We start from the raw sequence: 288,358 nt of genomic DNA, 5'->3' as shown, positions 1-288,358 counted from the left end.
GCCTTAGGCCCTGGTGCTGGTGCCACAACACTGCAACTCCTCACATATATTCTAGTTGGAGCACAGGAATGAGCCCTGTTGCAAAGCATTGCATCAAAAATTTTAATTACACGCCCCTTTTAAACAGGGACTGAAAAATTGGGCCTTAGCCACTGGTGGTGGCACCCAGAACCAAAAATGTTCTTACAAGCTATCAGCATGATCATTGAGGAGGAAGAGGATAGTCACTCAGCATAACAGGATAGTCACTCAGCATCAGCATAGGCAGTCTTCAAGGGATCTGACATTTAAAAAAAAATTATTCGGTTACATCAGCATCGGGTGCTTGGTAGTTGGTGGTGATCCAAGACTGATTCATTTTTATGAAGGTCAGTCGATGAATAAAGGAGGCCTTGAGATGTAAGGAAGTCCTCCTCTTCCTGCCTCTGTTATGCCTCAAGTGCTCTGTCCATTATTCCACGCAGCGTGTGCTCCAACAGGTGGACAAAAGGGACAGTGCCACTGATGCATGCACTGTCACTGCTCACCATCCTCATGGCCTCCTGAAATGGTGACAGGGCAGTGCATACATCCCTGATTATGACCCACTGGCGTGGGGAAAAAACAAGCTCCTCTGACCCTGTCCTGGTGCCATAGTCGCACAGGTACTCATTGATGGCCCTCTGCTGCATGTGCAGCTGATGCAGCATGGCCAACATTGAGTTCCACCTGGTGTCACAGATTAGGCGGTTCTTGGGCCGGATAAATTCCTTTTGGAGGTCAGCCAGCCAAGCACTGGCATTATATAACATTATATAACCAGCAGGAATGCACACAGACTTTCCTGGCCTGCCTCAGGACATCCTGTGAGCCCGGGTACCTGCCCAAGAACCGCTGCACCACCAAGTTAAGGATGTGAGCCAAAGAGGGAACATGGGTCAGTTGTCCCTTTTGGATAGTGGAGAGGAGGTTGGTGCCATTGTCACAAACCACCATTCCTGGCTTAAGCTGGCGTGGCATCAACCACCTCTCAGCCTGTCCCTGCAGAGCTGACAGAATCTCTGCCCCAGTGTGGCTCCTGTCCCCTAGGCACACCAGTGCAAGCACTGCATGGCATCTTTTTGCCTGCGTACTTGCGTAGCCCCTTGAACGCCTACGAAGCACCGCTGGTTCTGAGGACAAAGCATAGGAAGAGGCCATGGAGGAAGAAGAGGAGGAGGGGATGAAGGAGAGAGATGTGTCAGAATCACGAGTAGTAGCATTTTGGAGGCGTGGTGGGGGAACAACCTCCAACACTACTGCACCTTGTCCTGCATTCTTCCCAGCTGCCAGCAGAGTCACCCCATGTGCCTTGAAAGATAGGTAACGTCCTTGTCCATGCCCGCTGGACCATGAGTCAGCGGTAATGTGCACCTTACCGCTGACCGTCCTGTCCAGCTTGGCCAAGACATTGCCTTCCACATGCCGGTAGAGAGCTGGAATCACCTTCCATGCGAAAAAGTGGCATTTGGGAACTGCACATTCCACAAACTCACGGAAGGGGGCAGAGTCTACTAACTGAAAAGGCAGCAGTTGAAGTGCTAGCAATTTAGCCAAGCTAGCATTCAATCACTGGGCATGTGGATGGCTGGGAGTGAACTTCTTTTGGTGGTGCAGCAGCTGGGGCAGGGAAATTTGCCTGGTACAATTGGACGTTGGTGTACCAATAGCAGATTGCCCGTAAGTACTTGGCTGTGACGCACCTAATTCTACACCTTCATTCCTCTCAGTGCAGGTTTCAGAGAGGACTGAAGGTATAGTGCGGTTGGAGATCCCAGCTGATGAGGAGCAAGGAGAGGTCTACTTTGTTCTTTGGTGTGGGTCTTTTAGGTATGCTTGCCAACGAATTGCATCGCAGGTCAGTCGACATATGTCTGGTCAAGCATGTGGTGACCAAGTGGCTGATGTTTTGGCCATGCGAGATACGCTTGAGACATATATTGCAAATAGCAGCGGTGTGATCTGATGCACTTGTCTCAAAAAAGGCCCACACCAAAGAACTTTTGTAATGACATGCAGAGGCAGGGCCCTGCACATGCGGAGCTCTGCAGTGTGATGCAGTCGGGGTGTGCTGCCCTTAAGCCGGCCCCTGCAGGGCATCCTGCCTCATTGGATATGTGCCTCCTTCTCATCCTCTCTCCTATCAGGCACCCACGTGGAGTCAGTGACCTCATAATTCCCTCCCTCTTCATCACTGGAGCAAACCTGGCAGTATGCTGCAGCTGGGGGAACATGACTGCCAGATTGCTGTCCTTCTTGGGCACCCCCTTTCTCTGGGCTCACATTAGTGCTTTCCTCTAGCTGGGTATCATCATCAGAGCCTTCAAAATGCTGTACCCAACACTGTGGTTAAACAGTACCACAGTACACCAACTGTACGCCCTGGCTTTGGCCAATTACGGCTTGCTGTACACACGGTGCTGTGATTGGCCAAGCATGCGGGTCATAGTGCATGCCTGGCTAATCATCAGCTAGCAATGCACTGCAATGCCGCAGTGAATTATGGGCTGTGACGCTCCACTCAAATTTGGCGCGAACGCCCATAATGTTCGCAATTTGACAAACAGTTGAACAGCCGATGTTCGAGTCGATATATATATATATATATGACGATGGACAACTAAGTTTACACAAAGGTTTCCCTGAAAAGGGTCTGGAGGAGTTAGTCAAGATAAGGACATATTCTTCAGAACCCGAGAAGTCTTTCCATTGGGACCATATGTCATGGAATTTCTTATTTGTTCCTTTGAGAACACTGGTAAGATTTTCCATATGTTCTATATCATGAACTCCAAGGAACCACTGTTGTATAGTGGGAGGAGAAGAGGACTTCCATAGAGCTGGGATGCAGGATTTGGCTGCATTAACTAGATTAATAATGATCAAATTGTTGTACGTTTTTAGAGGAAAATCATTATGGTGTAGGAGGAAGAAATTTGGGTCTTTAGGAATTGGAATTTTGAGTAATGATGTGAACCTGATTCCAAAAACAATGAAGGCAGGGACAAGTTGTAGGTCTGCCTATGGGTTGTTACAACAATCTGTATGTGTGTGTAAACTGAGTGTAAAAATGTAGGAGTACGGTACCATTGAGAAAGTAATTTATATTCAGATTCTTGGTATAGATTACTCATAGATGAGTGAGTAGATAATGCTTCAAAGGCAATAAGGGATATGGGAGAAAGAGAATGTTCCATAGAAACCTATTGTTTAATATCAGAATGTCAACAACGATCTATTGCCCTAATGAACTGAACGGCCAAATAATAGAGTTTATTATCAGGAAGTCCCAGGCCTCCTAGGGTTTTTGGTCTACAAAGATTAATATGTTTAAGCTTGACTGGTTTGTAAGCCCAAATAAATTTGTTGAATATAGATTGCAATGATTTAAAAAAGCCAGCAGGTATATTTGTCGGAATTGTTTGAAAGAGGTAAAGAATGCTGGGAAGGACATTTTTTTTCAAAATATTAAATTTGCCTGTCCAGGAAAAATTACAGGAAGACAGTTCTGAGCAAAATTGGGGTAGCAGTGGTGGAAGATTAAGTGTGTATACCGTAAATAGGTTTGTAAGCCCTTGTACACACGGTCGGAGATTCCGACGGAATGTTTCTATTGGACCATTTTGTCGGATATTCCGACTGTGTGGGGTCTGCATCAGACGGTTTCTGTCAGAATATCCGACGGACCAAGTTTTCCAACTTGCCGGTAAAATTTTCTGACAAAATGCTCCTATCGGACATACTCCGATCATGTGTAGCCTACTCCGACGGACAAAGTGCCAAGCATGCTCAGATCAAATTCCTAGACCAAAGCTATTGGCTCCTAGCCTGAACGTAGTCCCATCGTAACGAAATAACGTCATCACGTTATGTACAATTGGATTTTCCGACAACTTAGTCCGACCATGTGTATGCAACATCACTTCCGGACCTCTTCCGGAATGAATCCATCGGAATTACTCCGACGGATTTGGTTGTCGGAATCTCCGAACGTGCGTACAAGGGCTAAGTAGTAAAATACCTATATATTTAATGTGGGATGAAGCCCATTTAAAGCAAAAATTTGAATGGGCTTGATCAGGCTTGCACATACAGTTCACAGGAAGGGTTCCAATGATAGTATGAATATAAGTGGAGATCATAGGCAGCCCTGATGAGTTCCATTTGTTATTGAAAAGAGGAGAGTACTTATTCACACAAACTCGTGCAGAGGGGAATGAGCAGAGGGCTCAATCAAGGACCTCATACAAGGACCTAAGCCTATAGTTTCTAAAGTGAGACCTATGAAGGTCCAATCAACCCTATCGAAAACTTTTTCTTTGTCTGTAGATAAAAGAAATGTGTGATCAGTCTTCGAGAGTGTCGAGTGGATATTGATGATTGCACGAATCGTCCCATCCCTAGCTTCTCTAGTTGGCATAAATCCAACTTGGTTGAAGTGAAAGAGTTTCTGGAAGTGGGGTATAAGTCTTAATGATATTATCTTGGCAAATAGCTTAATGCATTTGTATACAACTTAATGTACTAGATGTTACAAAGCCGTGCCACAGGGCTATCATTTTACAGCTTATAAGAGCCTCCACTGTGAGCGACCTGTTGATCTGCAATTGACTGCCTTCTAAACTGCTTCTTGCTGCTTTTTCATCTTAATTGACCTGTATAAGTAGAAAAATCTTTTGACTCACACCTTCGTAATTAAGCTTCAAATGTGCGAGTGTTTAACCTGTGGATATATAAAGCATATATAGAAGAATTATAAGGACCTACACTGAGAAAGAGACTAATGTTTGAAAGATAATTGCACATTTTGTTTAAATTCAATTTTTCTGCACCTCCTGTTGTAAGAGATCTTACCTGTAATGCAGCTCTTCTAAGATCTTTATTTTGTGACTTGCCTAGCACCAGACTCTCTCTTAACTTTTCCTCTTAAGCCTCATACACACGATCAGATTTTCCGATGGGAAACGTGCGATGACAGGCTGTTTGCTGAAGATCCAACTGTGTGTATGCTCCATCGGGCAATTGTTGTCATATTTTCCGTGGACAAATGTCTGCTGTCAGATTGGTCAATGTGCTGTAGTGTGAATGCAGCCAAATGTTGATCTGGTTTCTATTGATGTCAATGCAATCCACAGTGTGTATGCATGGCTAGCACAATACAGAAGTCAACATTTTGAGAGAGGGGCTGTATCACACAAGGCAGGATGTTTATGAAGAAAAGTTACAAGTGGTATCTATTAAAACAATTCTGGGAAAAGAGATAGGGGTTGAGAGAAGGATAAGTGTGCTTATTCTATATTCACATCTACAGTGCCAGAATACAGTAACAAGCAACTATGGATGACTCCATGTACATATGTAATTACAGACAATATACTGTATATACTATATTTGTATCAAGAGGTCCTTGATGATGCCCTATGGGAGGGCGAAACGTTGAGGCTGTTTCCGGGAACACTGACGTCAGTTCCGGTCGTTTGGAACGCACATTTGGAACGCAGGCTACAAACGATAGTTTCATATGATCTGTTCCATGCTTGATACTTGTTAATCCCTTCGTTTTGTAAGTACCCATCTTTTGTTTAAATAAATCAGTTTTTGATGGTACTTCACTATTAGTTCCCCCTTTCTTTACTTCTGGGTACATGTCTATTTGGCTTAAACTCTTCATTGAGGAACCCTGGATCTGCTGACCTGGCTTTCTGCATACCATCATAAAAACATCTATACCAAGCCTGAATTGACCCTCCAGACTGCAAAGCTGGGGGTGATGTGGATCTGGTAAGTAAGGACTCTCAAGGGGGTGTTGTGCACCTGAAGTTTTTATTCACTTTGTTTGGAGCACTTTCAGTGATTTGTTCTTGGACTTTATGTTGGTTCACCTTATATATAATTTTTTCTCACATACTGTATGTTTGTGAGCAATGTATTTATATATTTTATGGTTTTCAAGTGATTAGCACTTTGTGTATAGCAGCTGCAATTGTTTTCACGTCATTGATTTTGTTTTTACATCATCAGTGCAAGTTTATATTTAGTTTATATATATTTTTCAAATACTATATTTGTATGTTTTATAATATTTCCTCTCAAGCACAACTAAACTCTCTAGTTGACATTAATGGAGATTAATGAAATAGCATTTTTAATTTGTGGTGCTCAGATTGGTTCTGCTTTAAAATGTAAAACACATTACAGTGGCCCTTTTAGTTACTTTGCAAGTCTGATTGAATAAATTACTGACATGTCACATACAATAATATAATCTTTCTTATCATTAAAAGAGTAGTGAAAGCAGTCCTTGAACTCCAGTCAAGTGACTAGGATGAGAATAATTTGTATATTGCAGTAGCTCATTTCCTCAGCTCCCCCATCAACCATCAGACTACAGCTTCATAACTTTATAGTAAGCCACAAGATGGCTTACAATTGTTAACACAGTCAAGAGCTACACAGACACCGGGATTATGAACTCCAGAACAACACCTCAGTCCAGATATTGGCTATGGGTAACGTCTGAACAAAAGTGGTGCTGTCCTCCAGGAGAGAAAATAAGATGAAGTAATTGTTATAAGAAGTATTGTAATCTTATTAAATAAAGTAAAGTAAATTAAATAAATGTAAATATTACCAAACGTGTTGGGACACCTGCCTTCACACGCATATGAACTTTAATGGCATCCCAGTCTTAGTCCATACGGTTCAATATTGAATTGGCCCACCCTTAAGTAAGGGCACTGTGCAGGCTGGTCAAGTTCCTCCATCCCAAACTCTCAAGCTTTCTCATCCACATCAGTGCCTGACCTCACAAATGAGCTTCTGGAAGAATGGTCAAACATTCCCATAGACACACTCCTAAACCTTGTGGACAGCCTTCACAGAAGAGTTGAAGCTTTTATAGCTGCATAGGGTGGGCCAACTCAATACTGAACCCTATGGACTAAAACTAGGATTTCATTAAAGTTTGTTTGCATGTAATGGCTGCCGTCCCAATACTTTTGGTGATATAGTTTATGTGAGAAGTAATAAAAACCTGTGCATGTTACATGCATGCACATAAGTTAAAATATATCTGATACTAGTTCCATTTTAATACATTTATTTATATTGATGGAATCTGTCTGGAAAAAATATGGGAGCTGTAATTTAATAAACAATAAAAATGTTTTACATGAACAGTGTGACTGATTTATTTTTGGAGAAAATTGTGGTGGATTCGTATTTAATTTTTGCCTGGCCAGCATGCAACGTGATGTGGTTCCAGTTTGGGTTTTAACCTGGAACAAGTATATATGTATTCCGTGTCTTGTAAACTGATGCCGCGCACACACGACCGGACTTTTCCGGCAGCCTAGGTCCGACGGAATCAGTCCGTCGGACAATCCGATCGTGTGTGGGCTAATCCAATCATTTTTCATTTAAAAAATCAGACGGACCTAGAAATAGAACATGTTTCAAATCTGTCTGACGGACTCAATACCTATCGGGAACACCGTTCATCTGTATGCTGGTCTGACGGACCAAATATGACGCAAGGGAAGCTATTGGCTACTGGCTATTGAACTTCCTTTTTTAGTCCCGTCTTGCATCATCATGTTCAAAACGAGCGGACTTTCAAACGTAGTCCGTTTGTGTGTGTGTCCAAGTCCATTCGTTCAGAAGTCCATTGGAACTCCGCCGAACGTCCGTCGGGAAGACCGTTAGACCTTTTCTGCCGGAAAGTCAGGTCGTGTGTACGCGGCATGACATGCTCAAACTTGTCACTGGTGAATCTAGTGCATTAACTTATCTGAGCTAAAAACGACCTTGCTAGCCAATGAAATTCCAGCTGTCCTTCTTTCATTGCATGTTTTCCTTTCAGATATTCTGATAAATAATAATCTGAATTGTCAGGAGGTGCATGATCCATGGTCTACTAGTAACATTGAAAGGGATGACCATTTATTTACTAATGTATTTTCTTCAGAAATCCAAAATACCCTATTCACTAAGCACTAAATTAAAAGCACATGGACAAGGGCCAAGAAGACATCTTAATTAATCAGAAATAGAATAATAATTGTGGAAATAATGTGACCAGACAGTGTGGGGTTTATTCAGCATTTCACAGAGATTACTAACAATTTTGACTTGAACAGACAGGGTCCATGAGAGTCACTCCAGTTTTGAAATACATTTAAATAGCTAGTGTGTACAAGTTACACAATCTCATTGTTTCTGCTAATGCGTTCATTTCAGTAGCAGCCAGTGCGGGATGCTTTTAACTTCCGCGAAACCATATAATATCATGCTGTCCTGATCATTACTGAAGCAACAGAGATTACACAACATCAAACTACAAGCTTTTATCCCATGCGCTGTGTGTATAAAACAGAAAGTCAACTATCCTTTGAAGTACTAATTGACTGTCACTGCTTAATCCTTTTCTCTACAGTAACTGAGCTTGGCTTCATTGGTCAGTGAGGTAATGTATAATATTAAAATGACTAACTCTAAGCAGAGCATATCTAAAACTGTATCATTTATAATACAGTGTGCATTCAGGTTCTTGTAGCTGGGATTTGTCTTTAATAATAATAGATATATTTATCATTATAGATTATCAAATTTTAGGCTTAAGCCTTAATTTTCAATGTTTTTGCATTATATTATGTTTATATAATATAAAAATAGTTTCAGATGTTATTATGAAGTATTAGAAGCAATGTAAAATTATTAGGAATATACTTAAATGTTCAAGCTTCAGCATTTTTACTCCATCACCTCAAGAGACTGCCAACTGCCCTACACACACACTTAGTTTAAAAGCTTGTCAGGAGCTTATACACAAGCTGGTGAACTGGTTCCCAGGCTTGAATAGTCTAGTTCCATCATCGGGTGTCCTTCTGCTGCCTCAAGGTCCCAGGAATTAGTCCCCCAATGTTTCTGCCTGCTGGGAAATGAATGGACCCCACTACAGAATCACAAAGTCCCTGTTTTCTTTTTTTTTGCTAATTATTTATTTAAGACTTTGAATAAATGTGCACAAGTAGTTCAATAGAATCAAATCTATAATTTGATCACCGCTGCTATAAATTATTCTCTCCAAGCTGGTCACATTCCCTCTGTTTTAAAAACTGCTATTATCAGACCATTGATTAAAAAACCTACTCTTGATCCAGAAGTCCTATCAAATTATAGGCCCATCTCAAATCTTTCCTTTATATCAAAAGTACTGGAGAAAGTAGTTGCAATGCGTCTTCAGGACCACCTCAAATATAACAACTTCTTTGAAAAATGTCAGTCTGGTTTCCGCTTTGCTCACAGCACAGAGACTGCCCTCGTTAGAGTTACAAATGACCTTCTTATATCATCTGATGCTGGTTTTCCCTCCTTCCTCATCCTTCTGGACCTTTCGGCTGCATTCGATACTGTTGACCATGGCATTCTTTTAAATCGGCTCCATTTTACCACTGGACTCAACGACACAGCCCTCAGTTGGTTCAAATCATACCTCACAAACTGGACAGAGTATATTTCCCTGGGTCATTTTAAATCAAATCCACATACAGTTACTTGTGGCGTCCCCCTGGGGTCAGTTCTTGGCCCCATTCTTTTCATTCTCTACCTCACCCCCCTTGGCCAAATTATCAGCCAACATAAAATTTCATTCCACTGTTATGCTGATCACACAGCTTTATGTAAATGCAACAGCTGAAACGCCATCTTCACAGTCATCTTTATCAGTACTCTCCACCTGTCTGGAGGAGATAAAGGTATGGATGGAGCATAATTTTCTTCAATTAAACAGTTCCAAAACAGAAGTTGTTCTGATTGGCACTCCTCATCAGATCAAATCATCACCTATAACCAATATTACTTTTTCTGGCTCTAACATTCCCCTCTCATTAACAGTTACAAATCTTGGTGTAAAAATGGATTCTCAACTCACTTTTGAAACCCATATAAATCATCTATGTAAGACTTCTTTCTACCATCTTCGTAATATTTCTAAACTCCGTCCAATTCTTTCTTTTTCTGATGCTGAAAAGCTGGTTCATGCCTTTGTCTCCTCCAGACTGGATTACTGTAACGCACTTCTTATTGGGATTCCTGGAAAGAGTCTGCAGAGGCTTCAGTACATTCAAAACTCTGCAGCAAGGATCCTAATGAGAGTGCGGAAACATGAGCACATTACCCCCTTTCTCCACTCACTCCATTGGCTTCCTGTTTCTGCCCGGATTGAGTATAAGGTTTCCCTTCTTACACATCAATGTATTTATGGACACGCCCTACCATATCTTAAAGAACTTCTTAACTTGCAAAACACAACTCGTTCCCTCCGCTCCACTCACGCGAATCTTCTTCAAATACCCAGAACTAGACTAAGGACAATGGGAGACAGGGCCTTTTGTGCAGCTGCCCTGCGCCTGTGGAATGCCCTACCTGACATCCTTAGGGCTCCTCAATCTACTGAATGTTTTAAAAAAGGCCTTAAGACATTTCTTTTTAGCAAAGCCTTTTGTTCATTTTAGACGTTTGTTTTATCTGTATAGTTGTTCATTTTAACTTGTAGCACTTTGAGATCTTTTTGATGTAAAGTGCATTATAAATAAAATCTATTATTATTATTATAATGGCATGCAAAGGAACAATCTAGGCAATGTTGTATGTGGTTTCATGTCTATTTTCAAATAAAGCTAGATGTCTGTTTTATTGTGATCCCTTGTAACCTTACTCATCTGAAAATTCTAGGGTTTCTTAATATAAAACAGGAATACAGGTGATAGAGGGAATTTTTTGAGGAATATAGATTTTGAACCCTCCAGGATATCACACAAAATCATTTTTTTTAAAAACATGCATTTTTTATTACAAATGGACATATTGAAATAGATCCAACAATTAATCATTAGATAATTCATAAAATCATTAACAGTGCTTCTAATTTATTATTATACAGGATTTATATAGTGCTGACAGTTTACAACATAAGGGCAGACAATACAATTACAATACAGTTTGACCTAGTAGGAATCAGAGTATCCTGCTCATTAGAGCTTAAAATCTAAGAGGGAGGGTCAAGAGATACAAAGGGTAATAACTGTGGGGCAGTGGCAGCTGTTTTTTTATTTTTTAGGAGGCAATAAACAATTCACTTGCCACCACTCTCCCACCACTCCCCCCACAGGGGTCTCAAGTGGCAACTCCCCCCATACTTACCCCATCTCGCGGGCAGCGTGGTGGGCAGGTGACTTCTCATCGGGCTGCGGGCTGCTTGTTTGCTGCTTGGTTCCCCTGCATGCATCTTCTCCTTCCTCTCCTTTGTGCACCATGCGTTTCCTGATGGCTAATTCGATTGGATCTTCTTTTGGCCAATTGGGTGATGGGTCTCATGACCTGCTTCCTGATTGGCCGTTAGGAGATTCGGTGTTACAATAGCGAATGTTCTGTGTGTTTACACACACAGATTCAAGTCCTGTCAGAGCAGAGGATGGTGTGTTCTCAGTACAGAGGAACACCGATCAGTCTCCTCCCCTTGTGAGTCCCCTCCCCCTACAGTTAGAATCATTCCCTAGTATACACATTTAACCCCTTCCTGGTGTTAATCCCTTTCCTGCCAGTCACATTTACACATTATTCAGTGTATTTTTATAGCTCTGATTGCTGTATAAATGTGAATGGTCCCAAAATAGTGTCAAAAGTGTCTGAAGTGTCTGCCGCAATATCACAGTTATGATAAAAATCGCAGATCGCCGCCATTACTAGTAAAAATAAATAACAATAAAAATGCCATAAATGTATCCCCTATCTTGTAGACGCTATAACTTTTGCGCAAACCAATCAATATACGCCTATTGCAATTTTTTTTAACAAAAATATGTAGAAGAATACATATCAGCCTAAACTGAGGAAATTTTTTTTTTAATGGGATATTTATTATAGCAAAAAGTAAAAAAATATTGTGCTTTTTTTTCAAAATTGTTGCTCTTTTTTTGTTTATAGTGCAACACACTGACATGATTTGTACCAGCTGATTGGAGACAAGCCAATGTGGTACCAATATTCAAAAAAGGACAGAGACAAATCCCTGGGAAGTACAGGCCAGTCAGCCTAACATCAGTCGTTGGTAAATTATTGGTGGGGATGATAAGGGACTATATCCAAAAATTTACTGAAGAAAAAATATCATAAGTATTAGCATGGGTTTACAAAAAGATCGTTCTTGCCAGACCAATCTGTTAACGTTTTATGAGGCAGTGAGCTGCCATCCGTTTTATGAGGAAGTGTAGTAAGCACAAAAGGAACACCGCTCTGATCTGTGAAGCCCACTGTGGAAGGTTTCGAAAACGGCACACCCAATTCCAGATGCTTCAAAGGTCAGGATGTCCTTCCTACATCCAAAAACTGTATCCTGAGTAATGAAAGGAAAGAGCCGGCACTACTGTAAATTCCATTTGCAATCTTTATTAGGTCATGACCAAGTTAAAATAACAGCTAACACATTTCGACACAAGCCTTATTCACAGCATTATTAAAAAATGACAGACACAACATATATATACATATTAGAGAAAGGATAATGGAGTTCACTCCCACCTATCAAGTGATGTCATTAATTGGAATAAACGTGAAACATCACTATGAGTGTATGGTTCCTAGAAAGTGCAACCCATATGGTGATATTTTTCTTTAAATACACTGGATAAAAAATGGATCTAAAGAGAGGGAGATATGATGGATTTGGAATGAATGTAGTATAAGAACAAATATATGTTTTTTGGTATAAATTATCAGAAACATATTTCTACCGAAGGAAAAGTTCCACATCATATATAAAATTCATAACCATTGGTATTCTGAAATGAAGGCTAAAAATCCACCAGACTTCTCATTCAAGAAGCTTGCAGTGTAAATCTCTGCCCTGGGGCAGATTTATAACCTTTTCTAACCCATAAAACACAAAGGTTGACATATTAGCTGATTAGCTGTTGGTATTTGAAATGTTTAGACACATTAGATATTATCGGATAAGTAGGATGCACCATGATAGTCCTCGCTAATTCTTGTTCCCAGAGATCTCGTGGTGCACCATACACACTGCAATTTACAGGAAGTATATTATATTGAATACACCACATTATTAGTTCTGCAGTTGATATAACCACGTATGGCAACGTTTTTGCCAGTAGAGCAAGATTTTGCTGTTTTTTTTTGGAATACTTACTGCAAAAACGACAAGTATTGACTCCACTGGGATAAGATCCCGTGGTTTTCAGTCATGTCCTTTTTGAACCTTATGGTTGATACAAACTGGGAGAAAAAATATCTCCCAGAGTGCTGGCTCATCAGCTGGAGAACCTGCACCTGCTTTAATGACCGGTATCAGGTCCTTGTCAGTTGACAAGATGGGGAGATGTTTTAGTATACAGTGATGTTTTTGACTAAGTTGAATTCCCATTAATACGTTGTAACAAAAGTAACAGGTTTAACAGAATTGGATCCTTCCGTTTTGTTGCCTTTCTTGCGTGACTGTTTCAAAAGAGAGTCTCTATCTCTATTCCTAGCAATAGTTACAGCTCTATCGATATCCATTTGTTTAAATTTATGTGCCTTCAATCTTGAGGTCACTACACTGCTTTCATTAGAAAAACTGACCGATGTGGAGGAATTACATTTAGCTTTAATACATTTTCCTACTGAGATTGACTGCACTTTTTGTGCCGGATGGCAACTAGTCACCAAGAGAAGAGAATTACTGGCACAAATGTAATGGTAAGTCCTGGTATTAACAATCCTTGTGGAACTACAACCATCTAGACTAATGTCTAGAAAATGTATACTGTTTTGATGATGATCACAACTGAACTCAAGATTGAGGGAATTGTTATTGGCATGAGTAACAGAGGATTTGATATACTGTAAATGGGCGGACCTTCCCATATAAGGAGCAGATTGTCTACAGTATATAACAGCCATACCATTTAATGTGATCCCTAAAGGGATTTAGGGGGGAAAAAGGAGCATTTCCTCCCACCATCCCATGTAAAGATTTGCTAGAGAGGGAGAAAACTTAGCTCCCATTGATGCTCCTTTACATTGCAAATAAAAGACATTGCCAAAAATTAAAAAAATTGTGTTTAAGCAAAAAATCAACAGTTAGTACAGTAAACTCTGTTAATTCCACACTATACAAGCTGTAATCATGTAAAGGAAATTTAAGTGCTTCTAGCGCTAGTTCATGGGGTTCATGAGCCAAACACCCCCCCAGTTTGGTTCACATCAGAACACACCGAACAGGCAAAAAATTTGGAAGAACACATGAACACCGTTAAAGTCTATAAGACACAAACATGAAAAATCTTGCTAATTTTAAAGGATTATATGCAAGTTATTGTCATAAAAAGTGTTTGGGGACCCAGGTCCTGCCCTAGGAGACGTGCCTGGGGGGTGTCTATAGTATGCCTGTAAAGTAGCAAATTTTTCCTGTGTTTAGAACAGTACCACAGCAAAATGACATTTGACATTTAAGGCTGATCGCGGCTGTAATGAATTGTCGGGTCTCGGCAATATAGATAAAACTTATTAAAAAAAAAGAGCATGGGTCCCCCCCCCCCCCCAGTCTATTACCAGGCCCTTTCAGTCTGGTATGAATATTAAGAGGAACCCCAAATGAATTTTTTTTAACCACTTCCCGACCGGTGCACGCCGATCTACATCAGCAGAATGGCACGAGCAGGCATATTGGCGTATAGGTACATCCAGTTTTAAATGCCACCCGTGCCGGTCGGGACCCCCGTGAGTCATACCCGTGATCGTCTCCTGGGGCGGCTGAACGAGGAGATGCCGTTGTACACAGCATCTCCCCGTTCTGCCTAGCAACAAGTGACGCTGATCTCTGTTCCATGTGATTGGAAACAAAGCCTCCCACAGTTAGTAACATGCCCCTAGGAACACTTAACCCCTACACTGCCACCCACTGGTTAACCCCTTCACTGTCAGTGTCATTTACACAGGAATCACTGCATTTGTATAGCATTAATTGCTGTATAAATGACAATGGTCCCAAAAATGTGTAAAAAATGTCCGCTGTGTCCGCCATAATGTCGCAGTCACAATAAAAATGCCATAAAACTATCCCCTATTTTGTAAATGCTATAACTTTTGCACAAACCAATCAATAATTGCTTATTGCAATTTTTTTAACCAAAAATATGTAGAAGAATACGTATCAGCCAAACTGAGGGAAAACATTTTTTTTTTATATTTATGGGGATATTAATTATAACAAAAAGTAAAAAATAATGCGTTTTTTTCAAAATTGTCGTTCTATTTTTGTTTATAGCACAAAAAATAAAAATGCAGGGGTGATCAAATACCACCAAAAGAAAGCTCTATTTGTGGGAAAAAAAGGACGTCAATTTTGTATGGGAGCCACGTTGCACGACCGCACAATTGTCAGTTAAAGCGACGCAGTGCCGAATCGCAAAAAGTGGTCTGGTCTTAAGCCAGCAAAATGGTCCGGTCTGAAAGTGGTTAAAAAAATGGTGTGGGGGTCCAGCTAAAATCCATACCAGGCCCTTCAGGTCTGATATGGAAATTAAAGGGAACCCTGTGCCAAATAAAAAAAAATGGCATAGGGGTCCGCTCAAAATCCATACCAGACCCTTATCCGAGCATGCAACCTGGCAGGCTGCAGGAAAAGATGGGGGATGAGAGAGGTCCCATCCTCAACCATACCAGGCCACATGCCCTCAACATGGGGAGGGTGCTTTGGGGACCCCCCAAAGCACCTTGTACCCATGTTGATGGGGACAAGGGCCTTATCCCTACAACCCTTGCCCGATGGTTGTGGGGGTATGCGGGCAGGGGGGATTATCAAAATCTGAAAGCCCCTTTTAACAAGGGACCCCCAGATTCTGTCTTCCTCCTATGTGAATTGGTAATGGGGTACATTGTACCCCTACCATTTCACAAAAAAGTGTCAAAAATTGTAAAAAAAGATAAGAGAGCTTGGGACAAGTCCTTTATTAAAAAAATAAAAAATAAAAATGTCCCGCAATGTAAATTCACGCCGCCTGATGGACAAAAAAAAAAGCCGCAACCGTTCCACCACCACGGGAGGCTTCCGCCGACTGACACTTATTCTGGGTAATAGTTCTATATAGCTGAGGGCGGGGCCACCCGGTGACATAGACGGGTGATCCTGCCCCCTCTGATGCCATGGGGAAGCCCCCGTGATGTCAGAGGGGGGTGAGGTTACAGGCATACTATAGACACTCCCCAGGCATGATATTTAAAGGAATATTTAATTTTTATTGTTTCAATTTAAGCATTAAAAAAACGTCCGTTTTGAAAAAAAAAAATTGCATTGATACATGTCTCCTGGAGCAGGACCCGGGTCCCCAAACACTTTTTATGACAATAACTTGCATATAAGCCTTTAAAATGAGCACTTTTGATTTTTCATGTTAGTGTCTCATAGACTTTAACGGTGTCCCGGCGGCTTTCAAATTTGCCCCAAACACTGCATATTGTTCGTTGTTCGCAGAACATCCAAACAACCAAAGTTCGGCCCGAACTTATGCTCAGCCCGAACCATTCCCCTATCCCTAATGGGGGATACAGTAGCACAAGGATTTAACATCCATTGTTAATCAACTGAAAGTATCTAGCCATGTGATAGATTGTGTACTAGCTAGAACCACTGTGGTGCACCATGCAGACTTTTGTCTTCAGATTTACCAAAACCATATAATATGAGGTCAAACCTTAAGAGTTTCAGTTTGTATGCAATCAGGAAGGCCCTTGCAGTACATGGTTTTGGTAAATCTGAAGACAAAAATCTGCAGAAAATCCAATAGTGTGTATGAGGCTTAAGAGCTCTATTTACTAATTAGGTGACTTCTGAAGGCAATTGGTTCCATTAGATTTTAGTTAGGAGTATCATAGTAAAGGGGGCTGAATACAAATGCACAGATATTTATTTGTAAAAAAAAATTAAAACCATTTATCATTTTCCTTCCACTTTAAAGTCATGTGCCACTTTGTGTTGGTCTATCACATAAAATCCTAATAAAATACATTTACAATCTTGGTTATACCACAAATACTACACACCTCAAATACCGCCACCTAAGTGTGTCAACACTGCGCCAGCACCCAACCTCCCCCAGCTGCCACTTGTATATATATCACTCAAATATTTAGAAGGTAAATATAACCTCACACCTATACCGTGTCAAATCACTATCACCTTGTGGCGCTAAATAGGTAAGATCAATCAATGCTACATACTGGAAGTTGAACTTGGGGAGATAATCTTATTGGAATCTGCAAAGAGGAATTAATACTCTCTGGATATTGTGTGCCAGACATCTGTGATTCTCAATTAAGCAATTTAAAACGCCTGTTGAGCCTGGTGCGAGAGTGCTAGGCAATCCATCTGGTGAGTGCTCCATCTATAGGGGGTCACTGTTGGTGTGGTGAAGGAGTTTCATCGTTTGGGGACACTGATAAGAAAGTACACATGAGAAGGGTGTGCTGATTTTCCATTTATCACCACCTGTCGTTCTGTTTTGGGACACTTCTATTGAGGACTTTTTTTGTTTATTTAAAAAAGTCCTTTTTTTCACTTAAAAAATGACCTGCTTTTCCTTTATGTTATAAACACATGTGGAGTTGGGTATACACTTTTGCATATTTTTTTGAATATATTGTGCTTTTTGAGGGATATGCACATATTTTAAATGGATATGAAAACATTTGTTTATTTTTGCACTTATATTTATTGAATGAATAAGGTCATTTGATATTTTATTTATATGCTTGATTTGTTTATTTTGCATATATATATTTTGTTTGAGGTGTATTGAATAAGGGCTGGAGAGTCCACTCTGTACACTTCCATCATATATTTTTGGAGGTTTTTACAGGGGGATTGATCTTACCTATTTAGCGCCACAAGGTGATAGTGATTTGACACGGTATAGGTGTGAGGTTATATTTACCTTCTAAATATTTGAATCTTGGTTATAACATGACTTAATGTGGAAAATTTCAAGGGGTATGAATGCATTTTCAAGGCACTGTAACAAGATACAACCTGAATAACCACAGACAACATAACATAACTGAAGCTATAAAAATAAAACTATGAATGGTCAGAAATTCATAAATCAGTGGTACTCTAGACATAGTGACCACCACTAAGGTGAGCTACACAGTAATGTGCCTTGCTATTGTAAAAAATAGGGATGAGCCGAACACCAGAACATATGGACAGGCAAAAAGTTCTAGAAAGTTCTAGCAAACATGCAAACCCGATTAAAGTCTATGGTACACGAACATGAAAAATCAAATGTGTTATTTTAAAGGCTTATATGCAAGTTATTGCCATATAAAGTGTATGGGTATCCAGTTACTGCCCTAGCGGACATGTATCGATGCAAAAAAGTTTTTAAAACAACAGTTTTTTCAGGTGCAGCAATTTTAAAGTGAAACAATAAAAATGAAAGATTCCTTTAGTCTGGGCCCCTTAGTCTGCCTGTAAAGTGGCACATCTGTGCAATTTGTAGAATAGTGCCACAGCAAAATTACATTAGTAAAGGAAAAAATTGAATTTAAACTTGCTCGCGGCTGTAATGTATCACCAGCTTTTGGCAATATAGATAAAACATTAAGGGAAAAATGATGTGTGGTCCCCCCCAGTCCATACCAAGCCCTTTGCCAGGGAAAGACTAAAAAGAAGGCTCCCACTGTGTCAGAGACAACAGTGTGGTGGTTCCATCTCTAGATTAGATAAAACAAGAAAAATCCCTAAATGGGACTCTGACAGACCACCAACACATGAAATAGGACTAAAAAATTTTGTTTTTATTAATACAAATCGTCAAGACTACACAGACTAAACACAGATGGCTAGCATCTAAACAATGTCCAATACAATACAAAATGACAATAGAACATCCCAAGAACACTTATGCTTTCATTGAGGTAGAAAACCCCAATACCCAACGTGTTTCCAGTTTTTCTTGAAAACTTTCATCAGGGGTAGGGAGTAAAATGAGACGAAGTGTAATTAAATCTCTAAACATGAGAAAGAGACATGCCAAAGGAGGCAATACCTGAAAATAAATACAGCACATATCAGACCCTGCATGTCCCAACCAGATCAGCAATCCCAACCGCAGATCCTACATATCATGATAGAGCCATTCCTCAATAGGATATCATCATATAAGATGCATATGCAGCTGGATGCCAAAACAAGGTCCCTAGCGACCTATGCTCAGGAAGTAATTCACCCCTGCGCAGAGAATACAGGCAGTGTAAATTACAGGTTAAGAATCCACCCCTCTGTTGGCAATAAATGAAAATAAGGGAGTAGTCAAATGACTGAAGCACATAAACAGCCCCCTCAGCCCTCCATAGAATGAGAGTAAAGAGAATAAAAGGGGATGGTATATAAACCTAATCCCCCCTGTATGTATGGCGAGCAGTGGGAAAACTTCAACATCAGATCCTATCAATCATAGGGGCCCATATGTATAGACACATAGACATATTCCAAACTGAACTGCAAGTATCAAAACAAATGTGTATAATCAGTGCACTTACCACTAAAGATGTGGGGGGGGGGGGTTGTATAAGCTAAAGCCTACGTAGATCCGAGTCCCAAATGTTGCCCCCAGGAGGTCCCCTGTTTTTTGGTTCCCTTGTTGGAAACACCTACGCCACCCAAATCAAAAGAAAGCTACAGTCAATTTCAACTAGCAAACATAGTTCCAAGCTAACTCCCTATAGTTTACTTTCCAGAAAGGAGGTCCTATGAATTGTCACGCCTTGATCATATGCAGCCCACTGTTGCACTGAATTGGAGGGGTTTAAATAATGGCTTGCAATGCCCACACCTGCGCCATGCAATGATGCATTTGTGTGCGTGCCCATTAGCCCTCACGTTTGCATATGCACCATGCATGTGCCGCATGCACTCACGCACGTGCATGCGCCATGCACACTCATGCACGCCCATGAGCCGCGCACAATCGCGCATGCTCCAAACGGCCACTACGTCTGTCATATTACCACTCACCTCTGTCACCTCTACACTCGCACATCCACTGTATATCTTGATTACCCAACTCATCATGGAATATCCCCTATGCTCGACGCATGGGCATATTATAACTCACCTCTGTCATCTAGAAAAGGTATATCCTTTTTTAGAAAACTAACTTCACTTCATAACTTCACAAAAAACAATGCTATCAACCATTGGGAAAAAGATCTAGGACATATCTATTCAACCTCTGAATGGACACAGGCATGTAGAGCAACATATGAAGCTACACGCTGTTCCAAATTATGGGAATTCTCCCATAAACTCCTACTCAGATGGTACTTAACCCCAGATAGACTTTCCCACTTCAAAGGGAACCCCTCCAATAAATGCTGGAGAAACTGTGGTCCAAAAAGGAGACATACATCACATATTCTGGGGATGCCCCAAACTCAATCTTTTTTGGCATGACACTGCGATCCTACTATCTATAATATCTCAAACCCAAATTACCATCACTCCAGGTTTGGCACTGCTAAATCTAGGCATAGAATCCTTACCACACAACACACAGCACATAACCATAGCTCCTAGCAGCAAGCCTCACTATAGCTCATCCACACCTCCCACCTTACTTGGGACCATAGAATTGACTAACACTCACCACTCTTAGGAACTCATGATGGCTGCCAGCAGTGGAAAATTACAACAAACATTGAATAAATAGTATTTGTGGAAATCCTGGAAACTAGACAACAATTAACCAACCTTCTAACCCAGTTTGTTCAAAAGTTTAATCATCTAGAAATTATTGATTTTAACCCTGTGTTACTAATCTTATTGTAAGTTCCCTTACCTCTCTAATCCATTATACTTTTCCTATTTATATCAGTTAAGATATCAATTACAGAGTATAACAAATGTAGATAAGATGGGATGAGGCTTCTCCCCCCAAGACACAGCAACGGGGTGTCTGGGAGTGAGGACCAACATTACTCTTGACTAAAGCCTTACATCTGTTAAAATTTCAAAGATCTTTAAAGGTCACTGTTTACCTTATTGTTCTTACCCCTATATCCTTGATATGCTAGCTACACCTAACCAATGTATCTTACCTATTGCAACTTAATGTACGACAAAAAATTTACGTAATGTTTCTTTATACATTTATAAAACCAATAAAAACTATTGAAATTAAATTCATTACTATTGTGAATTGGAAATTTCCATACATTCAAATCTCTGAAAAATGAAGATTTAATCCAAATTTCGATTTGTAATGAAAAGAATCACACAGCTCTACTCCTTACTCATTCCCATAAAGAGTATAAAGAAAACACAAGGATTGAAGAAAGTCTGGATGTCTCTTCTGCAATAAATACTTCTTATCTGCCTGTTAGCAATGATTTTATGAATGTCTGAAAGATATACTGTATGTACAGTGCCTTGAAAAAGTATTCATTTCCCTTGAGATTTTCCACATTTTGTCATGTTACCACCAAAAACATAAATTCGTTTTATTGGGAATTTATGTGATAGACCAACACAAAGTGGCACATAATTGATAACTCTGCAGAGATCCACAGCTCAGGTTGGAGAATCTGTCCACGGGACAACTATTAGTCATGCACTCCACAAATCTGGCCTTTATGAAACAGTGGCAAAAAGAAAGCCATTGTTGAAACCCATAAAAAGTCCTGTTTGCAGTTTGCGAAAAAAAAGCTATGTGGGAGACACAGCAAACATGCAGAAGGTGCTCTGGTCAGATGGGACCAAAATTGAACTTTTTGGCCTAAAAGCAAAATGCGATGTGTAGTGGAAAACTAACACTGCACATCACCCCAAACACATCACCCCCACCGTGAAACATGATGGTGGCAGCATCATGTTGTGGGTATGCTTTTCTTCATCAGGGACAGGGAAGACGATCAGAGTTGATGAGAAGATGGATGGAGCCAAATACAGGGCAATCTTAGAAGAAAAACTAAGTCTGCAAAAGACTTGAGACTGGGGTGGAGGTTCACCTTCCAGCAGGGCAATGACCCTAAACATACAGCCAGAGCTACAATGGAATGGTTTAGATCAAAGCATATTCATGTGTTAGAATGGCCAGGCAAAGATCAGACCTAAATCAAATTGAGAGTCTGTGGCAAGACTGGCTGAAAATGTCTGTTCACAGACACTCTACATCCAATCTGACAGAGCTTGAACTATTTTGCAAAGAAGAATGGGCAAACATTTCACTCTCTAGATGTGAAAAGCTGGTAGAGACATCTTCAAAAAGATTTGCAGCTGTAATTGCAGTGAAAGTTGGTTCTACAAAGTATTGACTCAGGGGGGCTGAATACAAATGCGCGCCACACTTTTCACATATTTATTTGTAAAAGAAATTGAAAACCATTTATCATTTTCCTTCCACGTAACAATTATATACCACTTTGTGCTGGTCTATCACATAAAATCTCAATAATATACATTTACATTTTTGGTTGTAACATGGCAAAATGTGGAAAATTTCAAGGGGTGTGAATACTTTTGCAAGGCACTGTATATAGCCTAGTCTGCCTCAGTTCCCGTACCAGATGATGCTCCCAGCCACCCCCATACTCACAGCCGCACCTGACCCGTAAGTATGGGCGTTTGGTTTCGACACATCCCTTTCTTTTCCTTCCTTCATTGAATATGTCCACCTGACCAATTTTATGGCACACCATTTCTCGTCCTATAGATATTCATCATACATCAGCTCCACATAAGTAATTTTCGTTATGTGCAATATGTTTATACATGAATTCAATTATTTTGATGTATGAGTTGTAGGATTGATGTTCTTGCTGTGCAATTTTTTAATATACAGTATGTACTTACCAATTACGATGGATTATGGATTATGGAATGTGCACCACTGTGCCCCGTGCAATGTACTAGGCTAACCCCTAATAAATCCACATTATCTGACCTCTATTGCTCTTTTTTGCTTCCAAATCGCATGCTTTTTTTAAAGTCCCAAACTCTTTTCTATTTACTGTTTATAGTCTAGGTGGCCAAATTCATTATGGTGGTCAAGCTATGGGATATCTTTACAGTCATCAAGACGAGTAAACCTATGAGTAAATGTTTCTTTGCAGGTCTAAAGTCAAATTTTCACAATATTTTGTATGTAAAAGTTGACCAAAATAAAACTTTTATTTTTCATCTCACATCTTCAATATTGACAGATTATTCATTCCTTTAAATGTACTTATAAAACATAAAGATTGTAGTACTTTTGTTAAAAGTAATGGGCCTCTCTGCTGTCATTTTTACCACGCTGTAGTAAATAAGTCAATTAGCATGGGAATACATCTAATTAATAATTAGGTTTGTAATTTCTTCAAACATCACTTTGATGAATCAGCCAGTTTCATAAATGATTCATGCCAGAGGGAAAACAAATTTGCATTGTGATTATCGTACAGCTAATATGAGTTGATGCCAGTATTTGTGTTTCTCGTTATCTCAGACACTTCACACTGTGATGACTGATGCTGAGATGTGTTATAAGCTCCAACTATTATGCAAGATATGTGATACCAGCACAGTTCTGTGGGAGAGCTTGTATGTAAGGATTGGAACAGCAATTACAGTAACTGATAAGCTACATGCTTAGTTTTCACACTGCATATCATTTTATCAAAACATATACAGTGCTATTATTAATGTTCAGTAGAAAGCCACAAAAGGTCCAACACAACGCCTTCTTCTACTTCAAAATTAACTGCACAACATTGTCTAGCAGGATTGGCTGCCAATGGAAACGTGGTTTGAATGCATAACCATATAGTTAAGGTATAACTAAAGACAAAACTTTTTGTTAGTTTTGGATAGTGTGGAGAGGGGTTACAATAGTTTTTATTACTGTCTGTGCCTATTCACTCTCTCTATTTGTCCTCTTTACCATTATGAAGATTTTTTTGGGGAAAAGACAAAGGGAATTCATACATGGAACATCATAACCACGGTTCACCTTAGAGTCACCCAACAGAATGATGGACTGTCTTGATACCAGGTTTATATAGAAAATACAAATATTTATTATTAATTATAAAAGATTTTTTTCAAAAGAGGAAAAAGTTTGTACATACATAAATAAATACATATTATGGCTATAACATAGACAAAATTTGTTACGACAGTATTTTGTGTCCAATACGGTCTTTGGTTTCTCTACTAGTTTGGCGACTAATCTGTCGCTTCTTCAGGAGACCTTGTTTGTCTAGAACGAAATTTATCACAGATTACTTAACAAAGAACATTATTTATTTCAAGGTATTTGATGTATTTTTTACAATCAGTTCAATAAAGAGAACAAAAGAAGGGAAAAAGATATAAACACGAAGCATGCAGCTCACCACCATGCAGATGTCGGAAGGCATTTGGAGTTCGGGTAGTCCCTACCAAGTCGGGTATTGACCACCCTTTGGGGCGGACACGGGAGGTTCAAAATCAGCTACAAAACAATAGTAAGAAATTTCTAAATAATAAGTATAGATATAGCTGACTTGCACAACTTGGGCATAGACATTTGAGTCACAGTGTAGGTATAAAGACCACATACCGGTATAGCCAGAAGCTTTAAAAAGAAGCAGCATGGATAAAAATGCAGCAATGCAGCAGTTCCAATAGGCGTTGAAGTCCAGGTACAGATGTCGGTGTGCCAGGAAAACCCGAAAAGGTATATCTATATTGGATCTAATGCACGGTGGACATTGTGTCTATATCAAAAGGAGAGTCCAAGTCTTTGCCCAATCTATCATAGGTGTGCAGTATTGACCTATTAAAAATTTCATTCAGTCAGCCAGATACATTTGTACTGTCTAGGTTTGGTTCTAGGGTACAGGGTATATAGGGGAGCTCATACCAATCGGCAACGTCCCTCCTGCAACTCCTCAGTCCAAACGACGGTTCTGGCCTGGAGGCTCCACGTCCTTCGTTCTGCCTGCTGTAAAGGAGCGCCATGATGGCGCACCTTTAACCTCCAACCCGGCGGCGTCACAGGCACGGCGCGGACGCAGGGCTATGATGTCGCCGGGTCCGCCGCTCCTACTGCGCATGCGCCAAAACGTGGCGACGCACATCAGCCACAGTCACCGAGGAAACCATCGGTGACTCATTGCTGAAGCGGACCTGGTGCCTCCCACAATGTGGGGGCCTATCAGGGCCGCCGGAGAGGCGCATGCCCGCCCCTGGGAGTCTCCTCCCATGCTCCATGCTATGCCTCACAACAGCATAATTTGAGTGTCACATGCCTCGTTTTACAATGTAAATAGATGTTGATAAAAGGTAAACAGAGAAAGAAAGGCTTTACAGCTATTATATTGGCAACGTTTTTTACATATTGTTATATATGCAATTCTCACCCATACGTTAACTTGGTCTGTGGAAAAATAATACAAAGTCATAATTAGATAAATAACTAGATTGAGGTGCTAGGACAAAACGGATAATTTGCCCATATAGCACATTAATAGCTAGCACCAGGGGTTTGTGGGGGTGTCAAAGGGAAGAGACAGTGGGTCAGGCTCTCAAGGTACCATACAAATTGAGGGACTGAGGTGAACAAGAAGAAGCAGATAATAAATAAAAGAACAATAAGAGAAAAGGGGAATGTTTTTCTCATTTAAGAAAATACTTATATGTTTTTGTTTCGTTCAAGCCTGGCGGAACCAGAGCGTCTAGGCGTTCTATCCATAGGGTTTCACGTTTTAAAATCTCTCTATCCCAATCCCCACCACGGATGTCTTCGCTGACTACTTCGAGGACAAGAAATTTAACCACTTGGGGCTGATACCGATGATGAATGTCTATGTTATAGCCATAATATGTATTTATTTATGTATGTACAAACTTTTTCCTCTTTTGAAAAAAATCTTTTATAATTAATAATAAATATTTGTATTTTCTATATAAACCTGGTATCAAGACAGTCCATCATTCTGTTGGGTGACTCTAAGGTGAACCGTGGTTATGATGTTCCATGTATGAATTCCCTTTGTCTTTTCCCCAAAAAAATCTTCAATATATAAGGATGAGGATACCATATACTTTATTTCTATATAAATTAGGCACAACAATATAACTCTTTACCATTATCTTTGAAAGTAAAAAAAAAGTCTGAAATGTTGGGTTATGTAATAGAGGGAACATTTCCAATGGGAATGCTAATTCTAGAGACCCGGGGGGCCCCAAGAAATTCCCATAATTTGCAGGGATTTCCCCTTTATGTTTTAGCTATGAAACAAGAAGGTACATCTCCTCAATAGGACACAGATAGCAAAAAAACAAAAACACAAAACTGACAGGAGTTATAATATACTCTATCCAACATTTAAAAAAGTTTTATCTATAGTTCTACTTTAAGAGGCAGTCCTGGACTGTCCATGTTTCCACATATATGATATTGGCCAAACTTGTTACACCAATAATGTTCTTGGAAAATATTCGGAGCTATTAGGCAGCTTAATTACAGAATGTATATAATATATATTTTACAAACTAATTCAGGTTAAAAAAAGAACATTGGACATTGTCCACTGGGTTTAACAAACTAAAAACAAATAACTTAACCACTTGCCGACCAGCCGCCGTCATTATACTGCGGCAGGTTGGCACAGCTGCGCGATTTGCCATAGGTGTAAGTTGGCCGCTTTAAGAGCAATAGCAGGCATGTGTGTGTACCCGCGGTACAACACCGGAGCCAATGCGCGTGGCCGGCAGAAGCGATGTCCTCCAGCCATCTGCAATCACTCCACAGAGAGCCAGAACGGGGATCTGTCAATGTAAACAAACAGATCCTCGTTCTCACAGGGGAGGAGAGAGAGAAGATCGTCTGTTTCTAGTGATCAGGAACAGCAAATTCTCTCTACTCTCAGTCAGTCCACTCCCCCCACAGTTATAAACACCTCCCTAGGGAACACTTAACTCCTTGATCTCCCCATAGTGTTAACCCCTTCCCTGCCAGTGTCAATTATACAGTAATCAGTGGCTATTTTAAGCACCGATCGCTGCATAAATGTCACTGGTTCCAAAAAAGTTTCAAAAGTGTCCGATCTGTCCACCACAATGTTGCAGTCCTGCTAAAAATTCCTGATCACCTCCAATACTAGTAAAAAAAAAAAATAATAAAAATGCCATAAATATATCCCATATTTTGTAGATGCTATAAGTTTTACGCAAACCAATTACTATATGCTTATTGCAATTTTTTTTTACCAAAAATATGTAGAAAAATACATGTTGGCCTAAACTGATGAAGAAATTATTTCTATTTCGTGGGGGGATATTTATTATAGCAAAATCTAAAGAAATATATATATTTTTTCAAAATTGTTTTGTTTTGTCATTTTTTGTTTATAGCACAAAAAATAAATACCGCAGAGGTGATCAAATACCAACAAAAGAAAGCTCTTTTGTGGGAAAAAAAGGACATACATTTTGTGTGTGTACAATGTCGCATGACCGTCCAATTGTCAGTTCAAACGAAGCAGTGATATATTGCAAAAAAATGTCCTGGTCATTAAGGGGGTACTGGGGCTGAAGTGGTTAAAAACCAAGTTGTGTTTTTCTTTCAATAAAAACAGTGTTATATGATCCATACTCCCAACAAGCTCCCCTGGCATATGCGAATTTGGGCAGGTTGCAAGCATAGGTTTGGTGAATGAGCACTTAATAATACAAACCAGTTAGCATTAGAGAATATGTGACTCGATCCTAGGGGCAATAAATATGCATAAAGTAAACACTGAATAACGATACCACAGGTCCACTGTACCTATATTTGGGGTGCTTATATTTACACTAACTGGCAGGCACTCAATACAAAATTTTAACCACTTGCATATATACATATATATATATATACATATATATATATATATATATATATATATATATATATATATATATATATATATATATAGTATATTTTGTATATATACAAAATTGAGTACAACCCTCGCATTTCTGTAAATATTTTATTATATCTTTTCATGTGACAACACTAAAGAAATTACACAGCTTGTATAACAGTGTAAATTTGCTGTTCCCTCAAAATAACACAACACCAGCCATTAATGTCTAAACTGCTGGCAACAAAAGTAAGTACACCTTTCAGTGAAAATGTCCAAATTGGACCCAAAGTGTCAATATTTTCTGTGGCCACCATTATTTTCCAGCACTGCCTTAACCCTCTTGGGCATGGAGTTCACCAGAGCTTCACAAGTTGCTGCTGGAGTCCTCTTCCACTCCTCCATGAGGACATCATGGAGCTGGTGGATGTAAGAGACCTTGTGCTCCTCCACCCTCCATTTGAGGATGCCCCACAGATGCTTAATAGGGTTTAGGTCTGCAGACATGCTTGGCCAGTCCATCACCTTTACCCTCAGCTTCTTTAGCAAGGCAGTGGTCATGCTGGAGGTGTGTTTGAGGTCATTATCGTGTTGGAATACTGCCCTGCAGCCCAGTCTCCGAAGGGAGGGGATCATGCTCTGCTTCAGTATGCCACAGTACGTGTTGGCATTAATGGTTCCCTCAATGAACTGTAGCTCCAAGTGCCTGCAGCACTCATGCAGCCACAGACCATTACACTCCCACCACCATGCATGACTGTGGGCAAGACACGCTTGTCTTTGTACTCCTCACCTGGTTGCCACCACACATGCTTGCCACCATCTGAACCAAATAAGTTTATCTCTGTCTCATCAGACCACAGGACATGGTTCCAGTAATCCATGTCCTTAGTCTGTTTGCCTTTAGCAAACTGTTTGCAGGCTTTCTTATGCAACATCTTTAGAAGGGACAACAGCCATGCAGACCAATTTGATGCAGTGTGTGGCATATGGTTTGAGCACTGACAGCAATTCTGGCAGCACCCATACATCTATTTCCCAAAGACAACCTCTGGATATGATGTTCACTCAACTTCTTTAGTTGACCATGGCGAGGCCTGTTCTGAGTAGAAACTGTCTTGTTAAACCTCTGTATGGTCTTGGGCACCGTGCTGTAGCTCAGTTTCAGGGTCTTGGCAATCTTCCTATAGCCTAGGCCATCTTTATGTAGAACAACAATTATTTTTTTCAAATCTTTAGAGATTTTTTTTTGCCATGAGGTGCTATGCTGAACTTCCGGTGACCAGTATGAGAGAGTGAGAGTGATAACACCAAATTTAACACACCCGCTCCCCATTCACACCTGAGATCTTGTAACACTAACGACTTACATGAGGAGGGAAAATTTCTAATTGGGCCCAATTTTGACATTTTCACTTAGGGGTGTACTCACTTTTTTGAGGGGAAAACAAATTTACATTGTTATACAAGCTGTACACTCACTACTTTACATTGTAGCAAAGTGTAATTTCTTCAGTGTGGTCACATGAAAAGATCTAATAAAACATTTACATAAATGGGGTGTACTCGCTTTTGTGAGATACTGCATATAAATATATATATATTTATATATGTATATATATATATATATATATATATATATATATATATATATATATGTGTATATATATATATATATATATATATATAGCATCTACAAACTATAGGATACATACTAGAATTTTTGTGGAGGACAATCGGACACTAAATGACCATTTTGACACTTTTGCGGGAACCAGCGATCAGTGCTTATACAGTGATCAGTGCTAAAAATATGCACTGTCACTGTACTAATGACACTGGCCGGCAAGGGTACACATGGGTGTGTGCTGGGACACACACCCGTGTGTGTCCCAGCAGACAGTGTGGGGGGGATGGGAAGAGGCGTAGACTCCCATGGGGGTCGATGCCCAGGTATCTGCACCCCCCTCCCACCTGAAAGGTGCCAAATGTGACACCGAAAGGGGGAGGGTTCCGAAAAGTGGAGGTTTAATTTTTGTGTGAACCTTCACATTAAGTGTCTTACACTTGCATATTGGCTTATGCTGTGAATAATGAAAGCAGCAGCGTTGCTCCACCTGCAAACGAAAGTGCACAGATGCCGATCTGTAGCAGTACAAGTGCTATAGGGCGGTCAGCAAAGGTTAAATACTGTAGAGAAAAGGCTGTATTTTTTTTCACAGCTATTTTCTACTGTTTCTACCTCTCTATTTCAGCCAATACTTTCTGTTGTTTCAGCCTCTGCTAATTGTATATGGGTCTTAAAAGGTGAATTTCATAAAGGATAGTTAAATGTTTTTGCAAGGAAAAAACAAGTGGCCCAATCTTAAAGCACAACCCTAGGCAGAACAAAAATATTTATGTTACTAATGATATTAATCCAGTTATTCATCATATTGTGTTGTTATACAATCCAATTTCTGCTTTTAGAAGAAATCATTTTATGGTCTCTAGAACCCTTATACCATTCACAGTTAAAGATGTTTCCTTGAAAAAAAAGTATTGTCCAATCCTGAACTTTTAATGTTACTTTACTAGAATTATGTTTAGTGGTACACATACATGCAAACTCTAAATATTTATTATGCATTATGAAATGTATTCTTTGTATTATAATAGCAGAATTGTATAAAATCAGTGGTGTTAGGTTTATCACATTTGAAGGTTCACTTTAGGTTTTACACCATGCCGGGGGCTTAGTTCCTCAAAATAAGTTATTTTGTTATTGACAAAATAAATTGTTTAATATGGGAATGCGCCATAAAATGTAAAGAGTATTTTAAACTGAATAGAATAAAAATGAAAGCTGCAAAATTACAGAAAATATTATTGGACTTTTAGATTTGCATTTAGAAGCACTGGGGGCGTTACAATGTACTTTGCTTCTGTAAATGCAAGCGTTAGAACTCGATTAGGAACATAAATAACAATGCAATATAATTGTTATGTACTTAGCATTTTTTTACTTTCTTCCTAAAAAGTTAGAGGGACCTCTAGTGGACAGATTGTAAGTATGCAAATTAAGACTAGAAAGCATTTTGGAATAAGATAAATCAAAGCATTATTAAATAGTTGTTAAATTTAGCCATAAATTATTTTTTCAGATTAAGTAATTGTTATTGGTTCGATAGCATTTCATTATAAAATAATTTGTTTCCCCATGTTCACAAATGAAAAAATCTCACTCAACTTCTTTTTAATGAAAGTAATAAGTAGCCAGTGTCTTGTTTAATTTTTAATAAAGCCCCACCAATACCATAAAAGATTCTATCTCCAGCACAGTAATGTTGCTTACTTATAGCTTAAAGTCTATTTCTAGATAGAAAGTTTTGGGAAGTTTCTGTTAGTTTTGGGAAAGGGCTAGACCCTGTGTCAAGTTTTAGTTGCTGTCTGTGTCATAATTGGGGGCATCAACCACATTGTTAGCCCTGGTGCCATTGCCACTGAGAAAAAACATGAGGAGAAAGTCAACATTTTAGAGTTGTCCCCAGAACAAGAGGTGAAGGGAAATCTTCTAAGGGTACACTTGCTCCAAAGGGTGTAGGGAACTCTAATGCCGCGTACACACGATCAGAATTCCGGCCAGAAAAAGACTGATGAGAGTTTTTCATCGGAAAATGCAACCGTGTGTATGCTCCATCAGAATTTAGCTGTCCGAATTTCCGCCAACCAAAAATTGATAGCATGTTCTCAATTTTCCCCGACGGAAAAAGTTTCTATCGGTAATTCCGATCGTGTGTATGCAATTCCGACACGCCAAAAATCACGCTTGCTCAGATTCAACTACGAGACAGAAGCTATTGGCTACTGGCTATTGAACTTCCTTTTTCTAGTCACGTCGTACGTGTTGTACGTCACTGCGTTATAAACAATAGGAATTTGATGTGACCGTGTGCAGGCAAGACAGCTTGAGACGAATTCCGTCAGAATTCCGTCGGGAAAACCATCAGAGCTTTTTTTCAGATAAGAATTCCGATCGTGTGTACGCGGCATAAGAAGGAATTTCCCTTACATTGAAAGATTCCATCTAACGTCCTGTTACAGTATTGGAATGGAAAGTGAAGGGAAATTTCCACAATGGTACAAAGGTAGCAAAAAATAGACTGTCAATGGTTTTAACATTTCCCCACTCTATCCAAAACAAGTAATAATACACTTTAAAGAAAGAGCAAATGCTAAATATGTTTACTAAGCATGTACAAAGTGACTATACCATAGCCATAGTTGCAAATGATATCAAAAGTTATACATTTTCATACTAGTGCTTCTAAAGTGAGCCAGTAATTATTTTTGAACTGTAAAGCCCCGTACACACGAGCGGACTTTTCAACATCCAAAGTCTGACGGAACAATTCCGGCAGACTATTCGATCGTGTGTGGGCTGCAACGGACTTTTGATTCGCAAAAGTCTGACAGACTTTAGAAATGGAACATGCTTCAAATTTTTCCACCAGAACTCTGCCGGACCCAGTTCCTACCGAAAAATTCGCTCGTGTGTGTGCTATTCCGACGGACTAAAACCGACGCTAGGGCAGCTATTGGCTACTGGCTATGAACTTCCTTATTCGAGTCCAGTCGTACGTCATCACGTTCGAATCCGTCGGAGTTTGGTGTGATTGTGTGTGGCCAAGTCCGCTCATTCGAAAAGTCCGTCAGAACTCTGTCGGAACTCCGTCAGAACTCCGTCGAAAGTCTGCCGGACTTAAGTCCTGTCGTGTGTACGCTGCATTAGGAGAAAAACAATTGGCCAGCCTTCTTTGTTGACTTCTATGACCACCTAAAAATTCTGACACCCCTAGCATACCTGCTATCATATTTGTTTGATTGTCTTTTTAATTTAGTTTTGCTGTGTTACTGGGAACGTATCTGCCAACTGTCCTTTCACTCTACCGTGGAAATGTGCATATTTCTTGTAAGCATACATACATTTTTTTCTAAATGTCCTCCATGCAGTTATGTGACAAGTGCTGTCAGTCTTCATCCTCTGGTGTGTGGTCTTTAATTCTGCATAGAATGACACTCATATTATGGGGTATATAGTATTTCCGCAACTGTGAGCCCAGGATGAATTATTTGTTTATGACATCCTTTGCTGTTAACTATAAAGTTGGAAGATTACTGGCAAAGGAGGATGCAGATGACAGTTCTGTAGAATTGAAAGAGTGAAAACTGCATTACAAACTTTTAGAGGAGGATAAAAGAGAGTATTAAAATTAAATAAAACTTGAAATATATCATGTACCTCCATTAAATTTAGGAGGGGGGGCACTTTTGGCTAACTAATGTGTTGAAATATTACTATGCAGCTCAACTTTCAGTAACTAACAGCAGTAAAATCATACCACTGAGCACCCCTTCAGGGAGTACAGCTCCCTTACCATAGACACTACAAAAAGATTTGCAAAGTATTTCTTGCTAATCTATCTATATTTCTTTTTGATTATCTGCTTTGTTTTAGAGAATGATCAGAGAAGAGTAGAGTAGAGAAAAATGCCTGTATATGGTAACATTGTTTAGTTGTTTCAAAATTCTCTATTTTACATTTTTTATTGAAGTTTAAAATAAAGGAATACGTATCAAAATCAACAATCAGGATTTGACTGTATCGACCACATTAAGCAATGATTGTTGAAAAGAAGAAGAAGCACTAACCATAAAACAGTTAAGTAACAACCATACAGAAAAATAATCAATGTCCATCTAACATTCACAAAAGACATATATGCTCTCTGACACACTATTCTCATTTAAGGCATTGGTCAAATAGCACAACAACTCAAAAACTGTCTACAACAATGGGTAATGAACTGAAATCTGCAAAAATTAGACATTGCTCCTTGAACAAAAAAAAACAGCATCTAATAAAGCAAAAATGGAGAGAGAAAGAGAAAATGAAGTGGTGGGGGATGAAAAGGAAGAGGGCAGGAAAGAATAGAAAGAGGGGTTAAGAACAGGATCAGAAGCAAAGAATGAAGATAGTAGGTTGTACAAGGTTGCTTCTCCCTAAGTTGTTTCTACATTTTGAAAGAACATTTCTCAGTGATTTTCAAATCATTAAAATTTCACCCATATTATTTTTGAGGGATAAACACCATAATACCAATAGCCCAAGCCATAGACTGATTTAATGGCCATGTTTTCCCATATGCATATAACTACCCAAGCTACCCAATAGAAAAACATTTCTTTGTGCATTCAATAGGTTCTTCACAGTGAATAAAATTATGATATGTGAAAAGAAAACAATAATTTAAAGGAAACACTACATCACGAGAGCTCAATAGAGCACATACCAGCTCAGAGCAGATACTGGACTTACCCAGGAACAAGTAGTAATGTGGCCTGTGTTTAAAGTATGTGCTCAGTATTAGATACTTTTAGCCGAGCAAGCAAATGAATATAATAATAATATTAATATATTGAGGGGTCATATGGTTTCTGCCCATGGTTATGTATATGAGGGTAATGTCATAATACTTTCAGCTAGATCCCAAGGGATATTGAGTAGCTCAAAATGTTGCTAGAAGATGGTACATGCACTGAGTTACAGCTTCTTCTCATAGGATGTGGACTACTCATTTGTCACCTTCTCGAAGATAATGGGAAATGAGGGCCAATTTTTTTATGATCTTCCTGACCCCAGTAGTCTCAGGATCTTGTTGGCAAGATGTTGGTGCCACCTTCTGCAGTATGAAAGCTGGCAATTTAATGTAGCATTTTAGCAGAGAGAGTTGCTGACTTGATAACGTCAGTATCTTTCTCTGCATCTCTGCATCAATGTACTATGAATACAGGATGCTACTTGAGAAATACCTTTACCAGAGAGAGTTGCTGACATGATAATGTAAATGCTTCTCTGCATTATTGTACTGTGAATACAGGGTGCCATGGTGACACCTACCTCAGGGAGTGGGTCCATGACAACTTAAACTCACAGGATGTGAGATAAACGATGCTGAGTATCATTTAACTCAGAAATCTGTTGATATCTAGTGGTTGAAAAGAACTGCAGAGGATAGTGCTCAGGAGAAAGTGAGTATTACAGCCAGAAATGTCTTTGTTATTTTTAGAACAAATGGGGTTCCAATTGAAAAGTTAAACAAAAACAAAAAAAACATTTTAAGTCTTATAGTAATGTGCAATACTTTGTATGAATCCCATATAATCTGTGGTTCCTTTATTCAGGACAGAATGAGAGCTGCCATTATTGACCACCTCTGAAAATAATAGCTGGCTCTTATGTAATGCTAACTCCCAAATTAACTTCTGGATATGAAATGTGTCCCCTCACCTATCTGGAGGTTACCACCCTGTCTCTAGTACCAGAAGCACACTGACAAACTCAGGCTCAGTCTATGAGTGTCTTTTGAAAATGTATTAAGGTATTGAACAAATGCAGGGAGTAAGGTTTACAGTTGCTGGAAACTCAAGGCACAAACTATTGGATGACAGCTTCCCTAAAAAATAATGCTGAAGAAAAAGAGGACAGTTAGTGAATCTGAGACTGGACACAAGCAGTCACAATCCTTAAACAGCAACCTCTGGTTTATCTTCTCAGATGAGCTTCTACAAGCAAGTTTCAGTGAACAGTTCTGTATCTGGAGCTTCAGATGAAAGGCACTCACCTCTCAAGTCAAGCTTCCAAAGGCAGGTTTCCTCCAGCAAGTTTCCTTAAGTCCAACTTTCTTTAGTCGCTCCGCCATAACACCTACCGAAGCCTAGGAGTAGTAACATCTCTGGAACACACAAAGACACACATTCCCTCTCCCAGGGAAAGGGCCCCAAGGGAAGAGAGAGTCTGATCAGATCCTCCCAATATTTATTTTCTACCCAGCCACACCTTCTGGGACAGCCTCCCAGAGATTGGCTAAGGTCAGATAATTATTCATAATCCAGTGACTGATCCTCTCACACAATTTCTGGAAGATCCTTCCAAAAGCAAGCAGAAACAATCAGCCCATCAGCTTTAAGGGTATACCTGAACAGACTTAAATAAGTAAAGTAAATTGCAGCTCAGCTAATGATTGGCTGTTATGACAACCCATTGGTTACCATACTTTCTAAATTGCTGACCCAAGATTAGTATGCAGATCAAAATATGTAGGTTAAAAACGGAAATCACTATTTGAAAGCTTACTACAGGTACGGTAATTGATTCAAAAATAAGCAAAAGGACCAGCATGATAACTTAGTCACTATCATTTTCAGAAGTTCTCTTCTTCTTTAGATCATCGTGTGAGCAGCACTTTTTGCATATTTACACTGTGATTGAAGGGTGCCGACAACCCAAATGGTGTGTGTCTATAATGCTCCACTTTGAATCTTCCATGTTGAATGTCGCAGGGCATCATTTAATTCAGACTGATGGCAACAAAAGACTTTGGGTTCCCAGAGGAGTACTGTATGTTGCAAAGCTGAAACATAAATGAGTTGACAGAAGGACACCCCCAGGAGTGAAGACTGTGGCTTCATTTGATCCAATGTGGGAAACCCGACCAGGCCCAGAGATGCGAAGGAATGACAGATTGAATGCTCTTTTTTTCAATACTGTGGGTGGTGCTGCATGGCTGTTCTAAGTCGGTGGAGCATATTATGTGGCTAATTCTGATAACAAACAAGACTCTTCCATGCTAACTAGTCACTCGACCCCTGGAAGATCTTCTGCACCCCTCTCCCAAGAAGGAGAGGAGAGGAAGAAGGAGCTGGTACAGAGCCCCAACTCATACTTCTTGAAAGTAAGGCATCCAGAATGCTACAAAATCATCACTGTGTTCAGCCATGAATTGACTGTAGTGTTGTAAGTCAGCTGTTCCACCATCCACTGCCAGCTCATGGTAGCAAGGCCCAACTGACACAGGGTTGCTCTTTTCAGTAGAATCAGCACTATCCCTAAGCCAGAGACATGTTATGGTGTTCGCTGTGCGTGGAGATGTAAATGTATGCATTAAAGGACACGGTGGGTAGTGGAGGGTGTGCCATGCTCATAATCTGAGACACTGTAGCTTCATCCCTTTCGTTCAATAAATTTTGGATAAAAAGAAAAAAAAAAAAGAACCATAGGGTCCACCTTTTTCTAAAAGCTTCATACCTATTGTGGTGTTGGGCTGCCATTTCTTCCATCCTCATCAAGTAGCACATCTCTTTGGCCCACTCCCCATTAATAGGAGTTTTTGTAGAAGGCCAACATCTGGGAATCAAGTCTGTAGCTGCACAAAGAAAAAAGCCTGAGTAATGACTTCTTAATTGAAGAAATATATTCTGGCATTTTTGAGATCAAGGTGATCTCAGGTGTCCACTCCAGTTTTATTAATGTTATTTATTAATAGCATATTGTTTATTTGTGCTATTCCATCCCAAAACAGTTTAACCGTTCTTGCAAAGCAGGGAATAAAATCATCACTTCCCCTGGTAAAAGCACCTAACACAGTACACAAAAACACTGGCCAGAAACACAGTTACTCCTTTTATTGCCCTAGATGTTTAACCCCTTCCCAGCCAGTGTCATTAGTACAGTGACAGGGCATATTTTTAGCACTGCTCACTGTATTAGTGTCACTGGTTCCCGCAAAATGTCAAAAGTGTCAGTTAGGGTCCGATTGTAGTCTGCAATATCGCAGCCCTGGTATAATTCGCTGAATGCCACCATTACTAGTATAAAAAAAATCATAAATATATACCATAGTTTAGATAACCACTTCAGCCCCAGAAGATTTGGCTGCTCAATGACCAGGCCATTTTTTGTGATACGGCACTGGATCGCTTAAACTGACAATTGTGCAGTTGTGTGATGCTGTACCCAAACAAAATTGATGTTCTTTTTTTCTGACAAATATAGCTTTCTTTTGGTGGTATTTGATCATCTCTACGTTTTTTTTTTTTTTTTGCGCTATAAACAAAAAAAGCGGCAATTTAAAAAAAAACACAATATTTTGTACTTTCTGCTTTAAAAAATATCCCCAATTTTTTATCAAAAGCACATTTTTTCCTCAGTTTAGGCCGATATGTATTCTTCTACATATTTTTGGTAATACAAACTGTAATACACATATATTTATTGGTTTGCGCAAAAGTTATAACGTCTACAAAATAGGGGAAACATTTCTGGCATTTTTATTATTGTCTTTTTTTTTACTAGTAATGGCGGTGATCTGTGATTTTTTATCATTGTTCCTAACTAATAGGAATTCACAATCTGCCTCTCTTCTCCTCACAGAACATCCCTGTTCTGGCTCTCATGCCCGCGCTCGTGTGTGGCCATCGGTCATCACGACCATCTGCCATACGCATTGGCACCCCTGCACTATAGTGGGCACATGTGGGCCTCTGGCTGGGCATGCCTGCTATCCCACTTAAAGGAGCTAATGTACAGCTACGATGGTTCACGGGATTGTGCCGACCTGCCGCAATATAATGATGGTGGCTGGTCGGCAAGTGGTTAAGTGAAAAAATGACTGCGCTACCAATGCCAAGAGTAAGCTGCCACCACCACAATAGGACTAATTGTATGTGAAAGTGAATAAGAAATGTGCAGAGCTAAAAATACTTGTGTATGCCAGGTGTAAACCTAGGTAAAAATAATGTGAGTACATATATATAAAGCAAAAAATAAATAAATGTGTACTCAACAATGAATAAACCAAAAACAATGATGACACAGGTCAGGTGACACCATAATATCAAAATAATAAACAGTAGGCACATATAACAATATACCAAGTGCATGTGCTATAACATCAAATGAACTTAAACAGATAATAACACAATGGGGGTTGTTTACTAAAGGAAAATCCACTTTGCACTGCAAGTGCACTTAAAAGTGCAGTCACTCTAAAAATAACCAACAAGATCTGAAATGATTGGAAGCTCTGCTGATTTTATCATCCAATCATGTGCATGCTAAAATACTGTTTTTTATTTTCTTTGTACTGCAAGTGCACTTGAAATTAAAGTTGTTGTAGATCCAAGGGGGACATGCAAGGAAAATTAAAAAAACAGCATTTTGGCTTGCACATGATTGGATGATAAAATCAGAAGAGCTTCCACTCATTTCAGATTTACCCCTTAGATTTAGAGTGACTGCACTTCCAAGTGCACTTTCAGTGCAAAGTGGATTTGCCTTTCGTAAATAACCCCCCATGACATATACCATAGTTTGTAGACGCTATAACATTTGCCTAAACCAATCAATATTCGCTTATTGGGATTTTTGTTACCAAAAACATGTAGCAGAATACATACTGGCCTAAAGTTATGAAGAAATTCGATATTTTGAATTTTTGTATTGGATATGTTTTATAGCAGAAAGTAAAAAAATTTTTTTTCAAAATTGCCTGTCCAAAAAAGGATCAAAAAAGATTATAGCGCAAAAAAAATAAAAAACACAGTGATGATCAAATATCACCAAAAGAAAGTTCTATTTGTGTGGAAGAAAAATAAAATACATTTTATTTGAGTTCATTGTTGCATGACCATGGAATGGTCAGTTAAAATAACGCAGTGTTGTATCGCAAAAAATGGTCTGGTCATGAAGGGGGGTAACATTTCTGGAGGTCAAGTGGTTAATTGATGGGCAATTCCATCAGGTGTATAGTAGAGTTCCAACCTTTGATAAGTGGCAGAAAAACATTTGTTTGAATTTGTGACTGACATATGATGCATATGATACATCTTATGGGGGACCCATACCAGTGGTTTAACAATTTATTTTTTGACTTACACTAGCCGTACTTAACTTATATGTAAATAAAAAAAAAATCTAGACATACAAGAAAATTTTAATTTTCCTTTTCCATCCCCTATATAATACTCTTTCTCCTGTTGTTGGGTAGAGATAAGTGAACCATATACAAAAAGGAGATGGACTAAGCTCCTCCTAGTGGAGTTGTAAGATAGAATAACTGATCTAATGTTTGTAGGTCTCTGGCATGAAAACATTGGGTTTGATTTACTAAAGGCAAAAAGACCATGCACTCTATGCAGTTGCTCCATAGCTCAGTAAATTAGGGGGGCTCCGCTGACTTCCATCTTCCATCTGTAAGCAAAAAAACTTTTTTTTTTTTTTCATTGCATATGGTTGGGTATTTTTTGCAAAGGGAAGTTTAACAATATTTACTAAGCTCTAGAGCAACTGCATTTGCACAGTCTATTTACCTTTAGTAAATCAGTCATGTAGAGTCATGTAAATAGACCCAGAGGTCCAAACAAACCCAAGGATAAACCGAGGAAAAAACCAAGCTTTATTTACCACCAGCCCCTCAGACAACCAGAGGTCCACCAGCTTAAAAATGGCATAGGTCCACATCCTTGTGAACAAGCACGAGTTATCCGTGTGAAACCGGTCTACCAATGCTCCTGTAATGTCCTGCCTATGTCCTTTGGCACTTTGACAATAAAGTAACTATTCTACAGAAGTGCTACCTTCCATGGTGTGCAACCAATCTTCTTTTCCAAAAATAGGTCCACATGCTGATAGAAATACTGTTATAGGTGTTAATGGTCCATTAATTATAGAGAGGCAAAAATATTGCTTAACATCGGTTTCCATGATTTCAAAACTATGAAAGTAAAGAATGACAAGGTGCAATATGAGGGCCATTATTTAGTTGTTAAAGTGATAGTAAAGCCTTGTTTTAAAAATAAATAAAATAACGAACATGTTTACTTACCTGATTTGTGCAGTGGTTTTGAACATAGCAGCCCTGATCCTCCTCTTCTCAAGTCCCCCACTGGCGCTCCTAGTTCAACCTCTTAGGTGAATGTCCCAATAGAACCTCGCTTTCTATGGAGGCAATCGTGTGGGCTCACTCTTGAGCTGTCCTTTCTGCATCTATTGACACAGTCAGGGTGGCTCACCCCAGCTCTGCTCCCTCGTCATAGGATTTGATTGACAGCAGCGGGAGCCAATGGCTCCTGCTGCTAACAATCTGCCCTGTAAAGGTGACTGAGAGCAGAGAGAGTCACTGCTCTTATACAGAGCACTGGATCGGGAATGGGCTCAGGTAAGTATATGGAGAGGCTGGGGGGAGATTCTGTAACATTGCATGACATTGTATGGTAATGTCTTATTCATTACTTTGGTTTCTTGCAAATTACCTCTATAGTTGCTACTTTTTTTTTACCTTTCTGCAAAATGGAAGGGCGACCCATTCTTGGATTAGACAAATATATTAATAGGGCATTTGTGAATAATCCTGTCTTATGAGTATGTTCTCCAATGTTAATACCCTGGATGGTTGGATTCTGGTGTATTGCACTTTTAGATATTCCATTGCCAAGATGTACACATTTGGGGACAGTGGGCAACCCTGCCTGGTTTCATTTTTGATAACAAATGGGTTCAACAAGTGTCCATTGACTCTAGCCATAGGAATTGCAAAAAATGCCTTTATTTTATCCACATATGCTGTAGGGAAGCCTACATGCAATAATACAGCATGTAAAAAGCACCAATTTACTCTATAGTTTTTTCTATATCTACCAATATTAAAGACAAAGGAGTTGAATGTATTTTAGCACAATGAATTAAAGATATAGTCCTCTTGGTGTTATCCTTAGCACCTTTACCAGGAACGAATCCTACTTCCAAATGCTTATTTCTGTTATTTTTCATTCGGTGCACGCATCTTCGTATCCTGTCAATCAATATGCGGTCAATTAAACATTGAGGAAATTCTGTTTAATAGGCAGACTGAGTCATTTTCAGATACAAGTGGCAACTAGAGCAACCAATAATATATGCAGCATAGGGCAGATGTCTTCTTTATCCTTTTTAAAAGTATTACATTTCTGTACAGAAGTGTTTCACAACTGTTTTTATTTTCTGTACTTTGGCCTTACTATATTGTATTTAAATACCGAGGTGGTAAAATATTTATATAACTGTTGGCGAAGTCCTCAATTCGGTTTCTGCCTCAGGCAGCTGAATATTTATGCTTCCCCTGCAAGTACTTTTTACCAATTTTTGCCATTCAAGCATAAGTGTAAGAAGTTTAACTTGAATATATTTTAGCTTTTTATTATTTATTTCTTTAGTTAGTTGAAATATTATTCTTCCCAAAGTTACATAAAACGATAAAGAAAATGCAAAATAGGAAACCTAACAAGAATAGAAAGCTGTAATTATAGTATGTTTTGCTTTATTGCACATCCTTGGCCTAAGTGCCAAAGTAGCACTTGCATGAAAAGAGAGATACATTTTTGGAGAACTGTTAAAAGAGAACTGATCATGAAGTGTAAAAGTTTCTAAATACATTAATGTAAGCTATTTTCATAAAGGAAATGGTCCTGGTTTTCTAAAGAAATGGTCTTTATATTGCAAATCTATGTTCATTTTAAGCAACAAAGTGGGTGGTGCTTTTAACAGAAATGTCCCCTTAGACTGGGATTTGATATTTGCACAGGTTAATTGGCCTTGGAAATAACTACACCACTCTACAAAAGAAATTGATTGGGAATACAATTTTTTATTGTAGCAATGTCATGCGGTAGGTTACTCCTCAGTTTAATCATACTTAGCATAAAGAATAATTATATGCAATTAAATGCCTCTCACAAAGTGCTTAAAGCAAAGCCGACATCACTTTAAGAGATTCAAAGGTGACTAAAATAAGCTAGTAGGTTAATTATAAGCAACTCAACAGAAAGAAAAAAAGTAACTCAAAAGTCAAAGCAGCACACATCATACTTGTTTTGACATGTGCATGAATCCTTTTATGGGAGAATATTATACTTTCATTATATGTTTTATCTCTCTATCTACATCTCAAAAAGTTATTTTCTTGCTTCCACCTTTCACTTGCCCTTCAATGTTGCAGCTTAGCTAAACTATTCCTAAACCCTTCTTATGTATTGTTTTCTCTGACCTTAATCCATTTATTACAAATGCTCTAACCACAGCCTAATGCAAAACCTTAAATATATTAACATAAAATGTCATCTATGCTTTAACTGTTAATATTTCTATTTGATTCAAATCCTTGGGTATTGTGCTTCTAGCCTGATGAGTTTTAATAATTCTGGTGGTGACCTCACCACCACCACTTAACTGGTGGTGACCTAACCAGTCTAAACAACTTAAGACCCATCTCTTTGCTCCCATTTATGTTAAAAGCTGCTTTTCTGACAGACTCCATGGCAGCATACGTGTGGGTTAGCCCCGCTTCCATAACTACCTAATAAGACCCCTCTCCCATAAATCTTTGCTCTAGGCTGCTATCCATGTTCCTTTTTTGTCCTCCTCCATAGGAGCAAGTGTTGGTTCTCCTACCTGAAGATAAAGTCCCTACGATTGAATCAGCCGAGTGCCAAATTATATTCCTCTGATAGGCTCTGAGTGTTAAGCAGGGTATGGAGTGTTCAGTAGACATGTGCGCTTCGTTTCGTACGAATCTCAAATTCATACGAATTTCTCAAAATTCGTACATTCGGGAGGATCCGAAATATGAATTGCCGTGCGTCCGAATTTTGTATGGAATACGAACTTTTGTTTACGAATTCCGGATCTCAGTCATTATGCTTATTATGACTTGCAGAAGACTTCTGTGATAGAAGTCAATGTAAATTGCCTGAAGACATCAGTGAAGGACTTTCATCCTCGCTGGGCAGGCTGCCAAGAAAAGAACAAAATGATACAATGTTTCTTCTTCAATGGGCTGAACTCCGTGTGTAGAAGTTTTCAGTTTAACCATTTAAAGACTAAATCTTTTCTGACACTTGTTGCTTACAAGTAAAAATCCAGAAGCCCCAAAAATTATATATATTCTTTTAGCAGAGACCCTAGGGAATAAAATAGCGGTTGTTGCAATATTTTATGTGACGCGGTATTTGCGCAGAGGTCTTTCAAACGCAAGTTAGCCCTTTATCACGGTGCTGGTGTCATTGCTGTATGTCACGCTGCTGATGTCAGTGCTCTCTATCACGGTGCTGTTGTCAGATCACTCTATCACGGTGCAGGTGTTATTGCTGTATGTCACGCTGCTGATGTCACTGCTCCCTAGAGGTCGACCGAAAAAAAAGGGCTAACTTGCGTTTGAAAGACCTACTGGATTTTTACTTGTAAGCAACAAGTGTCAGAAAAGATTTAGTCTTTAAATGGTTAAACTGAGAACTTCTACACAGGAGTTCAGCCTATTGAAGAAGAAACATTGTATAATTTTGTTCTTTTCTTGGCAGCCTGCCCAGAGAGGATGAAAGTCCTTCACTGATGTCTTCAGGCAATTTACATTGACTTCTATCACAGAAGTCTTCTGCAAGTCATAATAAGCATAATGAGCAATGTTTTTGCCTTTAAATTCAACGTAAAGAACGTTCGTACACGTTAACGACAATTCGTACTTCGTACGAAACAGAACGGAATTTCGGACACGAAATACGAAGTATGAATTAATTTTATTACGAATTGAAACGGAACAGAACGAAACAAATTTATTGATGGCGGCCAATGTCTAGTGTACAGCAGAGTAGCGCTAAAGAGTGGAAGTGGTTTATCTATGTGTGCACGGTCTGTTTGCCTGTTGCTACCAGGCGTCAATTATCTGCTACAAAGTCCGGTGTGTGTGGCGGCTTCCTCGGCTCAGGTGATCATAGGTGGGGTGGTAAGTTTTTTTTTTCTATACATGGCAGCAGTGTTTGTGTGTTGTTTGTACCTTTTTCTCATTTGTTCGCTGCATTACTGGTGTCCTATTTGGCTCTGACGCTTCCTGCGTTACAGCAGCCACACTCTCTATTGCTTCCAGGTACCGGGGTGCACTCTGCACATGCGCGGAACTGATACAAAGATGAGGCTTGGTTTGCACATGTGCACAAGTGTCTCATGTCCGACGCCGTCGATGACATCATGGGTGCCACTTTTAAAAAGCTGTGGAAGCTTACAGAGCCCCGGGAATGATCGTGGTGCTATGGCGACTTCCCGGGGCAACTAACTTGGCGGTTCAAGGTAAGACAAACTCTATTGTCTGGGGTATGAGGTCTTTGTCAGCCAGCTGATGTTTAATCTGTCTCTGCAGTTTCCTATTTTGTTGACACCATGGATTTCTCACTGTCCCCTAGTGGCCAGCCCGCTTGTAACAGGTATGTTTGCAGTTATGCTTTTCTGCCTGTGCAAGGAAAGAGAGTAGGATTTTAGGACACCAGCTATCTCTTCTGTTTTCTGTTCTCACAGCCCTTCTATGTCTGCCCAGAGCGTAGTTCCCATAGAAGAAGTGGATCATCAAAATCACACCACCAGCAATCTTCCTCCAGGTCTAGACATTGTAGGTCTTCTTCCAAATCAGAACAGCGCAGCAAAGATTTTCCTCAACCTCTCTCATCTCGTTCTAGCAAGAGACCAGAAAAATCATGTTGGGGGTGTAGGATGCCTGTTCCAGCAGAAAAATCTCTCAGTGATCACTGCTTTTCTAAAGCCAGAGATGAGAGGGATGGTGCAGACCAACGTCTAGAATCTATGGTGAGGCGGGTTGTGAAGGAATCTCTACAAGAAAGAGAGACTCAACAACCCCGTGAGAGAAGAGGTAGTTCAGGAGACATGGGAATTTTCCCATCCAATTCACCACTCCACTCATATCTCTGACAGCGAATCAGATCTGGAAGATCCTGGATTGGGGTTTGAATATGCTTTAGTTCCTTCATTGGTGAAAGCACTAAGAGAGGCTTTGAAGTGGGAAGACCCTGTCACTTCCCCCCCAAAAACAGAGAAAATTCTTCAAGCAGCTCAATAAGGAGCAACAATATTTTACTTTTCTCTCTGAGTTGGGTGACATCATATCTGATGAATGGAGCAAGATGGACAAAAAGAGTTCCATGCAGTCTAATGCCCCGTACACACGAGAGGACTTATGTCCAACAGACTTCCAAAGGAGTTCCGCCGGAGTTCCGACGGAGTTCTGACAGACTTTTCGGCCGAACGGACTTGGCCACACACGATCACACTAAACTCCGACGGATTCAAACGTGATGACGTACGACCCGACTCGAATAAGGAAGTTCATAGCCAGTAGCCAATAGCTGCCCTAGCGTCGGTTTTAGTCTGTCGGAGTAGCATACACACGAGCGGAGTTTTCGAAGGGGACCGGGTCCGGCGGAGTTCCTTCGGGAAAATTTGAAGCATGCTTCATTTCTAAAGTCCGTCAGACTTTGGCGAATCAAAAGTCCGTTGCAGCCCACACACGATCGGATAGTCTGACGGACTCGGTCCTTCGGACTTTGGATGTTGAAAAGTCCTCTCGTGTGTACGGGGCATTAGGTCTTGAAACTGTATCCATTCCTTTAGAAGACACTGTATATTTTATAGATCTCTTGGAAAGATGGATTGATTTGTATTTTAAAAGGATTTATCTGACAGCAGGAATGGCATACAAGCCAGTACTTGCAATATCTGTGGTATCCAAGACCACAGAATCTTGGTCTGACAATGTTGATGAGTTCCTAAGAGGTATCTCCAGTGAAACAGCTAAAGATTCTCCTATCCAGATCAGATTGGCATCTGCCTTTCTTGGGGAGCCTTCTATTGATGTCATCCGCCTGATGTCCCGGGCTATGTTGGTGGCTGTTTCAGTATGTCGGGCCTTATGGCTCCGTCCATGGTTGGCGGATCCAGCTTCTAAACAAGCTTGGTGTCGAATTCCTTTTGAAGGAACTTCTCTCTTCGGCAACAAACTTGATAGTGCCATAACCAGGGCCACAGGGGGTAAGTCTGGTTTTCTCCCTCAAGATCAACGCCTACAGAATCAGAAACACTCATTTACAAGAAGACAAAATTCTGATCGCATTAGGGAAGCGAGCAGTTACAGACCTGGTCGGGAGTTCTCAAGGTCCTGGAAATCAAGGCAGTCCTCTTTCAGAAAATCCACAAAAGGTACTTCTGGTAACCAGGACTCCACTAAGTCCTTTTGATATTGGGCCCACTCAGGCAGGCCAGGTGGGGGCTCATCTGCTATGCTTCAGGTATGTCTGGGCGGCCTCAATCCAGGATTACTAGACCACCAAGACGGTCTCCTCTGGTCATACGTGGGTCTTCAGCAACACCCCCAGGCTCAGATGTGTTCCTACAACTCTTCCAGGTTCAGAAGAGAAAAAGCAGTTCCTTTTAACCTACGTGAATTGTTTATTGGATCAAGGCGCAGCCATCCCTGTTCCAGAAGACGAACAAGGCAAACGTATATAATCTCCTCTGTTCATGATTCAAAAGAAAAATGGTACATGGAGACCAGTCATTTATTTAACCCATCTCAATTCCTTTATATGGAAGGAAAAATTCTAAATGTAATTCTTACTTACAATTCAACAGTCAGTACATCTGGGAGACTGGTGGCTTTCAATCCATCTAAAAAATGTCTACTTCCACGTGCCAGTGGCAAAGGACTTTCAACAGTTCCTCCGCTTTGTGGTAGAGGATCAGCATCTACAATTCATGTGTCTACCCTTCGATCTAACAATGTCACCTTGGGTCTTTTCCAAGGTCCTATTATCTGTCGTGGCTCTTTTTCATGTCAAAGGGGTTCGTCTCCATCATTATCTAGACTACTTACTTCTCCTAGCTCAGAAAAAAGATCAACTTTTAGAGCACAGGAGCTTAGTCATTTTCACCCTGCAAGAATTTGGGTGGCTCCTGAATCTAGAGAAGAGCCATCTAGAGCCAACACAATCCCTTGTGTTTCTAGGGGCTCATTTCAACACAGTAGACGGCACTTTCTCCCTTCCAGACGAGAAGATTGCAGTGATTCGAGACAGAATACACGCAGCCGTCACGCCATCTCACCTCTCCGCTCTCCAATGCCTGAAAGTAATTGGCACAATGACAGCCACCATTCCTATGGTGAAGTGGGCCCAATGGAATACATGGCCCTTCCAAAAAAGGGTTTCTTCAACAATGGTATTCTTCCAGCCAAACCCAGCGCACACTCCTTACTCCAACCATAAGAACGTCCCTCCTTTGGTGGCTTCAAGGGAAAAATCTGCGCAAGTACCATTCAATCATTCCCATCTCATGGGTCACGATAACATCTGATGCCAGCGATCAGAATTGGGGAGCTCACTGCCTTTCGGAGGTGGCTCAGGGCAAGTGAATTTCCCCTTCTTGAGGAATTGTCTCCAACATTGTGGAGCTGAGGGCAGCCTTTCAAGCACTCCTGCCATTTCACCATCTAATAATGAATTCATCAGTAATGTTAAGGTTGGACAATACAAGTTCCACCTTGCTTCAATAAAGAAGCAAGGTGGAACTCGCAGCTGGTCCCTGATACAGGAAGTGGAGCCAATAATGAGCTGGGCTCAGAAGAACTTGTTCAACATCTCTGTGGTTTACATTCCAGGGATTCAGAATCAAAGCAGACTTCCTTTCTCATGTTCAAATGGACAACAACAAGTGGTCTCTCCACAGAGAGGTGTTTGAATGGCTTCTGACCCTGGGAGTGTCTCCAGAGTTCGATCTGTTTGCTTCCCCATGCAATCACAAAATACCCAAATATTATTCAAGGTTCAGAGACCCTCAGATATATGGGACGGATGCTCTCTCACTCAGATCAGTGGAGGTTTCAGAAGGCCTATGCCTTCTCTCCGGTATCGGTGATTCTTCATTTTCTCTGAAGGCTCAGAACAGAGATGGTGGAGATCATTGAAGTCCTTTCTGGCCCAACAGGCCTTGGTTCCCTCTGTTACCATCCCTCAGCTATCAAGACCCAGTTCCCCTGCTTCTCAGACCGGATCTACTGTCTCAAGGCACGACGTTACACCCGTGTCTATCCTGCCTATACCTCAGGGTGTGGTTCTTGAGAGGCTCGAAGCTCTAGGTTGTCCTGAGAAAGCTATTCTGACCCTTCTCAGTGCCAGAAGGAAAAGTACAAATAGGGTATATGAGCGCATATGGTCCAGATTCACAGATCATATGTCTTCCAGATCGAATCCTTGTAACTCTCCAGCAGTCCAAGACATACTGAGTTTTCTCCAGTCAGGACTTGACCTATCTCTGGCAGTCAGCTCACTAAGGGTACAGGTTTCAGCCATCTCGGCCTTCACAGGAGTCTCATGGGCAAATCATTCTCTGGTCCATCAGTTCTTTAAAGGAGCCATCAGGCTTAGACCTCAAAGAAGACCTAGGTTCCCCAAATGGGACCCCCTCCTCATTTTGGATTTCCTCTTCAATCTCGGATCAGATCCTGACAAACCTCTTTCCACAAGAGACCTCCCGCTCAAGACTACTTTTCTGGTAGCTGTGACTTCGGCCAAAAGAGTTTCAGAGATTAGAAATTTAGGTTCAAAGGAGCCTTTTATGACTTTTTTTGCAGTATTGATTCCCGTGTTAGGGTCAAACCCTAAAGTGACCTCAGTCTTCCATGAAAACCAAGAGATTGTGCTTCCTTCTTTTAAAACAGACAATCAAGATGTTAATCCTCTTGATGTAGGCCACACTCTAAAACAATACCTAGAGGTGATGGCTCCTTTCAGAGTTTCTCTTCCTCCTTCTCCATGGTAAAAACAAAGGAATGCGGGGCTTCGGTTAGATCAATTTCCGCCTGGATTGTGCAGACCATTCAAAGGGCATACAAAGCAAATGGCTTGACTCCCCCTAAGGCAGCGACGGCTCATTCGACCCAGAGTATCTCGATCTCTTGGGCAGCTTCTCGGCATGTCTCACCTGAAATCATATGTAGAGCATCTTCTTGGTCTTCTATCAACACATTTGTTTCTCACTATTGTGTTGAACCAGCTGCTCTGTCATCCATTCATTTTGGTTTACAAGTATTGTCGGTTGACAATGTTAAATAAAATTAGGTTTCTTTGCTCAAACATTTTGCCTGCCTAGTATGCCTGCCTGTGTATGGTGAGTTATTTCCCACACATATACTGCCATGGAGTCTGTCAGAAAAACTGAAAATGTATATCAAATACTTACCATAATTTTCCTTTCCTGATAGACTCCATGGCAGCAGGAGTTCCCTCCCAAATGTGTGGAGTAGGCTAGTTACAGAACATGGATAGCTGCCTAGAGCAAAGATTTATGTGAAAGGGGTCCTATTGGGTAGTTATGGAGGCGGAGATAACCCACACGTATGCTGCCATGGAGTCTATCAGGAAAGGAAAATTACGGTAAGTATTTGATATAATTTTTCCATTATATCACTCGTAAAAAAACATTATTGGACCCTTGCAGTCTGCCTTTCACTTAGAACAGAAACTGTCCTTCTAAAACTCACAAACAACTTATTAAATACTGAAATGAATACTCTTACTATGACACCTCTCAGCTACCTTTGACAGAATTAACCACCAGCTTCTCCTCAAAAAACTACAGAGGAAGAGAACTCTGCTCTTTCCTTATTCTCCTTATATCCAAGTACTGCTCATCCCCAGACTTTTTGTCAGGAACCATGAATCAGACAGGGACAGAAAATGCAGTAAAAACCACACCAATTCATATAGTGGTAAAAATAGTACAAATAGTAATCATAGTCAAAACATATAACAATAAAAACAGTGCATCACTAAATAAATAAATAAAATGTCCATAAGTGGGAACATGAGCACCAATAATGTCCATAATCGTGCTGATAAAATCCATGCAAGTGAATCCATGAGAGACCTCCACTACTTATAGTATTAGCCACTCACCTTCCAGCATGGACCTGTGAGACTAGGGTCACAAGCGTTTTTCCCCAATGGGGTATCAATAACTGACATAGACAGATCCCTCTCACTGTACTCCAATGGATTCCAAACAGTTGGCACAAGATGTCAGATTTCAGTGTAACATGAAATGAAATATATACATAGTGCTCAGTGCCCTGTTTGTAAGTGCTAGTCTCTTTTTATTTCATAAATATGCATCTGGCAGAGAGCACTATGTATCTCTTTCAGTTCATATTACACTTATGAAATCAGACATCTTGTGCCAACTGTTTGGAGTCCATTGGAGTACAGTGAGAGGGATATGCCTATCTGTCTCTTTTAATAAGGAGAAATGGAATACATGGATACAATGGATACGCATATTATAAGGAAGGTCTAAAGCGTAAGCCACTGGGTTAATCCTGTGGAATATGGAAAGACCCAATAAACCGAGGTGCCAATTTCAGTGAGGGAAGACAGTTTCGGAGGTTCTCGAGCTGACAGCCAGACCCTCTCCCCAACTTGGTGGGAAGGCACGGGTAGGTGTCTGCAGTCAGAATGGAGACTGTACCTATCACTGACATGTCGCAGGGACTCTTGGGCTTATACCCAAGTGGAACAAAGACCAGGGAGATGTTCCTCTAATGCAGGAATGCTCTGAGGAACAAATTAGTCAGGCAACATGGATGGCTGGAAACCATAATTCGCCATAAACGGGGAAAATCTGGAAGCGGAATTAACGGCACTATAGTGAGCAAACTCCACCCAAGGTAAGAGGTCTGACCAGTTGTTATGATGGTCAGAAATATAGAAATGTAGAAACTGCTCCAAGGACTGGTTGGCTCATTCTGCAGCCCTATTAGAATGTGGGTAATAAGAAGAAGAGAAGGAAAGCTGAATTCCCAAATGTGCACAAAAGGCTCACCAAAACCTGGATACAAACTGGCATCCTCTGTCTGAGATGGTAACTTTGGGCAGCCCATGTAATCAAAAGATCTCCCGAGTAAAACAATGCCAGTTCTTTGGATGTAGGCAACTTCTTAAGTGACATGCAATGTGACATTTTCAAGAACTGGTCAACCATAAGGATAACTGCAGTTGCCCTGGGAGTTGGGTAACTCCACAATAAAATCCATAGACAGGTGGGTCCAAGACCTCCCTCCATTGGATGTGGTTTGTAGGAGACCCAATGGAAGGTGTGGTGGTCTTTTACACATAGCACACATGAAACAGGCAGCTATGAAGGTGGCTACATCAGCACAGAGACTAGGCCACCAGAATTGTTGGAAAATAGCCCAAATGAGTTGTTTCTTCCCAGAGTGGCCAGAAGCTTTGGGAGAATGGTAAGTCTAGAGCACAACGGTACGAAGACTCTCAGGGACAAAACAGCAGTCACAGGGTTTCTCAGGAGGCGAATAAATCTGAGCAGCAAGAATTTTGTCACCCAAAGGTGAAGTGAGTCTGGTACGAACCATAGCCAGAATACGATCGGGAGGTATCACAGGAATAGGAACCAACTCCATCTTGGAAGCAGAGGAAAACTGTTGCGACAATGCCTCAGCTCTTACATTCTTAGTACCGGGTAAGAAGGACACTATATAATTGAAGCTTGACAATTAAAGAGCCCATCACACACTTCTGGGAGAGAGGCGTTTAGCCTCAGACAAGAAAGTGAGATTCTTATGGTCAGTCAGAATGAGAACCGGCACAGTGGTACCTTTGAAGAGACGCTTCCATTCTTTAAGGGATAAAATGATCGCTATCAACTCTCTGTCCCCAATCTTGGAATTGCACTCCACAGGTTACAATTTCTTTCAAAAGTAGCCACAAGGATGTATAGTGCTCTCAGAGGTAGGACGTTGAGACAGAAGGGTGCCAACTTCAGTCTCAGATGCATAAACCTCAAGGATAAAGGGTAGTGTAGGATCAGGATGTGCCAACACAGGAGCAGAAACAAAGGCAGCCTTGAGACTCTCAAAGGCATTAATGAAATCCAGGGACTAATTCTTTGGGTTACCATCCTTTCTGGTCATATCAGTCAGAGGTTTGACCAGAGATGAGAAGTTACAAATAAACTTACAATAATAATTGTCAAAGCCAAGAAAAGGTTGCAGTGGTCAAAAACCCATGTCCGGGGCCACTGTAGGACTGCAGAAAGTTTTTCTGGGTCCATCGAAAAACTAACAGTAGAAATAACATAACCCAGGAATTTAACCTGTTCACGATGGAACTCTCACTTCTCCAATTTACAATACAGGTTATTTTCTCTCAGCCTCTGAAGCACACAATAGACATCTGTGTGGTGGCTCTTTAGGGCAGTGGTCATCAACCCTGTCCTTAGGGCCCACTAACAGGCCAGGTTTTATGTATTACCTTGGGGAGATGCAGACTAGAATACTGCAATCACTGAGCAGCAAATGATATCATCTGTGATGTATTTCAGTTATCTTGCAAACCTGGCCTGTTAGTGGGCCCTGAGAACAGGGTTGATGACCACTGCTTTAGGGAACTGGAAAATATGAGGATATCGTCGAGATATACCACCACACATAGTTGCAACAAATCTCTGAGGACATTGTTGATAAATTCCTTAAAAACTGCCGGAAGCATTGTAAAAGCCAAAGGAGGTTGTGTGCCCCTCTCAAATCAAGCTTCATGAAAATCGTTGCTCCTTTGAGGCGGTTAAAAAATTTCCATGATTAATGGAATCAGATAAGCATTCTTAATCGTGAAACAATTGAGACCCCTATACAGTTGGGTAGCGTGGGGGGTGCAGGTGGTGCCGTGGTCCCATACACGACATTTAGGGGGGGCTCCAGTATGTGTCACTGGCTGCCTCCTCCTAATTTTACATTACTGTGTCCCCCTCGCTCCGGCCGCAAAGGTTCAGTGTTCGGCACCCTGTGATTGGGCATATGGGGGTCATGTGAGGCATAGGGCTGGCCTGTCCTGCGGTTGTTCCTGAAGTCCGGCCTCTGCACATGACCCCCCATACGCCCAATCACAGTGCGCCAGACACTGAACATGGCAGCAGCCAGAGCGCGGGGGAGACAAGAAAAAATGTGAGCTGCCGCTGTCTTCTGAGGAGACTCTTCTCCTCCTCCTATATTCCGGACCGATGCAGACCAGGGCCGTGGACAAGAAGAAGGTGAGTGAGAGTCGTGTTACTGGCCAGGGGGAGAGTTAGAGAGAGAACAGTGTGCTATAGTGGTCAGTCAGTGTAGTATGGTGGTCAGTCAGTGTAGTATGGTGGTCAGTCAGTGTAGTATAGTGGTCAGTCAGTGTAGTATGGTGGTCAGTCGGTGTAGTATAGTGGTCAGTCAGATTTGCATTATTAGCTTTGGGTGGTATATACTGTATATTTTATTGACGTTCATTCATTGGTGTATTGTTTATACTTCAAAAGTGAATTGTGTTTACCTCTAAATATTTATTTTTGTACATTAATAAAGTTGGCACCTTTGTGCCTTTTTATATATATTCACTCTCTATGACTCTTTTCTGCCCTATAATGTCCAAGGGGGCGTTCCCTTAATGTATTCTGTTGCATGTTTTTTCTATAAACTCAGGAGAGCATTTTTTTCATCTCCCATAGAGGGTTTGTCCAGGCCAAGGCTTTCTTAGAAAGCAAAGATGTTACAAAGCCTACTTTGCTTTTGTCCATGGGAAATGCCTGGGGCAGCAGCTCAAAGTACATCTCAATATGGTTGAGAAACCCTCTGCATTGGACTGGATTGATTGCCCCAAAATCAGTGGGGAAGCAAAGCAGAACCAGACATACCTCTTATAGAGGTAATACTCGAGGGAGGTACCTGCATAGAGACCAGAGCAGCAGCAGGGACAGCCTGCAACACAGGTTATACCAGAGCAGCCAGAGAGGGAGGGTCCAGGTGAGCAGTGCAAATAAAAAGAGTTTGTAATGCTATGGCAAACTGATCCATGCAGTGATCCTGCTCATCCAACCTGGAAAAAATATTACCAGCAAGCGAATTGCCTGAATTCATGGCCTTCGTCTACTGTCAAGAACCATGAATCAGACGGAGACAGAAAATGCAGAAAAATCACACAATTTAATATAGTGGTGAAAATTGTACACAGTGAAAACATAGTCAAAATATAGCCAGGGTTGAGGGGGCGTGGCTTGGCGCCGATCCGGAATGGCCACTTAACTGCAAAGCTTCGGCAGTTAGAGACCCAGATCGCAGTCCAGCAGAGCGAACCAGCACCCTAAACATGGGGAAAACTAAGGGGAAAGGCTCCCAATCCCGCTCCCGCTCCCCGAGGGGGCCCGAAAACTGTTCCGGGCGCAATATCCCGGATATGTTCAGGGCGCATTCACGCGAGGCCGGGGCTTCGCCCGCGGCCTACTCAGACGAACGCTCGCCCAGCAGAAGTCCCTCGGAGAGGAGAGGAACCCAGCGACAGGACAGCCCGCCCTCAGTACGAGGGATTACAATGGCGGACCTAAGGTCGGTGGCAGCTGACATTAAAGAGTCCCTCACATCCGTAATTGCTGACCTGAGGAGAGATGTACAAGCCATGCACATCCGCACATCAGAACTGGAGGAGGCCACGGCCCGCCATGATACCGCCATCCATCCACTACAGCAAGCCTCCCATGCGCACAGCACACATATCAGAGAGCTACATAGGCACATGGAGGACTTAGATAATCGCGGACGTCGCCACAACATCAGGGTAAGAGGCATACCAGAGACGATTGAACAACCACACATATCCCAAGTCACCACCCATATTTTTAATGACCTATTGGGGAGACCACCAGAGACCCCGATTGACTATGAGAGACTGCATAGAGCCCTCAGACCTAGGGGCAGGGATTCAGACCCCCCGAGGGATGTAATTTGCTGTGTGGTAAATTTCAAACTGAAAGAGGACATCCTAAAAAGGGCTAGAGACAGACGTAACTTTAATTTTCAAGGTGCAGAAATAAAGCTCTTCCAAGATCTATCTCCAATTACCCTGCAGAATAGAAGGAACCTACGCCCTCTTTTGGAAGTCCTACGCCGCAAGGAAATTCAGTATCGCTGGCGTCACCCGTTTTGTCTCTCGGCCACAGTTGCGGGACATACGGCACATCTCAGAGTCCCAGAAGACCTCCGAGGGTTCTGTTCTACACTTCAAATACCCTTGATTGACTTGCCGGACTGGTATAAAGCATTCCGTACCCCACAACTACCGAGGTCAAACTCCATGGATGCTATACCAGTGAGAGACGACTTTCAAATACGGAGACGAAGATCCTCATCCCCAAGACCAGCGCCTCAGAGGGAGCGGAGAGAACGGCAACAACTAAGCCCAACATCCTCCCCTGCGCACAGGCGTGCACGGCCTGACAGCTCCTAGGACTCTCCACACTCCATAATTTCTCCTTGCCGCATGGATAACATGATCCATTCACTGTCATCCCCACTCATCACCATTTTCCCAGCACACTACCCCTCCATCATCTGCACTGTTGGGAAACCGTGACACAGATTTTTACACTCTCACCTATTGGCCCAACCTACTCCTCAGGACTAGGAGTACAGGTCGAGTGTCACGGACACCCACAGCATGTCGTCAAGTTCAAAATGGTAGGCGGCTCAATGATGGCCACCTACGGTAAGGTTTGCTCAGTTCGTTCACAGCGACCAGGGAGGACTGGATATCGACATTGCTGACAGCCATGATAGACTCCCCTCCTCTCCTGGGAAATTCTTACCCTCCCCCCTTCAGCAGTCCATAAATAATGAAGGACACCACACCACTGAACTACAACTTAAGGCACATGGAACTAAGGGTCTGTTTCCATCCAGCCAAAGTCCTGGCATTTTGTGCCGTATATATATATTCAGGTAGAAGGAAACCTAGGACAAAATGCGGCAGGAAATTTAGATTAGCCTCCTCTGATCCTACCACCCGGAGTCCCCTAACCCTTCCTTTATCCCCCCGTCCCTGCACCTGTAGCTCTAGTGTAACCATGGGAAGAAGGGGGAAAACTCCTGCTACAGCCGGAAAGGTTGGGAATACTCACAGACATCCGGTTCAGAGCTACTACAGTTTATAGCTCATCCCGAATCACCTCAAGGGTTTAGAGGAACCCCCTCAGCTCTTCATTAAGTAAAGATTTAATCTAATTGGGGTAATACTTGTTATCATTGGATTTGGGGGGTAGAATGCAAGTTTAGTTTCTTTTCATTATTACTACTATCATTCGCCTGTCAGGAGAATGTGGGCAGGAGGAGGGTCGCCGCGACACCAGAAGGTAAGAGGTTTGGCTCTTCGGGTCACAGCCTCATAGTTATGTCTTCTGGACAAATTACGAAGTCTCGGAGACTCGCAAGGAAGTCATTCCTTTACTAAGGTCACCTGGTCCACGAATATTTCAATGGCTTCCTTTCCCTTATGCACGCATTTTAATCCTACAATGCGGATTTGTATATATTAGTGACAACCATCCCCTTGGCAATTTCAAGGTTCCAGATGTCTCAATGCGACACAGGATGAAGGCCTATCAGACGCTTTGATACCCTCCTCCTGTTCCTTTCCCCTTCTCCCTCTCCCTTTGTTATGTTAAAGGGTACATAGGCTATTGCGGATATAGTTCTTACTCTTATCACATTAGAGAAGTTCCGAAGCTTGTAATAGCAGAACACAAGCTCTTACTCTGTGTTATATTGTTAAATGTTGGCCTAAGTTTTTGTTGTTTTTTACATGGCTTACCACATGTTGGGGTACTCCATTGTTTCGCAAACCTCTCCACTCCATTCTCACTTTTTGTTCTCTCCTTACTATAGTATGCACAAGCTCTTAAACACAAAATGTTTCATATGGTCTCAATACTGACTGGACATCGCAAGACCACACATCGCACGACCTTCCACTCCTCCACAAAACGGCAAAGAAATTCTTTCCGTTGACCTACACCGGACGCCAAGGCACATTTGGGTAAGGTAGCAAGACTACACACCCCCCGGTATTGTATTGACACTCACACACTCCCCATCCCTCTCACCCTTATCCCTGATCCTTCTTTCTGTTATTCCCCCCCCCCCCCCAACCCCCTTTCCTTATCCTGTAGACACTCTAGTACATATTCCTATTGTTGCCTCTCCGGTCTCCGCCGTCGTGATAACTTTAATACTCTAGGGGAGGCCCCCATAGCCCAGCAACCAGGAAAGGGTTACCCACGCTAATAGATTCTAGGAGTCTCGAGCATCCAAATCTCGGAGGACAGATTGAGATTTTGACGCGAATAAGACACATAAGCTAAATCATATAACCATGCCTACTACTACTTCCACCACCCAAGACGTAACGCTGAAAGTAGTCTCCCAGAATGTTAAGGGACTAAATATCCCTGAAAAAAGGAGTCAAATTCTGAATATGCTAACAAAGCTGAGAGCGGATGTGGCGTTTCTTCAGGAAACCCACTTCCACTCGGACAAAATTCCTAAATTGACCAACCATAGATTTCCTATTGCCTTCCATGCCACGAATCCCCTGGCCAAAACGAAGGGGGTGTCTATACTTATATCCAAAAACATCCAATGGAAGTTAGAAGACTCCCTGATTGATCCAGAAGGCAGATATATATTCGTAAAAGGCCACATTAATGACCGCAGGTGTACATTAGCTAATATCTATAGTCCGAACACGGCTCAGGTCAGCTTCTTTCGCACTATAGCAGAACACCTAGCGGGATTCCAATCGGGAATTACTATATTAGGAGGAGATTTCAATGTTGCACTCCAGCCTCTATTAGACTCTTCATCAGGCACCTCATCGCTACTTTATAGGTCTCTGAGAAATATTAAATCGCAGTTACAAGATCTATGTCTTCATGACTCATGGCGTATAGCACACCCGACCAAGAAAGATTACACTTTCTTTTCGGCCCACCATACCAAATACTCACGATTGGACTACCTCTTTCTCTCTCAAAAAGATTTACCTCGGGGGCGCATGCACGGCTTTGAGACGGATGGAAGCCTAATGCCTTAGCTCCGCTCCTGACGGGACTTTATCCGCACCTCGAGGGCCATAACCTGCATTTATTACGGATCATTTTGAACCCCTCGGTCTGCTGAAGCTTGGTGCATGTCATACTGTTTATTTTCTTGCAATGGCATGTTCTCTTTGAATTCTGTTTCTTATTACCATGCAGCTGCTCGGTTGGACTGACTCACTGCGGTGGCTCTGTGTTTCTGAGCGGAGATATGGCGACACCCTTGGTCTGGAGCTGTTCACTTTCTCAGTCATCCCCTCCTCTTCGTACCAACCATGACCATTAGATGTATTTCCCATAATGTTAAGGGGTTTAACGCCCCAAGCAAACGGCGTAAAGCTTTTGCCTTCTATAAACAACTGGGAGCACAAATTCTTTTGCTCCAGGAGACGCACTTCTCCCGTTCCTCCCACCCGAAATTCTTCCATAGGAACTTCCCTCAAGCCTTTTTTTCACTCCATGCGACCAAATCCAGGGGAGCAGCCATATTTCTACACTCCTCCTTCCCTATGGAGGTTAATCAGGTGTTTAGAGATAAAGATAGTCGTTATGTAATTATAAAGGGTGTTGTTCATAATAGAGAATTGACTATTGCCAGCATATATGCACCGAATGACGGCCCTGCTGCTTTCTTTAAGTCATTTCTAGCTAAACTGGCTGAACTTCAGTCCTCCCATATGCTGATAGGGGGGGACTTTAACTCGGTTGACAATGCCACTCTAGACCGCTCGTCGTTAACGGTCGCCTCTAGAGCTTTTCCAAAATCCCTCACCAGCGGCTTGCATGAACTCCAGCTCCTTGACACCTGGCGGGCACATAACATCGGTAACAAGGAATTCACTTTTTTCTCCCACCCGCATAACAGTTCCGCTAGGCTTGACTATATCTTTGCCACCTCAGTTATTCTTGCAAATTCTTTCAATGCCACTATCCACCCCTGTGTCTGGTCCGATCACCATGCCACTTCCTTCACTACGGATTTTATTAAACTCGCCCATTTTGCGCATTCCTGGAGGTTGAACGAATCCCTCTTATCGGACCCGTCGGTAGAGTCCCAGATAGTACAATCACTGGAGGAGTATTTTTTGCTGAATGATCAACCCGATATCCAACCTTCAGTACTATGGACTGCCCATAAAGCGGTCCTTAGGGGCAAATTAATCAGCTTGTCCGTCGTCCGTAACCGCGACAATAAACAAAAAATTGTCAGTTTATCGGCCAAGCTTGATCTTTTGTATAAAAATACTTCCTCCCTACACTTAGAATCAACAAGAAGGTTGATAGATCAGAAGCGGCTGGAACTTGACACCCTCCTTTACAGTAAGGTGGAGAAGGCGCTTCGCTGGGCTAAGGCACGATATCTGTTACATAACAACACGGCCTCTACGGTTTTCGCACGGCGGCTCAAAAACTCGATTCGACCCCCTCATGTTTATAAACTGGCCTCTAGAGAGGGCCCTCTGACCTCACACCCCAAAGACGTATTAAAAATATTCGAGCAATTCTACTCTTCTTTATTAGCCCCCACCCGAATGGTCCCCTCCCCGGACAAAGTGGCATGGTTCCAGGATATCCCTATCCTAGTCCTGTCTCCCTCACAACTGGAGGCCCTTAATGCACCAATTTCCATCCCTGAACTTCTACAGGTAATCAAGCTGTTAAAGACTGGTTCTGCCCCGGGCCCGGATGGGTTTTCCTCACTTTACTATAAAAAATTCTCCACTATCTTGGCCCCTAGCCTGGTTCGTCTTTTTAACAAGGTGTTGCAGGGTGGTAGTTTCCCCGAAGAGATGTTACTGGCCAACATGCCTCTAATCCCCAAACCCAATACGAACCTCACTTTGCCCCAAAACTATAGGCCCATCTCGGTAATTAACAACGATTTGAAACTGTTTAGTAGGATCCTAGCAGATAGACTCGCCAAAATCATCCCCACCCTGATTTCCCCTTTCCAGTCTGGGTTTATCCCTCACCGTTTGATAACTGACAACATACGCCTAGCCACAGACATTATTCAAGACGCCAATTTATCAGACCGTAAACTTCTCCTACTTAGCTTAGATATACAGAAGGCCTTTGATAGCGTCTCCTGGAGCTATATCAAGGAACTTTTACAGCGCATGGGCTTCCAGGGGGCATTTTTGCTAGGTTTCCAAGCCCTTTACGCTAACCCCAAAACTCGTATCAAAATTCCGGGCTGCAACTCGGATTTTTTTGCGCTAGGCAGAGGCACTAGGCAGGGGTGCCCCCTCTCACCCTTGATTTTTGCACTGGCTATGGAACCTTTGGCCATAGCGATTTTGCAAAACTCGGATATCTCTGGGTACACCAAGGGTAGTGCCACGTATAAATTCTGCATGTATGCGGACGATGTCTTAATGTTTCTATCTAATCCCCATATTACCCTTCCTAATCTGTTGTTGACGCTGTAGAGCTTCGCGGAGATCTCCGGGCTCTCCATCAATATCTCCAAATCTGTGGCCCTCCCGGTGGGCTTTACTCCCCACGAGCTCGATAATATTAAACTATCGTACCCTTTTAGGTGGTCTGATTCTCATATCTCTTACCTGGGGATAAGTTTGCCCGGGGACTTTCGCTCACTCTTCAGCGTCAACTACCCTCCCCTGATCGCCAAAGTGAAAACATCCCTTAAACAGTGGCTCCCCCTACAAATTCCCTTTATCGGGAGGATTACGGCCCTTAAGATGGTTATTCTCCCACGGCTCCTCTATCTTTTTAGGTCCCTCCCTGTCAGGCTTTCTAAATCTTACCTACTAGGTGTCCAATCATTCCTTCATCGATTCATCTGGCACGACAGACCGCCTAGGTTTGCCAGGGATGTTTTATACCGCTCTATGCGGTCTGGTGGCCTAGGGGTCCCTCAACTGTGGCCCTATTACTTGGCATGCAGATTTACGCAGCAGGCCCAATGGTCCATTCGTAACTCGAGGGTACCTTGGGTACAGTTCAAAAGCGACTCGGTCGCCCCTTTATACCTCCCTGGTCTTATGTGGTCCCCACACCAACCTACTGCAGAGCTACGCTCTAAGAACCATATTGTGACTCACAGCCTGCAACTGTGGTCTCAATATTGACAAAAATACAAATTGATTTCCTCTACCCCTCTGGGAGCCTCGTTCCTCGGTGATCCGAGGTTCCCCTCTGCTTACGCTCACCCTGAGGCATTCCGTCTCTGGGTGATGCTTAAACTCACTAAACTGGGTGACTTTCTCAGAGGTTCCAAATTTATCTCTTATGCTGACTTACAAGAACAGTTCCCTCTCCCTAATGATGAATTCTTTCATTATATACAAATCAGGCACTTCTTCTTAACACATTATCGTGGCCCAGGTCTGGGCCAGGTTACCCTTTTTGAGGACATTTGTTTTAATTCCCCGCAGCAGAAAGGCCTTATCTCCCTTGTCTATAAATCTCTGGTATCGGCTCTGGAAGATCAGCCATTGAAGTATAGATCCCAATGGGAACAAGAACTGGAGCTCGACGGGGACACCATAGACTGGGGAGAGGGATGGACTAACTTGTGTAAATGCACGAGATCCTTGACAATTAGAGAAACAGCCATTAAATTAATGACCCGGTGGTATTTTGCGCTGGCACGCTTACACAGGATATACCCCCACACTTCCCCGCTTTGTTTTATGGGCTGTGATCAGAGGGGCACTCTTAGCCATGTCTTTTGGGAGTGTGCACTGATCCAACCAACCTGGAGGGAGGTTTTAGGTTTGCTAGATACTCTAGCTGGAAGGACGCTATCTCTGTCCCTCCACCATTGCCTTCTTTTTCAGTCCCCTCCGGATGTTCCCCAAGCCGCTGGTGAGGTTGATTCATTCTATTTGTGTCGCTATGCTTTGGACTATAGCTCTACACTGGAAAACTTCAATTGTCCCTTTTGCCCAGGTAATAACACGTACTGATCATACTATGCTGTGGGAAAAAAATTTCCATACACTACAGGATTCCATTCCTATATTTGATGCAAAATGGAACCCATGGGTCCTATATAGACTAGGTAACTGACCAACTCTCTCTCATACATTTTTGCTCCCCTTTTTTTTTTTTCCTTCTTCTCTCCTGGTTTCTTCTCTTTCTCTTCTTTCTGTTCTTTCTTTATTTTTCTTCCCCGGTAAATTCCTCCAGTTTTGGCTTTAAGGACATTTGCCTTTATGATTTAGATTGTACTATCTGCTGCTGCAATGTATGCTATGACCTGTCATCAACGGATGTCATCTCTGTTTACCTCTAGAGCTGTATATCATATTATGGGTTTATTTTGTTTATTTATTTTTTATTATGATGCGGCATGTGTGCCGGCAGATGTCACTTCTGTCTATTTCGTGCAAATGTTTTTCTGGCTTTCTATATTCTTAATAAAACTCTTTTGAAATAAAAAAAAAAAAAAAGGAAGGAAAAAAAAGAAAGAAAAAAAAAAAGAAAAAAAAGATTTACCTCTCTTAAAATCAGCAACTATTGAACCTCTTATACACTCGGACCACAACCCGATCACACTTACCCTTACCCTCCCACAGACAAAAACAACCACCAAAATATGGCGCCTAGATCCCACCCTGCTGTCCTCGGAGAGTGACATCAATCATATAAGCACCAGTCTCACTAACTACTTTAGAGAAAATACCGATCCGGAGACATCTCCCTTCACTGTATGGGAAGCACATAAATGTGTGATCAGGGGCGAGTTTATGACTCTCAAAGCTATTCGGAAAAAAGCTCACCTAGGGACTATCAATGACTTAATCAGCAAAATTAAAAGACTAGAACTTGCACATAAACAATCTCGTGCCCAGGAAACTCTTCTGGCCCTTACCAACACTAGAAAACAACTCCTAGAACTCCTTAATTGCAAAACCCGGCGCAAATTTATTCTGACCCAGAAACTCTTCTACGAACAAGGAAACAAAAGCGGGAGGCTGTTGGCTAGGGCTATTCAATCAAAAAAAGCAAGTACCAACATTCACACTATAAAAGATCACGTGGGTATCCCACACACGTCAACGGTAGATATTGCGGCCCAATTTGAAAAATACTATAGAGAGCTTTACCACATACCTGGGCAGCAAGAAACCCTATCAAGCCACAATTCCAAAGAAGCCCTAATTAAAAAATTCTTACAAAAATATGGCCCTTCTCCTATATCAATTGAGACGGCCCTTGACCTAAACAAATCTATAACAGAGGAGGAAAAGGGCGATTAAACAATTGAAACCGGGCCTCCCCCTACATCTCAGGCTGGGAATGAGTAGGAAATGAACGCAGCTGCGCGCTGACGTAGATTCTGCGGAAAGGAGGGTGGGAGGGGGCTCGGCCATCTTGGAGTCCTAGCGGAGCTCTGGAGCGGGGAGCAGAGCAGATCGGTCTTTGTCACAATGGGAAGAGAGAACTGAAGCAAATTCACCATGATCGGAGGGCTTTTTATATATAATCACAAGGGAGAGGTCCTGATCTCCCGGGTATACAGAGATGACATTGGAAGGAATGCAGTAGATGCTTTCCGGGTCAATGTCATCCATGCCCGGCAGCAGGTGCGCTCTCCCGTCACCAACATTGCTAGGACCAGTTTCTTCCATGTGAAGCGTTCCAACATCTGGCTGGCAGCTGTCACCAAACAAAATGTCAACGCCGCCATGGTGTTTGAATTCCTGTACAAGATGTGTGATGTCATGACTGCGTACTTTGGGAAGATCAGCGAGGAAAATATCAAGAACAACTTTGTGCTGATCTATGAACTACTTGATGAAATTCTGGACTTTGGTTACCCTCAGAACTCTGAAACTGGAGCCCTGAAAACCTTTATCACTCAACAAGGGATTAAAAGTCAGCATCAGACCAAGGAAGAGCAGTCTCAGATCACCAGCCAGGTGACAGGCCAGATTGGCTGGAGACGCGAAGGGATCAAATATCGTCGGAATGAACTGTTCCTGGATGTACTGGAAAGTGTTAATTTGCTGATGTCACCCCAAGGACAAGTTCTTAGTGCTCATGTATCTGGACGTGTTGTTATGAAGAGCTACTTGAATGGTATGCCAGAGTGCAAATTTGGAATGAATGACAAAATTGTAATTGAGAAACAAGGCAAAGGAACTGCTGACGAGACAGGCAAAACAGGGAAGCAATCCATTGCTATTGATGACTGTACATTCCATCAATGTGTTCGCCTTAGCAAGTTTGATTCTGAGCGTAGCATCAGTTTTATACCACCAGATGGGGAGTTTGAGCTCATGCGATATCGAACTACAAAGGACATTATCCTTCCATTCCGAGTTATTCCACTTGTACGTGAGGTGGGGCGTACCAAGCTGGAGGTCAAGGTGGTCATAAAATCCAACTTTAAACCATCTCTGCTGGCTCAGAAAATTGAGGTTCGAATCCCCACACCACTCAACACAAGTGGAGTACAGGTCATTTGTATGAAGGGGAAAGCCAAGTACAAAGCCAGTGAAAATGCCATTGTCTGGAAGATAAAACGGATGGCAGGAATGAAAGAATCTCAGATCAGTGCTGAGATTGAGCTTTTGCCAACCAATGATAAAAAGAAGTGGGCCCGCCCTCCTATTTCCATGAACTTTGAGGTCCCTTTTGCTCCGTCCGGACTGAAAGTGCGATACCTGAAAGTGTTTGAGCCTAAGCTGAACTACAGCGATCATGATGTGATAAAATGGGTTCGTTACATTGGCCGCAGTGGGATTTATGAAACCCGTTGTTAATGCATCGGCAATAGAGAGGAGGGAGCAGTGTCCATTACTAAACCTGCCCCAATCACACTACACTCAGATGGGGAACCCAAGTAAAAACAAGAAGCTTGTACTTTGTAGGTGGATATTGCTCTGCTCCTTTCTTGCTTCTTCCGCCCTACCATGACAGCCATTTGGCTTCATAACTCCCATTAAGCGTGGAGGCTCTGTACACTGATTCAGCATTGGAAAGGTTAACAAGTTGCAGGGATCTCCTTGCTCATCTTGCAGTTGTGTGTTCTTGAATATTTCCACACATGCAGCTGCTCCTGACCTTGTATCGCCACCACATCTGTGAATATTGCTGGCTGATAGTATTTCTGAATAGTGTAATATTTCCTGCACGCTTCCATCATATCCCTCTTCTAAATAGCGGCGTCTTGTTTACAGTGTCCTTTTTGTCATTGCTGTTTGTCATTAGAGCTATTAACACTGTCACAGGCCAATCTTAACAGGAGGGAGATAAGTGTTTGGAGCCCTGGCATCAGGGTGTTGGATGGACAAACTGCTTTTTTGTCCTTTTCTGACTGGAGATGTGATGTAAATCTTCACTATGTGGGGTGGAAGCTTGCTACAAGTTCTGTGACCAAATTAGGGGGGGGGGGGGGAGGGGATGGAGTCATTGCAGTTAGGCCATTTTACAGCCCCTTTTGCCAGTGAGGAAGAGCAGATCAAACCTTGAGACGTGTAGCATTCATTATCATGGAGTGCAAAGAATCCAACATATCACTGCCGGAGACCAGTCACTGACATGGAAGCAGCATGGATGGGATCTTACACCTTCCACTGATGTGACTTGTGTGTGTATGTGTGGCTCTGTGACTTCTCTCTCGTCCCTGTACTCCTTGTGCTGTGATTTGCTCTGTTCTTCTTTGGTCAAATTATAAACCCCATTAAACAATATAGAAGAAAAAAAAAAAAAAAAAAAAAAAAAACAATTGAAACCGGGTAAAAGCCCTGGCCCAGATGGTTTGTCAGCCCCGTATTATAATACATTCTCCGATATACTCACAGCTCCGTTCCTTGTAGCCTTCAACTCACTCTCCAACACTCCCACACCACCTACTAATACACTTGAAGCACACATAGCGGTCATACATAAAGAAGGAAAAGATGCCACTTCAGTTACAAATTACAGACCAATCTCGCTACTAAACGTAGACTTAAAGCTATTCTCTAAAATTCTAGCTAACCGTCTTCTCCCCCTCATACCCTCGTGGATAGAGAAGGACCAAGTACCAAAACTATTAAGCAATTAACATACACCACTGGTTATCTTCTAATAAGATGAAAGGCTTCTTTCTTTCCTTGGACGCGGAGAAGGCGTTTGACAGGTTGGCCTGGGACTACCTGGAGGCGACGTTACGTCACCTGGGCATACCTAACAAAATGCTAAACTATATCTTATCTCTATATTCTTCTCCGACAGCGAGAATAAGAGTCAACGGCCACCTGTCAGACGCCTTCCCCATCCGGAATGGAACGAGACAGGGGTGCCCTCTATCCCCTGTCCTGTTCATCCTCCCGCTTGAACCCCTCTTAAATAGCATAAGGGCCAATGATAACATCAAAGGGATCCCCATCGCTGGTCACTCCTACAAGTTAGCGGCTTTTGCGGACGATATATTACTATTCCTTAGAGACCCCCTGACCTCAATCCCCAATTTACTGAAAGAATTCGATCTATTCCATCGTATTTCTAACTTATAAATCAATTTTTCTAAATCCCAAGCCCTTAATATCTCCCTCCCGCAAGATGTCATTGCCTTATGTCAAAATAATTTCCCATTTATCTGGAAACATGATTCAATACAGTACCTAGGGATAAAGCTTCCCTCACACCTGTCCGACTTTTATGCAAAAAATTTCGCTCCACTCGCTCAAGCCATAGCATCAGACTTGCGCAACTGGGACAAATCGCATTTCTCATGGTTTGGCCGCGCAGCTATATTAAAAATGAATGTCCTTCCTCGAGTCCTATACCTACTCCAAACAATACCCATTAGACTTCCACATTCTTTCTTTCAAGTAATGAAGAGGTTAGCCCTGCAATTTCTCTGGAATCACAAACGCCCCAGAATAAGTTATACCCAACTTACTAAACCAAAATCAAAGGGGGGCATTGGACTACCAGATCTCACAAAGTATTCACATGCCTGTCATCTATGCAGAGTAGTGGATTGGGCGGTTCATGGTAACACTAAAGACTGGGTGAAACTAGAAGATTCCCTATCAGAGCTCCCGATCAAAAGTACCCCTTGGATAGCCCCGCACCGTATCCCCAAAACACTGAAAGAACATCCACTTATAAGCGCCACTTTACGCAGATTTAGAGAAGCAACCAAACAGTGTAAGATTTCCTCAAACCCAGGGCCCCTCACCCCTATAAGACACAACCCGGACTTTCAGCCAGGAATGACTAACCACTTCCTCAGGAATATATGGCCGTTTACAGACATACAAGCTCACAATTTTTTCAAAGAGGTAAAATACTAGATTGCGACGCAGTCCCTAGGACACCCGAAGCAGACCCTATCCCCTATTGGGTATACTTTCAAATCCGACACTTCCTCCAGAAAACAAATGTAGACTCTTCACTTGGGCGTAACCTCACCCCATTCGAGAGTCTCTGCTCCCAAACCACGCCACAACAGCATATAATCTCGAACACCTACTCACTACTTTTCTCCTCTATATCGCCTAAAGAGGGGACAGCGTGCAGGGCTTGGGAGAGAGACTTGCAGATGGTATTAACAGAGGAGAACTGGGAGAGAATATTCATAATTGCACACAAAGCGTCCCTCAATGTCACGACGCAGGAAAATAACTATAAAACAATCTCAAGGTGGTACAGAACACCAGCACTGATAAACAAATACAACAAAAAGATCACAGACAAGTGCTGGAGATGCAACACTGAAATAGGCCCATTCCTTCATGTTTGGTGGTCATGCCCCAGACTGCAGACTTTTTGGTTACAAGTCCACAACATCATATCCCAAGTCACGAGTGACCAGCTAGATTATTCGCCTGCGAGATTCCTCCTTCACCACTCTGATACACCTGCCCAAGTCTATAGAAAATCACTCTATATGCACATGCTTAATGCAGCTAAATTATGCGTACCAGCTCACTGGGGTTCCCTGAATACCCCTTCTCTATCAGAGTGCATAAAACGCATTGAGAAGATAGCAGAAATGGAAGAATTAATCCACATTACGAAAGATTCCCCACACAAGTTTGCCCGAACATGGGAGAAATGGAACAACTTTCGAACCTCAGAGAGATACAAGTCGATCATGAGGTCCACAAACTAATTAGTAAAGAAAACACCATACAAATGACATATACATTGATATTCACACACGACGTTCTGGTAAACATATCGACAGCGTCCCTCTCCCTTTTAGATTATAGCAGAAGTAGGAATACACCTTAACCCCCACACTGATCGAAATAAATAGACCCAGACCTGCTGGGCCCAAACACCACGGACGGTGGAGACCGGAGAGATATACATACTCTCTATATCCTTCCCTTCCTTCTCTTTCTTCTTTCACCATAAACCCTCCCCCCCATCCCCTTTCTCTTCTTTCCCTCTCTTCACCTAAACATGCAACACCCCATTAGGACACAGTTACTCAATTCGAACACCCAACAGATTATCATAATTAGGATGGTATAACACCTCGTTCACAAACAAGTTCACACACGACGACCGGCATGCTTACGAACAAAACTTTAACGTGCCCCCTAGACATGACAGAAGAGATTCTCACTTTGGTCTTCCCCAAAGAGTCGTGTCAAGGATACCTATGACACTCAAATGGACGGAAGGGTAATTTCAGTAATTTATGCTACAACAAGCTGCCCACCCTTACCAGTGTGTTAGACAGTTTTGTACCAGATGTCAAGTTCCAAACACATGATGAAGTTGGATGTCTACTGAGAATGCTCTTTATCAGCATAAGCTCTGTATTGTACTGTACTGTTCACATTCGCATGATACGTATGATGTTGCTGTAATTCTTTTATATTTCTAATAAAAAATTTAAATGGAAAAAAAAATAAAAAATATAGCCAGGGTTTGGTAACCAAATTGGATTGTCAGAAAAAGCCATGAAATCACGGAGCCAGAGATCAGCGTAGTCAGAGCAGCAGACTGGGCCAGGAACCAGAAGGGACATCAGCCAGGCAAGAGACAGCAGATAGTTTCTAGATGTTTTGACCAGGGCAAAGGCACAGGAGATCTAGTTCAGGTAGCTTAAATAGTCAGCAAGTCTTCTTAACGAGCAGGATCTGATCACCAGGTGAGTCACTGTGGAATGATGAGTACTAGTAATTAACAACCGAGCAGTCTGAGCTCTGAGAATGGAGGGCTGAGCCCAGCCCTGACACTTTTCTACTGAAATTAATAGCACAAATATCCTTAACTCCCCTCATACCAGTGTGCTAGGTGTACTCCTGAATTCCAATCTCTCCTTGTAGCCCTTATCTAATGACCATTCAAATATTGCTGCCTGAACCTCTGTATTTCCAAAATATGCCCCTTCTTAATAAATAACAGCACCAAGCTACTAAATGATTCACTTGTTTTGTTTTGTTTGTATTTGCCTTCATTACTGAAACTCCTCATTGGCCTACTTCTACATAGGCTTAACCCTCCCCCTTAGTCTTTCAGAAATGTCTTTGCTAGACTTATCCACTTTACCAACCACTCAGTGTCCCCACCCCCAATTTTCTAATTCATGCACTGGCTTAAGATCACCCAACAATAGAATATAGCCACTTTACAAGAAGACCTAGTTAGAATAAAGGGGTGAGCAACTATATGACAGATGAGATTTAATATTTAAAAATGTAAAGTAATGCCCTCAGGGGCTAAAAAACATGAATGCAAGTTACTTACTAGAGGAAGAAAGGTTCTGGGGGTCCTAGCAGATGACAGACTCAGTATTAGCATGCAATGCTTCAGCAAGCAAAGCTGGTGGACTCTTATCATGCATTAAATGCATTAAAAAGGACATTTTCTCAAAACATAAAACTTTCATTCTACCACGTTACAAAATAATGGTTTCTATCACATCTTGAGTATGCTGTCCAGTTTTGGTGGCCAATTCTTAGGGATAATGTGCTTGAACTGGAGAGAGTGAAGAGAACTACAACAAATTTAACAATGGGGGCTTTTTTCACTGGAGAATAGACACTTAAGAGGGGATATGATTGCAATATGCAAATCTTTGAATGGTGACTCTAGTACTGGGAGGAAACTGTTTAACCTAAGGCCTTTAAGAAAGACATGTGACCATACAATAAGATTTGGACAAGAAGTGCTTCATCCCAAACTGCCTAATGGGTTCTTTACTATAAGAATGGTGAGGCTGTTAAACTCCCTTCCACAGTTGGATTTGTTAGGGGGGTGTTGATAAATGTAAAAAACTTTTAGATGTGTTTCTTAGCTAGCGTAATATACAGGGATATGGAAAATAGAAGTCACACACACACACTCTCAGGCTGAACTGGATGGACTGGTGTCTTTAATCATCCTTAACGACCATGTAAATATATAACTATGAATAAAATAGAAAATAATAACAAAATACAGAGTCATCAACAACTCTGCCCCCAGCTACATCATCTCAAAATATGAACAAAACTGTCCACTTCGCTCTTCCTGAGACCTCATGCTTTTTAACTCCTTCGTCACCTTTTCCCAAGCTCGCATCCAGGACTTCTCCAGAGCCTTTCACATCTTGTGGAATTGGCTACTCTAAACTCTAAAGCATGGGTCTTCAAACTACGACCCTCCAGTTGTTCAGGAACTACAATTCCCATCATGCCTAGTCATGTCTGTGAATGTCAGTTTTACAATGCCTCATGGGATGTGTAGTTTCACAACAGCTGGAGGGCCGTAGTTTGAGGATCCCCGCTCTAAAGCCTCCACTCTGTCTTCCAATAGGTGATCCTTCCTGCTAGCAACTGGATCTTACTTTCTCGAACAACCCATCCCCTCACAGCTACTAACTTTTGTATCACTTCCCCTTTCCTTTCCTAAACAAGCAGGCATCCCTTAACCCTCTTGTCTTGAATCGTATTGAAAGTATAAGTCTCTATTTTGTAAAATGCTGAGCAAGTTGTTAGCACTATATAAATCCTGTATTAAAATAATAATTCTACAGAACTTTGTGCCATCAGCAAAATGGCAGCAATACTAGCACTTCTATTACTGGATCAGTAAAAAAAGATTTAAATACATGTTGTTTAACACTGATACTTGAATTACACCAATGCTGATTTTATTCATTTGAATATGTTCCATGCACATATTTTCTTCTTGGTACTTGCATCCTTAACCACCTCCCACCTGCCGTAGTCAAATGACGGCAAGCAGGATCCCTGCTTATTCTGGGACGACGTTGTATACCGTCTCCCCGATCTCAGTACTCTTGCACACCCGTGATCCCAATCTTGGTAAAGAGCTGGTGATGCGGCTCCTTACCCTTGTGATCGGCTGTGTCCAATCACAGCTGATCACATGTGAACACGGAAGTGTTGGTAATCGGCTCTCCTTGCTCCACACTGACAGAGTGTGTGAGAGGAGTGCCGTTCAGTGGCATCTCCTCACAGGGGACACCTGTACAGGTAATCAAAGCACTAATCATTAGTGCCCTGCCCTGATTATCAGCTCAGTCCCAACAGTGCTTAGCAGTGATGCCAATCAGTGACCATCTGTGATGCCAATCTGTGCCCATCAGTCATGCCAATTTGTGCCCAACAGTGATGCCAGACAGTGCTGCCTTTCGATGCCCATCAGTCCCCACATTAATTCCCTACTATATCTTCAATTATTTATACACAACAGAAATCGCTCTAACTTAAAGTGGATGTAAACCTGAAATTTTATTTTTATTTTTATGTCATGATGTAGAGTATAAGATTTCCTATCATTTGAGCCCAGTGTTGCCACAACGAGTTAATCCAGCTCTGAGCAATCCTTTTCTATTGTTCAGTGAGATAAATCTTGACAGAGAAAAACTTTGTCAAATCCTCCCCCTTGCTGTGAGTGACAGGTGATTTACATATCTCGTGCACTTGCCTAAGAGACATGCATTATTTTTTTACTCCCTCCCACTCCTTTCTTCTGCTGCTCTGCCATTATTAGATATTCCCCACCTCAGCATAATTGGGCATGCTGAAGTCATGTGGGGACTTTCCTGTCTTTTTCACTGGATGTTAGAGATCATAGCAGAAGTTCAGTGTAAGAAATACACAGGAAAAAATGCATATTGACAAGGGGTGTGTAGAGGTGGGTGGGGAGTCTACTGACATCACGACTCCACCCACCGAGCTCCAGACAACAGACCCACCCACAGAATCTGCCGTTTTTTGGTTCTCATAACAGACAGAGGGGAGACATTTGACAGGTAGGATTACATGCAGGAGGCATGTATATCCTTATAGATAACCCCTATGGCAGTAGTTTAGAAAGGATGACATTGGGTTTACATTCACTTTAAAGTGTCACTAAACCCACATCATAAAAAAAACTATCAATAAATGCTTTATTGCATACTGTTCATACTCACTCAGGCACTATGAGATTCTTTTTCTGTATTCTGCAAAAAAACTGGTTGATTTTGCTGTTCTCCATCTCCCCCTTCTATTCAAGTCCCCAATTCAGCTAGGGATTTTGCAGAGCAGCGTTGACAGCTCTGCATATGCTCAGTGTTCAGTAAGCTTATATGCTGAGCATTTCTTCCCTATCACATCTGAGCAGCCCACATGTGGGCGCATACACAGTGGTAGTGGTATATGACAGCCCACTCCCTCCCTTCTCCTCCACGCTCACAAACCAGCTAAACACAATGGGGGCAGAATATTATATGTAGATTGATGAAGGCTTCGCCCCTCTCTTATTCTATGACGTAGGCTAGAGGGGAGTGACACAACCCAGTCTGTGATTGGCAGAAATCTGTCCACATCATGTTATTGCCAAAAAATAATAAAGATTTTATTTCAAGTATATACAGTGGATATAAAAAAATCTACACACCCCTGTTAAAATGTCAGGTTTCTGTGAGGTCAAAAATGAGACAAAGATAAATAAATGTAGAACTTTTTCTACCTTTAATGTGACCTTTAATTGCTTCAGCCCTGGATGATTTTACCCCCTTCCTGACCAGAGCACTTTTTGTGATTCGGCACTGCGTTGCTTTAACTGACAATTGCGCGGTCGTGTGACGTGGCTCCCAAACAAATTTGACGTCCTTTTTTTTCCCACAAATAGAGCTTTCTTTTTTTTTTAACAATAAGCTTTTATTGGATCTTAGATATAACAATTGTACAATAATACTAACATTTGTACAGGAGTATCATATTCAAATATAACAAAGTATAATTGAGTTCAGTGATAGAGTATATTACCAACAAAATTGTTTTGTGATTAGCCAATCATTACATCGATGGTCTATTTAGAAATACTCTTTGTGTAGAAAAATCTATTATTTAGTTTGAAAAGAAGAATGAAATTGTGGGCCTCTGAGAAGTGGCCTTAAAAGTATAGACACAGAAGTGAAAGGAGAGAGAAAGAGAGAAGAATAAATAAAAATGAGAGAAGAATATTGATTGTTCACGATTCTTTTGGTGGTATTTGATCACCCCTGCAGTTTTTAGTTTTTGCGCTATAAACAAAGGAAGAGTGACAATTTTGAAAAAAACACATTATTTTTTACATTTTGCTATAATAAATATCCCCCAAACATATATAAACATTTTTTTTCCCCAGCTTAGGCTGATATGTATCCTTCTACATATTTTCGGTAAAAAAATCGCAATAAGCGTTTATTGATGGGTTTGTGCAAATGTTGACACATTTTTGGGACCATTGTCATTTATACAGCAATCAGTGCTATACAAATGCACTGATTCCTGTGTAAATGACACAGTGAAGGGGCCAACCACTAGGGGGCAGGGTAAGGGTTAAGTGTGTCCTGGGGTGTGTTTCTAACTGTGGGGGGGTGGCTACATGTGACACATCACTGATCTCTGCTCCCAAAAACAGGGAGCAGAGATCAGTGACATTGTCACTAGGCAGAACGGGGAGATGCTTGTTTACATTATTATCTCCACTTTCTTCCTCTCCGTGAGATGAACATGGGTATCCCCACAGCGATCGAGTCTGCAGGACCCGCGACCTGACTCATGGAGGTCCCGGCTGGTGCGCACGCCACCAGCGACGCACGCACGATCGCACGGCGGCAAATTTAATTCTGTCAACGTACATTGGAATGCGCCAGTCGCGAACCGGTTAACCACTTGTTTACTGGGCACTTAAACCCCTCTCCTGCCCAGACCAATTTTCAGCTTTCAGCACTGATGCACTTTGAATGACAATTGTGCAGCCATACAACACTGTACCCAAATTACATTTTTATAATTTTTTTCCCCACAAATAGAGCTTTCTTTTGGTGGTATTTAATTACAGCTGGGAGTTTTATTTTTTGCCAAACAAAAAAGATGCAAAATAAAAAAAAAAAAAAAAAATTTGCAAACAGGTCATTTTTCTCCTTCATTGAAATGCGCTGATGAGGCGGCACTGGTGGGCACTGATAGGCTGCACTGGTGGGCACTGATAGGCACAGTTAAGGCGGCACTAATAGGCACAGATAAGGTGACACCGATAGGCACAGATAAGGCAGTACTGATGGGCACAGATAAGGCGGCACTGATGGGCAAAGATGGGCACTGATGGGTGGCACTGATGGATGGCACGGATGGGTGGCACGGATGGGTGGCACTAAGGGGCACTGATAGGTACCACTGATAGATGGGACTGATGGGCACTGATAGGTGGCTCTGATAGGTGGCACTGCTGGGCACTGATGGGCAGCACTGATGGGCACTGGTAGATGACACTGATGGGCACGGATATGTGGCACTGGGGTGCAGCACTGTTGTTGAGGCAGATTTTGGGCACTGATAGGTGGCACTGTGGGCACTGATGGGTGGCACTGTGGGCACTGATGGGTGGCACTGATGGGGGCACTTTTTTATTAGTTAGGTGGCACTGGCAGGGGGCAGGTGGGCACTGATAAGCTGGCCGTGATCGGGACTGATGTCCCGATCATGGCCGCCGGTGATCGGCCTTTTTTTTTTCTCCTCGTGCTGTCAGCGCGAGGAGGAAAAATAGCCGATTACCGGCTCTGTTGTGTCACGGGATCAACTGTCATTGGCTGACAGCTGATCACGTGGTAAGGGGTCCGACCCCTTGCTCCGGTCCGGGATCAGGCGAGTCTCATAGACTCGCTGATCACAGAGCACGCCGCGCTCAGGGGCGCGCAGGCCGCTCGTGTATGGGACAAAGTCAATAGGCGTAGTCCTGGCAAAGCAGGTCCGCTCTGTAGCTGTCATTTGGCTATAGCGCGGATCTCTAGTGGTTAAACTACAACTCAGTTGAACGACAAACTGATATCTTTAATGTGGAGGGAAGTAAAAATATAAACTAAAATAATATGGTTGCATAAGTGTGCACACCCTTAAACTAATACTTTTTTGGAGCCCCTTTTGATTTTATTACATCACTCAGTGTTTTTGGGTATGGGTATCGGCATTGCACATCTTGACTTGGCAATATTTCCCCACTCTTCTTAGCAAAAACACTCCAAATCTGTCAGATTGCTGGGACATCTCCTGTGCACAGCCCTCTTCAGACCACCCCACAGATTTTCAATCATATTCAGGTCTGGGCTCTGGCTGAGACATTCCGAAACTTTAATCTTCGTCTGGTGAAGCCGTTTCTTTGTTGATTTAGATGTATGCTTTGGGTCATTGTCATGCTTAAAGATGACGTTTCTCTTCATGTTCAGCTTTCTAGCAGAAGCCTGAATGTTTTGTGCCAATATTGACTGGCATTTGGAACAGTTCATAATTCCCTTTATCTTGACTAAGGCCTCTGTTCCAGCTGAAGAAAAACAGCCCCAAAGCATGATGCTAACACCACCATGCTTCACTGTGGGTATGGTGTACTTTTGGTGATGTGCAGTGTTGTTTTGGAATTATGGCCAAAAAGTTCAACCTTGGTTTCATCAGACCATAACACTTTTTTTTCTAATGCTTTTGGCAGACTTCAGATGTGTTTTTGCAAAATTTAGCTGGGCTTGGATATTTTTCTTGGTAAGGAAAGGCTTTCTCTACCACATAGCCAAAACATATGAAGAATATGAGAGATTGTTGTCACATGTACCACACAGCCAGTACTTGCCAGATCCTGCAGCTGTAGGCCTCTTGGCAACCTCCCTGCCCAGTTTTGTTCTTGTCTTTTCATAAATTTTGGAGAGACGTCCAGTTCTTGTTAATGTCACTGTTGTGCCATATTTCCTCCACTTAATGACTATCTTCATTGTGTTTCATGGTATATCTAATGCCTTGGAAATACTTTTGAGCCCTTCTTCTGACTAATACCTTTTAACAGTGAGATCCCTCTGATGTTTTGGAACCTCTCTGCGGACTATGGCTTTTGCTGTAGGATGAGACTAAGAAAATGTCAGGAAAGACCTACTAGAACAGCTGAACTTTATTTGGGCTTAATCGGAGGCAATTTAAATGATGGCAGGAGTGTACTGACTCCTATTTAACATGAGATTGAATGTGATTGCTTCATTCTAAACATAGCTACATCCCCAGTTATAAGAGGGTATGCACACTTATGCAACCACATTATTTTTTTAATTTTTTTTTTACTTGCCCCCTAAAAGCATTTAGTTTGTTTTTCACCTGATTTGTATGGTTTATAGGTCACATTAAAGGCGGAAAAGGTTCTGAAATAATTTAGCTTTGTCTTATTTCTTTACATCACAAAAACCTGACATTTTAACAGGGGTGTATAGACTTTTTATATCCACTGTATTTGTATAACAATTTAAGACAGTTTCTTGATATAAATTTTTATTTTTACTCTATATTCCAAAGGCTTTTTTTTATTTTGAACATGTGACCATCAGCAGAGGACTCGAAGCACCTCCTGCTTATGTTTCCCTGCAGACAGGCTGGGAAATAGCTGGGTCATGTGGCAGATGTATATCAATTAGCAAAAGGTACTTAGATTTTTTTTTTTTATTATTATTAAAATAATCACAGTGCCATCATCCATATACAGAAATAGAAGTGACAATGTAAACTAAACAGTGAGTGTTTTGTATCACTTTGAGATGTATCTATACCTAAAACTTTGTTAATTTTGGATAGTATATGGAAAGAATAGAACTCCTGATTTTACTTCTATCAGTGGCAACAATGGAGAGACTTTCCCTCATTTTCTGTTCTGAGGATCACATTTTATCAGACAGGAACTGAGGGAAAAAAAATACAACAACAAATAGCTCAAAGTGGTTCTAGCCTTCCCCTACTTAACTTAAAAAAAAACAATTGTTTTTTAAAAAAAATAAGTAATTGTTGCTCTTAGAAATAGATTTCTCCTAGGGACATTTTTTTTTAACCAATCAGCAAGTGAAGGCCTTTCTCCAATGGTGGTAAAACCGGAAAGAAACTCTAATCATTCCTCACTCAATCCAAAACAAAAAAAAAATGTTTTGAGCATTGATTCACTTTAACCGCCTCCGGACCGCCCACCACATATATACTGTGGCAGGGTGGCCCGGCTGCAAGAAATCACATACCTGTACATGATTTTGTACACGAGGTCTGGTTGTCCAGCAGCCACAATGGGCACCGGCCACCTGCAATTGTCCAGTGGAAAGGCAGAACGATGGTCTGCCTATGTAAACAAGGCAAACCTCCGTTCTGTGAGGGAAGAAAATGGAGATATTGTGTTTCTACTATGCAGAAACACAGATCTCTGTCTTCCTCTAGTCACAGCATTTCCCCCAAAGTTAGAAAGCACTCCCTAGGACCACACATAACCCTTTGATGGTCCCTGATGTTAACCCCTCCCTACCAGTGTCAGTTATACACTGACAGTGCATTTTATTTTACCACTGATCATTGTATTGGTGTCACTGGTCCCCAAAAAGTGTCACTTAGTGTCCGATTTGTCCACAATGTCGCAATCCCAATAAGTGTCACTGATCGCCACAATTACTAGTAACAACAATGAAAAAAAATAAAAAGTCCATAAAAATATCCCATATTTTGTAGACGCTATAACTTTTGCGCACACCAATCAATATACGCTTATTGGGATTTTTTTACCAAAAATATGTAACAGAATACATATTGGTCTAAATTGATGAAGAAATTCATTTTTTTACATTGTTTTATTGAGTATGATTTATAGCAAAAAGTTAAAAACATTGTTTTTTTTTTCAAAATTGTGGGTCTTTTTTTTATTTTTGTTTATAGCGCAAAAAATAAAAACCACAGAGGTAATCAAATACCACTAAAAGAAAGCCATATTCATGGAAAAAAAAAAGACATCAATTTTACAGTGTTGCATGACCGCACAATTTTCAGTTGAAACAACGCAGTGCCGTATAGCAAAAAATGGCCTGGTCGGGAAGGGAGTAAAACCTTCCGGGGCTGAATTGCTTAAGGCTTATTATTTATAGTTTCACAGTTCGATTTTACAAATAATTTAATTGTAAATAGGATGTAGAGACTTATTAAATACTGAACTTAATATTTTTGCACTGGGATGAATACCATCTGGACCATGTGATTTATCTAGCTTCAGTTTGCTTTGCATTACCTGCCCTTCTTGCCTATTGAAAAGTGACCCTTGCCTAGGAAAAACTTCTGTTACTGCATAAGGAAACTCTCTTTTCTGAAAGCACATTTGAAACCCCCTACAACCCTGCAGCCTCTTTAATTTGTGATTCATAGCTTCTTCCACAGGTCAGAGCACACCTCAGAACTGCTTCCAGCCCCAGTCATTATGGTAAATGCAACACTACCTGAATGTGCCTGATGTTGCCTTTTCCCGCAACACACATACATATTATTTTACTGTCAGGTTATGAACATGGGCTGAACAACTCACATAAAAGCTATTCTTGCTCAATAGGATTTACAATGCTGTGTGATGAATAGACAGCATAGCTCTGTGGTGAGAGATACAATCTCTGTCATAGAGAACACTCAATCTGAAATGCCTAGACTTCTAAAAAAAACTTCAGTTACAGCTCATAACTTTATTTTCATTAATTCACATTGAGGAAAAATAAAATAGGCTCAGGAACACAGGTGCCATGATACAACCAAAGAGAGCATAGGTTTGGATAATATTTTTGCTAATCGTCATAACCATTTTTAATCATCATAACCATTTTTAATCCATAACCATTTTTAATCATCAGTCTTGATTTGGCCAGAGGAATGATAACTCAGACATCATAATAGTGTGGTAAGTTAATTCAGAACATGCAAAGGAGTTGAACCTCACAATGTTGAGAAAAGACTAAATATGATTTTAGGCTTCCCTGCATGCAGGCTGCATTTTATATTGTCCCTGCATCTGCCCTGAAGCACTCACAGGCATTGTGTGTTTGGATTCCCACGCTGTCTTTTATGCGCATGTAAAAGTTTGTAATTGTGCAGTTGTAGAATATGCATATATTTCTATAGGCTGCCTGCGTGCATCTGGGGGTTGGTGGAGGAGCAATAACAGACACATCCTGCATGCAGAATGGGTGTCCACGCCCATCTGAATGAATTTTTATAGTGGGAGGATTTTTAGACTGTATGCTCCTCCTGACACTGAACACCAGTCAATGTGTCTACATCTCAAGTTATCACAGAGGTGTAAATATCTCATTTAGCTCAAAACTGGAAATACATACTATTTCATAACTCTACTCCTATGCAGGGAACCACTTCAAAACCACCTGTAAACGTGCAGTGGCGAAATTATGAGCCTTGTGGTTTTATGATAAGATATGGGGAATATTTAAATAAATATATATATGTTTTTTATGGTATCTCTGGTTCTGTTTTGTATCAAGTGCCATAGTGTAAACTCTGCATATAACAGAACAGCAGCTAGCACTAGTCTCACATTCAGCACCATAACCCATACCCATCAGTTATGATGTTTTGAAGATTGTTACTACAGAAATTATACCTGAGATAATGAGTTAATAGGCAACAGTCAGTTCCTTCCCTCTAATAGAATACTCTGAACTGGTGGTAATTCCCCTTTGGTCTATATGGTAAAACGATGTAGGTCTGCCATCAACTCTTGGTCATACCTAAGAGGTCCAATGTGGGGGTGTATTCTTGTTTTTCATCCAACCCTGGAAGCTGGAGAAGTAATTTTTCTGTAGGCTTATGCCCGTTATACTTAATTCTGTTTGTTTGTATGTGTGTCCCACTTTTTACATGTATTTGTAACTTTCTCTATGCACTGCTATCCAAGGGATATGAAATCCAAATAATAAGCTTGTTTTTCATTTCTCTAAAGAATGCACAAATCTGAAGAGACCACTGTGTGAATGTTGTGTGTTTAGCTATATTGTATTGTCAGTGTTGTTTATAAACTAGGTTGGTAATCATTGCTAATCTGTGTGAGATTGCATTATATAGCTGTGCTCTCATGTTCCCTGTATTTGCAGCAGTTGCTTGACAGTGGGTGGCATGGCCATTCATATTGCATGCAGATTACCAGTGCTGAAAATACAGTATCTGTCATAGGTATAGAAAAATTCCATTGCCAGACAGGGAGTTGTGTGTCTGATGTGTGTGTGTCTCTACTGTGTGTGTGGTGTGTGTCTGCTGTGTGTGTGTATGTAGTGCATGTGTGTGTGTATGGGCAATGGGATAGGAGACTGCGTAAGATTCCTTTTCACAGGTAAGTATGGAGAATTCCAGAAGCATGTGAGTATTACATAACTACTGCACAAGTATTAAAGTGCACTAAATTGTATATGTCAGTGTCGGAATAAAATCTGCAGAGGCCCTTAGACAGTTGAAACCCTGGGCTCTCCTCACAGGTTTCTGGAGTTTTCCAGTGCATATCCTCTAGTGGGATAAGAATGAACTAAGTAGTGTGCACATCGGCCGCAAGATGGAGATGATCATCACTACTGAACATTACAGGCATGTAAGTTGCATTTAAACTTTTTACAAACTGACAGCTGAAAGAAGTTGAGCTTTTAAGACACACTCTGTAATGTGAATCTGTTATGTACTTTAAGTTGTTATTGGGTACATTACATTAAAGCAGTACTAAACTTTGCTTTTTTTTCTGTACCTACAGGTAAGCATATAATATGGCACAGTTTAGGAGATATTTAGATGTATAAAAGCCGGTGATGTCTCCTACACATGTGCACTGTGCTCTCAATGGATGGCATGCTGTTGAGAGAGCTGTGCATACTAGCGCAATATGACATGAGCCTGCAGGGGGCCAGTTTCTCTTTTTTTTTTTTTTATCAGTGGCTGTAACTTCCACCATAAGTTTAGCTCATCACTACAAACTATTAACATCTCTATATGTAAATGTAATCTTATTGGCTCAGTTTGCTTGAAATCTCTCTTAATGTTTCTGCTGACATCACTGGTGCATATTTGACTCAATTCACAGCACGCTCTCCGTGCTGTCAGTCCATAATGATGTGCACTGTGTCCTTCATATCTGCTTGCAGCACATCGCTGTGATCCCGCGATATTGGTCACGTTCAACATTTCCTGATACACCCCATGTGACCTTACATGTCACAGGGGGTATAAACATTGGGACATCACAGCATTCTATCAAAATAACAGCACATTGCAGTGGAACATGGTTGTCATGATGATCCCGAACTAGAGTGAGGCTTGGCTAAGAATTCCAATGTGCATGTCCGAGATTACAGATCATACTAACAGGAAGGGCGGAAGTAAATTGCTAGACGGACTCGGAAGATAACAGTTAAAATGGCGCTGCCTTTTCCCAGGAAGGAGACTTTTTAAAACAGCTGCAAAACAGTAAGAGTCACATGATTGGGGATAATTATTAATATGGAATGTGTTAGAATAAATTGCCGTATTAGCTTATTTAAAAAAAAGCTTCATAAGGATAGAGTTTACTTCCTCTTTAACACAGTATTATGTTTATAGGATCTTTAAAGTAATGTTCTCATTTGTTTAAATTGGTTAATTTTGTTATATCTTTCGTAAACAAAGTTAACTTAATTGTGACTTTCCTTTCAAGATCAAATCAATATTTGGTAATATTGGCAATTTAGTAGTGAGAGTTGCATTTGCTTGTGTGTTCAGCCTGGTAGATTTTGGGTGAGTGTACTTATCCTGGAAGTAATATTGCCTGGCTTAGCTAGCCTGTATTGCTAGTGAGACCAGTTTTTGTGTTATTTGAAGTCTGTATGCTAGTCTGATAAAGTGCTGAGTGTACTGACCCAAGGCTTCAGGAGCACAGTTTCATGAAAACCTCTTATTTATGGGTGGTGACAGCTATGTTATGTTGTTGCTTACGGGTGTTACATGTGCCTGGATTTGGGGAACTTGGGGTTCTTGCAATATTTTTTTTCAGCTTGCTGGTTTATTTTCAAGGATACCCAATGGACGGTGATACTTTGCTTGTTAATCAGCCTCCCTCGTCTCTGTACCTTTTGTGCTTCTGTTCATTATAAAACGTATCAGGATTTTCCCTGGGGCCACTGTTAGGTTTGCATTGTTAATAATAGAATCCCTAGATCTTTAGTTATATACTGGATGACCTCCAAAGTCTAATAGAGGTTTACATTTAGCATTGATCACACTTTCTAAATTTAACCCTGTCTTGACGGCTGTTGGTGTCCCTTTAAATTGGCTTTAATGCCAGGAGGGGGAGCGGCTTCTTCATCACTTGATTGGTTCTCACAGTATTCACATGATCAGGAGTCCAGTGGCTGCCAATCAGAAGCTGCAAGCAACAGCTCAGTCAGTGTGCTGGGAGCTCACAGTGAATGCGTTCGTAGGACACAACTTTAAACCACCGTGCATCGAACTGGCATTAAAGCCCATTTTTTCCTGCTGCTGCATATATGCATTAAGCTATTGGTAAGAGATTAACCTTACACTATCTCTACTGTCAAGAGGCCCACTTAAAGGATACCCCCTACTTTATGGAACTGGACATTACATTGGTAAAGTTATGTGTATCTTGCAATTAAGCCACGAGGGGGGGGATTTTTCCATTTGTGGCAAGATAGCAATAATCATCTGATACACGTTTAACCCTTCCCCACTCCATCTAAATCCATAAAAAGATGGCTGTGGTTGTAATTTAATAATTCATCATGACAAATAATATGGTATTAATGTTCTACTAGTACTAGATTTATTTTCCTTGTTTGGTGATAACTGATAGTGATGTAGAATATGGGTTCCTCATCTGTTTATTTATCTTAAAAATCTTCACAGCAGGGAAACTCTGTTCTCTTCTACTTCTGAACTTCCTGTGCTGAGGGAATTAATAGCTTCATGCCTCCTGCCTTAGCTGCACTAAAGATGATCCAGTGAGAGTAGGCCTCCTCTTTACTCCTTTATTGAAACAATATATTTTACTGATTACACTGCTTGTAACAATCTGTGAATGGGTGGGAGTCTGAACAGTCACAAGATATTCTCCCCCATTCACAGACCGTGTCATAGACAGTGTAATCAGATTGACATATATTTTAACTAGTCACATCAACCATATGAGGTGTGTAAAAAATCATATATCCCAGTGATGCACCTTTGCAGCCAGTTTGCATTATATGTTTTAAGAGTGGTTCACAGAACAAAATAAATAAATATTTTAATGGAATTACAATACTTTGACATGTAGCTCAATTCAACGCCTAATTTTCAGCAAACATAGGTACAAATGTCATGGTTTGCAAGATTTTACAACTGTTAATCCTAGAAAAATGTAAAAAGTACCTTTAAAAAACAGAAGTTGACATTCAACTTTGTTGGTGCTTTCCTTTTCACCAATGTAAATTAATTGCAAAATATTTTTTAGTTTGAAAGCTATGCTATTCTTCATATCACCTATAAAATATACATCAAAAATTGGCTTTTTATTGAAATTCAATAGTCAGTTATTTAGGTGTGCTTGTTAGAAAGTCAAACAATCTAAATCTAATATAAAAAATAAAGTCTAGCCTTCATCTTGATTGTACTATCAGGGTATTGGCATGAATTTTTGTATCCTTTCATCTTAAACCAGAAGGGTTCTAAGGTGTTTCCAAATCTAAAATCTGTTGTTTTTTGCTTTTGTTTTGTTTTAAAACAGGAAATAGCTTTTTATTGCTAATTTTGCCCATATTCACTCTCTTAGCCTAGATTCACACCTATGCATTTTTTGTGATTTTTGCATTTTGCAGATTTTCAGTTTTGCACTACAGTCCATTCACAATGGATTCCTATGGTACACGTTCTGTAGGGCAAATCTGCAAAATGGAAAAAGCACTAAAAATGCATAGGTGTGAATCCAGCCTAAATGATCATTGCCACCATTCAGAAAGTGATCAAAAATCCAAAATGTTACAGCCATCTCCCAAAACAGAAGGTGATGGATAATATTTTCATTGGGGCAAATCGTCGAGTGACAACTATTAAGAAGTAGTTTCCTCCACTTTGGAGACATTTTTACTTACTTCTTGATGTGTCTCCACAGGACACGGACACAGGACAGGAAAAAAAAAAGTATCTGGGAAAAACACTGAACGGTTCTAAACATTTGCTACTTTTATGCTCTATACATATGTACATCTAGTTTAAATCAGTTTACTTGTGAATAGTTGGTTGTAAAGGTATTTTTTGCATCCTATTAAAAGTAAAACTAAATGAAAATGTATAGGGTCGGTATACTATTTCTAAACATGTATGATATTGCAGTTTAGATTTTTAAATGCAATCATGAATTTCCTATAAAAAAGGACTAGTAATCTATTCAACTCTTTCTTGCAAGCTAAGATTTTATTTGGGATATATTTGGACTACTTTGCACATTTTGTTAGAGGGAAAATTGCTTTTGTTGGAAATTAGTACTTGGCAGTATATGATGACTAGTAATTGGCCTGTAATGTTCCCATTGAGTTGTGTGCAGGAACATAAGGTCATTTAAGAACTTGAAAAAATTGGAATTGCTGTGTTTATGGTTCCTTTGCGACACCATATTTCTGTTTTGTAATGATTGTCATTATGTAAAGAGTGTGCATTTCTGAAGGTATTCTAATTTTGGGAGGTGTCTACTGTGAATTTGGAGACATCTTGGATGATAGGATAATAAGACCACAGTTGTCAGAAAGATGGCTAAATGTGTACACATAATAAACAGCCTATGGTGTCTAAACAACAGAACCTATTATAAAGTGATTTTTTGCATCCTGTTTATGCACATCAATATTTCTCTTTTTGGGAAGTGATTGGTTCTTGTGAAAAGGCTGTTTCAGTCCTATCTATGTGAATTTCAGTGGGGGTGGGGGCGGCCTGCAGTGTGTACTGTCACTTGCCCCTGCGGCTACCTCTATAGTTTTGGCACCTTTGCCATGATACCTAGCACTCCTGATATCATTTTCTGACAACAGTAGAAGCAGCACATCAGCTGGGTGGGAGAGAAAGGTGAATGTCTTTCAGCAGGCAGTGCACCGGTAATTGCTGCTTCACATACTGAACACAGGTTAGGAGAACTGCTCACGTGTGCTGCCTATTGTCCACCCACCTAAGGATGACTTTCACTACATTATTTCCATTTCCTCAATGCTCATTTAGTGTCATAAAAACCTTACAGCATGTGTTCTATATGGTCATTTTGTTTGAAGCACTACATTACAAGTGGTTCAGTGTCTTGGATACAAAAGAACATTCACCTCTGCAATAAAACCTTTAACTTTATTTTTTACAAACATGATTATATATAAAACATTTAGACAAATTTCATCTTCTGTGCCTCAAATTTTGTTCTTTCCATTATTAGTAATCATTTAATTAAATAATTACTACTGAATATAATTATTATGTATAGAGGAACGTGTGTGTGTTTTAAAAAAAATTATCTACCTCAGGTGTCAACTATGCTATGCTTGCGACTAATTGATAGTGCCCTTAATGCAATTTGAGCCCAAGATCCAGAGCTTCAGCTTATCTATTGGTGCTAGTTGTGATGGTGAAGCTTAGTGTTCCTCTGCACTACTGCTGACTGACATGTACAGTAGCAGGTATGTTGTATGTCTTTCAAGTATATAGATGGCCAGAGGCAAAGACCATAGAAAGAGTTACCGACATCTCCATATAATCGTGGAAACAAAAAATACCCCTCAGATAGATGGGACTTTGATGGCAATGTAAAAAGTAAACTGTGTATGTTAAAATAGCAATATTTTATTTTCAACATACAATGATACCTCGGTTCACAAACTTAATTTGTGAAATGACTCTGGTCGCGTACCGAATTAGTAGCGAACTGAGGTTCAATGTAAATCAGGTTAATCTATTCTGAACTTTTTGTTTTTGAACCACAAAAATTTGAACCCTGTACAGTACAGTATGAAGAGAGATAAAGAACACTAACCTTACTTGAGACCTTATTACCGTCTTCTTCTTACCACCATGCTTGCTCTGAAGAGTTTTGTCACCTTCATTACTGCTCCACACTTTCTTCTTACCACCATGCTTGCTCTGAATTTTCGTTGGAGCCATACTGGATGTCCAGTACAGTACGTGATAAAAGGCACACAAAAAATCTTTACAGCAAGTGTGCACAGGAATGTACAGTACAGTACTGTACAGTATGTGCTAAAAAGCACACCAAAAAGCTTCTCAACACAGTAAGTGTCTTCATAGTACACTTTCAGTGTCTCTCTATGACTATGATCTCACCTTCAGAAAGTCGTGACCATGTTTCAGAGCAGGGAATATGGCTGTGTTTTTGAAGCAAAGCGAAGTTCACATACTCTAGCAAATTTAGTGAACTCTTCTGTTTGCGAACCGAGTTGTTGTGAACAGAAGTGTTTGTGAACCGAGGTATCACTGTAGTTAAAAAATACAGTATTTCTCTATGGAATGCAGTGGGGAAGCAGACCCAATACGTTTTGAAAAGTTTATTTTCTTCATCAGGGGTAAATGTACCGAGGAATGTGCACTAATTTCTAGAATGCAATAATCAAATATAAATATGTAAGGCAGTGGCGGCTGGTCCATAAGGGGCACAGGGGTGCTACTCCTCCTACTCTCCATGCGCAGCGCTCGACTCATGAGTTGTTGTTTTTTTAAGTACATGATCAGACCCTGAGGCTCTAATTGGCTTCAAAAAGGTGTGGCTCAGGGTGCACGGCTCCTATGATAGATGTCAATTTCCCAGCATTGGAACAGTGTGGTGTTCATCATAGGAGCCGACTTTGTTTGACAGCAGTCAGCGTCTCAGCTCTAAGCGTGGATAGATCCCCTCTCTGTCTGCCCTGGCCGGCTTTCCTCCCCGTTCAGGCTGTGATCAGATGCAGTGTGTCCTCTTCCTCACTGCTTTATTTAACCACTTGCCCACCAGCTCACACCAATATACATTGGCAAAGTGGCACGGGTGCACAAAACAACATACCCAGCTAGCGGACACATGCGCGCTGCTGGTGGTGCGTGCACATGCCCAGCGGGCGCCACAAGAGCGTGCCTGTGGGTCTCGATGTTTGCCAAAGACCCGTGATCGGGCACGCAGAGAAAGAGAGAAGAATGGGGAGGGAACATAGTTAACTCCTTGATCACCCCCTTGTATTTAACTCATTCCCTGCCAGTGACATTTACACAGTAATCAGTGCATTTTTATAGCACTGATTGCTGTATAAATGCCAATGGTCCAAAAATAGTCAAAAGTGTCCGATCTGTCAGCTGCAATGCCACAGTAATGATAAAAATTGTAGATTACCGCCATTACTAATAAAAATAAAATATTAATTTAAATGCCATAAATCTATCCCCTATTTTGTAGATGTGACAACTTTTGTGCAAACCAATCAATATATGCTTATTTCAATTTTTTTTTACCAAGAATATGTAAAAGAATACATATTGGCCTAAACTGTGGAAGAAATTAGTTTTTTTATATATTTTTGGTGATATTTATGTTATAATTATGGTGAAGAAATAACCATCTCTCAAAAGGTTAGGATGGGGATATATGTTTGCAAAGTGGTTAGGCCTTAACACAGCGGTGAACTAAAGGTCACCGTGACTTCATACATTTCCCAATTTTAAATGGATCACCCATCCCAGTTTACATAACCAAACTAATTGTGAAGCAGAAACCAAAAGAAATTTACATGTCTTTGGTGGGTAGAAAAAGAGACACAAACCTGCAATAAAGGATTACTTGGATACCTGAATGAAAGACTAATGCCCCATACACACGATCAGACTATCCTCCCGTGTGTGAGCTCCGGCTGACTTTTTTCCCCAAACGTCCGGTGGACTTAGAAATTTTGACTCAAAATTGTCCACTGGACTCAGCAGTCCGGCGGACAATCTGGCTGTCTGTGTGCTAGTCCGCTGGACTTTTGAAATGAATGGACTTGCCCGCATACAGAGGAAAGTCCGTTCATTTTGAACGAGGCTCAAGGTAGACGGGACTAGCGAAAGAAATCAATGTTGTCGCCTCCATCTGCGAAATTGACACCTCGCTGGCCCCGTCACCTGGTATAGACGTAAAGGGGAAGCCCTACGCTGAAAAAATAGCGTGGGGGTCCCCCACAAAGTTCATATCAGACCCTTATCCAAGCATGCAGCCCGTCCAGTCAGGAAAGGGGGTGGGGACGAGCGAGCATCCCCCCTCCTGAGCCATACCAGGCCGCGTGCCCTCAACATGGGGGGGTGCTTTGGGGAAGGGGGGGGGGCATGAATTGAGGCTCTTAATTATGTAGCACAATCAGTATTTTAATTTTATGTAACGTTTGTTTTTGTATATATAACTATTTTGTATAATTACATGTCTGGTGAATACATTTCATATTTTTAGACTGTGGTCATATTTGATTGATCCTGTATGTTAAAAATATTATTTTTTAAAAATTGCTCAGAGGCGGAGCTTGACGGAGACCAGGATGGCCACGTGAGACTGGAGCTCCAGGCAAACCAGGGACACAGCGGCACATAGCAGCCCAAAAAACTCTGACCAAAGCACCTAGAATCAGATCTCCCGGACCGTCCACAGCCAGCACTCCTCATCCCACTCACAAAAAGGATAAAGTACCTAAAATAAACTCACCAGCGAGCAACCTGGTCAGGGAGATTAGTCGCTTTCAAAATGCAAATTCTCCCACAATTAATATACATTTTTAGGACCTTACCCATTCCGGTACCTACCATATTCTTTGCAACCACACAGTCCACCATCAACACATTTCTATGTAGGGGGGTTAAACGAGCTTGATGTGCCTTCAACAGGATTATAAAACACAGAAAGGTGCGTGGAATAGGCCACACACACACATTAGAGACTACTACACAGCTGTATAATAATATGTCTGGTGAATACATTTCATATTTTTAGACTGTGGTCATTATTTATTGATCCTGTATGTTAAAAATATTATTTTTTTAAAATTACTCGGAGGCGGACCTTGACGGAGACCAGGATGGCCGCGTGAGACTGGAGCTCCAGGCAAACCAGGGACAAAGCGGCACATAGCAGCCCAAAAAACTCTGACCAAAGCACCTAGAATCAGATCTCCCGGACCATCCGCAGCCAGCACTCCTCATCCCACTCATAAAAAGGATAAAGTACCTAAAATAAACTCACCAGCGAGCAACCTGGTCAGGGAGATTAGCCGCTTTCAATATGCAAATTCTCCCACAATTAATATACATTTTTAGGACCTTACCCATTCCGGTACCTACCACATTCTTTGCAACCGCACAGTCCATCATCAACAAATTTCTACGGGGGGGGGGGGGGGGGGGTAAACGAGCTTGATGCACCTTCAACAGGATTATAAAACACAGAAAGGTGCGTGGAATAGGCCACACACACATTAGAGACACAGCTGTATAATTACATGTCTGGTGAATACATTTCATATTTTTAGACTGTGGTCATATTTGATTGATCCCGTATGTTAAAAATATTATTTTTTTAAAATTACTCGGAGGCGGAGCTTGACGGAGACCGGGATGGCCGCGTGAGACTGGAGCTCCAGGCAAACCAGGGACACAGCGGCACATAGCAGCCCAAAAAACTCTGACCAAAGCACCTAGAACCAGATCTCCCGGACCGTCCACAGCCAGCACTCCTCATCCCACTCATAAAAAGGATAAAGTACCTAAAATAAACTCACCAGCGAGCAACGTGGTCAGGGAGATTAGCCGCTTTCAAAATGCAAATTCTCCCACAATTAATATACATTTTTAGGACCTTACCCATTCCGGTACCTACCACATTCTTTGCAACCGCACAGTCCACCATCAACAAATTTCTATGGGGGGGGGGGGCGGGGTAAAACGAGCTTGATGCCCCTTCAACAGAATTATAAAACACAGAAAGGTGCTTGGAATAGGCCACACACACATTAGCGACTACTACACAGCTGCTATCTTACCCCAATTGAAGAGCTGGTTCTGCCCTTCCCCACCCACCTTATGGGCTCTTTTAGAGCAATATCAAATTCCAGGACGAAACCTCTATAACTACCTAATTTTAAGTCCATTCCTTCCACCCCCACCCCGGAGCATAGAACCGACCGCACAAGCGTCTCTTGAAGCATGGAAAATTTTAAGAACACACTCCCTTCTAGGCCAAACTTGCCCCATTGAAACTCCCCTTATCCGCGTTGTCACTATCTGTCATCCACTGGAAAACTAGCAAGGAACTGACACAGGAAGATCTATTTGTAGAACCTGCTCTTAAGACTTTTATAGAATTTCAGTTGGAGTTCTCTATCCCTTCAACCGAATATTATAGGTACCTACAGGTTTCACACCTACTAAAGAAGCACACTAGATTAGCTACCTCCCTTCCCTGGCAAATATCCTAATACTACTTATTGGGAAATACAAACATTAGGGGTATATCGCTGCTCTACTCACATCTCCAAAACAAAATAGTGTTTACAAAATCCCCTGATATGCTAGCATGGGAGATGGAATTTGGTAGAGCTTACTCGGAGGATCAATGGCAAACGGATATAACCACAACATATTCATCTACCAAGAGTGCCAATCTTTGGGAACTTTTCCTGAAGATTTTATTGAGGTGGTACTGCACTCCATATAAACTATCCAAATTTGCCCACGGAGTGTCTTCCCAATGCTGGAGACAATGTGGGGAAACAGGCACGTTATTCCACATCTTATGGTCCTGTCCCAGGGTTTCACAATACTGGAAGATGATCTATAGTATCATCTTGCAGACACTCAAAATTCAACTAGAGCCTTCGTCAGGGATGGCTTTACTCTCTCTGGGGATAGACCTAATCCCTCATCACCTACGTTATTTACTATCACACATCCTCTTAGCAGCTAGACTGGCCCTGGTCAGGCATTGGAAGGAAACAATGCACCCAAAACTTCTCAAAGTCATACAAATTATTAACACCCATGGTACATACGAATGACTCTTTGCCTTTGGGGTGGGCAAACATCTCCCAAACAATAAGGTTTGGGAACCATGGAACAAATGGTGGGATACTACAAATAAATCCAGCTTTACCTGAGCTTCTGAAGGCTGATAGACCAGCAGATAAAGGTTTAAAGAAACTAACTGCATTCTTTCCTCCCTTCCTTTTACCTTAGTTTATTCTATACTCGTTACTGTAGTTTATTGCAAATGTACTGGCATATTTACACCAATGTTTTGGATGGAACCTAGTCCTTCTGGACTTATGTACACACAGGAAATTCCTGGGATATGGTAAACAGAAAAGTTGGGGGGGGGGCACGGCCTCCCACCTGGCAGCACAGTATGTTCCCCTCAGGGGTGCGCGAGGTGGGAGACGGGGACCTCTAGTTTAAATCCAAACATATCCAGCTTACAAGCTAAAGTCTTTCAGAAGCGTATACGCTAATGCTACATTAGAATACATTAGGGCATTAGACAAGTCTACTGACAGAACAGAGTAAATTGACATTGACTAGTACTCTTCAATATTGTTTTCGTTATCATGCCTTTCTTTATGTACAACATTGTTTCTCCCTTGTTTGTGAAAAAAATGTTTTCAATAAAAACTCATTGAAATGAAAAATTACTCAATTGTAAATACCATGCAGGAAAATTATCCTCATAAGAACGAAATTTATGATAGCAAAAAGTTAAATAATATTGCTTTTTTTTTCAAATTTGTTGCTCTTTTGCACAAAAAATAAAAACACAGAGGTGATAAAATACCACCAAAAGAAAGCTCTATTTGTGGGAAAAATAATTCAATCTTGTTTGGGTGCAATGTCGCACGACCGTGCAATTGTCAGGAAGGGGGTAAATCCTTCCGGGCTGAAGTGGTTAATGAATGATCGCTTCTCCTTTTGTGAGTACCTTCAAGTTTTTGTTTTTTATATAAATGCTTTGTTTATTGCTCTTTTTCAACTTGGTTCGTTGTTTATTTTTCACAGCTTGTGCCCATTCACACTATGAATCGTACAGGAGCACGCTGTGCAGTCTTGTGCTACTCAAATGTGATCCGAGTGCAGTGGGGTGCAGTACAATTTCAGCCCATTCATTTCAAATGGACTGAAATCACACCACACCACAAGTAAGGCATTCCCTACTTTTGGAAATGCCTTACAACTGGATTGCATGGTTTACTGTACCATGCAATCCGGCTGGGGCAAATGCACTGCAGTTGCAACCTGCATTTGGCCTGTCCTGAACTTTGTAATGACACCCACTGCAGATCGCAAAGGCAGTGCATTTTGGAAAGCAGTGCAGGAAACACACAGGGAATGAGGGTTTCCCAGACCATGTACCAATATGAACAGGCCCTGAGAGAGTTCCACTATCCGCTATCCTGGGCTACTTAGAACTGCTAAACAGATTTAGGCCTCATGTACACTGCTGATAGTAAATGGATGTTTAGGAGCAGTTGGGAGTTTTTTTCAACTGCCCCCGAACTCTCCTCTACGTTACCTTATCTATCCATGTACACAGGGTCGTTTACAGTCGTTTCTAGGCAGTTGAGTTTAGAGGCATTTTTTGGAATGCAAGAAAATGTGTTCAGATGCTGAGTTTACAGGCATTTCAAGCACCAAATGCTTCTAAATGCAGCTAAATGTGGTAACTCTCAGTTATCGGTGTAGAGGCATGGTGGACAGCTGAAGCTCGGATCAATGGTGCAGCTATCTAGGTGAGTAGGGGTGTTTGTTGTTTTTTATTTATGCACCTCTCTTTCAATGTACATACATTTTAGTTGTTTAGAGCATTAATTCCACATGATTTAGGAATTGTTTTGTGAATGAAAAAAAAAAAGTAATTGTCAAAGTGACAAATCCTCAAAGGAATTTTGTTTTTTTTTACAGCTTTCTAATTCTATTGACTATTCCATGAAAAGATATTGTTTGTGCTGCTTAAAAATAATAATATCTTCTCTAATATAAAATATTGTGTGTCTTTGTGTGGTGCAACTAGATCTAAAGGGCAAGTGGTACTGGCAGGCAAACAGATGGTATCAGATGGTTTGGGCCCACATGTTCACATCCCTCAAGACATAAGAATATCAACCCATATGGTGGTGTGCTGAGCTGGTAATGTTCCTGTGATTGGCCTGCACATCTTCAACATTTCTGCTGTAATTGTTTAAACATGATTAAGATAAAATGCAAAAAAGACAAACAAACATTTAATTGTATATTTTAACTGTACTGCCTGCCCTCATATTGTAAAGCATTGTGCAAACTGTTGGCACTACATAAATCCTGTATAATAATAATATTAATAATAATATGGCAGGTTACATACAAGCAGGTTTACTTGTGGGAGAAGGCATATCTCCACAAGACTAAATTTGTAGTTACCCATCAATTTTTAATCACTACCACATTTCTGTATAAAAGTTATTAACATTAAATTATTAGATATAAAAGGCTGCAACATATTAAGTGGGAAATCTTACAAAGTAAAGTCCTACTGAAAATTGTTTTAAATTGTTGTAAAGACCTATAAACCAATAATGGCAATTTTTTTTTTTTTAATCCTTTACTGAAGCATGCTCTAGTCAAAACTGACAATAAGGCCCCTTTCACACGGGCGCCTCCGTGTAGCGGATTCTACTTGCATAGCGCGGTTTGCTCTAATGATCCCTGCTGAGCAGGTGGATGACAGGTCCATATCTGCTCCACTGTGCAGAGCAGACACAGTCCCACTCTCCTCTATGGGAAATCAAATGGAAACGGACCACATGTCCATTTCCATCCAGTCCGCTGGATGGATGGAAAATAGGACCACCATCTATCTGTTTTTTTGCAGGCAGGATCGAATCAGAAGACAGAGGTCAGCGGACATACTCCACTCCATAGGGGAGACTGAGGGGCCAATCAGATCCGCCTGAAAAATTGACAGGCGGACCTGATCAGACAGCCTGTGTGAAAGGACCCTTAAAGTGTATCTAAACCCAAGAACAAAAATGTAATTTATTGTAGCTTACCAGTCCTTAGATGTGATGGCTGCATTCATTTTCTTTTTTACAGTTTTATCCCTTTATTTTCACCTTGGGATCCAGCCAGCAGCACACTTAGATCCCATACACACTATTAGATTTTCTGAAGATTTTTGTCTTCAGATTTACCAAAACCATGTAGTGCAAGGGCCTGCCTGATTGCATACAAATTGGGTTTGACTACATATCATATGTTTTTGGTAAACCTGAAGACAAAAATCTGTAGAAAATCTAATAGTGTGTATGGGGTCTATGAGTGGCATTGGCTACACTCAATGCTTCACTGTATTTCTGGGGGAGCAGTTTAGCCACTGTAAAAGCTCGTACACAAAGTACTAATGTCAGACGACCGAGCATCTGATTTTTGTCAAAAGGACGTGTGCCAGAATCTTGTCTTGCATACTAACATTACACAAATTATCATTGGATGACACGAACATAGTGTTATACTATGAGACTATGAAGAGGATGTTCACTTCTCGAGCGCCACTGTTTAGGCTCCTTCTGCTAATTTCGTGTTAGTAGAAGTTTGGTAAGTGTTGATTTGCGCTTTTTATTTTGTTTCCTTTACAGTTTGTTTCTGAGCAGCCATTCGTCCACCAGCCATGTTGCGTAATTGGAGGAGAGAACGTGCGATTATTGGGCTAGGAGTTATTACTTTGACCCAAGTCCAGTCCAGGAACAGGAGGAGGAGGAATTCCTGGACCAAAAATTGGTTGCTTAATCGTGACCAATTATGTCATATGTCATTGCTGCGGGAGCTCCAGGAGAATAATCCGTATGATTTTTGGAATTATCTCCGCATGACAGACCCCTGCTTTCACCACCTCTCTGCATTGGTGACCCCCATTGGCATTGGGGGTCACCAATGCCAAGAGGTGGTGAAAGCAGGGGTCTGTCATACATAGATAATTAAGAAGCAGGACACATGTATGAGGTAGACATGTGCGATTCGTTTCGTACGAATCTCAAGTTCGTACAAATTTCCCTAAATTCGTACGTTCGGGAGGATCCGAAATACGAATTGCCATGCGTCTGAATTTTGTACGAAATACGAACTTTTGTTTACGAATCCCCAGGAGGAAGTCAGCACAGCACAAGGATGGTGGGAGCCCCTCATTTAACGAAAATTCATTTTTCGGATAGGAAATTCTTCAACGTATTTCCGATAAAAACCTAACTTTCAACAAGCATCGACTGTCATATTGAGGTATATTTTTGCCTTTAAATTCATCGTAATGAACGTTCGTACACGTTAACGAATACGACAATTCGTATTTCGTACGAATTGAAATTTAATTTTGGACACAAAATACGAAGTACGAATTAATTTTAATACGAACCATATCAGAACAGAACTAAACAAATTTATTGATGGCGCCCATGTCTAGTATGAGGCTTTCCATCACTCCAGAGCAAAGGCTCATAGCCACCTTGCAGTACTAGACGATGGGAAGAAGTCTCCAGGACCTCAAGTTTACTACTGGGATCTCCTCCCAGGCTCTGAGAGTCATTATTCCAGAGACCTACTCAGTCCTCATTCAGTGGAATGCACAAGGGGACAGTGGGATGCACAGGGGGACAGTGGGATAGACAGGGGGACAGTGGGATGGACAGGGGGACAGTGGGAATCACAGGGGGACAGTGGGATGAATAGAAGGACAGTGGGATGGACAGGGGGACAGTGGGATGTACAGGGGACAGAGGGATGCACAGGGAGACAGGGGGACAGTGGAATGCACAGGGGGACAGTGGGATGGACAGGGGGACAGTGGGATGGACAGGGGGACAGTGGGATGCACAGGGAGACAGTGAGATGGACAAGGGGACAGTGGGATGCACAGGGGGACACTTACACATACTGACTTGTCTCCGACTGTCTCCCTGACAGCTCGCTTCTCACTTCTTCCTTCCTAGTAGGCTGTTCCCTGAAGCCTGCACTTTCCCTGCCAGACTCTTCTTCCTCCTCGCTGTCCTAGGATGAGGCGAGCGTCCCCTCCGCGCCTCATGTCCTGCCATGTCAGTGAGAAGATAATCGGCGGGGCTGCGGTGGAAACTACACTTCCCAGCGTGCAGCACAGCACACGGAGCCCTCCATAGAAATGACTGTAGGAGGCGGCTTGTGTAGCTTGCCTGAGTGGAGTGGACATGCTCCCACCCGGAGCAGAGTGGACCTGCCCAAGCCGAGCCAACCTGGCCGACCCGAGCCAAGCAGATCCGCCCCCCGTCTGAGCCGTTTATTAGTGTGGCTGTGTGTCCTTATTTCCTTCCGGGACACTGTATTGTCACGGAATGAAGGTGCCTGGGACACGGGACACAAATATGAATTCAGGGACAGTTCCGGGCAATCCAGGACACATGGTCAACCTATTACCACCCCACAATCCACACACATACATTGGTAACCATGTTCTGCTGGAAGCTGCATTTCAGTGTGCATTAAGCAATGAAATCAAAGAGTAGAAGGTCAGCAGATGCTCCCAAACCATGTTTGCATGGTCAGACAGGAACAATAAACACACAAGGAAGGTATGGCTGGGGAATCCTCCAAAGATACGGGACCTCATCCCAATAGATTTAACGAATGCAAATGGAAATAGAGGGAGGGGATTATAACGGTGCCAATAAATCCAAAATTACAAAAAATACATAAAATATCAGTGTACTTTTTTTACATATATAGAAAAAAGACATAGAGATCAATATAGAAATATACAAGGGTGTTGACATATACGGTACATATATTTAATTTGTGAAAATGGGAACGACAGGCCTGGATGTAAAAAGGCCAGTAGTTCAGGTAATCCATTTCTACATGTTTCGCCAAAACATTGGCTTCCTCAGGGAAATTATATAGGCCTGTGCCAAAATTGAAGATTCTAAGTGAGAAAACAAAGAAAAAACATATTATCTCCAGTTCAAAAATACAGCCTAAATACATTATGTATACAAATCAAATATTGGGTGCATGGCATGCTCATAAGCCTCCCATAAATGGGATTTCCAAAATAGTGCCACCAATACATACCCCCCAGCTCCAGATGAGAACCGCAGCAGGAGCACCTATTATCAATCCAGTAGTCTGTGCTGGTAGTAGCAGAGGAGCCATGGAAGGGAAGCCAGGAATAGCTGACAACAGGCAGATGAGGCAGCAGGCAGATGTAACAGCAGGATGGCAGGATGTAGACAGATTGGCTCAGAGCTTGGCTGGTGACAGACTGTGGATGCAAAGCTGGAAGCAGGAGCCTGCAGATGATGAGCTGGACTGAAGGAGCTATAGCAGTCTGGAAGAGCTGGATGCAGGATCAGACGATCCAGGTCAGTAACATGTGGGCAGATCAGTCATAGACGACAGACAGCAGAATAGCCAGGTCACAAGCAATGCCGGCAATGGATGAAGGATCAACAGGAGCAGCAGGCAGAGGCAGAATCTGGGGCCAAGCCAGGGGTCAAGGTAGTTAGAAGACAGAAATAGTCGGGAGCAAGCTGGGTCAAGATCAGAGGTCAAACACAAGAATCAGGAACATACTCACAGAACGCTGTAAACCAAACAACAATTAGCCAGTGCAGAAACTCTGTTTAAATAGGTCGATTGGCGCCAGTATTGGTGACAGATGGGCGCTCGCTAATGCGCATTCACAAACATGCCCGTGCATGTCTGCAAACAACTGTTTGCCCCATTCTCGGCTGGTGCCTGCACATATGTGTGTGCCTAAAAACTGCAATTTTTCTGCTTTCAAAAAAATTTCTGTAACCTCAACTGCCTCTAAACTACTATAAATGACTGAGTGTACATGTACACATAAGATAATAGTGACAAAAGTTTGGGGCTACTAAAAAAACACACAACTGCTCCTAAAATTCAGTTTAGCAGCTGCAGTGTACATGAGGCTTAAAGGGTTTGTAACCCTCGTTTAAAAAAAAAATAACAAACATGTCATACTTACCTCCACTGTGCAGTTCGTTTTGCACAGAATGGCCTCAATCGTCCTCTTCTTGGGTCCTTTGGCGGCGCTGGGAGCTCCTCCCCGCAGGCGGTGTCCATGTTGGAGAAACGCTCTCCTTGTGGAGACCCTTGTGGATGTACTCCCGACACCTGCTTCTGCTTGTATTCATACAGAAAGTGGGACTCTGCCCCACCCCCCGGCGCCCGTGTCACAGGATTTGATTCACAGCAGTGGGAGCCAATGGCTATTCTGCTATAAATCTATCCAATCAAGAGCTGAGAGAATGGGCAGAGAGAAAGAACATGTAAGAAAAAAGGAAAAGGTTCCCCAATGGGGGGGGGGGATTTAGGCAATAAAATAGAGGAATTCATAGAACAATGTTTATATGAAAAACGTAGGTATTTATTTGTAGTACCAAAAATATGACATGACAATTAAAACATGAGCTCCAGTAGGAAAATAAAATGAAAATTGAAAACAGACTAGCAGACAAAAACTTTCACAGCAACATTGGTGGCACAAATGTTGACAATTTGAAAGATGAGACTGACGCATTTCAACCCTTCAGAGGACTAGCCTGTTAAAAAATATATATTGCAAAAATACATGTCAAAATTATTTTTCACACAGTAATAAAGAAAAAGTAGATACCATACAGTGCAGACATGTGGTATAGTTACCAAATATTGTGTGTTCAACAAGACGAGTACTTCCTACATGGAGATCCTTTAAAAGCTTCCCCTCTCCCTGGGTGGCTCCAAAGCAATCCGCAGTCATGCAGAACAGACCAGGGCAGTATCCGAGCAATATGGCTTGCAAGAGGTCACACAAAAGATAGCCCCCTTATGGATCAAGCGGCCATCCAATGAGGGGACAAATCACACCTGCAGCAGAGATCCAAAGAGAATCAGTTGGCTGCCCACCACAGTATGTGGCCAGACAAGGGAATTCACATGGCAACAACACCCCAATCATTGATAACAGTAGATGTGAAGAGATAAACGCATGGCCACATGCGTGTAATATACACGTATATGTGGCCCTCTACTGGAAATTATATAAGATAAATTAGTTTAAATTTAAATTAAAAAGAGTATAGAACAAAATAATAAAATAATAAATTAATTAATTTGCAGAGGGTCTGGAGTGACTCTATATATAGGCTCCCTGAATAAAAATAAAAAAATCCCCTAAGCATATATGATCTACATAGTGAAAAGGGAGTGAACAGTGGTGAGAGAAAGAACATGTCTCCATCGAGGGAACTGGTTTTACTTACCTTCTCTGTGCAACATGTGACATGTCCCTGAAGAGGTCACTCGTGATAGTTAGGCATTTGCCACTGACTACGGGTTGGTTCTTCTGTATGCCATGTAAGAGGTACTTGACTGCATGAGCCGAAAATACTGATGGTTTACTGGGGTTCTGTAAGGACAGGAAATGCGGGACCCCGGCTAGGTATAGCCTGATAGTATTATGAGAGAGGGCCAGCTGTGTGTGGCAATATGATATGAAGGCTAGGACGTGTCTAACATTGTCTATCGCTGCTCTGGGGCAAGAGGCCAAAAACTTTTGGTAAGTGTTCCAAGCAGTGGGATTGGCCTTCAGTGTGTTGCGTGCCAAGGAGTGGTTAATAAGCTGGGTTGCGTTGGTGGGATGCGACTTCAGTCCATCGTCAGCAACGACCAGGGTGGAACAGGAGTAGTTGTTCGGTTGGCTCCAGGCTCCTGCTGGAAAAACAAAGTAAAGTTGGAACGGGACAGTGCATTAGCTGCGATTTTGCATTTGCCTGGAATATGTCTACAGAAGATATTAAACTGGTGATGGAGTGACAGCTGCGCGAGCCTGCATAGGAAGGACATTATGAGGAGTGACTTGGATCTAACTTTATTGATGATGTCGGCCATGGCCTGATTGTCGGTGGTGAAGAGCACTGTCTGTCCTGTCCAAATGTGGCCCCAGACCTGGGCAGCTGCCACGATGGGATACAGCTCGAAGAGTGATGAAGACTGGGTGAAAGCAGAAATAGAGTATTTCCAGGGGACAAGTTTGAGAACTTGGTCTGAATCTTGGTGTAAGAAAGACTAAAAGTTGTGTTATAAAGAACTGTCGTTGAGGAATAATCCTCGTCACAAAGTTCAGCATCCCTAGTAGGGATTGCAACTGCCTCATGGTGCACCCTTGTGACTGGGTAAAATTGTGGATAACTGTCCCGGTATGGGCTAGTTTGTCAGGGGTGGGCTATGGCACGCGTGCCCAGAGTGACATCTAGGAAGGTGATAGAGTGCACCAGGCCTTCCACTCTATGCTTGGCCATGGGCACGTTGACAATGCTGAACACAACTCTCAACCTGTCTAGATCTGCTGGTGACGTGCCCAGTTGTTCGGTGAGCAGGAAGACATCAAGGTGGTGGATATCTGTCTGACAGTGGGCCTTGTGTGACTTTACCTGAAATGAACTGGCTTACCTCTGTCATGCGATTGACCCTGGTGAAGATGCGAACTGTACTTTCTTCCCCTCCAATTATTTTTATTTTTTTTATCTGGGGAGATGAAGTCCAACATGGTCCCGGTGGAAACCTGAACTAACCTCAGAGAAAAGATGAGTGGCCCGCATGCTACTGGAGATGAAATGGCCAACTGGGTGTAGCTGCGTGTTTGTGTGGCTGATTGTTTGTCAATGAGGTGTGTATGCGGGTTTGCATGTAGGTGCGTCCCGAAAAGTGTTTTATACTACTGGAGACAATATTGCATGGTTGCAAGGGTGTCAGGTTACTGGGATGAAATTGCGTGGTTGCAAGGATCTCGATGAGTGTGAGGTTTGTTTTTAGATGGCATTTCATGGTTGCAAGGGTCTCAGTCTGGTTTGCTGAGATGATATTGCGTGGCTGCAAGGGTCTCAGTCAGGTTGCTGAGATGGTATTGTGTGGTTGCAAGGATCTTGATGAGTATGAGGTAGTTTTGAGATTGTTGCATAATTAGTAAGGTTGAATAAAGACTTCAGTCCATCCTGAGTAAGTGTCTACAATTGTCCCTATCCCTGTACATTGCACACTCACATCAGTCCGTACCCTCAAGGAGCCAACAATACAAGGTCCCCATTCTTATACTAGGGTCAATTTTGGACAGAAGCCAATTAACCTACCTGCATGTCTTTGGAGTGTGGGAGGAAACCAGAGTACCCAGAGGAAACCCACACAAGCACAGGGAGAATATGCAAACTCCAGGCAGGTAGTGTCATGGTTGGGATTCGGATTGGGACACAGCAACCAGGAAGTGACTTAGACCATGCCCGCAGCTCGTTTATACACTGCTTGTACAGACTGTTTGTTTGTGAGTATTTTTAAACTGTTTTAACCACTTCAATACCAGGCACTTAAACACCTTCCTGCCCAGACCAATTTTGAGCTTTCAGCGCTGTCGCACTTTGAATGACAATTGCGCGGTCATGCTACACTGTACCCAAATGAAATTTTTATCATTTTTTTCCCACAAATAGAGCTTTCTTTTGGTGGTATTTGATCACCTCTACGGTTTTTATTTTTTGCTAAACAAATAAAAAAATACCGAAAATTTTGAAAAAAAAAATGTTTTTTTTTTGTTTCAGTTTCAAAACTTTGCAAATAAGTAAGTTTCCTCCTTCACTGATGGGCAATGATAAGGCGGCACTGATGGGCACCGATGAGGTGGCACCAATGAAGTGGCACTGATGAGGTGGCATTGATGGACACCGATATGTGGCACTGATAGGCGGCACTGATGGGTGGCACTGATGGGCGACACGGATGGGCACTGATAGGTGGCACAAATTGGCACTGATAGCTGGCACGGATTGGCATGGATGGGCATGGATAGGTGGCACAGGTGGGCATGGGTTAGTCGGCACAGGTGGGCATGGGTAGGCAGCACAGGTGGGCATGGGTAGGCGGCACAGGTGGGCATGGATGGGCACTGATAGGTGGCATGGATGGGCACTGATAGGCGGCACAGATGGGAACTGATAGACGGCATTGTATTATAATATATTGTACTAATGGATGCCAATCAGTGCCAATCAATAATGCATGCCAATCAGTGATGCCCATTGTGGGCACTGATTGGCATCCATTATGGACACTGATTGGCATCCATTGTGGCACTGACTGGAATCCCTAGTGGTTTGGGTGGCATACCTTGTCCTGGGCATCCCTGGTGGTCTGGTGGCGTCCCTGGTGGTCCAATGTGGGCATCCTCGGGGGGGCTGTGCTGATAATCGATCAGCACAGAGCCCCCCTGTCAGAGGAGCAGCCGATCGGCTCTCCTCTACTTGCGTCTGACAGACGCGAGTGAGGAAAAGCCGATCACCGGATTTTCCTATTTACACTGTGATCAGCCGTGATTGGACACGGCTGATCACGTGGTAAAGAGTCTCCGTCGGAGACTCTTTACTGAGATCGTAGTTTCCAGGTGTCAGACTGACACCCCGCAACAACGATCGCCGCGATGCGCGCCCCCGGGGGCGCGCAGCGGCTCATAATCCTGATCATGTCATATGACGTCCGGTCAGGATTATGCAACCACTTTGCCACCGTCTATTTGTTATAGGGCGGGCGGCAAGTGGTTAATAACAATAAACCTGTTGAAGCACTTTACACTATGGAGTATTCTTCCTCCATCTCTGCTTAAACCCATGTATATGCCATACCACTGAGGAACCCTGACTGCAATACCACAGAGGAAACCCCCTTAAAGGGACCATATCATTGGCCAGGACCTGGGCACCCCACAGTAAAGGGAAAATTCCGCTAAAGGATCCCAAAAAGCTCTCTGTATATACGCTGTTACCTTACAGCGGTAAGGTAAGGGGACATCCATTACTGGTATATACGGGACCACCAAGGCCATATCCCCTTCCACCAGCACCACTGCCCTTCCCATCGCAATAGCTCCACATCGTATATCTTGCTGAAGAAGTCACATCCTATGCGATTTTGAGAATAATCGCAGCACTTTGCACTGAAAATTGACTTTTTGTCTGATACACTTATATTTTTTGTCACTTAATTATTATTTATGTTTGAAGGTTTGCCTATGTGCACCACAACAGAACACCTGCACTCTATGCGATTTTAGGATCGCAACACGCTGCACTTTTGAATGTTATATTGTGTTTTTTCTTTTTTCTTGTTTTTATTATTTTACGGTTTTATGTTGTAGATTTTACACTAATAGCAACGAGCATTATTGTTTTATCAGCCACAGCGGCACATTGGAATATTTGCACTTTTATGCGACTATAGGATCGCAACACAATGCACTTTGGATTTTATATGAATTTTCACTATTTTATGTATTTATGTTGTGGACTATTAGTAGAAATGAGTGTTGCTGTTTAAACTAGTCACATAGACATACCCAGACCTGTATTGTTTACTGGATATCCCCCCATTGCAAATTTTATATACTGCTTTTATCAATAGATATATCCTCCTTGTGTACAGCGCACCACTACCTTTCTTACTCATGGTTGGGATTCGACCCAGCGACCCTTTTTACTGCTAGGCGAGAGTGCTACCCACTACACCACTGTGCCGCCCACAGTGATATTGTGTGATTGCAAGGGCCTCAGTGAGTGCCAGGCTGCTGAGACAATATTGCGTGATTGCAAGGGTCTCGATGAGTATGATTTTTTTTTATGATGATATTGCATGGTTGCAAGGGTCTCAACAAGTGAGGGGTTGCTGCTGGGATGCTTTGCATGGTTTGCAGGCTGCTGAGATGATTTGCATGGTTGCAAGGGTCCCAACAGGTTACCAAAGGCATGCAGCAGAATACACTCTGCCCTGAATTTTAGGCCTTTTTTTGATTTTATTGGATATGTTTGAAATTAGAAAATATATAACGTTTTAAACATTTTTTTGTTTCATTTGCAATGCAAAAAATAAGAAAAATGTATGGTGATCAAATAGCAACCAAAAGAAAGCTCTATTTGTGTGAAAAAAAATTATAACATTTTCATTTGCGTATAGTATTGCATGACCACCCAATTGCCAATTAAAATAGCACAGTACTGAATAGCAAAAAATGCCCTGGTCATGAATGTGGTAAAAACTTCTGCAGCTTAAGTGGGTAATCCATTACATCTTTAAAAATCTTGGCCGCTTTGTCTACTCTTGACAGGGGCGAAGCAAAAACATCATTGTGAACGTGTCTGATTCTAAGAAAAAAAAAAGCCATGAATCTGAGCACTCCATCATAGATATAATTGAAAAGCATGTTTCAAATATTTTTTTGCTGTAGGGCATACACTCCAGTAATTGCATGTACACATGCTAAACGGTGGTGTACCTAGAATGAAATTGTGATTTTCTTTAATGTCTGTTTAGCTGAAGTTAGAAATGTTAAATGCACATCTCGTGCAGGAATAAAACTGCCTGAAATACACAATGATAGTATTAAAGGTAACTGTTGAAGCTCAACTCCAAGCAGTTATAAAAAAAGTGATTAATGCAGCTCTGTCCTCATTATTACATCATTTCATGTATCCCACTTTAAGACTAGGCCTTTTTTGGAACTTTCTGCTTACAAGTTTAAATTTGTATATTTTTGCTAGAAAATTAATTATGCCCCGTACACACGAGTGGAATTTCCGTCAGAAAAATCTTGGATGGTTTTTGTGACGGACTTCCGCTCAAGCTTGGCTTGTATACACACGGTCACACAAAAGTTCTCTGAACTTTCAACCGCCAAGAACATGGTGACGTACAACACTACGACGAGCCGAGAAAATGAAGTTCAATGCTTCCGAGCAGGCATAGGAATTGCTACAGATGATTGGAATTTCCGATCGGAACTTTTTCCGACCGAATAATCGAGAACCTGCACTCAATCTTTTGCTGGCAGGAATTCCGGCAGCAAAAGTCCAATGGAGCATACACACGGTTGGAATATCCAACTAAAAGCTCTCATCAAACTTTTGCTTGAGGGATTTTCGATCGTGTGTATGGGGCTTTAGAACTCCCAAACATTTTTTATATATATATATATATATAATATGTATATATATATATATATATATATATATATATATATATATATTTTTTTTTTTTTTTTTTTTTTTTCAGCAGAGACCCTAGAGAATAACATGGCGATCGTTGCAATATTTTATGTCACACCATATTTGCGCAGGGGTCTACACAACACATTTAAAAAAAAAAAAAAACACTTTATTTAATAAAAAAAACAGTAGAGTTAGCCAAATTATTTTGTATAATGTGAAAGATGATGTTACACTGAGTAAATAGATACCTAACATGTTATGCAATAAAATTGCGCACACACGTGGAATGGCGACAAACTACGGTACTTAAAAATATCCATAGGCAATGCTTTACAATTGTTTTGAGGTTCCCTGCTTAGAGTTACAGAGGAGGTCTAGTGCTAGAATTATTGATATTGCTCTCGTTCTCACTCTAATGATCGCAAAGATATCTCACATGTGTGGCTTGAACACCATTTTCATATATGACTTACTTATATGTTCACTTTTGCTCGTGAGCTCAAAAGGATGGGGCAATTTAATTTTTTTTTTTAGATTTGTTTAATTATATTTGATCACTTTTATTCCTAATACAAGGAATGTAAACATCACTTGTATTAGACATAAGCATGGCAGGTCCTTTTTATGGAGAGATCTGGGGTCAAAAAGACCCCAGAGCTCACATTTACACTTAAAAGCATAAAAAAAAAGTAATTTTACCTTTAAGAGATGAAAAAATCATCCCTTTAAGCCTGGAAGGCAGAAGTGATGTCAGACGTCGGGCCATCTTGCCCTCACTCAGCTTCCTGCCCAGCCACTGAAAGGATCATATTGGCTCTGGGCTAACTGACAGGGAGTAAGCCCAGAGACGACCAGGAAGAGGTGGGGGGGGGAATCTCCCGCCACCTAGAAAAGTTATTCAATGGTGAACCACTCCTGGGACTGCTTCTATTAGATGCAGAATTGTCCAAGAAAATAGCTAGTTGCGAATCAGGGTCCAAATTCTTGCCTGAATTTGCACCTGAACCAGAACCAAACACACACAGGACCTTTTTGGAATGCAGACAGGGGCTGCCCAGGACCCGTGTGAACCGGCTCCATTGAGAGCCGGACACACTCACGTCATGTGAATTGGATGCAGGGAAACCCTCATCCAATTCGCACATATGTGAACCCGGCCTAAGTTGCCAATCTGTTGTGCTGCAGTGTTCATGTGCTAACAGTATGAAAATTGATAGGAAGAGGGAGCAGAGTAACACAGATAGGAGAGATCAGTCTCCTGCTTGCCATTTGCTGTCCAGTCAAAGGCTGGGGGAGGTACAGGACCTGTATGCATTACTGATCTGCACCAGATAAAAAAACAAAGTCTCTTGCCTTGCTAGACAGTGGCAGAGCTGTGTAAATCTTAGAACTGGATAGACAGAAATACAAATCCTTTTGAAGGTAAAACTGCTAGCATATATGGTTTCCATCTGTATCTGTTACACACGATCAAACAATCGGGTGGAAAAGTACGGCAAACTCAAGTCCGCCGGACAATCCACCGTGTGTAGCCTCCGGCATACTTTTTTGACCCAAAAGTACGGCGGACTTAGAAAGTAGTTTTGCACTCCAACCCTTCCCGCCGGACTTGCATTTCAGTGGACAATCCGGCCGTGTGTGTGCCAGTCCGCTGTACTTTTGAAATGAACTGACTTTTCCCGCCCAGAGAAAAGTCCACTCATTTCGAGCGGGTCACCAGGTAGGCGGGGCCCACGAAGGAGACGTCGCTGGACCCGCTACCTGGTATGGACTTAAAGGGGAACCCCAACGCCGAAAAAAATTGGCATGGGGGTCCCCTCCAGGTCCACATCAGACCCTTGTCTGAGCACGCTACCCGGCCGGCCAGGAAAGGGGGGATGAGCGAGCGGCCCCCCTCCTGAGCCGTACCAGGCCTCGTGCCCTCAACATGGGGGGTGCCTTGGGGAAGGGGGGCCCCCCCCCCCACCCCAAAGCACCTTGTCCCCATGTTGATGAGGACAATGGCCTCTTCCCGACAACCCTGGCCGTTGGTTGTTGGGGTCTGCGGGCGAGGGGCTTATCGGAATCCGGGAGCCCCCTTTAATAAGGGGGCCCCCGGATACCGGCCCCCCACCCTATGTGAATGAGTATGGGGTACAATGTACCCCTACCCATTCACCTGTGAAAAAAAAACACAACACAGGGTAAAGATAGTTTATTGCACAGCTCCGGGGGTCTTCTGTCTTCGGGGGTCTTCTCGCCAGACTCCTCCGCTATCTTCTTCTAGCTCTTTTGCTAGCGGAGGAGCCCGGCTTTCTTCCTCGCCGCCGCCCTTCTTCCGACTTCGGGGGTCTTGTCTCCCTCTTTGGTTCTTCTGCCGGGCCACCGCGCCTTCTTATAGTGATGTCAAGGCTCCGACACGACGCGCGGCGACTTATATAGGGACATCACCGGATGATGTCCCCGCCCATTATGGTGTCACAGTCCCAGAGGATGCTTGGACTGTGACAGCATAATAGGCGGGGACATCATCCGGTGATGTCCCTATATAAGTCGCCATGTGTCGTGTCGGAGCCATTGTGAGCGGAGGACTCGACGAGGCAACATCTGAAGAAGAAGAAGAGAAGAACAGAAGGCGGCGGCGACAGCAGCGACAGAAGACCGGGCCACCGCCTGTAAAAGAGCTATAAGAAGGCACGGTGGCCCGGCAGAAGAACTGAAGCGGGGGACAAGACCCCCGAAGTCGAAAGAAGGGCGGTGGCGAGGAAGAAAGCCAGGTTCCTCCGCTAGCAAAAGAGCTAGAAGAAGATAGCGGAGGAGTCCGGCGAGAAGACCCCCCGAAGATGGAAGACCCCCGAAGCTGTGCAATAAACTATTTTTACCCTGTGTTTTGTTTTTGTTTTTTTCACAGGTGAATGGGTAGGGGTACATTGTACCCCATACTCATTCACATGGGCACCCCCCATGTTGAGGGCATGCGGCCTGGTACGGCTCAGGAGGGGGGGGCGCTCGCTCGTCCCGCCTTTCCTGGCCGGCCGGGTAGCGTGCTCGGACAAGGGTCTGATGTGGACCTGGGGGGGACCCCCACGCCGATTTTTTTCAGCGTTGGGGTTCCCCTTTAAGTCCATACCAGGTGGCGGGGCCAGCGACGTCTCCTTCGCGGGCCCCGCCTACCTGGAGACGCACTTGAAATGAGCAGACTTTCCTCCACGTGTGTGGGTGAGTCCGTTCATTTCAAAAGTAGGGCGGATAGAACGGCGGACTTAGTACACCATATTAGTCCTCTGAAAAAGTGCCGTGTGTGGGCAAGTAGCCCGTTCGGAAAGTCCGACGGACAGTCTGGCGGGAAGTCCGCCAGACTAAGTCCGTCGGATAGTCGGCTACGTGTGTACGTGGCATTACTCTGTGTCTAAAAGACAAAAAAAGTACATAAACCCACTGTTTTAGGAGTATCACAGTACATATGCACAGATATGCCCACTTTCACATCAGAAAAGGCACATATGTGATTTCATATGCTACCTCTTGGAATGAAAATTCCAAATACCTGTACATATGCTGCTTTGTGCCTACAACAGCACTGTGTTTCTTTAATCACTAGCCGACCAGCTGCCGCAGTTATACTGCAGCAAGCTGGCTCAGCTGGGCAAATCGCTGTAGCTGTACGTCTCTCCTTTAAGACGTCACAGTAGGCGCGATGACCGCCGGGCATCCGTGATCGCTCGTGACAGCGTAAGAACCTAGCAACTGTGTGTGTCCCAGTTCAAATCCCGGTTCTCTCAGGGGAGAGGAGACAGATTGTCCGTTCATACTAAGTATGAACACTGATCTTTCTCCTCCCCTAGTCAGTCCCATCCCCCCTACAGTTATAACACACCTAGGGAACACAGTTAACCCCTTTATCTCCCCCTAGTGTTATCACCTTTCCTGGCAGTGTCATTTATAAAGTAATCAATGGCTATTTTTAACTCTGATCGCTGTATAAACATCAATGGTCCCAAAATAGTGTCAAAAGGGTCCAATCTCCTATTTGTTAGACGCTATAACTTTTGCGCAAACGAATCAATAAACACTTATTGCGATTTTTTTACCAAAAATATGTGGAAGAATAAATACCGGCCTAGTGCCATATCGCAAAAAAATAATGGCCTGGTCAGGAAGGGGGCAAATCCTTCTGGGGCTGAAGTGCCACTTCAATTTACCCCCTTCCTGGCCGGGTCATTTTTTGTGATACTGCACTCCATCGATTTAACTGACAATTGTGCGGTCATGCAATGCTGTACCCAAACAAAATGTATGTCCTTTTTTTCCCACAAATAGAGCTTTATTTTGGGGGTATTTGATCACCTCTGTGTTTTTTTTTTTTTTGCGCTATAAACAAAAAAAGACTGACGATTTTGAAAATCTGTGATTTTCATCAGGATTGCCACATTGTGACAGACAGATCAGACACTTTTGACACTTTTGGGGACCATTGACAATTATAGAGCGATGGAGAGCTAAAAATAGCCACTGATTACTGTATACATGTCATTGACATGGAAGGGGTTAATACTAGGGGGCAATCAAGGGGTTAAATGTTTTCCCTCAGCGTGTTCAAATTGAGGGGGGATGGGACTGCCTGGGTGAGGACTGATCGTTGTTATTATATACTAGGAACACACGATCTGTCTCCTCTCCCCTGCCAGAACGGGGATGTGTGTTCAGGAGCAATCGTGTGTGCCCGGTGGACATCGCGGCCGCCGGGCACGTGCATCGGCACCCCCTATACCCCTTAAAGCAGCTGCCGAACAGCTATGCCAATTCGCGCAGGGGAGCCATTCTGCCACTGTAAAACAACGGTGGGCAGTCGGCACGAGTTAACCTGCTAAAGGTGGTTCGCGGGTTACAAACATCCGACTTACAAATGGAGAGGGGGGACAGGAAGTGAGAGGAAATCTCCCCCTAGGATGGGAAATTCACTCCAGTAAGAGTTATTATGGGAAAAAGGTGTCTCTACTGAAACTTTATCATCATTCCTTGTTTTCCACAACATTCCTTGTTTCCAATTGTCATAGAGACAGAAAGCGAAATGAAATCTTCTGAATGGGCACAGACAGCAAACCAAATGTTAAAGGGGTTTTAACCTTTTCCTATGCTATTCAAAAAACATTTTTTGGGCTGGAACTACACTTAAAAAATATACCTGTTCCAAATTAGATACAAAATCTACTTAAGAACAAACCTACAGAACCTTTGGGAGGATATGATCAACATGTACAAATATATAAGGGGTCCATATAGTGAACTTGGTTATTCACTTTACAGTCAACAAAGAGGACAAGGGGGTACTCTTTACGTCTAGAGCAGGGATATGCAATTAGCGGACGTCCAGCTGTTGCAGAACTACAAGTCCCATGAGGCATAGCAAGACTCTAACAGCCACAACAATGACACCCAGAGGCAGAGGCATGATGGGACTTGTAGTTTTGCAACAGCTGGAGGTCCGCTAATTGCATATCCCTGGTTTAGAGGAAAAGAGATTTCATCTCCAAATACAGAAAGGTTTCTTCACAGTAAGAGCTGTGAAAATGTGGAATAGACTCCCTGCAGAAGTGGTTCTGGCCAGCTCAGTAGATTGCTTTAAGAAAGGCCTGGATTATTTCCTAAATGTACATAATATAACTGGGTACTAACATTTATAGGTAAAGTTGATCCGGGGAAATATCCGATTGCCTCTCAGGGGATCAGGAAGGAATTTTTCCCCTGCTTTAGCAAATTGGATCATGCTCTGCTGGGTTTTTTTTTGCCTTCCTCTGGATCAACTGTGGGTATAGAATTAAGTATATGGGATTGTATGATATTATTTTTTTTTGTGGTTGAACTGGATGGACTTATGTCTTTTTTCAACCTGACTAACTATTTAACTATGTACCTATGTAACCTAGGTTGTTTGTAACCCGGGGACTGCCTGTACTTTGATGCACTCACATTGCATTGTTCAGTGGACTGTCATGGTGCTTGTCACGCTAGTTTTACTTATTTATTTTATATATTAGGGTAAAATGTACACTGCAATCTGTGACTGCACTGCATGTACTGAACATAAGTGTTCTGTTTTCTAGGTACAGGGATCCATTTGCTAAGCTCACATACAGTACATCCACACACACATGCAATCCTGCAATAAAACCATACCAAAACTGTTTCTTTCCTGTTCTTGCTGATTTAACTTTAGTATATCAGTCCCAGTGTTTTACACGTCCCTTTCCCAAAAAGTGATTTAGTATGCATGTTGCAGCTCAACAAATCATGAAGAAAATACATCACGATATGCTAGTTATCAGTGTTTATGTATAAAGCTCACAAAAATGTATATCTTTCAATCTATCAACTCAGCCACCAATTGCTTATGATTTGGTCTTGTCATCCAACCATAAAAAAATATATATATTAAAAATGAAATAAAATAGACACAGGGCATATTATGCTTTTTCTGTAGCTCATGGCTGACAAGTTTACCTGATTTCAGAAAAGACCATTCCATGCTTTTTGCCAGCGGTGGCAAGTAGCATTATGATCTGTTTTTTATTAACACTGTATGCTTGCTGAATATTATCTACTGCCTATAAATAGGAAAACGTGTAAACTGTCACTGGCAGGTAAGCCATTACAAAACATTGGTGCAAGCCTTGCTAGTACATTAGACTGATAAGGTTTTTGATTTAGTTACCAAACATCTATCTATCTATCTATCTATCTATCTATCTATCTATCTATCTATCTATCTATCTATCTATCTATCTATCTATCTATATCTATATCTATATCTATCTATCTATCTGTCTGTCTATTTATCTATCTATCTATCTATCTATCTATCTATCTATCTATCTATCTATCTATCTATCTATCTATCTATCTATCTATCTATCTATCTATCTATCTATCTATCTATCTAACTATCTATCTATCTATCTATCTATCTATCTATCTATCTATCTATCTATCTATCTATCTATCTATCTATCTATCTATCTATCTATCTATCTATCTATCTATCTATCTATCTATCTATCATTCATACAAATCAGCATACATATGCATCAAGATAAGACTCTGGATCCCACTAGGGAATAGTCTGCAACATTAGATATAAAGTAACATTAATAAGCCACTAGATGGCAATAACAATCTGTCAGAGATTTGCCCTCCACTTCACATTGCAAAAACACTCCTAAGTTCCATTTTTTCAGTAGAAACAAATATTCTTTCATACTGTATCTTACTGATTTGTATCAGGGAGAAAGGAAGGACAAAGCAGTGCAGCAATAATTCTTCCATCAGGAACACACTTGACAATGCAGGCAGACTTGAACATTTCTGGATTCACAATGATGAATCAAAATAGGAAAGTAAAAAAAAAAAAAAAAAAAAAAAAACTGTTATGACTGGAAATTAAAGTGTATATTTATTCTCTGCTTACATATTACATTGTTATCCACTGAAGACATTGAGTGGAAAAAATGCCATGGCAACACAATGAGAGATGCCAGCTCTAAAGTATATCCAAAAGCAAGAACAAAAATATAATATACAGCAGCTTACCAGTTCTTAGACATGATGGTTGCTGGTGATTTGTTTTCTCCCCCCCCCCCCCCCCCCTCCAAATAAGTACATTTCCTAGAGCAGTGCACGTGTTACTGACACGATCACCAGGTATAAAAAAAAAAAGAAGCAAAACAAATGCTTTCTGGTCTGAAGTTAGGTGGGCTGATTGGGTTGTTGGGTATTAGCGTAAATTTAGTATATTAATTGAGGGCTCTAATTCATTTTTTATAGTGGTAGGTAGGCATTTAAGGGGGAGTTGATTCCCTTCCTCCTTAATTCCTTTTATAGAATAGTGATACATGCATTTTATTATTGTTTTTATTATAGATTTTTGTATTGTATGGGTTTTTTATGTTTTGTAATTTATCTAGTTATTGTGTAGGTGTCTCGAGGGCACACATTCATTGCCATCACTGTCCTATTCAGTATTTATCAGCTGGATTGTGCATCCACTCTTCTCCTTCCCCCTCAGCCGCCGGCACCCATTGTGTTGATCCCTGGCCTGCAGATGGGCAAGCGAAACCCGGGGTGCTAGTACTGGGGGTGTGTGTGAGCAATCTGCCAGCAGCACATCTGATGGGCAGAAGCCACTGGTCTGTGTGTGAAACCTCCTGCTCTCAGGTCCGTCTAACGTACAGAAGGGCAGCGAAAGAATTAAAGGGCTCAAAAACCACACAAAAAATGCATAATGCGTGCATTTTTGCTAGGTTTTTACCACATTTTTACCACATTTTACATCGCTTTCAATGGAAAGGTGCATTTTTGGTGTGTTTTTTTTAGCTTCCAATACATGCTCCAAAAATGCTGTAAGCAGGATTTTTTTCACCACAACGGAAGCACACCACCCCTGTGTAAACACATTTATTGATTTTAAAGGAAAGCATTTTTCTTGATCTTTTCAGGCACTTATTATAATGCACAAGCGCTTTAAAAACTCCTCAGTGTGATAGCAGCCTGACCCAGCAGGAGGTATTCCTCTGTCCATGTAATTTGTAGATGGAGGAATCTGTTAGGTTAAGCTTAACACTCGTCCTGTCCTGGGGTTATGATGCTCACTCACTGTACTATATTTATGAAGGAGCACAAATCTCTGTCTACCTAGGTTACATGCTCCAAAATTGGATTACAGAATACCTCCTCATTGTATCAACTCCTTAACATAGGGGTTGAGGTGTTTTAGAGATCACAGTGAGAATTTAGACAAGGATAATAACAATGTTTGAGGTTTCAATGCAGCATTGTGAGCTCACTATGAGGTTTAGGAAGCTCACTGGATTTCTGTGAGGATCTGGTATTTTTTTGGCATGTATTAATATATAAAAATACAAATTAAAAAATGTCATTGCTAGGGTATACGTGTGCTTATTCAAATTGCGTTCAGTTATAGCTTACATCTACCATAATGCTGAACTCTAGATATATATAAAAGACACAAATAAATGCAGAACAAAGGTACTCTGGATTGAAGGTGAATATTTCAGCTACTGGGCAATTTATTTCCATCCTTAATATTTTTGTTGCTAGAGTTTAGCTTAATGACGTAACTAGGGGCAGTGCCACAGGGATCTGGGGTCCCCCTTGTTAAAGGGTGCTTCCAGATTCAGATAAGCCCCCTGCCTGTATACCCCACAACCACTGCCCAAGTTTGTCGGGAAGAGCCCCCCTGCTCCAAAGCACCCCCCCATGTTAAGGGGAAATGTGGCCTGGTATGGTTCAGAAGGGGGAGCCTCACTGGTCCCCCCCCCCTTTTCCTGTCTTGCCAGGCTGCATGCTTTAAAAAGACTCTGGTATTGATATTGGGGTGGGGGATCCCATTCTATTTTTTGATTTGGCCAAAGGGCCAAAGGGCCTGGTATGGATTGGGGATGGGATCCCCAAGCCATATTTTTAACTTTTTTCTAGTGCCAGAAATCTTTTTTTTCCCATTTAGCTGTCAGCAGAGAAGCCCGTTGACAGCTGATGGCTCATGCATTGTTAAAGATGCAGCAGCCGGCTTCCCGGCCCGCTCCTCAACCGCTTGCTGACTGGCTCACGCCAATATACATCAGTAGAATGGCACGAATCCCTGTTCTGTCAGGGAAAAGGAGACATATCTAACTAAGTATTAACAATATGTCTCCTCCCCAGGCAGTCATATCCCCATACAGTTAGAAAACATCTAGGGAACACACATTTAACCCCTTGATCGCCCCTAGTGTTAACCCGTTACCTACTAGTGACATTTATACAGTAATCTGTGCAAATTTATAGCATTGATCTCTGTATAAATGTCAATGGTCCCAAAAATGTGTAAAAGTGTCCAATCTGTCCGTTAAAATGTCACAGTGCCGCTAAAATCAGATCACCGCCATTACTAGTAAAAAAATGAATACATCATAAAAATGCAATTAAAATGCCATAAATCTTTCCCATAGTTTGTAGATGCTATAACTTTTGCGCAAACCAATCAACATACGATTATTGCAATTTTTTTTACCAAAAATATGTAGAAGGACACATATATTGACCTAAAATGATGAAAAAAACTATTTTTTGGGGATATTTCTTATAGCAAAAAGTAAAAAAAATATATATATTTTTTCAAAATGTTAGCTCTTTCTTTGTTTATAGTGCAAAAAATAAAAAGACACAGAGGTTATCAAATACCACCAAAAGAAAGATCTATTTGTGTGAAAAAAAGGATGCATGTTTTGTTTGGGTACAACAGTGCATGACCGCACGATTGTCAGTTATAGCGACGCAGTGCCAAATTGTAAAAAGTGCTCTGGTCAGGAAGGGGGTAAAATCTTCCAGGGCTGAAGTAGTTAACAAGCAGCTATTCACTCTTCACAAAGCTTTGCCTACCAAGGACTTTGAATGCACTGTGCAGTGCACAAATTAGCACTACTTATTTATAGTGTATATTGTATATTGCAATGTTATGCTAATGGAGTGATGACCGTTAAGAAGCAAATTGCTCTGTAGAATAACATTTAAACTGTCTGTTTGGTTTAGCCTCTAGAGAACGTAAGTTTATTGATTAATTTCTTTGGTTCAGATACAAAGAGAAAATTAATCAGAAGTGGTCTACTGTAGAATATACTACCTTCATAAATGGTCCTGATGGTACAGGGCCATTTACAAAACTCGTAAACAAACTGCAGTTGATTTACTAAAGGAGTGGAGGCTGTTAAACCTATTAAATAGGGTGACCATGTTTTTTTTTTGAATACCCATTTGTGTGAAAGAGAAAAACAAAAAAAAAAAACAGGAATTTTTGCACATGACTGGATAATTGAAGTGAATACATCTTTCCCTTGCAAAGCTAACTAAAACTTTCACTTTTGCAAAGGGAACAATCTCTAGTGCTTTAGTAATTCAACCCATTTTGTGCCTGCTGTTTTATTTTAAAAGAAAATAGAGAACGCCATTTTTATCCACTCCATCTGAAAGTGCCAGTTGGCTCTAATTTTGATGCAATGGTTTCATTATTTCTTATCTTAGTTACTGATTCAGAACAAGCATGCAGATTAGAGTACTTTTTTAATGCATACTTGTTCATGTGATTGTGAAAGTGTTGAAATGAAACACAGCCAGAAATTATTTTTTTTTTTTTTCAGGAATGATAGCCTATGTACTTTTTTCAGGTTTCCTTTGACTATTATGAATGTAATCATTTTGTGTTTAAATCATGAAATTTAACTTCTTGGTGCAAAAATGTAGATTATACTTTTTTGTTCTAAGTCATATTTGAAACTTATATTTGTGAAAAATCGAATTCATAATTAAGCCCAAAAATAAATTGATTGCGATAAAAGGGTTGTATACAAGTTAGGAAATGGTCTTTTTAAGGTGGTAGTGACTTACAAGGGGTGGAAAATTAGCAATTATGAAATAAAGCCCTGCTGTCCATTAGAACTGCCTTGATTATCTTTAAGATGAACATAAGAAATAATTTACGCTAAGTTTTTATATAGAAATGAAGATTCGTCTGGCAAGTCAAATTAATCTATTATTTACTGTTAATGTCTTGTTACTCAATAAGCTTGACAGAAATGTGCTCATGATTCACTCATTAAAGTAATATGAAACAAGTGAACCAACAATATTTCTATGAGACCTCAATATACGAATCATCACTAACTGCTTCTGCAGAGATGGTAATTACCTGTCCAGTGCTGAAACCAGCGGTGGTAGATTGGTGCTTATTGTGCTTTGTGTTAATAGAACTTATGTTTTACAATTTTTACACCTCTGCATTTTTCCATTAGAAACTATGCTGTTTAATAATTTCATCACAGACATTTACAAATCCTTCTATTTATAATTGTTCTATATCTTAATATTTTAATATATTTTTTATTCTTCACTCTTTTTTATATTACATAATACATATATGTTAGGTATTTAATTGACTGTCTGTTTCATATTGTAATGCATTGAACTGTCATAGATATGGAAGAGGTTCAGGTTCTTCACTACCATAGGTTCAAAATTCACAGTCCCGGTGAATAATGTGAAAATTTGCCCGGCTGAATTCCTTATATCCTTAATATCTGCTTGGTATAGGTCAGTTGGCTTAGATGGGCCTATGTGGAGGTATCACGTACCTGGTGGAGTCTGGATGTGATGGAGGCCTCCCTTGCTCCTCCAGCCTACACTCCTGAAGGTGGAAACAGAAAATGTAAAGGAAAGGTGTGGCACAAGTGCTGGGTAGCTAGCTGGTGATGTCCCCTCTGTAGGTGGGTAGAGCTGGCAGCCATGGTCCTTGGAGCAGGAAGTAGAAGCAGCTTGGCACCAGAGCATGGACAGGAGCAGAACCAGGAGAAGAACAGCAGTCAGCAACGATCAGGCAGCAGGGCACCGAATCAGCAGGCAAAGCAAGTCCAGAAGGCAGGCCAGGGTCGGGAACAGCCGGGCAATGTGGTACCAAATCAGTAGGCAGATCAAGTCCAGTAAACAAGCCAGAGTCAGGATACCAGGTAACAGACTAAAGGAACAAGCGGAGACGAAGTCCAAAGGCGAGCTGGGTCATACACCAACAAACAGGAGCAGCAGATCAGGTCTCGGTAGGTCAGGAAAAAGCTGAAGATCATCCAGCACTGTTTACAGTGACAGAGCAGTTTAAATAGGCCACTGGGCACCAAGTGCTAATTGGAGTGTGCAGGCGCGCGCACACGATCGCGATCACGCACATCCTTGCGCAATGAACTGGCATTGCGGGAATTATGTCGGTCCTTTGCTTATGAATATTAGCACGAGTGCAATGTGTATGAGCATGAGCAAGTATCCACACTGTCCTTTTAGTGGTGGAGGTCCGGTTTAGATTACAGGAGGCTTTTGGATAAGCCAGTCCCTTTCCCATAAAATTGTGAGGTCAAGCAATCATATTAACAATCTTGGGAATTCATGAAGCGTATCTTAGACACCATTTAGAATTCTGCTGGAGCACAGCACTGAAAGTGATAGTGCTTGTGCCTGACTCATATGCCTGTCAGAGACAGGCGCATAAATCTGTTGGTGCTCGCAATCCCACTCTCCCTCTCTGGCCACTGCTCCCATCACACTGACAAGGCACATGACTGATGGGTTTTGTACTAGGGGTGGGTGAAGCCTGACTGAGAACTGAGAGACTAGTTCCCCATTTTGCTTTATTTTTGATTGAAAACACACATTAGTGGGTGGATTCATAACTGCTATTCTGGTAACTGGCACCATTCGAATATACCTACCAAGAAGCAAGTCATTTTATTAAATATGGACATTGCCATATGGCAGTATTTTTTAAGAATATGTCACTGCCATTGTGACAGGTCGCTAAACTGATGGTAGAAAAAAAAACTACCTGAATTTGCCACACGTGTCAGTGATGTTACCAACACTGACGCAAATACTTGCTGAATTAACACAGGTAGTTCTTGAAGTAATCACGAGAAAAGATGGCCTGCAACTCTTTGCTTTCTCTTTAACCCCTTGCTGTCCAGTGCACAATGATGTACGTCGGTACGATGGCGCAGCTGGGCAAATGGGCGTACAGGTATGTCCCCTTTAAATCGTGGCATTGTGGGCATGCATGCGCCACTGGCATGGCACGTGCATACCACGTACTCCGTGACCATGCCCGCGGGTCCCACAGACTCGATGTTCGCCGGAAGGCCCGCGATCGGAGCGGCAGAACTTGGAGATGCCTAAGTAAACAAGGTATTTCCCTGTTCTGCCTAGCAACATGACAGAGATCTACTGCTCCCTGTCATCTGGATCAGTGATCTCTGTCATATTCTAGTGAGACCATCCCCCCACAGTTAGAATCACTCCCTAGGACACACCTAACCCCTTTATTGCCTCCTAGTGTTTAACCCCTTCCCTGCCAGTGTCATTTACACAGTAATCAGTCCCCTTTTTTTAGCACTGATCGCTGTATAAATGACAATGGTCCCAAAATAGTGTCAAAAGTGTCCGATGTGTCCTCCATAATAAAAATATAATAGTAATAAAAAAAAGTATCCTCTATTTTGTAGACACTATAACTTTTGCACAAACCAATCAATATACGCTTATTATGATTTTTTTAAAACAAATATGTAGAAGAATATGTATCGGCCTAAACTGAGAAAGAAATCCATTTTTTTATATTTTTTGGGGGGATATTTATTATAGCAAAAAGTAAAAAATATTGTTTTTTTCTCAAATTTTTTTTTGTTTATAGCGCAAAAAATAAAAACCACAGAGGTGATCAAATACCACCAAAAGAAAGCTCTATTTGTGGGAAAAAAAGGACATTAAAGGATAGTTAAATCATAGAAAATGCAACTCACAAACTTCATAGGGTAGGCTTAGTGTAGGGCTTGTAGGTACTGGCAGGTCTTTTAAAGTAGATGTACTTACTGGATGTTGTAGAATTGAGGGGTTTGGGGGGGGGGGGGGTTATCTACTCCTTTGGTACAACTCAAATCTGCTGATGATTTTTAGCTTCTTTAAAGCCTCGTCCTGTCTACATGTACTACAATGATACTAGTCTATGTGTGTTTTTCACAGAGCAAATTTCCTAATTGTTGTTGGCTGCTTTTTTTTCATAGGCCATTTTTTAAATTATCGCAATAGTAAAATATGCCTGGGCTTCAGCACAGCAGCTTATCATTTCCTTTAGGAAAGCCTGGGACAAGGAGAATTAAAAGCAGGAGACTATCAACTATTGAAAAACAAAAACAACATAAAACAAACAACTTTGCTAGTGATATTATCATGGTAGAGAAGAATTCCATGCATTGGTATGGAGTACATAGCTGGGCCAATGTAACTATGTATATACTACATCTGAGTGATGTCCCTTGGAAGCTGGAAATAATGTACTTCAATGTTCTCCATTTGCTGCCTGGTCCCAAGTCAAGCTGTCCTCTACCTGGAGTGTAGTTTCCTCAAGAGCCCATCCTCTCTTACTCTGCTCTTTAAGTAGAGATAAGTAAAAAGTAGAGTTTTGCATGGCTCCACATTCAATAAGGCAGACATGATCGATAGATAGATAGATAGATAGATAGATAGATAGATAGATAGATAGATAGATAGATAGATAGATAGATAGATAGATAGATAGATAGATGCAGTTGTGCTCAAAAGTTTGCAAACCCTGGCAGAAATTGTGAAATGTTGGCATTAATATTGAAAATATGACTGTTCATGCCAAAAAACTATCTTTTATTTATAAGAAGTGGAACATTTGGGGGATCTCTTGATACCAGGCCAAGGTCAGGTAGATCAAGAAAGATTTCAGCCACTACTGCCACAGGAACTGTTTGGGATATAAAGAAAAACCCATAGGTAACCTCATGAGAAATACAGGCTGCTCTGGAAAAAGATGGCCTGGTAGTTTTTAAGGAGCACAATACAATAATACTAGAACAAAAAAGAGCTGCGTGGTCAAGAAGCCTTTACTGTACAAGTTGCACAAAAAAGCCTGGTTACAATATGCCCAACAACACCTTGACACACCTCATTGGCTTTTTTTGTTGCATTGGTACAGTAAAGGCTTCCTTATGGCAGCTCAACCATGCAGCTCTTTTTTGTTCAATTATCATTGAAGTGTGCTCCTTTAAAAAAAAAACACTGTCTTTTTTGGAGAGCAGCATGTATTTCTCCTGAGGTTACCTGTGGGTTTTTCTTCATATCCTGAGAAATACTTCCGCCAGTTGTGGCTGCAATCTTTCTTGGTATACCTGACCTTGGCTGGGTTTTAAAAAAGCCTTATTTTCCACTTCTTAATAAGTGATTAAACAGTACTGACTGGCAAAGGCTTTGGATATCTTTTTATATCCTTTTCCATCTTTGTAAAGTTTCATTACCTTGTTAAGCAGGTCGTTTGACTGTTCTTTTCTACTTCTTCAATGTCTAGCCTGCTTAATGCATCCATGTGAGAGCTAACAAACTCAGTGATTATTTATACACAGACACTAATTGGGATTTAAAAAGCCATAAATGTGGGAAATTAACCTTTAATTGCTATTTTAACCTGTGTCTGTACCAAGGCCAAACATTCAAGGATATGTAAACTTTTAATCAGGGCCATTTGGGTGATTTCTGTTATCATTATGATTTAAAAAGGATCCAAAAAAATATGTGATAATAAATGGCTTCATGTGATTGCTATCCTTAAATAAAAGACAGTTTTTTGGCATGATCAGTCATATTTTTTAATATTAATGCCAACATTTCACAATTTCTGCAAAAGTTTCAGCACGACTGTATATTGATAGATACAGTGCCTTTAAAATCTTCCTAATTTTGACATGTTATAACCAAAAACGTAAATGTATTTTAGTGGGATTTTATGTGATAGACCAACATAAAGTGGCATATAATTGTGAAGTGGAAGGAAAATGATAAATGTTTTTCAAACTTTTTTTACAAATAAATATCTGGAAAGTGTGGCATGTGTTTGTATTCAGCCCTCTTTACTCTGATACCCCTAACTAAAATCTAGTGGAACCAATTGCCTTCAGAAGTCACCTAATTAGTAAATAGAGCCCACCTGTGTGTAATTAAATCTCAGTATAAATACAGCTGTTCCATGAAGCCCTCAGAGGTTTGTTAGAGAACCTTAGTGAACAAACAGTATTATGAAGGCCAAGGAACACACCAGACAGGTCAGGAATAAAGTTGTGGAAAGGTTTAAAGCAGGGTTAGCTTATAAAAAATATCCCAAGCTTTGAACATCTCATGTAGCACTGTTCAATCCATCATCCGAAAATGGAAAGAGTATAGAACTGCAAACCTACCAAGACATGGTCGTCCACCTAAACTTACAGACCAGGCAAGGAGACTATTCATCATAGAAGCAGCTAAGAGGACTATGGTAATTTTGGAGAACATGCAGAGATCCACAGCTCCCGTGGGAGATCCTGTTCACAGGACAACTATTAGTAGTGCACTCCACAAATCTGGCCTTTATGGAAGAGTGGCAAGAACAAAGACATTGTTGAAAGAAAAACATAAGAAGTCCCATTTGCAGTTTGCAAGAAACCATGTGGGGGACACAGCAAACACGTGGAAGAAGGTGCTCTGGTCAGATGAGACCAAAATTGAACCTTTTGGCCTAAAAGCAAAACACTATGTGTGGTGGAAAACTAACACTGCATTTCAGCATGGATAGGGAAGCTAGCAAAAGTTAATGGGAAGACGGATAGAGCCAAATACAGGGCAATCGTAGAAGAAAATCTTTTAGCCCTTGTACACACAGTCAGATATTCCGATGGAGAATGTCTGATCGGACCTTGTTGTCGGATAATCCGACAGTGTGTGGGCTCCATCGGACTATTTCTGTTGGAATATCCGACGGACCAAGTTTGAGAGCTTGGCTATAAAATTTTCGGACAACATGATCTGATCGCGTCATTTCTGATCGTGTGTAGCCTAGTCCGACGGACAAGGTGCCAAGCATGCTCAGAATAAATTCTGAGACAGAAGCGCTCGGTCAGGTAAAACTACAGCTCGTAATCGATATAGCACATTCGTCACACTGCAATGTTAAAAATTATTTAATGCAGTGCATTCTTTTTTTCTTTATAATGCTACAAGAATGAAGTTGTTTTGCTGCTCATATTCACACACACTTCTCCCAAAGGTATATCTATTATTTTTCCTCATTTCATGAATACAATATTTTAATTCGTCACATCTCTCCAATCATTTTTTTTTGGTTTTAAATTTGGTGGTTGTTTTTTTTTAATCAACATCTCCTTTTTTGACAGTTTTCTCATCTTCGCAATTTTTTTGGTGTGCTTTGTGTGTCAACTTACCACAACACCATTATTATCTTTTTATTTTATTGTTTTCTTTTTTAATCTAGAGGAGGTTGTTTGGTGTTGGTGCCCCTTGTTATTAATTTGACTTTGTATTTTTGAAATGTACCTGCCTACTCACAAATAAACTGTCCTTTTTGAAGTAAAACACCCTAAGGCAAGTATTTCTTCAACCAAAAAAAACCTTTATTTAGGTGTCAGTAACAAATAAACAGGAAGGTAACGCTGGAGAAACTGGTAAATTTGGTGAAGCCTTTGGCCCCCAGGGCAGATGTGAACTAATTTGAAAATGCAAAATTGGTGGCCTGAGGCATACATATCTTAGGGAGAGCAGTCTGGTCCAGAAGTCCAAGAGATCAGGAAGAGCAGATGCCATCTATGTCCCCAGGCTGTGGTCCTACAAGAGGCTGCATCTTCTGTCAGACAGGACTGAACCCAGGCCATCACTCTCTGGTCTTCCTTAGGCACTTCCCCCCAGGCTTCCTTCCAGGCTGTGGCTCAGCTCCTGTAGTTGTGCCAGGAGGAGGAGGAGGAGGGCGATGATCGACCTCCCGGCTGCCACTTGCCACAGCCTCCTCCCGGATGCCACTTGCCACAGCCTCCTCCCGGCTGAGGTCTTCCTGTGTATGAAAATGGGACATAGTTTTCGTTTTTTGGTCATCAATCACTCAATTTGTTGCTCATGACTGTTGCAAATGAAATGTTACCAAATAGAACAGACTATCATTCTGAACCCAGCATTTTTCATTCTTGTCCCAATAATTTTTGGTCACTACTGTCTATTGATATGTAAACCACTTTGTTAAATCACAACTTACTGATCAATAATAACATCTAGTTAACATCATTAAATGTACAACAAGAAATATGTTCAGCAATGCTATACCTGTCTCAAGCTGGGCCCCTCCACATGTTGCTGCCTGGAAGGCCCAGGTTGGACATTGGTTGGACATTGGAAGCCTCAGCTGGGGGGGAAGGAAGCCTTGAAGGAAGACTGTAGAGTGGTGGCCTGGGTTCCCCCTGGTCTGCCAGAAAATGCAGCCTCTCGTAGTACACCATCCCGAGGATATAAATGGCATCTGGATCTCCTGATCTCAGGGAATTCTGGTACTTCTTGTGCTCCCTGAGATATATACTCCTCAGGGCACCAACTTTGGCCTTCACATAGGTCATGTCTGCCGTGGGGACCATGGTCTTTACAAAACCAAGCAGTTTATCCAGCGCTGCCTTCCTCTTTCTTAGGTCCTTATAAAATGGGTTGTTCATCTGCCACAGGCAGGGCAGCTCCCTGAGCAGATCAATGAATAGCCCCATAAAATGCGATTTCTGGAAGGGATCCATCTTGTCTGCAAGACACAACACAAGACAAACCCTAAAATAATAATGTCATGCTAAACTCCCCTAATCTTGTCCCAACATAGGCCTATATAGAAGCAGTATAGGCTAGTGATGTACCAAGTTAAAAATTGTACCTTCGTTTGCACAATCGGGGTGTCAGCTCCTCACTCTGCTCACAGACACACGCGTGTTATGTTTTATATACAGTGCGCATGTGTGAAACTCCGCCTGCCCCTGGCATTCTTTCTAGACTATTCTCTGCCCCTTCTATTTCAGCGCAGTGGGGAGAGCACATGGCGGAGACACAGCAGGTGTGCACTAATAATTCCACTAACGAGGAGGAGGATGGGGAATGCCCGGAGCCTGAAACGTCCCGATCCCGGAGGAGAAGATTAAAGTCCTCAAATATGTCTTTTGGAGAGATGTTGGAGATGGTGGACATATTGAAGAGGAACGACTATGATGGGAAGTATGGACCTTACCCAAACCCAAATTTCAGAAAGGCCAAGATCATGACTAAAATTGTGAAGAGTCTTCAGAAGAATTTCGGGGTACAAAGAATCAACTGAAGAAACGCTGGTCAGACCTGAAACTGAGGGAGCACGATCAGTACAGAAGGATCAAGAGAGTTCTTCAAAAAAGTAAGTAGTTGTCGTGTGTTCATATTATTATTATTGCTTGCATACTGCTCCATGTGCTTTGATTTAATGTTGTACAGTTTAAAATAGCCACTTTCATGTTCATGGGTTCAATTGTTCGTAATAAACATCGGTCGTTAGCCCACGCCAAAAACAATGTTTTGCCAACTTGCACTTGACTACATTTGTTCACACGACAGGTAAGTATTCTTGCTTTAGAAAGTGTCAAAAATAAGTTTTTACCTTTTGAACTCTGACAAAAAACACAATTGTACAACACTCCCAAGCAATGTTTCATATTCCTATTTCTGCCCTCTGTATGCTAAGTATTCCTTTTTTACATTCTCATAGGGGAGAGAAGACTCGGGACGTCTGAGGACACCAGGGACCCCGCATCTCCCAAAGAAGGGGAAATACCAACACCAGAAGCAGAGGAGGAGGAGGAAGGAGAGATTGTTGAAATTGGCGAAATTGGCACCACAACAGGTGAGTGTCGGAGACCACAGCTTCAGGTAATGTATGTCTGCATATTTATAATACATGGTGTGTGTTTTTTTTAGGTGATGTGGATGTTGTGGAAGAAGAATCACATTTTACCAGTGAAAGTGCCCAGATCCTCATTGGGGAGATAATGGGGTGCAATCGCGATTTAGAGAATATACAGAAAAACATCATTGATGTTCAACAAAAAATGAAGAACATCATTGATGTTTTGGGGAGAGTCTGAAACACTCCAAACTAGCTAGCATAATTTTTAAATTTTCAAAAACACTTTTATATTTTTAGAAAAGCCAAATTTGGAAGATGCACACAGTGTGTCAACATGTGCTATCTCCCATCATGGGGGATCAATGTACACGTTTTGTGGGTGCAACCCCTTCCTTGCTACTAAAGTGGCTGAGATGAAGGGGTTGCACCCCCAAAACACGTACATTGATACCCCATGATGGGAGATAGCACATGTTGACATTAGGCATGGGATCAGGTGGAAACTGGCCACTTTTTGATTCTAAATTTGTATGCATCTTCCAAATTTGGCTTTTCCAGGGGTGACACCCCATCCGATGAAGGTTTCTACATACTCATGTCTGATATTGTCTTCACGTTTCAAAGTTGAACTTTGTAAGTTCCTGTGTTCTCTATGTTATGCTTTGATACATGCCTGTTTACACAAAAACACCACATTTGTAAAATGTTACCCAAAATAATGTTTTATATACACAAAATATGTTGGTTTGTTGTAAAACCCTTTTCTAAATGCACATGTGAATGTGCTTTGAGTAAAAAGTTAAATTTTCAACAATGTGTGGCTTCCTTTTTCAATGTGCAAAAGCAGTATTTGTAGTAAAGTTGTTGTTTTCTGTGGCAATGGGTGATATTTACTAAAGGTAAATCCACTTTGCACTCCAAGTGCAGATTCAGGTGCACTTTTGCAGTGCACTTGTAGTGCACAGTGGATTTGCCTTTGGTAAATAACACCTACAGTGATGTTTAAATTTCCCCAATAACGCCATTTTCAGGACCTCACATATTTCTGCCATGGTGCTGAAAATGAGCAAAATTTTTGTCAGTAATGCACTACATACATTATCAACAAAAACAAGGTGTGTGTGTAGCAGACCCACAACATAAATAAGATTATCTGAAGAAGAGACTGTCACCTCATCTTGCTCAGAACTTGGTTTTGCACTGTTGTAGAAAAAGGCCCAAAAAAAACAGCAAAAAAACCTAGGAGACACCTAAAACAAAGCCAAGCAGTAAATGAAAACAAAGATTATTGCAGTTTCAAAGAAAAATTTATTTGAAAAATACCTCTCAGACATTGTCTGGCATATGTATTGGTTTCTAACCTTGCGGGCTCTTTGGGGGGCAAGCCAGAACGAACAGCTTAAAGGGCCATGAGGTTGACATTTTCCAGCAAGTCTGCATCAGGGCCAACTGAGGCCACATAGTTTGCTGAATGTTTTTTCAAAAAAGTGTGCAGAACACAGCAGGCAAGCACAATATGATTTCGTTTATATTCCGCCATGTGTATTGGTGTCAAAAATAGGCGGAACTGGCTGGCCATTATCCCGAAAGTGTTCTCCACTGCTCTTCTGGCTCTGGCCAGCTGCACAGGGTCCTCATCAGGGAAGACCGCATCAGATGGTTTGCCAGAGCAAACGCCTCATCCGTGACAAAAACGAAAGTGAGTCCTTCTACATTCTCCTCTGGAGGTGGCAAGCCCAGACTTCCACTCTGGAGACGCCAGTAGAATTCCATCCACGCAAACACTCCACCATCCAACATACGGCCATTTTTCCCCACGTCCACATACAGGAAGTCATACATTGCTGACACCACCGCCAACATCATGATACTATTATACCCCTTGTAATTATAATAGTAGGACCCCGAGTTGGGGGGTGGGACAATGTGGATGTGTTTCCCATCAATTGCACCTCCACAATTGGGAAAGTCCCAACGACTGGCAAAGTGGGAGGCCACAGTCTGCCATTCCTGTGGCGTTGAAGGAAACTGTGGAGTGAAACAAGAAAAAAAATGTAATTTTGCACATCAGCATTGCAAGCAGATTAGACACAAACATTTCTGGACAATATCACTATAACATTTTTGGAAATGAGTATTTAAAGCCTAAAGTATAAGGTCCCTTTATCAGATTCCTCACCCCCCACCCCCCCCATCTGATGGCCCATTGCAAAAAATGAGGGGGGGATGTTTTGGACAGGTAACCCTCTCCACTTCATTGAGAGCTGAATGCAGAAATAATTTGTGATACTTTGGCCAGCCCCTCCTTACTTACACTATTGGCAGCCCACCGGACAGGTAATAAGTGTCATGATACAAAAAAAAAGGAACAAATGGAAGCACATTTTGACGTTCTACTATTACCTATCAAGATAATAATAGGATTAAAAAAACCTTCAAACTGTAGCATTTGAAAGTATTGAGGCAGGCACTTGCACTACATGCTTTGGTGAACTCATCCATAAATCTGACCAGAAAAAAGGTAGGTATAGTGTATATTGGGTTTGGCAAAGGCAGCAGATAGAGGATTGCTATCAGCTGACCTAGCAGTTGGGGGGAGGGGGGTTCCTAATGAGTTTGGCCCAACCAAAAAAAATAATTCTGGTACTCTGCATGAATTTATGCACACACATAACATTTGTACACATTTTAGGGGGCGAATATGCATGAAGGAAAAAAAAGGAACTTGAAAAGTTTCCAGCATGCTTGAGGACAAAGGGGCACAGCATATCAATTAGAGCATATTGCAATCATGGTAATTAGGGAATGAGGAAAGAAATACAACACATTAGCAAACATTAAATACATGTGATGTTAAAGGAGAAAACTTACCTTCATATAGTCCTTCTGCAGGACCTGAATGATGGCAGGACAGGTCTCTGGAATAATGATCCCCAGAGCCTCGGGGGAGATGTCTGTTGAGAACTAGAGGTTCAGAAGACTTCTCCCTGTCGCCAAGTAGCGCAACGTGGCAATGAGCCTCTGCTCCGGAGTGATGGCTTGCCACATGCAGGTATTCTGCCTACTGATATAAGGGGACAGCAAAGCCAGCAGACGGTGAAAAACGGGGTCCGTCATCTGGAGATAATTCCTGAAATCATCAGGATTATTCTCTCGGACCTCACGAAGCAAAGGCATGTGCGAGAACTGGTCACGCTGGCGCAACCAATTCTTGGTCCACAAACTCCTCCTCGCCCTGTTCATGGACCGGGCTTGTGTCAAAGCTAGAAGCCCAACACTAGGGATGAGCTTCGTGTTCGAGTCGAACGTACGTTCGACTCGAACATTGGCTGTTCGTCCGTTCGGCGAAATCCGAACATTTTGGTCCGTTCGCGTCAAATTCGCGTGGCGCTCACGGCCCACAATGCACTGCGATGGCGCAGTGCATTGCTGGCTCATGATTGGCCAAGCATGCACTGTAACCCCGCATGCTTGGCCAATCGCAGCGCCAGCAGCGAGGAGAGCCATGATTGGCCACAGACAGGATGCCTGTGGCCAATCATAGCTCAGGCTGTGTAGTGCACGCCCCACACTATATAAGACCGCCATTGCGGCGGCCTCGTGTAGTGTGTTGGCGTCTGAAGCAGTGGGTGTTCTGTGTACCTTCAACACAGTATACACCGATCGTTTTCGGCCGATTTTCTATCTTGCTGTTGTGTAGTGGTTATTGTCTGCGTGCCCTGACCGCAGTATACACCGCTATATTCACCTCACCTATATAGCTAGTGATCTATCTTTTATAATAGAGCTTGCAGTCAGTAGTGTTAGGAGATAGTGCGTGCTGTCTGCGTGCTCTGTACCCAGTACATACCGCTATATCCACCTACATAGCTCTTCTCTATTTGAGCCCACTTGCCATCTGCAGGAGTTATTGGAAGTTGTGTGTGCCTCCAGCACAGTATACATCTGTATATACCCCTTTATCTCTGGTGTTCTCTGGTTATTGTCTGCGTGCCCTGACCGCAGTATACACCGCTATATTCACCTCACCTATATAGCTAGTGATCTATCTTTAATAATAGAGCTTGCAGTCAGTAGTGTTAGGAGATAGTGCGTGCTGTCTGCGTGCTCTGTACCCAGTACATACCGCTATATCCACCTACATAGCTCTTCTCTATTTGAGCCCACTTGCCATCTGCAGGAGTTATTGGAAGTTGTGTGTGCCTCCAGCACAGTATACATCTGTATATACCCCTTTATCTCTGGTGTTCTCTGGTTATTGTCTGCGTGCCCTGACCGCAGTATACACCGCTATATTCACCTCACCTATATAGCTAGTGATCTATCTTTAATAATAGAGCTTGCAGTCAGTAGTGTTAGGAGATAGTGCGTGCTGTCTGCGTGCTCTGTACCCAGTACATACCGCTATATCCACCTACATAGCTGTTCTCTATTTGAGCCCACTTGCCATCTGCAGGAGTTATTGGAAGTTGTGTGTGCCTCCAGCACAGCACAGTATACATCTGTATATACCCCTTTATCTCTGGTGTTCTATAATAAAGGCATCTGCAGGAGTTAGTGGGTGTTGTGTTCCTCCAGCACAATATACACTACCCAACTGCTGTTTTACCCAACTCCCTTCAGGCCATTACCATGTCTGGAAGGCCAGCAAGGAGAGGCAGACAGGCGAGAGCCGATAAAAGAGGGCAAGCAGGTTCTGTGTCTAGAGACAACAGTGCTGGTCGTGGACGCGGTGCATTGTCATCAGCACGTGGCCATGGGACATGCTTGTCCTTCTTTTCGGCAGCTGGACATGTTGAACCGCAACATGCCAACGACTTGGTAGAGTGGATGACCAAGCCCTCTTCATCCTCCTCATCCTCTCTCACCCAGTCTCAGGGTAGTAGCAAAGCAGCTGCCAACGCATCGTCTTCCCTCCTCTCAATGTCATCATCAGTGACTCCTTCCCTAGACCCACCACGTCCTCCTGAGGAGTCTCCTGAACTCTTTGAGCACAGTGTTGGGTACATGCTCCAGAAGGATGCCCAGTGTTTTGTGGGCTCTGATGATGACACTCAGCTAGAGGAAGGCAGTAGCGTGAGCGCAGAGAGAGGGGATGCTCAAGAAGGACAGCAATCTGGCAGTCATGTTCCACAAGCTGCAGCATACTGCCAGGTTTGCTACAGCGATGAAGAGGGAGGGGATGATGAGGGCACTGACTCCACGTGGGTGCCTGGAAGGAGGGAGGAGGAGGAGGAGGAGGAGGCACATGTCCCTCCGGGGGCCAGCTTAGGGGCAGCACACCGACTGAATCACACCGCAGAGCTCCGCCTGTGCAGAGCGCTGCCTCTGCGCGTTATTCTAAAAGTTCTTTGGTGTAGGCCTTTTTTGAGACAAGTGCATCAGATCGCACCGCTGCTATTTGCAACATATGTCTCAAGCGTATCTCACGTGGCCAAAACATCAGCCGCTTGGGCACCACATGCTTGACCAGACATATGTTGACCTGCCATGCAGCTCGTTGGCAAGCGTACCTCAAAGACCCACACCAAAGAACAAAGCGGACCTCTCCTTGCTCCTCATCAGCCGGCATCTCCAACCCCACTAGACCTTCAGTCCTCTCTGAAACCTGCTCTCAGAGGAATGAAGGTGTAGAATTAGGTGTCTCACAGCCAAGTGCTTCCGGGAACTCTGCTAGCGGTACACCCACGTCCAAATATAGCAGGCAAATGTCCCTGCCCCAGCTGCTGGACCGGCGGAAGAAGTTCACTCCCAGCCATCCACATGCCCAGCGGTTGAATGCTAGCTTGGCTAAATTGCTAGCACTTCAACTGCTGCCTTTTCAGTTGGTAGACTCGGCCCCCTTCCGTGAGTTTGTACAATGTGCGGTTCCTCAGTGGCAGGTCCCCAAACGCCACTTTTTCTCACGGAAGGCGATTCCGGCTCTCTACCGGCATGTGGAAGGCAATGTCCTTGCCTCGCTGGACAGGGCGGTCAGCGGTAAGGTGCATATTACCGCTGACTCATGGTCCAGCAGGCATGGACAGGAACGTTACCTGTCTTTCACGGCCCATTGGGTCACTCTTCTGGCAGCTGGGAAGGATGCAGGACAAGGTGCAGTAGTGTTGGAGGTTGTTCCGCCACCACGCCTCCAAAATGCTACTATTGGTTGTGACACACCTCTCTCCTCCACCCCCTCCTCTTCTTCTTCCTCCATGGCCTCTTCCAGTGCTCTGTCCTCAGAACCAGCGGTGCTCAGTAGGCGTTCCAGGGGCTACGCAAGTACGCAGGCAAAACGATGCCATGCCGTGCTTGTGCTGGTTTGTTTGGGGGACAGGAGCCACACTGGGGCGGATGTTTTGTCAGCTCTGCAGGGGCAGGCCGAGAGGTGGTTGACGCCACGCCAGTTTAAGCCAGGAATGGTGGTTTGCGACAATGGTACCAACCTCCTCTCCGCCCTCCGACAGGGACAACTGACCCATGTGCCCTGTGTAGCTCACGTCCTTAACCTGGTGGTGCAGCGGTTCTTGGGCAGGTACCCCGGCTTACAGGATGTCCTGAAGCAGGCCAGGAAAGTCTGTGTGCATTTCCGCCGATCATTTAATGCCTGTGCTCGGCTGGCTGAGCTCCAAAAGGAGTTGAACCTGCCCAAGAACCGCCTTATATGTGACATGCCCACCAGATGGAACTCAACATTGGCCATGCTGCAGCGGCTGCACACGCAGCAGAGGGCCATCAATGAGTACCTGGTCGACTACGGCACCAGGACAGGGTCAGGGGAGCTTGGTTTTTTCTCACCACGCCAGTGGGGCATGATCAGGGATGCATGCACTGTCCTGTCACCGTTTGAGGAGGCCACAAGGATGGTGAGCAGTGACAGTGCATGCATCAGTGACACTGTACCTCTTGTCCACCTCTTGGAGCATACGCTGCGTGGAATAATGGACAGGGCACTTGAGGCAGAACAGAGGCAGGAAGAGGAGGACTTCCTTGCCTCTCAAGGCCCCCTTTATCCAGACAGTGTTCCTGCTGTGCCACCCATCACACAGGAAGAGGATGAGGAGGAGGAAGAGGAGGAGGAGGATGATTGTGTCAGCATGGAGGTGGAGGCTGGCACTCAGCATCAGCATCAGCAGCAGCAGCAGCAGTCCTGTAGGGATGATTTACAGTCCCAAGAAACACGTGGACTTGTACGTGGCTGGGAGGAGGTGGCTGCGGATCATGTTGTCCTTAGTGACCCAGAGGACTCCGGACCGAATGCCTCAGCTAACCTACGCTGCATGGCCTCCCTGATCCTGCAAAGCCTGCGGAAGGATCCTCGTATTCTTCGGATCAAGGAGAGGGACCATTACTGGCTGGCCACTCTCTGTCAGGAACTTACCAGCAATAGACAGGCACAGCTGCGTTCACACAGGCGTCGACGCGTGCTCCCTGCGCGTTCGCGTACGCGTTCGCGTGCGCGTTCGTTTACACGCTAATATGTATCGTCGTGTGTGCCGTTCGTGCGCGCGCTCGTTCGCGTGGTCGTGAGTGGCGTTCGTGCGCTACTTCCCGCCACTGAACGTTTAAAGGTTCCTCAAGCGCGCTGGTGCGGCGCTGTTTCGTCTCAGCTCCTGAGTGCCTGAATACCTGATTCTGAACCTGATTACCTGCTACCGTTACCGACCCGGCCTGTTTGACTTCTCTGCCTTCTCCGAACCCGACCCGGCTTGCCTGACCTCGCTACCTCTCCTGCCTACGATTCCGTTGCCGACCTCTGCCAGTTTTACCGACACTCCTTGCCTCCTGTTGCCACCTGCCTACTTACCTTGACCCGGACCGTCTGACTCTGCTCCAGCCTTCTGCCTGTTCAGTGATCGGCTCCCGAGCTACTGTCTGCATCTCTCAGCCTGCCAGCTAACCTCCAGTCGCTCAGTCTTTCCAGAGGATCCTCTGCTCTACCATCAGCTCCAGCGGTCCTATCCAGCAGGCACTCCTACCCACTGTGCTCTCGAGACCGCTGTCTCCATTCCAGCGGCTCCTGAACCAGCGTTGTAAGAGAGGTCTCCTCCTACAAGTCGGGCTTCCACACCTGGACCTTAACAGTACGAAACAGCCATGACTGAGCCCGCAGGAGAGACCTCTCCCATGAAGGAGATCTGCACGCATCTGTCGGCCCTTACCCAAGCTGTAAAATCACTGCAGGATGGCTACACCAGACTTGAAGGACAGGTCCAGAACCTTACGGATACCGGTCACGCGGCTCCTGCTCCTTCCTCCCCACCAGTACAGCCTGCCGCCTCACCATCCGTTGTCATGCTTCCACCTGAACCAAGGGTACCCATCCCAGAGAGGTTCTCTGGGGATCGAATCAAATTTCGGGCCTTTCGGAACGCTTGTCAACTGTATTTCGCCCTACAACCACGGACTTTTTCCCTAGAAATTACTAAAGTAGGGTTTGTAATCTCCCTCCTGCAAGGAGAACCCCAGACCTGGGCCCACCGCTTACTTGAAGGAGATTCAGTCTCGACCTTCTCTCTGCAGTCCTTTTTCGAGGCCATGGCCCAGCTTTACGAGGATCCCCAAAGGACTGCCACGGCTGAGTCTGCCCTGTTTGCGCTCCAGCAAGGCCGCAGACCGGCCGAGGATTACGTTATGGACTTTCGACGCTGGAGCGCAGACACGGAATGGAATGATGCAGCTTTGAGACATCAATTTCGCATGGGGTTATCCGAGGGGCTTAAAGACGAACTTGCTCGAGTTGGCATACCAGAAACTCTGGAGGCCCTGATCTCCCTGGCAATCCAGATTGACCGTCGCCTCCGGGAGCGAAGATCAGAGTGCTCCGCTCAGCAAGGCCGCCCAGTTTGGATGACAGCAAAGGCCCCAATGCCAGCTTCCCGTTATGTGCCTCCGACCAGCTCCATTCCACCTTGTACGACTCCAGACACCTCTGAGCCCATGCAATTGGGACTAATGCGCCCTGCTTTACTCCCGGAGGAACGCGCACGTCGTCGGCAGCTGAACCTCTGCCTCTACTGTGGTGGTTCGGGCCACTATGTCTTCAACTGCCCTGTCAAGACAAGTAAGTGTCTGTCTCCTGCTTCTGCCAGTCTCTCTGCATTGTCTGCCAACTCAACCCACCTTGCTGTTCCTCTTCTATTACAGCTCCAAGGAAGGACGGTGACAGTCAACGCTATCATTGACTCCGGGGCGTGCAGCTGCTTTATTGATTCCACCTTTGCTGGCCAGCAGGGCATCCCGTTACGAGGCAAGGCTCATGAACTCTCAGTTTTCCTGGCCGATGGGTCCAGCATCAGTTCTGGGAAGGTAATCCAAGAGACTCTTCCCCTGCCTGTCACCATCTCCTCTCTGCACAAGGAATTCCTGACCCTTGATGTGATCTCTTCTCCAATGTTCCCGATCATTCTGGGCATACCTTGGCTCCAAGCCCATAACCCCTACATCAATTGGGTCACTAGAGAAGTCACGTTTCCCTCTTCCTATTGTTTTAAGCACTGTCTCACAGACTCCACCAAACCTTCTGCCACCCTTTTTTGTGTAGACTCTGACCAAGATCTACTTCGGACTGTACCCAAGCATTACCACGACTTTATTGATGTTTTCAGTAAGAAGGGAGCAGACACTCTACCTCCTCACCGCCCCTATGATTGTCCGATTGAACTACTCCCTGGGGCCGAGATCCCTTTCGGACGCATTTTCCCTCTATCAGAAAAGGAGCAGGGAGCACTTAAGACCTACTTGGACGAGAACCTAGAGAAGGGGTTCATTCGCCCTTCAACTTCCCCAGCAGGAGCTGGAATCTTTTTCGTCACCAAGAAGGATCAGACCCTCCGACCATGTGTGGACTATAGGGAGTTAAACAAAATTACGGTGAAGAACCGCTACCCCTTACCCTTGATACCCGAACTCTTTCAGAGACTGAGGTCCGCTGTCATATTCACCAAGCTTGATCTAAGAGGAGCCTATAACCTAGTTCGCATTCAGGCCGGCCACGAATGGAAGACAGCCTTCCGGACCCGATTTGGGCATTATGAATATCTAGTAATGCCCTTCGGGCTCTGCAATGCCCCGGCCACATTCCAACACCTAATCAATGACGTATTCAGGGATTTCCTTGATGTATTTGTGATCGTCTACCTGGACGACATCTTAATATTTTCCAGCTCCCTCGACCAGCATCGGGAACATGTCCGCAAGGTCCTAAACCGTCTTCGCCAACATCGACTCTACGCAAAGGCTGAGAAATGCGAATTCGAGTTACAGAGCATCCAATTCCTGGGACTAGTGATTTCCCCAACGGGCATCAAGATGGATCCCCAGAAAGTATCTGCTGTGCTAGACTGGCCCGCACCTCCGGATAAGAAGGGCGTACAACGCTTCATCGGCTTCGCGAATTTCTATAGAAAATTCATAAGAGGCTTTTCGGCTATAATTGCGCCCATCACGCAACTGACCAAACAGAACTCTCGCTTCTGCTGGACTCAGGAGGCCCAGAGTGCCTTTGAAGAACTTAAAGGACTTTTCACGTCTGCCCCAATTCTCAGTCACCCGGACCCGTCTCTACCCTTCATCCTTGAAGTAGACGCTTCTGAAGTGGCTATAGGAGCGGTCATTTCCCAACGTCGAGGCAACAAGGACCTAATGCACCCTGTGGGGTTCTTCTCCAGGAAACTCTCTTCCGCAGAGAGAAATTACGACGTGGGCGACCGAGAATTGCTTGCTATTAAAGCGGCCTTGGAGGAATGGAGATATCTGTTGGAGGGCGCTGCTCACCCGGTACTAATATATACAGATCACAAGAACTTAGAGTACCTAAGGTCTGCCAAGCGACTAAGACCCCGACAAGCCCGCTGGGCCTTGTTCTTCTCGCGTTTCTCCTTTCATATCACGTACCGGCCCGGATCGAAGAACGTGAAACCAGATGCGCTGTCACGAATGTACGACAACCCCAAAGACTCATCTGTCCCTGATACAATCCTGCCTGCCGGAAATTTTTTACTTTTACAGTCAGACCTACTTTCCCTGATCAAGGAAGCATCCTCTGACTCATCAAAACCCCCCGGAATCACCCTAGTGTCCAGAGACGGCCTGTTCTGGAGGGGAAGTCAAGTCTTCGTCCCCAAAGATGTCCGAGTCAAGGTGTTGTCCCTTCTTCATGACCACCCGCTGGCAGGCCACTTTGGGGTCCGTAAGACCCTTGAGCTCGTACGACGCACGTTCTGGTGGCCCAATCTGAAGGACTTTTGCGAAAAGTACGTCAGCTCCTGTCCCGTTTGCATTCAGAACAAGACACCAAGGAATCAGGCTTGGGGACTGCTAAAACCCTTACCCGTGCCCGACAGACCCTGGAAAATGATTAGCATGGACTTCATTGTCGAGCTCCCATGTTCTGAGGGGTGCTCGACTATCTTTGTGGTGGTAGACCGGCTATCCAAAATGGCCCATTTCTTACCCCTAAAAGGGACCCCATCTGCCGTGGAGACTGCCCACGTATTCATTAAGGAGATTGTGAGGCTACACGGAGTTCCTGCAAATATAGTCTCCGACAGAGGAGTGCAGTTCACCTCACGTTTCTGGAGGGCCCTGTGTGAAATCCTGAAAATTGAGCTGGCCCTGTCCTCGGCCTATCATCCCCAAACTAATGGGCAGACAGAAAGGACCAACCAGACTCTTGAGCAGTATATTAGGTGCTTCACATCATTCGTGCAGAATGATTGGGTGCCCCTGCTGCCGTTGGCAGAATTTGCCTATAACAACGCTTGTCATTCGGCCACCGGTCAATCCCCTTTTTTCGCCAATTATGGCTTTCATTTAACCTTTTTGCCTGATTTTCTTTCAGAAACCTCAGTTCCAGCGGTCCAGGAGACAGTGGACTTCCTCAGCCACAATAACCGGGTGTTGCAGGAGGCAGTGGCCAAGGCCCAGGCAGACGGTAAGAGAGCCTTTGACCGGAAAAGAAGAGGGGAACTGACCCTACAACCGGGCGACCAGGTATGGCTTTCTACCAGTAACATTAAAATGGCTTGTCCTTCCAGGAAGCTTGCACCTAAGTTTATGGGACCTTTCCCGGTTAAGAGGAAAATTAATGAAGTCTCCTATGAGTTAACCCTGCCCGAGTCGCTTAAAATTCACCCTGTGTTTCACGTGTCACTGCTGAAGCCTGCCGTCCCTGATCCTTTTACTGATAGAGGAACTAGACCTCCAGAGCCCATCCTAGTGGATGGAAATGAGGAATATGAGGTGGAGGCCATCCTCGACTGCAGAAGAAGACAGGGACGCATTCAATTTTTGATCAAATGGAAGGGGTTTGGGCCGGAGAACAATTCCTGGGAGCCGGATAGCAATATCCATGCCAAGCGATTAATTCGTGCATACCTGTCTGCCCATCCAGAAAAGAGGAACCTGTTGGGCATCCAGGGGCTGCCCCTTGGGAGGGGGCAATGTCAGGAACTTACCAGAAATAGACAGGCACAGCTGCGTTCACACAGGCGTCGACGCGTGCTCCCTGCGCGTTCGCGTGCGCGTTCGTTTACACGCTAATATGTATCGTCGTGTGTGCCGTTCATGCGCGCGCTCGTTCGCGTGGTCGTGAGTGGCGTTCGTGCGCTACTTCCCGCCACTGAACGTTTAAAGGTTCCTCAAGCGCGCTGGTGCGGCGCTGTTTCGTCTCAGCTCCTGAGTGCCTGAATACCTGATTCTGAACCTGATTACCTGCTACCGTTACCGACCCGGCCTGTTTGACTTCTCTGCCTTCTCCGAACCCGACCCGGCTTGCCTGACCTCGCTACCTCTCCTGCCTACGATTCCGTTGCCGACCTCTGCCAGTTTTACCGACACTCCTTGCCTCCTGTTGCCACCTGCCTACTTACCTTGACCCGGACCGTCTGACTCTGCTCCAGCCTTCTGCCTGTTCAGTGATCGGCTCCCGAGCTACTGTCTGCATCTCTCAGCCTGCCAGCTAACCTCCAGTCGCTCAGTCTTTCCAGAGGATCCTCTGCTCTACCATCAGCTCCAGCGGTCCTATCCAGCAGGCACTCCTACCCACTGTGCTCTCGAGACCGCTGTCTCCATTCCAGCGGCTCCTGAACCAGCGTTGTAAGAGAGGTCTCCTCCTACAAGTCGGGCTTCCACACCTGGACCTTAACACTCTCCTTGATCCACGGTACAAAGGTAAGGTTGCCGACCTTATCTTGCCATCGCAGAGGGAGCAGAGGATGAGACATCTCCCGGAGGCCTTGCAGAAAGGTCTGTGCAACGCGTTCCCAGAGACTGGGAGGTTACAAACTCCTGGTCCTGGACAACGTGTTGCTGAGGCATCGGTCAGAAGGAGCGGTGGAGAAGGTGGCCGTCTGACTGATGCTTTCAGACAATTTTTTAGTCCGCAGCCCCAAGGTATGATCGGTTCCAGCACCCATCGCCAGCGTCTGATTTACATGGTGCAGGAATACCTAGGGGCAAGGTCAGACTTGGACACCTTTCCCACCGAAAATCCTCTGGCTTACTGGGTCTTGAGGATGGATCACTGGCCAGAGCTTGCACAGTATGCAATTGAGCTACTGGCCTGTCCTGCATCCAGCGTTCTTTCGGAACGCACCTTCAGTGCTGCTGGTGGCTTTGTTACCGATCACAGGGTGCGCCTGTCCACCGAATCAGTTGATCGACTGACCTTCATCAAGATGAATCAGTCTTGGATCACCCACAGCTACCAAGCACCTGAAGCTGATGTAACCGAATATTTTTTTTTGAAATACCACATCCCTTCAAGACTGCCTATGCTGATGCTGAGTTACTGTCCTGTTATGTTGATTGTCTATCCTCTTCCTCCTCCGCTGATATGTTGGAAGAACATTTCTGGTTCTGGTTGATGCCATCAGCCCAATTTTTCTGCCCCTGTTTAACAGGGGCGTTTAAGTACAATTTTTGATGCAATGCTTTGCAGCAGGGCTAATTCCTGCAATCAAACAAGAGTATATGGGAGAGGTTGCAGTGTGGTGGCACCAGCACCAGTGCCTAAGGCCCAATTTTTCTGCCCCTGTTTAACAGGGGCGTTTAATTACAATTTTTGATGCAATGCTTTGCAGCAGGGCTAATTCCTGCAATCAAACAAGAGTATATGGGAGAGGTTGCAGTGTGGTGGCACCAGCACCAGTGCCTAAGGCCCAATTTTTCTGCCCCTGTTTAACAGGGGCGTTTAATTACAATTTTCGATGCAATGCTTTGCAGCAGGGCTAATTCCTGCAATAAAACTAGAGTATTTGGCAGAGGTTGCAGTGTGGTGGCACCAGCACCAGTGCCTAAGGCCCAATTTTTCTGCCCCTGTTTAACAGGGGCGTTTAAGTACAATTTTTGATGCAATGCTTTGCAGCAGGGCTAATTCCTGCAATAAAACTAGAGTATATGGCAGAGGTTGCAGTGTGGTGGCACCAGCACCAGTGCCTAAGGCCCAATTTTTCTGCCCCTGTTTAACAGGGGCGTTTAAGTACAATTTTTGATGCAATGCTTTGCAGCAGGGCTAATTCCTGCAATAAAACTAGAGTATATGGCAGAGGTTGCAGTGTGGTGGCACCAGCACCAGTGCCTAAGGCCCAATTTTTCTGCCCCTGTTTAACAGGGGCGTTTAAGTACAATTTTTGATGCAACGCTTTGCAGCAGGGCTAATTCCTGCAATAAAACTAGAGTATATGGAAGAGGTTGCAGTGTGGTGGCACCAGCAGCAGTGCCTAAGGCCAAATTTTTCTGCCCCTGTTTAACAGGGACATGTAATTACAATTCTTGATATAATATTTCACAGGAGGGCCCCTTCCTGTGCCCACCCAGAGTAACGGTGAGGACTTATAGTGTTGTGGCACCAGCACCACAACCACCAAAGGTCAATTTTTCTACCACTGTTCAACAATGGCATGTAATTACAATTCTTGATATAATTGTTCACAGCAGGGCGCTCCAGCGCCCACCAAGAGTCACTTTGAGGGCTTACAATGTTGTGGCAAAACCAACACCTTGTTCCGCCATTTCTGCAGAGCATATAGGGCAGGCCCCTACTTTCAAACATCCAATTTACAAACATCTCCTACTTGCAAACGGAAGGAGACAACAGCAAGTGAGATGAAAAAAGATGGACGACAAAACAAATTATACAGGGGTGATAACCCTTCCCTATGTTTTCCAAAAAGCTTTAAAATAGTTTTTTTGACTGGAGCTACACTTTAAAAATGTATCAGTTGAAAATTACAAACTGATTCAACTTAACACAACAAACCTACACAGTCCCTGTCTTGTTTGCACCGCCTGTATACTGCTGTTCTGAGTATATAGGGCCTGGGGGCCACACGCATTTCCTTTTTTTAATATGGGTACGGGGTTCCCCTTAATATGCGTACAAGACCCAAATAGGCTGGTAATGGGCAGGGAGGGCTACCCATGCCATTTTTCTCAATGGTTTTCAACCATATTGCAGGAACCAGATATAACATTAAAACCGCAAGCAGTTTTAAATGTGTTATTTCCGTTTAATGTCATTTTGTGCAGGGACTGTTCTAAACACGGGAAACACGTGGCACTTCACAGGCATACTACAGACACCCCCCAGGCACCATATTTAAAGGAATATTTCACTTTTTTTTTTCACTTTAATCATCATTAAAATCAGTGCTCCCGCCAAAACGGCCATTTTTGAAAACATTTTAGGCATTGACCCATGTCCCCTGGGGCAGGAGCCAGGCCCCCAAACCCTTTTTAGGACAGTATCTTGCATATTAGCCGTTAAAATTAGCACTTTTCATTTCGAACGTTCGAGTCCCATAGACTTCAATGGGGCTCTAACGTTCGTTCGAATTTGGGGTCCGTTCGAAAGTTCTGGTGCGAACCGAACCGGGGGGTGTTCGGCTCATCCCTACCCAACACCAAGCCCCTGCACAGCACAAACTCTACGATGAGTCCGTACACGAAACATGGCTTAAAACGGTCAGCTGGTCAGAACGGACAACAGAAAGCACTGATAAACAGCAATGCCTTAAAGAACAAACTAAAAACCAGAAACGAGCAGACAATAAGCAATGAAAATCAAAGCATACTATATACCAAGATATAGTCCACAATGACCAACAAATGCTAAACAGATACTCACCGACAAGTACAAACTGAAGAGCAGTAACAATCTGAAGCACTAATCTGAAAAGCACGATTTGTCTCTCACCAAACTTCTACTAACACGCGATAAACACGAGATCAGCAGAAGGAGCCCAAAGCGTGCCAGACGTGGTGCTGAACTTCCCTTTTCTAGTCTCATCATACATTGGCTTACGTCACCGTGTTCTTGGCAACTGGAAATTCCGACAACTTAGTCCGACCGTGTGTATGCAGGACCACATTCGGACCACTTCCGGACTAAATCCGTCGTAATTTATCCAATGGATTTGGTTGTCAGAATGTCCGACCGTGTGTACAAGGGCTTAGAGTTTGAAAACGACTTGAGACTGGGTCAGAGGTTCACCTTTCAGCAGGACAACAACCCTGAACATACAGCTAGAGCTACAATGGAATGGTTTGAAATGGCCCAGTGAAAGTCCAAACCTGAATCCAATTGAGAATCTGTGGCAAGACTTGAAAATTGCTGTTCCCAGACGCTCTCCATCCAATCTAATAGAGCTTGAGCTATTTTGCAAAGAAGAATGGGCAAAAATGTCACTCTATAGATGAGCAAAGCTGGTAGAGACATCCCCAAAAATACTTGCATCTGTATTTGCAGTGAAAAGGTGATTCTACAAAGTATTAACTCAGGGAGGCTGAATATTTATGTATGCCACACTTTTCAGATATTTATTTGTAAAAGATTTTGAAAATCATTTATCATTTTCCTTCCACTTCACAATTATGTGCCAATTTGTGTTGGTCTATCACATAAAATACCAATAAAATACATTTACGTTTTTTGGTTATCACATGACAAAATTTGGACAATTGCAAGGGGTATGAATACTTTTTCAAGGCACTTTAGATAATGAGAGAGCCAGAGGCAGCATCTTCTATGACTTTTTAATTACTATTAATAAATGATTTAATTAATCTGACTGTCTATAATGATTTTTTATTTTTTTTTGCTCTATTTGATAATTTATTTCAGTACAATTCACACAATGTAACCTGTGTTGCAAATATTTCAAATAAGTGTTCTTTTATTGATCCAGTATGCAAGTTATATATTCCAATCCACTATGGGTGTTACTGATTATGTATGCATTGAATACAGAAGAAGACACAGTTTGTGCTTTTCTGTTGTCTATGAGGGACAGAAGGTTACTGCTTTTCATCCATCTACTCATTACTCTCAAGGTAAGTAGATATCAATGAATATGAATTACAGTAGATATTGAAACTATTGTGTTTTGATTTTAGATGTCAAACAATCATCTAAGTAGAAAACTGGTCTTGTATAAGATGAGTGTGTTCTTACATGCGTTTGTTGTTCCGTATGTCTCCATTTATACATTTTATTTACATTTCTACTGTATACTGTAATTTTTAAGATGTTACATAATATGTTTTCCAAAGGAGTTATATAATAATGGCTTTTAAAAATAAATCATTAAAATATATTGACACATGATAGTAGCTACACACACACACACACACACACACACACACACACACACACACACACACACACACACACATCTTTTATTTGTAAAGGTGTATCCACTGTAAATGTAGAATGTAGCTTTAAAACCAAACTTCAGCAAAAAAAAAAAATATGTATATAACTATGGAAAAAAAGAGCAATTTTACAGACTTTAACAGTATCAGAAAGATATGCAGCAACCAAAATTATACCAAAAATTATTTATTACAAAATTAGTTAAAATAACATAGATAAAACCATTAAGAGCAAAAGCTCATATATAAATATAAGCTGTTGGCTAAGCTATGTTGACTTGTACTGTTCTATCAAGAGGTCGACACGTTTCGCAATCTGCTTCCTCAGGACCATTATATCTTAACAGAAAACAGTAGGCCTATCCAAAAGAAACACAACAAAATTAATTCAATCCAAACATACAAGGTGAAAAGCATTGCATGTATAACATAATCTCAAGGGTTGGGAAGAGAGGCAAATCAGCACTTAGATGTCCTCCAGCTTAGACCAAGTAATGGCACACCATGCACAATGCAGATGCAATTCATGATTGATATGATACCATCAACAATTCATTGATCATCTCTAAAGCTTCCTAGTGACAGGAAAAAAAACATGAAAAAATGGAGGTTAGCTATATTGTTTTATATATCTTCTAGTTTTAGCTTGGTCTGTTGTACCTATAGATTGGTTGAGGTTAGTTGTCTTTAACACTGTATATACTGCATCCAAGTGGCTGATGGGGTGCTAAAAATCAGAATTGACAGATTTACTGTCAGCTTTTATTTTTAAGGCTTTGCTGCTGTAAGTTTCCAGCTTGTACAGTGCGTTTGTAGATTTCATTCCCCCTCACCCATTGATAAAACGTCTTGTATTCATGCTAATATCGTCAAATACACTCAGGAAAGGATGACCACAATTAACATTTATATTGGCGCTATCTGTGGTTACATAATAATACTGTAGCATCAAATTAATTGTTTTATTATCATAAGATCGGGCACCATCCAATACAATATTGTATTCCAGATAAATATTGAAATATTAAAATAAAAGGATCACTGAAAAAATACAGTTTGTTAGTTTCACTCCACAGTGCAATCACCATACTAATCACAATAAATGCATAACCAATACAGTGGAGTGCTCCTTTATAAAAATATACCAAATTGACAACAGTGCTCATAAATTATACAATCATCATATATAATGTGCACTAAATAAATGAAAAAACAAAACAAACATGAAAACAGTCCCATATATCGTACAATTTGGTTGTGAATATTCAGAACAAAATAACCAACGCAGTTCATGTGCCTTCAATAAAGGTAAATCTTCAATGGTATCAGAAATCTTTCACCATGGAATACCACCAAAGAATATCAAACACGTGCCCAATTGGGTGTCTCCTCGCCTCATGTGGTACACCTCAAGGTGGCCATATATTTGACATATATTCACATTTGTATTGTATATTCATCATATACATATCATATACATATTTCCACACCCACCACACCCACCTAACAACTGTCCCTGAGCCACCCCCAGTAAATCATCCCCTACATCTATTACCTTTTGTACCACCACCCCCTCCCTTCAGAATGTAAGCTCTACAAGCAGGGCCCTCCTGTCCCTTCTGTATTGAACTATATTGTAATTGTGCGGTCCCCCCTCTACATTGTAAAGTGCTGCGTAAACTGTTGGTGCTATATAAATCGTGTATAATAATAATAATATTTCCAAAATGACTACCTATTATGAGTGTCCCATGTATGGCTTCAGCTCAAATGAGTAAAACTGTTACTTTCATTGAGCCCCCACAGTACTGTAAATGCTGAACATCTGGATATGAGATTTGTAGATACAGCTGTAATACATTGATCATAACAGGTGAGTAAAATAACATATAAATGGAGGTGTTGTACACCTCCATTTAGAAAAATCCTTGTATATTCTTTGTATTGAAAACACATCTTTCTGTGATTGGAGAAGTAGTGTAAGGACATCACAATCATCTCTTTTCCAATCACAGAAGGCCTTGTATGTCTAGCATTTACAGTATTGTGCAGGCTGAATTAAAGTAAAAATTTTTACGAAAAAGGGCAGCAGCCGAATGTGGGACAGGCATAAAAAGAGATAATTTATTTTTACACAGAAAATTACTTAAAATTGCTTTTTTTACCCATAGTTCAGCTTTAAAACTTGTTGAGGTCCCAACAAAACCACCAATAGCCATTCTTAAATGTAGAAATCAATCAACTACAGTATCTATTCCCAAAAGAAAAAAAAAAATTGTAATGAATATGTTCCCAGATTTAATTTTTATCCAATTCTGATCGGAACATCGACATTTGCAATTGTGGAAATCAACATTACAGAATCAACATTACAGAAAAAACACCACAGATACTGCAGTTAGTACATTCCCATGGTTCCCATGGTTAAAGCTAAACTTTGGCAAAACCATTGCCTTTATTCAGCTTATAGTTTTAGTTGTGGCTTATCACAATCTCACCCTTTCCAGTCACAGAAAGCTCTGTATGTCTGGCACTTGTAGTACGCTGAGGTTGAATGAAAGTAACCGTTTTGGCAAGTGTTCAAGCCCCAATTCAAACAGGACCACATATTAGCAGGATCCATAATAGCCAAAAAAAATAAACAATTCATTATATTTATTTTACATTAATATTTATACTGATTATACAAATATTCTAGTGAGTACATGTGCAGCCTTTTTAAAAATCTTACATAGTTAAAAACATAAAAAAGCACCCCTCCCTAAAAACTGGGATATAGCAAACAGCAACACACAGAACAGTACTGTAAATCTGCTAGGAAAAAATACTCGGGGAATTTAACCTCCCTGGCGGTATGATTCAGTCTGGATTTAGGTGCTGAAAGCGGTACAATTATTTTGCATGGAAATTTGGCGTCTTATATTGTAGTCCTGTAATTCTTAGGAATAACTCTCTTAAATATGTTCAAACCAGAGTCTAGCAGACATCCCAGGTATGATAAAGTTTATAATATAATAAAGAATAATAAAAAATATTCAATAATGTAATCAAATTCTAAAACACTGAAAAAGGGACACTTTTTGGTTGCTATGGACAATCTCCAAATTTCAGGCAGAAAAAACTGTATTTATAATATAAAAGTGCACGCAGGGCATTGCACAGACCACTAGGTACAAAGGGGGGTGTGTCATTTTTTTAATACAGTACTGTAATCTGTAAGATCACAGTGCTGTGTGTGTTTTGTGTACTTTTACTTTTTTGAATTTGCCACCGTTCTCCGCTCCCGTGCGCCGTAACGTCGCAGGGAACGGAGCTCGGCGGCATTCGGCACTGTGAATCGAGCGGAGGACAGCTCGATCACACAGCGCGGAGGACATCGCTGGATCCAGGGGACAAGGTAAGTAACTCTCACTGTGTCCTCCCCTGCATCCAGCGATGTGATCCCGAGTCTGACTCGGGGTTACCGCTCCTGTTAGTAAAATCCCAACCCGAGCCAGACTCGGGATTACCGCTAGGAGGGTTAATAAAGTATTTTAATGGCCTAATTCCAAAGCACCTACTGAGTGGGTGAAGCCTGCTGAGGAACTCTGAGATACATTCATGCCAAGGGAAAATACTCGCAGGTACCAAAAACCTTCGCCAGACTCGCACCTCCTATCCACAACTTAAGTTACCATGCCTTCATTGAGCTTTCCTTAACTATGCCATGCCTGTTGCAACACACAAAGGCTTTTGGGAACACTGACATGTATTGGCCCTGACCACAGTTCAGAGGCCAAAAATTGCATTATTGGCGATGGTTGTTATAACTGTCAACAATCACAATAGATCACCATTTTCTACCCCTATTGCTAAAAAGAAAACTTTAGAAACCCCTTAATCTGGTAAATAATTCACATAAGTAAAAAATAAAAAAAAATTGATTGAGATTATACCTACATTAAAAGTAAAATTTCTCTTAGATACAATGAGGAAAGGCAGGAGTGTAAGGAATGAAAAGGAGAGGGGGGGGGGGGGAAGAGGATCTTATAATTACTTCAAAACTGCTATGTTCTTACCCATACAATTGACACCCTGACCCTACCCACATTTGTAAGGGTATTAACACCTTAGCACAGCTCTTTCATTCTGGGTGGATGTCACGTGATGTCTCCCCCAGAATGTGCCACGCACACGCCCCATGAACCATGCTGTTGTGTGATCTGTCACCTGCTGTGTCCACTGGGCACAGTAGATGAAAGATCAGTGTACCGGCCCACTACCAGTGCCATGTGATCTGCTGTGACTAATCACAGCAGATCACATGACAATTGTACACAATGGATGGCTTCCATTCATGCCATTCATTGTGTACAATTGCGTTGATCTCTGTAATTGGTCAGAGTGATCACATGGTACAGACAGGGTCAATCACAGCCCATCTGTACAATGTGATTCGTTGTGGCCAATCACAGCTAATCACAATAGTAAACAGTGCCTTAATAGTTTTCATTCAGAAACAATGGTTGTTCATAACAGGGAAACTAACTAACATAAGCAATCATAGTATGTGAAAAAAGATCTTGATCACCTCACGAGAGTAGTACATTGTTGTTATGGTAACACTGTATTGCTCTGGTCACAGTATGTAAAAACCAAAACCAGTCAGTTTCCCTGATCATCGCCACACCAGTTATATGATGGTGCTGTACTGAACTAGTGACAGTATATAAAATAAAGAAAAAATGGGAAAAAATAACTATTTTTTGTAATCATTTCTTAATCTTACAAAAAAACTGTGACAAAAATAACTTTGCAATGCCTCTTACTAAATACCGTAGACTGTCTACTTGTCCAGGCATTTTCAGGCCTCTAGAACCGAGATAGGGTATCAGTACATCAGGATTGATCAATTTTCAGATACACTGAGCAAAATTATAAACACAGCACCTTTGTGTTTGCTCCTATTTATCATGAGCTGAACTTAAAGATCTACGACAGCGTGTTCCAGTTCCTGCCAATATCCAATGCAATAATCATGCTGTCTAATCAGCATCTTGATATGCCACACCTGTGAGGTGGATGGATTATCTCAGCAAAGGAGAAGTGCTCACTAACAAAAATTTAGACAGATTTGTGAACAATATTTGAGAGAAATAGGCCTTTTGTGTATATAGAAAAAGTCGTAGATCTTTAAGTTCAGCTCATTGTAAATAGGAGCAAACACAAAAGTGTTACATTTATCATTTTTCTCAGTGTATATACCATTGTTTATGGACTTTATAACTTTCCTACAGACAAAATAATATACACTGATTTGGGTTATTTTCACCAATGAAATTTAGCCATATATATTTTGGCCTAAATGCATTAACAGTTTATGGACCGCCTCACGCCGATATACGTCAGCAGAATGGCACGGCTGGGCACAATCACGTACCTGTACGTGATTCTTTAAGTGCCCAGCCATGGGTCGGGAGCGTGCCGCCTGAGGTGCACTCCTGACCCGGCCCTGAGCTCCGTGACCGTGGCCACGGGACCAGTGGACCCGATCGCCGCTGGTGTCCCATGATCGGGTCATAGAGCTGAAGAACGAGGAGAGGTCTGTGTAAACAAACCTCTCCCCATGCTTCCTAGTGTGTCTTTCACCAATCATCTGTTCCTTTTTATAGGGAAAGATGATCAGTGATGTCACATGCCAGGCCACGCCCCTACAATAAAAAAAACACATAATGTCACACATAATACCATACACTGCCCCCTAGTGGTTAACTCCTTCACTGCCAGTGTCATTTACACAGGAATCAGTGCATTTAAATAGCACTGATTGCTGTATAAATGACAATGGTCCCAAAAATGTGTCACAAATGTCTGATGTGTCCACCATAATGTCGCAGTCACAATAAAAATTGCTGATCGCTGCCATTACTAGTAAAAAATAATAATAAAAATGCTATACAACTATCCCCTCTTTTGTAAACGCTATAACTTTTGTGCAAACCAATCAATAAACGCTAATTACGTTTTTTTTTACGTGTGTGGTCTATGGCCATCAGCGCTATGTTAGTTAGCGGGCTACAAGAAAATGGCCGCCATCCATGATTACTAACTCATATGATTAGATGATATGGGCTACAGGAAGATGGCCGCGGTTGTTGTCTATGGCCATTAGCGCTATGTTATGTAGCGGACTACAGGAAAATGGCTGCCATTCATGGTGACAATATGGGCTACAGGAAGATGGCCGCGGTTGTTGTCTATGGCCATTAGCGCTATGATATGTAGCGGACTACAAGAAAATGGCTGCCATTCACGGGTACTATTTAAGTGTTAGCTTTCCTCCTATAGTCTATTCCCTGATGAAGTCACATGTCTAAGTAACGATATGCGTAGGATTGGACTAGGAGGATACCGGAAGTGACGTCCGGAGTAGGAACGTGGAGTCCGTTCGTTTGATGCTGTCATTTTGCTTGTGTTTTTCCTATAAACTGCATGATTAAATGTGAGTACCCAGGACTATGTCCTTTTTAGGCCGCGTACACACGCGCGGACTGTTCGCCCAACCTTGTTCATCAAACAGTTTGACAAACAGTCCGCTCAAAATTAGCATGAGCGGACTTGACCACACACGATGAACGAACAGTCCGCTGAAACCGTGCGCGATGACGTGAACGGCACGTACGACGGGACTAGAAAAACGACGTCCTATACACTGCAATGCAACCTTCGGCGTGTAAATCCTTTCTGAGCATGTGCGGAACTTAGTTTGACGAACAAGCCTACACACAAGCGGACTGTCCGCTCAAACCAAGTTTCAGTGGACAGTTTTACGGGATTTCTGAAAAACTTTGTTCGTCAGACTGTCCGCTGAAACTGTCCGCTGAAGCCCACACACGAGCGGACTGTCCGCTGAAACACTGTTCAGCGGACAAAGTTGGGCGAACAGTCCGCTCGTGTGTACGCGGCCTTAGAATAAAGTTTGATTTTAATGACATACTTCACTATTGGAGCTCCTTCTTTTCTGATCGTGATTGCTGGAAGTAATAATTGCTGTTTACCTTACAGCAGTGAGGTAAGGTAGCCATTGCACCTAGTGTGTGGACACCGATTGTTTGAGGATTCACAAGATCACCGGTGGAACTGTGTTTTTTGTTCACAGAGTCATCATATTTCTATGACACAGAGTGGATTCATACATTGCATGTCTGAATACGGACTGTTTTTTTATGTTATAGAAAGAGACACTGCCACTTTTTTTGGATATCAATTATCCTTTTGCACGTTATTGCATATTAATTATTCAATTTTGTTAAATATTTGCCAATATATTTTTCTATTTATTTATACTGTTTTTTCACTATATGAACGTTATGAATTGAGTCACATTTTGGATCTCGTCGCAAACATTTAGTTTGTTCATCTTCATTGTCACTGGATGCACTTTATTGTCACTGGATGCACTTTATTGTTTTAAGAGGATCCAACCGTCATATTGCATGTGATTGGATACTGCCTAGTTGGCACTTATTCACCATGGAAGGCGGATATTTGAAATCGCTATTCCAATTAGTCACATGTAGCTATTTTAAACCACTCTGTGTATTATTGACATATATAGTTATTAATTTATGTTTACTAATTGTGGAGTGCAACACCACTTATCAATCAAATATCATACCTATTTAGGGGAGGGTTTGTGCCCCTGCCGGTGTTTTGCTGCAACCATACTGTTTCCTTCTATTTGTCTAAAGATTGTGGCATGAGGATAATTTATAACTATTACTTTTATTGATTTACCCATCCATCCTTGCTGCCATAATGGAGGTTTTTTTCCTTTATGGAAAAAAGGAAAGTCAATTTAGAGCAGGTGTTCAACAGCTCAGATTCTAATACAACTAAAAATGAGGGCTTGGAGAGCCTGATGCGCAAACTGGGCCATACTATGGAAAAGAAGGTGAGTCTCTGGTGGGACACTACCACCTTTGAGCAGTACCTGAAGGATAATATAGTACCTAGACGTCTAAGGTGGGATATTACACAGAATGATGGTCTAGTGGACCAAGAGTCCATTGATGAATGGTTTGCCTTCTTCAATGAAAAAGGCTTAGAACTATTGAATTTCCTACTAAAAAGGAAACAGAGGAAACTGAAGAAAATAGATCAGACCATAGGAGAAATTAAGGGAGAACTAGAAATGCATAAGGAAAAGCCTGAACTCACTTCACTTATGGCACAACTTAATAAGGATCTGGTCGAAAAAGATAAGGAAATTCAGACTAGAAAAAGTCAAAAATATACTAGGGATATCAATGATTTCAAAAATGATGATGTTTTTAAATGGTAGAGGCAGGGAGGTAATCCTGATCCAATTTCCTCATTCTCTACGCCAGAGAAAACTATACAACAAGAGAATACCCAATATAGACCGCAAACAAAATGATCCACAAAATAGGAATGTAACTGAGCCTCCTAGGCATCCAAGAAGTAACGAGAGAGAAAATGATCATAACTACTCGACCCCACATAAAACTGATAGGAGACCACCTTATCCCAATCAGACCCCATATAATGGGGGAAAAAAAACCCTATTGGAAAAACAATAACAAAAGAACATATAATGGTAACAACAATAGGCCACCCTATGATAAAAGGGAAAACAGGGGTCCACCACAAGGAGCATATGGTCAACGTGGGAGGAGCCCACCACAGAATTATGGGAATGGGCATAGAGATAATTGGGGCCCACCCCGTGACTACTCCTACCCGTATGAACAATACTCAATACCTACATATAATCACTATACTCCACTGAGGGATTATAATGAGGAGAATAGAGATGTGAGAACTCAAAACCATTATCAGGATTCCTATCATAACAGGCCTTTTTTAGGGAGGGGTATGGAGAATTACCTGCAGAGATATCCAAACGATCAGAGAGACCTAAGGAGAAGCCCACCAAGAAGAGAGGAAAGAGGGCTGGAAAAAGAATATAGACAAAGAAGAGACTAAAAGGTGAGGGGATTTTTAATATCAGTGGCCTGCCCCTATCCCAAGAAGAAATTGGTGTGTTAGACAAAGGACTTAAGTATGAACCTACAAAGAATTTAGACAAATTTGAGGCATATATAGGAATACAAAAATACGTTAGGACACTGAATATTAAAAAATATCTAACAAGTAATCCGATTAAAAAGCAATTCCAGACTGAGGATGAAGGTATTATACATAGTGATTTGAGGAATAAATCAGTTTTTAATCCGTCGGTCTCTAATAATAAGCATGTTGAGGTTTTTAAAAAAGTAGTGTTACAAGACTTGAAAGATTTAAAAATCAAGAAAGTAGATGAACCCAAGTATATAAAGAGTGGCATTAAAAAATTGACGAAGAGAAAAGACATCGTTATTCGTCCAGCGGATAAGGGAGGGGGCATTGTAATTCTCTCTAAAGTTCAATATAAAGAGAGTATGAAGATTCTACTAGGAGATAGTACCACATATACAAAGTTACTGAGGAATCCAGTATTCAAACGTAGAAAATAATTGAAGCAGGTGGTACACCTGGGACTGAAGAGAAATATTTTGAACAAAAAGGAGGCAAAATTCTTGATTCCGGAGGCATGTAGGACCCCGATTATCTACTCATTGCCCAAGATGCACAAAGATAAAATAAATCCACCGCCTAGACCCATAGTAAATGGGATTGACTCCCTAACTTCAAGAATTGGTGAATATATAGATAGATTCCTACAACCAGTGGTTAAACAAACAAGAGCTTACCTGAGAGATACCAAATAGGTATTACAGATTATAGAAGAACTATCAGAAAAGGAAGGACCATGGAGTATGGTATCGGCAGATGTTTCTTCGTTATATACAGTGATCTTACATCATCAGGCTTGTGAAGCCGTAAAATGGGGCTTAAGAAAATACAGTACCTTACCATGTTTCCAGCAGAAATACCTTGTTAAATGTTTAGATTTTTGCCTAAAGAACAGCTACTTCTGGTATGACCGTGAGTATTACCATCAAAGAACCAGAGTAGCGATGGAGGCCAAGTTCACACCAAGTGTGGCATGTCTATTCATGTCCCAATGGGAAGAGGAATCGATATACCACGATAGACCTGAAGAACTGATTCTGTTCAAGAGGTATATCGACGATATCCTTATATTTTGGAAAGGAGATACCAATAGTTTAGTTACCTTTTTGGAAAGATTGAACCAAAATAATAAGAACATCAACTTGTCGTGGGAAGTAAGTAATAAGTCTATATCCTTCCTTGACCTAGAAATCATACAGGAGAATGATAGATTACGCACTAAGACGCACTTTAAAAATGTAGATAAGAACAGCTACCTGCCAGTAGGGAGTTGCCATCATCACAACTGGCTATGTAACATACCTAAAGGGCAATTCATGCGGTTACGCAGAAACTGCACACGTATTGAAGACTATCTGATACAAGCTGAAAAAATAGGTCAAAGGTTTAAGAGTAAAGGATATATGAACGAAGAAATCAGGACAAAAATTATGGAAGTAAAAAGCTTGGATCGGATAGACCTGATCAGAGGTAAACAAACTTTGAATATAGAAGGTAACAAGGTACCTATTGCATTGAATTATAATGCCCAATATAGGAAGATCGAAAAGATTATTAAGAAACACTGGCGCATTCTATGTTCAGATGTGCATCTGAAGAGTCTGTTACCTCAATGTCCTAAATTTGTGTATAAGAGGACACTGACATTGAGGGACAAGGTCGTTAAGAATGTCCCTGATCCATCATTCAACGGTTTGACTTTCTTTACGGGAAAAGGTTTTTTTCCCTGTAAACGTTGTTATGCGTGTATGAAAACGAAATACCCTTCTGAAAAGAAATTTAAGTTTATGTCCACAAGTACTGGGAATTCCCATGATGTGAAAGATTTTATATGCTGTAACACAGAGGGAGCTGTGTATGTTCTACAATGTAGTTGTGGCCTGCAATATGTAGGCCGCACTAAAAGACCGTTGAGAGTTCGTATAAAAGAACATGTCAAAAATATTATCAATGGGTTCGATAAGCATAGTGTATCGAGACATTTTTGTACACACCATAATAAGGACCCTACCCATCTCACATTTTGGGGTATTGAGCCCTATAAAAAACATTGGAGGGGAGGACATAAAATTAGGACACTAAGTCAATTAGTAAGTGGATTTTTACTTTAGACACCTTTGTACCTCAGGGGCTCGATGTTGATTTTGACCTCAAATGTTTTATTAGTGATTTTTAGACTATTTTAGTATTTGGTATCTCTGTGTATTTCTTTTAGCACTGTATATTAGAGAGTGGTATAATGGGAACTTTGGACTTCATTTCCGGTATCCCCCACTAAATTATATGTATATATATTACTTTGTGGTCTGTTGTACTTAAGATGATGTTTGCTTGATCTCTTGAAAACCCCCCTTTTTTTTTCTCATTCAAGAAAGTTTTATTAGCAAATAAAAGCACATATTACAAGAGTATGCATAAAGACACTGCAAAAAAAAAAACAATTATGCTTAACAAGATTGAATTTGTGTCAATAACATTTCTAGTTGGCTATAATAGGGGTATCATCAAAACATCAGATCCTTCCATTGCGAGCCCTACCGGACTTGGAAGGGTGATTCATTATCCAACCCCAGATTCCCTCAGGAACCCATCAAGCTCAATGTACATCTAGAAAACATATCAAAAGAACTAGTAATTTAGTAAAGAAGTCAAGTATAGAAATATATAAGGTTAGAAATAGAGAGTAAAGACAAACGGGGAGAAAGGGAGGAGAAATTCGCCTTGTTCCGGATGCTCTAGCTCATGGTCAAGAGCTGTGTTTGTATGGTATAAATTAGTGATTGACTAGTTGTCTGGACCCCACCACTCTTCAGGCCATCAGGCCGCTGCCCATGATGTCCCCAAAGGATTTGGAGTATTTAAAGGCAAACCACGGAGACCATATTCTGTGATAACCCTCTACACGCTAATTCGATTGGGCTGCCGTGTCTTCCATCTCACAGATAGAAGCAATTTTAAGCAACCATTCTCTTATGGTAGGTGTAGTTTTGGATTTCCAGTATAGTGGAATTAGAGAGTTGGCTGCATTTATCATATGTCTGGTAAACGACTTTTTATATCTTTTGAATGAGGTGTTGGCAATGTGGAGCAAACAACTTGCCGCGTCCAACCACAGACTGGTCTCCGTGATCTGCCCAATCAACTCCTTCACCCCCGACCAATAACGCTGTAATTGGTCGCATTGCCACCAAATGTGGAATAGAGTGCCCTCCTCCCGTTCACACCTCCAGCATCTATCCGAAGAGTGAGGATACCATTTGTGAATTCTTTCTGGGGTAGCATACCAATGGGTCAACAGTTTGTAGGACGTTTCTTGCATTTTCGTGCTTAGGGAGCATTTGTGTGATAGAATACATGCCCTATCCCACTGATCGTCAGAGATCGGGGAACCCAAAGCCCGAACCCACTTCTCCCTGAGCCCGTGATCCTCTCGAGGACCTAGTGATCTCAACCATGCATATGTAAGCGAAGTAGTTTTTGGGGTGGGTTCACCTTTCAAGCAAACTGATTCTAGATCCGTCACTGCTCGCGTCAAGTGTGGTCTACGTGTTACATCATTACAGTAGCTCCTCAGTTGAAAATATGTCCAGAGTGGTAGTCTTGGTAAATCATTGTCTACTTTAAAGTCAGTGAAGTCTTTCATCAAGCTACCGTTAAAACAGTCTAGTGCTAAGAGCGGTCTTTTCGGTCTCTGTATTTTAAGTAGTGGGTTCTGTAAGCCCGGCACAAAGTCCGGGTTATCTCGAATAGGGGTTAAAGGGCTCAGAGAGGTGGAGAACTCAGATTGTTTGGTCAGTGTATGAAAAATGTGAAGAGTAGTGCCTACAGTGGGGTGCGAAAGCATGGATCTGGGGTATCTAAGCCTTGGGATCCAGGGAGAGAACTGGAGGTTAATCACACTTGCTTCCTCCTCCAACAAGACCCAATCTTTAATCTGGGAATGACAGTGCCAATCTATGATACGTGCAACATGCGCAGCATAATAGTAAAGTTTGTAGTCGGGTACACCCAAGCCACCCCTTTCTTTGGGTTTGGTTAAGAGAGACTTTTTCAAACTAGTAGGCCTACGGGCCCAAATAAAACTTGTCTGAAGGGAGTGTAGCGCTTTAAAAAAGCTCATGGGTATCTTGATGGGCAAGGTTCGGAGCAAGTAAAGTACCTTTGGCAGTACAGTCATCTTACAGATGGCCGCCCTGCCAAACCATGAGAAATAGCCCGATCCCCATCTCAGAAGGTCCTGTGTAATGCTTTTAAGTAGGGGGGGAAAATTCCACGCGTACGTCAGTGCAAGTCTGGGGGTCAGCCAAACTCCTAAGTATTTAATAGCTGAGGCTGTCCATGTGAAGGGGGTACCGACTCTGGCCACCGACAATCGGGCCTCGGGAAGAGACACATTCATGGCCATCGATTTAGAATAGTTTATTTTGAAATTGGAGATATATCCAAATTTTGTGAATTCCTTCAAAAGCGAAGGTATAGAAGTGTGTGGTTCTGTTAAATAGAAAGCAAATCATCAGCGTAAGCCGCAATTTTAAAAGTTCTCTCTTTAAGTTGGAATCCCCTAATCGATGGGTTCATGATGGTGTGTCTTATGAATGGCTCTAGAGCAATAATGAAAAGCAGGGGTGACAAAGGGCACCCCTGCCTTGTGCCATTCTTGATAAGCACTGTCTCTGAGAGGGAACCATTCACTTTAAGCCTAGCTGAAGGGTTCCAATATAGTGCCGAAATCCAGGCCATCATGCCGGGGCCCAAGCCAGCACGCCTGCACGCCTCGAACATATAATCCCAAGCTACTCGATCGAAGGCCTTCTCCGCGTCAGTTGACAGGAGAAAGCCCTCGATCTTTCGCTGGTGTGCCACATGAATCAGGTTCAGGGACTTCGTCACATTGTCTTTTGCCTCCCTGCCTGGCATGAATCCGGCCTGTTCGGGTCCAATCAATTCATGGAGTAGGGGTTTCAGCCTGTTGGCTAAGATCTTTGCTACCAGTTTCACGTCTGTATTTAGAAGAGATATGGGCCTGTAGCTGGAACAGTTAAGTGGATCCTTCCCTTCCTTGGGGAGAACAGTGATAAAGGCTGATAGGAAGTCATTTGAGTTTGGTCTCTGGCTTGTCAAGGAATTCATTGCTTTTCTAAAAGGGTTGAGTATAACCTCTGTAAATGTCTTATAATAAATGGCACCAAACCCATCTGGCCCCGGACTCTTGCCCGTCTTCAAATCTCTTATGGCTGTCTTAATTTCGGAATCGTCAAAGGGTCTGTCCAACTGGTTACTGTCCTCTTCATTAAGTCTGGGTAGATTAACTGCGTCTAAGTAATGCTGTATCGCCTGGGTCCTGTCACCCCCCAGATCCGGCGGTCTCTGCTGATTCGGGAGGTTGTATAAATTTGTGTAGTAGTTTTGAAAGTGTTGGGCAATCTTCTCAGTTTCTAAATCTGTCTTCCCATCCTTGCCATTGATACCCCTGATGTGGTTGTGTGTTATACGGGTGTTCAGGGCCCTCGCTAGGACCTTACCTGTTTTGTCCCCATGTTCATAGTAAACTTTCCGTCTAAAAAATAAGAACCTCCTGGTAGTGTTGTCTAAGAGCTGTTTAAGAGCTTTCCGTGTCTCAAGTAGAGATTCTGCTGAGTGTACTGTGAGGGAGCGTTTATGCTGTGATTCAAGGGATCTTATTTTCGCGGTCAACTCATTGATCATTTTATCTCTCTCCCGTTTTTTACGTGTACCCATGCGTATCAGCTCGCCCCTAATAAAACATTTGTGGGCTTCCCAGATCGCCAGGGGGTTCATCCCAAGGGGTGTCATTTAGCTTGAAAAATTCAGTCAAAGAGGAAGTCAAGTCTGGTAGTAGTGCTGGGTCAGTTAGTAATGACGAGTTCAGTCTCCATGTAGTGGGTCTGGCCCGGGTATTTGTCCAATCTAATGTCACGGATATGGGAGCATGGTCGGAGATTGATTGTATCCCAATGTGGGCAGCACTCAGCTGCGACAAATCTCTCTGAGAAACGAAGATATAGTCTATTCGTGAGTGGCGGTTATGAGGGATAGAGAAAAAGGAGAAGTCCCTGCCCTCAGGGTTCAGGTGACGCCATGAGTCTACCAGATTCAGAGAATGCAGGAGCTTCTTAATGTTCTTAAGAGCCCTATAAGGGATGGCGGTTTTGCCATTGGAAGTGTCTTCAGTCGGTATAAGGGGTACGTTGAAGTCTCCACCCAAAATAAGTCTGCCCGAACTGAAGCATTTCAGTTCATCAATCAGTTTCCGACAAAAAGTGAGTTGAGCCGAGTTGGGGAAGTATACGTTTGCCAGAGTCAGGGGAGTTCCTCTGCAGGTCCCCTTGAGTAAAAGGAACCTCCCTTCAGGGTCGACCAGCTTGCCTGTAACCTCTAAGTCAGCATCCCTACTCACCAGTATCGAGACCCCTTTTGATTTCGTCCCCGGACTGGTGGCATGGTAAGCTTCTACAAAGTATGAGTCAGTCAGTCTTGGTGTATGTCCGGTCTTAAAGTGAGTCTCCTGTAAAAATACAAAGTGGGGCCTACCTTTTTTGAGTTCTCTTAGTAAAGTGGTTCGTTTTTCGGGGATGTTAAGCCCTTTGACATTATGTGAGACTACCGTTGGGTTACGTCCCAAATCAGAATACGCCATGGTTCGGGCTAAGGGAGGTGCGGGATCCGACACCTGTAGGAACAATCTCAACAAGATAGCAAAAAGTTATGATGTATACAATAGTCAGTAATATACAGTATATATAAACACTGTCGTTTGTGTCGTAGCAAGGCGAAATAAAGAGAAAGAAAGCAGTGAAGAGAAAGGAGAAGATGAAGTGAGATGAGGACGGAGTCGTAGGTCACACCCTCTTAAGAGTAAATAACCGTCTCAAGGAGGTCAAAATTAGTACGTGAGACAGGCCCCAAAGTGACCTGCCTGATGCACTATTGTGGGGTTCGGGAAGGCCCTCCCCGGAGATAACAACCTTCACCGTGCAGGGCACCTCAGGCCAATTAGCCCAGTGTCCGCCCTGAGAAGGTATGTATTTGAAGGCACCGGACCGTTGTCTATCACGGTGGTAATTCAACTATAAGTGCAAAGAACCGTCGTGAGCGGCCCCATAAAGCGTATGAAAGGTGCTAATTGGTCTGTCACAGCAGCAAACATACATATAATGCAAACTGGTATCTGATTAATAAAACGGAAAAGCAATAAACATAAACCAGAATCAAAATAAAACAAAAGCGAGAATAGAACAAGAATAGAACAAGCAGGCCTAGCAAATGGCAATTAATGAGAAATTAAGGTACCTCCTACCCTCCAATGAACCGTACCCCTCCCGCCACCCGCTCATTACAATCTGGGGGGGCTATTATTGCCCTGGATAGGCATCTTCGCCCCTTGAACACGGATCCTCCATCACTATCGCCCTGCCAGGGCTGCGTTATTCAGAAAGTCAGCCATTGTCCTGCAGCCTTTATACCCTATAAATGCAAATGTGTAATACTGACGTGGTATTTCCGAAGAAACACCTAAGAAACAGGATGGAATTGAACGGATCGTGGTTTCACAGGGAGTCGTTTCTACGATATGGAAGCATGTAATTAGAAATGATCTACTGTTGGTGCTGGCGGAGCATGGAATCCCCGATGGCTAGGCGGTGGTCAGGTGGTAAAAGAGCGACGTTGTAGCGTCTGGAAGGTAGGTAGGTACGAACGCTTCATAAATCTTAAGCTTCCATCAGATTCCTGGAGGAGTGTGGGCGACTTCGTGGGGTACCCCTTGGTGAGAAATCTCCTCGTCCTGGCCTCTGTCGTTTGGAGAGGTGTTTTTCCGGTGAGGCGAACGGTGAAGCTGGTGGACTTCTGTCCTTAGTTGGCATGGAGAACTCCTGATACCAGTCGGGCAGAACGATCGGATCAAGCTGGAGAGCTGCGCAAAATTCCGGGAGGTCCGCAGGCGTTCGTAGGATATGTTGCTTGCCTCCGTGTGTAACCAGCAGAGCGAAGGGAAAGCGCCACGAGTAACGCATATCTTTTTCCCTCAACTTTTCAAGCAGAGGACGTAGAGCCCTTCGGTTTCTCAAAGTTATTTGGGACAAGTCCTGGAAAAGTTTTATATTCTCCCCGTTGAACACTATTTGGTCGTTCCTACGGGCCTTGGTCATTACATCCTCCTTAAGTGTAAAGCTCTGTAAGCAACAAATGATATCGCGTGGGGGTAGGGTATTAGGGCCCCTCGCTCTGAGTGCTCTGTGCGCTCTAACGAAGTCAATAACCGAGTCCTCCGGACGTTCGAGTAGAGTATTGAAAACCCTTTGTAAGACTGAGGTGATTTGGTCGGGCGCAACGGACTCCGGTATGCCGCGTACCCTGATATTATTTCGTCTCCCCCTGTTATCCAGATCCTCCAAATGTCTGTTCATTTCTATGAAATGTAGGGAGTGGGCCGTGACAACCTCGTCAAGTCTATGTATGGATCTGTCTCTCATCTCTGCAGCCGCCATTTTTTCCTGCATGACCAGGAAACTGGTCTTTAAGTCCGTGATCGCTGCGGAGAACGAGGCCTTAATATCTGCTGCGAAGCCGGACATGTCCTCGTAGGTAAGTGGGTGTGTGGAACGGTAGCCATGCCTGCCATTGTCCTCGGTAGCCGATTGCGAGTCCTCGCTGTATTCCTCGGCCGCATGGACCGGCGCCATCTTGTCCTCCCCCGGGGCCTGTAATGCTGAGGCCTGATTTTTAAAGATATCGGAGATATCCCGGCCGGGATTAACTGCTGTTGAGCAGCGAGGACGGGTCTGATGCTGGAGCCTGGCCTGCTTGCTCATTATTGTGCCGTTTGCCGCTGTAACAGACGTGCTGGAGCCGCTTTCCGACGGAGCTCTCCTTCTAGGCTGCCATCTCCGTTGCGCGCCAAGCCACGCCCCCCCGAAAACCCCCCTTTTTTATTTACATATTCCACTATGATATGATCAGTTTGCCGGACTGGGATATATATATATATATATTTTCATATATTTTCTCTGCTATTGTTGGGTTGCTGAGTTTAGGATGCGTCGGAGTGCTGTTATTTAGCTCAAGTCGTTATGACTACCTGGGAGTATTATAGGAATGTACGGTGACTTATGATAAGTTCAGTATCTGAGTAGTATTATGTGGTTTTTTGAATCTACCTCATGTTCTGGAATATAGGATTACTGATTTGTGTAATGTTTTAGGAATTTTAGAGATTACTTCTTTAGGATTGGCTCTTTTATTGGCATGTAATATTTAAACTACTAGTTTGAATTACTGTCATTGTTGTTTTAATTATTGTCTTTTAGGTCTGTGAGTATAATATATATTATCTGATTGGTGTTTCACCGTATACATCTTAAATGGGTATTTTATCTATGTTTTTCATATATATATACTATCACGGTGGTTCCGACATAACCATCTTTTACTGTTGTTACTATTATTGGAATACCCCCTGTCTGTTTATTTAATTGTTTTAATTTTATTGCCCATTGATACTTATGTTTGGATTGTCGTTCGGAGATACTACTCTGTGTACATCGACGGGAAAATGGCCGTGATCATAGCCCGTAGTAGTGACCCTATTTGTGCAGCACTAATATAATGATACTGTCTACAATTTAATGGCCGCCGGCAGCTGTCCGGTTATTTCAACTTATTTTGTTTGGATTGTCTATTAGAAAAGGGCTGCGGTCCTAACTCATGATTATATGATATGGGCTACAGGAAAATGCCTGCGGGTGTGGTCTATGGCCATCAGCGCTATGTTAGTTAGCGGGCTACAAGAAAATGGCCGCCATCCATGATTACTAACTCATATGATTAGATGATATGGACTACAGGAAGATGGCCGCGGTCGTTGTCTATGGCCATTAGCGCTATGTTATGTAGCGGACTACAGGAAAATGGCCGCCAATCATGTTGACTATATGGGCTACAGGAAGTTGGCCGTGGTTGTTGTCTATGGCCATTAACGCTATGATATGTAGCCGACTACAAGAAAATGGCCGCTATTCACGGATACTATTTAAGTGTTAGCTTTCCTCCTATAGTCTATTCCCTGATGAAGTCACATGTCTAAGTGATGATACGCGTAGGATTGGACTAGGAGGATACCGGAAGTGACGTCCGGAGTACGAACGCGGAGTCCGTTCGTTTGATGCTGTCGTTTTGCTTGTGTTTTTCCTATAAACTGCATGATTAAATGTGAGTACCCAGGACTATGTCCTTTTTAGAATAAAGTTTGATTTTAATGACATACTTCACTATTGGAGCTCCTTCTTTTCTCCTGTGGACATGATTGATGGTTTATGACTAAGTACCTAGAAGGGACCACCTGTATTACCTATACCATCTGATAACAACATCGTGATTGCTGGAAGTAATAATTGCTGTTTACCTTACAGCAGTGAGGTAAGGTAGCCATTGCACCTAGTGTGTGGACACCGATTGTTTGGGGATTCACGAGATCACCGGTGGAACTGTGTTTTTTGTTCACTGAGTCATTATATTTCTATGACACAGAGTGGATTCACACATTGCATGTCTGAATATGGACTGTTTTTTATGTTATAGAAAGAGACACTGCTACTTTTTTCAGATATCAATTATCCTTTTGCACGTTATTGGATATTAATTATTCAATTTTGTTAAATATTTGCCAATATATTTTTCTATTTTTCTATTTATTTATACTGTTTTTTCACTATATGCACTTTATGAATTGAGTCACATTTTGGATCTCGTCGCAAACATTTAGTTTGTTCATCTTCATTGTCACTGGATGCACTTTATTGTCACTGGATGCACTTTATTGTTTTAAGAGGATCCAACCATCATATTGCATGTGATTGGATACTGCCTAGTTGGCACTTGATCACCGTGGAAGGCGGATATTTGAAATCGCTAGTCCAATTAGTCACATGTAGCTATTTTAAACCACTCTGTGTATTATTGACATATATATTTATTAATTTATGTTTATTAATTGTGGAGCGCAACACCACTTAGCAATCAAATGTAGAAGAATACGTATCGGCATAAACTGAGGGAAAAAAAAAATGTATATATTTTTTGGGATATTTATTATAGCAAAAAGTAAAAAATATAGAATTTTTTTCAAAATTGTCGCTCTATTTTTGTTTATAGCACAAAAAATAAAAACCGCAGAGGTGATCAAATACCACCAAAAGAAAGCTCTATTTGTGGGAAAAAAAGGACACCAATTTTGTTTGGGAGCCACGTTGCACGACCGCGCAATTGTCAGTTAAAGCGACGCAGTTCTGAACCGCAAAAAGGAGCCTGGTCCTTTGGCTGAAAATTGGTCCTGGGTTTAAGTGATTAAGAAAGATTATTTATTTACAACATTTTATAACAGAAACAAAAAAAATGTGTTTTCATAATTTTCTGTCTTTTTTGTTTATTTATAATTTAGCGCTAATATTAAACTATAAAAAATTGCAATGAATAATAAAATAGTGAAGTGACTAGCACCAAACAAAAGCAACTAAAGAGTCCAAATTATGAAGTGAATCAGTCCTCAGAATCCATAAGTGAATCTCAGATGCAGTGGTTCATACGATGCATAAGCAAAAGATGATCCAAAAAGGCATCTAAGGACAGTAACATCAGACAAATGTGAGAAAAGGTGGGTATTCTTACCAGAGCCACGGGACCTGTGTGTGGGCAACACCAGGTCAAGCGAGCATAAACCAATATATCCTCGACCCCACAGGAACCATACGACAGGTCACAGATGGTCCTTCAGCCAATGGAGGGGCTGTAGATCATTCAGTCAGTGGAGAAACTGTCCGCACCGTCACAAAGGCTCCAATCCTCCCTCCAAGAATTCCGTTAACGGAAAGTCTCCAACCAGTGACTCAGCAATGAGGAAGAGTTCATGGAGAAAATCATATATAAAACAAAAAAGAACAACGACTTCCCATAGTGTAGATCAAAAAATGATTTGCTGTTTATTGGCATAAACCCAGCATACAAAAATAAAAATAAATTAAAAAGATGATCACATGAATAAAAGCAATACAGGGGACATAGAAACCACTCCCTACGCGTTTCATCCCAAAGGACTTCTACTGGGGCATCTAACTGCCCCTCAATATTGCACATATATATATATAAATAACTATAAAGAATATAGCACCAATCAAAGATCTTAATCAGCAATTAGTAACAAAAAATGCATTGATAGGATGAAGTTGTTCACATGATAAACTATAGTCCCACTCTACGGTAAGAACACCTATCACTCACCCTGTACAAAGTCCTCTGACACATAGCCAATGTCTGACAACAATAATAATCTACTAAGACACAATGTGGCCAATCAAAAAAGGCTCCATAGTGCATAAAAATAAAAAGAAATATCATAGGATCCAAAAACGAGGCTTGGTTAGGAATAGTCCAAGCCTCGAAATGTTATCCTGCCGGACCTGGAAGTGACGTAAACACGTGCACGCAGATGTCAACAAGCCGCCGCGCGCATGCAACGATATCTAATGCGGAAGAGCCAAATCCCAAATGAGGTCTGGTTGCACCGCAATGGCCCAAAATAGAATCAACTGGTGCACGCGCACACTCAGCAAAACACCATGCTCCCCGGGCATGCACCACAACTGGGCACCACAAATCGTGCTACGTCACCCATGTGCGCGCGTACACGCCACAGAGAAACTATAAGCCTCACATTGGGAAAAACTCATCTCACAGAAGGAAAAAAGATAAAACGTCAGACCTGCGCCAAAAGGCGCATCAGTCAACATATATCTATAACCACTAAAGGATGAGTAAATGGGCACCCAGATATCTCTAAGACATCTAGGAGACCATATTATCTACCCTACACACAAAAAAAGAAATGAAAAGGACCCCTCATTATTAAATAATATGCCCCCAACTCAGCAGAATTATAAATAAAAGAATAAGTCAGCAGAAAAACAAAATTTATTAACCCCTAAATATAAGCTTTATTAATAAAAGAGTTAATGTCCCACTCAATGTTCAAGCCGAACGGTGAGTAGGTTTTGAGGTGGTAAATCCACTGGGTTTCAAGGCGCAAGACCCCCCGTAGTTGGGATTCACCTCTCCAGTGGGGGACAAATTTGTCAATAATGACAAACTGTGTTCCTGTTGGATCTTGGTCATGATATTCAAGATAGTGTCGAGGGACACAGTGGTTGGTCTTGCCTTTTTTTTTTTTTAACTTTCTTTATTTATATCACATAAGTCCAGAGGGGGGGAACAACAATCACAAGAGGCAACAGAGACATTAATTTCTTACATAGATATATCTTATATCCTATAGAACATATTCAATTTTCCTCTTCATTTATATAAATTAAACCAAATTGTTCTATCTACACATTGCGTCTTCCAGTTTATATATATTATCTATCTATTCCAGTTGTATCTATTATAATTCTTATTTCCCCCAGTTATAGCTCCCCCAAACTTCCCTCGTCTTTTATCTATTTTTTTTTAACCCTTACCCCAACAAAAAAAACAAAAAACAAAAAAAAAATATTATTATTTACCCTCCTCCCCCACCCCTCCCTCCCCCCTCCTCCTCTCCCCCCTCCTCCTCTCCCCCTCCCCTATCCCCTCACCCCCCCCTGCAGGAGACAAGTACTTTCCAGCCCCCATAGGGGGTTCAAACGCATTCAAGTACGTGCGGACTCACTCCTCTGCTATGTTCCCCAACAGATTCTTCCCCTCCCCAGAATTCATAAATGAGTTCCAAGATCTCCAAGTTTCATCATATTGATTCTTTCTATCTTGGACAGAGAGAACTAAGTCCTCTATGGCACCTACGTTTCTTACTCTATTTAGCCACATTGCAATTGAAGGTGGCCTGGGATCTTACCATCTGAGTGTGATTCCTGCCTTAGCTGCATTAACTAGATGGCATATCACCGATTTCCTATATGTTTGTAAAGATATTTCTGTGCAATGAAGCAAAAAAAGGCCGGATCTTCTAGCCAATATTGTCTTATCTTAGGGCATTGCCAAAATATATGCATCAAAGTCCCCTGTTCCTTATTACACCGCTAACAACGGTCAGAAGCCTCTGGAAAGAACTTACAGAGTTTTGGCAGGGTATAATACCACTGCGTCAATATCTTATAATTAGATACCTGAGTCCGCGAGCAGATCGATGAGTTCAATGCCAGATATATAATCTTCTGCCGTTGTATGGGTGAAAAGGTCTTTCCCAGGTCCTTCTCCCATTTCTCAATTCCAGGCATTTCAAAACCTTCTGGAGGGGCATTCAACAATTCATATATCTTAGAGATTACCCGTGAAAGGGGCTCTTTCTCCTCAAAGTATATCTCAAACTTTGTCAGTTGTCTTTGATAGTTTGTCGCCGGTCCTAATGATTGAAGAAAATGTCGCAACTGTAATGCCTCCCAAAAATGTATTTCATATCGACCTCCTCGTTGCGTCAATGTGGCGATCGAAGGCCATGTTTCCAATTGTAGAAAGTGCGACGCTTGGGTATAGCCCCTTTCTATAAGTCCCTGAAATGTTCCTGGTTCCATTCCTGTTAAAAAAACAGGGTTACCCAGAATGGGAAATAGTGGTGAATTTGTTGTAGAGAATTGAGGATTTCAACTGATCTTAGCCCCTATCCGCAACGTTGGGCCTATAAGTGGGTGTTTATTAAGCAATTCTGGTAATGTTGTATAACACCAGATTGCCCTGCGTAGGGGTATTGGACTGCATTTTTGTTCTATTTCTGTCCATAATTTAATTTCTGTGTGTCTACACCAGTCTATAATTCTGCCAATATGTACTGCCTGATAATATTTAAACATATCTGGTACTGCCAGGCCGCCGTAACGTTTAGGAGCTCTCATGATGTTTCTATTGATCCTTGGTCGTTTGTTTGCCCATATAAATTTAGTGAAAAGAGTATATATCTGGCGGAAAAAAGGTGTTGGAATATCTATAGGTAAGGTCTGGAATAGATATAACAGTTTTGGCAGTATGTTCATTTTTATAATATTACATCTGGCAAACCACAAATGTAATCCCTGTTTCCATTTGTCTAATAGTACCCGAATTTCTTGTAGTAGCGGGGGAAATTTACTGTAAAAGTCTTCCATCTTATCTGGCATATATGTACCTAAATACGTAAGTGCTACATTCACCCATTTAAAGCTATAATTAGGCCGTATAGTCTGTTGTACCCCTAAGGGCAGAGCTACCCCCATTGCCTCCGATTTTGTATAATTTATTTTTAGATTTGATATCTCCCCGTATCTTACAATTTCTTCCATAAGGTTTGGTAAGGAGATGTGTGGTCTAGATAGGGAAAACAGAAGGTCATCCGCATATGCTGATATTTTATAGTTATGCCCCCCAATTTGGAGTCCCTGAATATCCGGGTTTTGTTGTATTTTATTTAATATTGGCTCTAATGAGAGGACAAACAATAGAGGTAAGAGAGTGCAGCCCTGGCGGGTTCCATTCGAGATCTTAAATGGTTCTGAAAAAACTCCATTTACCTTCACTAAAGCCTGTGGGGAGGCATATATCCCAGCTAGGGATGAGCTTCGTGTTCGAGTCGAACATACGTTCGACTCGAACATCGGCTGTTCGCCCGTTCGGCGAATTCCGAACGTTATGGGCCGTTCGCGACAAATTCGTGTGGAGCTCACGGCCCACAATGCACTGCGTCATCGCAGTGCATTGCTGGCTCATGATTGGCCAAGCATGCACTGTGACCCCACATGCTTGGCCAATCACAGCGCCAGCAGCGAGGAGAGCCATGATTGGCCACAGGCAGGATGCCTGTGGCCAATCATAGCTCAGGCTATGTAGTACACGCCCCACACTATATAAGGCCGCCAGCGCGGCGGCCTAGTGTAGTGTGTTGGCGTCTGAAGCAGTTAGTGGGTGTTCTGTGTACCTTCAACACAGTACACACCGATCGTTTTCGGCCGATTTTCGATCTTGCTGTTGTGTAGTGGTTGTTGTCTGTGTGCCCTGACCGCAGTATACACCGCTATATTCACCTCACCTATATAGCTAGTGATCTATCTTTTATAATAGAGCTTGCAGTCAGTAGTGTTAGGAGCTTGTGTGTGCTGCCTGCGTGCTCTGTACCCAGTACACACCGCTATATCCACCTACATAGCTCTTATCTATTTGAGCCCACTTGCCATCTGCAGGAGTTATTGAAAGTTGTGTGTGCCTCCAGCACAGCACAGTATACATCTGTATATACCCCTTTATCTCTGGTGTTCTATAAAAAAGGCATCTGCAGGAGTTAGTGGGTTTTTTGTGCCTCCAGCACAATATACACCTGTATCTACCCTTTATTGCTGTTCTCTAATAGAGCCATCTGCAGGGCTTAGTGGGTGTTGTGTGACTCAATTACGGTATACCCCTTTATCTCTGATGTTCTATAATAAAGGCATCTGCAGGAGTTAGTGGGTGTTGTGTGACTCCAGCACAATATACACCTGTATCTACCGTTTATTGCTGTTCTCTAATAGAGCCATCTGCAGGGCTTAGTGGGTGTTGTGTGACTCCATTACACTGCTGTTTTACCCAACTCCCTTCAGGCCATTACCATGTCTGGAAGGCCAGCAAGGAGATGCAGACAGGCGCGAGCCGATAAAAGAGGGCAAGCAGGCTCTGTGTCTAGAGACAACAGTGCTGGTCGTGGACGCGGTGCATTGTCATCAGCACGTGGCCATGGGACACGCTTGTCCTTCTTTTCGGCAGCTGGACATGTTGAACCGCAACATGCCAACGACTTGGTAGAGTGGATGACCAAGCCCTCTTCATCCTCCTCATCCTCTCTCACCCAGTCTCAGGGTACTAGCAAAGCAGCTGCCAATGCATCATCTTCCCTCCTCTCAATGTCATCATCAGTGACTCCTTCCCTAGACCCACCACGTCCTCCTGAGGAGTCTCCTGAACTCTTTGAGCACAGTGTTGGGTACATGCTCCAGGAGGATGCCCAGTGTTTTGTGGGCTCTGATGATGACACTCAGCTAGAGGAAGGCAGTAGCGTGAGCGCAGAGAGAGGGGATGCTCAAGAAGGACAGCAATCTGGCAGTCATGTTCCACAAGCTGCAGCATACTGCCAGGTTTGCTACAGCGATGAAGAGGGAGGGGATGATGAGGGCACTGACTCCACGTGGGTGCCTGGAAGGAGAGAGGAGGAGGAGGAGGAGGAGGAGGAGGCACATGTCCAACGAGGCAGGATGCCCTCCGGGGGCCAGCTTAGGGGCAGCACACCGACTGAATCACACCGCAGAGCTCCGCCTGTGCAGGGCTCTGCCTCTGCGTGTTATTCTAAAAGTTCTTTGGTGTGGGCCTTTTTTGAGACGAGTGCATCAGATCGCACCGCTGCTATTTGCAACATATGTCTCAAGCGTATCTCGCGTGGCCAAAACATCAGCCGCTTGGGCACCACATGCTTGACCAGACATATGTTGACCTGCCATGCAGCTCGTTGGCAAGCGTACCTCAAAGACCCACACCAAAGAACAAAGCGGACCTCTCCTTGCTCCTCATCAGCTGGCATCTCCAACCCCACTAGACCTTCAGTCCTCTCTGAAACCTGCTCTGAGAGGAATAAAGGTGTAGAAATAGGTGTGTCACAGCCAAGTGCTTCCGGGAACTCTGCTAGCGGTACACCCACGTCCGATTATAGCAGGCAAATGTTCCTGCCCCTGCTGCTGGACCGGCGAAAGAAGTTCACTCCCAGCCATCCACATGCCCAGCGGTTGAATGCTAGCTTGGCTAAATTGCTAGCACTTCAACTGCTGCCTTTTCAGTTGGTAGACTCGGCCCCCTTCCGTGAGTTTGTACAATGTGCGGTTCCTCAGTGGCAGGTCCCCAAACGCCACTTTTTCTCACGGAAGGCGATTCCGGCTCTCTACCGGCATGTGGAAGGCAATGTCCTTGCCTTGCTGGACAGGGCCGTCAGCGGTAAGGTGCATATTACCGCTGACTCATGGTCCAGCAGGCATGGACAGGGACGTTACCTGTCTTTCACGGCCCATTGGGTCACTCTTCTGGCAGCTGGGAAGGATGCAGGACAAGGTGCAGTAGTGTTGGAGGTTGTTCCGCCACCACGCCTCCAAAATGCTACTATTGGTTGTGACACACCTCTCTCCTCCACCCCTCCTCTTCTTCTTCTTCCATGGCCTCTTCCAGTGCTCTGTCCTCAGAACCAACGGTGCTTCGTAGGCGTTCCAGGGGCTACACAAGTACGCAGGCAAAACGATGCCATGCCGTGCTTGTGCTGGTTTGTTTGGGGGACAGGAGCCACACTGGGGCAGATGTTTTGTCAGCTCTGCAGGGGCAGGCCGAGAGGTGGTTGACGCCACGCCAGTTTAAGCCAGGAATGTTGGTTTGTGACAATGGCACCAACCTCCTCTCCGCCCTCCGACAGGGACAACTGACCCATGTGCCCTGTGTAGCTCACGTCCTTAACCTGGTGGTGCAGCGGTTCTTGGGCAGGTACCCCGGCTTACAGGATGTCCTGAAGCAGGCCAGGAAAGTCTGTGTGCATTTCCGCCGATCATTTAATGCCTGTGCTCGGCTGGCTGAGCTCCAAAAGGAGTTGAACCTGCCCAAGAACCGCCTTATATGTGACACGCCCACCAGGTGGAACTCAACGTTGGCCATGCTGCAGCGGCTGCACACGCAGCAGAGGGCCATCAATGAGTACCTGTGCGACTACGGCACCAGGACAGGGTCAGGGGAGCTCGGTTTTTTCTCAGCACACCAGTGGGGCATGATCAGGGATGCATCCTGTCACCATTTGAGGAGGCCACAAGGATGGTGAGCAGTGACAGTGCATGCATCAGTGACACTGTACCTCTTGTCCACCTCTTGGAGCATACGCTGCATGGAATAATGGACAGGGCACTTGAGGCAGAACAGAGGCAGGAAGAGGAGGACTTCCTTGCCTCTCAAGGCCCCCTTTATCCAGACAGTGTTCCTGCTGTGCCACCCATCACACAGGAAGAGGATGAGGAGAAGGAAGAGGAGGAGGAGGATGATTGTGTCAGCATGGAGGTGGAGGCTGGCACTCAGCATCAGCAGCAGCAGCAGTCTTGTAGGGATGATTTACAGTCCCAAGAAACACGATTCCCTGTTGAAGTCACGTGCCGTGACGTAACGCGTAGGACCCGAGGCTAACTAAGACACCAGAACAGACGCTCAGGCATTGAGATACGAGCTCGGCGCTCGTTTATACAACGCTTTTTTATGCTACAGAAATGTGAGTGTTTTTAACAAATTTAAATAAAAGTACCTTTTCCATTCAAAATACTACACCATGGTGGGCCTGTTTTATCTCTTTTAAATGCATATCGAGAATGATATGATCCGAGGCACCCAGTGAAAGAGAGGAAGAAAAGAATTACTCCCACCCCTCTCTCCCCCCCATCCCCCTGGCTCCACTTAAAAGTGAATGAAAGTCCAGGATTGAACCGAGCTGAAGGGACTCTCCCCTCCTCCTAAAGATTACTCTGCTATATGCTGTATACCTTACAGCAGTAAGGTAATCACCCATTTTTTCCACGGGTGTCTAGGACACTGAAGATCTGATTTATTTTCTGCACTTAAAGGCACAATGTCACTATAATACCAAGATAGCTATACATAGTGTTCCAGCGAAGCACCTTTGCACGTTTGCACCAATATTTGCACACTGGATCAAGGACTAAAATTCAATACCGCACTTTATATTTATGTAGCTAGTCGAATTATTTGTATATACGTTACTTATATATCCTGAGTCAATTTTGCTTTATTCGTTTGCAATCTATCACTTTTTGAACCATTCACCTATATTTTATATATATTGCACAAGTGATATAGTCACCTTTAGCTATATTTTTTATTTTTTTTTGCTGTTTAGAGATTGTTTACTGTGTCTCTCGTTGTTCTAAAACTATTATGCGTTTTTAAACATACCTATTCAATTTATTCAATTAATTAATTTAAGATCATTCACTAATTATTTTGCACTTAAATGCACTTTATCGTTTATTGCTGGATATATAACTAATATTTTGGCAATACCGTGGTAATATACCAAAAAATATACTAGAGGTAGCGTAACACCACCTCCCTCCCTTCACAGGGACAACTGACCCATGTGCCCTGTGTAGCTCACGTCCTTAACCTGGTGGTGCAGCGGTTCTTGGGCAGGTACCCCGGCTTACAGGATGTCCTGAAGCAGGCCAGGAAAGTCTGTGTGCATTTCGGCCGATCATTTAATGCCTGTGCTCGGCTGGCTGAGCTCCAAAAGGAGTTGAACCTGCCCAAGAACCGTCTTATATGTGACATGCCCACCAGGTGGAACTCAACGTTGGCCATGCTGCAGCGGCTGCACACGCAGCAGAGGGCCATCAATGAGTACCTGTGCGACTACGGCACCAAGACAGGGTCAGGGGAGCTCGGTTTTTTCTCAACACACCAGTGGGGCATGATCAGGGATGCATGCACTGTCCTGTCACCGTTTGAGGAGGCCACAAGGATGGTGAGCAGTGACAGTGCATGCATCAGTGACACTGTACCTCTTGTCCACCTCTTGGAGCATACGCTGCATGGAATAATGGACAGGGCACTTGAGGCAGAACAGAGGCAGGAAGAGGAGGACTTCCTTGCCTCTCAAGGCCCCCTTTATCCAGACAGTGTTCCTGCTGTGCCACCCATCACACAGGAAGAGGATGAGGAGAAGGAAGAGGAGGAGGAGGATGATTGTGTCAGCATGGAGGTGGAGGCTGGCACTCAGCATCAGCAGCAGCAGCAGCAGCAGTCTTGTAGGGATGATTTACAGTCCCAAGAAACACGTGGACTTGTACGTGGCTGGGAGGAGGTAGCTGCGGATCATGTTGTCCTTAGTGACCCAGAGGACTCCGGACCGAATGCCTCAGCTAACCTACGCTGCATGGCCTCCCTGATCCTGCAAAGCCTGCGGAAGGATCCTCGTATTCTTCGGATCAAGGAGAGGGACCATTACTGGCTGGCCACTCTCCTTGATCCACGGTACAAGGGTAAGGTTGCCGACCTTATCTTGCCATCGCAGAGGGAGCAGAGGATGAGACATCTCCGGGAGGCCTTGCAGAAAGGTCTGTGCAACACGTTCCCAGAGACTGGGAGGTTACAAACTCCTGGTCCTGGACAACGTGTTGCTGAGGCATCGGTCAGAAGGAGCGGTGGAGAAGGTGGCCGTCTGACTGATGCTTTCAGACAATTTTTTAGTCCGCAGCCCCAAGGTATGATCGGTTCCAGCACCCATCGCCAGCGTCTGATTTACATGGTGCAGGAATACCTAGGGGCAAGGTCAGACTTGGACACCTTTCCCACCGAAAATCCTCTGGCTTACTGGGTCTTGAGGATGGATCACTGGCCAGAGCTTGCACAGTATGCAATTGAGCTACTGGCCTGTCCTGCATCCAGCGTTCTTTCGGAACGCACCTTCAGTGCTGCTGGTGGCTTTGTTACCGATTACAGGGTGCGCCTGTCCACCGAATCAGTTGATCGACTGACCTTCATCAAGATGAATCAGTTTTGGATCACCCACAGCTACCAAGCACCTGAAGCTGATATAACAGAATAATTTTTTTTGAAATATCACATCCCTTCATGACTGCCTATGCTGATGCTGAGTGACTGTCCTGTTATGTTGATTGTCTATCCTCTTCCTCCTCCGCTGATATGTTGGAAGAACATTTCTGGTTCTGGGTGATGCCTAAGGCCCAATTTTTCTGCCCCTGTTTAACAGGGGCGTTTAAGTACAATTGTTGATGCAATGCTTTGCAGCAGGGCTAATTCCTGCAATAAAACAAGAGTATATGGCAGAGGTTGCAGTTTGGTGGCACCAGCACCAGTGCCTAAGGCCCAATTTTTCTGCCCCTGTTTAACAGGGGTGTTTAATTGCAATTTTTCATGCAATGCTTTGCAGCAGGGCTAATTCCTGCAATAAAACTAGAGTATATGGAAGAGGTTGCAGTGTGGTGGCACCAGCACCAGTGCCTAAGGCCCAATTGTTCTGCCCCTGTTTAACAGGGGCGTTTAATTACAATTTTTGATGCAATGCTTTGCAGCAGGGCTAATTCCTGCAATAAAACTAGAGTATATGGCAGAGGTTGCAGTGTGGTGGCACCAGCACCAGTGCCTAAGGCCCAATTTTTCTGCCCCTGTTTAACAGGGGCGTTTAAGTACAATTTTTGATGCAATGCTTTGCAGCAGGGCTAATTCCTGCAATAAAACTAGAGTATATGGGAGAGGTTGCAGTGTGGTGGCACCAGCAGCAGTGCCTAAGGCCAAATTTTTCTGCCCCTGTTTAACAGGGACATGTAATTACAATTCTTGATATAATATTTCAGAGGAGGGCCCCTTCCTGTGCCCACCCAGAGTAACGGTGAGGACTTATAGTGTTGTGGCACCAGCACCACAACCACCAAAGGTAAATTTTTCTACCACTGTTCAACAATGGCATGTAATTACAATTCTTGATATAATCATTCACAGCAGGGCGCTCCAGCGCCAACCAAGAGTCACTTTGAGGGCTTACAATGTTGTGGCAAAACCAACACCTTGTTCCGCCATTTCTGCAGAGCATATAGGGCAGGCCCCTACTTTCAAACATCCAATTTACAAACATCTCCTACTTGCAAACGGAAGGAGACAACAGCAAGTGAGATGAAAAAAGATGGACGACAAAACAAATTATACAGGGGTGATAACCCTTCCCTATGTTTTCCAAAAAGGTTAAAAATAGTTTTTTTGACTGGAGCTACACTTTAAAAATGTACCAGTTGAAAATTACAAACAGATTCAACTTAACATAACAAACCTACACAGTCCCTGTCTTGTTTGCACCGCCTGTATACTGCTGTTCTGAGTATATAGGGCCTGGGGGCCACACGCATTTCCTTTTTTTAATATGGGTACAGGGTTCCCCTTAATATGCGTACAAGACCCAAATAGGCTGGTAATGGGCGGGGGGGGCTACCCATGCCATTTTTCTCAATGATTTTCAACCATATTGCAGGAACCAGATATAACATTAAAACCGCAAGCAGTTTTAAATGGTGTTATTTCCGTTTAATGTCATTTTGTGCAGGGACTGTTCTAAACACGGGAAACACGTGGCACTTCACAGGCATACTACAGACACCCCCCAGGCACCATATTTAAAGGAATATTTCACTTTTTTTTTCACTTTAATCGTCATTAAAATCAGTGCTCCCGCCAAAACGGCAATTTTTTAAAACATTTTATGCATTGACCCATGTCCCCTGGGGCAGGAGCCAGGTCCCCAAACCCTTTTTAGGACAGTATCTTGCATATTAACCATTAAAATTAGCACTTTTAATTTCGAACGTTCGAGTCCCATAGACTTCAATGGGGTTCTAAAGTTCGTTCGAATTTGGGGTCCGTTCGAAAGTTCTGGTGTGAACCGAACCGGGGGGTGTTCGGCTCATCCCTAATCCCTGCAATCCACCGTAGCATACCCTCTCCCACCCCCATGTGTCTTAATACCGCGAACATAAATCTCCAATTGACCCGGTCAAATGCCTTTTCTGCATCCGTACTTAAAAAGACACTCAGGGTTTTTGTTTGGTTGGAAAAGTGTACCAAGTTTAGTACTTTGATTACATTATCTCTCACTTCACGCGAGGGGATAAACCCTACTTGGTACAAATGCACCAGCTGATGTAAGTGCGATTGTAGACGGGAGGCCAATATTTTAGTGAAAAGTTTTAAATCCACGTTTAGCAATGAGATCGGCCGGTAACTGCCGCACTCCGCCGGGTCCTTCCCCTTCTTTGGAATAACCGAAATATGTGCCTTAAGCATATCCGGAGGGGGTGCGGCAGTCCGGCCGAGCGCATTGAAAACCTTAACCATATGTGGACCTAATATTGAAAAAAAGTTCCTATAATATTGTATTGTATATCTGTCCGGACCTGGTGTCTTCCCTTTTTTGACTGATTTTATTGCTACACTTAATTCTTCAACAGTTATTGGGATTTCTAAGCTGTTACGGACCGGAGAGGGCAGTCTATGAAAACCCGCCGAGGATAAATAATCCTCCACTTTAGCCATGGGGAAGGAAGGGGGTGTCAAATTGTAGAGGGCCGTATAGTATTCCTAGAACCTCTGCGCTATATCTTTAGGCATTGTAATTAGCTGTCCATGTCTTCCCTTTATATTGGGTACATAGATTGTCCTCCCCTTCTCCTTAAGCTTCCCCGCCAACACTCTACCACACTTGTCTTCTAGTTCATACCCTGTTCTCTTCCCTGCCTGTATCACCGCTTTCGCCTTATAACGGAGAAGGTCTGTCATCTGCCTCCTCAGATGTGCTAGATCTTTCCTCAGGAGTGGTGTCTGTACTTTCTTATGTTGCGTTTCAAGTTTTTGAATTTCTTCCAATATTTTTGTTATCTGCGCTTCTCGTGCTTTTTCATTTGGGAGCCATGTTTAATCAAAATCCCCCGCATGACCACCTTATGTGCCTCCCATATCATGCCCGGGTCGCTCCCCGGGGTGTCGTTGGTCTGAAAGTATGCCATAATTTCCTTTGTTTTATCCTCCTGTATATATGCTTTCTGTAGCAGACTTTCATTCAAACGCTAGGTACGTCCCGAGGAGCGAGCCGGGCTAGACAGGGAGATCTGCAATGTAACCGGCGCATGGTCTGACCAGGTTATATTTCCTATCGTCACCTCTATTACCGACGTGAGTAGATAGTGTGGCACAAGGAATAGATCAATACGGGAGTACTGTTGATGCGGGTTGGAAAAAAAAGTATAATCCTTTTCTCCTGCGTGAAAAATCCGCCATACATCTACCAACTGCATCTCCTGCATCTCCCGTTTGACCCTCTTCCTAACACTGTCTGGGGTTGAGGATGATCCCATAGAGGTATCCATTCCGGGGTCCAAGGAGACATTAAAGTCTCCTCCCAGAATCAACTTTCCTTCTACAAATTCTGCTAGTTTTCTCAAAGTTTTATTTAAGAAAGCATCTTGTTGTATGTTTGGTGCATATATCGTAGCCAAAGTTACTTTTACTCCATCAATATGGCCTTTAAGAAATAGGAAGCGTCCATTCCCATCCACTCGTTTATCCAAAAGAGACCAAGATATCCGATTAGATATGAGAATGGACACCCCCTTAGATTTTGCTTCTTGATTGTGTGCATGATAAACACAGGGAAAAAAATCTGTTCTGAAGTAAGGGGAGTCCACCCGTCCTAAAATGCGTTTCCTGTACAAATGCTACATCTGTACGGTGACGTTTCAAATCATTTAATAGCATCCTTATTTTTTCAGGGACATTAAGTCCCTTAACATTCATAGTGGTCACCCTTATCCCCTCCTTACTGGGGGAGGGGGAGGGGAGGAGAGAGAGGGAGATAAGAGAGAGAAAAAAAACCCCCAATACCCCTAAGAGAGACACCCCCCTCTGAGCCTCCGACCATCTGGCTCAGGTGGGTGTAGACCTAATTTGGGGTTCGGCCTGGATTTGGCATAAAGCCTAGAGCTCTGTTCCCAATCCCCTCCACCCAGTCCTATAGCTCCCATCTAGGGCTTCCTTTCCATGTTACCTCGCCTTTTTACCTATACCTACATGCCTTCCTTCCTTTCCCTCCTCCCGTTGCACCTTCCACCCCCACCATCCCCCAAGGGGCAGCCTAAACTGAGGGAAAAAATATTTTTTGGGATATTTATTATAGCAAAAAGTAAAAAAATATTGAATTTTTTTCAAAATTGTTGTTCTATTTTTGTTTATAGCACAAAAAATAAAAACCGCAGAGGTGATCAAATACCACCAAAAGAAAGCTCTATTTGTGGGGAAAAAAGGACGCCAATTTTGTTTGGGAGCCATGTTGCGCGACCGCGCAATTGTCAGTTAAACGCAGTGCCAAACCGCAAAAAGGAGCCTGGTCCTTTGGCTGAAAATTGGTCCTGGGCTTAAGTGATTAAGAAAGATTATTTATTTACAACATTTTATAACAGAAACAAAAAAAATGTATTTTCATAATTTTCAGTCTTTTTGGTTTCATTTAGCGCTAATATTAAACTATAACAAATTGCAATGAATAATAAAATAGTGAAGTGATTAGCACCAAACAAAAGCAACTAAAGAGTCCAAATTATGAAGTGAATCAGTCCTCAGAATCCATAAGTCAGGCATGTCCAAAGTCCGGCCCGCGGGCCAATCGCGGCCCGCGGCCCGGTTTTGAACGGCCCGCCTGGTTATCTAAACATATATATCTTTTGTGATATATAGTCTCAGTCTGGCTGAGATGGGAGGAGGTACGAGCGCCGTGCACACAGGAGTATTTCCTGTTTACACGACAGCCTCTGTAATAGGAAGTCCCGTCTCCGTCATTGGACGACTGTTCTGTCCATCAAAGGAGGCGGGACTTTCTCTTAAAGAGGCTGCTGTCTAAACAGAAGATTCTCCTGTTCTTTGGCGCTCGTCCTGCCCCCTCCATGTCCCCTCCAAGGCTGCACTGATGGCAATGGTGAGTACATTCCTGGCTAATGGTGGCTGTATTCTTGGCTAATGGTGGCTGAAATCCGGGCTAATGGTGGGTGCATTTCTGGCAATAGTGAGTGAAATCCTGGCAATGGTGGCTGCATTCCTGTCTAATAGTGAGGGAAATCCTGGCTAATGGTGGGTGCATTTCTGGCAATAGTGAGTGAAATCCTGGCAATGGTGGCTGCATTCCTGGCTAATAGTGAGGGAAATCCTGGCTAATGGTGGCTGCATTCCTGGCTAATAGTGAGTGAAATCCTGGCTAACGGTGGCTGTATTCCTGGCTAATAGTGAGTGAGATCCTGGCTAATGGTGGCTGCATTCCTGGCTAATAGTGAGTGAAATCCTGGCTAATGGTGGCTGCATTCCTGGCTAATAGTGAGTGAAATCCTGGCTAATGGTGGCTGCATTCCTGGCTAATAGTGAGTGAAATCCTGGCTAATGGTGACTGCGTTCCTGGCTAATAGTGAGTGAAATCCTGGCTAATGGTGGCTGCATTCCTGGCAATGATGAGTGAAATCCTGGCAATGGTGGGGGCTGCATTCCCAGCAATGGTGGGCGCGCAGATGGGCACTGACCCTTATTTTGCTTCACAGTTTTTTTTATTTAAAATTTTAAGGTTTTTTTTCCTGAAACTTCCCTCTTAAAGTGAAGGTGCGTGATATTCGCCAATAAATACGATATATCCAAATAACACGCCCAAGCTCTTCAACACACACATCCACAAAGGCAAAATAATTCTTGTTGGGCCGTGTATTAGTGTTTGAATAAACACACTTAGACCGAATTTTAATGGTTCAAAGAGTGTCAGGCAAAAAGGTTGGCCCTCGCGCATGTTCACTTCATCAAATCTGGCCCTCTTTGAAAAAAGTTTGGACACCCCTGCCATAAGTGAATCTCAGATGCAGTGGTTCATACGATGCATAAGCAAAGGATGATCCAAAAAGGCATCTAAGGACAGTAACATCAGACAAATGTGAGAACAGGTGGGTATTCTTACCAGAGCCACGGGACCTGTGTGTGGGCAACACCAGGTCAAGCGAGCATAAACCAATATATCCTCGACCCCACATTAACCATACGGCAAGTCACAGATGGTCCTTCAGCCAATGAAGGGGCTATAGATCATTCAGTCAGTGGAGAAACTGTCCGCACCGTCACAAAGGCTCCAATCCTCCCTCCAAGAATTCCATTAACGGAAAGTCTCCAACGACTCCAGTCTCCAGTCTCCAGTGACTCAGCAATGAGGAAGAGTTCATGGAGAAAATCATATATAAAACAAAAAAGAACAACAACTTCCCATAGTGTAGATCAAAAAATGATTTGCTGTTTATTGGCATAAACCCAGCATACAAAAATAAAAATAAATTAAAAAGATGATCACATGAATAAAAGCAATACAGGGGACATAGAAACCACTCCCTACGCGTTTCATCCAAAGGACTTCTACTGGGGCATCTAACTGCCCCTCCATATTGCACATATATATATATATATATATATATATATATATATATATATATATATATAATAACTATAAAGAATATAGCACCAATCAAAGATTTTAATCAGCAATTAGTAACAAAAAATGCATTGATAGGACGAAGTTGCTCACATGATAAACTATAGTCCCACCCCACGGTAAGAACACCTATCACTCACCCTCTACAAAGTCCTCTGACACATAGCCAGGAACCCAGGACCTATGGAAATGGAGTCAGAACTATGATTGGCATCAAAAAAGCCAGTGAAAATGGGCAGAAAGCCTGTGAAAACAGGTCCCCCTGACATATAATTAATATTAGCCAATGTCTGACAACAATAATAATCTACCAAGACACAATGTGGCCAATCAAAAAAGGCTCCATAGTGCATAAAAATAAAAAGAAATATCATAGGATCCAAAAACGAGGCTTGGTTAGGAATAGTCCAAGCCTCAAAATGTTATCCTGCCGGACCTGGAAGTGACGTAAACACGTGCACGCAGATGTCAACAAGCTGCCGCGCGCATGCACCGCTATCTAATGTGGAAGAGCCAAACCCCAAATGAGGTCTGGTTGCACCGCAATGGCCCGAAATAGAATCAACTGGTGCACGCACGCACTCAGCAAACCACCATGCTCCCCGTGCATGCGCCACAACAGGGCACCGCAAATCATGCTACGTCACCCATGTGCGCACGCACACGCCACAGAGAAACTATAAGCCTCACATTGGGAAAAAACTCATCTCACAGAAGGAAAAAGGATACAACGTCAGACCTGCGCCAAAAGGCGCATCAGTCAACATATATCTATAACCACTAAAGGATGAGTAAATGGGCACCCAGATATCTCTAAGACATCTAGGAGACCATATTATCTACCCTACACAAAAAAATGAAATGAAAAGGACCCCTCATTATTAAATAATATGCCCCCAACTCAGCAGAATTATAAATAAAAGAATAAGTCAGCAGAAAAACAAAATGTATTAACCCCTAAATATAAGCTTTATTAATAAAAGAGTTAATGTCCCACTCAATGTTCAAGCCGAACGGTGAGTAGGTTTTGAGGTGGTAAATCCACTGGGTTTCAAGGCGCAAGACCCCCCGTAGTTGGGATTCACCTCTCCAGTGGGGGACAAATTTGTCAATAATGACAAACTGTGTTCCTGTTGGATCTTGGTCATGATATTCAAGATAGTGTCGAGGGACACAGTGGTTGGTCTTGCGTTTTTTAATATTAGTCAGATGTTCATTAGCCGAATGGAAAACGCTCTAATCATACGTCCTATATACTGCTTGTTGCAAGGACAAGTCAGCATATAAACGACAAACTTAGTAGCACATATGTTAAAGTGCTCCATGTGATAAATACGTTGTGCGACTGCAGATGTAAAGGTCTCGCTCTTACATCTGCCACAAACGTTATATAGGCAGACATTGCATCTACAACACGGATAGTACCCCTTACATTGTTGGTAAAAGGGGGTACATTCGGGTGGGTCTATGACATTTGGTGCTATCCGCCCTTGAATAGAATGAGCCCCCTTAAAAATGACACCAGCATTAGTAGGTATGGTAGAGCTAAAAAGTCTGTCACTATGTAACACACCCCAATGTTTTTGAATGATAGTTTTTATTTGTCTAGATTGATCTGAATAGGATGTAAAAAAGACCATTTGCATTTGTCTTCCTGAACTTTCTTAGGTACAGGCTGTAACAATTCATCTCTATCTAGCCTAGAAATCCTCTCAATTTCACCATCCAAATGGGTAGAATGATAACCCTTTTCCAAAAACCTATTCTTCAGAACTGCTGACTGGGTATAGAAATCTTCCAATCGGGTACAGTTCCTCGTCAATCTGAGGAACTGACTCAGAGAGACTGATTTAAACCATTGTGGGTAGTGACAACTATTGACCTGAATGTAACCATTCCGGTCAGTAGGTTTGAAATATGTTTTAAATTCCAGTTGTTTATCTACAACTTGGATCACCAAATCCAAAACGTGAATAGAAGTAAGACTAGCTTCATAACTAAGATGTATACATCTATTATTTACATTGAGAAAGAACATAAAGTAATCGAGAGATGTACAATCACTTTTCCAGAGGAGGAGGATGTCGTCTATGTATCTAGCCCAAAGGACCCATTCAGGTCTCTCCAGGGTATAGACGACATCCTCCTCCCATTTGGCCATAAATAGGTTGTCCAAACTGGGTGAAATTTTAGCCCCCATGGCCACACCTGTGGTCTGCAAGAAAAACTTTTCTTGGAACCAAAAATAATTGTGCTGAGAAGTTCCATAATGAAATTGTGTTGTAATAAAGGAAGGGAAGTATTTTTAGATAAGTAGTATTCAACGGCATTCAATTCCAGCTGATGCAGAATGCAGGTATATAATGCAGACACATCAGCTGTGACCAATAACGTAGCCTAACGTATTGAATATATTCAATAGACTGTAATAACCTAATAGTATCACCTGTGTCCTTCAAATAAGAGGGCACATGACGAACCAACGGTTGAAGATGGTAATCCACATATTTTCCAATACGGGATGTGACCGTGTCGATCCCACTGACTATAGGTCGTCCAAGTGGATCAACAGGGTTTTTATGGACCTTCGGGAGGTAGTATATGGTTGGGATCCGAGGTGCAAGAGGAACCAAATGGCTCCATTCTTTCTTGTCTAGAATCCCCAGGGCATAGCCCTCATTGACAAGATCAGTCAAGGATCGCTTGTAACTAGTAGTAGGATCAGAGTGAATGAGAGTATAAGTATCTGTATCTGCCAGAATCTCATCCATTTTGGCTATATATTTGTCTTTATCCAATATGACTATTGCTCCGCCCTTATCAGCGGGGCATATAATCAAATTTTTTTGTTCACATAGTGATTTTTATCTTTTTTTAATATTTGGATCTAGATAAGTCCACTTGGGAGGTAAATTCTCTAGATCCTTCAAAACCAAACTGCGAAACACGCTAATGGCTGGAGTCATAGTCCCTGGGGGATTGAACAATGACGGGTTTGAAAGGCCCATATGTTTATATCCATCTTCCACAACAGAAACAGTATTGGAGGGAGAAGTCAAAAAATGTCTTTGAATACTCAATTTTCTAATGAATTTTTGAATATCAATAAAAGCAGAAAATGTATTAAGTGTCTGTTGAGGGACGTATTTCAGTCCCTTGTCCAACACCAATTTTTCATCATTAGTCAGGGTAACTGTACTTAGATTAAAGATACCAGGGCAGGTTAGGTCCTTTTTCTTTTTGCCTTGGACCCTCCACCCCCCTCTGGTACCTCTCTTCTTTCGGGGCTTCCCAGATGATCTTGTGTCAACCCGGGAAAACCCGACTGGAAGGAGGGTCCTGGTTGGTTTTGGTTATAATGGTATAGAGAATGGATATAAAAGTCCTCCTCCCTATCAACATATCCATATGTATCCTCATACGTCATTCTAGGTCCTCTTCCCTGTAAAGGGAGGAATCGATTTTGAGTATAAACGGGTGTCCGTGAAGCATAATAATGCTAATAAACATTATGATCATACTCATTCATACTCAGAATTATGATTGGCGTAAAAAAAAGCCAGAAAATGAGCAGAAAGCCAGCAAAAACAGGTCTCCCTGACATATAATTAATATTGAAATGCAAGGGTTATTGTCTGACAGTAGTAGGTAAAAAGTTTTAAAAAGAGATCCCACTTTGGGGTATAAAAAAATGTAAAGATATAATGAAAAGAGGGCTGAGGAAAAAGAATTTGAACAAAAAGAAAAATACCTAATATCTTCTTGTCGTAGAATCCAGGTAATATACTGCCTGCCCAAAATACATACAAACAAGGATAACCCCCCAGGGAGGATCATAGTTAATGGTATAGACTCATTTAGTGTTAGATTGCATCAACATGTAGATTATTTTTTGCAACTTTTGAAGCATATCTGAAAGGCACCAAACATTGGCTACACATGTTGATGTGGAATACACAGTGCATTGCAAAGTATTTTGATGCCTGCAGATGCTAATTCATTACATTATTATTGACCACAGGAAAGCAACGAGTCAGTGAATTGGATTTTACTATCAGAAAGAGGATTAAGATGGACATTAGAAATGTATTCTAGAAGCTCTACAATTTAGCCTAGAACATAATTACTTCTGGTATAAATAACTGTTTTTACAAACAAATCACTGGAGCAGCCATGTGCACCAAATTTGCTCAGAGGTTTGCTAACACGTTTTTCTTAAAGAAAATGGAAATTAGAAAATATATGAATGACAAACCAGAGGAATTATTACATAGTTACATAGTTACATAGTTAGTAAGGTTGAATAAAGACATGAGTCCATCCAGTTCAACCTGAGTGAGTGTCTACAATTGTCCCTAGCCCTGTACATTGCACACTCACATCGGTCCCTACCCTCAAGGAGCCCACAATCCAAGGTCCCCATTCATATACTAGGGCCTATTTTGGACAGAAGCCAATTAACCTACCTACATGTCTTTGGATTGTGGGAGGAAACTGGAGTACTCAGAGGAAACCCACGCAGGCACAGGGAGAACATGCAAACTCCAGGCAGGTAGTGTTGTGGTTGGGATTTGAACCAGTGACCCTTCTTACTGCTAGATGAGAGTGCTAACCACTACACCACTGTGCCACCCATTAATGTAAATAAAATACATATAACCATTGTCCTGATTTGGAAAGGGGAAGAAAGTTCCTTAATGCAATTAGGATCAATAAAAACAATAAAGGGGCATGCATGGAGGCAACCGAGATGGTCGCATAGCCTAGGAGCTCTGCAACACTCCGGTCATCTACTCCCCACCACAGCCGTCAGAGCGCACACAGCAGCTCCACAATACCGCTAATCGAGCAGGCACACTATGTCCGCGGGCACAGCAAGAAGGGACCTCTCCGTTCAGCTGAACTCGTCAGCACAACATCACGGCCCGTCCAAGATGGCAGCTGCGGACATAAGAGGCATAGCCTTGGAGCCAGAGGAATCAATAGCTGACCAGGATAAGGGGAGCCCCCAGCCAGCTCACCAGAAGAGGGCACAGTGAGCACCCCTCACCAACCGGCTCCTTCCCCAGCATCCACAGAATCTCTGATAGGGAGATCAGTGGGAGGCCTTAATCTCACTCCTATGGGGAATCTCTTAGACAGCCCTGGGACTTGGGAGCAGGAGGTGTATGACTGTCCCCACACCCGACTGACTTTTCATCCTTGATGCCAGCCTTCTCCAGGGGTCTTGCCCAAACAGCAGCGCAGATCACCGCCACAATTTATGTGGATATTCAGCAAATAGGGGCACAGATAGAGGTCATAGAAAAAAGAGCAGACCAGGCGATCTTCAGGATAAACTAGAAACGGCCCTATTCAAAATTGATGACCTTGAAAATAGATCCAGGCGTTATAATTTCAGAATCCGTGGTCTTCCAGAATCAGTAAAATATATCCAGACAGCGGTCCGCATGTTTGTTAAGACCCTGATCCCTGACATCCCAGAACATCGATTGGAGCTTGACATGGCACACAGAGCCTTACAACCCTTATTCAATGATGGCCTCCCTCAAGATATTATGGTTAAGCCACATTTCTACGCCATGAAAGAGGATCTGATGAAATTTTCTCACAATTCCAAGGGTCTTGTGATCATGGGGCACCCCGTTCAGATCTTCCCATTCACAGTTCCAAAACGCCAATCTCTCAAATCTCTGCTAAAGGTTCTGGTTTAAAAGGATATCACTTTCAGATGGTCCTTCCCACTGCGTCTGAATTTCTCAGATCGGAACAAAGCCCACTTCTTCTCAACTTTTCCGGAAGGTGAAAGTCTGCTCCTGCAATTGGGTTTGCTCTCCCAGGAGTTCCCACAACCACCATCCAACAGAGGAGCCTCATCTTCCAAGCGTCCTTCACCACAGAGTCCTCTAATCCCAGTTTGACAGAAGCAGCAACCAAAGCGGTCAAGAGACTCTCACTCCCCATGATGCCGACAATGGAACAACAGGCCCTGTTTATTCACTCAGTCCAATTTGGAACTGCCCCTAAGGGGGGCTTAACCTTATAACTAACCATTTTTCCAAGCACCCTGGTGGATATGGAGAGGGTTCTAGACATCGTAAGGGATCCCTTTCGGGGAACAGGAACCTATGAGGATCCGCTATTCCTTATGACTAAAGGTTCACTGTTTTATAGTTGAGCTGACTTTTTAGTATTTCGCTAAATAAACTTTATTATTTTCATCTTATTATAGTGAGGTTTAGTGTTATGCCCTAGAGTTTCAAAAGGGGCTGCTACAAATGGGTTTTGTCCCTACAAAAGGTTTTCCAGCTTCATACACTCCATCATTCATCTGTGGGAGTTTCCCACAATTCTATATGGCCAATGCAGAAAATAAAATGAAAGGAGTGGCGATTTGCTTCTCCAAGCATATTCATTTTTCTTCCACTATGGTTTTTAGGGACCCAGAAAGACGCTTTGTTTTGGTAGTTGGCACGATTGATGGAGCTTTCTACACTCCTAATAAGGGCCAGGGAAAATTTTTTGACAGAATGATACACACCCTAAAAGCGTTTTTACTGGAACAGTAATTCTGGGAGGAGACTACATATACCTTTCGACCTCTCTTTAGACAAATCAAATTTAACCTCTCCTAGAACCAGGCATCCCCCAAAACAAAGCCTTAAAATAGCACAGTTGTTGCACACTAATGGTTTGGTGGATATATGGAGGGAAATTAACCTGCATGTCAAAGACTATACACAGTTGTCCTTGTTGGGTATGGAGATGAGTGAGGGAAAGATGGTCCCCACCCATCTCCATAACATTGCAAGGTAGAAACAACTTCAAAACGTCACTTTCGCCCATAGATCTTAAAGGGACATTTTTTTATTGCATTTTAGTGTATATATGAGATCTGGGTTCTTTTTGATCCCAGGTCTCATGTTTAAGAGGTCCTGTCATGCTATTTTTCTATTACAAGGGATGTTTACATTATTAATAATGAATACAAGTGATACAATTAAAAGAAAATTGTAAAAATAAAAGGTAAAATAAATAAGAAAATGTATTTTATAAACCCGCCCCGTCCAGCCAAGCTTGCGTGCAGAAGAAAAAGCATATGTGAGTAGCGCCAGCATATGAAAAGGTATCTCCGTGATCGGTAGAGCAAGAGTAATTCTAGCCCTAGACCTCCTCTGTAACTCAAAACATGCAACCTGTAGATTTTTTTAAACGTCGCCTATGGAGATTTTTAAGGGTAGATGTCTGTCGCCATTCAACGAGCGGGCGCAATTTTGAAGCGTGACATGTTGGGTATTGATTTACTCAGCGTAATTTAACTTTAACAATATAAAAAAAACTTTACTGTTGTCTTATTTTTTAATTAAAAAAGTGTATTTTCTCCAAAAAAAGTGCGCTTGTAAGACCGTTGCGCAAATACAGTATGGCAGAAAGTATTGCACTTTTATTGTACTGTTTGGGGGTTCTAAGTAATTTTCTAGCAAAAATAAATATTTTTAACCACTTCAGCTCCGGACCAATAAACACCTTAAGGACCAGAGGTCTTTTTGCAATTTCGCACTGCGCTGCTTTAACTGGTAATTGCGCGGTCATGCAATATTGCATCCAAACGAAATTTGCGTCCTTTTCTTCCCACAAATAGAGCTTTCTTTTGATGGTATTTGATTGCCTCTGCGATTTTTTTTTTTTGCGATATAAATGGAAAAAGAGCGAAAATTTTGAAAAAAAAAGATATTTTCTTCTTTTTGTTATAAGAAAAATCGAATAAACTAAATTTTAGTCATACATTGAGGGCAAAATTTATTCAGCCACATGTCTTTAGTAAAAAAAATGTCAATAAGCGTATATTTTTTGGTTTGCGCAAAAGTTATACGTCTACAAACTAGAGTACATTTTCTGGAATTTACACAGCTTTTAATTTATGACTGCCGATCTCATTTCTTGAGGTGCTAAAATGGCAGGGCAGTACAAATCCCCCCCAAATGACCCCATTTTGGAAAGTAGACACCCCAAGGAAATTGCTGATGGGTATGTTGAGCCCATTGAATATTTATTTTTTTTGTCCTAAGGGAGTCTAGAGGCGCACGGCACCCCGAAAACCAATCACCACCTTCAGGATTTCTAAGGGTGCAAATTTTTGATTTAACTCCTCACTACCTATCACAGTTTCGAAGGCCATAAAATGCCAAAATAGCACAAAACCCCCCAAAATGACCCCATTTTGGAAAGTAGACACCCCAAGCTATTTACTGAGAGGCATGTTGAGTCCATGGAATATTTTATATTTTGCCAAAAGTTGCGGGAATATTACAAACTTTTTTTTTTTTTGCACAAAGTTGTCACTAAATGATATATTGCTCACACATGCTATGGGCAGAAGTCAAATTACACCCCAAAATAAATTCTGCTGCTTCTCCCGAGTACGGGGATACCACATGTGGGGGACTTTTTGGGAGCCTAGCCACGTACGGGACCCCGAAAACCAAGCACTGCCTTCCGGATTTGAATATAAAATGCTATAAAAAACAAACTAACCAGAGTCACCCGTAACACTTATACGGTGATCAGTGGTGAAAGGGTTAACTAGGGGCAATCAGGGGGTTCAAATTTTTATTAGGTAGTATATGGGGGTCCCTGGCGCTATATAAAAACCTGACGGGGAACCTAAATAACTAACTGGCTAACCAGCGTCACCAGTGACACTTATACTGTGATCGCTGGTGAAAGGGGGTGAAAGGGTTAACTAGCAGCAATCAGGGGGTTAAAACCATTATTGGGTAGTATATCGGGGTACCTAGCGCTATAAAAACCTGGCGGCGAACCTAAAAAAATAACTAGCTACCTAGCGACACTAGCGACACTGATGCAGCGTTCAGAAAAATTATCGCTTAGTGACACTGGCAAAAGGGGGTGAAAGGGTTAACTAGCGGAAATCAGGGGGTTAAAACCATTATTGGGTAGTATATCGGGGTACCTAGCGCTATAAAAACCTGGCGGTGAACCTAAAAAAATAACTAGCTACCTAGCGACTGTAGCGACACTAATGCAGCGATCAGAAAAACGATCGCTTAGTGACACTGGCAAAAGGGGGTGAAAGGGTTAACTAGCGGCAATCAGGGGGTTAAAACCATTATTGGGTAGTATATCGGGGTACCTAGCGATATAAAAACCTGGCGGTGAACCTAAAAAAATAACTAGCTACCTAGCGACACATGCAGCGATCAGAAAAATGATCGCTTAGTGACACTGGCAAAAGGGGGTGAAAGGGTTAACTAGCGGCAATCAGGGTGTTAAAACCATTATTGGGTAGTATATCGGGGTACCTAGCGCTATAAAAACCTGGCGGTGAACCTAAAAAAATAACTAGCTACCTAGCGACTGTAGCGACACTAATGCAGCGATCAGAAAAACGATCGCTTAGTGACACTGGCAAAAGGGGGTGAAAGGGTTAACTAGCGGCAATCAGGGGGTTAAAACCATTATTGGGTAGTATATCGGGGTACCTAGCGATATAAAAACCTGGCGGTGAACCTAAAAAAATAACTAGCTACCTAGCGACACATGCAGCGATCAGAAAAATGATCGCTTAGTGACACTGGCAAAAGGGGGTGAAAGGGTTAACTCTAGGGGCAATCAGGGGGTTAAATCTTTATTGGGGGGTGATAGGGGGCTACCCTGGACCTAACACTAACTGTCCTGACAGTTTTTACTGTCACAACTGACACTGAATGCATTGATCAGTAAAGAAATGATCAATGCAATCAGTGACACTGTGACTGGGGGGGGAGGGGGGGCGGGGGGGGATCGGGGGGCGATCGGGGGGGCGATCGGGGGGGGGTTTGTGTGCCTGTGTGTACCTACATGTCAGTGTAGTGTTGGTGCACACTTACTTTTACTCTTCTCCTCGTAGTCCGGTCAAAAAGACCGCCCCGAGGAGAATGACATCACTTCCTCCTTCCTGTGTAAACAATACACAGGGGAGGAAGCTTCTCATTGGCCAGGAGCGATCCAGAGGGGGTGGCCGAAAACCAACGGCCATCCCCTCATCACGGAGCGCTCCTGGACCGAATCGGACCGCCGTAAACAGCGGGAGGGGGTCCGATCGGACCCCCCACCCGCTGGAAGGCAATCACGTAGATGTACGTGATTGTGCCTGCCTGTGCCATTGTGCTGACGTACAATGGCAATACGGCGGTCCTTAAGTGGTTAACTTGTAAACAATAAATCTAAGAAAGAGGCTTGGTCCTTAATTGGTTGAATTAATGGACAATATACTGTAGGTAATATGTATACAGCAAATTACCCCCTCATGTTCCCAAAAGCAGAAGATGACTTAAAAGCTTGGTCAAAATTTTGGTCTGTCCTGGTTGGGTGGGATTAACGCCGTCAAGATCACATTGCTTCCACGACTATTATATCTATTCCGTTCCCTCCCTATACCAATCAAGAAAACATCAGTCTCTAAACTACAGTCTAAAATCATATGTTTTGTATGGGGGAAAAAAGGGCATTACTGCTCCAAGGAGGTCCTGTTCTGCCTGAAAAACCAGGGAGAACTGGGTCTACCCAATCTATGGTGGTATTATCAAGCTGCACAATTTGCCCAGTTTTCCATGGTTTATTCTAGAAGACCCAAACCTAATTGGATCTCTCCAGAAAGATAAGCAGTTCCAAATCACATGATAGATTTTCTTCTTTGGAGACCTTCTAAGCAAAAACCCACTATCCTATCTCTCACTCTCTCTCACTCCCTAGCACTCTGTGATGTGCTGCATAAACATTGTCATTTACCTCTAGTATAAGGCCCCTGTCACACTTATTCCACAATCCAGAGTTCCACCTGGGATTGAATATTCAGGCATTCTGTTGGTGGCTGAATAAAGGGCTCTTCAGAATAGGCATTTCTTTACCTTGACGGGTACCTTGACTCCATCAAATCTCGCATTTCTTACATAAGATCTGGTCGGACAAGATGGAACCCCCTAAATCTACACCATATGAGCAATGGTGCTCAGGTATATTGATTTAGAGGAGAGGCATCTCCCTTATATATTCCTCTCTGGCAGACAAGGCAGGTACCCCTCCATATGCTCGATCATGGGAATCTGACTTAGAAATTCACTTAGAACCAGAACAATGGTTTCAGTCTTTTAGATACTCCTTTAAGTGCATCATGAATACTTCTAATCAAAGAAAATATTAAAGTATTCATCAGATGGTATTATGTTCCTGCCAGACTGGCCAAGATCTACCCAGATACATTTCCTCTATGTTACAGAGGGTATAATCATGAGGGGGAAATGTTCCACATATGGTGGGTATGCCCACGTATTAGGAGCTTTTGGAATAAATTCTTCCATGTAGTCCGGAAAGTATCAGGTGTCTCGGTTCTGCAGGATCCCGTGTACGTTCTCCTGAATCACAGGGTTAAGAATACCCCTATACATACACAGTCCCTGAATCTTTTCATATTTCTGGGAGCCAAAATCACGGTAGCGGGAGTATGGATGAAATCTACAGTCTCGATCTCGGTGACCAAACAGCAAATATCATGGCAAGAGCCCTTGGGGGCTTGCTCTAGCACCTAAGATAGGTGCTTAGTTTTCTTGCAAACCTTATACCTGTGGTTACAGCCCCCTTCTTTCCTCTGTGCCTTCTGTTAACAGGTAGTCCCACTGACCCCACTTCTTGTCTGTTCGCTATACATCTAGAGCCCCCTAAGGGGAGCCCTATCAGGGGAGGCAGCCACCTTTCCACTTTATTCTAAGCTCAGCTTTTTTCCATTCTTTATATAGAAAATATTGTGGATCATGTCCCAGGAACCTATAATATATAAATTACAGGAAAAAAGCAAAGGAAGAGGCACCTCGAGACATACTCTTATTTATAAAAATGTATTTAATACAGGCAACTCACATTTTGGATGTGCTGTATGAGCGTTCAGTCACTTTAAAAGCTGAGCATGGATGTGGTCATCTAATAGTCAGTCAAGCTGAGGCACTGCAGTCAAGGTGAGGCACTGCACCCGCTAGCAGCCAAGAAGTGGCACAGACACTGGCCTTGGAGCGCAGTTCAAAGCAGAAGGAGGTCTGGAGCGCAGGCGGAGAGAGATGACGTCATGAGGTGGGCGCCCACCTCACCTGAGTTGCCTGTATTACATACGTTTTTATAATTAAAGTGTATGTTATCTCTATACCCAGAGGCGCCTCTTCCTTTGCTTTTTTTCACAGACTTTGGAATATGGTTTCTATCCTTCACTGATGGCAGCCCTGGATGTGGAGCTCCTGTTTTTAAATGCTTTTTCTTGTTTTACTGGTCGGCAGCTTTTATATTTATAATCATACGGATTTTGATATAACATGGACTCTCATTCATATGATTGAATTCTTGGTTTCAATTGATGAGAGATCGTGGACATTGCAAAAAATCTTTGACCCGGTTTTTGCGCATTTACTTGTGTATTATAAATTACAGGACACAGTCCCACGTTGCAAGAAGGTTTGGGAAACCTGGGCACTTTATGTTCAGGTCCACCTCTTTCTGGGATATATGCACGTTTAAATGGAGACCCTGGTAAGTTTAGCCCTCTTCCTCATTCCTTTCTATCTCTTTCCCTGCTTCCTTTCTGACTCTTCTCCCTATCTTCTCAACAAGATAGCTTATGGAACATTAGCAGTTAATTCCTGAAATTGCACACTGCAAGATATAAAATGTTCGATAAAGGTTTGTGCAATTTTCCTTTCAGTATCTCTTTGATTGACACTGACTAAAAGTGTTAAATCTAGGACTGAGCCTTGAAACTTCTTAAGGCAATGTTCTGAAGCCATGGAAACTAAGGCCACGGTGCTTTCTCCCCTGGCTCTGTGAGAGGGAAGCAGGGGTGATGGTGAGATACCCAGTGAGATCCTCATTTCCGTAGTGTGAACCCATAGGGGCGATTTGGGGTCCTCACCTTGGGTGAACTGGAGTCAGACTTAAAATATGGCTCATGTTAGATTTATCTGTTTGAAAATGTCCTAGATGATTTTTTCAGGTTACTTTAGAGATATTTTTGTAGATGATAACCACATTACTTAAGTGAGATAAAAGTTATCAGCTCTCTTTGAACCATAAAGAAAAACCGGCTAACGTTAATAATATATATCTTGTCATATATTTTGAAATGAGCCTCGCAGGCCACATTTGTGTCTATTTTTCTTTATTTTGTGTGAAATTCATAAAAATATTGAAAAGAAAAACAGGAAACATATGGAAATGTTATGACAAGACATTTCTTTATTATGTTTTTTATTTTTTTAATTTTTATTTAAAGCTCTTTACAAAAAATACTGGGATAATAACAAGGACAGACTTTAAGAAGACAGACATAAACAGTTACATCCCTACTTCCAACTGCCATTACCCATTGTGATTATATAATGTTCCCAGGGGTCAGTTGATGAGGATGAAAAGAAAATGCACAAAAAACAGGATACATTTTTACAATACCTTCAGCTGGGTGAGATTTGAGGTGAACTGGAGGTGTTTACAGAAGTAGAAACACTGATTAGTTACTAGATTTGGAGCACTGAAATATTTTATTTTATGAAACAAAATGAAAGTTGGGAAAAACAAAGAAGATAGTTTCTATGTGATGTCAGCAGGTGCTTTCTTGTACATTATATGCAGTTTGTATATTCACACATTTGATGTTATACTGTATATTTGCACAATAAGGTATAAATGACACATTTATAGTCCTGCCACTTCAGTGATATACTGTATACTGTACATAAACATTGAATACCTAAATTATGAACTTTTATTTACAGTTTTATTTAAAACAATAATCCATAAAAGTTGTAAAATATATTTCAGGAATCTAAAGCATTATTACATACTAGAATAGTACCACAAATTGGTATATACACACAATCAAGCTTTTTTATTTAGAATGCACTAATATTAGTGGAATGGTGGCAATGCAACACGTGTTTTAGAAACCAGTCTGCTCTATCAGACAATTTTGAAGAATATCTACAATGGTATAAATAATAGGATTTTTTGAATACAGCTTACCTGTAAAATCCTTTTCTTGGGAATACATCACGGGACACAGAGCCTTCATTACATAGTGGGTTAGATAGGCACCTTTGGTGATTGGACACTGGTTATCCCTAATTAAGGAGGATTTATCCCCTATATAACCCCTCTCATTTGGGGAACACCTCAGTTTTAGCAATAAGTGACCATGTAAAAACCCATAGAAGTGTCAGCATCACGGGACACAGAGCCTTCATTACATAGTGGGATGTCCCAAAGCAATGCTCAATTTGAGGAGAAGGAGACACAGATCAGAAACATAGACCGTAAACGGACCAGAGGAAATTAACTGCAGCCTGCAGTACACTGTGCCCCGAAGGTGGCATCCTCTTGCCCTCTTACATCCACCTGATAGAATCTAGTGAATTTATAGACTGAAGACCAAGTCACAGCCTTGCAGATCTGAGTCATGGAGGCCTGGTGATGCACTGCCCAAGAAGCACTAACAGCCCTAGTTGAGTGCGCTTTAACTTGAAAAGGAGGAGTCTTCCTCTTTATACCATAAACCAAACAAATAACTTATCTAATCTATCTAGAAGGAGTAGATTTTGACGCTGTCTGGTCTTTTTTAAGGCCTTCTGACAGGATGAATAAACAATCAGTCTTCCATATCTGAGCGGTTACCTGCAGATAAATACTGACTACTCTTACAACATCAAAAGTGTGTAAAGATTCTTCTTCCGTGGACTGCGGATCTGGAAAAAAGGATGGTAGGATCAAATGGAATCCTCAAACCACTTTGGGTAAGAAGGACTACTTTGTCCTTGTGATTAATCAAATACGGCTCTTCCCAAGAAAGAGATGCTAACTCCGATACTCTTCTAGCAGAAGATATAGCTACCAAAAAGACCAACTTCTTAGTCAAAAGAGCTAAAGAAGCATGGTTCAACGGTTCAAAAGGTTATCCCTGTAATGCGGACAAAACCAAATTCAAAATCCCAATGGCGCACACCGGAGGTTTGACTGGTGGATTTGAGCGCAGTGCCCCCTGAAAAAAGGCCCCGACAAGGGAATGTGAAGCAAGTGGTTTCTGAAAAAATACAGATAAAACTGAAATTTGGACCTTGATAGTGCTCAAGGCCAATTTCTTTTCTAGGCCTGACTGGAGAAAGGGCAGGATCCTGCTAATGACATACTTTCTAGGATGTCATCCCCTAGGTTCACACCAGGAAACATATGCCTTCCAGATTCTATAGTAAATAAGCCTGGAGGCTGGATTTCTGGCATTAACCAGAGTGGAAAGGCCTGAATCTGAGAGCCCACGGTCTTTCAGAATGTGGGTCTCAGTAGCCAAACCATCAAATTTAGACTTCATAAAGCAGGATGGTATATTGGACCTTGTAGAGTAGATCTGGCCAGAGTGGAAGGACCCCAGGCCTGCCTACTGCCATCTTTACCATTTCTGCATACAAAGGTCCTCTGGGCTAAAACAGAGCTACTAAAAGGACCAACTTTGCTTCCCTTTTGACTCTCCCCAGGAACCGCGTAAGAGGCAGATTTGGAGGGAAGGCATAGATTAGATTGTACTGATCTCTGGAGGCCTTTGACCTTAGGAAACAAGATGGAGGAAGCTCTTAGATCTCTAGCTTGTAGCCCAGAGATACTGAGGAGACTACCCATCTGTCTTGAACCTCTTCCCGCCAAGCTCCAGAAAACTGCATAGGGATCTTTCCTCATTGTCAGAAGAATCATCTGAAAGAGAAAATGCAAGAAAGGGAGGGGATCTAGCCCTTTTTCTGCTATCTTTAAAGGAAGCTGTAATAAAATTAATAATCCTTCCTTCCAATCCTTCCAGTGTAACCTTAAGGGAGTCTTCTGTCTCATATGTCGGGGCTGCAGCATTGGGAGAGGCTGAAAAACCTGACAGGGGCACTAACTCCTCCTGTGAGGCTGGCTCCAGTCTTGCAGGGGTGGTGGTAATATACAGGCATCTTTAGGACCCCTAGACATAGGCAGTGATTTCTTTGTGCCTTTATTACCCCCCCCCCCCCCCCAGGTCCTCTTACAAGGAGACATAGTCCCAAGCTACAAAGCAGGGGTACTAGTACATATGCAATCACTGTTGTGCTAAAGTCGTATAATGTACATATAAGCTCAATATTGCACAACCTGATGCTGAGTAGGTATCTTAGTGGATCCAACCACTTTAGGATGCTTACTGCCCACAGATCTGTGTCCATCTGCTTACAGGGCTCTGACACTCTGGGCTTTTCAAATAGCCACCTGGTGACTGCGCACTGGAGCGCCGTGCACACCGCACATGCACAGCGCCGCAACCATGTTCATACATTCCAGTTATTTTCAAAAGAATTTATTTTTATTTTTTAAAGAAACATTTCATCTTTCATATACGTGAAGCTAAGGTGGAGAGATCTTTCTTTTACTTTTTAGCATTAGGTAAATTACTTTGCTCAGCAGTTATGAAAAAAACGATTTATATATATATATATATATATATATATATATATATATATATATATTGTAGACATGTCACTGGAGAAGTGATCGAGGGGGTGTACATCTCACCTAGGTTGCTACACAGTGTGAGATGGTAAATCCAGGATGGATCAGTTTCTCAGCAGCGATATGCTGCTGAGTTGTTATTTAATTTTGCCGGGCCTGGGTTTATATGGAATGGCAGGTAGGTTTGGTAGAGGGACCTGTCATTCCACATCCCCCGATCCAGTTCTGGGTTTGGGATCAGGTGAGCTTGTATCCTAATTAGCCTGGGAAGCTAAAGGCTCTGTAGGGTCTGCAGGTGATTGCTTCTCAGCCAGGGAATGAACAATCTGTGTGTTGAAGGAAGCTGCAAGCACAGCCACTGTTGGAGCTAAAACTCACCCTGCGATATCCAGGCGAAAGACGCTGTGTTTATAAGTGTCAGATAGGTGAGCAGAACCTGTTAGTAAGCGCCCAGCCGGGCTAGGACTTTTATTTTTGTTGTACTTAGAAAGCACGGTGTTGCTGTATATTTTGTTTGCTGTGAACTGTGTCCAAACACACCCTACCCCGGGAAGATCCCTTACAATTGGTGGAGGTAGCGGGCAACGCGGTTGCTAGGGGCAACGGTGTGGACAGACTTGGCTACAGCTGCTGATGTCCTGGGTGAAAGCTGCAACTACACTCCAAAAACAGTCCAGCAACATGGAGGAGATGCTGAAGCAGTTTATGCAAGTGAGTTTGCAACAACAGCAGGCTCAGACAGAGGCCAATAGACGACATGAACAGTCCATGGCTGAACAACAGCAGATGATGGCTGCACAACAGCAGGCTCAGACAGAGGCCAATAGACGACATGAACAGTCCATGGCTGCACAACAACAGTCCATGGCTGCACAACAGCAGATGATGGCTGCACAACAGCGGATGCATAAGGAAGAGTTGCAAGCTTTGCGCCAAAGCCAACAACAACTTATCGAGCACCTGATAGTAAATCGAGAGGCGCCTGTGGTTACTAATCCACCCACAATGGAGGGAGCCGCTCCAGAGATTTTTTTTGGGAGAAGGACTGTGCAGAAAGCGCTGCAAAAGATGACTGCTGAGGACGATGTTGAGGCCTTTCTAACAGTATTTGAGAGCGTGGCTGAGCGAGAGAAGTTACCAGCTGCTGAGTGGGCAGAGGTAATTGCACCCTATTTAACAGGTGAACCCCAAAAGGCCTACTATGACCTCAGTGAGCAAGAGGTTAAGGACTATACTCGGCTAAAAGAGGAGATACTTGCCCGACTAGGAGTTACTACTGCAGTCCGTGCCCGGAGGGTACGCAACTGGAGCTACAGTCTGGACAAATCAGCGAGGTCCCAGATGTATGACCTAATCCATTTGGCAAGAAAGTGGTTGGAGCCAGACACTTCTACTCCTGCACAAATCCTAGAGAAGGTCGTGATGGATCGCTACCTCCGAGCGCTTCCTACTGACCTGCAACGCTGGGTGGGACAAGGTGATCCTAGGGACGCAAACGAACTTGTCAACCTTGTGGAGAGGTTCCAGGCGACTGAGGACTACCTCCGCGATGTTCCTGCAGCATCTTCACCTCCCCGGAGCGCCAGATCTGTGCCGTCAGCTGGTAAGAGACTTCCATCTGTTGGGGGAGTGTGGAGGGGTGCTGATGGGGGGAAAAGGGCTCAAGTGGTGTCTCAGGGACAAAAGACTGGTGATGGTCCCGGGTGGCTAAGGGGCTCTGAAAAGGACTCCTTGCCAAAGAGACCAGGCCCTATCCAGTGTTGGAGATGCCATGAGGCGGGACACGTGTCTGCCCATTGCCCTCTTACCTCTGAACCCATGGAATGTGACGCTAGCCGGCGTCAGTCGCTATTTGCGGAACCATCTTGTGCTGCAGTTCCTGGACTAGAGACTGAACCGCAAATCTGCAACATCACAATCAATGACTTTCCTGTTAAAGCGTTAATGGACTCAGGAAGCCTTGTAACCTTGGTGCATGCTAGCCTGGTGACTGGGGACTTAGAGTCTAAAAAGCATATGAGTGTTGTATGCATACATGGTGATACAAAAGTGTACCCTATAGTGCTGGCTAAAGTCGGGACTGAACAAGGCACCGTACAATATGAAGTGGGTGTGGTTAAAAACCTCATGCATAATGTAATATTGGGGCGCGATTTTCCATTATTCTGGGCTCTTTGGGAAAAAAGAAAAATCCCCAAAAGGAGTGAGGATACCTCTAAGGGGGTTGCCTTGTCCACTGTGAATGATAAAAGTATGCAGGATGAAAATGATTGTTTTCCTTTGCAGGTCCTGGCTGGGGAGGAGGAGGCTCCTCCCACTGAGCAAAATATACTAGACTTAGAGGTGTCTAGCGATAATTTTGGGACTGCACAATTACAGGACCCCACTCTCAAAAATGCGAGAGAGCAGGTTGCTGTTATGAACGGGGTACCTCAGGAACCAGATGCTGAAAAAAGATTTCCACATTTTTCGGTGACTAATGATCTTTTCTATAGAGTCAATAAGGTTAAAGATGAGATTGTGGAACAGCTTCTGGTACCTAAGCCGTACCGGCGTCAGGTGCTTGACATGGCACATAACCATGTTCTTGGGGGACACTTGGGGACTGACAAAACGCGAGAGAGGGTTCTCCAGAGGTTTTTTTGGCCGGCCATATATGATGACATTAAAAAATACTGTGAGTCGTGCCCCACATGTCAGGTTAGTGCCCCAGTGTCACATTTTCGCAGTCCTTTGGTTTCGCTCCCTATTATAGAGGTGCCTTTTGAGCGTATTGCCATGGATTTAGTGGGTCCCATTGTAAAGTCAGCTAGAGGACACCAGTATATTTTGGTAGTCCTGGATTATGCGACCCGCTATCCTGAGGCTGTACCCTTAAGAAACACTGCATCTAAAACAATTGCACGTGAGTTGTTTTATATGTTCTCTAGGACTGGGATCCCCAAAGAAATCCTAACTGACCAAGGTACGCCATTTATGTCGAAAGTAATGAAGGAATTATGCAAACTATTTAAAATCTCACACATCCGTACCTCTGTGTACCACCCCCAGACGGACGGATTGGTGGAGAGATTTAATAAGACTTTGAAACATATGTTGAAGAAAGTGGTGGCAAAAGATGGTCGTGACTGGGATCATTTATTACCCTACCTCATGTTTGCTATTAGGGAGGTGCCCCAAGCGTCCACAGGGTTCTCACCATTCGAGTTGGTCTATGGTCATCACCCTAGGGGTCTACTGGACATTGCAAAAGAGACATGGGAGAATGAGTCCACCCCATACAAGAGTGTTATTGAGCATGTAGCACAAATGCAGGACCGTATAGCCACTGTAATGCCCCTGGTAAGGGAACACCTCCAGAGGGCTCAAGAGGCCCAAAGTAGAATTTACAACCGGTCCGCAAGAATCAGGACATTCAACCCAGGCGATAGGGTCCTTATACTAGTCCCCACTGTTGAGAGTAAATTCTTGGCGAAGTGGCAAGGTCCTTATGAAATTGTTGAAAAGATCAGTGAGGTGAACTACAAGGTGCACCAACCAGGTAGAAGGAAGCCTTTCCAAGTTTATCACATAAACTTGATCAAGCCCTGGAAAGACAGGGAATCCTTGGTGGCGACAAATACTGTTAATGATTTGTCACAACCAATCCCTCCAGTCAAGGTAGGTGATACTCTATCAGTGTCACAGAAACAGGAGGCTCAGGAATTTTTACAGAAAAACAAAAAAAAGTTCTCTGACCTCCCAGGGCGTACACACCTCATCCATCATCACATTGAAACTGAGCCTAGAAGCAGAGTAAACCTTAAGCCCTATAGGATACCGGAGGCACGTAGGGAAGCCGTATCTGCCGAGGTAAAACGTATGCTTGCTCTGGGGGTAATTGAGGTGTCACAGAGTGAATGGTCCAGCCCAATTGTGCTAATCCCAAAGCCCAATGGAACTTGGAGGTTCTGTAACGATTTCAGAAAGTTGAATGAGATCTCCAAGTTCGATGCGTATCCTATGCCCAGGGTAGATGAGTTGATTGAGAAGTTGGGTAACGCCAGGTACATAACCACTCTCGATCTCACAAAGGGCTACTGGCAGATTCCACTTTCTGGTGAGGCTAAAGAGAAAACTGCATTCTCCACCCCTGATGGGCTATTCCAGTATGTAGTGATGCCATTCGGGTTACATGGAGCGCCTGCAACTTTCCAGAGGTTGATGGACTTGATTCTGCGACCACATCGTGATTACTCAGCAGCCTACCTCGATGATGTGGTCATTTTTAGCCCTGATTGGGAAAGTCACCTCTGTAAGGTACAGGCCGTGTTGGATGCCATAAGTGATGCGGGGTTGACCATAAATGCCGAGAAGTGTGCTCTAGCCCTAGAAGAGGCCAAATATCTAGGCTACATTATTGGGAGAGGGTTGATTAAGCCACAGCTAAATAAAATTGAGGCAATACAGAATTGGCCTAGACCCCTGACAAGGAAACAGGTTAGAGCTTTCCTGGGTATTACGGGTTATTACCGCAGATTTGTGCCGAACTTTGCCTCAGTTGCTGCTCCGCTAACTGACTTGACAAAGGGCGGAAAGACAGCAATGGTCACGTGGACCCCAGAGGCCGAGGAGGCTTTCCAAAGCCTTAAGTCTGCCTTGTGCCAACCACCTGTGTTAGTTACCCCCGATTTCAAACGAGAATTTCTGGTCCAGACAAATGCCTCTAACACAGGCTTAGGTGCAGTACTCTCACAAGTAGTGAATGGTGAGGAGCATCCGGTGACGTACTTGAGTAGAAAACTAACCCCGGCCGAGAAAAATTATGCCATTGTGGAGCGAGAATGTTTGGCAGTGAAGTGGGCCCTAGAATCGTTAAAGTATTACTTGCTAGGCAGGAAATTCAAGTTGGTGACAGACCATGCCCCCCTAACATGGATGAAGTTAAACAAGGAGAGAAATGCAAGAGTGACTAGATGGTTTCTCTCCCTACAAAACTTTAATTTCACTGTGGAACACAGGCCAGGGAAATTACAGGCAAATGCTGACGCATTGTCAAGGGTAAGTTGTCTGTGGGGACAAAAGGCTCAGCCCTCCGGTCTGAAAAAGAGGGGGGGGATATGTAGACATGTCACTGGAGAAGTGATCGAGGGGGTGTACATCTCACCTAGGTTGCTACACAGTGTGGGATGGTAAATCCAGGATGGATCAGTTTCTCAGCAGCGATATGCTGCTGAGTTGTTATTTAATTTTGCCGGGCCTGGGTTTATATGGAATGGCAGGTAGGTTTGGTAGAGGGACCTGTCATTCCACATCCCCCGATCCAGTTCTGGGTTTGGGATCAGGTGAGCTTGGATCCTAATTAGCCTGGGAAGCTAAAGGCTCTGTAGGGTCTGCAGGTGATTGCTTCTCAGCCAGGGAATGAACAATCTGTGTGTTGAAGGAAGCTGCAAGCACAGCCACTGTTGGAGCTAAAACTCACCCTGCGATATCCAGGCGAAAGACGCTGTGTTTATAAGTGTCAGATAGGTGAGCAGAACCTGTTAGTAAGTGCCCAGCCGGGCTAGGACTTTTATTTTTGTTGTACTTAGAAAGCACGGTGTTGCTGTATATTTTGTTTGCTGTGAACTGTGTCCAAACACACCCTACCCCGGGAAGATCCCTTACAATATATATATATATATATATATATATATATATATATATATATATATATATATATATATATATATATATATGTATGTATATATATATATATATGTATGTTTGTATATATATATATATATATATATATATATATATATATATATATATATATATATATATATATATATATATATATATATATATATATGTATATGTATATATATATATATATATATATATATATATATATATAAATCGTTTTTTTCATAACTGCTGAGCAAAGTAATTTACCTAATGCTAAAAAGTAAAAGAATAATATATATATACACAGTGGATCTAAAAAGTCTACACACCCCTGTTAAAATGTCAGGTTTCTGTGGTGTCAAAAAATTAGAAAAAGATAGATAATTTCAGAAATGTTTCCACCTTTAATGAGACCTATAAACTGTACAAATGGATTGAACAACAAACTGAAATCTTTTAGGTGGAGGGAAGTAAAAATAATAAATAAAATATTATAGTTGCATAAGTGTGCACACCCTAAACTACTTCCCAACCGCCGCACGCCAATGTACTGTATGACGGCAGAATGGCACGGGTGAGCAAAAGGGCATACCCATAAGTCCCTTCATAATCCCAGGCATGAGCACCCACCACATCCCACGGGAACGTATACGCGGGTACCCTTGATAGGTCCCTAGTGTTTAACCCCGTCCCTGCCAGTGACATTTACACAGCAATCAGTGCCGATTTTTAGCTCTGATCTCTGTATAAATGCCAATGGTCCCAAAATAGTGTCAAAGTGTCAGATCTGTCTGACACAATGTCGCAATCCCGATGAAAATCTCAGATCAACGCAATTACTAATTAAAAAAAGTATAATAAAAATGCCATAATTCTATCCCCTATTTTGTAGACGCTATAACTTTTGCAAAAACCAATAAATATACACTTATTGTTATTTATTTATTTTTTACCACAAATATGTAGAAGAATACATAGCAGCCTAAACTGAGAAAGAAATTATGTTTTATATATTTTTTGGGTCATTTATTTTAGCAAAAAATAAAAAATAATGCTTTTTTTCAAAATTGACAGTTTTTTTGTTTATAGTGCAAAAAATAAAAAGTGCAGAGGTGATCATATACCACCAAAAGAAATCTCTATTTGTGGGAAAAAAAGGACGTCAATTTTGTTTGGGTATAATGTCGCATGACCGCGCAATTGTCAGTTAAAGCAACTCAGTGCCAAATTGCAAAAACTGCTCTGGTCATTAAGGGGGTAAAATGTTCTGGGGCTGAATTGGTTAAACTAATACTTTGTTGAAGCACCTTTTGAACCTTTATTTTCCCACTCTTCTTATTGCGAAGACATCTCCTGGGCAAAGCCCTCTTCAGATCACCCCACAGATTTTCAATCTGATTCAGGTTTGGGCTCTGGCTGGGCCATTCCAAAACTTTAATCTTCTTCTGGTGAAGCCATACCTTTGTTGATTTGGATGTATGCTTTGGGTCGTTGTCATGCTAAAAGATACAGTCCCTCTTCATATTCAGCTTTCTAGCAGACGCCTGAAGGTTTTGTGCCAATATTGACTGGTATTTTGGAACTGTTCATAATTCCCTCTACCTTGACTAATGCCCCATACACACGATCGATTTTTTGTTCGAAGGTTGTTGGCTTAAACTTGTCTTGCATACACACGGTCACACAAATGTTAGGCAACAATTACAAACGTGGGGACGCGGTGACGTACAAGGTGCATGTGGAGCCGAGAAAAAGGAGGTTCAATAGCCAGTTTGGCTCATTCTGCTTGATTCCGAGCATGAGTGAACTTTTGTGCAACGGACTTGTGTACACACAATTGGACTTTCCGACAACAAAGTTTTGTTGGCGGAAAATTTGAGAACCTGCTAGCAAACATTTGTTGGTGGAAAGTCTGACAGCAAATGTTCAATGGAGAATACACGCGGTCGGACTTTGCGACAACAAGCTTACATCCAACATTTCCCATCGGAAAATCCAACCGTGTGTACGCGGCATAAGGCCCAAAGGATGATGCTGCTACCACCATGCTTCACTGTGGGTATGGTGTTCTTTTGGTGATGGTCAGTGCTGTTTTTGTGCCAAACATCTTTTGGAATTATGGCCAAAAAGTTCAACCTTGGTTTCATCAGGCAATAACATATTTTCCCACATGCTTTTGGGAGACTTGAGATGTGTTTTTGCAAAATGTAGTCAGGCTTGGATTTTTTTTGTAAGAAAAGGCTTCCATCTTGCAACTCTACCCCATAGTCCAGACATGTGAAAAATACAGGAGATTGTTGTCACATGTACCACACAGCCAGTACTTGATAGATATTCCTGCAGCTCCTTTAATTTTGCTGTAGGTTGCCATAGCCTCCTTGATCAGTTATTGTCGTGCCATATTTTCTCCACTTGATTAAATATTAACATACAAATTCAAACAAATAAATAACATTTGGAAATACCATGATTATGTAATTATACATATAATTTTTGTCTTGTCAAATTGACATTGATATGGGGTTGGCAACTACATGGCAAATGAGGTTTAGTGTGGAGAAGGGGAAAGACCTCTGGGGGAACCAAGGATGGAGAAAAACCCGGGGTCCTAGTAGAAGATAGACTGAACAATAGCATGCAATGTCAAGCTGCAACTACCAAAGCCTGCAGAATTTTAGCATGCATAAAAAAGGGTATATATATGCAGAGATACAACTATAATACTGCCACTTTATAAAACTCTCGTTAGGCCACATCTGGAGTATTCCATTCACTTCTGGTCACCAGTCCTCAGAAGGGATGTTCTGGAACTGGAGAGAGTACAAAGAAGGGTAACTAAATTTATAAGAGGGCTTGAGGACATCAATTACGAGGAAGAACTAGAAGAGCAACATTTATTCTTGCTAGAGGAGAGACACTTGAGAGGGGACATGATAGCAACTTACAAATACCTCAATGGTGATCCCAGCATAGGAAAAAAGCAATTCAGTCTCAGGGAGTGTAAGAGGACATGAGGCCACACAATGATATTGAAGGATATGTGGTTTAACCAAAAGCTGTGCAGGTGGTATTTCACTGTTAGGGCAACAAGGATGTGGAACTCCCTTCCAGAACTGGCAGTGTCAGCCGAGAGTATTGATATTTTTAAAAGACTCTTGGATGCCCATCTTAAAGAACACAACATACAGGGATATGGGAAATTATATTGAAACTGACACACGTACACCTACACAAGTTGAACTGGGTGGACTATTGTCTTTATTCAACCTTACCAACTATGTAACTATGGATGACATTGGTGTGTCCTTCAATATTTTAGTGGCTATAAACAAAAAAAACAACTGTTTAATGTTATGACATTTTTGCAGGTATTAAAGTGCCTTGAGAAAGTATTCATTCCCCCTAAAATTTTCCAAATTTTTTCACGTTATAACCAAAAACGTAAATGATAGACCCACACAAAGTGGCACATAATTGTGCAGTGGAAGGAAAATGATAAATGATTTTCATATTTTTTTACAAATAAATATCTGAAAAGTGTGGCATACATTTGTATTAAGGCTCCCTGAGTCAATACTTTGTAGAATCACCTTTCGCTGCAATTACAGGTGCAAGTCTTTTTGGGGTTTCTCTACCAGCTTTGCCCATCTGGAGATGTTGGCTACCAGCTTCTCAAATTTTCCGCCAACAAATGTTTGTTGTCTGACTTTCCGATCCTGTGTATCGGACAAAATTCAGAAGTACAAACACGCATGCTTGGAATCAAGGACCAGCTGGAAACACTCGGTCTTGTAAAACTAGCATTCGTAATGGAGATATCACATTTGTGATGCAGCAAATTATGAAATCCCTCAATGCAGTGCATGCTCTTCTTCTTTATAATGGGATATTAATGAAGCTGCTTTGCTGGTGATATTCAAAGAGTTCTGGCAAACGTATTTTTTTTGTGATCTCCAGAATATTTTTTTTTATAGTGATCTCCAGAATATATGTTATTTTTTTCGTTTTGTGTGTCAAATTAACACAACACCATTATTATTTTGTAATTTTAACCTCAAAGATACCACTATGTTGGTGTCCGTTGTTAATTTGACATTGTATTTTTGAAATGTAATTGCCTACTCACAAACAAACTGTCCTTTTTGAATGATGTAAAACACATAAACAAGTATTTGTCAAAACCAAAATGTTAAATTGAATAGGGAGCACAAGGTCATATCAAAATAAAAAGGAAGGTAATGACGGAGAAACAGTTGGAATTGGTGAAGTCTTTGTACCCCGGGGCAGACATCAATTATTTGACTGTCAAAATTGGTAACCTGAGGAGTACATTTAATAGGGAGCACAATACGGTCCAGGACTCTGAGAGATCGGGAGCAGCAGCAGATTACATATATGTCCTGAGGCTGTGATCTTACAACAGCCTAAGTTTTTTGCCAGACCACACCAAACCCAGGCCATCACTCTCAACACTTCCTTCCATGCTGCTGTGGTGGGTGGGGTGGTTGTGTTGTTGGTGGAGGTGGTGGAGGAGCATGGCCCAGCTCATCAAGTTGTGTTTGATGGATGAGTTAACCCCTCGTCCCCTTGTTTAGGGCCTGCAGAATTATCTCCTTGCATATAGTGCACTGCGCCTCCTCCATCTGTTTTCATTTATTTGCAGTGACATATCCAAAAGCCTCCTGGCCATCAGGAACCTCCTTCAGGTTCCTTGCCTTCCTGGTCCTTTTGGTTGGAGGGCAAAGGGGAGGAACCTATAATTCAGTCTGGCTGCTTGCCACGGCCTCCTCCTGGCTAAGACTTTCCTTTATATGAAAATGGTACAGTTTTAGGCTTTTGGTCTTCCATCTCACACAGCTTTGAGCTCATGACTGTTGCAAATTTAATGTTAACAAATAGAAAAGACTATTATTCTGACCCCAGCATTTTTCATTCTTGTCTCAATCATTTTTGGCTACTACTGTCTATTGATATGTAAACCACTTTGTTAAATCAGAAATTTGTGATCAATAACATCTAGTCAACATCATTCAATTTTTGACAAGAAACATGTTTAACAATGCTATGCCTTGTTCAAGCTGGGCTCCTCACCATCTTCTTGAGTGAAAGGCCCAGGCTGGACCTCAGGAGCCTCAGCTGATGTTGAAGGAAGTTTTGAGAGTGATGGCTTGGGCTCTGTCTGGTCGGACAAAAAACACAGGCTGTGGTAGTACCACAGCCTGGGGACACATACGTAATCTGCTGATGCTCTCAGGGAATCCTGGACTTATATGTGCTCCTCAGGCTACCAATTTGGCCTTCAAATAGGGGATGTCTGCTGTGGGATACACAGGCTTAAGTAATTCCAACAGTTTCTCAAGTTCTGCCTTCCTCTTTAGCTTGTTCGAATAGTCCCTGCATTGTACTTGCCAGAGTCCTGGCAGCTCTCTGTATTTTTCAATAAAGTCTGGCAGAAAATCTGGGGCTTTAAATGTATCAACCATTTTATCTGCAAGACACAACACAAAACAAACCCTAATGTCAGGCTAAACTCTCCTAATCTTGTCCCAATATATGCCTCAATCTATAAGCAGTATAGGCTACTAACCACTGATGCCCCAAGTTACAATTGTACCTTAGTTTGAACGATTGGAAATAACGATCCACCATCCTCCACTCACAGATCGTACGTATGTCCATTACATCGCCCACGTGTTATGCTTTATATACACTGTGCATGTGTTAAACTCCATCCCTGTCCTTCTTTCTAGTGTATTTCCCATCTCTTCTCTTTCAGGGCAGTGGCAGAGAACATGGTGTAGACACAGCAGGTGTGTGCTGTTATGAGCAATGACAAAAGCCCAGAGCATTCCAGATCCAGGAGGAGATAGAAGGCCTCAAATATGTCCTTTGAAGAAATGGTGGAGATGGTGGACATCTTAAAGAGGACAGACTATGATAGGAATCATGTACCATACAGAAACCCTAATGTGAGAAAGGCCAAGATAAAGTGGTCAGAAGTCTGCACAGGAATTTTGGGATACGACGATCCAAAGATCAATTGAGGAAACGCTGGTCAGACCTGAAATTGAGGGAGCAAGATCAGTATAGAAAGATTGGGAAAGTGTTGTAAAAAAGTAAGTATTTGTCTTTTGTTCCTATTATTATTATTATTACTTTTGTGCAGGTCCATATGCTTTTCTTTATTGTTGTACAGTTTAAATGTACAGTTTAAATTGCCAAGTTTGAGGTTCGTAGACACAGGAATCGTTCGTATTAAACATTGTTTGTTGGATCACTAATACATCGTTTTTGGCTGATGCAGGTTAATTACATTTGTTCATGCCTATTTTGACAAGAAGTGTATTACATTGTTGTCTAGATGTGCTTGAAATTATAATAAAATAACAACTTTATTCAGTGCTAGGAGAGGACACTCAGCTGTTTACACATCTGGACGCAGGAACACTAATGTAGAACACCATAACAACCTTCTTATGGTGCTCCAGTGGATACTAGGGGTCTCTTCATTTGTGAATCTTGCACAAAACAAGTATTCCAGCTTTTAAAAGTGAAAAAATCATGTCTTCAGCTTAGAACTCTGCCAAAACAGACAATTGGATGACCCTTCCAAGCAATGTTTCATATTACTATTTCTAGCCTAACATATCTGTCTGGTAAGTATACCTTTTTTGTATTCACATAGGGGAGAAAAGTATAGGGACATCTGAGGACATCATTAACCCCACACCGAATGAAGAAAGGGAACTCGCCACACACAATGAAGATGTGGATGCAGAGGTTCATAAAGTTCTGGGTGAAGTGGTAGAAATTGTGTTGACAAAAGGTCAGTGTCTGAGACCACAGGTTCAGGTAATAGATGAATGCCTGCATATTTATAATACATGGTGTGTTTTTTTTTATTTTTAGTTGAAGTGGATGTTGTGGAAGAAGAAACTCACTTCAGCAGTGCAAGTGCACAAATACTGATCAGTGAGATCATGGTGTGCAATTGTGATTTAGAGAGGATGAAACAAAACATCCACGACGTTCAAAAAAGACTGAGCAACATCAGGCAAAATCGAAACAAAAAACATTTTAAAGTTGTCGTTATGTTGTACACGTTTTTACAGTTTTAAATGAACTGCAAAGCCAAATTTTGAAGATGCACACAGTGTGTCAACATGTGCTGTCTCCCATCATGGGATATCAATGTACACGTTTTGTGGGTGCAGCCCCTTCCTCCAAACTAAAGTAGGTGAGAGGAAGGAGTTGCACCCCCGAAACACGTCCATTGATCCCCCATGATGGGAGCTAGCACACGTTGACACACTGGGGCTTATTTCAAAAAGGCAAAACCATTTTTCCCTACAAGTGCAATGCAAGTGCGCTTGTAGGGCAAAGTGGCTTGTCCTTTCTGAAATAACCCCCAGTGTGTCAACATGTGCTAGCTCCCATCATGGGGGATCAATGGACGTGTTTCAGGGGTTCAACCCCTTCCTCTCACCTACTTTAGTTTGGAGGAAGGGGCTGCACCCACAAAATGCCTGATGGGAGATAGCACATGTTGACACACTGTGTGCTTTGTGGCTTTAGCAAAATAGATGTAGGGAAAAGACACACAATTTAGGCTTGGGATCATGAGGGAAATCCACATTTTAAGTCCCAATTTGTGAGCATCTTCAAAATTTGGCTTTTAGAGGGGAGAGATCACCCCATCTGATGAAGGTAAGATCAAAACAGTTTTGACATACTAATGTCTCATATGGCCTTCACTTTAGCAAAGTTGAACTAGTAAGTAAAAAGTAAGTTCCTGAGTTGGGGATGTGTATGTAATGTTTTTAAACATGCCTGTTTAGTACCAAAAAAGGCAAATTTATGTCAAACATACATGTTATACACCAAGATGTTTTTTTGTTCCAAAACCATTTATAATGCACATGTGAATGTGCTTGGAGTAAAATGTTTTATACTCAGTTTGTGGCTTCTTATTTCAATGCTAAACGCCAGTTTATTTGTTAAGTTGATGTAGTTACAGTGACAATGGTAGTTATTTACTAAAGGGAAATCCACTTTGCACTAAAAGTGCACTCTCAGTGCACTTGTAGTGCAAAGTGAATTTCCCTTTAGTAAATAACCACCACTGTGCTGTAAAATTTGCCCAAATCAGGCCATTTTAGGGACTCCAATCAATTAATTCACAGAGTTGAAAGGGATGATTATTTATATCATTAATGCATTACATACAGTACATTAACAACAATAATATTGTGTATGTGTAGCAGACACACAGCACAGCATGATAGCTGAAGAAGAGATTGTCACCTCATGTATCAAATAAGTTACGTTTGCACTATTGAAGAAAATGGCCAAAATGAAAAGGTCATTTGAGAACCTAGGAGACAGATAAGAAACACAAACAGTAATTCAAATGAAATATGAGTTTAGTTTTTCAAAAACCTTTTATTAAACATCTGCAAGATTTTGTTGTAAATCAATTGCCCCCCTACCTACAAAGTAATCGACATAGTTTTGCCTGACTGACGCTTTGGAGAGGCAAGCTTTTGAGCGCCGTCATTGATACAGGTTCTGCTTAAAAGTCGCAAATGAGGCCAGATAGCTGTCTGAATTCTTGCGAAGGTAGTTGTACAGAATGCAGCAGCTCAGCACAACGTGGTTACGTTTATATTCGGCCAGGTTGATGGACGTAAGGAAAAGCCTGAACTGACTGACCATTATGCCAAAGACATTCTCAACCACTCTTCTGGCACAGGCCAGCCAGTAATTAAAAGCCCTCTGCTCTGGGGTCATGTTCCTCATGGGTTACGGCCTAATCAGATGTCCCCCCAGAGCAAAGGCATCATCTGCCACAAACAAAATTGAGTCCCACAACATTCTCCTCCGGAGGTGGCAACCCCAAGATTCCATTTTGTAGGCTCCGGTAAAACTCAGTCACTCAGGGCAATCACTCCTCCATCAGAGTTACGGCCGTTCTACCCAGCGTCCAGATAGATGAATTCATAATTGGCCGTCACCACCACCAACATCACTATACTACTAAACCCCTTATAATTAACCACTTGAGCCCCGGACCAATTATCATCCTAAGGACCAGAAGTCTTTTTACAATTTTGCACTGCACTGCTTTAACTGGTAATAGCGTGGTCATGCAATGTTGTACCCAAACAAAATTTGCGTCCTTTTCTTCCCACAAATAGAGCTTTCTTTTGATGGTATTTGATTGCCTCTGCGATTTTTATTTTTTTGCGATATAAATGGAAAAAGACCGAAAATTTTGAGAAAAAAATATATTTTCTACTTTTTGTTATAAGAAAAATTGAATAAACTCAATTTTAGTCATACATTTAGGGCAAAATTTATTCAGCCACATATCTTTAGTAAAAAAAAATGTCAATAAGCGTATATTTATTGGTTTGCGCAAAAGTTATAGCGTCTACAAACTAGAGTGCATTTTTTGGAATTTACACAGCTTTTAATTTATGACTGCCTATCCCATTTCTTGAGGTGCTAAAATGGCAGGGCAGTACAAACCCCCCCAAATGACCTAATTTTGGAAAGTAGACACCCCAAGGAAATTGCTGAGGGGCATGTTGAGCCCATTGAATATTTTTTTTTTGTCCCAAGTGATTGAATAATGACACAAAAAAAAAAAAGTTTACAAAAAGTTGTCACTAAATGATATATTGCTCACACATGCCATAGTTATATGTGGAATTTCACCCCAAAATATATTCTGCTGCTTCTCCTGAGTACGGGGATACCACATATGTGGGACTTTTTTGGAGTCTAGCCGCGAACGGCACCCCAAAAACCAATCACTGCCTTCAGGATTTCTAAGGGTGCAAATTTTTGATTTCACTCCTCACTACCTATCACAGTTTCGAAGGCCATAAAATGCCAAAATAGCACAAAACCCCCCCAAATGACCCCATTTTGGAAAGTAGATACCCCAAGCTATTTACTGAGAGGCATGTTGAGTCCATGAAATATTTAATATTTTGCCACAAGTTGCAGGAATATTACAATTTTTTTTTTTTGCACAAAGTTGTCACTAAATGATATATTGCTCACACATGCTATGGGCATAAGTGAAATTACACCCCAAAATAAATTCTGCTGCTTCTCCCGAGTATGGGGATACCACATATGGGGGACTTTTTTGGAGCCTAGTCACGTAAGGGACCCCGAAAACCAAGCACTGCCTTCCTGATTTAAATATAAAACGCTACAAAAAAAACTGTTAGCGATCGCAGGGATCAGGCCTGACTCTGCGAATGCTGCAGTTATGTGTTTAGTGTTTTGTAAGTGACAGTGATTGATCGATACTGCACTTGGGTGGGCTGGGCGGAGGGGCAAAACGCAGGTGCTAGCAGGTATCTGGGCTTATCCCGCTAACAATGCATTTTTTTGGAACCCTAAACTGCTGGGGACACTAGTATAGATCTGATCAGATCAGATATTGATCTGTTCAGATTCGATACCACTACGGGAGGTATATTCTTTGCACGTGGGTGTTAGCGGTACTGGCACTAACCTAGCGCTGCCTGGGGCGACGCAGACCCTGACCCTAAAACCTAATTGATATCACCTTCCGGGTGATCAGGGGGTTAAACCTTTACTGGGTAATAAATGGCGGGTGCCCTGATGCTATAAAAAGCAAACTAACTAACCAGAGTCACCCGTAAGACTTATGAATGAATGAAATACTTGTATAGCGCACAATGCGAACTGAATCGCCTGGTGATACGGTGATCACTGGTGAAAGGGTTAACTAGGGGCAATCAGAGGGTTCAAATTTTTATTAGGTAGTATATGGGGGTCCCTGACGCTATATAAAAACCTGACGGGAAACCTAAATAGCTAACCAGCGTCACCAGTGACACTTATACGGTGATCGCTGGTAAAAGGGTTAACTAGGGGCAATCAGGGGGTTAAAACCATTATTGGGTAGTATATGGGGGTACCTAGCGCTATAAAAACCTGGCGGTGAACCTAAAAAAATAACTAGCTACCTAGCGACACTAGCGACACTAATGCAGCGATCAGAAAAATGATTGCTTAGTGACGCTGGCAAAAGGGGGTGAAAGGGTTAACTAGGGGCAATCAGGGGGTTAAAACCATTATTGGGTAGTATATCGGGGTACCTAGCGCTATAAAAACCTGGCGGTGAACCTAAAAAAATAACTAGCTACCTAACGGCACCAGTGACACTAATGCAGCGATCAGAAAAACGATCGCTTAGTGATACTGGCAAAGTGGGTGAAAGGGTTAACTAGGGGCAATCAGGGGGTTAAAACCGTTATTGGGTAGTATATCGGGGTACCTAGCGCTATAAAAACCTGGCGGTGAACCTAAAAAAATAACTAGCTACTTAGCGGCACCAGTGACACTAATGCAGCGATCAGAAAAACGATCGCTTAGTGACACTGGCAAAAGGGGGTGAAAGGGTTAACTCTAGAGGCAATCAGGGGGTTAAACCTTTATTGGGGGTAGGGGTTACCCTTGACCTAACACTAACTGCCCTGACAGTTTTTACTGTCACAACTGACACTAAATGCAGTGATCAGAAAATAAATGATCACTGCAATCAGTGACACTGTGACTGGGAGGGGGAGGGGGGCAGGGGGCGATCGGGGGGGTGATCGGGGGGGGGGGGTTTGTGTGCCTATGTGTGCCTACATGTCAGTGTAGTGTTGGTGCACACTTACTTTCACTGTTCTCCTCGTAGTCCGGTCAAAAAGACCGCCCCGAGGAGAATGACATCACTTCCTCCCTGCCTGTGTTTACTATACACAGTGGAGGAAGCTTCTCATTGGCCAGGAGCGATCGAGAGGGGATGGCCAGAAACCAACGGCCATCCCTATATCCCGGATCGCTCCTGCAGTGAAACGGACCACTGCATCCAGCGGAAGGGGGTCCGATCGGACCCCCCACCCGCTGGGAGGCGAGCACGTACATGTACGTGCTTGTGCCTGTCGGTGCTATTGCACCGACGTACATTGCCATGCGGCGGTCCTTAAGTGGTTAAAGTAGTACGACCCCGAGTTGGGTGGTGGGACGATCCTGACGTATTTCCCATAGATAGCACCACCACAATTGTCCCACTGGTGGAGAAACTGGGAAGCCACATTCTACCGTTCTTGTGGGTTGGAGGGAAACTGTGGAGTCAAACAAGAAAATAAAAATACTACTTTTGCATATAACATTGCAAGCAGATTAGACACAAACATTCTTGGCCAACATAAGTATAACATTTATTGAAATTAGTATTTAAAGTCAAAAGTATAAGGTCAATTTATCAGATTCCTCACCTCTTCTGGTGGCCCATTGGAAAAATGTTATGGTGGGGGTGGGGAGATATTTTGGACAGGTAACCCTCTCCACTTCATTGAGAGATGAATGCATAAATAATGTGTGTTACTTTGGCCAGCCCCTCCTTAGTTACACTATTGGCAGCTCACTGGATAGCTAAGAAGTGTCATAATTCAAAAATATGAATACACACTGTCCAAATTGAAGCACATTATTACATTTTGCAATTACCTATCAACATAATAGGAAACAAAACTTTAAACAGTACCATTCAGGCAGGCACTTGCACTACATGCTTTGGTGAATCCATCCATAAATATGAACACAAAAAGAGGTAGGTATAGTGTGTATGGGTTTGGCAAAGTCAGCAGATAGAGTATTGGTATCAGTTGACTTAGCGGTTGGGGGGAGGAAGGGTTAAAAATGAGTTTGGGCTCCCCCAAAAAAGCTGCTTGCACTCTGCCTGAATTTAGGGATGACAATAACATTTGGACACATTTTAGGGGTTGTTTAGGGTAAACACTACAATGGAGCTGACAAAATGCATTGTTAAGTTAGTAGGCTAGGTTTGTATGGGCCCAGGATAGCATGCTGTGGAGGTTTGTGTAGGCAAATATGCATGAAGGAGAAAAAAGGAGCATTAAAAGCTTACAGCATGCATGAGGACAAAGAGGACATTTACATCATATTACAATCATGGTAATTATGGAATGAATAAATTAATACAATACATTATCATACATAGAATGTGATGTTAAAGGATAAAACTTACCCTAATATGGTCCTGCTGCAGGACTTGAATGATAGCAGAACCGGTCTCTGAAATAATGATTCCCAGTGCCTGGGGGGAGATCCCAGTCCTGAACTTCAGGTCCTGGAGACTTCTCCCCATCGGCAATTACTGCAAGGTGGCGGCGAGCCTTTGCTTGGGAGAGATGGCTTGCCGCATGCAGGTGTCCTGCTTCGTAATGTAAGGTGAAAACAAAGCCAATAGATGGTAAAAGACAGGGTCCATCATCTGGAAATAATTCCTGAAATCAACAGGATTTTTCTCCTGGAGCTCCGGCAGCAAAGTCATATGACAGAATTGGTCACGATTAAGCAACCAATTCTTGGTCCAAGAACTCCTGCTCCCCCAGTTCATGGACTGGACTTGGGTCAAAGCAATAACACCAAGCCCAACAACAGCATGATCTCTTCGACAAGAATGCAACATGGCTAGTTAACGAACGGCTGCTCAGAATGAACACGACGAGCACGCAATGAAAATCAGAAGTGAACTATAAATAGAACACACTGAAAGACAGAAATTACTTGACAAGCATGCACTGAAAAACAGATATGAACCGAAAAAACACAACCTGAAAAGCAGAAATGAACTGAAAAGCACGAGACTGAAAAGCATGAATCCTCACTCGCCAAACTTTTACTAACACAATATAATCAGAAGGAGTCCAAAGGGTGGTGCAGGACTATTGAACTTCCTTTTTATCGGCTCATCGTACATCTTGTACGTCACTAGGTTCCTAATTGTTGGCCAACATTTGTGTGACCGTGTGTATGCAAGAGAAGTTGGAGCCAACACCCTTCGAACAGAATTCCACGGTTTTGTTGTCGGAAAGTCCAATCGTGTGTATGCGGCATAACAGGTTTTCTTCTTATGCCGCGTACATACAATCAATCGGGTGGAAAAGTCCGGCAAACTCAAGTCCGCCGGACAATCCCCCCATGTGTAGCCTCCGGCATACAGTTTTGACCCGAAAGTACGGCGGACTTAGAAAGTAGTTTTGCACTCCAATCTTCCCACCGGACTCGCATTTTGGCGGACAATCCGGCCGTGGATATGCCAGTCCGCCGTACTTTTGAAATGAACTGACTTTTCCCACTCGGAGAAAAGTCCGCTCATTTCGAGCGGGTCTCCAGGTAGGCGGGGCCCGCAAAGGAGACGTCGCTGGCCCCGCCACCTGGTATGGACTTAAAGGGGAACCCCATCGGCATGGGGGTTCCCCCAGGTCCACATCAGACCCTTGTCCGAGCATGCTACCCGGCCGGCCAGGAAAGGGGGGACGAGCCAGGCCGCGTGAGCTCAACATGGGGGGTGCCTTGGGGAAGGGGGGGCGCGCCCCCCACACCCCAAAGCATCTTGTCCCCATGTTGATGAGGACAAGGGCCTCTTCCTGACAACCCTGGCTGTTGGTTGTCGGGGTCTGCGGGCGGGGGGCTTATCAGAATCCGGGAGCCCCCTTTAATAACGAACGACGAGTCAACATCTGAAGAGAAGAACAGAAGGCCAGAAGGAGGCGGCGACGACAGCAGAGACAGAAGACCGGGCCACCGCCTGTAAAAGAGCTAGAAGAAGGCGCGGTGGCCCGGCAGAAGAACAGAAGAGGGGGACAAGACCCCGGAAGAGGGGGACAAGACCCCCGAAGTCGGAAGAAGGGTGGCGGCGAGGAAGAAAGCCGGGCTCCTCCGCTAGCAAAAGAGCTAGCAGAAGATAGCGGAGGAGTCCGGCGAGAAGACCCCCGAAGACGGCAGACCTCCGGAGCTGTGCAATAAACTATTTTTACCCTGTGTTGTGTTTTTTTGTACTTTTTTTCACAGGTGAATGGGTAGGGGTACATTGTACCCCATACTCATTCACATAGGGTGGGGGGGATTCCGATAAGCCCCCCGCCCGCAGACCCCGACAACCAACGGCCAGGATTGTCGGGAAGAGGCCCTTGTCCTCATCAACATGGGGACAAGGTGCTTTGGGGTGGGGGGGGCGTGCGGCCCCCCTTCCCCAAGGCACCCCCCATGTTGAGGGCACACGGCCTGGTACGGCTCAGGTTGCTGGCCGGCCGGGTAGCGTGCTCTGACAAGGGTCTGATGTGGATCTGGGGGAACCCCCACGCCAATTTTTTGGGTGTTGGGGTTCCCCTTTAAGTCCATACCAGGTGGCAAAGCCAGCGACATCTCCTTCGCGGGCCCCGCCTACCTGGAGACCCGCTCGAAATGAGCAGACTTTCCTCCACGTGTGTGGGCGAGTCCGTTCATTTCAAAAGTAGGGAGGATAGTACGGCGGACTTAGTATGCCGTATTAGTCCGCTGAAAAGTGCCGTGTGTGGGCAAGTAGCCCGTTCGGAAAGTCGGACGGACAGTCTGGCGGGAGGTCCACCAGACTAAGTCCATCGGATAGTCGGCTACGTGTGTACGTGGCATAAGATTACCCTGTATTTGGCTCCATTCATCTTCTCATTAACTCTGCCCAGCTTCCCTGTCCCCGCTGAATAATATCATTCCCACAAAATGATGCTGCCACCACCATGCTTCACAGTGGGGATAGTGTGTTCAGGGTGATGTACATTGTTAGTTCTCCACCACACATAGCATTTTTCTTTAGACCAAAAAGTTAAATTTTGGTCCCATCTTACCAGAGCACATTCTTCCACGTTTGCTGTGTCTCCCACATGGCTTCTCACAAACTAAAAATGCGACTTTTTATGGCCTTCTTTCAACAATGGCTTTCTTCTTGCCATTCTTCCATAAAGGCCAGATTTGTGGAGTGCAAGAATAAAAGTTGTCCTGTGGACAGATTCTCCCACCTGAGCTGCAGATCTCTGCAGCTCCTGCAGGGTTGCCATGGGCCCCTTGGGTGCTTCTTTGATTAATGTGCTCCTTGCCTGACTTTTCAGTTTAGGTGGACGTCCATGACTTGGTAGATTTGTAGCTGTGTCATAATCTTTCCTTTTTGTAATAGCAGATGTTAACTTTGGTGTGATTGTGTGTGGCCAAGTCCGTTCATTCAGAAAGTCAGTCGGAACTTCGCCGAAAGTCAGTCGGGAAGAACGTCAGGCCTAGTCTGCCGGAAAGTCCAGTCGTGTGTATGCGGCATTAGATATTTATTTATAACCCAACCCTGCTTTAAATTTCTCCACAACTTTATCTCTGACCTGTCTGGTGTGTTCCTTAGCCTTCATGATGATGTTTGTTCACTACGGTTCTCTAACAAACCTCTGAGGGCTTCACAGAATAGCTGTATTTAAACTGAGATTCTATTTACTAATCAGATGACTTCTGAAGGCAATTTTTTCCACTAGATTGTAGGTAGGGGTATCAGAGTAAAGGGGGCTGAATACAAATGCATGCCACACTTTTTAGTTATTTTTTGTAAAAAAAAATGTTTGAAAACCATTTAGCATTTCCACTTCACAATTATGTGCCACGTTGTGTTGGTCTATCACATAAAATCCCAATAAAATATATTTACATTTTTGGTTGGAACATGACAAAATGTGAAAAATGTCAAGGGGTATTACTTTGACATCATAATAAAGTCATCCATATCAGGAAATACTAAAAAGAGGGGATCCATTAGGGAAGGACTAGAAGCACTGCCATGTATACATTTCTGTCTTTGTTCCTGCAGGAAAGGATTTCCCTCATACACAGACAGCAATAAAAATCTAAACTCAACAATCCATGCCGCATTGTCTCCTAACAACAAATGTAGTGTGTTCTCAGGCAATGGAGCCATCAAATATCTATATTTCTTATGTTCATATATCGTCTTATATAGAAATTCAGGGTGCATTCATACTTGAATTATCTGTAATTTTGGTCGGAAAAAACTCTGATGGTTTTTCCGATGGAATTCTGATGAAATTTCGCTCAAGCTGTCTTGCATACACACGGTCACATCAAATTCTGTCAAGAACGCAGTGACGTACAACACATACAACGGGTCTAGAAAAAGGAAGTCCAATACCCAGTGCAAAACCATTTGGGCTCCTTCTGGTAATCTTGTGTTAGTAGAAATTTGATGACAGACAATTTGCGCTTTTTCAGACTCGTGCTTATTGCTGATCATTTTACTTCTGTTCAGTTTGTGCTTGTGGGTTTGTATCTGGTTTTCAGTGCGTGTAGTTCGTATCTGTTTTTGCTCGTTTAAAATTTTCAGCTAACTCTTCACAGGCCTTGCTGTTCTTCAGTACATTCGGGTTAGTTCGTTCTGACCAGCCGACCGTTTTGAAGCCATGTTGTGGTTACATACTCGTCGTAGAGTTTGTGCTGTGCGAGGGCTTGGTGTTGGGGTTCTTACTTTGACCCAAGCCCAGTCTATGAACAGGGTAGGTAGAAGTTCATGGACCAAGAATTGGTTACTCCAGCGTGACCAATTCATATGCTGCGTTAGATGAAGGAGAATAACCCTGATGATTTCAGGAATTTTCTCCGGATGACAGACCCTATTTTTCACCATTTGTTGGCTTTGCTCATCCCTTATATTAGCAGGCAAGCCATCACGTTTGAGCAGAGGCTACTCACCACCTTGCGTTACTTGACGACGGGGAGAAGTCTACAGGTTCTCTACAGGCATCTCCCCCCAGGCTCTGGGGATCATTATTCCAGAGACCTGTTCTGCTATTATTTAGGCCCTGCAGAAGGACTATATTAGGGTATGATGTATCCTTTAACATCACATTCTATGTATTTAATGTTTGCTAAAATTTTGTATTTATTTCATCTTTCCATAATTACCCTGATTGTAATATGCTGTGAATATCCTCTTTGTCCTCATGCATGATTGAATTTTTAATGATCCTTTTTTTGGCCTACATGCACATTTGCCTTCACTAATTTCCCCAGCATGCTATCCTGGGCCCATACATACCTAGCCTAGTCACATAACAATGTATTTTGTCAGCTCCATTGTACCTGTTTTACCCTAAATACCCCCTATAATGTGTCCAAATGTTGTTGTTGTCTTTAAATTCATGCAGAGTGTCAGAGGCTTTTTTTGGGCTCCCAAACTCATTTAGAACCCCCTCTAAAATTTTGACAATGGGCCATCAGAGGGGGTGAGGAATCTAATAAGTGGAGCTTATTTTTTGTCTTTAAATACGCATTAAAATCAATGTTATACTGATGTTGGCCAAGAATGTTGAATGAGTGTCTAATCTGCTTGCAATATTTATATGTAAAATTACATTTTTTTTTTCTGTTTTGACTCCACAGTTTCATTGAATGCCACAATAATGGTAGACTGTGGTATCACAGTTTGCCCATCATTGGGACTTTCCCAACTGCGGAGGAGCAATAGATGAACAGCACGTCCACATCATCCCACCACCCCATTCGGGGTCATACTATTTTAACTATAAGGGGTTTCATAGTATCGTGTTGATGGCGGTGGTGACGGCGACATATGAGTTTCTTTATGTGGACGTGAGGAAGAATGGCTGGATGTCGGATGGTAACAAGTGAAAAAGGCGCAAATGCCACAGTACCTTAATATTTACAGAGTTCCTTATATAGTCCAATATGGTATGGGAACCAGTGTCTGTGTGACCCATACACATATAGTGATCAGTCAGGGCTGCCAGGAGAAGGACCAGAAGCCAAGTCCAGTAGAAGCTGAGAACAAAAACAGGAAAAGACAAGCGCCTCTGAGTATATATCAATAAATAATTTATTAAGAACAAAATATCCACTCACATGAAGGATTGCAGCGAAGCAATTCAGGAAGAACTACTAGTCCCAGCCAGGCAGACTCTTGTGTAGTAAAAGGCTTTGTCTCTAATCCTGGATGAAAGCGACTGCTGGGTAGTAAGGAAAAACTTCTCCAAGTGAGCTGCATAAAACAGTATGTCATCAGTAGGGATGAGCCGAACACCCCCCGGTTCGGTTCGCACCAGAACTTTCGAACGGACCCCAAATTCGAACGAACTTTAGAACCCCATTGAAGTCTATGGGACTCGAACGTTCGAAATTAAAAGTGCTAATTTTAACGGCTAATATGCAAGATACTGTCCTAAAAAGGGTTTGGGGACCTGGCTCCTGCCCCAGGGGACATGGGTCAATGCATAAAATGTTTTTAAAAATGGCCGTTTGGCGGGAGCACTGATTTTAATGACGATTAAAGTGAAGAAAAAAAAGTGAAATATTCCTTTAAATATGGTGCCTAGGAGGTGTCTGTAGTATGCCTGTGAAGTGCCACGTGTTTCCCGTGTTTAGAAAAGTCCCTGCACAAAATGACATTAAATGGAAATAACACCATTTAAAACTGCTTGCGGTTTTAATGTTATATCTGGTTCCTGCAATATGGTTGAAAATCATTGAGAAAAATTGCATGGGCAGCCCTCCCTGCCCATTACCAGCCTATTTGGGTCTTGTACGCATATTAAGGGGAACCATGTACCCATATTAAAAAAAGGAAATGCGTGTGGCCCCCAGGCCCTATATACTCAGAACAGCAGTATACAGGCGGTGCAAACAAGACAGGGACTGTGTAGGTTTGTTGTGTTAAGTTGAATCTGTTTGTAATTTTCAACTGGTAAATTTTTAAAGTGTAGCTCCAGTCAAAAAAAATATTTTTAAGCTTTTTGGAAAACATAGGGAAGGGTTATCACCCCTGTATAATTTGTTTTGTCGTCCATCTTTTTTCATCTCACTTGCTGTTGTCTCCTTCCGTTTGTAAAAGGAGATGTTTGTAAATTGGATGTTTGAAAGTAGGGGCCTGCCCTATATGCTCTGCAGAAATGGCGGAACAAGGTGTTGGTTTTGCCACAACATTGTAAGCCCTCAAAGTGACTCTTGGTGGGCGCTGGAGCGCCCTGCTGTGAACGATTATATCAAGAATTGTAATTATATGCCATTGTTGAACAGTGGTAGAAAAATTGACCTTTGGTGGTTGTGGTGCTGGTGCCACAACACTATAAGTCCTCACCGTTACTCTGGGTGGGCACAGGAAGGGGCCCTCCTGTGAAATATTATATCAAGAATTGTAATTACATGTCCCTGTTAAACAGGGGCAGAAAAATTTGGCCTTAGGCACTGCTGCTGGTGCCACCACACTGCAACCTCTCCCATATACTCTAGTTTTATTGCAGGAATTAGCCCTGCTGCAAAGCATTGCATCAAAAATTGTACTTAAACGCCCCTGTTAAACAGGGGCAGAAAAATTGGGCCTTAGGCACTGATGCTGGTGCCACCACACTGCAACCTCTGCCATATACTCTAGTTTTATTGCAGGAATTAGCCCTGCTGCAAAGCATTGCATCAAAAATTGTACTTAAACGCCCCTGTTAAACAGGGGCAGAAAAATTGGGCCTTAGGCACTGGTGCTGGTGCCACCACACTGCAACCTCTGCCAAATACTCTAGTTTTATTGCAGGAATTAGCCCTGCTGCAAAGCATTGCATCAAAAATTGTAATTAAACGCCCCTGTTAAACAGGGGCATCAAAATTGGGCCTTAGGCACTGGTGCTGGTGCCACCACACTGCAACCTCTTCCATATACTCTAGTTTTATTGCAGGAATTAGCCCTGCTGCAAAGCATTGCATCAAAAATTGTAATTAAACGCCCCTGTTAAACAGGGGCAGAAAAATTGGGCCTTAGGCACTGGTGCTGGTGCCACCACACTGCAACCTCTGCCATATACTCTTGTTTTATTGCAGGAATTAGCCCTGCTGCAAAGCATTGCATCAAAAATTGTACTTAAACGCCCCTGTTAAACAGGGGCAGAAAAATTGGGCCTTAGGCATCACCCAGAACCAGAAATGTTCTTCCAACATATCAGCGGAGGAGGAAGAGGATAGACAATCAACATAACAGGACAGTCACTCAGCATCAGCATAGGCAGTCTTGAAGGGATGTGATATTTCAAAAAAAATTATTCTGTTACATCAGCTTCAGGTGCTTGGTAGCTGTGGGTGATCCAAGACTGATTCATCTTAATGAAGGTCAGTCGATCAACTGATTCGGTGGACAGGCGCACCCTGTGATCGGTAACAAAGCCACCAGCAGCACTGAAGGTGCGTTCCGAAAGAACGCTGGATGCAGGACAGGCCAGTAGCTCAATTGCATACTGTGCAAGCTCTGGCCAGTGATCCATCCTCAAGACCCAGTAAGCCAGAGGATTTTCGGTGGGAAAGGTGTCCAAGTCTGACCTTGCCCCTAGGTATTCCTGCACCATGTAAATCAGACGCTGGCGATGGGTGCTGGAACCGATCATACCTTGGGGCTGCGGACTAAAAAATTGTCTGAAAGCATCAGTCAGACGGCCATCTTCTCCACCGCTCCTTCTGACCGATGCCTCAGCAACACGTTGTCCAGGACCAGGAGTTTGTAACCTCCCAGTCTCTGGGAACGCGTTGCACAGACCTTTCTGCAAGGCCTCCCGGAGATGTCTCATCCTCTGCTCCCTCTGCGATGGCAAGATAAGGTCGGCAACCTTACCCTTGTACCGTGGATCAAGGAGAGTGGCCAGCCAGTAATGGTCCCTCTCCTTGATCGGAAGAATACGAGGATTCTTCCGCAGGCTTTTCAGGATCAGGGAGGCCATGCAGCGTAGGTTAGCTGAGGCATTCGGTCCGGAGTCCTCTGAGTCACTAAGGACAACATGATCCACAGCTACCTCCTCCCAGCCACGTACAAGTCCACGTGTTTCTTGGGACTGTAAATCATCCCTACAAGACTGCTGCTGCTGCTGCTGCTGCTGCTGATGCTGAGTGCCAGCCTCCACCTCCATACTGACACAATCATCCTCCTCCTCCTCTTCCTCCTCCTCATCCTCTTCCTGTGTGATGGGTGGCACAGCAGGAACACTGTCTGGATAAAGAGCGGAGTTCTGCGGTGTGATTCAGTCGGTGTGCTGCCCCTAAGCTGGCCCCCTGAGGGCATCCTGCCTCGTTGGACATGTGCCTCCTCCTCCTCTCTCCTTCCAGGCACCTACGTGGAGTCAGTGCCTTCATCATCCCCTCCCTCTTCATCGCTGTAGCAAACCTGGCAGTATGCTGCAGCTTGTGGAACATGACTGCCAGATTGCTGTCCTTCTTGAGCATCCCCTCTCTCTGCGCTCACGCTACTGCCTTCCTCTAGCTGAGTGTCATCATCAGAGCCCACAAAACACTGGGCATTCTCCTGGAGCATGTACCCAACACTGTGCTCAAAGAGTTCAGGAGACTCCTCAGGAGGACGTGGTGGGTCTAGGGAAGGAGTCACTGATGATGACATTGAGAGGAGGGAAGACGATGCATTGGCAGCTGCTTTGCTAGTACCCTGAGACTGGGTGAGAGAGGATGAGGAGGATGAAGAGGGCTTGGTCATCCACTCTACCAAGTCGTTGGCATGTTGCGGTTCAACACGTCCAGCTGCCGAAAAGAAGGACAAGCGGGTCCCATGGCCATGTGCTGATGACAATGCACCGCGTCCACGACCAGCACTGTTGTCTCTAGACACAGAGCCTGCTTGCCCTCTTTTATCGGCTCGCGCCTGTCTGCCTCTCCTTGCTGGCCTTCCAGACATGGTAATGGCCTGAAGGGAGTTGGGTAAAACAGCAGTGTAATGGAGTCACACAACACCCACTAAGCCCTGCAGATGGCTCTATTAGAGAACAGCAATAAACGGTAGATACAGGTGTATATTGTGCTGGAGTCACACAACACCCACTAACTCCTGCAGATGCCTTTATTATAGAACACCAGAGATAAAGGGGTATACTGTAATTGAGTCACACAACACCCACTAAGCCCTGCAGATGGCTCTATTAGAGAACAGCAATAAAGGGTAGATACAGGTGTATATTGTGCTGGAGGCACAAAAAACCCACTAACTCCTGCAGATGCCTTTTTTATAGAACACCAGAGATAAAGGGGTATATACAGATGTATACTGTGCTGTGCTGGAGGCACACACAACTTCCAATAACTCCTGCAGATGGCAAGTGGGCTCAAATAGATAAGAGCTATGTAGGTGGATATAGCGGTGTGTACTGGGTACAGAGCACGCAGACAGCACACACAAGCTCCTAACACTACTGACTGCAAGCTCTATTATAAAAGATAGATCACTAACTATATAGGTGAGGTGAATATAGCGGTGTATACTGCGGTCAGGGCACACAGACAACAACCACTACACAACAGCAAGATCGAAAATCAGCCGAAAACGATCGGTGTGTACTGTGTTGAAGGTACACAGAACACCCACTAACTGCTTCAGACACCAACACACTACACTAGGCCGCTGCGCTGGCGGCCTTATATAGTGTGGGGCGTGTACTACACAGCCTGAGCTATGATTGGCCACAGGCATCCTGCCTGTGGCCAATCATGGCTCTCCTCGCTGCTGGCGCTGTGATTGGCCAAGCATGCGGGGTCACAGTGCATGCTTGGCCAATCATGAGCCAGCAATGCACTGCGATGACGCAGTGCATTGTGGGCCGTGAGCGCCACACGAATTTGGTCGGCCCATAACGTTCGGAATTCGCCGAACGGGCGAACAGCCGATGTTCGAGTTGAACGTATGTTCGACTCGAACGCGAAGCTCATCCCTAGTCATCAGCGAGATCCACACAGTAAGGTGTATGTGGCTGGCTGCAGGTTCAGGGAGAGGGGCTGACGCTCATCCTTGTGGGTGAAACACATATAGAGACCAGTCTACAGAAACTGCGCAGACTATAAAAATCTTAACTTATCCTCCAGTGAACTCTCCTCTGCTGACACTAATCTGCTTAGTAGAGGCCTCAATTTGGCCCCTATTAACAAACCCAATCCGTTCCTCTTAGTCCGGAAATGCTTCGCTGCAATCCTTCATGTGAGTGGATATTTTGTTCTTAATAAATAGTTTATTGATATATACTCAGAGGCGCCTGTCTTTTCCTGTGGATGTCAGATGGTGGAGTCTTTACCCAGACCGAGTTCTATGGACATCTCCAGAGCGGTGGCTTGGGATTGTCGAAGGACTTCCGTTTGTTTTTATTGCTGATGAAGTATTTGGTCTGGGCAATCACATGATTAGGCCATTCCCCCAGAGGACCCTCACCCCAGAGAAGAGAGTTTTTAATTACTGGCTGGCCAGAGCCTGAAGAGTCATGGAGAATACCTTTGGGATAATAGCCAGCCGATTCTGCCTCTTTTTTTTTTTTTCCCATTCAGTTCAATTGAATATAATTATGTACTTACTTTTGTTTTTAGTGCTGTATGCATTATTTACTTATTCAGCATGCGGTTGGGGGATCAGGAAATACAAAAGTATGATCACCCTTTATATATTGAAATAATTTTTGTTTATTTTTTGAATCTTCAGATTTATTTTCATTAGCACTCATTTATTTTTGATTCGCTGGGTTTTGCTTGCATGGGCGCCTGGGGCACACCATGACCAGTGCTGTTAATCAATCGGTGCCCCTCGTGGTCCTGCCTCTTAATGAGCTCCACCGCTATACCTGATCCGTGGGCTCTTTGATTTGTTTAGGCAGTGTGGGTATTTCCTTCTCTCCCTGCCTTGCATCATCCTCCCTCCCACTTTTGGTGAGGGCAGCAGAGTTCTAAAGATGGCCGCGATGCATTCTGACGTGATTTGCTTGATCACGCGCATGCATGGTAAACCCCATCGGATTTACGGATATTGCATGGCAGCCGAACTTCAGCCCGCGACTCGGCTGTGACATCAGATGCCGCCGAGTTGGGGGGATCCTTTATAAGGCAGTCTCCCCTTGCCTTATACTTTCTGTGGAGACGGTCAGTGAGGGATGGCTTATGCAGCTGCCCTCTTTGTTTAGGTCCCTTCATCTTTTGTCCATTGGGGTAAGATGCTTACAATGCAATTTGTCTTAATATAAACTAAAAATATATATATATTTTTTTTTTCGTCTCTTATGGTTAACATTGGGTTGCCATTTAGAGATGGTATAATGACTCTGTTATTTTCAAACTTAAACAAAAAAAATCTTTTTCTTTTGTTCTTCAAATCATGTTTTATTGCAGATTGGTGACTGAATGAATATCTGGTTTGTTGTCAAATCATTGACACCCTCCAGCAATGCAAGTACATCATTGATTGGCCTACGAGTTCATTCCTATCACCCACAGGGTATTTAAACTATAGTTTTAATATAAAATATAGTTTTTTGAACTTCTTTTTCCATGAATGGTCGTATATATATATATTTTAGATTTGAATATTTGAGGGATCTCTCTGCAAGCACCTATTAACCTGGCGCTTACATTTAATCTGAGGCTGATCTTTACCAGTGATTTTGCTATCTTAGTTTTAGCGTTTTTCTTTGGTTCCAATTCTTGGAACTTTAACATTCTATACATTATTTGAGGTGAGATCTGGTTTTCCACACCTCTTACCACATGCTGTATATGCCCTGTTTTGTTTAGTATGTTTTATATGTTTTATATTTTTGGCAATTATTTATGTTTCATTATATATTCTATGTTTCTAATTATGTTTGAAATAAATACTCATATTTTATTCAATACAGTATACAAATGAACTTAACCACCAAGCTCCTGAGGAAACTCGAAGCGTAGTTTGACTCAGCTTGAATGAATTGTATACTTCGCTATCTTTGGATGTACTACTCTCTATGTTGTTTCTTTTATAGAACTAAAACAATCTTTTTGTAATAAAAATATTTGTTTTTAATATTATTGTTTATTTGCTTCATCACCATCTTTGTAATGTAATTTATTTATCTACTTGATACCGTTAAAGTCCCGAGGTCTGTGACTTATTTTGCCCCCCCCCCCCCCCCCCCCTATATTCTTTCTATAATTCTGGGATGTGATATCATTGGTTTGGTTGATCCTTCTCTTTTTAATTTATTATATCAAGAATTGTAATTACATGCCAATGTTGAACAGTGGTAGAAAAATTGGGCCTTTGGTAGTGGTGGTGCTGGTGCCATAACACTGTAAGTCCTCATAGTTACTTTTGGTGGGCACTGGAATGGGCCCTGCTGTGAAATATTATATCAAGAATTGTATTTGCATGCACCCGTTGAACAGTGGCAGAAAAAATGGGCCTTAGGCACTGGTGCTGGTGCCACGACACTGCAACCCCTCGCAGATACTCTAGTTGGAGTGCAGGAATGAGCCCTGCTGCAAAGTATTGATTCGAAAATTGTAATTACATGCCTAACAGGGGCTGAAAAATTGGGCCTTAGGCACCGGTGCTTCTGTCATGACACTGCAACCCCTCACAGATATTCTAGTTGGAGCATAGGAATGATCCCTGCTGCAAAGTATTGCATCAAAAATTGTAATTACATGCCCCTGATAAACAACGCCGGACAAATTGGGCCTTAGGCACTGGTGCTGGTGCCACAACACTGCAACCCCTCACAGATACTCTAGTTGGAGTGCAGGAATGAGCCCTGCTGCAAAGTATTGCATCAAAAATTTTAATTACACGGTCCTTTTAAACAGAGGCTGAAAAATTGAGCCTTAGGCACTGGTGCTGGTGCCACAGCACTGCAACCCCTCTCAGATACTTTAGTTGGAGCGCAGGAATGAGCCCTGCTGCAAAGTAATGCATAACATTTTTTAATTACACAGGAATTGTACTGATATCAACACGTTTAAAATACAGGCTGATGTCTTGAAGTCTAGATTCTTGGATAGGGGCTATAGTGGGGTTGATATTGATAGAGAATTGCAGAAGGTTTTGGATATTGATCGAACTTCTTTGCTGGGGGAGGGGCCTCGTGGGAAGGATGATGGCCACTATAAATGGTCCTTCCTAACACGGTTCTCTACACAGCACAAATTAAGAATTTTTTTGAAAGACATTGGAGCATCCTAAGGAACGATAAAGTCCTTGGACCTCTCATACCGGAAAGACCCAAGGTGGTCTACCAGGGTTTACCTGCATTGAAAAGTAAGATTGCCCCCTCTATCATCAACCCCCCTGTAAAACCTATGTTCTTTCACAATTGGACAGGTAACTATCCATGCAAAAGGTGTACGGTTTGTCAACATAATAGCAGTGGACGCGGCAGTACTAAGGAATTTAAATCTACCGTAACGGGCCGCACTTATAAGATCAAACAGTTCTGCACCTGCGCCACAATAAACGTAGTGCATCTACTGACTTGAAACATTCTGGATCTATGAGCTACAGACTTATCATCCTTTTGGAATGAACGTGGAGCTAGATATAAATTCATTTATTGATCAAGCATAAGGACAAAATAACAACTTTTTAATTTATTTATTTATTTATTTTTTTATCATATCTTTTTAGTTATTCATTGGCCCTCCCCTAATTGATCTACATTTGCATTAAAATCGATTGTTATTCAGTCAAACTATGTATATTTAATTTGTAGTGATTGCATGATGTACTCACTACAATGGTTTATTGATACAATACAAATGGTAATTGGTGGGAATACTATTTGATTGCTGGCCAATTGTTAGTTTTAAATTGTTTTAGTAGAGTGATTTTTTGGAGAAATGAATGATCCCCTATTGAGGTGGAGTAAATGTTTTATCTCCCCTTTTCTCCTCCTTTTTTTCCCTTATGGTGAATATGTTCATGTGAATATCTGTATATATATACTTTTTATATCTACTAAATATGTATAAAGTTTATATTGTTGCCCCCCTTAAGACCATGACTCCGGCAGACGCTGTATGTGACATGTATGGCACCACCCTGTTGCTATGGAGTTGCTTGACGCCCCCTATGGGGAGGTTATGTGGGGTGGGTTCATATACCCACAAGCGGGCAGTATGCAGCTTGATAATGATTGTTGCAGCCAGTCCGTGGGTTGGGCCTCGTTCTGAGAGCGATGCTTGGTCCTGGGAAGTGTTTGCTGGCTAAACCACAGCTGTGACAGTCTGGCCTCGCTTTCAGAGTGAGGCTTGTCTACGTTGTATGCCGGAGTTTTGATGGCCTGGCCTCATAATCAGAGTGAGGCTTGGTTTTCAGAACGAGGCTTGAATATGCTGCATGCTGGTGTTTGGATGGCCAGGCCTTGTGATCAGAACGAGGCTTGGTTACGACACACAGGATGGATGCTAGTATGAGGCCTGGCCTCATAATCAGAGCGAGGCTTGGTTTTCAGAACGAGGCTTGAATATGTTGCATGCTGGTGTTTGGATGGCCAGGCCTCGTGATCAGAACGAGGCTTGGTTACGACACAGGATGGATGCTAATATGAGGCCTGGCCTCATAATCAGAGCGAGGCTTGACTATGCTGCATGCTGATGTTTGGATGGCCTGGCCTCGTGATCAGAACGAGGCTTAGTTATGACACAGGACGGATGCAAATTTATGCCCAAGATGTGGAAAATCTTTCATATCCAAATATTCACAGTCTCATTTATATTTTGGATATTTGGCGAACATCTCTGATGGGGATGATGCTATATGTAAGAATAATAAATATATATGGAGGAGTTTTTAATATATACACTTCCGGAACATGTGACCGGAAGTGCCAAGTGCTTCCGGGGTCATTGGTTATTTTGGGGTCATTTTGTACTTATAAGCGATGCTGTTTGGGGGGTCCACACCCTAGAGGACGACTGTTTAGTTGAAACGCGTCAGGTGGACCCCCTTACAGACATCGCTACTTTCTGACTATGTTATTACGATTGAACCAAATGTGAGTGTAATTTTATTATTATTTTTTTAATAAATTGGATGTTAAAACGGTATCACACTATGCTAGTTTTCTACTTCCATGGTCTTTGATACCTGAGCCCCCTATTTTCGTGGGATGAGCACTATAGAAGGATCGCTACGGATGATTTCATGACCTGAAGACTTGCGGGAGATTACATACTAGATGTATGATTATCTGGTTTGCTAACTTACAGGCCCATATGACTCGAGAGGCGTAAGCCTTCCTCTGAGTCCATGTCATTTGGTAAGACTCCTCTGCCCTTCTTTATCACGGTGGTGGTGGTATTATTCTACACATCAGAAGTTGAATTTCACCTTTTTTCACGTCACCTCAAGTTTGGAATTGTGATTGATATTACACATTTCAAGGACTGTTAGATGTTCACTTGATGGACTGTATATGTTAAATTAATTTTATTTACTTTAACCTTTTGTGTGCATGAGGTTCATGCACTCTTCCACCTGGGAGTAAGATCTCTTGATATACAACGGAATTTACACATATTTTGTTTTTTTGAAGTGTATGTAATTTTCTTTGCTTGAATTAGTGCCTTACTGGTTCATGTGGTTTGTTGCCACCTAAGCGCTACACTTTTTTGTTTTCATTTTTAATTACACAGCTGCTGGAGGATCAGCAGAACACCAGTAATTGAGGTAGCTTTAAGTGCACACTGTGCAGATGACACAGTACAATGACTGTAATTACTGCAGCTGCCTGTGGATAGGATCAGCAGAACACCAGCAATTGGGGTAACTTTAGGCGTACACTGTGCAGATGACACAATACTCTGACTGTAATTACTGCAGCTGCCTGCCTGTGGTATAGGATCTGAATAACTTTAGGTGCAAACTGCAGATGACACAGTACACCGACTGTAATTGCTACAGCTGTCTGCGGATAGGATCAGCAGAACACCAGTAATTGGGGTAGCTTTAGGCGTACACTGTGCAGATGACACAGTGCACCAACTGTAATTGCTACAGCTGCCTGTGGTATAGGATCAGCAGAACACAAGCAATTGGGGTAGCTTTAGGTGCACACTGTGCAGATGACACAATACATCGACTGTAATTACTGCAGCTGCCTGTGGTATAGGACCAACAGAACTCCAGCAATTGGGGTAGCTTTAGGCGTACACTGTGCAGATGACACAGTGCACCAACTGTAATTGCTACAGCTGCCTGTGGTATAGTACAAGCAGAACACCAGCAATTGGGGTAGCGTTAGCTGTACATTGTGCAGATGACACAATACACTGATTGTAATTACTGAAGCTGCCTGCCTGTGGTATAAGATCTGAAAAAAAAACAGCAATTGGGGTAGATTTAGGTGCACACTATGCAGCTGACACAATACACCGACTTTAATTACTGCAGCTGCCTGCCTGTGATATAGGACCAGCAGAACACCAGAAATTGGGGTAGCTTTAGCTGTACACTGTGCAGGTGGCACAATACACCGACTGTAATTACTACAGCTGCCTGTGGTATAGGACAAGCAGAACTACAGAAATTGGGGCAGCTTTAGCTGTACACTGTGCAGATGGCACAATTCACCGCCTGTAATTACTGCAGCAGCTGCCTGCGGTATAGGTTCAGCAGAACACCAGTAATAGGGGTAGCTTTAAGTGCTCACTGTGCAGATGACACAGTACACCGACTGTGATTACTGTAGCTTCCTGCGGATAGGATCAGCAGAACACCAACAATTGTGGTAGGTTTAGGCGTACACTGTGCAGATGACACAATACTCCAACTGTAATTACTGCAGCTGCCTGCCTGTTATATAGGATCTGAAGAAAACCAGCAATTGGGGTAGCTTTAAGTGCACACTGTGCAGATGACCCAGTATACCGACTGTAATTTCTGCAGCTGCCTGCGGCATAGGATCAGCAGAACACCAGCAATTAGGGTAGCCTTCCGTGCACACTGTGCAGGTGACACAGTACACCAACTGTTATTGCTACAGTTTTCTGCGGATAGGGTCAACAGAACACCAGCAATTGGGGTAGCTTTAGGTGCACACTGTGCAGATAACACAGCACACCGACTGTAATTGCTACAGCTGCCTGCGGATAGGGTCAACAGAACACCAGCAATTGGGGTCGCTTTAGGTGTACACTGTGCAGATGACACAATCACTGACTGTAATTACTGCAGTGCCTGCCTGCGGTATAGGATCTGAAGAACACCAGCAGTTGGGGTAGCTTTAGGTGCACACTGTGCAGATGACACAATCACCGACTGTAATTGCTACAGCTGCCTGTGGTATAGGATCAGCAGAACACCAGCAATTGGGGTAACTTTAGCTGTACACTGTGCAGGTGGCACAATACACCAACTGTAATTGCTACAGCTGCCTGTGGTATAGGACCAGCAGAACAACGGCAATTGGGGTAGCTTTATGTGTACACTGTGCAGGTAGCACAATACACCGACTGTAATTGCTGCAGAAGCTGCCTATGGTATATGATCAGAAGAACACCAGCAATTGGGGTAGCTTTAAGTGCAGACTGTGCAGATGACACAGTACACTGACTGTAATTACTGCAGCTGCCTGCGGTATGCGATCAGCAGAACACCAGCAATTGGATTAGCTTTAAGTGCACACTGTGCAGATGACACAGTACACCGACTGTAATTGCTACAGCTGCCTGCCGATAGGATTAACAGAACTTCAGCAATTGGGGTAGCTTTAGGTGCACACTGTGCAGATGACACAGTACACCGACTGTAATTGCTACAGCTGCATGTGGATAGGATCAGAAGAACACCAGCAATTGGGGTAGCTTTAGGCGTACACTGTGCAGATGACACAATACACCAACTGTAATTACTGCAGCTACCTGCATCTGGTATAGGATCTGAAGAACACCAGCAATTGGGGTAGCTTTAGGTTCACACTGTGCAGCTGACCTGATACACAGACTCTAATTACTGCAGCTGCCTGCCTGTGGTATAGGATCTGTAGAACACCAGCAATTGGGGTAGCTTTAGGTGCACACTGTGCAGATGACACAATACACCGACTGTAATTACTGCAGCTGCCTGCAGATAGGATCAGCAGAACACCAGCAATTGGGGTAGCTTTTAGGGTTGAGCGAACCCGAACTGTAAAGTTCGGGTTCGTACCGGACTTTTGGATTTTTGAGTCCTGAACCCGAACCCGAACAATTGACTGTATGTTCGGGTCCGGTGTTCCGCAACGTAATAGCACATTTTAAAAGCCCTGCAGCAGCCGTTCAACATTTGTTTAACTGGTGTGTCCTTAGAAGCCATCACAGCCATGCCTACTAATGGCATGGCTGTGATTGGCCAGTGCAGCATATGACCCAGCCTCTGATTAAGCTAGAGGCGCACAGCACGTCACTCTGCTTTAGACAGTGTAGGGAAAGGTTCCTGGCCGCTGCTGCTGTGACAGAGAGAATTACATGATAGGAGTCCTGATTCTGAAATCTATTCTAATTAGTCAGCGATCTACATTGATTTAGTTGTGTTTTACACTGCACTGAGAGAAAAGATAGACAGCGTAGGGCAAGGTTCCTGTTGCTGCTTTGAGGGAGATAGAATTATCGAGTCCAAATTCAGAAATCTATTCTAATAACTCAGCGATCTACATAGATTTACCTGGTTGGGTTGCAGTGCACAGTATTTTTACACTGCCATGAGCCCAGTTCCAGAGAAAATATAACTTTTATCTGCAAGCTCAGTGCACCAGGACTGCATATGTTACTTTTTACATACTCATACTGTGGGTGTATTCTGCTCTTCCAAAAACACCCATTTAATGCAAAAAAACAAAAACTTTGCAGTGTTTTCTGCATATGTGGAGGTGTGAGTCACACAATTTATATATTTTTCTTCTATTGTGCTATTTAAAAATTTTTTTTTAGGGCAAAAACATTTTTTTTGAGTAGCATTTTCGGCATTTCTGTAGCTCTGAGATACGCCGTTTACATACTCCTGGGTGTATTCTGCTATTGCAAAAACATCCATTTAGTGCAAAAAAAAACGGTGCAGTGTTTTCTGCATATGTGGAGGTGTGAGTTACACAATTTATATATTTTTGTTCTATTGTGCTATTCAAAAAAATTATTTAGGGCAAAAACCTTTTTTTTTAATAGCATTTTCGGCATTTCTGCAGCTCTGAGATACACCGTTTACATACTCTGGATGTATACTGCTATTGTAAAAACACCCACTTAGGGCAAGATCCTAAATTTGGAAAATATGAGGAGAATGTCAAAGAAGGGACTTGGCTCCAGTCGTGGTGCTGCTGGTGGAGCTCCTGTTGCAGGGAGAGGATGTGGTCGATCTGTGCCAGCTACACGCAAAAGTGAAACACCTTCCTCAGGTGAGAGTAGGCGACAGAGCCTGCAGCGGTATTTGGTCAGGCCTAATGCGGCTGTACGAATGTTGAGGCCAGGACAAGTACAGGCGATAGTAGATTGGGTTGCTGACAGTACCTCTGGTTCCTTGACATTGTCTCCCACCCAGTCTCCTGATGAAAGATCAGAGTTGGCATCTGCAGCCGATTTCCATCAGTCTTTCACATCATCCCCTTGCAAATCAGCCAAGCAGTCTGAGCCCCAAATCATGCCGCAGTCTCTTCTGCTTTTTCATGACTTTGTTAGCAGGGGTTCCCAGGACATCCACCTAGCCCTGCCAATAAAGTGGAAGAGATTTTGTGCACAGATGCCAAACCACTTCTGTTTCAGGATGAGTACATGGGAGGACCATCGCAGCACGTCTCGGATGATGACAAAACACTGCTTTCGCAGTTGTGCAGACCGACAAGGAGGGCAGGGGTGAAGACTTGGTGGAAGATGATGTGGAGGATGATGAGGTCCTGGATCCCACATGGAATCAACGTCATGCAGGTGACCAGTGTAGTTCAGAGGAAGAGGCGGTGGTCACACAGAGCCACCAGCACAGCAGAAGAGGGAGCAGGGTGCAAAAGCGGAGCTTCCATCCCCTAGACAGTACGCCTGCTACTGCCCAACACAGCAAGAGACCGAGCCCACCAAAGCCAGGTCCAAGGAGTTTCCTAGCGTGGCAGTTCTTCAGACAATGTGCTGATGACAAGACACGAGTGGTTTGCACGCTGTGCAATCAGAGCCTGAAGTGAGGCATACACGTTCTCAACCTGAGCACAACCTGCATGACCAGACATCTAGGTGCAAAGCACGAGCTGCAGTGGAGTAGACACCTTAAATACAAAGAAAGGTATCTGGCTCCTCCTGCTTCCTCTTCTGCTGCAGTCTCGGCCAGTGGCACCTGCCAACACACAAACAGAGGATCTGCCAGCAACACTAGCACCTGGGTCACCAACCATATCCACAATGTCCCATGGAAGCATTCAGCTCTCTCCCAAACACTGGAGCAGAACAGGAAGTACCCCCCTAGCCACCCGCGATCCCTGGCCCTGAATGCCAGCATTTCAAAATTCCTCGCCTTTGAAATGCTGTCATTCCGTCTGGTGAAGACGCAGAGTTTTAAAAGCCTGATGGCATTGGCTGTCCCACAGTACTTCGTGCCCAGCTGCCACTACTTTTCCAGGTGAGCCATCCCTTCCCTGCTCAACCAAGTGGGGGACAAAATTAGGTGTGCACTGCGCAACGCCATCTGTGGCAAGGTCCACCTAACTATGGATGCGTGGACCAGTAAGCACGGTCAGGGACGTTCTATCTCCCTAACAGCACACTGGGTAAATGCAGTGGTGGCTGGGCCTGAGGCGGATAGCAGTTTAGTGCATATCCTTCCACCACCGTGGATTGCAGGGTGCTTCAGTTTGCTTCCTGTTGCTAACTCCTCCTACTCCGCTTCCTCATCCTCTACCGCCTCCTCATCCGGCCAGCGTAACACCTACACCACCAACTTCAGCACAGCCAGGGATAAATGACAGCAGGCTTTTTTAAAGCTGTCCTGTTTGGGGGAAAACCCCACACCACGCAGGAGTTGTGGAGGGACATGGAACAGACCAATGAGTGGTTGGTGGTAGTGAGCCTCAAGCCCGGCCTGGTGGTGTACGATAATGGGCAAAATCTCATAGCAGCTCTGGGCCTAGCCGGTTTGATGCAAATCTCTTGCCTGGTGCATGTTCTGAACTTGGTGGTCCAGAGGTTCCTTAAAAATTACCCTGATATGCCAGAGCTGCTGCAGAAAGTGCGGGCCGCCTGTGCGCACTTTCAGTGTTCTCCCCCTGCTGCTGCTCGCCTGTCAGCGCTGCAGCGTAACTTCAGCCTTCCCACTCACTGCCTCATATGGGACGTGCCCACAAGGTGGAACTCCACCTTGCACATGCTGGCCAGTCTGTGTGAGCAGCAGCAGGTGATAGTGGAGTTTCAGCTGCAGCATGCACATGTGAGTCGCTCTGCGGAACAGCACCACTTCACCACCAATAACTGGGCCTCCATGCGAGACCTGTGTGCCTTGTTGCGCTGTTTCGAATACTCCACCAACATGGCCAGTGCCAATGACGCCGTTCTCAGCGTTACTATCCCAGTTCTATGCATCCTTGAAAAAACACTTCGGGCAATGATGGAAGAGGATGTGGCACAGGAGGAGGAGGAAGAGGGATCATTTCCAAGGATTTCAGGGCAGTCATTCACAAGTGGTTATGAGGGTGGGTTCCTGCACCAACAAACGCCAGGTATACAATTGTCTGGCAGCAAGGGCACAGTTCTGGAGGATGACGAGGTGGAGGATGAGGAGGAGAAGATGGAGGAGGAGGAACCATGTTCACAGCAGGGTGGCACCTAGACCAGCTCATGGCCATCACTGATGCTTGGCTGGGGGGATACAGAGGACACAGACGATACACCTCCCACAGAGGACAGCTTTTCGTTGCATTTGGGCAGCCTGGCACACATGAGCGATTACATGCTGCAGTGTCTCCGCAACGACCGCCGAGTTGCCCACATTCTAACTGGTGCTGATTACTGGGTGGCCACCCTGCTGGATCCCCATTACAAGGACAACATACCGTCCTTAATTCCCTCACTGGAGCGTGATCATAAGATGCGCGAGTACAAGCGCACGCTGGTAGACGCGCTGCTGGTGGCATTCCCACCTGACAGCAGGGGTACGGTGGAAGCACAAGGCGAAGGCAGAGGAGGAGGAAGAGGTCGCCAATGCAGCCTGGGCACCGCCAGCACCTCAGAAGGCAGGGTTAGCTTGGCTGAAATGTGGAAAAGCTTTGTCAGCATGCCACAAGAACCAGCACCACCAGCTGAGATGGAACATCTTAGCAGGAGGCAGCATTTCACCAACATGGTGGAGCAGTATGTGTGCACACGCTTACACGTACTGAATGACAGGTCTGCCCCATTCAACTTCTGGGTCTCCAAATTGGGCACATGGCCTGAGCTTGCCCTTTACGCCTTGGAGGTGCTGGCCTGCCCTGCAGCCAGTGTATTATCTGAACGTGTATTTAGCACGGCAGGGGTCATTATCACAGACAAGCGCAGCTGCCTGTCCAGGGCCAATGTGGACAAGCTCACGTTCATTAACCACTTGAGATCCGCGCTATTGCCAAATGACGGCATTAGCGCGGACCTACATTTCCAGGACTACGTCTATTGACGTCGTCCCGGTTACGAGCGGCCTGCGCGCCCCCTGAGGGGCGCGCGCGGCGCGCTCTGTGATCGGCGAGTCCATGAGACTCGCCTGATCACCGATCCGTGTAAGGGGTCGATCCCGACCCCTTATCACGTGATCAGCTGTCAGCCAATGACAGCTGATCATGTGACAGAACGGAGCCGGTAATCGGCTATTATTCCTCCTCGCGCTGACAGCGCGAGGAGAGAAAAAAAAAGCCGATCACCGGCGGCCGTGATCGGGACATCAGTCACGATCACGGCCAGCAATACAGCTGACCACCTGCCCCCTGCCAGTGCCCACCTGCCCACCGCAGTGCCATCCTGAATGAAAGTAAGTGCCCCCCATCAGTGCCACCCAGCAGTGCCCATAGTGCCCCCAGCGCCACCCACAGTGCCACCCACAATGCCACCCACAGTGCCATCCAGCAGTGCCACCAACAGTGCCACCCACAGTGCCCACAATCTGCCGCAAAGGTGCTGCACCCCAGTGCCGCCCATCAGTGCCCAGCAGTGCCGCCCATCAGTGCCCAGCAGTGCCGCCCATCAGTGCCCAGCAGTGCCACCTATCAGAGCCACCTATCAGTGCCACCTATCAGTGCCCATCAGTCCCATCTATCAGTGGTACCTATCAGTGCCCATCCGTGCCACTTATCCGTGCCACCCATCCATGCCATCTTATCTGTGCCCATCTTTGCCCATTAGTGCCGCCTTATCTGTGCCGATCGGTGCCGCCTTATCTGTGCCTATTAGTGCCTCCTTAACTATGCCTATCAGTGCCCACCAGTGCAGCCTATCAGTGCCCACCAATGCAGCCTATCAGTGCCCACCAATGCAGCCCATCAGTGCCCACCAATGCAGCCCATCAGTGCCCACCAATGCAGCCCATCAGTGCCCACCAATGCAGCCATCAGTGCCGCCTAATCAGCGCACTTCAATGAAGGAGAAAAATGACCCGTTTGCAAAATTGTATAACAAACTATTAAAACATGATTTTTTATTTTTATTTTTTTGCATCTTTTTTTGTTTGTTTAGCAAAAAATAAAACTCCGAGCTGTAACTAAATACCACCAAAAGAAAGCTCTATTTGTGGGAAAAAAATGATAAAAATTTCATTTGGGTACAGTGTTGTATGACCGCGCAATTGTCATTCAAAGTGCATCAGCGCTGAAAGCTGAAAATTGGTCTGGGACTGAGGGGGGTTTAAGTGCCCAGTAAGCAAGTGGTTAAAATGAACCAGGCATGGATCCCACAGGACTTGTCCGTACCATGTGCAGAATAGACATGTATACCAGTGTTCTGACAAAAACTGTCTGGCCATCGGATAGTGTCCGGCCTGAGGACAAGGAGATTCCGAAAATCTCAGAAGATGAACGTTGCCTGCGCCGTGAGTGCAGGTTCAAGCCCCTTCATCCAACTGGGCATATGGTAGCACATAGTAACAGGGCCCCTCACAGGCTCGCTTCGCTCGCCAAGCTTCGGGGATGGCCTCGCTTCGCTTGAACCTCAGATGGTGTGGCTTGAACGTGGACTCACTGCGCAGCGCCGTTCATCTTCGGAGATTTTCGAAATCCCCTTGTCCTACATACTGAGCAAGCGCAGTACAGGGCGGACACTATCCGACGGGGGACAGAATTTGACACATCACCGGCCTTACCCAGCCATTGTTTATTCTTGAACCAGTGTTGGCTACCTTGTGCTCCTCCAATGCCGCTTCCACCTACACCGCCACATCCACTGCCACCTCAACCTCCTACTCCATATGGACCTCATCAAGATTATAGTTAAAAAATGTTTACATTTCAAAGTATTTTATTTTCCCACTAGCTTATCCATTAAACTGAATATTTTTTTTCCAGAAAGGGCGTATTCTGGGGCATTCCAACCATATGTGTGGCATCGTGCCGTTGAGTTTCTGAGGTTCTTAATCACTTCCTGTACCTCTTTTTCTGAGAAGGGGGTCTCCAGCATATACAGTGGTGTGAAAAAGTGTGAGACAAAAGTGGAACTCTTTGGAAGGTGTGTGTCCAAGTATATCTGGCGTAGAAGGAACACTGCATTTCATAAAAAGAACATTATACCAACAGTAAAATATGGTGGTGGTAGTGTGATGGTCTGGGGCTGTTTTGCTGCTTCAGGACCTGGAAGACTTGCTGTGATAAAAGGAACTATGAATTCTGCTGTCTACCAAGAGATCCTGAAGGAGAATGTCCGACCATCTGTTCGTGTACTCAAGCTGAAACGAACTTGGGTTCTGCAGCAGGACAATGATCCTAAACACACCAGCAAGTCCACCACCGAATGGCTGAGGAAAAACAAAATGAAGACTTTGGAGTGGCCTAGCCAAAGTCCTGACCTGAATCCTATTGAGATGTTGTGGTATGACCTTAAAAAGGCCGTTCATGCTCGAAAACCCTCTAATGTAACTGAATTAGGACAATTCTGCAAAGATGAGTGGGCCAAAATTCCTCCAGGACGCTGTAAAAGCCTCATTGCACGTTATCGCAAACGCTTGGTTGCAGTTGTTGCTGCTAAGGGTGGCCCAACCAGTTATTAGGTTTAGGGGCAATCACTTTGTCACACAGGGCCATGATGGTTTGGATTTTTTTTCACCTTTAATAATAAACACCTTCATTTACAAATTGCATTTTGTGTTTACTTGTGTTGTCCTTGACTATTGTTTAAATTGGTTTGATGTTCCGAAACACTTAAGTGTGACAAACATGCAAAGGAACAGGAAATGAGGAAGGGGGCAAACACTTTTTCACACCACTGTATATATATATATATATATTTTTTATTCATTTTATTTTATTTTAAGTTATTTCCCTTTCCACATTTGTTTGCAGAGCACTTGCCATGCTCTTAACAACATTTTGTTGCCATTTGCAGCCCTCTAGCCCTTTCCATTACTTTTTTAGAGCCATTTTAGTCCTCAAAAGTTCGGATCCTCATTGATTTCAATGGGGTTCGGGGTCAAGTTCGGGTCAAGTTTGGGGCCCAAACTCAAACTTTTTTACGAAGTTCGGCTGAACCCGTCAAACCCGAACATCCAGGTGTCTGCTCAACTCTAGTAGCTTTAGCTGTACACTGTGCAGGTGGTACAATACATCGACTGTAATTGCTAGAGCTTCCTGTGGTATAGGACCAGGAGAGCAACAGCAATTGGGGTGGCTTTAGCTGTACACTTTGCAGGTGGCACAATACACTGACTGTAATTGCTACAGCTGCCTGTGGTATAGTATCAGAAGATCACCAGCAATTGGGGTAGCTTTAGGTGTACACTGTGCAGGTGGCACAATACCGACTGTAATTGCTACAGCTGCCTGTGGTAAAGGACCAGCAGAACATCAGAAAATGGGGTAGCTTTAGGTGTAAAGCTACTGTCGGTGGAGAGGCCGCCGTGCAGGTAGCCTTATATAGCGTGGGGCGTGTACTAAACCCCCTGAGCCATAATTGGCCAAAGCCACCCTGGCTTTGGCCAATTACAGCTCACTGTACAGACAGGGCGGTGATTGGCCAAGCATGCGGGTCATAGTGCATGCTTGGCCATTCATCAGCCAGCAATGCCATAGTGAATTATGGGCCATGACATGTCACTTGAATTTGACACGAAAGGCCCATAATGTTTGGAATTTGCTGGGCGAACAGCTGATGTTCGAGTCGAACATGGGTTTGACTCGAACACGAAGCTCATCCCTACTCCAGCATTGTCGGAGGGGATTTCACCACCACAGTTAAACAAAAGAGCATATATGCCGAAGCATGGGGGTAGGAGTGGAGGAGAGATTTGCTCCTAACATTAGGGGCAGATTGCCCCCATGCTTTGGCATATATTTTTTAAGCACCGATTGCTTTAAAAAATGTTTTATTGTATATGCTTTGCAGGTATGGTAAGTCTTACTGTTATACTGTAATGTTACTTTGTTTTATTGTTATGCATCATTTGCTTAGCAGGTGTGTCATTCAGCTGCAGCACTGATTTATTTATCTTGACAGCAACAGTGTTTGCTCCCACGATACGTAAATCAGTGAATGTAGTGCTGTAGGAGGTGATTTCACCACCACAGTTAAAAAAAATGGTGCATTTATGCCCCTCTCTAGAAGTGGGTGGATGAAGGGTGGTATTCTAATGATGGGCATACCCACAGGCTGCATGAAAAAAAGAACATTACAATGTATGCCCAACAAAGACCAGCAATGTACTGGTATGTTGCTGGACTTTGAGTGGTTATACCAGAATGATTTCTGCAAGTTTAGGTATCTACATACCTGTTAGGAGTCTCTCCCAACACTTTACACCTGTTTTAGTGTTTTTTTTTCTTTTTTAGTTATCCATGTATTCTTTCATCCATCTTTTAGGACTTTTATTACTATTTGAAAATGTTTTGCACATTTATATGTCTTTCCTTTGCATTGCTTGCACTCTCTAGTAGTGGTATCATTATTTTGCACTTTTTTCATGTAAACAAAGAGTGTCAGAAAGGGCTTTGTCTTCAAGTGGTTAGAAGAGTGGGTGATGTGTGACATAAGCTTCTAAATGTTGTGCATAAAATTCCAGGACAGTTCAACCCCCCCATGACCCCTTTTTGGAAAGTAGAAACCACAAGCTATTTGCTGATAGGCATGTTGAGTCCATGGAATATTATTTTTATATATATATTATATTTATATTTTGCCACAAGTTTCGGGAAAATTACACTTTTTTTTGTTTGCACAAAGTTGTCACTAAATGATATATTGTTCAAACATGGCATGGTTATATGTGGAATTACACCCCAAAATCCATTCTGCTGCTTCTTCTGAGCACAGGGATACCTAGCCGCGTACAGGACCCCAAAAACCAAGCACCGCCTTCAGGATTTCTAAGGGCGTAAAATGCTGATTTCACTTCCTCACTACCTATGACAGTTTCAGATGCTCTGAAAGGTCAAGATAGCACAAAATGCCACAAATTACCCCATTTTGGAAAGAAAACACTTCAAGCTATTTGATGAAAGGCATGTTGTGTCCATGGAATATTTGATATTTTGCACAAGTTTCGGGAAAATTACACTTTTTTTTGCACAAAGTTGTCACTAAATTATATATTGCTCAAACATGCCATGGGCATATATGAAATTACACCCCAAAATACATTATGCTGCTTCTCCTGAGTATGGGAATACCACACGTGTGAGACTTTTTTGGAGCCTAGCCATGTGCAGGACCCCAAAACAAATCACTGCCTTCAGGCTTTCTAAGGGCATAAAATGGTGATTTCACTTCCTCACTACCTATCACAGTTTCAGAGGCCCTGAAATGTCAAGATAGCACCCCCCTCCAAATGACCCCATTTTGAAAAGAGGACATTTCAAGCTTTTTGCTGAGAGGCATGTTGTGTCCATGGAATATTTGATATTTTGCCACAAGTTTCAGGAATATTATTATTTTTTTCTTTTACACAAAGTTGTCACTAAATTATATATAGTTCAAACACGGCATGGCTATATGTGAAATTACAAACCAAAACACATTCTGCTGCTCCTCCTGTGTATGAGGATACCACATGTGTGAGACTTTTTGGGAGCCTATACATGTACAGAATCCCAAAACCCAAGCACCGCCTTCAGGCTTTCTAAAGGCGTAAAATTGTGATTTTACTCCTCACTACCTATACCAGTTACGGAGGCCGTGAAATTTCAAAAAAGGTCAAAACCCCTCCAAATGACACCATTTTAGAAAGTAGACACCCCAAAGTATTTGTTAAGAGGCATGGCGAGTTTTTTGTAGATCTCCTTTATTTTTGAAAATGAAGAAAGAAAAATGTATTTATTTTCTTTTTTCAATTTTCAAAACTTTGTGACAAAAAGTAATATCTGCAAAATACTCAAAATGCATCTCAACAGATAGCTTGGGGTGTTTGTTTTCCAAAATGGGGTCATTGGTTTTTTTTTGTGCTATCTGGGCATTTCATGGCTTCCGAAACTGTGATAGGCAGTGAGGGGTGAAATCAAAAATGTACACCCTTAGAAAGCCTGAAGGCAGTGATTGGTTTTTAGGGTCCTGTACGCAGTTAGACTGCCAAAAAGCTCCACACATGTGGTATCCCCATACTCAGGAGAAGCAGCAGAATGTATTTTGGCATGTAATTCCACATATAACCATGCCATCCATGTTTGAACAATATATCATTTAGTGACAACGTTGTGTAAAACAAAAAAAATATTTTTTCCGAAACTTGTAGCAAAATATAAAATATTCCATGGATTCAATATGACTATCAAAAATGTCTTGGGGTGTCTACTTTCCAAAATGGTGTCATTGGGGGGGGGGGGGTTGTGCTAACTTGTCATTTTTTGGCTTCTGAAACTGTGATAGGTAGTGAGGAAGTGAAATCACCTGAACCTAGCTAGGCTCCCAAAAAGTCTCACACATGTGGTATCCGTGGACTCAGGAGAAGCAACATGTATTTTGGGGTGTATTTTCACATATGCCCATGGCATGTTTGAGCAATATATGATTTAGTGACAACTTTGTGTACATTTTTTTTGTAATTTTTCAATCACTTCTGACAAAAAAATAAAATATTCAATGGGCTCAATATGCCTCTCAGCAATTTCCTTGGGGTGCTTATTTTCCAAAAGGGGGTCATTTGAGGGGGGGGGGGTTGTACTGCCCTGCCATTTTAGCACCTCAAGAAATGAGATAGGTAGTTACAAATTCCATAAAAAGTACCCTTGTTTTTACATGTTATTACCTTTTCGCAAATCAATAAATATATGCTTATTGGCATTTTGTTCACCAAAGACATGTGGCTGAATACATTTTGGGCTAAATGTATAACTAAAATTGAGTTCATTCATTTTTTTTATATAACAAAAATTGGAAAATATTATTTTTTTTCAACATTTTCAGTCTTTTTCCATTTATGTTGCAAAAAAATAAAAGACAATCAAATACCATGAAAATAAAGCTCTAATTGTGGGGTAAAAAAGGACCCACATTTTGTTTGGGTACAGCATTGCATGACCGCGTATTTATATATTTGTTTCTTATATTTTTCTAATTCTTGTTCAGCTTACATGTTTCTTGGTGTGCGGAGGACTGCCTGACTGTATAGACGAGCTAACATTTCACACCGTGCTAGTGTTGCCGGCTTTATGTGTGGCCAGTAAGCCGCATTCCCTTTCCCAGTCATGTGGAAAAATAATAAATGGCATCCCAGGGCACTGCAGATAAACAAATACATTGCCAAGCATTGTGGTAATGCTCATTAATAAATGTATAAATGCACATGTTACTAAAATGCAAAGTGGGAAAAAGATTTCAGTACAATTTCTTCTTGCACATGGTATGTATGATTTCACTTGCAATAGCAACGCAACCCCTAGCAGAAAGGTAATGCCGCGTACACACGAGCGGACTTTTCAACATCCAAAGTCCGAAGGACTGAGTCCGTCAGACTATCCGATCGTGTGTGGGCTGCAACAGACTTTTGACTCGCCAAAGTCCGAAGGACTTTAGAATATGGAACATGCTTCAAATTTTCCCGAAGGAACTCCGCCGGACCCGGTCCCCTTCGAAAACTCCGCTCGTGTGTATGCTACTCCGACGGACTAAAACCGACGCTAGGGCAGCTATTGGCTACTGGCTATGAACTTCCTTATTCGAGTCGGGTCATACGTCATCACATTCGAATCCGTCGGAGTTTAGTGTGATTGTGTGTGGCCAAGTCCGTTCGGCCGAAAAGTCTGTCAGAACTCCGTCGGAATTCCAGCAGAACTCCGACGGAACTCCTTTGGAAGTCTGTCGGACATAAGTCCGCTCGTGTGTACGGGGCTTAAGACTAGCTAACCAAGGTCTCCACTTATGAACAGGAAGGCTACTGCATCTTTGGGGAGTGTAACATGTTGTGAGTGGATGTACTGGGTCATCTCATTGTGGCTTATGTGAATCAGTTCTTCCATATCTGTAACATAATTGATTAATTGATTTAGTAGAACCAGTATCTCCCATTGGGTGTGGTGGGTGCCTTGTTAAGTTCATGGAAAAATAATCAAGAAATGTAATTGTATTATTTTTCACTTTTTTTGTACAGACAAATCTGCACATTTTATGCTCTGTGAATTCATTATAAGTTCAGGAGTAATTCATCTGTAACTGACTCTCTCCAAAGAGCCAGCTGAAGCATTTTGCTTTTATTAGCAGAAATTAATGTTGGTTCATACTTGCTGCAGGGCTAGTTCACAAATGCTATGGCAGTATGCTTTTAGTTTATTTTGAAATCGTGTATAGCACATCAAAAAAAGGGACCAATGCTTTTTATTGTGCATTGTACTTCCAATACATCAAACGTTCATAAAATGCAGCTATTTTTAACTTTCTTCCAATACTTAGGTATTAATGAGCTCTTTAAGTGACTATATTATGTGGTGCTATTTTGGCCCTTGCCCTGATTATTTTTGAACCTAGCCAACACTTTTGGTATAGGGAGAGACATCAAAAAATAAACATAAACTGTTTTCATTTTCATATGTTGTTTTGTTAGGTATCTATAAAACAGTGATGATTAAATAAGGCAGAATACAGTATATGTGATAGGAATTGCAGCAAGAAATCACAAAATATTCTATAGTTCAAGAAATATGTTATTATTCTGAAGTGTATATCTGGCCTTACTGATTCTACATTAATATTATAGTTATAAGTAGAGATAGGCTGAACAGCCCCTGGTTGGGTTTGCGCGAGAACTCTCGAATATTGCAAACCCCATTGAAGTCTACAGGGCCCAAACTTGAAAAAACAAAAGTCCCCATTTTGAAGGCTTAAATGCAAGTTATTCACCATGAAAAAGGATATCGGGGACAGGGTATTGCCCTAGTACCTATGCAAAAAAAAAAAAAACTTTTGAAAAAAATAATTTTTAAAGGAGGAATGATTTTAATGATGCTTAAAGTGAAACAATAAAATTGAAAAATGAATTTAAATATAGTGCCTGGGTGTCCCCTTAGTCTACCTGTAAAGTGGTGCATCTGTACTGTATACAGAACCTGCTGCAGCAAAACTGACATTTATAAAGAAAAAAAAGACATTTAAATTGATTTTCTCTGCAAGCTTCCTTTATTTGGTCAAGCTGTAATTTAGACGCTGGGCATGTGGTGGGCAGGGAGTGTATTTTTTTTTTTGATGCTGCAGCTGAGGCAGAGAAATCTGCCTACTACACTCTACAGCTGGTGGTAAGCTGCTGGCAGACATGTTGCAAGGACCTGGGAAATGTGTGATTGGATGCACTTCATTGAATGAAACGTGGTGTTTGGTGCACCTTAAATTGAAGAAGTGGAAGAACTACCAGGGTTGCAACAGTTGTGCTTGTGACTGGGCCCTGGAGTTCTGCCCATGTGGGGGGGCCCAAAAGCCCATAATGTGGCTTCAGGGATGCTGGCTGCCACAGTCCCCGCAATGACAGCCTGCCCCCCTTCTCACATGGACATTGGACAGGAGAAGAAAGAGATACAGAAAGAAGGATCTTCTCCTCTCACCCTCCTCGTGTGTGTCCCTTGGCCCTGCCCACATTCCAATCCCTGGCAGCTCCTCTGTGCTTCGCAAACTGAAACTCCAGCAGCCGGCAGGTAGACAGTGGAGGAAAGGCCAGCTTGTACTATGGATGCTGCAACCCTCCAGGGACCTGCAATGGGAGAAAAGGACCCCAGGATCATTGGAAAAGGCCCAGGGATAGGGGGCCCTTCATGTTTCCTTGCATCGGGGCCCTGAAGGTTCAAGTCACACCCCTATCTTTGAGGCCTGGTTCGTAGCTCAGGACTTGAAATGTTGAGCCCTGTTGTCAAGAAGGACATTCTGATCACCCAGCTGTTCCCAGAAATCTTACTCACAGAATCCCCAGCAGAAGAGCCATTAACGGCGCACACTGGTGCACGTTAATGCAGGTGGGCGCACGCAGGTGCGCGAGGGCACATATTGACGCACGTGGGTGCGCGCTAACACTGTCGGGCGCACGCGGGTGCGTGCTAACACTGTTGGGCACACGCACGTGCGCAAGGGAACTAATAGGCGCACGCGGGTGCGCAGCAATGATAATGTGAGCGCGTGAACACGCAGCATGACGGATCTTGGCGCTAAAGGGGGCTATTTAAAGGGACCCGTCACCTTGCCTCCCTGCTGTCCAGTCTACAGCGTTCCTGAGAAACTCCTCTGCTATATCTTTCTTGTTACCTGATACCTGTTACCCGGCTTGCCTCTGACTACCCTCTGTTTGCTGCCTGCCACCGACCCTGGCTTGTATTGACTATTCTTGTTCTGCCTGCTGCCTTGGTAACGATCCTGCCCACCTGTGTATGATCCGGCTTGACTCTGACTACGCCTTGCCTGCCGCCTTGGTGCTGTTCCTGCCTACCAGCATCCAACCTGGCCTGCTTGAAAATCTGCTAGTGTCCTGATCTACAAGACACCTTCCTCTCTATTCCAGTGTTCCTGCTGCTCCTGCTTTCCTCTGATCCTGGTCCCAGCCTGCATCTGGTTCCCTTTCTGCTATTTGGAGTCTGGACCAGCCCTTGCATTTGTGACCTGCCAGGCACTTGTGCCCCTTCTGTGCTCCTGAACATCTGTCTGCTCTAGCAGGAGTTCTTGAGCCAGAGGAATACGAGAAGCCGCTCCCTGCATCTGTGGGCTCAACCATCAGGTAGTGCCACCTGTATATATATATATACAGTGCCTTGCGAAAGAATTCGGCCCCCTTGAACTTTTCAACCTTTTGCCACATTTCAGGCTTCAAACATAAAGATATAAAATTTTAATTTTTTGTGAAGAATCACCAACAAGTGGGACACAATTGTGAAGTGGAACGAAATCTATTGGATATTTTAAACTTTTTTAGCAAATAAAAAACTGAAAAGTTGTGCGTGCAAAATTATTCGGCCCCTTTACTTTCAGTGCAGCAAACTCACTCCAGAAGTTCAGCGAGGATCTCTGAATGATCCAATGTTGTCCTAAATGACTGATGGTGATAAATAGAATCCACCTGTGTGTAATCAAGTCTCTGTATAAATGCACCTGCTCTGTGATAGTGTCAGGGTTCTGTTGAAAGCGCAGAGAGCATCATGAAGACCAAGAAACAAACCAGGCAGGTCTGTAATACTGTTGTGGAGAAGTTTAAAGCCGGATTTGGATACAAAAAGATTTCCCAAGCTTTAAACATCCCAAGGAGCACTGTGCAAGCGATCATTTTGAAATGGAAGGAGTATCAGACCACTGCAAATCTACCAAGACCTGGCCGTCCCTCTAAACTTTCAGCACAGACAAGGAGAAGACTGATCAGAGATGCAGCCAAGAGGCCCATGATCACTCTGGATGAACTGCAGAGAACTACAGCTGAGGTGGGAGAGTCTGTCCATAGGACAACAATCAGTCGTACACTGCACAAATCTGGCCTTTATGGAAGAGTGGCAAGAAGAAAGCCATTTCTCAAAGATATCCATAAAAGTCTCGTCTAAAGTTTGCCACAAGCCACCTGGGAGACACACCAAACATGTGGAAGAAGGTGCTCTGGTCAGATGAAACCAAAATCGAACTTTTTGCCCACAATGCAAAACGATATGTTTGGCGTAAAAGCAACACAGCTCATCACCCTCAACACACCATCCCCACTGTCAAACATGGTGGTGGCAGCATCATGGTTTGGGCCTGCTTTTCTTCAGCAGGGTCAGGGAAGATGGTTAAAATTGAGGGGAAGATGGATGCAGCCAAATACAGGACCATTCTGGATGAAAACCTGTTGGAGTCTGCAAAAGACCTGAAACTGGGACGGAGATTTATCTTCCAACAAGACAATGATCCCAAACATACAGCAAAATCTACAAAGGAATGGTTCACAAATGAACGTATCCAGGTGTTAGAATGGCCAAGTCAAAGTCCAGACCTGGATCCAATCGAGAATCTGTGGAAAGAGCTGAAAACTGCTGTTCACAAACGCTCTCCATCCAACCTCACTGAGCTTGAGCTGTTTTGCAAGGAAGAATGGGCAAGAATTTCAGTCTCTCGATGTGCAAAACTGATAGAGACATACCCCAAGCGACTTGCAGCTGTAATCGCAGCAAAAGGTGGCTCTACAAAGTATTAACGCAAGGGGGCCAAATAATTTTGCACGCCCCACTTTTCATTTTTTTATTAGTTAAAAAAGTTTCAAAAATCCAATAGATTTCGTTCCACTTCACAATTGTGTCCCACTTGTTGGTGATTCTTCACAAAAAATAAAAATTTTATATCTTTATGTTTGAAGCCTGAAATGTGGCAAAAGGTTGAAAAGTTCAAGGGGGCCGAATACTTTCGCAAGGCACTGTATATATATATATATATATATATATATATATATATATATACACACTAGTTTGTAGACGCTATAGCTTTCACGCAAACCAATTAATGCACACTTATTGGGATTGTTTTTACTGAATACATGTAGCTGAACACATTTTGGGCTAAATTTAGATTTAATTTAGATTTAATTGGAAATGCTTTATAGCAGAAAGTAGAAAATATAGTTTTTTATTCATTTATATTGCAAAAAATAACACAAAAATCCAGTAGCCCCCAAAAGAAAGTTTAGTTTGTGTAAAAAAAAATGATAAAATGTTTTTTTTGTGTACAGTGTTGCATGGGCACACAATTGCCAGTTAAAGCAGCACAGTGCTTAATAGCAAAAAATGCCCTGGTCATGATAAATCCTTCTGGGTCTTAAGTGGATAATAAAGCTTACCTGTAGGTACAAGGTCTATCTCCTTAACGTGAACTATTAAGAAGATATTTGCTACTTCTGCACCAAGTGACGTCACTGGCACATGCTCACTGCACTCCGAAGGGATGGCATGCCATCCCTTTAGAGCTCTGTGCCACAGCCGTAGCTCCCATGCCCATGCACAGGAGTGACATCATCACAGCGCAGACATTGAAAATGGCCGGAGCCCATGAACCCGGAAGGAAGACCAGGCGCACTGCTGGAGGGCTTTTTTTTTAAGTGGCTGTAAAGCCGCAAGGTTTTTTACCTTTACCTGTATTCTATGCAGGAAGGTAAAAAAACCTTCTGTGTGCAGCAGCCCCCCTAATACTTACCTGAGTCCCCTCTCAATCCAGCGATGTCCACAAGTGCCTTGCCTTTCTGAGGACTCACAATCCTGATTAGCTTTTGGCTTTTGGCAGCAGTGGGAGTCATTGGCTATATGTGAAAGCATTCCATTAGAACTGGAAATAAATAAATACTTTCCTTTCTTTTAGAACCCTTTTCCGCTGGGGCCACGGCCACATTCGAAGTAAAGTGCAGCTATTTTTAGCGGCACTTTACAGCTGTTTAAGAGCCACTTTTTAATTGCTAGCGGGGCACTTTCAACCCCAAAGACGTGGTTAAAAACTCCCATGTTGCGGTGCTTCAGTATCGCTTTACAGGCACTTCAGAAGCACTGCCCATTCATTGCAATGGGCAGGGGCGTTTTGGGAGCGCTCCCAACCCGGCCCAAAAATGCTGCTTGCAGGACTTTTCTGAATATCCCATAAGTGCACCGCCAGCGTGTGAAAGCACTTATTGCTGAGAATGGGAGTTTTTTAGGCACTTTACAGGTGCTATTTCTAGCGCTAAAACACCTGAAAACTGCTTCAGTGTGAAAGGTGTCTTACAATAGTGAAGAAACATGAACTCAAACTAATACCTTTAATTCGCTAACACCATTTGTGCAGAGCATGCATAGGATGGGCTTCACATAGCTCGATGTAAATTTTGGCATTTTGGAGTGCAGCAGCAGTGCTGAAAGCTTGCTTCAATGTCAGCATGATTTCATCCACCTAATGGACAACCAAAGATACACAATGGATAGAATACAGGCAAATACATCTATTAATGTATGTATAGCTCAAACATTTTATAGTTTAGAAGAGAGTACAGAAGGGCTAAAACCCCTGTAAGAATGTTTTGTAAGAATATAAGAAAAATTTCCCAATGCGAGGGGAATTCCCCTTTTGGAGATATTGTTCCCAAAACATATATCCTCACAGGCAGTTTTTCTCTTACCTCTTATCCAGAAGACAACTCTAAAAATATAAATTTCCATTACTTTCTTTTCTTTTCTTTTTTTGGTGACAATGGTCTATTACTATATGATCATAGAGTACAAGGGTAAATGGGTGCAGTGGCGGAACTACCAGGGTCGCATCAGTCACATTTGTGATTGGGCCCTGGCATTCTGCCACTGTAGGGTTGCCCCAAGACCCAGCATCTCCCCCTACACCTCTGGCTGTCAGTTTAGTATGCAGTGGGGGGGAGTCTGCAGCTCTAAGGTGGCCACTGGCAGGGGGATGCCCCTGGGGCTAGTAGTTCTCTTCCTGAGTTTGTACAGTGGATAGGGGAGGGGCCTCTGACCCAGGTATGTATTGGCAAGAGTGTACAAGCAGAGCGACTCACTTGTACACTGAAGAGTGAAGCTGATACATGCCCGGGTCAGAGGCCCCTCCCCTCTCCGCTGTGTACACTCTGAAAGACAACTACTAGCCCCAGGGAGATTCCGAGGCCCGCAGGCACCATAGAGGTGCTGATCGTCCCCACCCCACCTCCCTCCACTACATACTAAACTGCAACATTTGTAGTCTGAGGTGTGGGGGAGATGCTGACCAGAGAATGTCATCAACATTCGGGTGAGTGACCATGGGGTGAAAGTGTGTGAGTGTGTGTGGGGGGGTACAAAGGTGTGCTGAGAGTTGGAGGTGCACATTAATTGGGTACATAGCACAGATGTGTAGGACCTCTTTCACACTGACAGGCTGATGGGGTCTGCCTGTCCATTTTTTTGGGCAGACCCGATCAGACCATCCATAGCATTCTATGGTGCGCTGAATGTCAGTGGACATGTGTCCACTGATGCCCGCCACCATCCGATCCTGTCCGCTGAAAACAGACAGATGGGAGATCCATTTCATATCCATCTGGCGGATTGAATTGGATGACAGTCAGATGCAAATGGACAGGGGGTCCGTTGCATCCAAAAGCCCCATAGAAAGCAGCATGCTGTGTCTTTGTCCACTTTGCATCAGAACAGGTCTGTCCTACCTGAAAGGGGCCCTAGGGGTGTGCAGGGTGCTAAGTTCACTTGCTGTGGTGTACAATGGTGTGCTGGAGGGATACAGAGGTGCAGATGTGTATGTGGGGGTGGGTACAGAGGTGTGGGGGTGCAGAAATGTGCAGCAGAGTGCATAGATGTCCTGAGGAATGCAGAGGTGTATGTATGTGTGTGTGGGGGAGTTGTGCTGGGGGTTACAATAGCTTTCTGGGCTTATGGAGGCATACTGAGGGATAAAGAGGAGGTCCAGAGCTGTGTGGGGGGTGCAGAGGTGTGCTGGGGGAGGGGGATACAGAGGATTCCGGGAGCAGCAGAGGTGTGTGTGTAGAAGGTGCAGCAATGTGCAAAAGGGGTACAGAAGTGTGCTAGGGGTTTGGAAGGTTATTCTGAGGGGTATGGAGGCATGGGGGGTGGGGGGGGTGTAGATACATGCAAAGGCATATGGCCTTAGATGGTTCTTGTAGAACCATGTCCATTTTAAATGACCACCCCTAATTAAGATACATTCTCTACCCTACAATGGCTGGCTGAAGACATACAAAAAAGTGTACCTGACTTATTTTGGAAAGGTAGGCAACCATGCAGAAAGGGGTCCTGCTGCAGAACACATGAAAGGGTCCTGCTGTGGGACCACAATAAAGGGCTCTGCAATGGGCCTGGATCAGTGGCAAGGGCATGGTTTCTTGCACCGGGGCCCTGAAAGTTCTAGTTACGCCTCTGAATTGAGGACTGATGCTGACAGAAATGTAAAAAGTATAAAAAATAAATAAACGGGGGCGTGGCTTGGCGCGCGACGGAGATGGCAGCTTAACAGAGGAGCTCCGTCGATAAAGTGGCCCAAGCCCGTCTGTTTTCACCGACGAACGCCTGAAGATGAACAGACAGAACAGGCAACTGCTCCAGACTCGCTCACGCCGTTCCCGGGCTGCCAGCACCGGGAGAAACATCTCAGATCTTTTCAAATCCCAGGCCTCAGCGCTGAAGGTGGTGGAGGGAGGCAAGATGGCGCCGGGCCATGCGGAGGAGGACTGCAGTGAAGATTCACAGTCGGCCGCGGAGGATAACGGTAGGAGAGGCACCCACTCTACCCATCCCCTTACCTATGAGGATATGTCATGCTTCGCTGCCGATATCAAGGCTTCGTTTTCCGCTGCCATCACTGACCTAAAGACTAGCTTCCTTGTACTACAAGAGAAGATGGCAGCCACGGAGGCTGCGGGGAAGCAGAGGGACAGATCCATTAATAGGCTAGACGAAGCGGTAGCCACACATTCCCTCCACTTCATTGAAATAAACAGGCATTTGGAAGACCTGGACAACAGGGGGAGACGTAACAATATTAGGGTACGCGGCATACCGGAATCGGTAATGGCGGATCAGATCACCTCAGTCCTACAGAGGGTCTTTAATTCCCTCCTAGAGAGGCCAGAAGAGACTGCCATAGACTTCGTCAGAGCACACAGGGCGCTCAGGATGAGAGGCCCGGACACTTTGCCTCCTCGTGATATAGTATGCTGTCTCCAGAGCTTTGCCCTTAAAGAGGACATCATGTCACGGGCGCGCAGGGAAGACCAGATTATTTTCAATGGGGAAAGCATTAAACTTTTTCAAGACCTCTCCCAAATTACCCTGAAAAACCGCAGGGCGCTGCGGCCCTTGCTGGATAAATTAAGGGAGAAAGAGCTGCGTTACTCCTGGCGCTTCCCCTTCGCCCTCTTGGTCAATCATGGCGGCAAGCAGCATATTCTACGCACACCTGCAGACCTCCCGGAGTTCTGCGCGGCCCTCCAGATTGAACTGATTGCCTTACCTGACTGGTATCGGGAGTTCTCACTACCACCCAAGGATAGGACCCCACCTTTCTCCCCACTGGCATCTCCTGAGAAACACTCCACCAAGAAGCGGAGACAAGGCCGTACCGACGCCTCGCCGAGGGGCACTCCCCGAAGTCGCCCTCACCCTTCCAGGATTCTGATGGACGCTTAGGCACACTGCGGTAACTCTGCATTTACGGGGTTTTGTATGTGATTTTGTTTTTTTTTTACCCTTTTTTTCTTTTCACACTTCCCCCCGTTTACTTGCCTCTACTTTTGCCTACGAAACATCTGCAGCTTCCTCAACAATGTATCTCGGACCCTCTCATTGACTGGGGGAAGAGGCTGTGTGTTCCTATTTTTTCATTTTATTTCCTCTTTTGTTTTACCCCCCCCCCCCCCTCTATTCGAGAGATCAGAGGAGGCCCGATCTGTTCTATTTTCATTGGAGCGAAAGACTGTCGGTTACATCCTGCCCTTTACCTGCTTAGAACTCTTGGGATAACTGGTCGGGTGACCCCCAAGTACTTATCTATACACCCAACTTATGGCAAGGGCAGGGAGTGAAATGTCCATCGGATGCTCCTGTGTTTATTACCCACGTGCCCAGCTTTCCTGCTCCATTGATTGCACAGCTAATGTTTTTTTATTTTTTTTTATTATTTTTTTTATTTGTTGCAGGAGGACCTGGGGTAATGGAGATGCTCTGCTGGTAGGGCCCTGGGGGGTCTGCCTGGCCCAGTATCTCGAAGGGTTGCTGATGTTCGAATGCTATATATGTTCCTCACTTTAGCTGCTTATAGCTTTTTTTTATTCAGGTTCTTTGTTATAATTTCTTAGTTCGTCGGTGTATGACAGACTGTTCAGCACTTATCATAGATATGTAATGGGCCACGCTCGACGACCCCTATTTGGTTATTCGAGTACTTGCTCTAGTTTGATTAATTGTTGATATTTAATTTTTCCTCTCTACACGGCGTAGACACCTGGACTGTTAGCCTGGTGTGTTCTGCGTGGTGGTTGCTGCTGTCTCTGGGGTGGGCCTCCCTAACCCCCCCAATAGTGTCCAGTACGGGTCCGTTTGGGGCCCGTCCTCACACACTAACTTAAACACCCGGGACGGCTTACCCGTCTGAAGGGAGAGTAACCTATACTTTATCTTCCTTATACTTCTTTCCTACTTTCTGCTACTTCTCTACTCTTCTCCTTACCTTACCTTAGCCTATATCCAATTAGAGATTCTGTACTGCCTTAAGTTTACACATACAACTGCTGAGCTATTTTTACAGGTTCCGACATCCGCGCTTCCCTGAGTCTGAGCCATGGCATATTCTGATGTAGGTCGTGGTCCTACGGTCATCTCTCACAACATTAAAGGGCTTAACATCCCTGAGAAGAGAACCACTTTATTGAGGGAGCTTAGGAAAGGTAGGCCTGGTTTTGTATTCCTCCAAGAGACCCATTTTAAAATCAATCATATACCAAGACTTACTGACTCTTACTTTGTTGAGGCCCACCATGCTGCCAGTCCCGGGACCAAGTCCAAGGGGGTCTTGATACTGGTGAGCAGGGACGCTGCCTTTACGGTGACGGGCAAACTGGTAGACCCTGGGGGGAGATTTATTTTCCTCACGGGGTTGTGCCGGGGAGTCCCCCTGACACTGGCGAACGTTTATTTCCCCAACTCAGCCCAGCTCACTTTCTGCCGGAAGGTGGTGGATGAGCTGTTGAGCTTTTGTTCCGGTAGACTGATACTGGGGGGAGACTTTAATGTTCCTCTTATACCGACTGAAGACACATCCACTGGCAAATCAGCTATCACGTACAAAGTCCTAAAGAGTATTAAGAAGCTTCTACACTCACTGAACCTAGTGGACACCTGGCGCCACTTAAATCCAGATGGACGGGATTATTCCTTCTTCTCGGCCCCACACAATCGACACTCGAGAATCGATTACATTTTTATAGCCCAGAGGGACCTCCCATTGCTACGTGATGCTCGCATAGGTTTGCAAACCATTTCGGACCACGCACCTATCTCCATCTCCTTAGACCTGTCAGATACTCCTACCAGACACAACACATGGAGACTGAACTCGTCGCTGCTGACGGACCCGACGCTCCTACCTGACTTGGTCTCCTCACTGACTGAATATTTCCGGCTGAACAGTACACCTGGGATGAATCCCCTTACGCTTTGGGAAGCCCACAAATGCCACATTAGGGGCGAGCTGATCCGTATGGGGGCCAGGAAAAAAAGGGAGAGGGACAAAGCAATCTCTGACCTGACTGTCAAGATCCGTACCTTAGAATCCCTCCACAAACATTCCCTTACCGTTGACTCGGCGACTGAACTCCTCGAAGCCAGAAAGACCCTGAAACAAATTTTTGACAATACTGCCAGGAGATTCCTATTTTTCAAAAAGAAGATTTACTACGAACATGGGGATAAGACGGGCAAGATTCTAGCAAGAGCCCTGAGGTCCCAGACAAACCACAACCACATTATGGGTATAAAAGGCAAAGGGGGGAAGATTGCTTGCGATACGGTGAACATTGCCCGACATTTCCACAACTACTATACAACTCTATACAATCTCCCACATATGCATAGACCTCCCGACATGCAGAGCGACCGTACCCAGGCGATACAGGCCTACCTAGAGGCAGCTAACCTCCCCGCGTTAAATGACGACGATCGTATTCAGCTGGATAGGCCTATAGAGGACGCCAAAATTAAAATTGCTGTTAGAGATTTGAAAACAGGTAAATCCCCTGGACCCGACGGTTTTAGTGCTATATACTATAAGACTTTCTTGGACATTTTACTTACCCCCTTTAAGAACGCTATGAATTCTCTGACAACCCAGGGACTGATCTCCAATGACTTCTTGTCGGCTTTTATTACAGTCATACCCAAGGAGGGGAAGGATCCTCTAAACTGTTCTAGTTACAGGCCGATTTCACTCTTAAATATTGACGTCAAACTTCTAACAAAAATTTTAGCCAATAGATTGAGACCCTTGCTTCACGACTTGATAGGACCCGTCCAGGCCGGATTCATGCCCGGTAGAGAGGCCAAAGATAATGTTACGAAATCCCTGAACCTAATCCACCTGGCACACCAGCAAAAGATCGAGGGCTTCCTCCTGTCAACCGACGCGGAGAAGGCCTATGATCGAGTAGCTTGGGACTTTATGCTACAGGCGTGCAAACATACAGGACTGGGTCCGAATATGATGGCCTGGATTTCAGCGATGTACCAGAACCCCTCAGCCAGGCTCAGGGTGAATGGGACGTGGTCAGACACAGTGCATATTAAAAATGGTACCAGACAGGGGTGCCCTTTGTCGCCCCTACTCTTTATTATTTCCCTTGAACCCTTTATATGACACGTACTCGCTAACCCATCCATTAGAGGATTTCACCTCAATGGCCGAGATTACAAAATTGCGGCTTTTGCCGATGATTTGTTGTTTTTCCTGACAGACCCTCATGTCTCCATCCCCACTCTTTTGAAAGAATTTGCTAGCTATGGATATCTATCTAATCTCAAAATAAATTACTCTAAATCTGAAGCGATGAATATCTCACTTCCCCAAAATTCATTGACCAGGGTTCAGGTTAATAGTCCCTTCCATTGGGTCGAGTCGGCCATTAAATACTTAGGAATCTGGCTAACACCAAGACTATCAACGACGTTTGTGCAGAATTTTTCCCCCCTCCTTAAGAATCTAACACAGGACCTACAGAGGTGGGTCTCGGGGTTTTTTTCATGGTTTGGCAGGGCTGCCATATGCAAGATGGTCGTCCTGCCAAAGGTATTGTATCTGCTGCGAACTTTACCAATTAAGATACCCATGAGTTTCTTTAAAGCGCTTCACTCGCTCCAGATGAAATTTATATGGGGCCATAAACCGCCCCGACTGAAGATGACGCTACTGACCAGACCCAAAGACAGGGGGGCCTGGGCGTCCCCGACTACAAAAATTACTACTACGCCACACACATTGCACGCATTATCGACTGACATTGTCATTCTCACCTTAAGGACTGGGTCCTCTTGGAGGAAGACTCTGGCACAAGCCCCCTCAGGTTCTTGCCCTGGATCCCACGTGCGAAATGCCCCACGGCTATGCTGACGCACCCTACCATTGGAACTACCCTCAACATATTTCATAAACTAGCAAGAGATTCCAGGTTCTCCTCACCCTTGAGCCCACTTACCCCGGTGCGAGACAACCCGGACTTTCCCCCGGGCTTGGGTAACCCTTTGCTCACACTGTCCAATCCGAGTAGGCCACTTTTAGCGACTGATTGTTTCCTCAACAACAAGATAAAAGACTTTGCTCAACTTAAATTGGACTGTAGCATCCCACATCTGCCTATGTGGACGTACTTTCAACTGCGCAGCTACGTCAATGCCACCAGTCGTAGGCCTCACTTTTTGAGAGACCTAACAAACTTTGAATCGGTGTGTTCAAGGGGAGAACCAACTCCGAAGACCACATCGCTTTCCTATGCCTGGCTACAATCCTTGGGTCCGCGGGAGGACCTTAGACTCAGGGAGCGTTGGATCCAAGAACTGGGACTGTCGATCTCTGACGATCAGTGGTATAGGCTTGTATCCTTTCACACAAATGTTCTCTAAGCACAAAAATGCAGGAAACGGCCTACAAGGTCCTTACTCATTGGTATGCCACCCCAGTGAAAATCCACCGGTGGTACCCGAGTTCGTCTGATAGGTGCTGGAGATGTGGCACTGAGAGGGGCTCTCTGTTTCACATATGGTGGAACTGTGAGTTGTTGAAGCCATTCTGGACAGGGGTTAAGAAACTGATAGTCCAAATCACGGAGACCAGACTTGGGTTGGACACTGCTTGCTGTATGCTACATGTGTCCACTATGTCTTTTAGACAGTACAAACACTCTCTTACGAGGCACATGTTGAATGCAGCCAACTCCCTTATTCCACTTTTCTGGAAATCTACAGCCATCCCCACCTTGAAGAATTGGTTGAGCAGAGTCTCCTTCATCTGTGAGATGGAGGACACGGCTGCTCAGTCCAACGAGAGAGTGGAGCGCTACCATAAGACTTGGACTCCGTGGTTTGTCTTTAGATACTCCCAGACTTATCGGGACATGATGACTTAGGTGGGACTGCCTAGGTGAAGGTCGGTCGCTTAAGTTAGCCCTGTGTCTCGGCTGAATCCTCCAGATATCTCTGTACTGACTTAGGGATTACAGGTTGTGCATTTCATGCACTAGTTAATCAGTGATGTGCTACCTTATGCTACTTCTTGGTATAGGCATCCCCCCCCTCTTTCTCCTACTTCCTCTATTTCTTTCTTCTAGCTGTTTAGTATATCCTGCCGCTTCTTTAGTCTATTACTCTTTCTTCCTTCGTTCCCTTTTCATTTTTTAGATATATGTGGGAATAGTTTGAATTGAGGTGTTTTTTGATGACCCAACCTCCAAGGGCTATTTAGGCCTATTTTGGAGGAATCTGATTCTCCGAAGGCAATACCTCTGTTGTTGTTTATGTAAACAATGTTGACATGTCTACGCTTTATCCTGGCTTGTACTAATTCATTTGTGTCAATTATGTGCCCATGTTTTTTTGTGTTTTATTCATGCAAATAAACTTTCTCTTTAATGAAAAAAAAAAAAAAATAAACAGAAAAGGGGGAACATCAGCGTCACAGTCAGAAAAACTGCATCAGACAATTAAAAAAAGGGGGGCAGGCAGAGGACACAAAAGACAACTCCTCTCAGAAAAAAAATAAAAAATAAATACGCAGCAACCCAAAAAAAAGGGGGTATACAGCACTGTATCCAGCACTGAAAGTTACGTAATGCTGTATTAAACACTGCACTACACTAAAACATTACACTGACACCACACTATACTCACACACTATACTCACACTACACTATACTCACACACTATATTTAAACTATACTCACATTATACCAGGTTTTCTCAACCAGGGTTCCAGGGAAACCCTTGGGTTCCTCCAGAAGTTTCTAGGGGTTCCTTGAGCAATGAGCAATTTCTGCCTCTCAGATAAGTTCCCACTGACACCATTGCTCATTTTAGCTATCTGTGAGGGGGTCATTCTTTCCAATGACCACAAGTATAAGGAGCATTCTCCCCACTGACCATCATACTAAGGCAGGGGTAGGCAACCTCAGCCCTCCAGCTGTGGTGAAACTACAAATCCCATCATGCCTCTGTCTCTAGGAGTCATGTCTGTTATTGTCAGGGTCTTGCAATGTCTCATGGGACTTGTAGTTTCAAAACAGCTGGAGGGCCGAGTTTACTTACCCCTGCACAAAGGTATCATGAGTTATAGATATAGTAATTTTTAGCAGGTGTTCCCTAAAACCAGAAAGTTATTTCAAGGGTTCCTCTGTGTTGAAAAGGTTGAGAAACCCTGCATTATACTAACACTACACTAATGCTCTACACTCAGAATCACAATAAGTGAACACACTAGCTTGCTAGTAGCAAACTGAGCTTTGCTCTATCTTTCTCCATTCCAACACACTGCAAAAGATTCCTGTGGGAGGAAACCTTTTAAAGTGTGGGGTGGGGCAATAAGCATTGAGCCATGATTGGACAAAGTCATAATCACTTTGTCCAATCAGGGCTCTGACAGTGCTCCGTGCCCTAATTGGCTTCATCCAATTAGGGCTTCAGACTGCACTGTGCAGCACATACTGTATTGTGGGGCGCTCGACGGGCAAACATCCGACCGAGCACCCTGCAAATTTGGGTATGCGCTGAAGGGGCGAACCGGCGATGTTCAGGACAAACTTTTGCTTGGCCCGAACCGTTCTACCCAACTCTAGTGATAAGTAATTACTGACAATAATGTCTTACCATAGTACCTGCATGAGAGAGCCCTCTAGACTTGTTGTCCATGGGCAGACTGCTAGTGACTGCTGCTTCTCTTGAGATAGAAGAGATCATACAGCACCTCCATAAATGCAGTCAATTGTGTGTCCTTGAGTTCACTCAGTAATAAAAATGATAAAGACTAATTCATATTGCTAAGGTATCGCATTTCCCAGCAAAATGAATAAAAATCAGTTCACACCAAATCTTGTGGGAACACAGAAATATATGGCCTTGTATGACACAAAGCTGTTTTTTTACAGGTGGTCAAAAACATTCTGGTACTTGCAAGTAATGCAGTGGCTGCTAATGTTGGGCAAACAGTTTGAATCGAGCAAAAGTTTGGCCTGAACATCATCTGTTTGGCCTTTCAGGGAACACCCGAATTTACCGGTAGCTCGTCTGCTCGTCTGCCAAGTGCCCCACAATGCACTGCGCACTTCACATTCTGGTCAGGTGCAAGGCTTTGCCAATAAGCACTGTCAGAGCCCTGATTGGACAAAGAGATGATTACTTTCTTTCAGCTCTGCAGGGGCAGGCCCAGAGGTGGTTCATGCCACGGAGACTTGAGCCAGGAATGGTGATGTGCGATAATGGCACTAACCTTCTATCTGCCCTTAGACAGGGAAAGTGTCCTCAATTTGGTGGTGCAGTGTTTCTAAAACAGGTACCCAGGTTTACAAGATCTTCTGAAGCAGACCAGAAGAGTCTGTAGCCATTTTAGGTGGTCATATACAACCAGTGTTCAGTTGACTGAAATTCTGCAATAGCTGCCTGTAAACCATCTGATTTGTGATATGCCCACCAGGTTGAACTCAACCTTGGCAATGCTGCAGTGGCTGCACATGCAGCATTGAGCCATCCATGAGTGTCTGTGTGAGTAAGGCACAAGTACAGGCTCAGGGCACATCAGCATTTTTTCCCAACGCCAATGGCTGCTGAAAAAGGATGCATGCACTGTACTGTCACCATTTGAGGATGTGACAAGGATGGTGAGCTGTGACAATGCATGCATCAGTGACACAATCTCTCTTGTGTACCTGCTGGAGCATACTCTGTGACATTATGGACAGGGAACTTGAAGCAGAGCCATGGGAGGAAGAGGAGGACTTCCTTTTCTCTCAAGGCTTTATACAAACAGCATTCTTGCAAAGCCACAGAACACACAATAAGAGAGGGAGGAGGAGGAGGATTCTGGCAGCTTTGGAGGCATTGAAACAGAGGAAGACATAAGTCAAACCTTGAGAGATGGTTTTCATTCCCCAGAAACCTTGGGAGTAGTACGTGGCTGGGAGGAGGCAGTTCCAGATATTGTAATCCTCAGTGACTCCGAGGACTCTGCCTCTCATGCCTCTGCAAACTTTCGGTGCATGGGCTCCCTTATTCCTCAAAGCCTATGAAAAAAACTGAGAATAAGGTAAGGATTATTATTGGTTGGCAAAGTCTCGGAACTCATCCTGCCCTCACAGAGGGAGCACAGGATGAAATATCTTTAGGACACCTTGAAGAGGAGTCTTTTCAGACTGGTAGCTTACAGTTTCATGGAAAAGCTACTTTTGAGGCTTGTGTTGGTCAAAGGAGGAGCGGAAGAAAAGGGGGCCACCACAGTGATGCATTTCAATTTTTTTTTAGTCCTCGCACCCAGGGCCTTCAGCTTCAACATCCCATTAGCAGCGCCTGCATCAAATTATGAAAGAATATCTATTGGTGAGCTTTCCAGTAGATGAACCACTTGGTTTCTCGGTCATGAGAATAGACCACTGGCTAGAACTTGCCCAGTATGCAATTGAGCTGCTGGGCTGCTCTGCATCCAGCATGCTTTCCAAACAATCATTCACTGCTGCCGGAGGTTTAGTGACAGATAAAAGAGCGTGTCTATCCACAGACTTCATTGACCGGCTGACATGACTCAAAATGAATCAGTCCTGGATTAGCAGCAGCTATCAAGCCTCTGATGCCAATGTTGCTGAACAAAAAAGACTGTCTACACTGCCTAGCTTTGTGGGTGTTGATTTTATCTTGAAGTAATTTTTTGGTATAGGTTTCATGGGCAGTGGGCACAATTAACAAACAAGGACCAATTTTTAGGGGGGGTCAATTAAATTTTTTACACTAAGGCTAATCCTTGCTTTCATCAAGAATACCTAATTTTCACAACTGTTTAATGGACAAATTAATTTTTTTTACAGCAAGCCCAATTCTTGCTATCATCAAGAGTACCTCTAGAAGGAATTTTTCCACACCTGTTACTTTTATCTAAAGTCTGTGAAGGAGACACCAGATTTTACCAAAACAAATAGTTAATCTTGGGATTAAAAGGACCGTAAAAGAGGGAAAGATCATTAGGTGATTCACCTTTGGAGCTTGTGTACACAAGGACTGTTTACCTACATTTGGGACACACATCAAATAGAGGTCAGACGATTTCCATTTACCTCAGAAATACAGTGCAGGTGACAGTTCGGAGTCTGTGTTTGACTTGCTTGGTATTTCACTGTATGCAGTATGTCTTATTGAAGATGCTTTGGGGGCAAAGCAGGTCAAATGCTGCATTTTGCATTCAAAAACATTGATATGAGTTTGATATGAGTTTCACTGGGTTTGAATGTGAAAATCTGCATTTAGCTGAAACACCCAACATCCTTGTACACAAGCAATTATCATGATTGTTATTTTGGTTTCTTGATGGCCTTGCACTGTATGGTTGTATGGTATACATTACATTTCAAAATATTGCAATTGCTGGCCCCTGCTGAGTATATCATTACACTGCCTACACCTGAATCCAATCTACAGAGTATTTTGACCAGCCAACCCTATCAACAAATACTTCAGCATTGTGTTGTGTACTGTTACTGTTGCTAGTATATGTATCCTGGTATTGTCTTTGTCTCTTAGCTTTTTATGTTCTGTTGTTGGTTCTCTTATTTCTGCTGCTGACCTGCCATTTGGTACTTTAGCGCTATGGGCATTACCTGAATTCTTATTTGGTTTGTTGTCTTAAGCCAGTGTCCTTGACATTTTCTGTTGTTTCTTGACAATTTTTTTGACTAATTAACCTCACTTCATGTTCAACTCACTCTAGCGTTTTTTAGTTTTGAAGTGGGGGAAACATACATTTTATTCCTTTTATTTATATCTGTGACATAAGTGGGGAGATACCCATTCAAAATGGGAACATGGTTGTCACTGTTATGCCGCGTACACTTGACCGGACTTTCCGGCAGAATAGGTCAGACAGAATCATTCCGTCGGATAGTCCGATCATGTGTGGGATAGTCCGATCATTTTTCTTTAAGAAATTCAGAGGGACCTAGAAATACAGTAGAACATGTTTCAAATCTGTCCAATAGACTAAATTCCTATCGGACAAAACATTCATCTGTATGCTGGTCCGATGGACCTAATACGACCCAAGGGCAGCTATTGGCTATTGAACTTCCTTTTCTAGTCCCATTGTATATCATCACGTTCAAAACGAATGGACTTTATTCCGTTTGTGTGTGGGCAAGTCCGTTTGTTCGGAAGTCCATCGTAACTCAGTTGAAAGTCCGTCGGACCTTTTATGCCGGAAAGTCCGGTCGTGTGTACGCGCAATTAGTGGGAAGCACAGACAGCAATTTAATATTTGTTTTTTTTCCATTAACTAATAAAACTGTTTTTGCTTTGTTTTTTTGTATGCCCCTGTTAGAAAATGTACCTTATCCCCAATAACGACACAAAAACATAACAGTGTCCAAAAAAGCAAAAAATAAATAAAACAAATCTATACAAAACAAAATAAAAAAGTTTTGGCTGGTCTTGGGCTTTATCTCACAGTTTAGGACTCCCTTGCTTGCTTAAATTAAGTAACCTCTGCCCTTTATCTGAACATTTCCTCCCTGTGAGTCACAACACTCCTAAATATTATTAATATACTCTATCCTGCATTGACATATTATGAAGGCCTTCATTTTTATTGTGCTATTATATTCTGAGAAATGACAAACTGAAAACAAATGAATAGCAAGCAGTTAAATAACCTTCCAAGCGCCAATGAATGTTGTTTTCTTTTAATCAAAAATAGACTTTGTTGATGTCACTCTTCAAGTTGCTATATATAGCTTTAATTGTGCTGAAAGTAAAATGCTGCATAGAATGTACAGTATTACCATGATTTTATGGCATCATTATACATTTTTGCAGCAATAAACTAAGTTAATGCTACTATTACTGTTTCCAGATGGGAAAAAGGTCACACAGATACAGTGCTCCTGCTGCATGTATCACTCTGCTTCACTTGCAAAGATGTTTTTCTTTTTCTGAAGGAGCTTTCTCATGTCTGAATAGCTGCACACAGAATGCTTTGATTAAACATAATAACAAAGAGAAATGTTTATGTTGAAGAGCAGTTTATCTAACATCCAGGTGATTTTGTACTGAAATAAAGCTCTAATTAAAACATGAATGTGGTTTTATTTTTTTCTTGAGGGCAAATGCAAATATAATTCCAAGTAACCTTATGCAAGAACAACAAGGCAACATTTTTTAGTCTGTTTGAGAATATGCACAATGTATGGATAATAGAAAGAATAAGCACACTTTCAGATAATTGACATTATTCTAGTGGCCCTCATAGACTACTTTGAGTATATCTCTCAAGGATGGAGATGTCCAATATGATTCTATAATGATTGTCCTTGTCAGATTCAGGTAAATTTGCATCTGGAGCATAAGAGAGTGGGAAGCTTTTTTTCAGAGTGGCTAGGCAGGCAGGATAAGAGTACCTTATGTGAAACTATATTTGTCATTAAAAACACTTAAAAAAAAATGGCAGTTGGTTTTAAGAAACCTATTCTAACAGACACATGCAGATGCCCTCTCTGTCTCTCTGGCTTTCCTGACTCTCTCTGTCTTCAAAGTTTCCGAGTCACTGTGCTGCCTCAGAAGACTGTGTCCTCCTGTTTTGTTGTAGTTATAAAAGCCCTAGCTCTTAGCCCTTAGCTGGACACTCCTTTCCTCTCAATACTTTAGAGATAGTTTATGTTACATCTATGTAGATGTTTTAGAACATTTTTATCATATAAAAAGGCCAGAAAATAGCATTGTGTTCAGATAAAATATTCACAATGTATTCTTCATCTGAGTCTTTTTGGCAAGTTACTCTTCTCATGGATCTTGTAAGTTAGCAAGGTGCCACAGGCACTGTATCTTTTTTTTGCACAAAGCAACATTTGAAATAAGACAATCATTGACCTCAAAACATATCTCTAGATATACAATATTTTTTCTGAGTCAGTTACTCATTTATACAAATGGGTTGATTAACTAAAACTGGATAGTGCAATATCTGGTGCAACTTTGCATGGTAGCCAATCAGCTTCTAACTTCAGCTTGTTCATTTAAGCTTTGACAAAAAAAATAAAAAAATTAAAGATGATTGGTTTTGATGCTGAGCTGCACCAGATTTTCCAGTTTTAGTAAATCAACCCCAAAGTAACTAATCCGTTTAATCACCCTTACAGGTTTAGTAATTTTGTTTCGTAAAAGATCATGCCTATGTTCACGCTGTTGTCTTTTCTTTATCTCTCTCCTTTCCAATTTGTTGTAAAAACTTTGGTCTATCCATACAATAGAATACGTTTCAGTTCTATTTGTAGTAGTTCAGTCTTATGCCCTGTACACACGGTTGGAAATTCTGACAGAAACGGTCCGATCGGATTATGTTGTCAGAAAATCCGATGGTGTGGGCTCTATCTGGCTTTTTCCGTTGGAAATTCAGATGGAAAAAGTTTGAGAGCTGGATCTAAAATTTTCCGACAACAGAATCTGATTAGATCTGATCTGATCGTTTGTAGAGAATTCCAACGGACAAAGTGGCCCGCATGCTCAGAATAAATTACAAGACAAAAGCTATTGGCTATTGGCCTCTACGTAGTTCCGTTGTACGCAACAAACGTCACTGCATTCAGAACGATCAGATTTTCCAACAACTTTGTCCGAGTGTGTGTATGCAACACAAGTTTCAGCCAAAATCTATCGGAAAAAAATCTGATGGATTTTGTGGTCGTAATGTCTGACCGTGTGTACAGGGCATTAGAGACTGCAAGTCTTAAGAAAAGCAAGGATTAGAAAATGAACTGAATAAAGTAGTGCATGTCTTACTTTCCTCTGATTCTTTTCACTTCCCAGTGGCCTTTAAGACAGATATCACACGACTGCATTTATAATTACTGTAGTATTCTTTAGGTTGATTGTTATCATGTTTATTTAAGGAACCAACTCTATACTCACAAATTGTATTAATTTAGCATCCAAAAAAAATGACATGTGGTAAAGCAATTAAACACACATTTTTCATTACACACAAGCAGCATCACATATAAACTTTTATAACAGTCATCATTTTAAACATTTTACAATAGTCAAGTGCGTGTCAAGTTATGTTAGATATCTCCAAATTGAGAAAAAAATATTTGTCAAACAATACTTTATGTAGTTAGATGACCGAACTACTTGCTCAGATTAAAATAGTAAAAAAAAGAAAAACAAAACAAAAAAAAAAACATTTGCTGAAACTTTAAAGAAAATGTAGCATTAGATAAACCTGTCAGGTGTCTTTGCTGATCTCCTGATAAAAAAGCTAGGTGATTTGATTAAATGTTGATACTCTGGGTTGCTGAGAATGTTATTTATAAATTAATGCAAGCATGTGTAGAAGAAAAATAAAGCACACAAAATAGTCATGGCTTTTGGTTCCCAACGATTCAAATTCCAAAAACAAATATATATATAAAAAATATACATATATATATATACATACATATATATATATATATATATATATATAATATATATAATGTAATAACTATTTAGCAACATTTTTAGCGTATTGCTCTTTTACAAGTCAACAAACAAATCTGAAAAATTAGAAACTGCTGTGCTATAATCTCCTATATTATTGTAACATTTTTTATTGTTGCAAAACAACATTAAAACGTAAACATTAACCAAAAATAGTGAGAAATAGTGAGAAAAAGGCCCTTAAAAACCCTTGTGATCCTCCAATATAAAATGTGCTTCCATTATAAAATGTGTCCTAATAGCTGGAGAAAACCCTCATGTCATGTACCTGAGAGGAGACTCCGGTACGTGACATGGAGAGGTCAGCCTCTCTTGTATCTCCAGCCCAGGCCCCACTGGAAGTGAAACAGAGGGCACAGAGGGACAGACGGAATATGAGAGCCTGCAGATATAGATTGAGGGACTTGCAGCAGGAGATGAGGTTCCAAGGAAACAGGAGAACCATCAGGTCAGTAGCCGTGCACAGTAGCCCAGCCGAGGTTAAGGAAGCACTCTATTTGCACTGCAGGGCTAGGACACGTGACTGGCCAGAGCTCTCAGTAGTTTTGCAGCAGGAACACTCAGTGGGGTATAACTGCAACAGCAGACAGCTAAGCAGACACTTAAATGGGTGGGGAAGCCAGGATCAGAGACATAAGCATGGCCACAGGATTAGCCAGGGTCATCAACAGGTGGGAAGGGAGGTACCAAATCAAGAGCAAAGCTGAAATCAGGAAAAATCCGAGTCAGGAACAAGCCGAGTCAGGAACTAGCAACAAGACAAAAGCAGGGTCCGAGATCAGATCAGGAGTAACCTGGGTCAGCAACCAAGGGACCACAATGGAAGTACACATGACACAGGGAAAAGCTGAAGACCAGTCAGCATTTGAACACAGGCAGAAGAATCCTTAAATAGTCAATCTGGCACCAACAGGTACAGTGTGCTTGTCAGTGTGTGCATTTCCATGTGTATTCTTGCAGGCATGCACATTCCTAATTGCCATTCTACAGAGATTCATGTGCATTTCTATTAGCCAGCCGTCTCACAGGAATTCCCTGACACCTCAGCTTAGTTATATCCATTCTATTATGGAAAGGATATAGCACTTAATTAGACTATGTAGCTCGGATACTCCTCGGTTCCCTTTGACTGTAATATTGGCAATAAACTTTCAGCATGGATGAGTTTGCAAATAATACAACCAAAGGTAACAGGAGAATTAAGGCAACATTGTCCAGTTAGGTGCTATATCCTTTCACAAATCTAAAGGACATAACTAAGGTGAGAGTTTTTCCCAGTTCGTTGGGACATTTTGGGTGAAGCAGTACGTGGATTGAATAATATTGTTTACTTTTTTTACCTTTTTTCACATATTATTTTGCACTGTTTTAATTAGGTGATTTGAACAGTAACAGTCCTACCAACCATGACTTATGCTCACCTGACCCATTCAGCATTCAATTGGCGATTTATAGATTTTTAGGGGGAATACAACAAAACAATGTAAAAAAGCCCTCAAAAAAGGCATAGGGACCTTCCCCAAATTCTATACCAGACCGTTTAGATAATCCCTTCAGGATTTTAAAGGGGAACCCAAGCAAAAATGAAATAAAAAGCATGAGGTCCCCCAAAACCACACCAGACTGTGATGTCAGCATGTAGCCTGGCAATCCAGGAAAGGAGGTGAGGGAAGGCTCTCCTGCAACATACCTGCCCTCAACTTGGCCTGGCAAAGAACCTTGTCCCCATGTTGATGAGGGCAAGGTCTTGGTGGTTGTGGGGGTCTTTTTGGGAGGGCAATATTCAAAATCCCCTTTTAAAAATAAGGGGACACCCAGATATCTCTCCAAATATGTATATGGGTACAAAATTGAAACCTGAAAAGTAAATAAACACACTAACACAGACAATTGCTTATTTACAAAAAATGGCCCACAATGTAAATCCATTATCATGAATTTCATCTAGCGATGAATATCCTCATCAATTACAATGAACAATACCCTCTGACCTGCCAAAGAAAGAAGTCACTGCTGGTTACTATGTAACTATGGTACTATATATCTCTTACTCATTCACGTATGGGGGTAGCCTTATTTTTAAGGGGGCCTCCATATTCTGATAAGACCTCCACACAATATCCCCCACAACCACTGGACCAAGTTTGTGGAGAAGAGGCCTTTGTCCTCATTAACATGGGGAAAGTTGCTTTGCCAGGGTGTTCCACCTATCAAAGTATATTCCACATACTGAGGGCATGTGGCCTGGTATGATTCTGGAAAGAGGCAAATGCACAGGGTCTGGTGGATTTTTGGAGGGCCTTATGCTTTATTTTGCTTTTTTTGTGTGGGATTGCCCGTAACATTCATATCAGACCCTTATGAAGGATAAAGGTTAAATATGCATTATTTAGGGGGAACCCCATGCAATATTCTTTTTCTTATATGAGGGCCATAAGAAACCCCTCATTAACATCCATCACAATACAATAAATGTATATACAGAAAAATGGACATTTAACTTGATGTATATATTTTGGGGGCGTTATTGTTTGATGGTTTCTTTTCTGTCCTAGTGAAGTAAGTTTCAGTTTACTAATGCACAGCACTGTCTCAGTGTAATATATGTTTAATGGTATGTGAGAACACATATAGTGTGGGTATCAGTAGAAATAGTTAAAACATAAAAAATAATATATTTCTTTTTGAGCGCAGCACTGATTGGGCTGAAGTTTTTTTGTTACATACAACATCCATACCAGACTCTCATCTAGAATAAGGGTATAGAAGGGAATCCCTGGCCACTTTGTTTACAAACAAAAGGAAGAGGACAAGAGCGATCATTTACCTGTAGTTTAAATTTTTCTTCTTTCTAAATGTCAGTTTTGCTCAGTTTAGCTGTATTAGGTTGTATACATAGATGTACCACTTCACAGGCTGGGCACCCCCAGATCTGTTATTTAAAGGAATTTGGCATTTTAATGTTTCACTAAGTATGCAAATGCATTTTTTAAATGTTCCTTCCCTAGGGCAGTATCTAGTCCCCCATGCCATTTTTGACAATCCTATGTCTATTAGCCTAGAAAATGGCCATCACTAATTTCTAAGATTCATCTCCCATTGACTTTAACCGCTTAAGCCCCTGACTATTTGGCTGGCCAACGACCAGACCACTTTTTGCATTTCGGCACTGCATCACTTTAACTGACAATTGCGCAATCATGCGACGTGGCTCCCAAACTAAATTGACATACTTTTTTCCCCATAAATAGCCCTTTCTTTTGGTGGTATTTGATCACCTCTGTGGTTTTTATTTTTTGCGCTATAAACAAAAAAAGAGCAACAATTTAAAAAAATATATATAATTTTTTAAATTTTTGCTATAATAAATATCCCCATAAAATATATAAAAAAATGTTTTTTCCTCTTCTACATATTTTTGGTAAGAAAAAAAAAATCACAATAAGTGTTTATTGATTGGTTTGCGCAAATGTTATAGCATCTACAAAATAAATAGGGGATAGTTTTATGGCATTTTTATTAATATATATACTTTTTTTACTAGTAATGGTGGCGATCAGCAATTTTTATCATGACTGCGACATTATGGCAGACATGTCGGACAATTTTGACACATTTTTAGGATCATTGGCATCAATACAATGATCAGTGCGATTAAAATTGCATTGATTACTGTAAAAATGTCACTGGCAGTGAAGGGGTTAATGCGTGTCCTAGTAAGTGTTCTAACTGAAGGGGGATGGGGACCGTGTAGGGATACTCTGTATGAACAGATGATCTGTCAGTTCACTCCTCAGAGTTTACACACACAGCTCTCGATTCTCTGTGTGCCCCAAGCAATTGTGGGAGCCTGGCGTTGATTGAGACTGCTGGAATCTCATTGGCTCAGGGAGTGAGCAGGGGGCGCGCCCCCCTCCAGTGGCTGTTTAAGTTACCGACGTAACATAACGGCGATTCGCGCAGCCAAGTCATGTTGCCACAGTACAGCTGCGGCGGCTGGTTGGCTAGTGGTTAATTTGGTTTGGATTTGGCACCCAAGCTTTTAAGTTTGGAAACTTATCCTTATTCTGAACCCAGGTATTAGGCTCATAGCTAGTAGCATAGTTCAGGTACAAACTTTATTGAATTTGGAGTAAAAATACATTTCAGTCTGTAAATGTACAATTTCATATTCTTCTTACATTTTGGCTAGACGATGTGTGTTACACAGACCTATTTTAGCCATAATGAACAGGTAGGTTTTTTGGCTTTGCATTATTGCTCTCTGTGTCAACTCCCGGCTTACTGGAGTAATGTAGTCATGCTTATTCCCCGTCTAAGGCTGGCCATACATTATACAATTTTCTTATTCACTTTCCGTTAGATTTACCTTCAACTATATAGTGCAAGGGCCTGCCCGATTGCATACAAATTGAAGTGTTTAGTTTTGACCTCATATTGTATGGTTTTGGTAAATCTAAACAAAAATTGTACAGGAAAGTTGTATAATGCAGTGGTCATCGACCCTGTCCTCAGGGCCCACTAACAGGCCAGGTTTGCAAGATAACTAAAATACATCACAGATGATATAATTTGCTGCTCAGTGATTGCAGTATTCTAGTCTGCATCTCCCCAAGGTAATACATAAAACTTGGCCTGTTAGTGGACCCTGAGGACAGGGTTGATGACCACTGGTATAATGTATGGCCAGCCTTATAAGGAGGATGCAGCTAGAGAGGTAACACATATTGTTGTGTTATAATGTTAAAACATTGAGGGAAAATCTTACCAATGAAGTCATGATAGAAATAAATATCTGACAGAGGTTTTAATTTTTTTTTTGCACTATATAAAACCAAACATGTATTGCAGCCCCTTGGTATGCATGCTCCACTGTGCCAAAATGCAACATATTCTATTTTATTTCACGAGCTTGCTGCCTTAATGGTAACTAAAACCATAGGGCACAAGACAAATTGCCCAACACTGCTTGTGTAAATGATCCCTTATGCCACGTTACAAACGACCAGACTTTTCGAGGGACTAGGTCCGACGGTCTTTCCAACGGACTTTCGGCGGAGTTTGGATGGACTTTCCGAATGAACGGACTTAGCCACACACAATCACACCAAAGTCCGACAGATTCAAATGTGATGACGTACGACCAGACTAGAATAAGGAAGTTCATAGCCAGTAGCCAATAGCTGCCCTAGCGTTCGTTTTTGTCCATCAGACTAGCATACACACGAACGGATTTCTCGGTCCGGCGGAGTTCAGGTGGGAAAATTTAAAACATGTTCTATTTCTAAACTTCGCTGGATTTTTGGCAAGCAAAAGTCAGATGGAGCCCACACACGATCGAATTCTCTGACGGACTTGTTCTGTTGGACCTTTGCTGTCAAAAAGTCCGGTCGTGTGTACGCGGCATTAGGCTTCTGTTTGGTGGCTTGAAATGAACACAGCTCTGTATACCATTGGACTGTGGCTACTAAGAGACTAGAAGACAAACCCAGGGTAATTAGTCCATATGTTCGAAAACTTCCATAGTTTCCAAAGACGCAAAGAGGTTGATTTACTAAAGGCAAACATGCTTTGAACCTTGCAGTTGCTCCAGAACTTAATAAATGACACATGCAAGGAAAATAACAAATGTTTTTGCTTGCACATAATTAGATGATGAAAGTCAGCAGACTTCTCTGTCATTTACTAAGCTCTGGAGCAACTGCTCTTGCAGAGTGCAACTACACTTTGCAAAGTGCACAGTCTATTTGGTTTTAGTAAATCAGCCCAAAAGTTTGGCCACCTTTCACCGCTATGCAGATGTTCTTTCTCTTTGTCTTTCATTCTGTTCAGATGCCAAACAAAACTACACAGTGTATTGCAAATGAAAAACCTATAATAAGTATGCCTTTCATCTGAACAATGATGTATTAATAACTGTGGCATTGATCTGGATATCACTGTTGTATCTCCTGTGGCACTGATCTGATGAAGTATAATTACTTTATCTGCTATGGGCTTGTTATAGGCATTGTTCTTCATCTACTAATGCATTGATCCCAGCATTATTGATTATACTATAGCCTTGATGTACACATCATTTTAAAGTAAAACTTTAAGAAAAGACACTTTGGTAATAAATAAGCCAGAAGAAAATCCTGCTTTCCTGTGTTTGGTGGTGTAGCATGTAACAGAAAAGCATACAATAAATATCAGTTTTTGACCTACTAGAACTAAAAACCCAGTATGCAAAATAAAAACTCCAGAATAAATTATAAATCAAGATAGTACACTGCTAGCATGCCCAATAATATTGCACCTAATGTTAAATGAGTCTTCCTAACGTTTTATCAATAATGTGCCAAAAAATACTGTAGTAAACATTGTGCAAAGAAGTTCCTTCCAACCTGAGAACCTATGCTTCATGATATTATTTTGGAACTTATGATATTCATATAAACTATGGTATTGCTAAGAACACCACATGGCATGACTAGAAATTATATTTTTTTAATACTCTTACTGCCAATTGTTTGTATTTTAATGTAGAAATACAATAGAAAGTGACTATGGAAAGCGTTACTTAGTTACATAGTTAGTCAGGTTGAAAAAAGACACAAGACAAGTCCATCTAGTTCAACCATAAAAATAAATAAATAACAAATCACATCAAACGATCCCATATACCCAATCCTATACCTACAATTGATCCAGAGGAAGGCGAAAAACCACAGCAAAGCTGCTACAGCAGGGGAAAAAATTCCTTCCTGACCCCAAGAAGCAGTCAAATTTTCCCTGAATCAACTTTACCTATAAATGTTAGTACCCAGTTATATTGTGTGCATTTAGGAAAGAATCCAGGCCTTTCTTAAAGAAATCTACTGAGCTGGCCAGAACCATCTCTGGAGGGAGTCTATTCCACATTTTCACAGCTCTTACTGTGAAGAAACCTTTCTGTATTTGGAGATGAAATCTCTTTTCCTCTAGGCGTAAAGAGTGCCCCCTTGTCCTCTGTGTTTACCGTAAAGTGAATAACTCAACACCAAGTTCACTATATGGACCCCTTATGTATTTGTACATGTTGATCATATCCCCCCTTAATCTCCTCTTCTCAAGAGAGAATAAATTCAGTTCCTCTAAGCTTTCCCCATAGCTGAGCTCCTCCATGCCTTGTATCAGTTTGGTTGCCCTTCTTTGCCCTTTCTCCAGTTCTCTCGATAACCTTTTTGAGAACTGGTGCCCAAAACTGAACTGCATATTGCAGATGAGGTCTTACTAATGATCTGTACAGGGGCATAATGATATCTCTCTCTCTGGAGTCCATACCTCTCTTAATACAAGAGAGGACTTTGTTCGCTTTGGAAACTGCAGCTTGGCATTGCATGTTATTATTGAGCTTATGATCTACCAAAATCCCAGATCCTTCTCCACTACGGAATCCCCCAGTTGTACTGCCCCTAGTATATATGATGCATGCATATTCTTATCCACCAAGTGCATAACTTTACATTTATCAACATTAAACCTCTGCCACATAGTCGCCCAATTAAACAGTGCATTGAGGTTGGCTTGTAAATTGGAGACATCCTGTAAGGACATTATTCCACTGCATAGTTTGGTGCCATCTGCATAGACCCAATATCATTTATAAAGATATTAAAAAGTAAGGGTCCCAGCATTGAACCTTAGGGTACACCACTGATAACCGTAGACCATTCAGAGTAAGAATCATTAACCACTACTCTCTGAATTCTGTCTTTTAGCCAGTTTTCTATCCATTTACAAACTAATATTTCTAAGCCTGTAGCCTTTACCTTACACATGAGCCTTGTGAGGGGAACTTTTGCAAAATCCAAGTATACCTAGACATGTGCATTTGTTTTCGTCCGAATGCATTTTCGTCCAAATTTCGGGTATTTTCGTTATCATTTTAACAAGCGATAACGAAAGTTCCCGAATCCGAAAAACTAAAGATCCGACATAAATAAATGCTTTATTTCCGTTTTCGTCGGGACAACAGTTTGATATAGATAGGAGATTCGACATGATGCTGACAATAACAATCTGTCTATCTAACCTGTGGTCGAATGTGCCCAAACTTAACTCTATTAGTCCAGGATTATTCTACACAGAGAGAAAAGATTCAACATAGAGAGAAAAGATTCAACATAGAGAGAGAATATTCAACAGAGAGAGAAAAGATTTGACAGAGAGAGAGAAAAGATCGCTGCTGGAATTGGGTGGGGGAAGTAAAATAAAAATAATGATGATGATGAATTTTATTGGCTGATTGTAACCAAAGAGGAGGAGCAGTAAAATAGCTAGAACTAAGTACACACATACAGCCAACTTACTTTCACTTACGAATGCTAGCAGAGAAAGACACACACACTGAATCATTTCAGAAGACACTCAATCTTAGCTGGCCCGTTTGTCAGAGAACCTAAATTATTTAGCAATTAAGCATAAGCACAGAAGCAGAACAATAGTGAAGCAAGCTATAGTTCAACTTAACTTTTTCATAATAATCTGCTGCTATTGTGTTAGTGGGGTGAACCTGATAGTGATACTAGTATTACTAGTGTTGTGATAGCCTCAGAAGCTGCCCTTGTTGTGGGGTTGATTTATTATTATAGATTCTATATTATAGATTGAGATTCTATATAGATTCTATATACCCTATCTCAGTGATGGCTAACCTTGGCACTCCAAATGTTTTGGAACTACATTTCCCATGATGCTCATGCACTCTGCAGTGTAATCGAGCATCATGGGAAATGTAGTTCCAAAACATCTGGGGTGCCAAGGTTCGCCATCACTGCCCTATCTTGTTACCTGTCTGATCAGTGATCACTATCACCAGTCCATTTTCTGTTTGAACTATATACCTTCAACATGAACGACAAAGATTCGACAAAGCAGCGAAAAACATACAAACATCAAATCTTTGGCTTATGGTGTCTGTTGAAAGTTCTAAGAAGATTCGACGGAGCAGCTAAACTATACAGAGTCATACAGTTTAGCTGCTCCGTCGAATCTTCTTTGAACATTCGACAGACACCATAAGCCTTCAATGACAGATTCGACCTTAATTAATTTGGATTTTCGGACGAATGCAATTTTTAAGGAAAAACTAAATAAATAAGAACGAATTTCAGGACTAACTAAATAAATGTATTTTTCGGACGAAAACTAAATTCCGAAACAAAATATTTCAGTGTGCACATGTCTAAGTATACCACATCCACAGCCACCCCTCTGTCCAAGGTTTTACTTATCTCTTTACAAAAAGAAATCAGATTTGTTTGACAACTTCTGTCTTGAATCCATGCTGTCTGTTGCATAAAATATTTTTTTTTCCAGCAAGAACACATCTATGTGGTCTTTTATTTATGATTTATTAACGGGAACAAATTGCTAGCTCAGAAAGCCTGGGGGTGACTTTCAGCAAATGCATGTAAAGTTGTCAGAGGCCTTTCAAGAAAGCAAGATACATGCTGGGTCGTGTGTATTTGTTTACTAAAGTCTGATCAAATGCTAGAACTTTTAGATTACACAGTCTGTCACAGAGGGGACAGGTTATGATGCTAAAGTTGAACTCCAGCAAAATACACAGATGAAATATATATAAAGTAGCTGTTTTACTTGCCGAGGGGTATGTATTTCTGTCCATCCAGTTTTGAGATTTATGAAGCTTTGCCATGCATCTCTGACTTGCAGGACAGAATGCCTGATTTTTATCTTCTGAGGTTTAGTTACACCTACACATCTTGTACCACCCCATTCTTTGACTGGACAGTAAAAAGAAACAGCAGTGCGTTGAGCTAATTTCTCTGTCACTCTTCTCTCTGTCACTCTGCTCTCTGGCCCTATCAGAATATCCCTTGTTAGCACTTGAGTACTGCAACCCAATTGATTGTCTTCTTGAATTGTTTCTCCTTCCCTCAGGCTGAGACTTGATATATAGGAGATTGCAAGGGGCTGATCCTAAGTCAAATGTTTTGTATGTTTTATATATCTGCCTAGAGTTCAGCTTCAATGAGGCACTTTAACCACCTCAATAGTGGACAGTTTTACTCCCTTCCTGCCCAGGCCAATGTTCAGCTTTCAGCACTGTCACAATTTGAATGACAATTTTGTGGTCATGCAACATTGTACACATATGAAATTTCTATAATTTCTTTCACACAATTAGAGCTTTCTTTTGATGGTATTTAACCACAACTGGGGTTTTTATCCTTTGCTAAATAAATGAAAAGGCTGAAAATTTTGGGAAAAAAAATACTTTTTTTTTCTTTTCTGTTATAAAATTTAGCAAATAAATAATATTTCTTTATAAATTTAGGACAAAATGTATTCTGCTACATTAAGTTGGCAAAAATAACCTAAATCAGTGTACAATGTTTATCCTGTAGGAAAGTTATAGAGTCCACAAATTATGGCACATTTCTTGAGGCCTGAAAATGCCAGAACAGTACAAATACCCCCAAATGACCCCGTTGGAACTTAGATAGTCCAAGGTATTTAGTAAGAGGCAGGGCATGTTTTTTAAGTCAATTTTGGGGAAAATTAAGAAATTTAAAAAAAGTGCAGTACAGCATCATAATAGAACTGGTGTGACAGTGAAGAGGCCACTGACTGGTGATAGCATGTAAAAAAAAACAAAAAAAAAAACATTTTTTAATATTTTTTTCCAATTTAAAAAAAATCTTTTTTTTCCTCTTTTATTATGCAAATCTTTTTTATTGAATTTTATATCAGGAGAGAAGACATGCAAGTAATGCTGACAACTTAATAGTTTACAAAACGCTCAGTGTCATAACAAATTCACAGGCAACAAGCAAAAGTGATCTCAAAACAGGTACAGTAAGACAAGTATATTGGTACTATTCAGAGGTTACCAATTGTACATAGCACAAAATGAAGATTAACAGGAGAAAATCTAAATCTTTTGGAACCGAGATTTATACTGATAAAGTTTGAGTTGGCTCCCATCTCTGTACGCCATTAAACATTCATAGTAGAAAATTACATCAATGTGGCATTTAACTTCATTGATGTTAGGGATAACAGAGGATTTCCACTTTTTAAGGGCCACTGCTAAAATGTTGACAACTACAGGTCTTAGTTGTGGTGGCAGTTGTTTACAATTATAGAGAGAATTGCTTGTTCTACATTTGCTTTTACCCAGGCACCTGACATTTCTGCGACAAGTCTAAACACTGAATTCCAGTAGCTTCAGATGCGGAGACAGGAGCAAAGCATTTGGGACAAAGTTTCCACCATGCCACAGCCTTTCTAGCAGGTATTGTCTCCTCCCCTGAGAAACGTAGCTGTTGAGTAAGGAGTGAGGTACCTCCTGAGGTGGATCACTAGATCCATCTCCCAGTGGTTCACACATTTTAAAAAGACATATGCCCTGTACACAAGGTCAGAATTTCCGAATGTGCAATCGGATCGCATTGTCGGAAAATCCGATCGTATGTGGGCTCCAGCAGACTTTTTCCAACAGAATTTCCGACACACAAAGTTTGAGAGCAGGATCTTACATTTTCCGACAAAAAAATCAGATTGTTTAAATTCCGATCGTGTGTAGACAATTCTGATGGACAAAATGCCACGCATGCTCAGAATAAATTAAGAGACCCCAGCTATTGGCTACTGGCCCATTTACAGTCCCGACGTACGTGTTGTATGTCACCTCGTTCTGAACGATTGGCTTTTCCGACAACTTTGTCCGACTGTGTGTATGCAAGACAAGTTTGGCACAAAATCCGTCTGAAAAAATGCGATAGATTTTGTTGTCAGAATGTCCGACCGTGTGTACAGGGCAATAGTTATACAGAATGGCACTCTGCCATTGCTTCTCTGAATAGGATGTCTGCAAATCAGTTTCCCATTTTACCAAAGGGGGACTTTTCATAAACCGTTCTTTTGAGTTGACTTCAAGATAGAACAGGGAGATATCATTATCTTTTTGAAGCTCGAATTCCACAAGGGCCACACTGATTTAGGAATAGTCAATATGGATGACTGAGATCTAAGAGGTTAATCTCACATATATCAGAAATTCCCTGGAGGGGACATGAAATCTTGCCATTTAAAATTAAATTGTCGTTGGTGTGAATCCCGTGGGACACCCAATGTTTAAGGGACACGTTTGGTATTAGGATTTGGAGGACCTCGATGACTATGGAAATCTGGGGGGGTGGGATATTTTGTTGTTGTTCCGGAAATAAAATGACAGTGCTGTTACTGTTGCCTCAGTAAGTGGGTGTGTGCCCGGTAGTTTAACATTGTGATTAGTCAAGGCTGCAATAAGTAGGGCCCTGAGACTACCAAATGGAACAGATTTGTAGTTGGCACTGAATATGTCAGCAATTTCTTTGGGATTTGTAAGTTTAACACCTGGGGATGGATGCTGGAGATGAGCTATATTTTGTTTATAAACATTTTTTATTTGGCAAGCTAGTGGCCTACCTGCCCTATTGCCGTTGCAATAATGATTAGACTTCAGAAACCTGAGATGCCTAGCATGTGAAATAAGGAGCAATCTCAGTTCCTGTTCAGCCATAAACAGCTGGGAACTCTTGGTAGTAGAGGCCTGCTGTTTATTAACTTTCTCCAAGTTTTGCATGGTATTTAACAGATCATTAAAGTGGTTGTAAACCCTCCCCCACAACTTTGTCCCATGTAAATCAGCATAAAAGACCCCAATGAACACTGCTTGTAGATATCTCCTTACTTGCTTAGTATTGTTGTAATCCTTGTTGTTCTGTAGCATGAAGTCACTGAGCATGCCCAGATCTCCCCAGATTTAAGGCACACTCTCTATGTCCTATCTATCTGTTATCAGGACTTCCTACAGCACAGCACTGAACTCTGCTAATCACTCAGAGCTTCCTTCTACACACCATGTGACCATGTGACATGACATACAGACTAAACTTGGCCATCGCTGCAGTCTTATCAGCTGAAGCTGATAAGTCTGACAAAGGGAAACATTAGACATCGGCACAAGTAAATACTATGAAATAAACAAGTACGCTATGAACAGGGAAGCAGGGTTGCCATAGAAACGTTGGATTGAGAAGGAGGCTTGGTTAACAGTACAGGAAGTGCTCAATGTAAGGGCGGAAATACACTCCACTGTGGACTCAGAAAACAATACTTAAGATGGTACTGCTTAACCCCTGGAAACAAGTTTTTTAAAGTTACTTTAAACAGTAAGTAATATGCGATTTGGGCTGGATTACAGTGGCTTTAGTCTGATAATGACTTATTATAATGGACTAAAAGAAAAGAAGAATCAGAGTGGGAGAGTTTACTTCCTCTTCAAGCTTCTGTGTCCTGGACTTGTTTGCCACTGAACTCTTTCGGAGAAGAATGCCCCTTATTTAAACTTTATGGGAATTCCAAAAAGCAAAGGGATCTGACATTGAATGTTTGTTTAGGGCAAATACTTCCTGGAAATGGTTGCAGATATACTCCATGTTTTCTGGAGTCAACATTACATTGACATTATTGTGCCAACAGTTAGCCCTGGTTTCAACAACATCACCCTTTACATTAATGGATATAGGTGTGTGATAGGACCATGCAATCATAGATTTTGGAGTCACCTACATTCTGTGAAAGAAATTTGTCTACTAAGAATAAATCAATAAGTGAATATGTTAAGTGGACTGAAGAAAAGAAAACGTAGTCTCTCTCAGAAGCATGTTAGCAGCACCAAACATTGAAGAGATTTGAGGATGATATGAAGCTTTGGCTGGGCTTTTAAGTCCCTTGACATTGAAAGAGATAATTTTGGACTGCATATTAACGGTGCAAGGCACTGAGCGATGTAGACAGGTTCTGTCCAAGTGTGTGGTTTTGCGTAATGCAAAAGAGGTGCCACTGAAGACGAAGTTGAGAAGGCAAATAACTATCAGGCCACTTTGTCAGAGAAGAACAGGAAAAAAAAGAAAAACCAAAAACTCTTGAACTGCACTTCTATTTAGTAGAAGTCTGGGAACAGAGATAACAGGTAAAAAAAGGCGATCCATAATGAATCTGCACAGATAAACATCTGCTAATTCTTGGGTGCAAGCAAAAATCAGGTAACAAACAGGAACCAGTAGTAGCACTCAATGGCCACCAGAGCAAAAAAAATGTAGGCTGTAAGAAAGCAGGTAGTCAGTGGTCATCCTGTTTCCTCTTCTTGCCAGATGGAGGGTTGGGAAGGAGGTGGTTGTATGTCCGCTTCCAACGGAGATTTGTTATCCAGGATCCACCATTTTTTCATGAGTGTGAGACCTTCTTCCATCATAGTGACTGGAATTGTCTTGCCATCTTACTCGATAAGTAGCTTTGCTGGATAATTCCACCGATATGGTATTTGATGGTTGCTAAGCAGTTTCATGATGCATAATAGTTTTTTCCTCCTCTGCATGGTGTAACGAGAGAGGTCAGCGAAAAGTGTTCAATCTCTGTATCTCTGGGGAGTTCGTTGTTCCTAGGTAAAGACATACATTTTTCTTTAATATTGTAGAAATGTACCCTGACTATGGTGTCCCTGTTGAGATGCTCTAAATCATGCATAGGCTTAGGGAGCCTATGGATGCAATCTATGATCAATTCTTCTGGTGAGGAATCTGGTAGTGCCTCTCTGAGAATGTTGAAGAAGTATGCTTGGGGCTCCTGTGGTTTAACCGACTCTGGAATTCTGCACACTTTGACATTGTTCCTGCGTGAATGATCTTCTTAATCCACTAATTTAGATTGGATCCAGGAAATGCTATCTTCACCAACGTTATGCAAATCTACCAGATCATCAAACGTGGATGCAAATTCCCCTATTTTGTTTTCGATTTATGACACCCTGTCAGTGACTTCCTGAACTTCTGATTTAAATTGCTGTGCCAAGTAAAGTATATTAGTATGAATGGTACTTCTTAAGGACACTTACATGTCCTTAAGGGTTGTGTCTAAAACTGGCTGGTTGGTGGTAGGGAAGGCCAAAATAGATTTGTGTAATTCCCATGTGTCATCCAAGGAGAATTCTGAGGCCCTGTATTGGTCCTGGTAGGAGATAGCTTCTGCCTGGATTTTGCAGGGCTAGGGGTGCTGGAGGAGGTCTGTGGGAAAAATGCTGCTGTTCTGAGGCTTTATTGTGAAGCCTCTGCTCTGCTGCTGCACTTTACTATTCTCCCTGGGCTGCCCATGCTGTGGACCAGTGAAGCGGCTGCCACCATCTTGGCAACAAAAAAGGAATGGCGCAGAGAAGAATCCTGCCACGCGACCTGTCTGATTCCCCTCTTTTCTTTTGCAGGACATATTGGCCATGCAGGACATGTAGGCCGGAGGTCTAGGGCTAAAAACCACAGTCCTCCAATACTTCTGGGCGCTGTGATGAGCTTAAGCTTGAGGCTTAAGCGGCCATCTTATCTGCATTCTGACCACGCTCCCTTTCCCTCCTTTTTTTAATATACTGTGACCAGAGCAATACAGAGTTAACATAGCAACACCGTAATACTCTGGGGAGGTGATGAATTTCACTAATATAAGAAAACAGTTTTACTGAATGAAATAGATTCATTGCTGTGATTAACTGTGATTGGCCACAGCTAGTCACATGGTACAGATAAGCTGTAATTACACTGTCTGTACCATGTGATCACTCTGACCAATTACAGCTAACAACACAATTGTACACAATAAATGGCATGAATCAAGCCATTCATTATTTACAATTGTCTTGTGATCTCCTCTGATTGGTCAAATCACAGGGTACCGGCAACAGGCCGGTATACGGATCAGTAATCCGCTGTGTTCAGTGGACACAGAGGGGACAGATCATTCCCATTTTCTTGTTTGAGTAAAGGACTACTTTTGCATCTCTTTCCCCCCTCTCTCTCTTTGGAGATTGTGACTAAGCACCCTCATGAGGTGCATTCTGAGAAGGACGGCATATGATACTCACTCAGAACAATAAGGCTAGGAATGCATACAGAGAGCTCAGAATACCTGCTGGTGATTTCAAATTTTCTTCCAGGCATACCTGTAATGTTCCAGTCTAAACCACTTTCTTAAATTTTAAATAATTTGTATGGACAGTGCTACATGTTGAAATTCACACGTAGACACGCAATATTATTTAATTGGTGGATTAATTATGTCATCAAAAAGCAAGCCGTATTAAATCTGAACCAAATAATAGTCTCAAGATGATATAACTGATGCTCCCCCAATAGCTGATTTACTGTACCATGCTGATTTTTATGTCCCATTAAAAAAAACGCACCGAGTAAGAGAGAGTGTGAGTGTGTGTGTAGAGAGTGTAGACTTAAAATTGTATTTCCACATTTGCAATCAAATTTGAGAAAACCTCACTATATGTTTATTATAAAAAGAAGAAAAAATAAAATTAGTTGGGACTTTAAATGAGGTATACATTGGCCGTTTGAGTCCCCTCCTCCATCCCGGTTCAATATATAAAAATAAGAGAACGTAGCTAGCGGGACTTTTCCATGAAGCACACGGGAGCAATGAAACAGATTGGATTAAAAGTAGTTTTTAATTATTCTAATTGTTTATGAAATATTCGTATCAATTGGTGCCATACATTTTGCTATATATTAATATTTTTACACATATACAATTCATAAAAATGATTGCACATTGATTACACATTCCAACAAGGAGTTGGTACATATATTATGAGATACAAACAGTAATTGAAACATGATTTAGTATAATGGAATTAATGACTGTACAGATATCGCAGAGGAGCCACAAAAATAGAAAAATGGAAATAAAAAGGAAAAAAAAAAAAAAGAAAAAGAAACAAAAAAGGAAGGAACGAAGATCAGAAGAATTCATAGGAATATACACGCGGTTGTTGTTATCTCTACGCGTTTCAAGGCCTTATAGCCTATCATCAGGAGCAAAACCGTGGTAGGGATCTATAGAAAAAATAATAAAAGGGGAATGAATAAAATTTTATTATAAAAAATTAAAAAAGGGCCAACCCCGGACAGGAGAAAATACCCCTGAACTTAATTAGCCCTGTTACTTACATGAGGGTCCTCGCAGTGGTGGCACAGACAGTGAGATCCCCAGACCAACCAAACAAAACAGGGCCCCGTCCGGGAGCTGAGGGAACGTAGTGCAGCAGGCAGCAACCCAAAATGGACAGCGCTCCATGTGAATCAAGATGTGTACTGACAATATGATGAGTGGAAAAACCCCTATGTTGAAGAGCTGGTGAAAAAAGCAAAAGGAAAAAAATGCTAAAAATGAAAATATTGGGAAAAAATTTGGCAGGGCTAAGAAAACAGCAGAAAAAAGGGAAGTGGTCAGTATAAGGGGTGAAGGTAAGAAAGTAAAAAACAATGATATGAATATTTCATAAACAATTCGAATAATTAAAAACTACTTTTAATCCAATCCGTTTCATTGCTCCCGTGTGCTTCATGGAAAAGTCCCGCTAGCTACGTTCACTATATGTTTGTTTTATATGTTGCTATTTTCATTGTTTACCTAAAAATAAAAATGAAAAAAATGGAAAATTCCTATCAAAATAGTTACCGTAATTTTCCTTTCCTGATGGACTCCATGGCAGCAACGTGTGGGTTAAGTCCCGCCTCCACTACCCTATAGGACACTACTCCCATAAATCTTTGCTCCCTGCCCCTGGCCGTGTTCGGTAACTAGCCTACTCCAGCCATTTGGGAGGGAACTCCTGCTGCCATGGAGTCCATCAGGAAAGGAAAATTACGGTAAGTATTTTGATAGGAATTACCCATTTTCCTGACAGACTCCATGGCAGCAACGTGTGGGAAATAACTCGCCAAACACACCCGGGTGGGCAAAATGCTGAACAAAAGATTTATTTAACACTGTCGGCCGACAGGACTTTCAAACCAAAATCAACAGAGGATAAAGATGCTGGCTCAACACAATAGTGAGACATGAAGGTATGAATTGAAAAACCAGGAGGCCGCTCTGCAGATTACATCAGGCGCAACATGACGCGAAGCTGCCCATAAGGTTGAGAGACTTCTGGTAGAGTGAGCTGTAACTGCCTCAGGAGGAGCCAAGCCCTTCTCTCTATAAGCCCATTGGATTGCCTGGACCACCCAAGCAGCGATGGATCTAACGAAGGCCTTAGCGCCTCTATTTTTCCCGTTAAATAGCATGAAGAGGAAGTCAGATTGACGAAAAGAAGCTG

At 42.7% G+C, this 288,358-nt stretch overlaps 1 protein-coding gene and 1 pseudogene across 1 annotated transcript; both read left to right on the top strand.

The window, feature by feature from the left end:
• Nucleotides 1-35,451: 35,451 nt before the first annotated feature.
• On the top strand, nucleotides 35,452-37,682 carry LOC143984174 (small ribosomal subunit protein eS27 pseudogene; annotated as a pseudogene).
• Nucleotides 37,683-63,906: 26,224 nt separating this feature from the next.
• Nucleotides 63,907-66,286, top strand: LOC143983402 (AP-2 complex subunit mu). Its single transcript, XM_077483055.1, has one exon. The coding sequence runs from the start codon at nucleotides 64,027-64,029 to the stop codon at nucleotides 65,332-65,334; it is 1,308 nt and encodes a 435-aa protein (XP_077339181.1). The 5' UTR covers nucleotides 63,907-64,026; the 3' UTR covers nucleotides 65,335-66,286.
• Nucleotides 66,287-288,358: the final 222,072 nt, after the last annotated feature.

Source organism: Lithobates pipiens, unplaced genomic scaffold (assembly GCF_037356315.1).
Source record: "Lithobates pipiens isolate NorthernLeopardFrog02 unplaced genomic scaffold, aLitPip1_a1.2 Scaffold_16, whole genome shotgun sequence".
In the NCBI taxonomy this organism is placed as follows: domain Eukaryota; kingdom Metazoa; phylum Chordata; class Amphibia; order Anura; family Ranidae; genus Lithobates; species Lithobates pipiens.
Note: the sequence above shows the minus strand (reverse complement) of the source record. Positions and strands in the feature narration are given on the sequence as shown.

What these genes read in the sequence shown, in the direction of transcription:
- LOC143983402 (XM_077483055.1), top strand. Translation starts at nt 64,027, where the DNA reads ATGATCGGAGGGCTTTTTATATATAATCACAAGGGAGAGGTCCTGATC.